Source organism: Rhinoderma darwinii, chromosome 3, assembly GCF_050947455.1.
Source record: "Rhinoderma darwinii isolate aRhiDar2 chromosome 3, aRhiDar2.hap1, whole genome shotgun sequence".
In the NCBI taxonomy this organism is placed as follows: domain Eukaryota; kingdom Metazoa; phylum Chordata; class Amphibia; order Anura; family Rhinodermatidae; genus Rhinoderma; species Rhinoderma darwinii.
The window spans coordinates 22,434,564-22,656,662 of NC_134689.1; the positions used below are offsets into that span (position 1 = coordinate 22,434,564).

The 222,099-nt window shown below is 44.9% G+C and overlaps 2 protein-coding genes and 3 long non-coding RNA genes across 8 annotated transcripts; 4 read left to right on the plus strand and 1 right to left on the minus strand.

Moving 5' to 3' along the window:
* Positions 1–3,053: 3,053 nt before the first annotated feature.
* On the minus strand, positions 3,054–9,742 carry MFAP3 (microfibril associated protein 3). The gene is made up of 3 exons (XM_075856117.1): positions 9,626–9,742; positions 5,673–6,069; positions 3,054–4,700 (listed from the first exon to the last, which is right to left on the minus strand). The coding sequence occupies exons 2-3, from the start codon at positions 5,959–5,961 to the stop codon at positions 3,892–3,894; spliced, it is 1,098 nt and encodes a 365-aa protein (XP_075712232.1). The 5' UTR covers positions 5,962–6,069; positions 9,626–9,742; the 3' UTR covers positions 3,054–3,891.
* FAM114A2 (family with sequence similarity 114 member A2) lies at positions 9,737–48,471 on the plus strand. Of its 3 annotated transcripts, none has more exons than XM_075856114.1 (14): positions 9,737–9,858; positions 12,905–13,122; positions 16,976–17,069; positions 18,449–18,547; positions 21,189–21,295; positions 29,074–29,208; positions 30,338–30,496; positions 31,100–31,223; positions 35,701–35,780; positions 37,450–37,551; positions 38,612–38,748; positions 40,402–40,474; positions 41,174–41,227; positions 43,369–48,471. In XM_075856114.1, exons 2-14 carry the CDS (start codon positions 12,916–12,918, stop codon positions 43,459–43,461), a joined length of 1,464 nt encoding a protein of 487 aa, XP_075712229.1. In that variant the 5' UTR covers positions 9,737–9,858; positions 12,905–12,915; the 3' UTR covers positions 43,462–48,471. The 3 variants fall into 3 exon arrangements, with proteins under 3 accessions (XP_075712229.1, XP_075712231.1, XP_075712230.1); XM_075856116.1 differs by lacking the exon at positions 9,737–9,858 and adding an exon at positions 9,872–9,945; XM_075856115.1 differs by lacking the exon at positions 9,737–9,858 and adding an exon at positions 10,229–10,319.
* Positions 48,472–57,016: 8,545 nt separating this feature from the next.
* LOC142750907 (uncharacterized) lies at positions 57,017–65,782 on the plus strand. The gene is made up of 4 exons (XR_012882629.1): positions 57,017–58,097; positions 60,704–60,813; positions 62,848–62,895; positions 65,636–65,782. It is a non-coding gene; the product is annotated as an uncharacterized LOC142750907 (long non-coding RNA).
* Positions 65,783–90,728: 24,946 nt separating this feature from the next.
* Positions 90,729–121,699, plus strand: LOC142750908 (uncharacterized). 2 transcript variants are annotated; one of them, XR_012882631.1, is made up of 5 exons: positions 90,729–90,903; positions 102,723–102,828; positions 109,384–109,470; positions 118,281–118,413; positions 121,521–121,699. It is a non-coding gene; the product is annotated as an uncharacterized LOC142750908 (long non-coding RNA). The 2 variants fall into 2 exon arrangements; XR_012882630.1 differs by having other exon boundaries at positions 90,729–90,845.
* Positions 121,700–180,486: 58,787 nt separating this feature from the next.
* Positions 180,487–197,227, plus strand: LOC142750909 (uncharacterized). The gene is made up of 4 exons (XR_012882632.1): positions 180,487–180,563; positions 184,519–184,607; positions 195,168–195,305; positions 196,358–197,227. It is a non-coding gene; the product is annotated as an uncharacterized LOC142750909 (long non-coding RNA).
* Positions 197,228–222,099: the final 24,872 nt, after the last annotated feature.

Genomic DNA, 222,099 nt, shown 5'->3' on the forward strand with positions numbered 1-222,099 from the left:
CCCATTGCTTTCAATGGGCAGATGTTTGTCAGCGCTATTGAGGCGCTATTTTCAGACGTAATTCGGGGCCAAAACGCCCGAATTACGTCCGTAAATAGGCCGTGTGAACATACCCTAAGAGTTTTTCTTAATTAAGACTATATGCAAAGTTGATTCATTCTATATTTTAAATGCATTGGAGCAATGTCATACTGTTAGGGGGGATTCACACGAACGTGTATTGGGTCCGTGCGTGCCGCGTGGTTTTCACGCGCCACACACAGACCAATACAAGTCTATGGGGCAGTACAGACAGTCCGTGCTTTTTGCGCAGCGTTTGTCTGCTGCGCAAAAAGCGCGACATGTTCAATATCTCCGCGTATTTCGCGCATCACGCACACATTGAAGTCAATGGGTGCGTGAAAACCACGCAGGTCACACGGAAGCACTTCCATGCGAACTGCCTGTTTCGGGCACCAGCTGTCAAAAGGATGAATGTAAACAGAAAAGCACAACGTGCTTTTCTGTTTACAAACATCCAAACGGAGTGTCTTTGAGATGAGCGAACCCGGACAACCGAACTTCACCGGGTTCGGCCGAACTCGTTTTGACCGAACCCGGCAAAAAAATTTCCGGGACGCGACGTCAGGAGATAGTCACTGTCAGGGGGGGCTGAAAGAGTTAAACTGGTTCAGCACCCTGGACAGTGACTTCCGATCCCAATAAACATGAACGTGTAAAAAAAAAAAGTTCTGACTTACCGATAACTCCCGGCTTCTCCCTCCAGTCTGACCTCCCGGGATGACAATTCAGTCCAAGTGACAGCTCCAGCCAATCACAGGCCAAGCACAGGCTACAGCGGTCACATGGACTGCGGCGTCATACAGGGAGGTGGGGCCCGATGTCGAGAGGCGCGTCACCAAGGCAACGGCCGGGAGGGAAGTTCTCGGTAAGTACGAACTTTTTTTTTTTTAACAGGTTTCTCGATATTGTGATCGGCATTCTCTGTCGAGGTTGCTGAAAGAGTTAACTGCCGATCAGTTAACTCTTTCAGCACCCTGGACAGTGACGGACGTCGACTAGACTCATCTCTATGATGGCGGCTGCGCGAAAATCACGCAGCCGCGCATCATACACGGATGACACACAGAGCTGTCAAGTGGTTTTTGCGCGCGCAAAACGCCGCGTTTTTTTGCGTGAGCAAAAACGCAACGTTCGTCTGAATAAGCCCTTAAAAAAATTCGCATAGCCGTTAAAGGATAACTCCAAATAAAAAGCTCACCCCATTCACATAAGTCGTACTTGCTCCCCTGTTTTTGAGGTCAGTGAGAGGTCTGCCTGGTACCGCACTGTGGCACAAACTTGGTTTCCTGCCTTCAGAGCAGTATGGGAAATAGGAGCATGAATGTGTCCTGCATGTGTCCGGCTCTGTGCACACTTTACTATTGCTATGAATGTAGGACGATAAAGTGCCACAGAGCCCGTCTTCTTATACCAGGGCAGGAACCCATATGTCCCATAGATCACTTCCCCACTTCAGTCAAAAATAATTCAGTCTGCAATGTCTGTGCTCCCGCAACCTCCCCTCCTCTATTTCTTCCCATGCTCCAGGAACATACGGAGAGGTGAATTGGTTTCCCCTGAAACTGGTCCTAGTGTGTGTCGGATATCGGGGAAATTAGATTGTGAGCCCCGTTGGTAACAGGGACTGACGTGAATGATGAAAAGTACTGCGCAATATTTTGGCGCTATATAAAAAAAAAAAACAGAGAAATAACGATCAATTGATCCCGATAAATGATTTGATTGCTTTTGAAGGAACATGGGACGTGATGGACGTGGCTCTTTATCAAACCTAAGTAACCATGAATATAGAAAATCTAATTCAGAGACCGGAATATAAATTTGGCCAGTGGCGACAGTCACACGACAGTGAAAAAAAATGGCCATTAAAAACTGATCAACTGTCAGTTTTTCATGGCCATTTTGCATCAGTGTGTCTCCAAATTTTCACCCATTTCCAGTCCGTCTTTCCGTTTTTAATGGCCGTTTTACATCCATTTTGCATCAGTTTTCCATGGCCGTTAAAAAAACTGATGAATTTCATTGGTCAGGCTTTTTTTTTCCCCGTCCCCCTGAAAACACCCAAAGAAAGGTCACATGTTCACCTAGACACTATTTTCTCTTGACTTATTTTTACAGACAACCTGTAGATGCCACACAGCCCCCCTGTAGATGCCACACAGCCCCCCTGTAGGTGATGCCACACAGCCCCCGATACATGCCACACAGCCCCCCTGTAGATGCTACACAGCCTCCCCGTAGATGATGCCACACTGCCTCCCGTAGATGATGCCACACTGCCCCCCATACATGCCACACAGCCCCCGATACATGCCACACACACCCTCCTTGTAGGAATTTTCAGGGACTGTCTCTGTAAATTCTGGACAGTCCCGGAAAATTCACTACAGTTGACCACTATGTACAATGCCCCCTGTACTAGCGCCACTCTACCCTTGTAGTGAGCGCAACAATACACTACATTTAACTTTCGGCTGCCGTACAAACTCACTGATGCAGCGCCGTCTCTCGTCTTCTTCAGGTGTGGTCTCTCGTCTGCACGGGATCTGTCAAGGCGGCGTGATGACATCGCGTTACCTTCACAGAACCCGTGAAGACGAGACCACACCTGAAGAGGACCCCGCTTCCTCGGTGAGTATGTGTCATCGCGCCGCCGATAGCCCGCCAGGGAACTAGTAGTTCCCTTGCCAAATCCCATGTCACAGATCCGCTTTTAATGGTTGTTACATGTATTGACAGCCATCTAAAACTGATCCATGACTAAATCGACAACTGGGGCAAGTGTCTCTACCCTGACATTGTCAGCACTGATTGGACAGATTTAGACTGGGTAGGAACACACCTAATTGACAATGGGCATTGTAACACAGAGTTGTCAATATTTTCATACATTTCCAGGAGGAGTAACAGAGGAATGACACACCGCAGAGTAAATATGTGGCAAAATGGTTATTTGATCAGGAATGCAAATATTTACTAATACAGACATGTCAGGAGAGCGTCCTTTAATCACAACCTTCAAGAAATTCATGTAAAGATAGAATATACGGTATGAAAATATCACATCAGTGGGGTCCGTGAGTTTAGACCTCAGCCAATTTCCCGTACTATAGCACTCCTATATACCTTTGGCACTACTCAGATATGCAAAGGACCATTCATGACCACGTTGCGTTTCCTGAGCGGTGTTAAAAGGGTCTCGATTCTCTATAGGGAATGACCGCTCCATCGTTCTGGAAGAAGATGGTGGTCGGGGCTCACATGAATTTATGACAAGTTCGACAAAGATACTGGAATGGATTTACCCTTTAGACTGGTTACATGCAGCCATAACATACCCGCATTTTGGTATCCACACTAGAATTGCAACACCCAGTCCTAAGAGGGCGCTGCATGACTCAACGTCAAAAAGAGAAGTCATACATCGCCTACTCAGGCTGAGACACCCCCTAACCCCTCCGATGGACGAGCAATGATGATGTTGACACAGGGGCCGACGCCGTCAGTGCTCGTCAATCAAAAGGCAATGGAGGGTGAAGGCGTATCTCAGACTCCCGAAGAAGCTCTCCATAGCGAAGTCTGAGACTGCGGCGGTCGTCTTGAAGAGGAGAAAACGGGGGACCAGATCGTTCAGGAGCGGGGCAGCATGTAAGTGGACCATACATTATCAATAGTTGGACTGGAGTGTCGCTTAAAGACAGTATGAACTAGATGCTAGCAGTAGGGAAACCCTACTATACTCAAATCTGTAACAACGTGGAGAATGAGGTGACCTGCATAATTCACACTATTTGTAACACATTTTAGGGATCACCGTGGAGCTCCGTTTTAGGGTCCACCGTGGAGCTCCGTTTTAGGGTCCACCGTGGAGTTCAGATGATTTGCCGTGGCTTCGAGTGGCGTGTCCTGATCCACTACGGTAATAACCTCCTCCAGGCAGGCTGACTGGACACCGTCCTGAGAATGGTTGGTGTGAATACTCTGAGTCTCGCACTGAGGATGAACAGACACATTGACGGCTATCTCCTGCCCCTGGATAGAGCCGTCTTCTGAATCACTAGCAGGAGATCCACTGCGGTTCATACCTTGACTAATAGTGTAGATTCCACCCACGTGATCTTTGTTAATATGGTCCGGGTCATCCAATCGCACAGCCTCAAACATTTCCTCCATAAAAGTTCTGCAGTTGAAGATGAGCGGGGGCAGGGGAATACTTCTGGCCAGTTCCTCTATGTAACGGGCAAACTCCATGGTTTTAAACTGCGTCACCTTGGCCAGCTCCAGGGTTTTAGCGGAGGTGATAATTGGGATACGTTTTGCGATCTCAAAGGCCTTCTGAAGCTTCTCAGCCCCTTCAGTACGGAAGAAGTCGTTGATGGCTTTCTCGGTCTTTCGCAGGTGACTGCTCATCATGCAGAGCCGAGTGATATTCATGATAAGGGTGATGGTGAAGGTCACCAAGCAGACGATCACGTAATAAATGCCCATATCGCCCGATGTATAAGTCACACGGAGGGTTACGGTATAATAGGAGGTGGCATTACCCACCGGACACATACAGGTGTACCTCCCCCGGTCAGCGAATGTCACGCTGGTGATATTTAGGGCTCCGCTGGAGGAGATCAGCCACTTTCCTCCTGTATTATTTAAAGCAGAACAACATAAAGCAAAAAGTTACAGTACCAAAGTAAATCAGCAACATAATTATATAAAATGTCATTACTAAAACTGCTATGATAAGTGATGGGACACTAAATAATAAAACGGGAAATCCACCTGGATTTAAAGAGGATTCCCCTTTAACACTGTCAAAATCTTGGCTGGAAAGATCCCGGGTCATTAGTATCGGACATTGTAATGAATGTGAAATTTTACCGTCCAGAATAAAGTCTGTATGTTGGGCATTACTCACACGGCCGTGTTTGGTCCATGATATACGGACCGTAGGTCGGCAGTATTTCCTGGACCGGCCACAGTTCAGGGAGCCGGACTCCTACCATTATTGTCCAACTCCAATTATTGGAGGTACCCAGAGTCACGTACAGGCAGCGGGCCGGCAGACACCAGCGATGTCACACGTCTGCCTGGCCAGTCTGCAGCGCAGCATCAATGCACAACTCCCTTTAAATTCCTAGAAAGCTTCAAGTCTCTAATTTCTGTAAGTAAATGTTCACCCTTATAAAAATAAATTCATGTATTTCTGTTTTTCTGATATAGGGCTTTAGATTTAAAAGAAAACTTTCTGGCTGCCTGCAGCTGCCACTAGAGGGAGCTGACTGTATACATACAGTATACAGTCAGCTCCCTCTAGTGGTGGCAGTATGTTATCTTTAAAATCCATGCCTATTGTGTTTTAGAAAAAGTAAGCCCTGACCACTATAAAGATATATTAAAAAATAAATTTTGGAAATTAAACAAAATTTGGAACGCAAAAATGACACGAAAAGAAAATGTGAACATTCTCTTTAAAGTGTCATTTCAGGGGAATTCCTCATCGTCAGTGACCAGGTAAAACTTTAGGAAACGGTTTTGGGTCTAAACGTGTGACAAAATGTTAGTGTTTGCCCAGAGTTGAATATATGCCCTATTAGAGCGGACACGCTACTTACCTCCTTCCACTTCTCCCAGTGGATGCCCTTTGGAGTTAAACCATACCACGTCCCCATTCTGACTGGCGTTTAGGTTGCACTCGATCACAGTACTGCTTCCTTCCTTGGCGATCTGGTCCCGGTGAGAGTTGGTAGAGATCTGCAGCTGAGCCTGTAAGGACGCATTACGGAGGCTGAGCAGATGGGTATTATTTGGCAATATTTGGGCATTGGAGAGCACTCCTGTCAGGCTGCTGCAGAGGAGGAGGAAGAGGGGCAGGGAAGAGAGACAAGAAAAAAACCTTTCCATTTGATCATAAAAATACAGCGGGTCCAGACAGGAATCTTAAGCAGATCTCTCATTGGTTGCTAAAAGCTGAAGCTTGGTCTTCTCCACCATTTTCTTGTAGCCGTGCCCCTGTGCAAGACAGATGAAAACAAGAGAGTGGTTAATCTATTTGTAACCATAGTGAAAACACTGGACATATTTGTCACTTACAACATAAGCAACAGACAGCCAAAAACAAGTTCCATAGAAGCTAAAACCAGATCCACATGATAGCCCACAGTCAGCAGCGTCATTGTCATCAAAGAATTGTCTGCAAATTGCTCAAATAACTCTTGAAATGAGAACTTTTACTGCACAAATATATTAACATTAAGATGGTGTCAAAGGAGAACAATGTATGGATTTTTAGTCACCAATAGCATAATCAGAATTAAAGGGGTCGTTAAAGGGGTCGTCTCACCACGGCAAAACCCCTATTGGGGCACATGGACTAATAAAGTTGGGTCCTATGCTCAGGAACCAACTCTATGTGCCAGAACGGAGATGCTCTGGCTGACCTGCCACATCCATACATTACATGGATGTCTGTTCATTGATTGGTCCCTGCAGGGGAAATGTGTAGAGAAGCCAAACCCATGGCGATCAGTGATCGGTCTTCCTGAGACAACCCCCTTAAGGCAAAATGACCTTCACTGGAAGAAAGTTTCCCCTCTGCTCTTCTCTGTCCACATCTGTTCTTGTATCACCACCAGGATCACGTTCTACAAGTCAACTTTGATAAGATTATAAGGTAACTAAACTTTTTTAAATCTCTTGACATCTGAAAGTTTTGATTGGGGGGGGTCCAAGCACCGAGACCCCCAGCGATCGCTAAAACGAAGTGGCAGAAGCGCTTGAGTGAGTTTGGTGCCGCTTGTGGAACGGTGTACAGACTTTCTATTGAGCCCATACACTGCTCTGAGAAAATCTGATCAGAAACAAAGCCGCTGAGCGCTCACCCCAGCACTTCTGTCACTTCATTTCAGCGATCGGTGAAGGTCTAGGTGCTCGGACCGCCACCGATCAAAACTTCTGATATGTCACTGTGACATGTCACTTTAAGAATGCGAAGTGCTCAGATGTTGTGGTTTTGCAGTACCGGACGGGATGAGGCGGTCTCTTCTTCTGGACGTGTTTTCCACATCGCCGATACTGCACTTTATTATTACTTTGAACTTGATGTCAGATTTTTACCTCCAAACGAGGACAAGCGGCGCTGCCGTATCACTAAACTACTAGACCGCATGCGATAAGGCACTTCAAACCCTTACGGACCAAGCCAATTTTTGATTTAAAGGGGTTATCCGGGTTCTTAACCTCTTAATGACCAGATCATTTTTTCTGTTTTTGCCTCTCTGCCTTTCAGCAGCCACAACTTCTTTATTTTTTCAATGACGTGGCTGGACGTGGCCTGTTTTATGCGGGAGAAATTATATATTTTTTCCTGCATAGTTTGGGGGGAGGGGCGGGGTGTTAGAAAAAAAATGTACTGTGTAAGTTATGTAATTTATTTTTGCGGCGCAAATATAGGAAGTGCTATTTTCAACATTGCTTTTCCTGTTTATTTTTTATCCCGCTCACATTTCACGCTAAATAACCTGTTTAATATATTCTTCCGTTTAATACGGTCGTGTAGATACCTAAGGCTATGTTCACACAGAGTATTTTGGGGGAGGAATATCTGCCTCAAAATTCCTTTTGGAACTTTGAGGCAGATATTCCTCTCCCTGCACGCCGATTTTCACGGCAATTATCGCGCCGTTTTTCGCCCGAGGCCATTGAGCGCCGCGGGCATAAAACAGCGAGATATACGCTTTCTCCTGCCTCCCATTGAAGTCAATGGGAGGTCGGAGGCGGAAGCGCCCGAAGATAGGGCATGTCGCTTCTTTTTCCCGCGAGGCAGTTTTACTGCTTGCGGGAAAAAGACGCCGACGCCTCCCATTGAAATCAATGGGAGGCGTTCTCGGGCCGTTTCTGCCGAGTTTTGCGACGCGGTTTCCGCGTCAAAAAACTCGGCAAAATACCCCGTGTGAACATAGCCTAATGTGGAGGTTTTTTGTTTTTATGTAATGTTTGGGCAATAAATTATATTTTATGCTCACTTTTTTTGTACTTTTACAAAAAAATGTAACCCATGAAGGGATAACTTTTTTTTTTTACCAATAATGTTTAGTATAATCTTGTATGCTAATACATTACACTGTCACTATGACACAGGCTGCTGGTAGGACAACTCATAGTGTTCCCTAACAGCAGGCAAACCAAACAGTCCTTTCTAGGTCCCCAAAGCTGACTGCAGAGTGTTCCCTCAGTCTTCGATTGCTACACGGGGTTTCCAATGATGCAATCGAAGAGGGGAGTCCCCTTTGATCATGCCGCGGCCACCCCCACCAACTGGTAACAAGCAGTCGTTCATTTATTCATACATTTCTAGGAGGAATAACAACGCAGGGAAGATGCTCCAGAATTGATATTTCATGGGGAATATAAGTATTTAGTGAAACAGACATGTCAGGAGAGGGACAGTTTCTCTTTAAGTAGTGGGTCAGGGCACCAGAGATGACACCAAGCAACTTATTGCTTAATACCCCCTGTTACAAGAAGCAAAGTTGACAGGAACACTTATAATAACACTGCGCAGCTACACAAGAGCCCCTGTAATGATATTAAGTCGCTGACTAAGCGACAGCCCCTGCCTTGAGCAGCTGAATAGGTACAAGGCATCTTTGCTCCGTGCAGCTGAGTGATTAAGAGCCCCTGGGCAGGTAAGTGAGCAGGGGTATCTGTACCAAGCAGCGGAGAGGGCACAAAAAAATGACACAAAGCGACTCAGTAAATAAGAGCGCCTGCACCTAATAGTTAACTCTAGAAATGACACTGAGCAGCTGAGTGGTTAAGAGCACCTGCAATGAAACAGAGCCATTGACTGGTAAGGCCTCCCTAGCCAAGGGTTCCTGAAAAATCACTGAACTGCTAGGTAAGTGTTCCCTGACTAATCTACTGAGTGTATAAGAGCAGTGATAAGACAGTGGGCAGCTGAGTGAGTAAGGGGCACCTGTCGAAGGAAGCTCAGTAGGTAAGAATACCTGTAATGATTCCGCGGTACAGGAGAGCACATATAACAACACTGTGCAGCTAGGTAAGAGCGCCTGGACTAAGAAGATGAGTGGTTAAGAGCACCTGTAATAACACCAAATAGTTGATTGAGCAAGAGCCCCTGCCCTAAACAGATCAGTACATAAGAGCACCTGTATTGATCACCGTGTACAGCAGAGCACACATAACAGCACTGTGCAGCTAGGTAAGAGCGCCTGGACTAAGCAGATGAGTGGATAAGAGTACCTGTCAAGACAGTGAGCAACTTAGTGAGTGGAAGGCCCCTGTCCAAAAAAAACGAAGTGGGTAAGAGCACCTATAATGATAATAAGTGGGTAAGAGCACCTAATAACGATTACCCTGTACAGCAGAGCACTTATAATAAATGTGCAGCTAGGTAAGAGCGCCTGCACTAAGCTGCTGAGTGGTTAAGAGCACCTGTAATGATAATAAGTGGGTTAGAGCCCCAGTAAAGTGCCCCGCAGTAAAAACACGCTTGGGTGACCCCGATAGTCTCCTGACACAGTATATAAGTACACGGAGCTCTTACCGAACAATCCCAGACAGTAATTCCCGTCCTTCCTGCAGCGACATCGACACACACAGCCTCTCCGCCCAGCTGACGCCACCCGGAACTGCTCGCTGCCAGCTGACAGATCACTTCCGGGTCACGGATGTTTCCTTGACCCTGCGATTACTGGAGCTGTCAGTGACGTGGCAGGAGCGCTGTACACACGGTGACGTCACACGCCGGACCCTCCGCTCATCTCGCACCGCACACAGGTAACGTCACTCACCTCTGCTAGGCGTGGGACTACAAGCCACAGCATGCCTCGTCAGGGAATGCTGGAGATTATAGTCCTACAGCTGGTGGGTCACTCCAGAGCCTGAACATAGTGGTGTTCTAACTGTTCATGTTAAGAACTACAACTCCCAGCATGCCCTGCCAGTCACAGACTATAGAGATATTATATTATGACTAGTCCTGTTGTTTATATAGTGGTGGTACTTTTTTCTTTCCCCCGATTTTCCATTTTATTTTAAGTTTTTTTTATTTGGTTGTTTTTATTAAAGTGTAGGTGGATCTTTCCCAAGACTGGTGGGGCGATTACATCTGTTGTGTCTCCTAATACAGGATTGTGGCAGAACAGAACCTGCGGCAGCGGCACAACTGTCAGTCACTCTGAAGTCCCACCCACATTGTTTACACTGCTGAGCAGCTCAATGTGGACTACACACCAGTGGTCAGAACAGTAAAATTATTTTATTAAAGGGGTTTTTTGGGTACATTTTTATTGATCCCATCCTTAGGATAGATCACCAATATCAGATCGGTGGGGGGTCTAACTCCCGGCACTTGTACCGATCAGCTGACTGAGGGGGCGACGAATGCTGTGGCCTCTTCCTAGTTTACCAGGCACATCACCGCACGCATCCGTAGCAGCTATGCCTGGAGTTGTTGTTCTCTGCAGCCCGCTCCCATTCACTTAAATGGGACCAGAACTGCAGTCCCAGGCAAAAGGAGGGGCTTTATTTTCCACCGCCAGCCCTGGCATTGTGCCCGCAGGACTGACTATTTTATACAGTCATCCTGGGGCCCAACAAAGGTTGCCAGAGCCTGTATGGTATAAGCCCCTGATAGCTCGTACCGTAGGTGTGCCCTAACCGATACCTGCGTATGTAAAATATAGACATATGACATCACATTACAGTTAAAAAAGAAAAGTTTAAAAGTCCCCGAATGTGACTAGAATTTTTTTTTCTTAAAGTAAATAAAGTTTACGATTAAAAAGATTGGCGACGCATAAAAAAAAATACAATAAACACTACATTTTTAATCTTTTTTTATTGCATAAAAAAAATATTTAAAAGTTAAAAAACATCCACATATTAGGTGTACCCAAACTCGTAATGACACGTTCAAGAAAGTGACTCAGATTGACAAAATAACAGCAGAAAAAAAAAAAAACGACAGCGGAAATTCATTCCATCATTCGAGAAAATCAATATAAATGAAACATTAAAGGGTAACTAAACTTTTTTAAGGCTTTTGACCTGTCACAGTGACATGTGGGAAGTTTTGATCAGTGGTGGTCCGAGCACTGAGACCCCCGCCGATTGCTAAAATGGAGCGGCAGAAGTGCTTGGTGAGTGCGGTGCTGCTTTATTTCTGATCGGCTATCCTCGGACTCCTAGACTTTCTATTGAGCCTGTACACAGCTCCGAGGAAAGCCGATCAGAAACCAAGCGGCACAGTCCTCCCCCAGAGCGCTTCTGCCGCTTTGTTTTAGTGATCGGTGGGGGTCTCAGTGCTCGGACCCACCCATCAAAACTTCTGTCATGCCACTATGACATGTCAAAAGTTTTATAAAAGTTTAGTTAACTCTTTAACTTATATGTACCCCATAATAATTTCGAAAAAAAAAATATATGCAACTCACCCCACAAAAATCTGAGGCCCTAAACTGCTACGTAGACGTAAAAATGAAAAAGTTATGACTGATAAAATGCTGTGAGACAAAAACGAAAAAATTATTGTGGTCCTTAAGGGGTTAAAAAAATATAAATATATATATATATATATATTTATTTATTTATCCGGAAGTCTTGCTCTAAGACTCTGTTCACATACTGTTTGATCCTTCCGTTGGAGAAATACGTCAAGAGGATTTTCGGACGTATACCGCGGACAGAAGGCTGCAACCTGTGCCACTGTATAGGCATACCGTGGCATATGCCACCAATAGGTGAATAATCACCCGTCTTAGGATCTGTATAGAACTTCTGACCCAATAAAGTGATAAATAAGAACATTATAAAGTTTGCTGTCTTTTTTATCTTCCTGGCGTTACTTATAATTCGTCTTCCGTACGGCGGTACAATATAAGTGACCAGTAGTGATTATATAATAGAGCTCACTGTCACCATGTGTTTTGCGGGAATTGAAAAGTTATTTTCTGCCAAATTCAGATTTCTGTTTAGAATTGGTGGTTATATCATTTCTTATATGGAAGAAATTTAAAAATGGCAAAAAACAAACAAACCGGGGGTCATGTATTGATCATGTACTGCAGTGACACTCATGGCAAGGCCGACAATTGATGGGACAATTGAGTGACTGTTTTCATGTTTACTTTTAGTTAGTAATTTACCTCTGCGCCCAATGTTACATTGAAGTGAAAGCGTAAAAATCCTAGTCCCACAATTCCGTTAAAAACCGCTTGCTTTTATTTAGTACATTTCGCCCAATCGCAATATTCCCTATTCACTGAAGTTTCGTAATGGCATGGCGTAGTTTCCATAGGAGAGATTCTAGCAGAGCCGCATTCATGATGGATTTGTATTGCTGCACACATAGTCCCTATGGATACATACTACGGGCCCGTATTCTCCCCTAGAAGCAATACTTATGATCTACTGTATATATAGATCCATAAATAATTGATATATTTGTACACCACAATTTCTGTTCTCCACTTTGGACAGCCCCTACTTGTTACAAGGGTCCCTTGACAATTAGCAGATCACAATGTGACCCCCAGTGATCAACTGTAATCTGTAACAGTAACGGTTTAATTTCCCTGCAGCACCACCACAGGGGAAATTAGGCATTACACAGTGCCCATTCATATCAATAGGTTGTCTGTATAATACAGGACAGGTCCTCCAGAGAGAGTGAGAGAGACGTTCTTTATAACCTCTCTCTACTCTGGCCAAGAGATGAAGATCCTAAACAGAGGACCCCCCCCTCAGAACTCTCTAATAGGGCGTACGACCATGGATCTTCTGAACTGGACAACCCCTTTAAGTTTTATTTTTTCTATTCTAGATGTTTTAAGCATGTCTGAAAAAGACAGCAGTGAGAACACTGGAGAAATCGCTCAAGGCCAAGAGCAGAAAGAAGACACCACTCCTAGGAAAAGTAGTACTCCGGAGCTACACGCGGTCACAGAACCAGTGGCCATAACTCGCAAACGTCCCGAGTCCAAGTCTAACAGTGTGTCAACTGAGGAGGAAGAGATCCAGACCCCTGACAAACCGGAGCAGGTGAGGAATAGGCAGGGGGCGCCATGGAACAAGTTGTCACCTCTGCGTGAAGCCACGTATAGCGGCTGACGTGCAAAAACTGGACAAAATCGCATCGCAAAACCTCTGCGTTGTATATCAGCGGCTAGGTTGGGATTTTATTTGCTGATATCTGTGGCCCTGGCACACTCATGCATCTATTCTATCTCAGGGGGTGTTGCTTTTTTTTTCTAGTAAGAGGTGCCAATGCCTCCGAAAGCTGCCCGTGAGGCAGAGATAATTGTGCATGTTAAATGGGTTGTGTCATGGGGACAACCCCTTTCTATATCCCCGTAGGACCCACCTCTATGGGCCAGAAACGAGAGCTGCCAAGTATCGGGCAGGCCCAGCCTGTCCGTGTATGACATGGCAGACATTTATTTGAAGGTTGGACGGCAATGGGTTAATTCTGGTGTTTTATCACAAGACTCCTTAGTTCCTGCTGATCTGACTATTTGAGATCTCCAGTTTATTACTTTATTATTGGTGGGTGAAGGTCACCAGCGCTGGGTGCTCCGTAATAAACCAGTCATGGGATGAAATGATAAGAAGCTATGAATGTCCATAAAAAAAAAAAAGATGAAAACTTTAACATATGTTATTGAGCCAAAAGCTATTCTAATAAACATTTAAAGGGTAACTAAACTTTTAAAAAAAACTTTTGACATGTCAGAAGTTTTGATCGGTGGGGGTCTGAGCGAGCTGTGTATGGACTCATTGATTTTCTATTGAGCTCGTACACCGCTCCGAGGAGGCCCGATCAGAAACAAAGCGGCACAGTGCTCACCCGAGTGCTCGGACCCCCACCGATCAAAACTTCTGACATGTCACTATGACATGTCAAAAGTTTTTAAAAAGTTTTGTCACCCATTAAAGACTATGTAAACCTTTTGGGGGCTTTTTTTTTCTTTTAATAAGCAGATCAGTCAGTGTGATTAGTGTAACTTCTTAATGAATTTTTATAAAAATGCGTGTCTCTGACATGAAGGATCTACCTGTAATCTATCGCATCTTAGTTATGTGAACCCGTCAGTCCTGCGGACCTGATGAGAGAAGGATTTAGAGCTAGATACAGCTACTCTGTACAGAGAATACAAAGCAGCTGTATCTAAAAAAGTAAAACAAATTTTTAATAAAAACGAATTAGAGAGGTTTTCCCATCTTGGACATTTATGGCATATCCACAGGATATGGCATGAATGTACAATAGATGCGGGTCCCACCTCTGGGACCCGCAGCTGTCTCTAGAACGGTGCCCCCTAAACCCCATTCTAGCTTACTCGACTTCGCTGCCTACGCGGTTTCCGTAACTCCCATAGAAGGGAATGTGAGTTACGGAAACAGCATAGCACGGCGAGCTTCACTTCTATGGGAGTTACGGAAACCACGTAGCTCAGCGAGATCTCGGCTGTTTCCGTAACTCCCGACCACCTAACCAAGAAGTGGCCGGGAGGCAGCGGAAGACAAGTAAGCTAGAACGGGGTGGATATGTCATAAATGTCCAAGATGGGAAAACCACTTTAAGAAGTTACACTAATCACACTTACCTGTTCAGTATAAAATAAATTATAAAAAAATAACAATATATATATATATAAAACCCTCAAAGGTGTACATAGCTTTTACCAATAAAAAAAATAATAATAATATATACAGTGGAGGAAATAAGTATTTGATCCCTTGCTGATTTTGTAAGTTTGCCCACTGTCAAAGACATGAACAGTCTAGAATTTTTAGGCTAGGTTAATTTTACCAGTGAGAGATAGATTATATATAAAAAAAAAAAAAACAGAAAATCACATTGTCAAAATGATATATATTTATTTGCATTGTGCACAGAGAAATAAGTATTTGATCCCCTACCAACCATTAAGAGTTCAGCCTCCTCCAGACCAGTTACACGCTCCAAATCAACTTGGTGCCTGCATTATAGACAGCTGTCTTACATGGTCACCTGTATAAAAGACTCCTGTCCACAGACTCAATTATCAGTCTGACTCTAACCTCTACAACATGGGCAAGACCAAAGAGCTTTCTAAGGATGTCAGGGACAAGATCATAGACCTGCACAAGGCTGGAATGGGCTACAAAACCATAAGTAAGACGCTGGGTGAGAAGGAGACAACTGTTGGTGCAATAGTAAGAAAATGGAAGACATACAAAATGACTGTCAATCGACATCGATCTGGGGCTCCATGCAAAATCTCACCTCGTGGGGTATCCTTGATCCTGAGGAAGGTGAGAGCTCAGCCGAAAACTACACGGGGGGAACTTGTTAATGATCTCAAGGCAGCTGGGACCACAGTCACCAAGAAAACCATTGGTAACACATTACGCCGTAATGGATTAAAATCCTGCAGTGCCCACAAGGTCCCCCTGCTCAAGAAGGCACATGTACAGGCCCGTCTGAAGTTTGCAAATGAACATCTGGATGATTCTGAGAGTGATTGGGAGAAGGTGCTGTGGTCAGATGAGACTAAAATTTAGCTCTTTGGCATTAACTCAACTCGCCGTGTTTGGAGGAAGAGAAATGCTGCCTATGACCCAAAGAACACCGTCCCCACTGTCAAGCATGGAGGTGGAAACATTATGTTTTGGGGGTGTTTCTCTGCTAAGGGCACAGGACTACTTCACCGCATCAATGGGAGAATGGATGGAGCCATGTACCGTCAAATCCTGAGTGACAACCTCCTTCCCTCCACCAGGACATTAAAAATGGCTCGTGGCTGGGTCTTCAAGCACGACAATGACCCGAAACATACAGCCAAGGCAACAAAGGAGTGGCTCAAAAAGAAGCACATTAAGGTCATGGAGTGGCCTAGCCAGTCTCCAGACCTTAATCCCATCGAAAACTTATGGAGGGAGCTGAAGATCCGAGTTGCCAAGCGACAGCCTCGAAATCTTAATGATTTACAGATGATCTGCAAAGAGGAGTGGGCCAAAATTCCATCTAACATGTGTGCAAACCTCATCATCAACTACAAAAAACGTTTGACTGCTGTGCTTGCCAACAAGGGTTTTGCCACCAAGTATTAAGTCTTGTTTGCCAAAGGGATCAAATACTTATTTCTCTGTCCACAATGCAAATAAATATATATAATTTTGACAATGTGTTTTTTGTTTTTTTTTATATATAATCTATCTCTCACTGGTAAAATTAACCTAGCCTAAAAATTCTAGACTGTTCATGTCTTTGACAGTGGACAAACTTACAAAATCAGCAAGGGATCAAATACTTATTTCCTTCACTGTATCATTTAAGAAAAGTTTTATATGTCCCAAAATTCATGACCATGTTGTCTATTATTGGCAGGGCACTGCCTCCTTATTTCACCTGTATAAGTTCTGCATCCTATAAGTCCGTTGTTTTTATCGAAAATACATTTGTATGATAATTGTAAATTATTGCCTCCCAGGAGCAAATGAATAACCTGGACCTATCTAGATACCTCTGCTATAGATACCTATCTAGATACCTCTGCTATAGATACCTATCTAGATACCCCTGCTATAGATACCTATCTAGATACCTCTGCTATAGATACCTATCTAGATACCTCTGCTATAGATACCTATCTAGATACCTCTGCTATAGATACCTATCTAGATACCCCTGCTATAGATACCTATCTAGATACCTCTACTATAGATACCTATCTAGATACCTCTACTACAGATACCTATCTAGATACCTCTACTATAGATACCTATCTAGATACCTCTACTATACGTTTGGATATAATCATTTAGAATGTAGTAGCCATGGGATTTATTAATTTCTGTTCCGATTCTGAATTTTTTTGGTGCTTATAATTTTTGTTTTATGTTTGTGCAGGAGTCTGCTGCCAAATCTCCATCCTCATGGGGCTATTGGGGTAACTGGGGAAAGTCCCTAATTTCTACAGCTACGGCCACGGTGGCGACTGTTGGTGAGTATTTGTACTGCAGGAAAGGTCCTTCTAACAATAGTTTAGCCCCCCCCAAAGGGGTTGTCCAGGATTACTAAAACATGGCTGCTTTCTTGCAGAAACAGCTCCCCACCTGTCCGCAGGATGTGTGTGGTATTGCAGCTCAACCCCATTTAATACAATGGAGCTGAGCAATACCACACACAACCTGTGGAGAAATGTGGCGCAGTTTTTGGAAGAAATCAGCCATGTTTTTTCAAACCTGGACAACCCAGTGCTTATACAGTTGCATACGTCTGTGTTTGACCCTTAGGCTATGTTCACACGCTTAACCAAAAATGTCTGAAAATACCGAGCTGGTTTCAAGGGAAAACAGCTTCTGATTTTCAGACTTTTTTTATCAACTCGCGGTTTTTACGGACGTTTTTGGAGCTGTTTTTCTATAGAGTCATTGAAAAACGGCTAAAGAAGTGACAAGCCCTTCTTTTTCGTGGGTGTTCTTTTACGCGGCCGTTTTTCCAAACGTCTGCGTAAAAAAACGGCCCGTCGGAACAGAACGCAGTTTTTCCCATTGAAATCCATGGGCAGATGTTTGGAGGCGTTCTGCTTCTAATTTTACACCCATTTTTCAGCCGTTTACGGCCCAAAAACGGCGGAAAATAAGCCGTGTGAACATACCCTTCGTGTAATACAAAAATATATATCACCTGGTAGAAGTTTTTTTTCTTTTGTATTCAAAAGTGAAGTTGTATAAACTTACCAATACAGTAAAAACAATTGTAGGCACGTCGGTGGATACGTTGGGAGCGCCACTCGACAAATACACTGACCATAGAGCCCAAGCGCACTGTGAAAAGAGCCTTGGGGTGGGTATACAGAGGCTGAACCGGCCAACTATCTAATGTGGACGTCCTGATCCTTTATTGCCACGGGAGATAAGCCACTGCCAGAGGTGACTGGCAGCGGCTTATGCTCCATTGAGTCGAGTGTACATGTGTATTGGGGAGTCGGGAGGAACAGCTGTTGGCTGAACGAGCAGTCAGCTGTTAAGACTGGGAGAAGGTGCCTGGTGCCATTGCAGGGGTGATGTCGTGTCACATGGCACCTATTCAAGTAAAGGACTGACCGCTGGTCATGCCGAGTCCGCCGGAAGGAGAGCAGCTCCTTGAAATGACTTTCCATTTATCTCATAGAGTTTCAAAGTGGGGTGGGGGGCACTACCTTCTATGATGTCCATATACCGCAATAGGGTATATAGACTGGGTTGGTTCCAATTGTACGACCACTAACAAATCTGGTACAAATCTCGTAATAAATTGAATGTGAATCTAATGATAATTACACATAATAGTTTTTACTACGGTTATGTAGTGGGTGATGGCAAATATTATTCTTCACAGGTCATGGAATTTCTTCTGCTATTGAGAAGGCGGAGAGCACATTGGGGGTCCCAAGTCCCGTGGAATTGTCATTTAGAGACCGTGCAGAGGCCACAGAAGGCAAGTCGCTTCTATATGGGGTTTATCGTATTCTATATGGTTTTGTATTGTTTTTATCCACGTGACAACCAAAACTTTTTGAAAATCCCCTAAATAAAGTTAGAATAACTTTAAATTCTTGGGATGTTCTTTTCTGTCATTTTGTCAAAAATTCTTTCCCAGACTCCTGAGTGGCAACTCTACAGTTTCTGGGGAAAAAGTAGCCATGTTTTTCTAATCCTGTACAACCCCTTTATATAAGTCCAGATTTATATACATATAAATAATTATATACATAAAGCTTAATCACTGTATAAAAGTCCTACAACCTTCTAATAGACTTTGTGGTTAAATTTCTGACCATTTTCAAGATATTTGATTGCTGTCAGTGAATGAGAACACTTTTGCTTACATTCACAGGCTACAAACCAGTACAATACTCTGTGAGCTTAACAGCCTGGACTCCGGACTGATACATTGTAGCAAACAACCAGAGAGATTTGTTCTGTTGATGTATTAAGCTCACAGAGCGTTTCCTAGAACGGATATAATTGTATCTACTTCCCGAGAGCAGGACTGAGTACTATATGTACAGGTTTTCAGCATGTGAATGTAAACAAGAGTGTTCTCATTCACCGACAACAAGCAGAGATCTTCAAAATGGTAAGAAATTGAAACACAACGTATATTAGAAAGTTGGAGAACTTTTGAGTTCTATAGTGATTAAAGGGGTTCTCCAGGCATTTTTTATTGATGGCCTATCCTTAGGCCGGATTCACACGAGCGTTGCGTTTTTGCGCGCGCAAACAACGCAGCGTTTTGCGCGCGCAAACACCATTTGACAGCTGCGTGTGTCATCCGTGTCTGATGCGCGGCTGCGTGATTTTCGCGCAGCCGCCATCATAGAGATGAGGCTTGTCGACGCCCGTCACTGTCCAAGGTGCTGAAAGAGCTAACTCTTTCAGCACCCTCGACAGTGAATGCCGTGAAAAAAAGAAAAAGTTCGTACTTACCGAGAACTTCCCGGCCGTTGCCTTGGTGACGCGTCCTTGGCTTATTCAGACGAACGTAAAATACGCGCGTGCAACGCGCGTGATTTTCACGTGCGTTGCCCGTAGCTATATTAGTCAATGGGGCCGTGCAGACATGGCAGCGTTTTTTGCGCAGCGTTGCTTCGTTGCAAAAAAACTCACGACATGTCCGTTGATTCTGCGTTTTCAACGCATCACGCACCCATTGATGTCAATGGGTGCGTGAAAACCACGCATGTCGCACGGAAGCACTTCCGTGCGAACTGCGTGTTTGCGCAACAGCTGTCAAAAGGATGAATGTAAACAGAAAAGCACCACGTGCTTTTCTGTTTCCGAACATCCAAACGGAGTGTCTTTGCGATTAGCGAAGCCGGACAAGCGAACCGAACTTCACCGGGTTCGGCCGAACTCGATTTGGCCGAACCCGGCAAAAAAATTATCGGTACGCGACGTCAGGAGATAGTCACTGTCCATGGTTCAGAAAGAGTTAAACTGTTTCAGCACCCTGGACAGTGACTACCGATCACAATATACATGAACCTGTAAAAAAAAAAAGAAGTTCTGACTTACCGATAACTCCCGGCTTCTTCCTCCAGTCTGACCTCCCGGGATGACAATTCAGGCCAAGTGACAGCTCCAGCCAATCACAGGCCAAGCACAGGCTGCAGCGGTCACATGGACTGGCGCGTCATCCAGGGAGGTGGGGCCCGATGTCGAGAGGCGCGTCACCAAGGACGCGTCACCAAGGCAACGGCCGGGAAGTTCTCGGTAAGTACGAACTTTTTCTTTTTTTCACGGCATTCACTGTCGAGGGTGCTGAAAGAGTTAGCTCTTTCAGCACCTTGGACAGTGACGGGCGTCGACTAGACTCATCTCTATGATGGCGGCTGCGCGAAAATCACGCAGCCGCGCATCAGACACGGATGACACACGCAGCTGTCAAATGGTGTTTGCGCGCGCAAAACGCCGCGTTGTTTGCGCGCGCAAAAACGCAACGCTCGTGTGAATCCGGCCTCAGGATAAGTCATCAATATCAGATCGGTGGGGGTCCGACTCCCAGCACTCACGCCGATCAGCTGAGTGAAGGGGCCACGGTGAATTGCGACAGCGCCGTACACATCCATAGTGGCTGTGCCTGGGATTGCAGCTTAATCCTATTCACTTGAATCCTATTCACTGCAATCCCAGGCACAGCCGCTCCCAATGTGGCGGGAGTCGGACCCTTACCGATCTGATATTGATAACCTATCCTAAGGACAGGCCAACAATAAAAAATGCCCGGAAAACCTCTTTATTGATGTAAAACCGGAAATTCCCATTAAATATCCACCTCTTGATTCCAAAATGTTACAGAACTGATAAAAAGAAAATGAGCAAAGTCATCGCTAGAATTGTGACCGTTTTCTGCCCTGGACTAATGAAGCGCAATATACAGTACTATATGTCGCTGCGTTATCGTTTCTACTATTTATTGGTGATTTATATTATTGCAGAAGATTGTTCACCTCTCAGGCTATGACTATATCCTACTTGTGAATCTGCGGCGCACACACAGGAATTGTTACTGCTCAGGGTTTTATGTATTTTTCTGTACTGGAGTAAAGTAAGTTCATTGCATTTATCTTTATTAGATGCAGAAGCTGAAGAAATCTGTGAATCCAAAGAGGCCGCGGGCTCATCCCCCATTACTGGCGCACTGGGATTCTTCTCCAGTATCTCTACGGCAGTGCAGAGTACAGTAAGTACAGCCATGTACTCCAATGCAAGAAGGTAACTGGTACTCCACAGCGTTATACACCAAGACCATTTATGTAAACGTCTTAAAGGGGTTGTTTTTTTTTTAGGACAATCCTTTTCCTTATGAACGTTGTAAGTCAGGACCCCTCTCGCTTTGCCAGAGCAGAAGGCTGCTGCAAAGAGGGGCTCTCACTCTGGAGGTCTTAGCACCACTATGTTTAAAGGGTAACTAAACGTTTGACAAATTTCTGACATGTCAGAAGTTTTGATTGGTGGGGGTCCGAGCACTGAGACCCCCACCAATCACTAAAACTAAGTGGCAGAAATGCTTATGTGGTCGCTCCGCCACTTCGTTTCTGTTCGGCTTTTTCCAGAAAGCCGCTGTATCGGAGTCCGGCTTATAGACTTTCTGTTGGGCCCGTACTCCGATACATTGATTTCTGGAAAAAGCCAAACAGAGACGAAGCGGCGGATTGCTCACACGAACACTTCTGCCACTTAGTTTTAGCTATCGGCGGGGGTCTCAGTGCTCGGACCCCACCAATCAAAACTTCTGACATGTCAGAAGTTTGTCAAATGTTTAGTTACCCTTTAATTTTGTCGGCCATTCTACACGCTTCCCCCGGGCAATAGCAGCTAATGCTTTCAGCTGCCTGAGCTACGGTGGATCACTTACAGGTTTGCTTTTAGTAAAAGGCTTTTTTTTTTTTTTATCAGGCAACCTCTTTAACCCCTCCCTGTCGCAGCCAGTTTTTGTTTTTACATTTTTCCTCCTTGCCTTCCAAGAGCCAGAACAAATTTTTTCGTCAAGATAGCCGCATGTGCGCTTGTTTTTGTTTGCGGGAGAACTTGTATTTTTTAAATCTGAGGTTTCTGACCTTTTGAAGGGGTAGTGCAAAAAGTGGTGCTTTCAATCTCTCGGATATAGCGTATAGAAAATAAGCACTAATTCAGACAAAAGTGTCAAAATGTAGAAAACTGTACTAAATAATTTTCCATGTCAATCGACAGAAAACAAAAGCATCACAATTGCCATGTGTGTACAAAAGATTTTTTCACCCATTTAGAAGGTTAGAGTCCTGGAAGTGTCCTGGTTAGAATTCCGTCTTAGTCTTCCCAGTTAGATCCAGGGCTTTCGCCGGTAGCAGAGACAACACGCGTGGAGGGTCGGCGTCTGACAACACCTGTGCGATGTTTCGGGATGCTTGAGAAAGAAGGCGGTCCCCCGAAACGTCGCACAGGTGTTGCAAAAATTTTAGGAGGCTATTGCTACAGACTGACATACCCTCATGACGTTCCTTGAATGGTCGTTTTCTACTCCTGCTATTACTGTACTTCTATCCTTCTTCATTGTTGAATTATTGGAAACTTTTTCTATACCAGTAACAAAACCGTAAAAAAAAAAATCAGCAGGTTTGTATTTCTTGCGACTGTCGTGTCACAGTCGCGGCAGCCTACGGTTCGCAATGCGGCCACATTCACTTTCATTAACTGCGATGCATGCAGGACGGCTCAAGAATATTTGGTCGTTCAACCTGTGTCGCGGCTGAAGTCGCCGTGTAGCCCTAGCCCACTTGACCACTTGCCATGGTCAATAACTTAGATGCCGCATTAGTTATTGACCACGGCATAATTTGGCCGAATGGTTGAACAACCGGGATCGGTGTAACCTATACTACCGACATCCACTACGTAGGCAACGGGTTCAGCTGAGCCCGCTCCATACATCACCCTGCGACAACCTCCGTACATATGTCAGGTCCGTATTTCACACCGAATAACCACCTCTGTAAATTGAAAGCTGAAGGCATGCCTGGAGAGAAGTACACCACACAGATGTCTGAGGTACAGCTTCAATGTCAGCCAGGAGGAACTGCACTTTATTCAGAACAAAGAAACACACACAGAGAAGACACATGCCCCTCCCTATAAGTTTTCCTATACATTCTTCTGCACACTCCTCTTTGCATTCCAGGGGGCGTATCAGTATATTACACAAAGAACTGAAATGTATATACATATGTGTGAGGATAATATTTTTCAGACAATATACATGGTAATGATCCCTGACAGTCCCCCCTAAAAATATTATTCTATCCCTGAGTCTTGCCCAGCAACCTACCACTGACCACTCGAACCAGGCGGGTAGGTGTTTTGGATTTCTTCACCAGCTTGAGACGAGCTACTCCTGATGAGTAACCCCCCTTTGTACCTGGACTTCCAAGGTGTCGGAGTGGTCCTAACTTTCCCTATTCTCCTCTGGATACAGGATGATTGTCTTGATATAATCTACAAACCGCTGCTGGTTGTAATATATATAATTAATCCGGTCTACATTTTTATTAACAGTAATAATTGTCGCACTGTCACTTACTGTCCTAATGGGACTTTACCCCTGCAGATATGACAGGTCATGAGCAGCACAGTGACCTTCACCTCACACCTTCACATAAAACACCTCAGATTGTAATTTGCAGCACCGCGGCATATTTACACACATTATAATTATAAACCTCAGACATTATAAACAATAGGGCCTCAGCTAATAACATAATGCTATCACCAATCTCATGCTATCACCCTCAGGTTTCGGGTCCCATCAGTTCATTGCCAGTCCTGTACACCATCGTCTTCTTCTTCTCCTGTCTTCTGCTCTTCACTGACTGTCACCCTCAGGGTAACCCACACAATTGTGGAGTCAGACTACGTTGGTGTCCAGTGGGGGAGTTATTATTACCCCCTCCTGGTCACTTGCTTATCAAAACACTTGATCCTGCTGACTGATTCACTCAGGTCTTTGGTCTTTACTTTGCTGATGTCCTCAGGACTTGGTTTGGTCCTTCTCATCTGTCAGACACCGTCTCCTTTAGTTTACGTCATCAGGCTGTACATAGCACCTCATGCTGTGAGCCTGGGGTGAGATCCCACGTAGGCGGATTAGTGGAGTTGTATTGTGACTATCAAACCCTCCACATCTGTACTCTTCCTCTGGCAAGTTACTTGTCTGGGCGGCCGCTTAGAATTGTGACACTGCCGTCAGTTCATGATAAACGCGTTGTACTGGCTCAGGCTGCGCCTGCCGCATCTCAGTGATGGAGTTCATCGTGTTAAAAGTCTTTTAGTTGATATTTACTGGCACTTGCTGGGAACCCCCAACTCTTGTCAATTGTTAAAATAAATACTAATCTGGTGATAACATCATCCGCATACACTATAAACGTTGTTCTAAGTACATACAATAATGTCAGGCCCCTAAATGACATCAAAAACCTTTATATAAGGAAAAACTTCTCTGTTACAATGGACAGGGCACCTAGAAGATGTGTAATTATTGGGTACATTTCATTTGCACTTGGTGATACCCTTTCAGCAGGATTTGTACCTTGATCTCAGCTGATTGCCTAGAACATCTCCACCTCACAGAAAGATACACAGATTCCACATGTTTATCTGACAAGCGTCTTAAACCTATTTTTCTTACTCTAATCTGGTTCGTTCTACCTGGGAAGGCCTCTCAAGGTCGGTTCTCTCGTGGGAGGCGAGTATGATAAGGTTGGCACCGGTCTGCCAGGACTGTTCTGTAGGCAAATCAAACAGCTCTAACAGAATTTAGCAGCAACAGCTGTAAAACCTGGGACATACCAATTAGATCTTACCAAATCGATCCTTGCAGTCTTGGGGCATATGTGAGGTCATACACCATCAATGCAAAAGCCATCAAGAGTGCCTTGGGTGGTACCGGTTTACCTTCCTTTATCCGTCCACATTCTGTCAGAATCTGGTTCTCCCGCCTTCCGCTCCCAGTTGGACTCTTCCTGTGGAGAACAAGCTTTTTCATTGTATAAACATTAATTGATCTTAATCAAATAATTAATTTGAAGAAAAACATTAACAAATAGCATCTTTACATCAAACGTTCACACTGGTCAGTAACTAAAACTTACAAATTGATTCTTCTTCTTTATATACATATCTATACATACACATATACAGTGCACAGAATTCTCTGCTGTAAAATTTCCCTTTCACAACAAAAATAAACAAATAAAAATGTTTTCTAATGGGAATATTCCACTTTTGTATCTTTTATCTGACGCATGACTCTAATAGTCCAATGCTAAGGCTGGTCCAGAACTTTACATAAAACTTAACCTCAATATTTAATATTCCCACTAAACTTTTTAAATACAGTTATTAAACAAACTAACCTTGGGACAACGTCTAGAGAACTGCTGACATCTTATCATTGTACAAACACCAGTTCAATACTTGGGATAAGCACTGTTCCCCCCCCCCCCCCCCCCCCCCGTCACTTACACACAAGGTCTGCAGTGGGGAAGATACCGGCCTTGCTTCAGGCCCCCCTGAGAACAGGTCTACACACACGAGCACATTGTCATACACTTCTACCTCCGGTAGTTGTATGTTCTGCAGTCGCTGGGACGGGTAATCTGGCCGGGCTTCACTTTTCACAGGTACCTTTGCTGTTTTACCTATGTCATGCCGTGCGCACATCATGCCGGCTGCTACAAACCTAGTGGTGGCATTATTGTATCCAGGGACAAGCCAATTTACTGACACCTGACCGCACATATCCTTGTTGTCAGGTCTGTCTTCTCTCGCTCTCTCAATTGGCTTACCCGATGATCCAATAAAGTTCCTACTACCAATGGGCCCATAATTGTGGGCGATGCCAAAAGCGTACCTAGAGCCAGTGTAAATGTCGGCCGTCTTACCTTCTGCCAGGTTACAAGCCTCAGCGAGCACCTCCAAATCCGCTCCTTGAGATGAACAAGAAGGTGAGAGTGGTTTCTGGGTAATTTACCTGGTGCCTCGTATCCTGTCTTGTACATACTGTATAATAAAATATCTCTTTATTACAAATTTACATTAGAAACCCATGTCACATATAGATAGAACATCTCAAAGGGGTGGCGTCTTCATCCTCTAAAATAGAACCAAATGTTATACACTTTTCCACACTCATCTGATAATCCAGAATACTTTGAGAATCTCACTTTTATCAGGTTCTGCAAATACTTGCTTAATACAAAAACAAATAAAAATAAAACATTCATAAAAACTTTACATCAAATTAACAATGTCCAGACAATTTTTGTTTTGCCTTCTCCCTCATCTAAATCCATAAAGACTCATGTGAGTGACGTCACCTCTGCCTCCTGTGTAAATTTGCTGGAGGGGGATGGTCTCTTACACAACCATCTACACAAACCTCAAAATGTAGGTTACTCTCATACACATTTAATCTGGATTACTCATTGGGGTCTCTTACACATTTTTAGATCTTCTGAAACCAAATTAATTAACTCAAAACAAACCAAAATTGTACCTGATCAAACCAAAATTCTACCTGATCAGTTCCTTCACCATTCCCCCCTTTGTGGACTCTGCGAAAGTAATGTAGCAGAGTTCAAAACTACATCTCAACATAACACTAGTTTAACCCCCTGTAATGTACAACAGCCTGAAACAAAAATGACTTTTTCCTGACGAAAATACATTTGATCTTTACAATGACATAACTCGTGTGAAATCAAAAACAAAACAATTGTAGTTAGTTATTCAATAAAACAGAAAATATTATCTCTGATAACATTAATTACTGCAAACCAATAAACTGTATATATAAATAGGGAACGGTGGGGGCACATACATTTTCAAACCCCCGTGTCTCACAGTATCTGTAGTTTAATACATCTGAATTAACATCAAAACACATGAAATCTGATCACATCAGAACACATAAATATCGGAACGTTTATAAACAACAGCGCATGCGCAAAAGAGAAGAAATGTATTTCGGTTTGTAGACATTACTGATATATATATATCTCTCAGCAGTGCATATTGAAATCCCTTTGTCCCATCAGCCCTGCAGACTGCACCCAGTCAGCCCCCCTCCTCCTCCCAAACACAGCACACTTCAGGGGGGAGGGAGGGGGGTCACAAACTCATTTCTCACAACTTCTAGTCTCACAATCTTAACACTTTCAATGCCGGCAAAACAACATACGTATCTGCAATCATTCATCACACCATTGTATAGGAATTATCTATGTTCAAAACATCAAACATAATCTGTAACATTGTTCAATCTGTCGGCCACCATCTCTATATTATAATAACGTGTTGTTTCATCAGTGAACTAGACTGGAACTTCTGTAAATAGAAAAAACACTACAAATGACAAAATTGACAAGGCGATTATTTCATACTGATTTGGTTGGGCCGGGCGTGGCCACATCAGGGGCAGGGGGGGGGGGGGCAGCCTCTCCCATTGGAAACACAGTGCGCAGCTGTGAAGGGGGGGTGGTTTCCCACCCACAATGAGGACACACTCAACATGAGTTACGGACGCCATTACCGGGCGTCGGCTGGTCCTGTTTTCTAATACATACAATACCTTTCTTATTCCTAACTTCCTCTTCTGCAAATCCCTCTAAAGCACTTTCCATCAACTTACTACCTTCCAACTTCCCTTTGTTCTCCAGAATACCTTTTGCCCAATCTGCGGCTTGGAGCCGCCCTCCTCTATGGATCCCACACACTACCATCAATTTCTTCATTTTTCGGACTATCCTGGAGATTTGAATATGGACCGTAAACCATCCATTCTAACAGTCTATATTATACACGTAACTTATATAACAATTTTCGATCTGCAACTCTTGGTCTGGCAGGAAATATTATAATTTCACAGTCTCCAACGCTAAGTCTCGCCGAAATAGTATCATCTCTAGTCTGCAATGTATTTATTATTACATCTCGCTAGAATTATTATCATCTTTAGTTACCCAGAGGATGGTTAGTCGGGCGCGACTAAGGTCTCACAGGTTTTTTACCTCACAGCGGAAAATATCACCTCTGTCGCCTGAGATAATCCAGGAAATCAACAAAAGGGTTCTACAGATCGCCACAAGACTGCCCACTAACACAGATAAGACGAAGATTTATAAAATCAATTCGCTTACCGTGTTATTGCCGTCGTATGTCGCCAATTTTACAACCCATGAGATGAAAATACTGTAGTATTACAGTATACTTTGTCAAGAGGATGGATAGAATCATTGTGAAAATGGCAACCTCTAATCCGGAAATATAGTCAGTGGAGCTGTCACTTCCATTTTCCCGCTCTTTTTTTGCCCAAAATGTGCATTACGGTGATAAGTGCTGCTGGGGAGCAGGCAGTGCATGCAGGGTTATGCGTTAGGGGTCCCATTAGACTCAGAGGATCAATGTTCTCTCATAAAACACCTTGAAGCCAGGATTTTCCCTTCCATAACCCTGTCCTGCCACCTCCATCCCGGGTTCTGACCAGCAGCGGGATCATAAACGTATTTATTATGGAGTCGAAATGACTCCCTAATAAAACAATTGTAATGGGAAACCCAAGATTTGGTCTTGGTCAATGAGAACAACTATGGCCGCAAACGACCTGACCCATCGATCTTCTAGAAATCAAAAGTTTTCATGTGGTCTTCCAATTGCAGGACGTGAACAGGTTTATCCGCTCGTGAATACTGGATCACGCCCAAAGGGTAAGAAATGGAGCTGAGAATCTGTCCGGCCTCGTCCTTGCTCGCGGCTTTGTCATGGCAACTGTGAGTACAGACGAGTCCGGACAGATTCTCCGCTCCTCTCTGCCTATTAGTAGCGGCGGGATTTTAACACTGTGTGTGTATATATAAATAAAAATGTTATTCATGTTTGCTGCAAGATAGCTTGTCGCCCAATGTAATGTGGGGTTTTCTTCCGCAGGGGAAGACTGTTCTCACTGGGGGGCTGGACGCCTTGGAGTTTATTGGCAAAAAGACCATGGACGTTATCGCAGAAGGAGACCCAGGCTTCAAAAAGACCAAAGGACTGATGAACCGGAACGCTACATTGTCGCATGTAGGTTAATAAGGCGATTTACTATCATCACTACAATAGGTTTTACTTATTTTTTAAACACAGGAAGTAGTTATGGTGGGTCATAGGTCATAGGTCATAGGAGAGGGTTCAATTTTTTTTTTTTCCTGCAAAAAACTTTATTTAAAAACACATCAGTGAAACTTATGCAAATGTAAACCAACACATTTGCATATGTCGCCCGTAGAGTACAAAGTAAAAACAAAAATATTACCGTCACGTTTACGCCTTATTAGGAGGACACCGTAGCGTAAAGGACTGCCTATTCTGTCCTAAAAAAAACGGTAACCAACAGAAATGAGTCCATTGTTTGCTCTTTTGACCTCCGTTTGACTCATTAAAGTGAATGGATTTGCCGGCGAATACGTTGACATAACATGTTTGGCTATTTAAACCTATCCAAAAACACAATGTGAATCCAGCCATATCTGTTTCCACTGTCATTCTTCTTCCTACATATTTGACACTTTATATACGGTGTGCCTGTTTGAACAATTTTCTATACTCGCCTTCTACTTTAGTTACATCATATCTTATAGTCCATTCTCATTCATTGGCTGCGTTTGCAGGTAATGACTGCCCTAACATCTACCAGCAACTCCCTGCTGATTCAGTGTCCTGGCAGATCATACTCTGATGATTTACGCTACGAGGCAAGTAGTGTCTATACCAAGTAGTGTCCATACTAAGAACAGTGCAGTCAAAAAAGCAGCCATATCTCTTGGAGCGTGCCATTTAGGAGAGTATGTTCTCTACAGACACTGAACCAGAAGGGGCTGATGGAAATGTGAGGTCAGAGCGGACATTCTGAATGCATCTTATATAATTCATGATGTAAATCAGGGCTACTAGACGATACTATAAGGTTCATGCTGCTATTCTGTCCCACCCCCATGCTTTATACTGCCGCTGTATATGTCCGGAGTGGCTGCTGTGTATCTCAACAAGGTCAACAGGAACTCAATGGATTGGATACTTATTTCCATTAAAGCAATGACTACAAACTACTAAATCCCTGATGGGATAAAAGATGAAGTATCTGCCACCCATATACTCAGGGAAGTGAACCACGACAGAATCCTGATATTACGGTGATATTTTTTTTCCACAGGTATTACGAGAAGCGAAGGAAAGAGAGGAACAGCGCGTCAGCAGCGAGGTCACCACCGAGACGGAGCGCCGAGCACACTATGGACTGTTATTTGATGAGTATCAGGGTCTGGCTCACCTTGAGGCATTAGAGATGCTGTCTAAAGAGAGCGACGGAAAGGTAGTTGTAATGCAAGACTGTCAGTGTTCTTGATTCATCTATCTGTACTCTACACGTCACATAATGTACACAGATCATCTGTCATCTACCAGTTACCAGTGGCAATAATATAACTACCGAAGCTAGCCGTACACCGAAAATAGCTGACCTCTGAATGTTTCATCTGCGGACAATTTGCCTGCCCATTACACAGTAGATCCTGCTGAAGTAAAAAATCCAGAATTGATCTAAAGTATATGGCCGACATTAGTGTCCCCATATTTGTGATTCCATTAATTCTGTGTTGACTCAAAAAATCACTGATTTCCTGGGACACAAAAGTATGATAGATGAGGGTCCCACCTCTGCGACCTGCACCTATCCCTATAACAGTGAGGCCACCGGCCGCTGCATCTAGGTGGGGAATCAGTAGAGAAGTGGGCGCGCATCTGCACGGCTCTTGGCCTTCAGCTCTGTTGGAGTTCCGGAAACAGCCAAGCAATCATTTCCCAGAGGTGGAACCCGTATCTATAAGAAATTTATGGTATATCCTGTGCGTGATCGGAATAAGCCCCCCCCCCCCCTTGTTTTTTTTTATCTCTGTTTATTTTATTTTCCCCTCAGGTGAAGTCCATTATTGGGGCACTATCAGGAGAAGAGCTGGCAGATCTTAAACAGGAGCTGGAGTCCTTGAAGGAAGTGTTCTCAATGGAAGAGTTTGATGATGATGATGAAGAGGTGGAGAAAGGTACCAGTACATCTTTATAATCTTCTAGATCAGGGGTGCACAACCTTGTGTGGTTCGACAGCCACATTGTCAGAATCTACCACTCTCAGAGGCTGCAAATAAAACTTGAAGAAGTATCCCCATGTTAGACATGAATGGCGTAGTGACTGAATATATGCCATAAATGTCTGATAGGTGGAGGTTCTACTTCTATTACTCCCAACTATCGGTAGAATTGGAGTCTCCTGTTCTCCTTTTTGGCACTCCAGAGAGAAGGGGATGGTGTGGTCATGCATTCCACCCACACAGTGCCCCAGTGTAGTGCGAGCCACACGCAGTGCCCCCCCCCCAGTGTAGTGTGAGCCACACACAGTGCCCCCCAGTGTAGTGTGAGCCACACGCAGTGCCCCCCCGGTGTAGTGTGGGCCATGCACAGTGCCCCTCCGGTGTAGTGTGGGCCACGCACAGTGCCCCCGGTGTAGTGTTGGCCACGCACAGTGCCCCCCGGTGTAGTGTTGGCCACGCGCAGTGCCCCCCGGTGTAGTGTTGGCCACGCACAGTGCTCCCCGGTGTAGTGTTGGCCACGCGCAGTGCCCCCGGTGTAGTGTGAGCCACGCGCAGTGCCCCCCGGTGTAGTGTGAGCCACGCGCAGTGCCCCCCGGTGTAGTGTGAGCCACGCGCAGTGCCCCCGGTGTAGTGTGAGCCACGCGCAGTGCCCCCCGGTGTAGTGTGAGCCATGTGCAGTGTGCCCCCGTGTGTAGTGTGAGCCACGTGCAGTGACCCCCGATGTAGTGTCAGACATACAGTGGCCCCCATTAGTACTTAACTGTCTCTGCTCCTGTGTTTTCTCTTTTCTGTCACATGGAAGATACATGTGAGCAGTCACCTGAGGGCGCTCCAACCATTGGGACACGGTCAGTTTGTTTGGGGGGCGCACATAAGTGCCGCATGTTGTGCACCCCTGCTCTAGATGCTGTCGTTCCTCTTATTTTCGTCCCATTCAAGCAGCTTTTCAGGCATGTATCTACACTCGCTGCTGCTAGTGTGACACCTGCAGTTTTAAAGGAAAAATCCAACCAAAATGATCTTCTGGTAAGACATATATATATGAGAAGATCGCATTGGTGAAGTCTGAGCTTTTGAAGCCGCCATTGATTTCCAAAATGAAAGAACTAAAACCACTTTGGTATTGCCCATAGAAACCGTTACAATGATATAAGTACACATTGATCATTGATCGGAGTGGCCTGAGCTTATAATGTTGTCTTGGGACCTCTCCTATTGGGAGAACTGGGAGCCCCCTAACCACAATTTGCAGATGCAAAGTGGCCACCAGCTCATGGGCTTCAATAAAGAGGTGGCCACACTGCTTGCTCTGCTCTTTCCGTAACTCCCATAGACTTCAATGGACAGAGTCAGATACACATGCAGCTTCCTCTCCATTGAAGCCGATGCAACCAGTGGTCCCTATTCTCCCGATAGATGGAAGACCCGCCTTTCTTGCATTTGTGGCATATTCGGTCTATATAAAATAGTTGCTTTTAGATGGTAATACCTCTTTAAAAGCTTCTGATATACTAAATGGTAAAATTCGGCCCATAAGCAATGATATTTTTTTTGTTTTTTTTAATCTTGACAGGAGAAAAAATATATATTTTTTACTAAAAAACAAATAAAATCACATTTGAGATGAGATTGAATATCTGTTGTGCTGAGTTAGGGCCATGTTTACTCTCCTAAGTTCTCTTCATACATCGCAGAGCTGTAGGAAATCTGTTCTGCAGGTACCAGCAGGAATGACCTTGCGGCTGCATGGGGGGGATCAGACATACTCGGCCCTGTTGTGGGATTTATCAGGCAGCATAACACGGTGATCCGGCAGTGTGAGGCTTCTGTAGTTTGGAGTTAATATTAGATCAAAGCAGGCATCGGCACAGTTGGATTTAGTCAGGCCTTGCTTTTATTTTCCTCATCGTCCACCTCTTACATGACCCTCAGCGTGTAAGAAATTCTACTGATTTAGAGGTTTATTTAGCATCAGATTTTAGTCTTATCAAGGAAAAATATGATTCGTTATATCTGTATTTACACACACACACACACACACACACACACACACACACACACACGCACACACGCTTTCCTACTGAAATAAAAAATTAAGCAACATTGCAAATGAATCTACAGCTCCTGTGCAGACCTATGTGTCTCCATGGTGACAGACTACGAACACACCCTGTGTAGTCTGATCTTAAAGTTAGTAAGAAGCATGGGGCAGATGTGAGGGAGTCCGGGTACAAGATCAGACTACATAGGGTTTGTTTGTAGTCTGTTATAATGTAGACACAAAGGTCCCCATAGTACTGTATAGACATAAAACAATAGTCTTGATAAAAAATTAATTATCTGCAACGTTGCTTAATTTTTTATTTTAGATACAATGGGGGAACAAAAAAAATTTGATTGCGAAGGTGAATATAGCCTTTAATATTTTCTGATGATATCCCAGAGCACTTTGTCTAAACCAGATCACGTGTCATCAGTGTAATGATCAAATGAAGCTACTGCGTGCCCATCACATGACCCTGTAACGATCCCAGCACCTGTGTGTCCATCACATGACCTTGTAACAATCCCAGCACCTGTGTGTCCATCACATGACCCTGTAACGATCCCAGCACCTGTGTGTCCATCAGATGACCCTGTAACAATCCCAGCACCCGTGTCCATCACGTGACCTTGTAACGATCCCAGCACCTGTGTGTCCATCACGTGACCTTGTAACGATCCCAGCACCTGTGTGTCCATCACGTGACCTTGTAACGATCCCAGCACCTGTGTGTCCATCACGTGACCTTGTAACGATCCCAGCACCTGTGTGTCCATCACATGACCCTGTAACGATCCCAGCACCTGTGTGTCCATCAGATGACCCTGTAACAATCCCAGCACCTGTGTCCATCACGTGACCCTGTAACGAACTCAGCACCCGTGTGTCCATCACATGACCTTGTAACAATCCCAGCACCTGTGTGTCCATCACAGGAGCCTGTAACAATCCCAGCACCTGTGTGTCCATCACATGACCCTGTAACGATCCCAGTACCTGTTTGTCCATCAGATGACCCTGTAACAATCCCAGCACCTGTGTGTCCATCACATGACCTTGTAACTATCCCAGCACCTGTGTGTCCATCACGTGACCTTGTAACTATCCCAGCACCTGTGTCCATCACGTGACCTTGTAACTATCCCAGCACCTGTGTGTCCATCACATGACCTTGTAACTATCCCAGCACCTGTGTGTCCATCACATGACCCTGTAACGATCCCAGTACCTGTTTGTCCATCAGATGACCCTGTAACAATCCCAGCACCTGTGTGTCCATCACATGACCTTGTAACTATCCCAGCACCTGTGTGTCCATCACATGACCCTGTAACGATCCCAGTACCTGTTTGTCCATCAGATGACCCTGTAACAATCCCAGCACCTGTGTCCATCACGTGACCTTGTAACTATCCCAGCACCTGTGTGTCCATCACATGACCCTGTAAGGATCCCAGCACCCGTGCGTCCATAACATGACCCTGTAACGATCCCAGCACCCGTGTGTCCATCACATGATCCTGTAATGATCCCAGCACCCGTGTGTCCATCACATGACCTTGTAACGATCCCGACACCCGTGTGTCCATCACATGAGCCTGTAACGATCCCAGCACCTGTGTCCATCAAATGAGCCTGTAACGATCCCAGCACCTGTGTCCATCACATGACCCTGTAACGTTCCCAGCACCTGTGTGTCCATCACATGTTCATGGACAGAATTTTATCCATTGGAAGTAAACCATGAATGTTCCTCTTGAATAACAACAAGCAGAGATCTTGAAAACCGTGAGGAATTAATACGGACGGTATATTGGAAGACTGTATTACTTTTACTTATACAAAAATAACATTAATTTGCTGAACGTGGACTACCCCTTAAATAAAGCCGGCGTGGCGCATGTACAGGTGGTGTCCTCATGAGACAACCCATTTAAGCTGATATTGGGCTTGTCTTCCCACATATGAGTGCTGTGTACACGAGGCTCGGGAAAGCTGAAGCCGTTATGAACCATTTTTGCTTCCACTCAGGAGATTTGGGCCGTCACAGTGGAGTCCTGTGCGGCCGCAAACACTGCGGGACATTAGGAGTTCTGTTCCATAAAGAATATGTACACCTGTGTAGTGAGTGTCACGGATCATATGTGTTCTGAAGTGTCGGCACTGGACCTGAATTCACCTGTGTAGTGAGTGTCACGGATCATACGTGTTCTGAAGTGTCGGCACTGGACCTGAATTCACCTGTGTAGTGAGTGTCACGGATCACATGTGTTCTGAAGTGTCGGCACTGGACCTGAATTCACCTGTGTAGTGAGTGTCACGGATCATATGTGTTCTGAAGTGTCGACACTGGACCTGAATTCACCTGTGACGCTTCTTTTTCCGCAGCGGATGATGAGTTTGTTCAGGAAATATCCGCTCTGTTTAAGGAGTTACACATCTCTGTGAGGCCTGAGAAACTGACAAATGTGAGTATATCTGCAGTCGGATCCCGCCTTAGAGCCCCCACAATGTCTGCTGATGGGGGAAACCAAGATCGGGTATGTTGGATTTCGACATGCCCCCCATCTTTGTTCCCCAGCGAGATAGGGGTTCTTTTACACGACCTGATATGGCCCGTGAAAATGAGCGCCAAGGTTGCCAACCTGATTTTTTATTTTTTTTTAAAAATCACGGACAGTAAACCTTTTTTTCCGGACAATTTGGAAAACCGCATTGAATCATAAAGATTATAAGTAATATAGGTCTACAGCTTGGAATAGTGATATGAACACGTTCGCAGCGTGGACTGTGACCTCTAAACTAATGACAATTACAATCCCAATAAATAAACTCATTCAACTTGGTAAAAAAAAAAAAAATTGATGCCTCTGTGATTTTTTTTTTTGGACACGGGAAAAATTACCTATATTTATATGGATCGTCCAGGAACTTACGGACGGTTGGCAACCCTGATGAGCGCCGATTGACGAGACAGCTCGTTGATCGGCGCTCATTTGCTCTTTTCGCAAAGAGTTATTATCAGTAAAAAGCCAGGAAACCTTGTAAACGGTTTAGGGCTAGTCCACGGAAACCGCGCCAAAACTGATTGATTTCAATGGGAGGCGGAGGCGTTTTTTTCCCAGAAAAAAAGCGACAGGAAAAAAGCGACATGCTTTTTCTTCGCGCTGTTCCGCCTTTAACCTCCCTTTGAAATCAATGGGAGGCAGAGAAAGCGTTTTTTTGCCCTCGACGCTCAATGGCCACTGCCGAAAAACGCAGTAAAAAAAATGGCGCAAAGAAAGTGCAGGCAGGGCAAAAATCTTTTGTGCCAGATTTTTCTGCTTGCAAAAAACTTAGTGTGAACTAGGCCTTCCTGCGTTACTTGTTCTGATCCCGACTTTCATCCTTTATTGTAGACAGAGCTTGCACTTCCCAGAATGTGTTGTAGCCCAGAGTTGCATTCACATTCCTGCAGGCGTCAGAGCTGAAATCTCTGAGCACCCCATCACTGTCTCCACAGAGCTTGTTCTGGTGATTTGCATTCTAAGGCTGGATTCACACGAGCATGTTCGGTCTGTAAAGGACAGAACGTATTTCGGCGGCAAGTCCCGGACCGAACACCCTGCAGGGAGCCGGGCTCCTAGCATCATAGTTATGTACGATGCTAGGAGTCCCTGCCTCGCTGCAGGACAACTGTCCCGTACTGTAATCATGTTTTCAGTACGGGACAGTAGTTCCACGGAGAGGCAGGGACTCCTAGCGTCGTACATAACAATGATGATGCTAGGAGCTCGGCTCCCTGCAGTGTGTCCGGTTCGGGACTTGTGGCCGAAATACGTTCCGTCCTTTACGGACCGAACATGCTCGTGTGAATCCAGCTTTAGGCTCCTACGCAGAGTTGAGCAGAGCTGTAGTATGGCAGCAATTCCATACATGAACACTATGTGGCAGTGTTCCTTGATTTCCTTTCTCTCCAGTTACTGTTACACCATTCGTCTATTTATCTTATATTGGATCAGAACCGCACTGGGATTCTTTTGCCGCCTCCGTGATGTTAATCTCTTTCCAGAGGGACTGTCCAGGCTGTTAGCCCAGTTTCCTCAGGTAACCCCTCCTGTAATTGCTTTCACTCACTGACATCTTTTGGCATTTCAGGCACGAAAAGCCGCTTATAACTGGATGATTAGAGTGGAGGAGGAGGAGAAAGTGACGGGAGAGGAGGATGAGACTGATCCACAGGGGAAATCCACTGTAGAGGTAAAAGTGAATGTAATTGGATGTAGTTATAGCTGCGGTGTCTGACTAGACAAGGAAAACTAAGACTACAACGTCCTCCGATAAACTCTTCAGAAAAAGCTGAACCACCACATTCACAAGTGTTTCTAGAATTGTTCCTATCGAAAACTGCATTCCGGCAAACGCTACACTTTCCCCTACTGGAGTCCATGGGAGTAAAACGGTAAAGTCCTGTAGGGTCAGACATGCTTTTCAGCCCTAAATCGATGATTTTACCATAAATCTGGCCATTCGGATCAGTGAATGTTATTTCTATGTGATAAGCGGCTACCAACACACCTCTGCTTATCTTGAAGGAGACAAAAAGAATCAGACGAGTTGAAATCCAACCTCTCCAATATGTTATTTTTATCGACATCAGATGTTGGCGTCCTTCACAGTAGACCTGAGAGCCACCAACAAAAATCTCTGGTCAACCTTCGCCTGCGGGTGATCATTTCTATGCATTTAAAGCTCTTTGAGACTTTCTAAAGCATCATCCAAGCCAAAACTTAAAACGTGACTGTGCTCCAAAGTCCCTATGTGTAGTAACTGTGCACAGTCTTTCTTTCGTCCTCCTACATACAGTTTCTGGGGCAGGAAGTAGCTGTCTGACCGCTATCATTGTCGCCATATTTACTGTTATGGGGCTATTATGTGTCACCCGGTCATCCGCCGTCCTCTCTCGGCTCTGATGGTAAGACATCGACCTCTCCAATTGCAGTGCAGAGATTCTTCATTCATTCTGTGGCTGTAAAGTGTAAAATATGACCTGGTGTCAATGGTCACCCCCACACCAGTGTTGTATTACGCGATGTCCTTTCAGATTAATGATTGACCATGTAATATATGTTTAGGTCTAGTCTGCTATAGCTGGTCGAGCGGTGGACCCCTTCTATGATGTCCGAAAGACCTAATATACACACTCCCTTTTATAGTGATGTCACCGAGGGAGGAATTTCTACTTGGGATTCAATATTTGATTTTTTAACAATTGATTTGATATTTGGAAAAACACTTTGTCTTCTTCTTTTTTTGTCAGGACATCCATGAGTTTGCCATTCGGAGCCTCGCTGAGCTGACCGCCTGTGCCATAGAAGTCTTCCACAAAACGGCCGCTTTAATTCTGCACGGTGACGCACGATTGCCGGCAGTGTCACGGGGCAAAGCACTTTCACAGTAAGTATTGAATCTGTTTATGGATCAGTCATGGCTTATGTCAGCCTAGAATCTACAGTTACCACAGTCATGCCCTAAAGCAATAGAATCTAGAGTGCAAATATACACTACATGGACAGAAGTATTGGGACACCCCTCTTAATCATTGAATTCAGGTGTTTCATTCAGTCCCATTGCCACAGGTGTATAATATCCAGCACCTCGCCATGCAGTCGCCAGTACTAACCTTTGTGACAGAATGGGTCGTTCTAAGAAGCTCATTGAATTTCAGAGTGATCCTGTAATAGGACGCCACCGGTGTAACAAGTCAGTTCCTGAAATTTCTTCCCTCCTAGATATTCCACCATCAACTGTGAGTGATATTATTGTAAAGTGGAAGCGTTTAGGAACCTCAGTCACGAAGTACAGACCACGTATAATTACAGAGGGGGGTCACCGAGTGCTGAGGTACATAGTTCATCAAAGTCGCCAACGCTCTACCGACTCAATAACTGCAGAGCACAAACCTCCTCTGGCATTAACACCCGCACCAAACTGCACCCCGGTACCTTCATGACATGGGCTTCCATGGCCAAGCAGCTGCATGCCAGCCTTACATCACCAAGCACAATGCCAAGCGTCAGATGGAGAGGTGTAAAGCCGCCGGCACTGGACTCTGGAGCAGTGGAAACGTGTTCTGTGGAGTGTTGGATCACGCTTCCCTATCTGGCGGTCTGATGGACGGGTCTGGGTCTGGTGAATGCCAGGAGAACGTTACCAGCCTGACTGTATTGTGCCCACTGTAATGTTCGGTGGAGTAGGGGTAATTATATTGGTTGTTTTTCAGGGATTGGTCTAGGCCCCTTAGTTCCAGTGAAGGGAAATCTTAATTCTTCAGCATACCAAGACATTTTGGACAATTGTTGCTTCCAACATTGTGGGAACAGTTTGGGGTTTGGCTTTTTTCTGTTCCAGCGTGACTGTCCCCAGTGCACAAGGTCCATAAAGACATGGTGGGGGGAGTTTGGTGCGGAAGAACTTGACTGGCCGCACAGAGCCCTGACCTCAACCCCATCCAACACCTTTGGGATGAACTAGAACGGAGATTGTGAGCCCGGCCCTCTCCCCCAACATCAGTGTCTGACCTCACAAATGATATTCTGGATGAATGGGCAAAAATTCCCACAAACACTCCAAAATCTTGTAGAAAGTCTCCCCAGAAGAGTGGAAGCTGCAACTCCATATTAATGTCTGTGGATTTAGAATGGGAAGTCATAAAATCTCCTGTAGGTTGTATATGTAGGTGTCCCAATACTCTTGTCTATGTCGTGTAGATAAATAACGTGTAGCGCATGATTAGAACTGTACAGTAAAATTCCTTTAATCTGGTCCAGAGCTGCCTAGTAATATGGAAAGCTTTTATTGCATCTGTAGTAGAACCGCAGGCAAAATGAAGCATCACACGGTGCCCTTTGAAATCCATGAGCTATTCATGTACGTGATATGTCCCCCAGAACGAGACCCACACTTTATAGCCGATACCTGCTCTTATTGATAGAAAAGTAGTCCCGTCCTGGAAACCCCCCTACCCTGCGCACACCCTTTTACCTCCCCCTATAAAGGAATTTGAAAAAGAAGACAACCCCTTTAAGCTTTTAACGTTCTCCTCACCAGAATGACTGTTGCACTGTGCAAAGAGCTATCGCAGCTCTCAAAGAGGATGACTACTCTCCTGACCACCGCTGGGGTAAGTAAAGTGCAGCCTGCCATGACACTTGGGTACCCACATACAGGCACTCAGGCCTATATAATACATATCTCTGCACTATAGACCAGTCACTCATTTTGTCTATTTGCTCCAGTCTCATCTTACGATAAACTATTCACTTCAAGTATTTGACATGATATAGACTGACCACTAGGTGGCAGACTCTAGTTTTTTATGTTTTTTTTTTTTTTTAGTTTGTTAGCGATTTAAAAGGAGAAAGAAGTGATTAAAAGAATGGAGGCCTTTCAGAATTTGTTCTCAATTTTTCTGAAATGTTTTATTTTTCACTTAGGGTTTTAGGAAAAAAAAAATTTGGTTGTTAGCAGCAGGTTCACGAGAAGTTTACTTCTATCAGTCCATAGTCCTAGATCCGTGGCAGACAGGAGCTTGCGTCATAGGGATCAGTAGTCTCTCTGACCATCATGCTTTGCAGGTGGAATAAAAAGCAGTTTATTAGAGAATCATCGATCAAAAAAGTACAAAGGAGATCAGCAGTGATGGCGGATTCCAGTCACAAGTAACGATACGCAACAATCTTATTGGTTTCCCTGCTTTGATTTTCCCTCTACACTAGTTTTATATACTGTATAACTGTACATTGTGATTTTTCATTGTGATCACCACTTTTCTATGGGAGTTGTTTATGGACGGTCCGCCAATATTTTATGCTCTTTCCAGGCATCTGAAAAATCAGACGTCCTGAATCCTTTAATCACAGGAGTATTTCTAGAGGTGAGTCTATTCCTATCAATAAAAAATATAAACACTACGTTAGTAGTATATTCAGTGGTGTACCTACCGTAGAGGACGGGTATATGACTGCGATGTGACCCGTTCTGGAAGAGGGTGTAACATGACCGCCTTCTCTGCTTGCTGTCATTGTGGCTTCCTGGAGTGACCACAAGGGGGAGCTCACTAAATACACATTTTTATAGATGCCGTTGGGAGCAATTTATTACCACTGGCGTTTCATACGTCAGTCTTAATAGTACGAAAAGCTGGAGTAAAGTGCGACACATTTATCAAGAGACGAAAGCTTCTCAATAAATATGTCCCATATTTCGGCCGGTTTGTGCACCACAATTGTGGCGCAACGACCGCGGCCATGCGCCATCCATTTCCAAAAAGATACGCTCCCTTTACTGCTCCCCTTCTTCCCTCTGGGTTCTTCATCACTCCAGCGTGGCTCATACAAGGTCCTGATGCAGCGTCATGGCCTTATATGTGACGCAGCGCTCCACATCATCATTGCTGCGTTGCATACAATGTACTAACACTGCTCTGCGTCAGTACCTTGTATGAGCTGCGCTGAAATGGTGAGGGGACCTGGAGGGGAGAAGAGGAGCAGTAAGGTGAGTGTATTTTTTTTATTCATTTTTTACTTAATTTTTTTTGTTCAACTTTTCAATGGAGGGCACTGAGGTGGGGACTAGTCTGATGGGGGGGGGGCAGGGTACGAGGCTAGGAGCTGGCGTCGAAATTTACTACTTGTCGGGTCGTGGTGTCCACACCCCTTTGTCTAAGTCACGCCCATTGACACAAAGGTGGCGCAAAACAGCCAAAAGTCGCAATTTGCACCCCCAAATTGCGAGTCTTGGGCCTTTTTGCGACTTTTCTAGGGCAGAAAACTGGCGTAGAATAGTTGCTGGATTGCCCCTATTGAGTTCACTACTAGCTGTCAAAATACATATGCAGTTAGCTCCCCCTAGTGGTGGCTGCATGCAACCAGAATAATATAATATAATGTATGAAGTAAAAAAACAACTATATCCAGATACATTATGAAATTAACCAGCACAGCATTTTTGAGCTTAAAACAGAATGGTGGACATTACTTTTGATGACGTTTTGGTACATGTGGTAGAGCCATCAGTGGGGGCTGCGAGCCATTTCCTGTGGGGCCCTATAACTCCTGCGTTATGTTATGCATGTGAATGCAATCTGGCTTTGGGACCTATTTATTTCCATAATTTAAGCTGGAGTTGATAAATAATACATTAACATTTTTTGTGGGTCTGTGCCACCCCAATACTGCAAAGTGTGAACAGTGTCAGGTGCTTCGCTACGATATCCTCGGCCCCAGATGCCGGACTGTTTAACAATGACTTCACATACAGATATAATAAAGACATGATATATCCAATCTATATACATTATAAAATTCATTCATTTATATTGTGAGAAGAAGGCCTGACACCGTTACATCACCTTATAAATCTGCTTTCTTACGTGGCTGGATGGATTATGGACGCCCTTTCTATAGCATAGCAAACTGAATAGAATACAAAGGACCGGCTTTACGTTGAATGATGCCCGGTGCAGTACAAAACCTTCCGCCACCCCCATGTGCTATACTGCTTACATAGTGCCACTCAATATGGTGCCTAAATAACCGTGCCATACCTTAACACTTCTATTCAGTATCCGAAATAGCAATGCTGTACAGTGCCGCCACCATACAGTGCAATAACAATATACTGTGCAGTGCCACGCAACGTCTTACAGTGCTCAAATAATACCAAAATAACCAAATAAATCTCTGTAAGTCAGGAAATCTAAGAACTATCCTATATAATGTCTCTATAACACTGCTGAACAGTTAATATTAAGATTTGTGGGGTCACAAGCCGTGGTTCCCCCTTCAGCAGAGGCGATTAATGTGCCCTAGGCACCTGCACAGTTTGCCCATCCATAAAGCCACCCCTGCCAAAGTGATTAGCAGCCTCCTCCGGTGGGTTGTGTAGGAGTCTCTGGTTTCTGATCTCTGCTTCTGTTCTTCTAGTCTTGTTGTGGACGTTTTCTGTTGATATGAGTCGGCGATGCCCTTATCAGAACCACTGACCCCCGTTTCTTTCTTCCGTTCTCGTTGACAGGCATCAAACAGCGCTTCCTATATACAAGACGCATTCCAGCTTCTGCTTCCTGTACTTGAAATCTCTCACATCCAGAGCAGGACTTCATCTTAGAGCGTCTCGGGCAAGATCGTCATCTCTGTTTTGTTATTAGGTCTTAACCCAGCCCTTCCCCCCTGAACCCTTCTAGTCTGTGAGACGTGTTTGACCTGCAGCAGGTTTGAAAAACGAAAAAGCAAAAACCAAATTTTCGGGGAAAAAAAAGCAGATCTAAATTTTTGTTTTTGACTTGTATCATATGTTCTATGTAAGTGGATAGTTGGGAACTCTATATTTTGCTGTTACTTTCTGAAATTAAAGGGGTGTACCTACAACTGTCTGGGGGTGGGTTATTTAGGACTTCCACCAGTCGTTAAAAAAATGGGGTTCATTCCCTGTTTTTAGTGGACAGGACGATACACGTGGGGTCACCTCTGCATTGAATTTAGTGGGGTCTATGGAAACTGGATGTGCACTTCTATGTTTGGGATCAGTCATGGCAACCGACCTCTTTAAATTGGGGCATCTATTAGGAAGCTTAAATGAAAAGCTAACAGGACTGGCCCCCAAAATGGCCATTAGGTGGCAGCAAAAGAGAAATAGCGCAATATGATAATCACATGACCACATCTATGGCGTCCTTCTTGCTGGGCAAGGTTTTGTCTCTTCATACATTGGTGGGGTACTCCAGGATATGCCACTCATGTCTGATCGTCGATGTGACCCCGGCCTGTAGCTAGAAAGAAGCTAAGAAAGTGCCGTGCCACTTCATCTCCTGTGACCTCCGTTAGTTTTTTTTCCAGGTGTCAACATGGATGGCCTTTATAGTCCCCCATTTTAGCGACCCCCTATGGATCGGACATTGGGGCATATCCTGTCAACATGCCACCAATGTCTGTGATTAGAAAACCCCTTTAATAGATGTCCTAAATTAGAGAGGTCTGACCTGTTAAACTTGTTTGATTTTATTGGAAAATGCTTAAAAACTGCACTGTGTGAACAAGGTCTTGAGTGTAATATTTAGGTGAATTTTACAGAGTTTTAGACAAAATGTGCGGAAATATCCTTATAATACAAGTACACAGCAGGGACCTATCTGCCTCGTACTGGTTCTGGTCACGTTTTTTCTATAAAAGGTTTTATATATCTGTAAAAGCCAAACCACATCGTAAAAGTTGGTTGTAATCTTCTCTGCCATAATCCGATAAACGCCGCGTATGATACGTGTCAAAGAGCTACAAAGAATATATTAACAGGACAACTCTAAAGCATTGCATTACTTGAAGAGCGAACGACCAGCAAAAAACTGAAAAGTTCCATCGAAAATGAGTACTGTCTGTACTGTATTTTTGTTCTGGGGTAGTAGGGGTTAATGCATGTTTCTCTGGTAGACTGGGGCAGGGGTTAATTCCACCATTATTGGCGGTCTAGGATAGTGAAGGGGTTAAGGGACTTCTTCAGGATTAGAAAAACATGGCTGTTTTTTTTTTTCTTCTAAAAACAGCGCCATATCTGTTCACAGGTTGTGTGTGGTATTGCAGCTCAGCCCCATTCACTTCAATGGAGCGGAGCAGAATTACCAGCCACAACCTGTAAACAGTAATGCTGTTTTTAGAAGACTGTAGCCATGTTTTTCTAATCCTGGGCAACCCCTTTAATGTTTGCTTCCCTTGTGGTCTAGGGTGACGCAAGAGTTATTGCCCCTTTACTTGGACTAGGGTATAAGAGGTCTTAATGTTTAGTCGCCTGCCCTGCTGTGTTGTGTCTTTCATAGTGTTCGGCTTCCCAGTACTGTGGCGCTGTTCTCTTTGTAATCAGAATCACCGCTTTATCGGCGCTCGGCGTGACTACTAATCGAAGGCTTGAGGGGGTCTGGCGAGTTTTTTTAAATTTAATTTTTTTAAATTTATTTTAATATTTGATGTCATTATAATGTATACGTTTTCTCTATTTAATAAAGAAATCCATCTCCGCTCATAGTCTATGCAGAACACAGACGCTGACATCATAACTATAAAATTCCATTAGTTCGGCATCTGTTCATGCAGAAATCTTGCTAATCTGGCATACAGCACAAATAGTGCCGCTCTGGATTAGCAGGAATTTAGGCTCTGTTCACATTCGTGTCATGATATATAACGGAAGTCGTGGCGCCGGGACTGATCCATTGACTTTACTGGGGTCTGTCATGGTTCTGGTATTCCTGATAGCGAGGAAAGCGCTGCCGGCTGTGCTGGTATATGCTGCTGTGCCCACTCTGATGCCTTATTGTACCCCTGATGCCAGTGTACACACTGACTACACAGCTGGAGGCTTGTGAGGATGTTGGTGGGACACGACCGTCAGTCACTGGCATATCAAATATATTTTTCTACGAAACTATGAATAAAATAACCGCACCGTCATCCGATACATTTAGTGTTTCCATAAATTAGGCCCAAAGTGTTCTCCAAAAGAAATAATGATTTGGTCAACATTCATATACACCGGGTGTCCGCAGCCCTCGGCACGCCGGCTGTTGCGAAACTGTAATTTGCAGCGTGCCCTGGCAGCATGCGGCTGGAATAATAAAGCCTTTGGCTGGCAGTGCATGCTGGGAGTTGTAGTTTATTAACAGCTGCGCCTGCTACACAGTCATAATAAACAATTGGGCTGCTCTTTTTAGATGAATTTCTTAAACACCTGCCCAAGACGACCCACAATTCTTAAATAGGTAAAGGGTTAACAGGGTTGTAGGCTGCCCTAAGGCCGGGTTCCCACGTAGTGTAAACGCTGCGGAATTTCCACAACGGAATTCTGTGCGGGAAATTCCGCAGCATTTACAGTAGCAGCAAAGCGGATGAGATTTAGAAAATCCCATGCCCACGCTGCGGGAAAAAAAAAATGCACAAAAGTCGTGCGGTGCGTGTTCTGTGCGGAGACGCTGCGTGTTTGGCCCATAGATTTTAATAGGGAACAGAAATTCTGCAACAGATTTATGTTGCGTTTTTTACAGCGTTTACGCAGCGGAAAAGCAGTAAAAACCACTGGAAATCCGCAGGTGCACATATACTGTGCTATAACCAATGTTTAACACTAAAAGCGCAGCGTTCCTGCCGCAATATGAGCAGAAAAAACGCACTGTTTTGTGCGAATTTCAGTGACTGATTTACCAGCGTTTTACTTAAGATTCTGCTGCAGATATTTTTATTTTTTTCTAATCTGTTTAATTTTTCAATTTGTATTTTTTATAATTTTTTTTTTTATATACATGATTATGGAGGCAGCCATCTTGCCTGAGCTGCTGTTAACAGCATTTAGAGATTTGTTTTACAGCAGCCACATGGACCATAGGACCCATTGACTTCTATGGGAGAGTTTTCTAGGCACGCTCTGTGACCTGGGCAGAGGTCATTGTGCAGGGAGGGGGAGGAGGGGAGCTGTGTCCATCCCCTATTGTCAGTGGTGGGTCCTGTGTTATCTATATAGAGGTGTCACCTATCCGTGTAATCCTGCCTGTGATGATAATGAGATCACTGCTGAGAAGTGATCTCTACAGAACAGGAAGGGTCAGTGTATTGTGAAGCTCAGTGGCCAGAGTGAGAACTGCAAGAGTCAGAGTATTTTATCTTTTTTAAATATATATAATAACATGGAAAAGGGAAAAAAAACATTCTTAAAAATTCTTAAAAGAAATATGTTTAACATAAAACTTGATATAAACCATAGATCATTTTCTGATGACACATTCTCTTTAAGACATCTGAGACACTCTTGATTATTGTTCTTTAAACGGGGTGGGGGAGGTGGGGGGTGGTAATGCTTCAGTGGGCATTGTAGGGGTGCGGTGGGTATGGCTTTTGCAGTGCAGCAGAGCTCTGGTCTTAAAGAAGTATTCGCACTACAGACATTGATGGCGTTGATGGTCCTCTTAAACACAGTGGCGCTACAAAATGTGCCACTTCGCTTCTTGCCGGTTCCACTTGGCTTCTTGTGGAGGCTGCATCTTCAACCACTGACTATATGGGGGTAACTGTGTGGCCTCTGAAAAAAAGCTGAGAGGAAGGGGCACTGGACTTCGTTATGCCATTCATGTCTTTAGTAAGTTCAGCAGTCCTGTCAGTTGGACATGCTCAGGACAGATCGTCAGCATCTGAATTTCAAAGAACCATAGCTCCATTCACTGACAGCAAAAAGTTATAGAATCATTAAGGGATAAAATAAGTGTCATTTAGGAAGAAGATTTTACTTTTACATGTGAACGTCTAATGATCTGTCAGACTATAGACTACTGTCATAGTAGGATCAGTGTGACCGACAGGGCCCCCCATTATCTCAAGTATAAAGGGTGTTCCGTGTAAAAAAATCACTTACCATTGACAAGAATGGAAGAACCGGACCCATGCACACAACCGTAGTTTTTATCCGCAAATGCTGAAACATTCATTTCTATCGGCCACGGACACCTTCCTGTATATTTACGGGTGTGTGTGTCCGGGCCCTAGAAATTATCCGCAAGAAAATAGGACATGTCCTATTTTTTTGTATTTACAGACTGTGCTCCTATACTTATTACTGTAAGCACAGTCCGCAAATGTAGATGACACTCCGCGACCCGTCTGTGCAGTATTTACGGCCTGTAAATACTGCACGATCATGTTCATGGGGCCTTCGTTGCCATCCTACCAAAAATCCCTTATTCTTGAGATCAAGGGACGTCCCAGCCGTCACACCTGCGCAGATCACCGCTCCATGGCATATCGGATTGTCGTATCCTAAAACTGATTTGGTGGTAACCCCCGGGCAGTTTTGCGGTAAAACCGTGCTGTGGGCGCTACGTGTCTAAGGGCATACAGGACGACGCCTGCAGATGGATGACATTCACGTTCCAGAAATGCACCCAGTCATCCATGATACAGTTACTATGGGAAACCATATAGCGAATGACTGTGGGTTCAGTCCGGGGTGTCAGGGTCTCATTACCCCTACACTCACATCCTCTAGAAATCTCATCCTACTAACGTCTCAGGAGGAAATCTGTATTTTTCTGTATGTATATTTATACTTGTATGGGTAAAAACCCTGAAATAAAACTGTTTAACGAAATACCGGTGTGATTGATTGACTGAAGTGACGGGACTGGGGGCGCCCTACTGATTTATATTACTAAAGTGGGGTCTGTGTCGCACATGCAGAACATTCTTCCACCTTTTTTGGGCTCCCACAATAATTTGTTCCTAAACTCGGGCCTGCATAATGGGAATGGGCATGAAAGAATTATTGTAAAATGTAAGCCACTGGATAGGTGATCAATATCTCATCAGTTAGGGTCCGACCACTGGGACCCCCACTGATCCTGAGAATGTTGTTACCTGTGCGCCCTATATTTATGGATCAGTGCTGCGCATGCTCAGTCACCACTCCATTCACTTTCTATCGGACTGCCGGAGATCACGCTCAGCAGCCCCATAGAAAATGAATGGAGCAGTGCCTAATCGTGCGCATTACCGCTCCATTCATACGGGGCGCACACATATGGCTAGGTAAGCCCATTCTTGGGAACAGTGGGGGTCTCAGCTGTCGGACCCCACCGATCAGATATTCACCTATCTTATGGATAGGTACTAAATATTGATTATGTGAAAACCTTTTTAAGGCTCCCTTCACATCACGTTCATTGTTTGACGTATAAACCGGTAATGACCCTTTTGATGACTTATACGTTAAACGGATAATTAGGAATCTGTCACCCATAAACTAATATTGTGTCCATTTAAAGGGTAACTAAACGTTCAACAAACTTCTGACGTCATAGTGACATAAGTTTTGATTGGATGGGTTCTGAGCACTGAGACCCCCACCGATCTCTAAAACGAAGCAACAGAAGTGCTCGTGTGAGCGCTGAGCTGCTTAATTTCTGTTTGGCTTTTTCCGGAAAGCCGTTGTAGCGGAGGACGGGCTCATAGACATTCTATTGAGCCCGTACTCCGATACATTGATTGAAAAAGCCGAACAGACACGAAGCGGCTGAGCGCTCACACGAGCACTTCTGCCATTTATTTTTAGCGATTGGTGGGGGTCTCCGTGCTCGGACCCCCACCAATCAAAACTTCTGACATGTCATTATGACGACAGAAGTTTGTTGGTTTGTTGAACGTTTTAGTTACTCATTAAAGTATGTAATGAAAAGCCCATGATGTATATGAGGTGCGTCCCAAAAGTAATGAGAATGATTTCCCCCCAAATTTTTTTTTCAAAAAACATACAATTAGGCTCGATCACCTTTAGGCTGGGTTCACACGAGCATGTTACGTCCGTAATGGACGGAACGTATTTCGGCCGCTAAACCCGGACCGAACACAGCGCAGGGGGCCGGGCTCCTAGCATCATAGTTATGTACGACGCTAGGAGTCCCTGCCTCTCTGCAGGACAACTGTCCCGTACTGTAATCATGTTTTCAGTACGGGGCAGTAGTTCCACGGAGAGGCAGGGACTCCTAGCGTCGTACATAACTATGATGCTAGGAGCCCGGCTCCCTGCAGTCTGTTCGGTCCGGGACTTACGGCCGAAATACGTTCCGCTAATTACGGACGTAATGTGCTCGTGTGAATCCAGCCTTGATGTGAGAGGTTGTTTAGAGCCCTCGTCGCGGCTGACTGAACGTTTTTAAAAGTATCAAAATCATGTCCTTTCATGTGAGTTTTGATTTTGGGGAACAAAAAAAAGTTACAGTGTGCCAATTCAGGGCTATAGGGTGGGTGAGGTAGGGTAGGGGTGGTTATTTTTTGTGCCAAAAACTCCCTCACAGCCAATAATGTGTGACTCGGCGCATTGTTATGGCGGAGGATCCACGTTTTGGCACTGTCAGGGCGCACTCGCAAAACGTTGGTGCCGTTAAAGGGCAGCCTTGATAAGGGCCACATTTTTATTGGTTCTTGACGTTGAAGGTCGCAATGAGCGTTGTTCATCCCCAACGGCTTCTCTTCCATCCTTGAAGGCCTCGTGCCATCGGAAATCTGGGGCTGACGACAAATCAGCTTCCCTGTAAGTTGTCTTCAGCATCTCTAAGGTTTCTAAAGCTCTTCTTTTACGCAAAATTTGCTCGCTGCTCTTCTGAATTTTTGCCCCTGAAGAGAGGGAAAAACGTGGGTGCACGTTTGTAACGTACACTTTGAAAGATTCGGGCTCAACTGGGGATGGTCCGGCACAGTAGACTTGAGATACCCCCACAACAACCTTCTTACTCCCTTTCCTCACACAGCTCTCATGGGAGGGCGTAAAGAATCATTCTTATTACTTTTGGGACGCACCTCATACGTTAAACTACGCTATTGTTTCCGTTAAAAAAGAAAAACTTTACGGAACGGAAACCAATGGAAACAGATTGCAATGGAAGCATTACCATTAAAATCAATGGTGATGCAAACAGAAGCTATGGTTTCTGTTTATCTGTTCCTCTGACGGAATGGATGTACGGAAACCCCAAACGGAGCCCGACTAGAGGTGATGTGAATGGACCTTAAACGTAATGTAAATGGGGCTAATATGTAACATTTTTTATATATCATTAGTGGGGAGGAGTGCCACTAAATCCCTCATATTGCTTCTGGCGAGACATAAATCCAGCTACTCCTCCCTAATTCATAGAACACAAAATATACATCCTGAGATAAGCCGTCCGGAGACGTAACGTCTGACACAGGAGGATTCAGTTGTAAAGCTAAATGTCCATAGTAAATCAGAAAACCCTTCTTAAAGGGTTCGTCCAGGATTAGGAAAAAAGGCTCTGCTTTTTCTTATTCAAAGTTTTATTAAGTTTCAGTACACAAAGTTACAAGACATAGTGGAGGGAAGGCCTCCACACAGTAAATTAACAAACAAACAAGGTCAAAGACCAAAGCAAAAACCCACTAAAACAAAATCAGAAATGTGCATCACATCCCCATTCAAGAACATTATTCAGTATACGTCAGTAGCATGAATGAGTTCATGAGCAAAGCAGCAGAGCATATGTTGAGGCCACTTAATTGAAGCAGAGAAGGAGAGGCACATTACCCTAGACAGGGGAAAAGAACGAATAGAAAAGGCCCCAAGAGAGGGAGGGAAAGGAGGGAAGGGCGAGGGCAAGAGGATCCTGGACTCCTGTTCCGGGGTATTATGAATGCAGCCAACAGAAAATAAGCACCACCGTACACTTCACAGGGGCATAGGCCAACTCAGGTTACGGCCGTGAGGTATGAAGAAGACGAAAGGAACACTATCCATGGCGACCATGTAGACGTATATTTTACCACAGCTGCCGGGGAGTGAGCTACCAAGTGTTCCATGTGCTGTATCACGGCCACCTCCCGAAACCACTCATCTAATGTTGGAGGCATTGCAGTTTTCCACCTGCGCGGGATCACTGACTTTGCCGCCTGAAGGAGATGTCTAGCTAGGGAACTTTTATAAACGTGTATTGGCATCGGGAACATAAATAACAGAGCAGCTTCTGGGGAATCGGGAACAGAAACTCCGGTAACCTCTAGTATTAATTTAAGTACTGCATCCCAAAAACTCCTCAACAAGGGGCAACTCCACCAGACATGTGACATGGAGCCTCCCGCAGCACCACACCGCCAACAACTGTCAGGCACAGATGGAAACCATTTATGCAGAGCCGCCGGGACCCGATACCATCTAGAGACAATTTTGTAACTAGTTTCCTGGGCCCTACTGGCTATAGAGGCTTTTTGAGAAAGGGTGAAACACCTCTTCCACTGTGCTTCTGTAAATGTAGTCTGTAATTCTCTCTCCCAAGCCCCGCAGAAGGAGGGGAGTTGTTGGGATCGCTGTGCAAGTAGTAGTTTGTATAATGTGGAGATGGTGTGGGTAGGGGGCTGGGTGGAGACACAGAGGCGTTCAAAGTCAGTTAACAACCGGTGGAGATGTGCGCGTCGATTAACGGCTCCATAAAAGTGCTTCAACTGGGCGTATTCATACATACGGCGAGGAGAGAGCACGTCATCGGGGCAGATAGAGGTTAAAGGGAGAAGAGAGGAGGCAGATAGAACCTGTGCAAAATACAAGGGGTTGGTGGGTGACCTACCTAGGAAGGAGCGACCAGCCTTACCAGCAGGAAAGGCAGGATTGTCCGTAACCGGAGTTAAAGGACCCAGGGGGTCAACCAGCGTACTTCCAGGCTTTATGTGCCTCAACGCCTCAAGGGTATGGTGTACAACAAAGGAGGGTTGGGTCGGTCTATTCCCAGGCAGGGTCCACGGCAAGGTAGATAGGGTACTGGGGCATAGTTGTTGAGCCAAACGAACCCACAATTTTGATTCTCGGTTGTGAAAAAAATCTAAAACCCGCGCATGTGTTGATGCTAGATAATAGAGCCGATAGTCCGGCAGACCCACCCCACCCGCACCCCTGGAGCGAGTCAGAAGAGGTCGGCTCAAACGCGGACGACCAGTCGGCCAAATGAAGGAGCCAAAACACTGCTGAAGCCGCAACCAGTAGGTAGATGGGATAGTGATGGGGATGGTCTGCAGGAGATAAAGTAAACGGGGGAGTAGAGACATTTTAATAATATTAATCCGGCCGAACCAGGAGAATTCAGTCTTATGCCAGGAACTAAGGTCAGTACGAAACTTGGCCAGCAGGGGGATGAAGTTATTTGTAAACAGCTGTGTGAGGTCTCTACTTATACGAGCACCTAAATATGTAATGCCTCTGGAAGGCCACGAGAAAGGGAAGTTACTTTGGAGAAGCGACACTAGCTGGGCAGGGAGAGAAACATTTAACGCTTCAGACTTAGAGAAATTAATCTTGAAATTAGACCAAGTTCCAAAACGGGACAACTCGGACATCAAAGAAGGGAGGGAGACATGAGGGTCTGTGAGATAGACCAATAGGTCGTCAGCAAATGCCGAGCACTTATATTCCATTCCTCCAATGGTAATGCCTTTGATATCCAAGTTGTTCCGGATGGAGGCCATGAGATGCTCCATGACCAGGACATACAACAGGGGGGACAGGGGGCATCCCTGTCTAGTGCCATTATGAATCGGGAAAGGTGCCGAGAGGGATCCATTTATTTTTATTTGGGCCGAAAGTGTGTGATACAGTGCCATAATTTTTGCCAGGAAAGAGGGTCCCATACCTACATGTCGAAGGGTTTGGTGAAGGGCAGGCCATGATATTCTGTCAAACGCCTTTTCGGCATCCAGGGACAGGATCATGAGCGGGATGTGTTTAGTCTGGGCATGGTGGATGATATCAAGTGTTTTCAGGGTGTTGTCCCGCGCCTCCCGGCCCGGTACAAACCCCACCTGGTCCGGATGAACTAGACCAGGCAGGTATTTATTCAATCTATTGGCAAGCAACTTGGCATATATTTTTAGATCTACATTGAGTAAGGAGATGGGACGATAACTTGAGCAGAGTTGAGGGTCTTTACCCGGTTTAGGGATAACCGTGACATGGGCTAAAGTGGAGCTGGGAGGAAACATGACCTCTGGGGACACAGAGTTAAACGCTGGCAGTAGGGGCGGTATTAAATGATCAGATAACATTTTGTAGAATTTGGCAGTATAGCCGTCCGGGCCAGGACTCTTTCCCCCAGGAAGATCGGTTATAACCGCAAGGAGCTCCTGGGAGGTGAAGTCCATATCTAGTTCCTCTGCTATCTCCCTAGACAACGGTGTGAAGGGAGAGGAGAAAGAATCCCGGTCCGGAGGAAGGGAGGGGGCGCGGGCGGGTGAGTCAAGGCTGTAAAGGTCAGAGAAAAAACTATGGAAACAATCCGCTATTTCCGGGGTCGTGTGAACAACCTGGCCAGACGGAGATTTAGTGTTTGGTATGTGTGACTGGGCAGTCCTAGCCTTTAAAGCTCTGGCCAACATGCGTCCGCTCTTATTGCCAAACTCATAGAACCTACTACGACAGACTTGAAGAGCACGCTGCTGGGCCGAGTCCAGCAGCCGCCTGGCCTCCTGTCGGGCAACCTGTAATTCCCGTAGAATCGGAAGAGAGAGCGCACGCTTGTGAGCCAGTTCCAGGGAGCTAATTTTTTGGAGCGCAATTTTAAGGGAATGGGCCCTCTCTCTTTTAAGGCGCGCCCCATGTTTTATGAGTACCCCCCTAAGAACACATTTAAGGGCCTCCCAACGAATCAAGGGGGACGTGTCATCACAAGCGTGATCCAGTGTAAAATGCTCCACCGTCTTAAGCAAGTCAGCATGGCATACCCCATCCAGGAGGAGGGACTCGTTAAGTTTCCAAGTCCAGGGGCCCTTAGTGAGGAAGGGGAGCTGCAAGGTGCAATACACCGGCGCATGGTCAGACCACAGAATACTACCAATCGACGTGTTGGTGACGCAGGGGAGAGCATGCTGCTGCAGAAAAATGTAGTCCAAGCGACTGTATGTGCCATGCGGATGGGAGTAAAAACTATAATCCTTATCAGCGGGATGTTGAATGCGCCATGCATTACATAGTTGGAGCTGCAAGAGAGCACGTTTCACCCGTCTGATAGCACCATATGCCAGACTCGAACGACCAGTAGAATTATCCACTGTCGGATCCAAAGTGAGGTTGAAGTCTCCGCACAGCACCACAGTCCCCCTGACCACCGGAAGGGCAGTATCTATAAGTTTAAGAATGAAAGGCACCTGTCCCTGATTGGGAGCATAAGCATTAATCACCGTGAACTCCCTCCCACCAATATTAAGCACTAAAATGATATACCTAGCGTCGGGGTCCACGACCGAATTGACAACCTGATGGGGGAGGGACTTGTGGAGCGCTATGGCCACTCCACACGCTCTGGAAAGTGGGTTATTATTGAAGTGCCAAGTAGTGTAAAATTTATGTTTAATGGTAGGGGTGTGTCCTTCCTTGAAATGTGTCTCCTGGAAGCATGCAATGTGTACCTTACGCTTGTGTAGATGGTGGAGGATTTGCGCCCGCTTTTCAGGAACATTCAGCCCCTTCACATTGAAGGAGGCAATATTGAGGTCAGCCATGGATGTAGACTAAACGGCTTGGAGATGTGCACTGGAAAACCCACGAGTGGCAGGAGTCCAGGATCGCCAGGAGGAAGGAAGGGGAAGGGAACAAGCTAGAAGTAAAAGACAGAGCATTAGAAAAAAAACCACATACAAGTATTCAACAAAAAAGGCAGTATGAGAAACACTACCGCATCAACTAAACGCACAAATGCGAAAGACCAAAAATTTGGTCCAATACCTACAGGGGGAAGGTGACAACTATGCATGAGTTATCCACACTCCCCAGCGTACTATAATAAAAGTATGAACAGCTTAACATCTAAAACTCAATGCAAGACAAAAGCAGTAGTAAGGCATCTAATGGAAATATTCAAACAGCAGGCAGCCTCAATTTCACACAGAAGAGGAAGCAGTCCTCATCGCCGGGAAAGGCACTCCAGGTCATCACGCCGAGCGGGCAATTTCCATAGGTGGAGTAGGATCACGTTCTTGCCGGCGACCAGATCTTCTGCGGGGTCCGCGCTGAGGGCGACCCACCGTCGCATGTAGGGGCCTAGGGAGCGGCCGTCCCGACCGCGGTCCTCCGCCAGCAGAGGATAGCGGCTCTGCTTTTTCTTGTGCAGTGACAGCGCCACTCATGTCCGCAGGCTGTGTCTGGTATTGCAGCTCAGCCCCATTGACTTCAATTGAGGGAAGCTTCAATACCAGACACAGCCTATGTACAAGAGTGGCGCTGTGGGGGATGAGGGGGTCATGTTATGGACCAGCAGCCTGTCCTTCTGGAGACAGGTAAAATTCCCTGCAGCTGGATCTCACCCATATGACACAAGATATCATTAATATATCTCCTCTTTACACTTTGCAGCGAGGTCTATCATCATGTACAGCAAAATTGCACAACCCTTTGACGTCATGTAGTCATTATGCACTGTGCCCAATCCCTGTATCTCCAGCGTGTCTCAGCACGGGAATATCTCAAACTCCCAACTTTTTCAATTTTCACAATGAACCTGTCACCACCTGAAAGGTGCGGCCATAACTCTGATACAACGTCTACATCATTCATGGATAGAAAAATATAGGAAAGCCAAGTCAGCGGGATCTTTCCACGTAACATTAAAGAAGCAGTCCCATGAAAATTTGTATTGCTTTGCCCATTTGTAAAGGGCATCTTGTACATGTACATGCTATTTATTTGCTCACCGAGCGTCTAGTTTTCCAAAAACAGGTTCCGTTCGGTTCCCCCGTGCGGTCACGTGATCTCTACTCTGACTGGTCGAATCACACAGTGTCTTTTGTATGGACCGGAAGCCCGTTTCTCTGTAAGTCTATGAGACTCAAGATCGTGTGGAAACTCGGCCTAAGGCCCCATGCACACGAACGTGCTTTTGCGGCCGCAATTCCCCCGAAAATCCACAGGAGAATTGCGGCCCCATTCATTTCTATGGGGCTATGCACACGACCGTGGTTTCCACGGTCCGTGCATGGCCCAGGAGCCCGCACCGCAGGAAGAACGGACATGTTTTATTACGGCCGTGTTCTGCGGTCCGGGCTCATAGAAAATAATGGACGCGGCCATGTGCACGACCCGCGATTTGCGGGCGGCTCGCGGGTGACACTCTGCCCCCGGCCGACCCAAAAATCACGGCCGTGCACATGGTTATATATCCCACCCCTCGACAGATGTCGTTATAACCAGATAATCAAAGTTATTTACTTCACCTGTTTCTGCAAAGTAATTTAAAAAGTGACTGATGGAGAAATTTAGGAGGAAACTCCTTGATCTTCCAGTATTACAAGTTTATTTGGGTGTTGGCTGGTTTTTAACCCAGTCTTATGCAGTTTATTGTTGGGATCTCTGATATTCTGTCTTTAGTGACTACAGAGAAGCGAGACTTGAAGCCATCTCCCTGGACAGGTAACTACAAAATCTCCTACGTTACTTGGTTTCGGTGGGTAGGAAATAATCATTAAATATTGAATGAGTTCTAGTATATTTTGAGTACAAAATATATCCATAATCATGCAAGATTTACAACTTATCCTGCACAGATGTAGCAGAGCTGGGTGCCACAACGTATGCTAATGTCACAGTATGGTTTTTCCATAGAACTGCAGGTAAGCCTACTGAGATCAACTTAAAAAGATGTGCGCAAAATAAACTGTTAATTTACAATTTCAGCTCTGCTACATCTATACATGTTAAACTGACTATTAAGTTGCGGTAGGGATGTTTATCATTGCCGCATATTCACCAGGACATCTAGCTGAAATCAAACCTGAGAAATTATTTTTCTTGTAACTTTTTAAAGCTATTTTGAACAAAAAATGTAATGACGCAACAGAATAAAGGAAAGCCTAGCTCAGATGTGAACAGAGCCAAAGCCTTTTTCTGAAATAATTCTACTTCTCATCCCAAGGCCCCTCTGCATTGGTGTTGGGCCCAGTGGTCAGAGCCCCACTGATCATAAACTTGGGCATGTCTAATGGATCTCATGAGAAAACCCATCTAAGTCAAATGTATTATTCATCCTGCAGAGCTGCTATTACAGGGACAACTAAAGTAGTTCTGCAGTGAATGGAACCCACCAAACAGCTACTCATGTCTCAGCTTCCTGGACTCTTGTGACATGAGAAGGGATATTGGGTACAATGGCTGTCTAAAATGTATATATATATTTTATTTTTTTCCCCAGGAATAAAGCGCGACTTCATCCAAGATGTCTGGCGTTATGAAATGTAAGTATGTGTTCTTCATTCTCTAGTATTGAATTGGATACACTTGAAATGTACAGCAGCCACACACTTTATTATCTCAACTCAAATTCAGACGTTGGCATTAAAGGGAACCTGTCACGTTCTAATTCTCAGTTGTCTCTTGGACTAGTGGACAGAGTCTAACTGCTATCGTGTCTTCTATACACTGCACACATAGAAGAGGAGAAGCTGGCTCTCCTATCTCTATCACATATATAGACCATGATGCAGCGTGGAGGACATTATACAGCAGTAATGAGCAGTGTAGCTGATAATCCAGCACTGGGGTGACCTAGAGATCTTACCATCACGTCTGTGTATTTCTCACTACTCCTTCTTCCTCCCCCTGCTCTCCCCTCTCTTCTCCCCCCTCCCTTCTCCCTAGACTTACATGCAGTCTATGTGACTCACTCTTTCTGCTCCTCCTTCCCTCTCCATAGACATGTGCAGGCAGTGAAGAGCCCCCATCTTCTGCAACCGTCTCTTCTGCTTGGTAACCAGGGACTGACTTAACAGCAGGGGGGGGGGGGACAGCAGATTACAGGAAGGGAGACAAATAGTGGCAGTAACTACACACAGAATTTGTATGGATAAGACAATATTAACAGTAGGTAAATGACAAAGTTTTATATACAGTATACTATTAGATTAGCAGAAGTTGTTTGAAAAGTTAGGCTGGGTTCACACAACCGGTTTACGGACGTAATTCGGGCGTTTTAGCCCCGAATTACGTCCGAAAATACGGCTCAAAAGTGGCAGCAAACATCTGCCCATTCATTTGAATGGGTTTTACGATGTGCTGTGCCGACGGTCATTTTTTTATGCGTTGCTGTCAAAAGGCAGTCCTGTACTTCAGAAATGCATACAAAGAAACCATCCCGGGAACCCTAAGGGTATGTGCACACGAGAAGTGGCCTTTACGTCTGAAAAGACAGACTGTTTTCAGGAGAAAACAGCTGCCTCGTTTCAGCCGTAAAAGCTCCTCCTCGCATTATGCGAGGCGTCTGTGCCGCTCGTAAATCTTGAGCTGCTCTTCATTGACTTCAATGAAGAACGGCTCAAATTACGTTGCAAAGAAGTGTCCTGCATATAATGTATATAAGTGTCCTGCATATAATGTATACAAGTGTCCCGCATATAATGTATACAAGTGTCCCGCATATAATGTATACAAGTGTCCCGCATATAATGTATACAAGTGTCCCGCATATAATGTATACAAGTGTCCCGCATATAATGTATACAAGTGTCCCGCATATAATGTATACAAGTGTCCCGCATATAATGTATAGAAGTGTCCTGCACTTCTTTGACGAGGCAGTTATTTTACGCGTCGTCGTTGGACAGCTGACAAACGACGACGCGTAAATGACAGATTGTCTGCACAGTACGTCGGCAAACCCATTCAAATGAATGGGCAGATGTTTGCCGACGTATTGGAGCCGTATTTTCAGATGTAAAATGAGGCAAAATACGCCTCGTTTATGCCTGAAAATAGGTCGTGTGAACCCAGCCTAATACAACACCGTATAAAATGTTTCAGTGAAAGGGGGCTGTCATTTATGTAATAATAATGACACTCAGCTTTTAGGGCTGCTTTCATGCCAAATGTTCAATGTGTGTTAGGCTTCGTTCACTTCAGCGCCGGGTTCCGTCAGACCGTTCCGTCAGGGGAACTATAGCTTCCATTTGCATTACCATTGATTTCAATGGTAATGCTTCCGTTGTTAATGGTTTCCGTTTCTCTCTGTTCCATAAGGTTCCCGTTTTTTTCGACTACAATACGGTTTCCTTTATAAAAAAAAAAACTCTACGGAACGGAAACCAACTGCAATGGAAGTGTTACCCTTGAAATCAGTGGTAATGCAAACGGAAGCTATAGTTTCTGCTTATGGGTTCCCCTGACGGAAAGGTCTGACGGAACCCATGAACGGAACCCCGACGCAGACATGAACACACCCTTAATGGGAATTTATGCTCACATATAACAATAGTTTAACCTAATACTTCTCACAGCTGAGAGTTTGCTACATTTGTATCGAATCTAGACCATCATCTGTGAGCAGAGCAAATTTCTCTTCTGTTCTGTCTATAAAAAAACAAAAACAATGGATCAGTGCAGATAAAATCAGTTTAGACAGTTCAGCTCATGGACGATTATCCAGACTGGATACAATTGTATCTACCTCTCAGCAGTATGCAGTAGGCTCCCCCCTAGTGGTGGCTTCAGACAACCAGAAATTTAAAAGGAAGTGGATTTGGAGCTCCAAAAAAAACGGGGAGTTCCACCACCTATAAAGATATAAGATTGTAGGCAGAGGGCCTCTGCAATGTTCAGTGCCCTCAGGCAATGCCCGGCTTCTGTAATAGTCAATCTGCCCCTGCTTGGATTTTTGACTTTAATTCTGATTTCATCGCCATGTCTTGACTTTATTATTGGCTCCATTTATTTTTTATTTTTTACGTAGCATTATTATTTTATGTAAACACGGCTTTTCATGCATGAGAGCCAAGTTAGCCCGTCTATGAACCTTGACTAAATGGTCGCAATGCACTAGAATGTAATGAATTTCTGTTAACCCCTTCAGTTTTTGGAAAGGATGACGACAAAGAAAAGGATAAGGACAAGAACAAAGACCAGGATAAGAAAGAACCTAAAAACAAAAAGGAGAAAAAGGGAAAGAAGAAGGATAAAAAGGTGACTATCTAGTATAAAAACTTATGATGCAAATTCAAGACCGATATACAGTAATATAAAAGAAAGTGAATTACCCGGATTTCTGCATCGGTTACTTCTAAAATGAGGTCGGATTATTATCTAAGTCACGTTATAGACAAAACACAATCTAACAAAACACAAACCGTTATCCACAGTGCAGCGAGTATAAGTAAGTGAACCCCTGACTTTAATAACCTGTAGATCCCCTTGAGCAGCTTCAGCTCCTCCAAATGTTTCCTGTAGCTAAAAACAAGATTTTCAGAAAGTTGAGGAAGAATTGTGGACCATTCCTCACTGCCAATCGGTTTAAAGGGTTAAAGGGGTTTTCCCATCAGAGACATTTATGACATATCCACACAGGATATGTGATAAATATCAGATAGATGCGGGTCCCAGAGGTGAGACAGGCATCAATCTCTAGAATGGGGCCCCTAAACCCCATTCTACCTTTTTCTGCTCCCTCTGCCTCATTGGCCACTTCCTGACTACATGGCCAGGAGTTACGGAAACAGCGTAACTCGCTGAGCTACGCTGTTTCCGTAACGATCATTCAGTTCTATGGGACTTGCAGAAACAGCGTAGCTCAACGAGGAGGTCTTTTGCCGTTACCTTTGGGTTATTTTTCACCTATTTAAGGATTACCCATTGTGCTCTTGGAGTGATCTTAACAGAACCCCAAATCCTAGGGAGAGTAGAAGCAGTCCTGAATTTTCTCAATTTGTAGACCATTTCTCTAATCATGGATTCATGTACACCCAGGTCTTGAGCAATGCTTTTGTAGTCTTTTCCAGCTTCAGGTGTCTCTATAACACATCTTTTGAGGTTTTCAGAAGTTGTTTGCCTCGAGGCATGATTTACACTTACCAGTCTTTCTTGAGGACAGATTTGTCAGTAACCAGGATTTGTGTGCCTTTATTTAATGGAAAAAGCACCTGTGAAACCCACACTTCTCATCTCTTAATTAAAGCGCATCTTGGCAATCCGTTCTTGGAGAACTCCTTTAACACAGAGGTTCCCTTACTTTTTCTCCCTGCACTGTGGATGTTTACTCAAATGGACGTTTACTATTCATGGGGGCGTGGCTTAGTGAGAAAGACGTTGTCTAGAAAAAAAGGTGGTATGGCTTAAAATATGACACCGTGCTTCAAAGAAATGTGCCACGTTTAGGCACAAAAACTGGTGTCAACTAAGCCAACTAATAGGTGGTGTAAGGAAAAAAGTGTATAACATGTCTAGATAGATGCACCAAATTTATCATAAATCATGCGCCACTGATAAATTTGGCACATTTTCTAACTGTGTTGGAGAGGGAGGGCGAGACAGAAAAGGGAGAGGGGGGGAGTGATGACTACAAAGGTTTTGGCTTGGAATTGTGAACGTGGTCTGTATACAGAAGTCCTAAGATGATATTCTCAGGGCTTATTCAGACGAACGTATAATAGGTCCGTGCAACGAGCGTGATTTTCACGCGCCTCGCACGGACCTATGTTAGTCTATGGGGCCGTGCAGACTGTCCGTGAGTTTCACGCAGCGTGTGTCCGCTGCGTAAATCTCACGACATGTCCGATATTTGTGCGTTGTTCACGCACCCATTGAAGTCAATGGGTGCGTGAAAATCACGCGAACCACACGGAAGCACTTCCGTGGGACGAGCGTGATTCGCGCAACAGCAGTAAAAAGTATGAATGAAAACCGAAAAGCACCATGTGCTACAAACATACAGAGTGTCATAATGATGGCGGCTGCGCGAAAATCACGCAGCCACGCATCATACGCTGCTGCCACACGGAGCTGATATGTACCTTTTGCGCGCGCAAAACGCACACGCTCGTGTAAATCCGGCCTAAGAAAGATACGACCATTTCGAACTACAGTAACTACAAGGAATAGGAAATATCTGACGTGACTAGGAATCTTGTGCTAAGAAGGTAATAAAAACTAGTTAGAACTACCAGTCTGATCTACATGTATATTTTCCGCTGACTTACTGTTCTTCCCCTCCCCCCCCCACAGGATGGAGATAAATCGTGCAGCAGTTCCAGCTCTGACAGTGATTCTGATGTAAGACCATACCGCAAATAATCATAATGTGTCCCATCAATGCCAGGTTTTAATCCATCTACCGTATCTGTATAGCTAGTCCTATTGTAATATTTTAATATTGAGTTCTATATATCAGTATGCAGTGAGCTCCCTCTAGTGGCAACTGCAGTCATCCAGTATTTAATTTTTTTAAATCGTCCTTTCAGGAGGTTTAGAGTTTTTTTTTTATCAGACAAACTGAGCTGCAACCGCTATAAAGATATGTTAAGAAATTAATCAGCACAGAATTTTGGCCCTACTTAGATTAAAAGAAACAAAATGGTGTCCAAGGGCAGATATTCTCTTTAAGCTTCATGCACACGGTCGTATTGCGGCTCCATACATGCTCCGAGTTGTACAGAGAAATAATACAACGCCCATAGAACTCTGGGTCCATACTGTACCTCTGTATGTCATAGATATTATACAGAGGTTTAAAGAATTGGACAGAAAAAAAATCTCCATCTGAGGCCTTAATAGGGTAAACTCACACGTAGCGTAAATACTGCGGATTTTCCCGCAACAGATTTAGTTGCGGAAAATCCGCAGCATAATACAGTAGCAGCAAAGTGGATGAGATTTGAACAAACCTCATCCACACGCTGCATAAATAGCGGAAAAAACGCTCAGAAATTGACGTGCGGTTTTTTAATCCGCAGCATGTCAATTGTATTTACAGAATCGCTGCTGCTTTGTTGCAAAGGGGAAGTAAAACCCGCAACAAATAGTAGATGTTGCGTTTTCTGCAGCAGAAAAGCAGCGGTTCCGCCGGAAAAAAATGCAACTCTGAAAAAAGATCTTACCCAGAATTCTGTGTTTCTTCGTCCAGGCCGGCACCCTGGGATGACGTTTCATCCCATGTGACCACGGCAGCCAATCACAGGCTGAACATTGACTGCAAATACAGTCATACATTGATGTCATTGGCAGATACCAATGATGACAGAGCTTGATAATTTTACTTTCAATTTCAAAGCAAATATACAGTATTATTTAGCAAATATTTTTAAGACAAATCTTTTCCTCTACCTATGTACAGAACAGCTCAATGACTACATGCTGCACATTCCTGTGTATGATCTAAGCTGATGTAGTATCGTGATGTGACCTGCAGGTGGCAACATTTGGCTGCGTCTTGGTCACTGCCGTTGCCGGATGTATATAATGGTGAACAATCCGTTAAAAAAAATGACACAATGTGGCTGAAATATTATCTTTGTTTTTTTAGCTCCTCATGTAACATCATCACGTTACATGATGTAACTAAAAATCAAGGAATAAAGCAAAGAGCAACGATGTAACTACTGCAGCGTCACAATGTAGGCAAAATGCTCTTTGTGAATATAACCTTAACTTCTAATGTCCTGAGCACATTAAGGCCCCATGCACACGACCGTATTTTTTCCCTCCCGTAAATGCTGGCCGTAAATACGGGTCCTTTGTCACACGTTTTTAACCCTTATTTACGGACCCGAAAAAAAAAAGTGGGTCTGGAAATGACATCACAATCCTGTCCAAACCCCTTAAAAGGGTCACATGATCGCTCAGACGCTATTTTCTCTCCTTCTCTTTATTCAACAATTTTAATCCCCTGACGTCACTGGCAACGCTCCTGTAATTACCGGCGTGCACACGTAGCCACCCGTAATTACGGGAGCCCCATAGATTTCTATGCTTCTGCCCGTGCTGTAATTACGGCCTGCAATAGGACATGTTCTATATTTTTCAACGGCCCGGGCACCTTTCCGTAAGCAAACGGGAAGGTACCCGTGGCCAATAGAAGTCTATGGGCCCGTAATTACGGCGTTAACGGTCGTGTGCATGGGGCCTAAAGTGGTTGTCTGTTTCGAAAACCTATTTACCCTGAGACTATGTTCACACAGGGCGGATTTGCTGCTTAAAAGCACACAGCGTATCCGCCCTGGCAGCCGCAGGGAATTCCAGGCGTAAATTGTGGTGCAGTTTTTCGGCCAGCATGTCCGCTGCGGAAAACTGCAAAGAAAAAGTTCACACTTGCGTTGCCATAGAAACCCGTCCATCTGCTGTCCTGCAGGCCGGCATCCTGGAATGACATTTCATCACGTGACCGCTGCAGCCTGTGATTGGCTGCAGCAGTCACATGGGATGAAACGTCATCCCTGCAGGCCGGCCTGGATGAAGAAACATAGAATTCTGGGTAAGTACAAGATTATTATTTTTTCCGAGTTGCGTTTTTTTGCAGCGGAATCGCGGCTTTTCCGCCGCAAGAAAAGCAACATCTGCTATTTGTTGCGGGTTTTACCTCCCCATTGAATTCAATGAAAAAAACCCGCAATGAATAAGCAGCGATTATGCAAATACAATTAACTTGCTGCGGATTAATTTCTGAGCGGTTTTTCCACTCCTTATTTACGCAGCGTGTGGAGGAGATTTGTTTAAATCTCATCCACTTTGCTGCTACTGTATTATGCTGCGAATTTTCCACAACTAAATTGCGGAAAATCTGCAGTATCAACGCTACATGTGAACTGACCCTTATAAGGAAAACTGCAGCATTAAAAGCTATATTCAATTGCATGAAGTACCGCCTTTCGTTTCCTTAGACATAGTTCAATGTTTCTTTTTATAAAAATTTAAATTTCCATGTAGTTCTTACACATCAACATAATGTTACCCTACTTTTATGTTTTACATTTTATCTAATTTACGGCCACACTGAACGTTTCTGTATAATTCACAGGGAGAAAAAAAGAAAAAGGGTAAACACTGAGGTCCCCGGATAGCTGTGGCCGTTGCTGCCCCCTGTGGATGAAGGCTGCATTACGTTATGACTCCATTGCTACGTTTTGATATTTGCATGTATATGTGTTACATCGTGCTTTCTGAATGGTCACTATGAATTTTTCACAATAAAGTTTGAATTCAATCATTCCAATTCTGTAGACTCCAAAAAACATCATGATTTTACCACGCTACTACATAAGGTTCTGTTCACACTAGCATTATGGCTTCTGTTTTTAACGGGGCCATGGCCAATGTGACTGATCCGTTTTCTGATGAATACAAAGTGGATTTGTCGAGGGTTCTGGTAAATTTGAAGGCAAGAATAGCCTAGTAGAATGCGTTATACTTGCAGCCAAAAATACCGGAAAGACCCACTAAAATCCCTGGAACCCAAAACGGTTGCGTGAACCGAGCCCAATATTAAGGCACAGCATATCCTCATATTATCTGATTGATCCAACCAACCAATCCTCTAGGGTGCCTTATAAAAAATACAAAAAAATTGTGTACAGATTCCCTAGACAAGACCATCGTTTCTCAACTTGTGGTAGATGTACTCTAGGGGGTAGGTGCCACGGGTTGTGTGATGCCCACTGGCGGTGCTCCTGTTGCAGACCATTTTTTACCATTTTATGGTGGCACTTTTTCAGTTTAGTTTTACTATGGGGGCCCTGTTGCCAGCTGGCTCTGTTCTTGTGTACTGTACCTGTCTCTGTAATGGGAGCCAAATATTTGGGATCCCTGTGGAATATTTACAGGTATAGACTGTGCAGAATGTTTCCTCCCTCTTCCACTGACTGGTACTGTTATGGGGACACTGGCAGGTTGGTTTTGTTACGGGGTACTCTTGCATACTGGCTTTGTTATGGTGGTACTGTACCTTTTTCTGTAACATGGGCAATTTTCTTGGGAGCCCTGTGGAACCTATACATGTTTAACATTTTTCTTAGGGAGTACTTGATTTAGAAATGTCCTTGAACAATGTTTTAGACCAGTGATCCCCCAATCACCGGGCTGCGGACCAATACGGAGCTGTGGATCATTTGGTACCAGGCCGCTGTATCCTCCCCGGTGGCAGCAGGGAATTACGGGCGAAAAACTGTACCAAACACTGGTGCAGTTTTTTGACTGGAATGTCCGCTCCCAGTGGCGTAACTACCGCTATAGCAGCCGTAGCGGCTGCTACGGGGCCCGCAGCATCATGGGGCCCATGCCACCCGCCGGCACAGGTCCCCCCCATGGACGGAGGCTCCGCTAGCAGCTGCTACAGCGCGACGCCACTGAAGGGGTTATTCCTACAAAAGACATGCATCCCCTATCCACAGGATAGGGAATACATGTGTGATCGCTGAGACGCCCAGCGATAAAGAGAACGGGGGAGCGAAAGTCCCCCGACGTTCTCCATGACAAACCTCTGACTTCCGGGGTCTGTGTCGGCAGCTCCATAGAAATGACTTGCGCATCGGTCGCGCTTGTGCGCATGCGTGACTAGCGCTCCTTTCATTTTTATTGAACTGCACAGACGCCGGAAGTCCGAGGTTTGTCATGGAGAACTTGGGGGGACTTTCGCTCCCCCGTTCTCCTTATCGCTGCCAGCGATCACACATGTAACCCTATCCTGTGGATAGGGGATGCATGTCTTTTGTAGGACAAACTATAGGCCGTTTATTTTTTTTTGGGGGGGGGCTAAATGGCGTTATCTACAGGGGGTGGCTGTATGGCGTTATCTACAGGGGGGACTCTGTATGGTGTTATCTACAGGGAGCTGTATGGCGTTATCTACAAATGGTGGATTTGGGGCTGTAAGACGTTATCTACAGGGGGGACTCTGTATGGCGTTATCTACAGGGGGTGGCTGTATGGCATTATCTACAGGGGGGGGACTCTGTATGGCGTTATCTACAAAAGGTGAATTTGGGGCTGTAAGACGTTATCTACAGGGGGCTGTAAGGCATTATCTACAGGGGCTGTGTATGGCGCTATCTATAGGGGGGCACTGTGTGGTGGAGGCACTATCTACAAGGGGGGGGGTTGTGTGATACCCAGTGGAGGGGGGGGCCCCAGTCAAAAGTTTGCTATGGGGCCCAGTCTTTCCTAGTTACGCCCCTGTCCGCTGCGGAAAACTACTGAGCATTTAGCCAGCCTGACGTTTCATCTCAGGAGACCGCTTTGTGAGCCTGTGATTGCCTGCAGGGGCGGTCACATTGGATAAAACGTCATACCAGGAGGCCGGCCCTCTGACGTCATCCAGGCCGGCCTCCTGGGATGACGTTCCATCCCATGTGACTGCCACTACAGCCTGTGACTGGCTGCAGCAGTTAAATGGGATGAAACGGCATCCCAGGAGGATGGCCTGGAGGAAGAAACACTGACTTCTGGGTAAGTAAGATAAAGATAGTGTGTATATATATAGGCTTGAGAAAGGTTCCTGTTGAACCGAAACGTTGCTGTGATTCCTTGAGGTGAATAAATCCACCCTGTTTTTCATCCGTCTTGAAGTCCGTGGTGCCGTTACTTCGTTCTATGTTGGTATTTATCTGAAAAGAAAGGGGAATTGATTCATCCCCTGGTGACGAGCACATGGCCTGATTTCCTTGATTTATGGAGTGCTGTGTTCCTTTGCTTTTGGATCGTATATATATATATATATATATATATACACTATCGTTCAAAAGTTTGGGGTCACCCAGACCATTTTGTGTTTTCCATGAAAACTCACACTTATATTTATCAAATGAGTTGCAAAATTACTAGAAAATATAGTCAAGACATTGACAAGGTTAGAAATAATGATTTTTATTTGAAATAATTTTCTCCTTCAAACTTTGCTTTCGTCTTGGAATGCTCCATTTGCAGCAATTACAGCATTGCAGACCTTTGGCGTTCTAGCTGTTAATTTGCTGAGGTAATCGGGAGAAATTTCACCCCATGCTTCCAGAAGCCCCTCCCACAAGTTGGATTGGCTTGATGGCCACTTCTTGCGTACCATACGGTCAAGCTTCTCCCACAACAGCTCTATGGGGTTGAGATCTGGTGACTGCGCTGGCCACTCCATTACAGATAGTATACCAGCTGCCGGCTTCTTCCCTAAATAGTTCTTGCATAATTTGGAGGTGTGCTTTGGGTCATTGTCCTGTTGTAGGATGAAATTGGCTCCAATCAAGCGCTGATTAATTTTAATGTTATCTTCATTGAAAAAAACTGTGCTTTTCTTGCAAAAATAAGGAAATTTCTAAGTGACCCTAAACTTTTGAATGGTAGTGTGTATATGTGTGTGTGTGTATGTATATATATATATATATATATATATATATATAATATTTTATTTTTAATTTTTTTACAAATTTTCTGAGTTGCGTTTTTAATCGCAACATCTGCTATTTGTTGCGGGATTTATCTCCCTATTGAATTCAATGGGGTAAACCCGCAACAATTAAGCAGCATTTACACAAATACAATTGACATGCTGCGGAATAAAACTCTGCACCGCCTGTTACTTTCTGAGCGTTTTTACCGCTCACTATTTACTATTTAGTGTGTGGATGAGATTTGTTTTATCTCATCCACTTTGCTGCTACTGTATTGTGCTGCGGATTTTCCGCAACGTGAACTGACCATCGTGAACTGCAGTTTCAGACCACGCTAGGCGGTCACCACTTCTTAGTTAGAAATATTTTGTGCAGCGTGTAGAGTCCTACTGATCTTGTTAAATGCAGCTCTTTAGTCGTCTGGATCCAAAGATGCCAAAATATTGGATGCGAAATGCAGGAAAAAAGTTCACAAAACATCCTAAACCCTTTACTGGGAAATTCTGGCCCAAAAATTAAAAAAATAAAAATAAATCCATTTTGAATATCATTTGCCATTCTAGAAAATTGTACTTACCTGGGGAGGGGTCTGGGAGGTTCTCCTGGTCTACTTTCTTCATATCATGATAAACTGAGGCCTGAAGAGAATGTTGTGGTCTACTCTGTCCTCTGTATAAGTAAATGCCCCTTCTGCTGGATATTACAGGACCCAGGCAAGGGGGCACTTATTTATGAGTGTGAAGCAGATCATGACTTTACTCTCTGTAGAGTTGTCATATGAAGGAAACAGGAACAGGCCAGTCTTTATTGTATACTCTTCTATGAATATCTGACTATCTAGAGCATAGATGTACAACCTGTCTCTTCAGGCGTTGGGAAACTACAACTCAAGCATGCCCAGGACATGCTGGGAGTTATGGCTTCCCTACAGCTGGAGAGCCACAGGTTGCACACCAATGTTCTAGAATATTCTTGCTTGGTTTTGCTGCAAAAGAAAAGCGAAGACAACCTGTATTCAGCATGAGCTGTGCACACCAGGATTTATACTATGACATTATAATTACCGTTAATTATTTCGGGATAAGCATCCTGCACGCGAGGACTATATTGTAGTGCAAACATAACGATGGAAAAGTACAAACTCCACGAAAATTTAAAGGGAATCTGACAGCTGGACAAGCTGCTACTACTGATTGGGGCCTTGCAAAAAAATAAAATTTTCCATGCAAACTGGCTAGACTTAGTATCTAATGTGCCATAGCTGATGCCACGTGGTTCTTGTCCAGCAGTATACTAATTTTGCATAGTGGGTACACTTTAATGCTGTGACGGGAACTGGTGCTCGAGGGCCTACTATAGTGGCGGATTGAGTAGACCATAGGCCCTGGGCTGTTACCCAAACTTGGGCCCCCCTTCTCCACCAACGCCCTGCCGTATCTATTGTTAACACTACCGTTTTGTGCAAGCATTAACAAATGGGTGTTACGATTCCCCTTGACACAGGGCTGTGTCCCTACATACTGACAGTCTCCAACCATCGCTGACCATATCACACTGTGCAGGGACACATCCTCCTAACAAGGGGAATGTTAACACCAATTTGTGTATCAGTCCTGGACTATACAAAAACTTTTTGGGAAATACATGTATTTCCTATAGTAAACATGTCAGGAAAGGTGAAAAATTCTCTATATAAATCTAGTGACTCACAGGTGACTTCTTCTGAGATTCTAGTAGGTTTTTTTTTCTCTCTATTTCTCCATCCGGTCGAGATCTCATGACGACTTCTCCCAGCCATGACAAAGTTCTGCAGTTTGCCGCTCATATGTCTTCCACTCCTCACTTTTCCACACCTATAAACGAAGATGAAATTCTCATGGTACCACACACTGTACCCATAAATATAATAATAACCATACACTGTGCCCCTGAATATAACTGTCAAACACTGTAAAGTAAAGTACCACATACACAGTGCCCCCTGTAGATAGCGCCACACACAGCCCCCTGTAGAAAGCATCACACACAGCCCCTCTATAGATAGCACCACACAGACCGCCTGGCGTTAGAGCCACACAGTCCCCCTGTAGATAAGGCACACAGTCCCCCTGTAGATAAGGCACACAGCCCCCCTGTAGAAAGCACCACACAGCCCACCTTGTAGATACGGCACACATCCCCCTGTAGAATGCGCCACCCCCTGTAGTTAGTGCCACAATTACCTGTCACTTTTCCAGCGCTGTCCTCTCCTCCGACGATGCAGGCCTAGTCTCTTCTGACCGGGCCGCATCAAGCGGAGTGACGCAAGCTGCACGATGACGTCATCGCGCTGCCTGCATCACAAAAAAAGGCCGAATGTTGTTACACTACCTGAAATGAACACTAGAGGGGGTCTGGCTACTGTACATTATGCAACCCCACACTATAATCTAGGGATTAGGACCGGTATGACGTTCCTTTTAGAAGGCCTCTTCATCGCGTTGCCCATGTGATCTCCAGACCAATCTCCGGATATCATTTAGACTGAGACAAAAGCAGGACTCACCACTGAAGAGGATAGACCTCCATTGTTGTCTTGCTGTGCACCATGATAGCCTTTAAAAGTGGTGACGTGTGGTCAACTGAACACCTGTAGCTGGACGTCTGGCTCGTGGCCCAATGTTGGGCAAACGCCTTCTGATGGTTTGTGTCGACACTGGTTTCCGCCCTAGGCTTGGGAGGTGATGTCCGATTTCACTTGCAGTACAGAATGAATCATTACGCTTCATTCTTCCAATCAGATGATCCGTTCGTGCAGAGGTTCTCCGCCGCGCACCTCTTGTTGTCATTCCCATTTGCTGTTGTTCCCCTAACATCCAGGACATGCAACATTGAACAGTGCTGACATCTCGGCCTAGGCGCGAAGCAATCTGCCGGAGTTATAAACCAAGGTCTCTCAGTTCAAGGATTCTGTCCCTCTCAGTTTGCATCAAGTGGTGATAACTGCCACATCGACATACAGGAGGCATCACACAATCATCCCAAACCACTTGATCCGATTTTTGAGGTTTCATGTGGCTAAAAAACTTTGCTTTCAATCTGGCACAGTTTGGGGCTAGGTGCTTGAAAATTTGATCATTTGCAGATCTTAGCGACACCTGATACTTCCTCGATTTGCATAACCTTACGGCTTATCCATCTTGGTGTTGCAATTTCAATATTGAGGAGTGTATTTACATACACACATCTGAACCCTGGGACACACTACACACAGTGACACATACACGCATGTACACATGACACTCATTGATACACCCACCCACACCCACACACCGCCCTTCCTCCCTCCCAACTTTCAAGTATCACAGAGGGACAAATTTTTTATTTTAAGCCACACCTCTAATCCCACCCAATCCCCACCCATACACACCCTGTTCAGCCCGCACAGTATCATGCTCCCATAGTACCTCCCACACAGTATAATACCAAATAGCTGCCTCCACACAGTATAATGCCCTCTAGCTGCCACAATACAGTATACTGCACCATAGTTGCACTCATACAGTATAAAGCCAACACAGATGCCCCATGCAGTATAATGCCCAAACAAATTCCCCCATACAGCATAATGCCCCCATAGCTGCCCCCATACAGTATAATTCCCCCTTAGCTGCCCCTAGTGCCAGTGCCCTTGTAGATAGTGACACAGTGCCCATGTAGATAGTGCCCATGTACATATGCCACAGTGTCCATGTACATAGTGCCACATTCCCCTTGAAGATAGCGCCCTCTGTAGGTAGTGCCAACAGCTCCCATCCCAGGTAGTGCCACACAGCCCCCCTCCCAGGTAGTACTACAGAGCCCACTCCCAGGTAGTACCATAGAGCCCTCCTCCCCGGTAGTGCCACAGAGCCTCCCCTGTAGATAGCGACATTGGGACTCCCACTAAGAGCGGAATGCCCAGCCAGAGCATAGGCCAGGGATTCTGCTCCTAGAGCGAAGCCCTGGTGTCCTCTAGGAGCGGAATCCCCGGCCTGATCATCGGCAATGGGGATTCCGCTCAAGGAGTAGCCACTAATTCTGAAGCAGGGAACCATCAGCTCCCTGCTTCAAAATTAGATCAGAGCGGAGGAGCAGAGGGAGCTCCTCCACTCGCTGAGGATGCTCCGGGCGAAGCGCTACTTTAAGCGCTGTGCTCGGGGAAGCCCTTGACGTTACTGTCCATGTATGGACAGTGGCGTCAGTGGCTACTCCTTAAGCGGAATCCCAGTTGCTGATGATCTGGTCAGGGATTCCACTCCTAGAGGAAACCCCTGAGGTCACTGTCCATATATGTAAGATGAGAGAAAAAAAAAGAAAAGAACGGCCAACGCACATAGTGCATCAAAAGTGGACAATAGCCAGGAAACTATATAAGGTTAGGAACACAACACCCTGCGATCCGTATCTGTGTAGACCAGGACTGCTGCTGATGATCCGTATCGAGGCCGGCAGAGGGCTCCGTAAGTATTAGTGGAGAATCGAAAAAAAGAGGCGAATCGAATTCAGCGCTGTCCGGTGAGACTATGCATAGGGAAGCCACGATCAGATAGAGAGATGGAGAGATAACTCGTGGAGAAAGGATAGTTCCTAACCAGAGCATTCTTTCAAAATTGTGTGTTTTATTGTTTGATCAGGCAGCTACTCGTTTCAAGGTCGGACTGACCTCTGCCCCAGGCTAGTAAAACACATATGGAGCTGACTACTTCCGCACCTTTTTTTAAAACAGGAAAGCAAGAAAAACCACCAAATAACTGAGGAGGAGGGGACGGGAGGAGGAGAAAGGAGGACAAAGGTTAAAAATGCCAACTAGGTAGATGCAAAGCATAACAAACTAAAAAACAATACAGTAGATACATGAGTGAATAAATAAATACATAAATAACTATGCATTGTTCTAACGAATTCCTGTGGCAGACACCAAAAATTTAATTTTTCACACCTATAAACGAAGATGAAATTCTCATGGTGCCACACACTGTACCCATAAATATAATAATAACCATACACTGTGCCCCTGAATAAAATAGTACCAAACACTGTGCCCCTGAATATAACTGTCAAACACTGTAAAGTAAAGTACCACATACACAGTGCCCCCTGTAGATAGCGCCACACACAGCCCCCTGTAGAAAGCATCACACACAGCCCCTCTATAGATAGCACCACACAGACCGCCTGGCGTTAGAGCCACACAGTCCCCCTGTAAATAGCGCCACACACCCCTATAGATTGCACCACATATCCCCCTGTAAATAGTGCCACAAAGCCTCTATAGAGAGTGCCACACAGCACCCCCTATAGATAGCACCAGCCCCCCTGTAGAAAGCACCACATGGCGGCCCCTGTAGAAAGCACCACACAGCCCCCACTGTAGATAAGGCACACAGCCCCCCTGTAGAAAGCACCACACAGCCCACCTTGTAGATACGGCACACATCCCCCTGTAGAATGCGCCACCCCCTGTAGTTAGTGCCACAATTACCTGTCACTTTTCCAGCGCTGTCCTCTCCTCCGACGATGCAGGCCTAGTCTCTTCTGACCAGGCCGCATCAAGCGGAGTGACGCAAGCTGCACGATGACGTCATCGCGCTGCCTGCATCACAAAAAAAGGCCGAATGTTGTTACTCTACCTGAAATGAACACTAGAGGGGGTCTGGCTACTGTACATTATGCAACCCCACACTATAATCTAGGGATTAGGACCGGTATGACGTTCCTTTTAGAAGGCCTCTTCATCGCGTTGCCCATGTGATCTCCAGACCAATCTCCGGCTATCATTTAGACTGAGACAAAAGCAGGACTCACCACTGAAGAGGATAGACCTCCATTGTTGTCTTGCTGTGCACCATGATAGCCTTTAAAAGTGGTGACGTGTGGTCAACTGAACACCTGTAGCTGGACGTCTGGCTCGTGGCCCAATGTTGGGCAAACGCCTTCTGATGGTTTGTGTCGACACTGGTTTCCGCCCTAGGCTTGGGAGGTGATGTCCGATTTCACTTGCAGTACAGAATGAATCATTACGCTTCATTCTTCCAATCAGATGATCCGTTCGTGCAGAGGTTCTCCGCCGCGCACCTCTTGTTGTTATTCCCATTTGCTGTTGTTCCCCTAACATCCAGGACATGCAACATTGAACAGTGCTGACATCTCGGCCTAGGCGCGTAGCAATCTGCCGGAGTTATAAACCAAGGTCTATCAGTTCAAGGATTCTGTCCCTCTCAGTTTGCATCAAGTGGTGATAACTGGCACATCGACATACAGGAGGCATCACACAATCATCCCAAACCACTTGATCCGATTTTTGAGGTTTCATGTGGCTAAAAAACTTTGCTTTCAATCTGGCACAGTTTGGGGCTAGGTGCTTGAAAATTTGATCATTTGCAGATCTTAGCGACACCTGATACTTCCTCGATTTGCATAACCTTACGGCTTATCCATCTTGGTGTTGCAATTTCAATATTGAGGAGTGTATTTACATACACACATCTGAACCCTGGGACACACTACACACAGTGACACATACACGCATGTACACATGACACTCATTGATACACCCACCCACACCCACACACCGCCCTTCCTCCCTCCCAACTTTCAAGTATCACAGAGGGACAAATTTTTTATTTTAAGCCACACCTCTAATCCCACCCAATCCCCACCCATACACACCCTGTTCAGCACGCACAGTATCATGCTCCCATAGTACCTCCCACACAGTATAATACCAAATAGCTGCCTCCACACAGTATAATGCCCTCTAGCTGCCACAATACAGTATACTGCACCATAGTTGCACTCATACAGTATAAAGCCAACACAGATGCCCCATGCAGTATAATGCCCAAACAAATTCCCCCATACAGCATAATGCCCCCATAGCTGCCCCCATACAGTATAATTCCCCCTTAGCTGCCCCTAGTGCCAGTGCCCTTGTAGATAGTGACACAGTGCCCATGTAGATAGTGCCCATGTACATATGCCACAGTGTCCATGTACATAGTGCCACATTCCCCTTGAAGATAGCGCCCTCTGTAGGTAGTGCCAACAGCTCCCATCCCAGGTAGTGCCACACAGCCCCCCTCCCAGGTAGTACTACAGAGCCCACTCCCAGGTAGTACCATAGAGCCCTCCTCCCCGGTAGTGCCACAGAGCCTCCCCTGTAGATAGCGACATTGGGACTCCCACTAAGAGCGGAATGCCCAGCCAGAGCATAGGCCAGGGATTCTGCTCCTAGAGCGAAGCCCTGGTGTCCTCTAGGAGCGGAATCCCCGGCCTGATCATCGGCAATGGGGATTCCGCTCAAGGAGTAGCCACTAATTCTGAAGCAGGGAACCATCAGCTCCCTGCTTCAAAATTAGATCAGAGCGGAGGAGCAGAGGGAGCTCCTCCACTCGCTGAGGATGCTCCGGGCGAAGCGCTACTTTAAGCGCTGTGCTCGGGGAAGCCCTTCACGTTACTGTCCATGTATGGACAGTGGCGTCAGTGGCTACTCCTTAAGCGGAATCCCAGTTGCTGATGATCTGGCCAGGGATTCCACTCCTAGAGGAAACCCCTGAGGTCACTGTCCATATATGTAAGATGAGAGAAAAAAAAAGAAAAGAACGGCCAACGCACATAGTGCATCAAAAGTGGACAATAGACAGGAAACTATATAAGGTTAGGAACACAACACCCTGCGATCCGTATCTGTGTAGACCAGGACTGCTGCTGATGATCCGTATCGAGGCCGGCAGAGGGCTCCGTAAGTATTAGTGGAGAATCGAAAAAAAGAGGCGAATCGAATTCAGCGCTGTCCGGTGAGACTATGCCCTGGATAGGGAAGCCACGATCAGATAGAGAGATGGAGAGATAACTCGTGGAGAAAGGATAGTTCCTAACCAGAGCATTCTATCAAAATTGTGTGTTTTATTGTTTGATCAGGCAGCTACGCGTTTCAAGGTCGGACTGACCTCTGCCCCAGGCTAGTAAAACACATATGGAGCTGACTACTTCCGCACCTTTTTTTAAAACAGGAAAGCAAGAAAAACCACCAAATAACTGAGGAGGAGGGGACGGGAGGAGGAGAAAGGAGGACAAAGGTTAAAAATGCCAACTAGGTAGATGCAAAGCATAACAAACTAAAAAACAATACAGTAGATACATGAGTGAATAAATAAATACATAAATAACATTATGCATTGTTCTAACGAATTCCTGTGGCAGACACCAAAAATTTAATTTTTCACACCTATAAACGAAGATGAAATTCTCATGGTGCCACACACTGTACCCATAAATATAATAATAACCATACACTGTGCCCCTGAATAAAATAGTACCAAACACTGTGCCCCTGAATATAACAGTCAAACACTGTAAAGTAAAGTACCACATACACAGTGCCCCCTGTAGATAGCGCCACACACAGCCCCCTGTAGAAAGCATCACACACAGCCCCTCTATAGATAGCACCACACAGACCGCCTGGCGTTAGAGCCACACAGTCCCCCTGTAAATAGCGCCACACACCCCTATAGATTGCACCACATATCCCCCTGTAAATAGTGCCACAAAGCCTCTATAGAGAGTGCCACACAGCACCCCCTATAGATAGCACCAGCCCCCCTGTAGAAAGCACCACATGGCGGCCCCTGTAGAAAGCACCACACAGCCCCCACTGTAGATAAGGCACACAGCCCCCCTGTAGAAAGCACCACACAGCCCACCTTGTAGATACGGCACACATCCCCCTGTAGAATGCGCCACCCCCTGTAGTTACAATTACCTGTCACTTTTCCAGCGCTGTCCTCTCCTCCGACGATGCAGGCCTAGTCTCTTCTGACCAGGCCGCATCAAGCGGAGTGACGCAAGCTGCACGATGACGTCATCGCGCTGCCTGCATCACAAAAAAAGGCTGAATGTTGTTACTCTACCTGAAATGAACACTAGAGGGGGTCTGGCTACTGTACATTATGCAACCCCACACTATAATCTAGGGATTAGGACCGGTATGACGTTCCTTTTAGAAGGCCTCTTCATCGCGTTGCCCATGTGGTCTCCAGACCAATCTCCGGCTATCATTTCGTCTGAGACAAAAGCAGGACTCACCACTGAAGAGGATAGACCTCCATTGTTGTCTTGCTGTGCACCATGATATCCTTTAAAAGTGGTGACGTGTGGTCAACTGAACACCTGTAGCTGGACGTCTGGCTCGTGGCCCAATGTTGGGCAAACGCCTTCTGATGGTTTGTGTCGACACTGGTTTCCGCCCTAGGCTTGGGAGGTGATGTCCGATTTCACTTGCAGTACAGAATGAATCATTACGCTTCATTCTTCCAATCAGATGATCCGTTTGTGCAGAGGTTCTCCGCCGCGCACCTCTTGTTGTCATTCCCATTTGCTGTTGTTCCCCTAACATCCAGGACATGCTGCAACATTGAACAGTGCTGACATCTCGGCCTAGGCGCGTAGCAATCTGCCGGAGTTATAAACCAAGGTCTCTCAGTTCAAGGATTCTGTCCCTCTCAGTTTGCATCAAGTGGTGATAACTGGCACATCGACATACAGGAGGCATCACACAATCATCCCAAACCACTTGATCCGATTTTTGAGGTTTCATGTGGCTAAAAAACTTTGCTTTCAATCTGGCACAGTTTGGGGCTAGGTGCTTGAAAATTTGATCATTTGCAGATCTTAGCGACACCTGATACTTCCTCGATTTGCATAACCTTACGGCTTATCCTTCTTGGTGTTGCAATTTCAATATTGAGGAGTGTATTTACATACACACATATGAACCCTGTGACACACTACACACAGTGACACATACACGCATATACACATGACACTCATTGATACACCCACCCACACCCACACACCGCCCTTCCTCCCTCCCAACTTTCAAGTATCACAGAGGGACACATTTTTTATTTTAAGCCACACCTCTAATCCCACCCAATCCCCACCCATACACACCCTGTTCAGCCCGCACAGTATCATGCTCCCATAGTACCTCCCACACAGTATAATACCAAATAGCTGCCACCACACAGTATAATGCCCTCTAGCTGCCACAATACAGTATACTGCACCATAGTTGCACTCATACAGTATAAACCCAACACAGATGCCCCATGCAGTATAATGCCCAAACAAATTCCCCCATACAGCATAATGCCCCCATAGCTGCCCCCATACAGTATAATTCCCCCTTAGCTGCCCCTAGTGCCAGTGCCCTTGTAGATAGTTACACAGTGCCCATGTAGATAGTGCCCATGTACATATGCCACAGTGTCTATGTACATAGTGCCACATTCCCCTTGAAGATAGCGCCCTCTGTAGGTAGTGCCAACAGCTCACATCCCAGGTAGTGCCACACAGCCCCCCTCCCAGGTAGTACTACAGAGCCCACTCCCAGGTAGTACCACAGAGCGGAGGAGCAGAGGGAGCTCCTCCACTCGCTGAGGATGCTCCGGGCGAAGCGCTACTTTAAGAGCTGTGCTCGGGGAAGCCCTTGACGTTACTGTCCATGTATGGACAGTGGCGTCAGTGGCTACTCCTTAAGCGGAATCCCAGTTGCTGATGATCTGGCCAGGGATTCCACTCCTAGAGGAAACCCCTGAGGTCAGGAATAAAAGGCTCGTTATCAGGGCCAAGAAAATGGCACAGGCTCAAAAGCTAAGCCTGCACCATTAGCTGCGGGTGTCAGCTGTTTGTCACAGCTGACATCCTGCTGTAACAACCAGGACTGGAGCTAGGCTCCAATCCAGCCGATTAACCCCTTAGATGCAGCGATCAAAAGCAATCGCTGCATCTAGGTGGTTAGATCGCAACCGATGTTTGCTAATGGCAACAATCAGCAACCGACAGGGTGCCGATAGTTGCTATAGCAACCAGAGGCCTAACAATGGCCTCCTAACGGGCCCCGCCGGGAGGCATAGCCTAATAGGCTTGCTGTCAGTGAATAGATGACAGCTCTAATACACTACACTTTGTAGGTAGTGCAGTGTATTACAATATCGATCAGGGCTTCATGCCATCAAGACCCCTAGTGGGACAAAAAGTAATTTAAAAAAAAGTTTATTAAAATGTTGTAAAACAAGTAAAAAAATAAAAGTTTCAAGTTAAAAAAACAGTGTCTTATTATAGGAAATAATGGAAAACATTAAAAAAAGTACACATATTTGGTATCCGTATTGACCCGAACTATAAAAATATCACGCTATTTTACCTGCACGGTGAACACCGTGAAAAAATTAAATAAAAAACTATTCCAGAATCACTGTTTTTTGATCTAAAAGGTGCATGTGCCCAAAAATGTCATTATTAAAAACTACAGCCCGTCCCGCAAAAAACAAGACCACCCACAGCTTTTTTGACGGAAAAATAAAAAAGTTATGGCTCTCAGAATATGGTGACACAAAAAATAAATTATTTGAAAATCAAAAGTGATTTTAGTGTGCAAAACATAAAAAACTATATACATATGGTATCGCCATAATCGTACCGACCTGCAGAATAAAGTAAATATGTTATTTATAGCCCAGGGTGAACGCCGTAAAAAAAAAAAAAAAAAGAATAAAAAAACATTAGAATTGCTGGTTTTTGGTCACCTTGCTTGCCAAAAAATTAAATAAAAAGTGATCAGAAAATCGTATGTACCCCAAAATGATACCAATAAAAACTATGGATTGTCCCGAAACAAATAAGCCCTCACACAGCTCCGGTGGAGAAAGAATAAAAAAAAAGTTCTGGCTTTCAGAATATAGCGACGCAGAATGTGCAGAGTTTTCAAAAAGTGGATAAGATCGGGTACCAATTATCAGTGTGACACTGGCCACACATCTCCTGATTATTATTTATTTATCGCATTATTATACCCTCTTATTATACCCTGATGTACTCCGTACAGCTTACATATGCCCCCACATTATAAACTGAAATACCAGCAAAACCCCAAACAGATAAACTACCAAGCTAAATCTGCGCTGCAAAAGCCAAATGGCGCTCCCTCCCTTCTGAACCCTACAGTGTGCCCAAATAGCAGTTTACGTCCACATATGTGGCAGTGCTATACCCGGGAGAACACGCTTAACAGTTTGAGGTATTTTGTCTTTTGTGGCACAAACTGGGCACAACATATTGTACACTAAAATGGCACAATACGCTCTAAAAGCCAAATGGCGCTCCTTCCATTTTGAGCTCTACCATGTGCCCAAACAGCAGTTTAGGGCCACACATGGGGTATTGGGTAACAAATTGAATATAATAAACACTGAAAATATTGACCAAATTTTACCACTAACATAAAGTACAATGTGTCACGAAAAAACAATCTCAGAATAGCTTGGATACATAAAAGCATTCTAAAGTTATTACCACATAAAGTGACACGTGAGATTTAAAAAAATTAGCTGAGTCCTTAAGCGGTTAATCAGCGTAAGTTAAAACATATCAGTGTAAAAATGATGTAGGTTAATAGTTGGTAATAATAATCAGAAATGCATGTGTTGTAATCTCATGAGTAACGATCAATAGCAAACTTCAAATTACTTCAAATAAAATTTTCCCGGACTGCTGTGGAAATAATCCTGGAAACCAAATTGTTATTGTGGCATTGCTGAAATAACTAATGTGGAGCTCTAATCTTTACCTGGAATAACCATGGTGATATCACATAGAGTACGGAAGCCGAGCGGAACCAAAAAGCCTCTTGACGAGGGTATTTGGAGTAAGAGATACAGACTAAATGTAGCACGGATGAGCACGGAAAGCTGGATTGAGACCGGAGGGCCGAATGTGGTGCTGCTATGGTGAGTTGAAATAAATTGTAACTTATTTCCCTTTGATTGTTTTGCAGGACGCCCATTCGTTCTTTGATATTCCAGGTAAAGAGTTAACACAATGATGCCCAACATGCACCCAAACGAGCAATCATCTTCAATCCTTAGTGTCCATAAATGTGTGATCAGAATCCTTTATTATTCTGCTTTTTATTATTTGCTTTCCATTGATGGACTTTGACGTTTGGATGGGACAGGAAATGAGATTAAATCATGTATGGGCGGTGCTTTTTCCTGGCAATTATGAGGTTGTAAACTAGTAACAAGGTGTGGCACTGCCCACTTACATCCTACTGCTACATCACATCAACTACCAGTCAAGACAATGAACTTTTCTACTAGTCACTAATATAGTAATGCCAGAGGTATAAGTAGAAAAGGCTTCACCCCATAGCACATTTTTTGATGCTACCCCCTCCCCCCTGTCGAGCAAGAACATTTACCAGCTCCATGTAAAAGTTCTGACTTTCATTGCATTTAAATATCTGATCATAAAAAAAAAAAAGTTAGACTCTAGACCAGACCCAAATATACCAGTCTCAGTGTTCTGCTCGATCCTTTTCACTTACTGGTGCCAGAAGATCAGGGGCATAAGCCCAAAGGCGTATACAACCCAACAAAATTTTTAATTTATTGAAAACAGTATAGCTATAAGAACACATAATAGACTTAGCGCACAATCTCAGCAGAACACTGTCCCTGGATATTGCTTTAATATGAAAATCAGCATTGTGATGCCTGGTAGCTGTATTCGTAAATGCATCAGACCTGCCCAATAATAATTTGCCCCGTCATACATAATTAATGATGGCTTACTTCTGAATAATACAGTCATGCACTTACCAAATGTTACCACTATAGAATGGCGAAATGAAACCACCACACCATGACCAGATATATCTACCACAAAGACCAATACAACCAATAATATCACTATACAGTGTAACAACTTGCAGGTATGTGGAGCCACTGGGCCCCTCCGACGTAATGGAGCAACTGCTGATCAACAGTCGGTGAAAGTCAGTAAAGATAAAGTACCTGGAAGGTCAGAAGTGGGTATATGCCAGACATTCTGGAGGATGCAGGCCTGTGTAGGATAATGAAGTTCAGCTAGGACAGTGGACTGGAGTAGGGCAGTCGTCTTGGACACACGTCTTGGCTAGGAGACCGGACTGGGGTAGTGCAGTCGTCTCAGACACTGGACTTGGCTAGGACACCGGACTGGAGTAGTGCAGTCGTCTCAGACACAGGACAAGGCTAGGACACCGGACTGAAGTAGTGCAGTTGTATCGGACACTGGACTTGGCTAGGACACTGGACTGGAGCAGTGCTGTCGTCTCGCACACTGGACTTGGCTAGGACACCGGACTAGAGTAGTGCAGTTGTCTTGGACACTGGACTTGGCTAGGACACCGGACTGGAGTAGTGTAGTCGTCTCTGATACTGGACTTGGCTAGGACCGCGGACTCAGATGGTGAAGTCGTCTCGAACACTCGCCTTGGCACGGGCACCGGACACAGATGGTAAAGTTGTTTCAGACACTCGGATTGGCATGGGCACTGGACACAGGTGGTGAAGTCGTCTCGGACACTCGGTTTGGCACGAGCACCAGACACAGATGGTGAAGTCGCGCGGACACTCGACTTATGCACTAGAACTAGACACAGATACTGGATACGGGAAACAGGATTCAGGAAACGGGCTATAGGATACAGCTAAGGAACCATTTGCAAGACAAACGTAGGAAAGACAAAACATTGCTCAGGCAGGGAAGGGGGGGGGGGTAGAATTCCTTTTAAAGTTCTGGAAATGCTAGGATAGGCTAGGAAATGTTTTCCTGTTGCGCGTGCACCCTACGGGCATCAGTTGAAGAGGAGTGCAGTGTGTGCCGGCGTCTTGGAGGGAGGAGACGCCAGCAAATATTCAGAGGTTTGCGGTTGCGGCTGCCAGTAATTGGAAGTTGCTGGCGGGCAGCATAACATACAGTGCCCATACAGTGGTCACATACCAGTTCCACACTGGCGCTCCACAGAGTATTACGCTGTGAATACAGTGGGATAAATAAAGTACAATTACTTCCAGTTACTTACAGGTGACGTCTTCTTTGATTGGACTCGTTCACTTCTCTTTTATCTCAGACCACTATGAAGACTTCTCCAGGCCACGACTTGTCTCTGCAGAGTTTGCTGCCCTGATGTCTTTAGCTCTTCGCTTTTTCAGCACATTCTCACCCTATACAGAAACTTCCCATCCTGCTACCGCCTTTAATAGTGACCTACTGTTGCAAAAATAGTGGCACACAGATTGGAAGATAGTACATTGTGACTCTGGCTTTCAAAAAAGCAACAGCAATAAACAATCTCCTGAGGTGAGAGAGTGCCCATTTGTATTTCCTAAAATAAGGGATTGCTAAGGGACAATACTGGAGTATCAGAAAAATCTGTTCAGATGTGAAAACCTTCTTTAGATAAGCAAAAATTACCTCAGAGTTTGCTTCCCGTGACAGAGGTTACCCTCATGGTATACTCAGAGAAACTTTTGGTACGGCCATTAACCATCAGTAGTCTATTTGGCAAAATGGGGTTGCCTCCTTGATTATGTAGAAAAAAAAGAATCAGGGCTCATGTAAATGAAATAGTAAATGAAAGGGGTACCTCCACCTCCCGGCATATACATATGGTCCACAACGGGGATCCAAGTACTATAAACTTTATGGGCGTCCAGTTGATAAAGCCAAATCCCAGGGAAGTTGCCTTGGATAAGAATATTCTTCAAGGAGAATGCCGGTGGATGGTCAGTTACACCTGACAGGCTAAATTGGAATCTGAGTTTTAGCATTTTTTTTATGATCCAAACAGAAAAAATATCTGTATTATCACTGGTCCCCCCCATTGGCAGTTGTGTACCCACTAATTGCGCATAGGGCATAGAGAAAACTGAATTTTTAGCACCTTATGCCCATATAATTACTTTTAATTCTACAGTTATAGCCTAACAGTGTTCTCGAATCAGGACTCAAGTCTATCATAAACAATCATCTCAAACTGGCATTATTCTCCAAAACCCCCAAATGGCATATGCATTGATAAAGATTTATATATAGGGTGTCTTATTGACCTATGCGTTATCACGATCGGAGGTCTATCTGAACATTTAAATTAATTGTGCATGGCTCCAATACAGAAATTTACTTCTGACACCATCCGTAGGGTGGATTCCCATATGCCTTAAACTTCCAGGTTTCAGAAGCTTCCATCCCACCCATGTTCAGAGGAGGGACCAGCTCCACCACCAATCCTAGAAAGAAATGGGCCAAAGTTAAATTTGGGGGGAGTAGCACCCTTGGAGAGAGAAGAACAAAGCGACCAGGGAAGAAGAATCATTTTGTACAGAATGTTCGTGGACTTCTCCCCTTGCGCGAGCGATCCTGACTTGGTGTAACAACAGTTGAACTGGGCGAAAGGAAACACCTCAATGGCAGAGACCATCAGGCCCTAGACCTGCATGCAGTATCAGATCGAAACTGGAATGTGTCCCTGGAGAGTATTGACACACAATTATAGTGAGAGAACGGAGGTCTTTGTCCTGAGGAAGAAGCATTCTTGCCTGAGCGGTGTCGAAGTACATACCCAGAAAGACCTTCCAGTCAAAGTATAAAAAGATGTCCAGAGTAATCTGAAGAGTCTCCAGATAGGCTGATTCGGAAGGCTCCATCATCATCATGTGGCCCAGGAATGGAATGGCCCCAACACTCTGAGTGTGTAGGAACACCATGGCGGAGGAGGGCGCTGTGGACAATCTGATGGGTGGGTCACAATCAGTAAAGGCATAATCGGATTGCCAGCAAAGAATAGTTAAAAAAGTTAATAATCAAAGAATCGAATGAACCCCAAAATGGTACCAGTAAAAACGACAAGTTGTCCCGCCAAATACAAGCCATCGTATAGCTACAGATGTAGCCATCTTTATCTTGACTCTGATAACTTGCTGCAGTGCGATATCACACAACAAAAGCCATTGAAAAGTCATTGAAAAAGTCAAGATAAGGGATCTTGCCACTGTGTATTTAATGCGTTAAAGGTCAAGATAAAGACGGCTACATCTGTAAATCGGCAGAAAAATAAAAAAGTTATGGCTCTTTAAAAAAAAAAAAAAAAAGGGAAAAAAGTAGTAAAACATAAAATAAACGACATAAATTTGGTATCACCGTAATCCGAATGACCTGCAGAATAAAGGTATTGACGTAAATTTAAGACACAAAAATGAATGGTGGAATTTCTGCTTTTTTTCCATTACGCCCAAAAATGTTGATACAAGTTAATCAATAAGATATATGTACCCCAAAATGGTGGCATTAAAAAAAAGTATCTTTTCACGCAAAAAAACAACCCCTCACATGTCTTTTAAAATGTGACGCTGAAACAACGGAAAAAGAAATAGGCTGATCACTAAAGTGTTAAATAAGAAAAGAATTGCATTGAAAGAAAATTGCATTTGATTTGTGGAGAGGGCAGAGTTTCTATCACACACCTATGCCTGGCAGACCACAGACCCCATCCCATATAATATTACAGCAAGGAGCGGGAGATCAGTCCATCCCTGGAGCTCAAACCTGCAGGTCACATGAAAACAATACAAAATAAAACATTACCTAACTGCACCAACCAGACTCAGCGCCAATGTAAACAATCCATGTACTTCCTCTTCTGACTTTTATGGTAATCTAAAGTATTAGTATTGCCACAAAATATACACAAATTGCTCACAAGTAAAAAAAACGGTGTTAAAATTCCAAGTTATCGACTCATTCTGCAGAAAATTGCAAAATGTATCTTTTTGTTCCCATAAACGCTAATTGTGTGACCCTTCAGACGGATTTTGGATTAATGAGTTACGAAAAGAACTTGGCCTAGTTAGCATATGCACTTCTAGTACCTGCATTGTACACTACCTGGCCAAAAGTATGTGGACACCTGACAATCGCACCTTGTTGGATATCGGATTACAAATCTATGGGCATAAAAATAGAGTGGGGCCTCCTTTTGCAGCTATAACAGCCTCCACTTGGGAAGGCTTTCACAAGACTTTGGAGTGAGTCTGTGGAAATTTGTGCCCATTAAGCCAAAAGAGCATGTAGGACGAGAGGGTCTGGATCTCAATATGAAACGTCAAATTCATTGCAAAGGTGTACGATGGGGTTGAGGTCCATAATGAAATCAATAATTAAGAGGGTTGTCCACATACTTTGGACCACATAGTGTATGTACATGTGTTCATGAGGAGTGTAGGGGGTATTTAGGTGGTCATGAGCCAGACTTATACCTAGACACCCAGAATTAGGATAAGACAAAAAGTTGCGGGCGCGGTTTGACTTAATTTCTGGTACTGCTCTACCACAAATCTGCTCGGTTTTACAATCCTAATTTATGTAATTTATGTTTTTGCAGGAAAAACTGCAGTTTTATATGCAAAAACGTGTGGACTTACTGTAAATGAGCATTGAAAAACCGATCTGATTCAACCAAACAGCAGTTGCACATCTGCCAAACTACAACTGCTATGTGTGGCCATACAGATTTGTCGGTTTACTGATGGTTTCTTACAATGCACGATACAAACTGAAAAAGTGAGAACAGTAATGAATATACACTATATGGAGAAAAGTATTGGGACACATCTCTTAATCATTGAATCCAGGTGTTTCTTTTAGTCCCATTGTCACAGGTTTATAAAATTCAGCACCTATTCATGCAGTCGCCTTTACAAACATTTATGAAAGAACGTTCTAAAGAGCTTACTGAATTCCAGAGTGATCCTGTAATAGGACGCCACCGTACCGTTGTAACAAGTCAGTTCATGAAATTTCTTCCCTCCTAGATATTCCACCATCAACTGTGAGTGATATTATTGTAAAGTGGAAGCGTTTAGGAACCACAGCAACTCAGCTACGAAGTGGGGACCACTTAAAGTTACAGAGCGAGGTCGCCGAGTGCTGAGGTGCATAGTGCATAAAAGTCACCAACGCTCTGCTGACTCCATAACTGCAGAGTCCAAACCTTTTCTGGCATTAACATCCACACCAAACTGTGCCCCGGGAGCCTCATGACATGGGTTTCCATGGTCGAGCAGCTTCGTGCAAGTCCTACATCACCAAGCACAATGCCAAGCGTCGGATAGAGTGGTGTAAAGCAGCCATGGGCTGTGGAAACGTGTTCTGTGGAGTAATGAATTGTCTGATGGACAAGTCTGGGTTTGGTGAATGCGAGGAGAACATTACCTGCCTGACTACATTGTGCCCACTGTAAAGTTTGGTGGAGGAGGGATAATGCTATGGGGTTGTTTTTCAGGGGTCCCTTAGTTCCAGTGAAGGAAAATCTTAATGCCTCAGAATACCAAGACATTTTGGACAATTGTAGGTTACAACTTTGTGGGTACAGTTTGGGGTTCAGCCCTTTTCTGTTCCAGCATGACTGTTCCACAGTGAATAAAGCAAGGTCCATAAAGACATGGTGGGGGGAGTTTGGTGTGGAAGAACTTGACTGGCCGCACAGAGTCCTGACCTCAACTCTATCCAACACCTTTGGGATGAACTAGAACGGAGATTACGAGCCAGGCCCCCTCCTCCAACATCAGTGTCTGAGCTCACAAATGTTCTACTGGATGAATGAACAAAAAATTCCCACAGACACCCTACAAAATCTTGTAGAAAGCCCCCAGAATAGTGGAAGCTGCAACGGGGGAACCAACTCCATATTAATGTATATTGATTGTAACTATTGAGATGCTTATACAATATGTTATACACAGTGACACATAATCATATTTACTTAAAATATATTATTTGTATAAGAGCATGGTTCTCAGTTCCATCTCCACATTGTTCACCATATAACAAATCAATGTGCATAAGCCGTTAGGTCAGGGCCCCGGTGCTATTGACTGCCACATTCAATTGTATCTTTCTCCTCCGGACACAGATACAATTGAGAACTATGGCGGAACAGCTCCCTGCTCCGCCGTCACTAGGCTACAGGCCATGTTAGGCCTGGAGCCTATAAAACGGTGGAACGGGGTCCCAGCGCAGACCAGCGTGATGACCTACTGGATCACATCCGACTACGTAAGGGTCCCGCCTTGGTCTACCATCTACAAGGGGGGGGGGGGGGCTGTGTGGCACCATCTACAAGGGGGGCTGTGTGGCACCATCTACAAGGGAGGGCTGTGTGGCACCATCTACAATGGAGGGCTGTGTGGCACCATTTACAAGGTGGGGCTGTGTGGCACCATCTACAAGGGAGGGCTGTGTGGCACCATCTAAAATGGAGGGCTGTGTGGCACCATTTACAAGGGGGGGCTGTGTGGCACCATCTACATGCGAAAGCTGTGTGCAATATCTACAATGGGCTGTGTGTGGCACTATCTACAAGGGGGCTGTGTGTGGCGCTATCTACAAGTGGGCTGTGTGTGGCTCTATCTACAAGGGGGCTGTGTGTGGTGCTATCTACAAGAGGAGGGGCTGTGTGGCGTTATCTACAAGAGAGGGGCTGTGTGTGGCACTATCTTCAAGGGGACTGTGTGTGGCGTTATCTTCAAGGGGGGCTGTGTGTGGCCTCTTAAATGTATTTTATTTTAACCAGTTCAGGACCGGGCTATTTTGCGCCTTCAGGACCAGACACCGTTTAGCCATTTTTAGCACGTGTTAGCTAAATGGCTATAACGTTTTTATTTGTTGGGCTAACGACGTGATTTTTGCAACGTTTTTTCCGTAGACAATGCAGGTTTCATTTTTTATCGTTTTTATACACACCTTTTTTGCTATTTTAGAATTTTTATTCATAAAGTTTGAAAATAATAGTAAAAAAATAAGCTTTTTTACGTTTCAGCTATTTTTTTTTGGTAATAACATAGTTTTACCCTAAAATAGACCTTTTATTTGTGATCGTCATTGTCTACCGTAAATTTTTATATATTACATGTCTATATTAGGGTAATTGGGTCAGCGCTAGCGTTACAACAATGATTGGCGGGGGGAACGTTTTTTTTTGGGGTGGGTATTTTATGTGTATTTATTATTACATTTTTTTTTGCACTTTACTTTATTATTTTTTTATTGCTATGGTCTGTCCCCCAAAGGTCAAAAAAGACCTTTGGGGAACTCTATATATATTTTTTCTTTCTTTTACACCATGTTTTTCCACTGTAACTGGAGATGCACAGCAGCCCCAGTTACAGGGGAAATCAGCCCTCTCATAGTGACGATTGTCACTAATAGGGCTGTGCTGGGTCTAGTAAGACCCAGCAGCAGTCTGTAAGTAACAGCACCCGGCGATCATGTGACCAGTCACATGATCACCGGGAGGAATAGAGACAGCGCCGCTGCTGCTGTCTCTATTCCTATACACAGCGTTCATTGAACGCTGTGTAAAAAGACATTGGAGAAGACAGAAGCAGCGAAAGCTGCTTCTATCCTCTCCTCAGGGTCCCCGGCAGTCACTGACAGCCGGAAACCCGACATTAAGCTGCCCGATCGTGCGGGCACCAAGTTAAAACCCGAGCCGTAAAAAGTCTATGGCTCGGGTTTTAAGGACCCGTCCCTGACCGCTGGCCGTAAAAATACAGCCAGCGGTCGGGAACCAGTTAATTTACTGTTATATAAATATATTACTTGTAAAATGTACATATGGTTTTATACTCTAGTTACATAAAAAAAAAATGTGGAAAAAAGTTACAGAAAGCAAAAATGTTGAGGGGGAAGGGAATGTCAGGAAAGAAGTTAGGGGGGGGGGCAATCTAATTATTTTCCCCGCTTGCAGGAGAACCTAGCTACGCCACTGCATGTCAGCAGCCACTAGAGCACACTAACATGTATTTTCTGCAATAATATCTATTATCAGTGCAGGTTTTCTGCATCAGTAGTACAGCCGTGTCTTTCTGAACTGCCAGGACACAGACAAGCGTGGTTGAAAGCTGCACAGAATGACATCGCAAGCCGTAGGTTGTGCGCCCATGCTTTAAGGTACCTGGTATTGGGACAAGGTTCTTTAAATTAGCGTTCGTGGTTTCTGAAATGATTGGTGAGTGAGCAAGAAAAAAACTAGTGGCCTAATGATCACACTTATCAATTCTACAAACTTATGGCATTGCATCCCTATTGTACATCTTGGTTGCATGATCTATGTGCTCCAGGGGCAGAACTAGAAAAGACTGGGCCTCATAGCAAACTTTTGACTGGGGCCCCCCCTCCCCTGGGTATCACACAACCCCCCCTTGTAGATAGTGCCTCCCTGTAGATTCCACCACACAGCGCCCCCTGTAGATAGCACCATACAGCCCCCCCTGTAGATAACGCCATACAGCCCACCTGTAGATAACGCCATACAGCCTCCCCACTGCAGATAATGCCATACAGCCCCCTGTAGATAACGCCATACAGCCCCCTGTAGATAACGCCATACAGCCCCAAACCCCCTGTAGATAACGTCATACAGCCCCCCCTGTAGATAATGCCATACAGCCCCAAACCCCCTGTAGATAGCACCATACAGCCCCCCTGTAGATAATGCCATACAGCCCCAAACCCCCCTGTAGATAACACCATACAGCCCACCCTGTAGATAACGGCATACAGCCCCTCCTGTAGATAATGCCATACAGCCCCCCCTGTAGATAACGGCATACAGCCCGCCCTGTAGATAACGCCATACAGCCCCAAACGCCCCTGTAGATAACGCCATACAGCCCCATACCCCCCTGTAGATAACGCCATACAGCCCCAAACCCCCCTGTAGATAACGCCATACAGCCCTCCCTTGTAGATAACGCCATACAGCCCCCCCTTGTAGATAACGCCATACAGCCCCCCTTGTAGATACCGCCATACAGCCCCCCCTGTAGATAACGCCATACAGCCCCAAACCCCCCCCCAAAAAAACGGCGGCCTATAGTTTGTCCTACAAAAGAGATGAACCCTCTATCCATAGGATAGGGGATACATGTGTGATCGCTGGCAGTGATAAGGAGACCGGGGGACCGAAATTCCCCCGAAGTTCTCCATGACAAACCTCGGACTTCCGGAGTCTGCGCAGTTCAATAAAAATGAAAGGAGCGCTGGTCACGCATGCACACAAGCGCGACCGGTGCACTATTCATTTCTATGGAGCTGCCAACAGACCCCGGCCCCTGGTCTCCTTATCGCTGCCAGTGATCACACTGATGTGCTCCTTATAGTTCTAGGTACATGGACCTTTGCAGAACACCTGGTAATCACAATTGTCATCTGTAGGAGCTGTCACTGGATGCTATTATTCCGCATGCATTGGCAGACATGATCTAATAACATTTTACTATGTTTACTCTTATTCAAGTCACACATTTTTCTCTTCCTTACATTTGGCTCTATGTTCGAAAGCATTTTTAATTAAACTTGTTATGGCTTACATAACTTCTATTTATCATCCAGATTATTAAAAAAAAGAAAAATACTTGCCATGTCCCCTTTCCTTTCAAGTTGCCTATACCAGGGGTGTTCATTTTCAGGTGTCCTAGTGTTGGAAAGCCTGGCTGCATAAGCTGGGCACCACAGCGCCCCCTGTGGTTCTGTGGTTTTGAACCAAACCTAGCAGCCATGCTTTCTAATGATGGTACAGGTGGCTTAACTCCATAGACTGAACCAACTGGATGAGGGCAGTAGAAGGAGTTACCTGGGACTGACTTGAAAATTATTCATTTTGATGGCTTTCCTCTTTAAAGTGGGCATGTCACCCAATGAAGAGGCCGCAGTATTTGGTAAAGAGTCCAACTCTGCTACCTCTTAGGGTGTTGTCTAAGTAGCCTCCCCGATGCTCACTATTTAATCCCCTTACAAGGTTCTGGACTTTGCTGTAGGGAGGCTACCAGGTCGCTACCTCTTGAGGCGGTGTAAAAGCTGGCCCAGGGGAAGAGGAGACAACGGTGTAGTATACGTGGGTACAGGAACTAGCAGATGATACCTTGGCAGATGGGTGCAGATCTGAAGTCACAGATAGTAACAAGTAGCGGGTCTTCAGGTTTGCAGCAGGACACGGGTTGCCAACAGGTAATAGGACTCAGGCTTGTCTCTGGTAGCAGAATACAGACTGGTAGTTGGCAGCTGGATACAGACTGGTAGTGAGTAGCAGGACACAGACTGGGAGTAGGTAGCAGGATACAGACTGGTAGCAGGTGGCTGGATACAGACTGGTAGTGGGTAGCTGGATACAAACTTATAGCGGGTAGCTGGATACAGACTGGTAGCAGGTAGGTGGATACGGACTGGTATCAGATAGCTGGATGCAAACGGGAACCTTCGCAGGAAACGCGGGGTCGCACCAAAGTTGCTCAAGCACCAGATGATCATAGAAGCTGCCTTAAATAAGCCTTGAGCAGCAGAGATTGGTTAGGGAAGTTTGTGAATGCATGTACCCTGGCCGTTTAAGAGGCGGCAAGGGAGCCCTAAGAAACATGCGGCCGCGAGCAGGAGCGCGGCCACAGGCTGCAGGACAGAGGCGTCGGCGGTCACAAGCAGCAGAGGTACTCAGCCACTGGTGGGGCAGTTAGGTGACCTGGCGGCGGGTGCCGCCGGCAGGAGTGGCTCCTGCCGCCGGTGTTATATCTTTTAATGCTTATGAAGGTTTCTGGAGCTCAAGTCTCCATCACAGTCCTTTCCTTTAGGTGCCATTCATTTCAATATTTTACCAAGACCACTGACCCTTGCTCTGTAAATGTTGTAGCTCATGGAACCCCTTCAATGTTCTATACTTCATCATGTTTTTTGTCATATCAGAAGATAAGTTAAATTTGTTGTCAAAATTTAACAACTCATTCTCCGCAGTAAGCCGCCCTGCTGGTAAAACTGATGTGGGCAAGCAGACGTTTCCCTGCAGGTGAAATGTAGTATTACACAGTGCTAAAAATGCTGCATTTTATAGGAAAAATGTGAAAAAAATTCAATTGAATAATCCTACAATATAAACCTCAGACAACCTTTTCTATGCCACTAAAAATATATTTGGACTTCCGGTTCCGGCGCCGACATGTGAAGAAGCAGGAGACGAGTGCTCCGTAGTGGCCTCCCTAAATCATAAGCTCCTGTGATTTACAACGCAGAGAAAACCTTCAGGGTTGTTTTCTTAACCCTACAGAGGAAGACACTTTTACTTACCGGAGGAGTGATTGCATCTATACATCTTGAGGGAGACATGTCTCCGACGTCTCGCACAGATAAGATGGCGGCGAGCCGCTCGTCTGCTAGCAAAGAGGAAGTGGAAGATCTTTCATCTGAGGCAGAGTCTGAGGACTCCAAATCTAATGCACAGCCTCTTCACATTGATTATAAAAAACTGGCTATTAAAGTAGCTAAACGGATTTCACCGGATTTACAATCTACGTTGGCTAAAACTATCACTGACTCTCTTCAGATTCTACAATCGGAAGTTGCTGCGCATACCGCCAGACTAGATGAAGCGGAGCATCGCATTTCAGCTGCTGAGGATGATATGGCGAAAGCACACACGCATATTAGAGATCTGCTGAGGGAAAAAGGCCGCATTTTGGAAAAAATTGATGACCTAGAAAATCGGTCCAGACGCAGTAATTTAAGGTTGGTGGGTCTCCCGGAATCTGTGCCTGCCAGTGCACTGTTTCACATATGTGCGGTGCAAATACCTCTCCTTCTCGATTTGGAGGGACCGTTTAAAGTTGAGCGAGCACACCGTCTGGGCCCTGACAATATGCAGCGCACTACCATGCCACAGACTAGGAGTCAGCCTGATCGACCTCGACAAGTTATAGCCAAGTATCTCGACTACTCAGAAAAAGAGGCCATTTTGAGAGCTTATAAAAGAAAGGCCCAGCCCTTACGCATTGAAGGGGTAAATGTGCTATTGTTTGGAGACTATTCTGTTGAGCTCACCCGCAGGCGCAGAGCGTTCAGCAAGATTTGTACAGCGCTTCATCACAATAAATGGCGATTTCAGCTTCAATATCCAGCGACACTACGCCTTACCAGGCCAGATGGCACCAATGAGATCTACACGGATCCTGAAGAAGCGGAGACAGTACTGTCTGATCTTTTGGCCGCCTCATCATCTGGAACATATGCAACGGCTGCAGCAAGCAGAACGCGGTCCTCAACAGCCGCCATTGGGGCGGCGAAGACGCCTCTGAAACACCGCTGACATCGGGACTATAGGATCTCTTCCACTGTCTTAACCACTATTTTTTCCTTTAATATCTGAAGGACTGATTTGATTGCTTTCATGCATTATGCTCATATTTGCAATAGATGACCATCCTCCTACTCTGTGGTATGACAGGATATGGGGATACGTGAGTATGGTTGATATACAAAATGCATATTGCTATGTTTTAGTTCTGCGATATTCAATGTGTAAAGGGTAATTGATGGAGTCGATATGTCGGGTTAAGTTCACCAATGGTTGGTACGACCTCCTTATCTTTACAAATGGCCGCACGGGCACTCCGCATGTCGGAAAAAAGCGAAGTCCATTTATGATGATTATTCTCCCACAGGAGATTTGCAGATTTACTGCTATGGTTAATGTTTGTTATTTTGTTGTTCAATTGGTTATATATGTGCATAGACAAATTGGTCAGGACTGCAAATTCTTATATTATTGCCTATATCTTATGTTATGCTGGGTGTGGACAGAACTCCTAGACATTAAATCGTGTATTACTCTATTCCCCCCATGAAGATTGTGACATGGAATGTCAAGGGACTACTGTCCCCTCATAAACGCTCTATGGTACTCCGGCACCTGAAGCGTCTGGGAGCTGACATAGCCCTCCTCCAGGAGACTCATTTACGTGAAAGGGATTTTTTTCGGATGAAAAAATTCTGGGTGGGAGAAGTACTAGGATCAGCCTCTGCTGATAGAAAAGGTGGAGTTCTTACGCTTTTGAGTAAATCATTAGCTTTTCAGGTAAAGTCCCAACATGCAGACTTGGAAGGCAGGCTTCTCCATACCCTTTTAGATACTCCAGCGGGGGAACTTAGCATTTATAACATTTATGGACCGAACGGGGATAACAAGCAATTCTACGCGGACTTACAGATCCAAATTTCACTTGATAATGCCCGCAACAAAATTGTTGCAGGAGATTTGAATACTGTATTGTCGCACATGGAAGATAGGAAGGGCATGAGAACATCTCCAGTGACAGTGAGAGCATCTGATAAAATCTTACAATCTTTCCTCTCAGATCTGCAACTGGTGGATGTATGGCGATCTTTTAATCCAGATGGGAGGGAATACACACACTACTCTAATGCTCATGGGTCTTGGTCAAGGATTGATTACATCTTGGCAGGGACTTCGCTTTTACCTCGCATGACTAATCCAACTATAGAACAACTATTAATCTCGGATCATGCACCAGTCTGCTTGGAGGTAGCAGACATGCACATACGTGGAAACGATTTTATTTGGCGTTTTCCTTCTTTTTTGATAAAAGATGAATCCTTCACAGAGCTTTTGAGTGGTTGGTGGTTGGAATATGACTCTTTTAATAAGGGACATAGCGACAATCCCTCCTTATACTGGGAGACAGCGAAAGCTGTACTTCGAGGTAGATTGATAGCGCACGTTTCTAAACTCAAAAAAATCACCCAGAAACATTATCAAGATAGTAGTGATGCCCTTAGGGCGGCTTACAATAAATATATTCTACAACCTTCCTCGACCACGTTGCAGGAATGGAAACTCACCAGAACGAAATTTGAGTTATGGCTTGACCGCAGAGAGCGTATTCATCGTTCAATGATGGAGGCGGAGTTGTTTAAATTCGGTAACAAATCTGGCAGGTTATTAGCTAATCTGGCTAGGGGGCATAGACCCTCCTCCCATATATCCAAAATTAAAGATAGCAATGGCACAGTTCACACTGAGCCATCACAAATAATGCACACTTTTGAGCAGTTTTACAGGCAATTATATGCAGATGGCACTCCATTTCATAAAGATCTTGGTTGCCAATACCTTCAATCATTAGATCTACCAGCTCCGACTTCCGCACAGTTGGATGCACTAAATGCAGAGGTAACGGAGGAAGAGGTTTTGCGGACAATCCAAGCCCTTAAGAATAACAAGTCACCGGGGCCTGATGGATACTCGGCTGAGTTCTACAAGGTTCTCAGGCAGCAAATTACACCTGCGTTGGTAGCCTACTTTAATTCCATATTGCATGGTGCAGATATACCCCCAGCAGCTAACTTGGCGTATATAAGAGTGCTCCCTAAACCGGGTAAGGATCTTTTACTGCCCTCATCCTATCGCCCAATATCTTTAATTAATCAAGATCTGAAACTCATTGCAAAAATATTTGCCGAGCGACTTTCCTATATACTCCCTAATCTAATATATCCGACTCAAGTGGGTTTCGTGCGTGGCAGGGCAGCAGTAACTAACATCAGAAGGGTTCTGACTGTCCTAGATGCCACACATGCTCAAACTCGATCTACCAAGCAATATGCATTGGTAGCCTTAGATGCCGAAAAGGCATTTGATAACGTTAGATGGAAATGGCTGGATTTGGTACTAGACAAATTTGGTCTAATAGGTAGTTTCCGAACGTTCCTTTCGGCACTCTATAAGGAACCACGAGCGGCTGTATATTCACCAGGTTGTAGATCGTCATTATTTCCTTTACAAAAGGGTACCAGACAGGGATGCCCCTTGTCCCCTTTATTATTTAATTTGGCTTTGGAACCGTTAGCATATAATTTGGAGAGGACTTCCTTATTTCAGGGCGTTCAAATAGGATCTCAAATGGTGCGTACTGCCCTCTTCGCTGATGATATCTTATTATTTATGTCAGATCCTGCTACTCATTTACAGCCAGTATTTCAACATATTGGTGACTTTGGGTTAGTGTCGGGATTCAAAATTAACCCCGAAAAATGTGAGTTTCTTAATTTATTCCCCATTACTCATTTAGATCGACAGGCTATTGACTTGGTGGGATTGAAAATTGCTCATACACACATAAGTTACTTGGGGATCAAAATAGGTAAAACCTCGGCTTCCATATATGGTCTTAATTATCCCCCCATAATACATAAAATACAGTCTGAACTGAGACGGTGGGAAACACTTCCAATAAACTTAATGGGACGGGCACATGTCATTAAAATGATGAGCTTTTCTAAGATTTTGTATCACTTACAGACCATACCACTTCTCCTGAAGCATACAGATGTCACTAATTTGAATAGGGCATTTACCAGATTTATATGGAAAGGGCAGAGGTCCCGGATATCTTTAGCTAAGATGTGTCTGAGTAGAACACAGGGAGGGTTAAATGTCCCTAATGTCAGAACCTATAATTTGGCATGTTTGAGCAGGCACATTGTGGATTGGGCTCATTCCTCTAATTCATATTCTAATTTTGCTTTGGAGTCTGCATTGGTGGAACCAGCTGATCTGATGTCATTAGTGCATTCCAGTTATGCTTCTCTCCCGCTGATTGCAAAACACTCAATCACGATACGTGACACAATAGCAACCTGGAAAGAATTGAGAAAGCGATTTGGTCTTTCTTTCCAGTTTTCTAAACATTTGCCCCTCTGGAGTCACAAAGATTTTCTGGCTGGAAGGCTTAATAAATTCTTCAGAAGTTGGAAACAGAGCGGCATCACTACTATAGCACATATATTGCATGATTCTATACCACGTATAAAGACTATTACAGAGCTGATGCAAGGATTTGACTTACAGGGTGATCAGACCTTCCAGTATATGCAACTTAAATCATTCTGTGTCAAGAGCTTTGGTAACATTTCTAGGGAAATATCTGTTAATGATTTTGACAAATTATTAGATCAGAGATTAACTGCAAACTCGATTTCTGCCATATATCAGACGATAAGAGATAAATGTGGGACTTATAAATTACCACTCAGATTTCCCTATTGGGAGAAGGTATTACGTAATACTGAAGTTTCTGCATGCATTCTGGAGGGTTGGTTGTTATTAAGAAAGCATATTATAAATGAAACCTGGAGGCAAACACATTTTAAACTAATACACGCAGCTATATATGCCTTTAATTTACCTGTTACATCTCATAATCCTGACAGATTGACAAGCTGTCCGAAATGTCACAAGCCCTGTACGGACCTTTATCATGGTATGTGGACATGCTCACAGATCCAAGATTACTGGAAAAGCATACTTAGCTATATAAATACCATGTGGAGAATCCCCATTCAGATGACACCTCTGATGATACTATTTCACTATATAACTCCTATAATACCTCAATCTAAAAAGGAACATAAATTGCCCTCTTTGATACATGTCATTCTCTTGGTGGCGAAACGATGTCTATTGAATACATGGATTACCAGTCACGTACCCTCGATAACCGATGTGTCAGATCAGCTGAAACTCTACTTATATTCGGATAGGCTTGACACTGAGAGACATAGCAGTACAAAAGTAACAACATTTTTTGCAAAATGGAAACCATTTATTATTACTCACCTTACTTCAGATGAGATCAGAGAAACTATGTCAAGAATTCGATTCTCCAGGTGGTATCACACAGAGGATTTGAAGGGCTCATTGGGAATCTTGAAGCAAACTGATTGATGATGTTTGTTGTTATTCGGAGGGATAGCTCATTCCGGACTTCCCAGGCATGCTTTACTGAAGTGTCGTGATTATCTATGTGATTTCATTCATGATCTTTCTAAGGAACTGTCAAAATGTATTAGGCAGACAATATGTGCTTTAATGTTTTTGACCATGTTTTTTTTTCTTTCTTTATGTATAACTGTATTTTGTACTAGTTCTTTGTATGAACCTTTGATTTTTCTTCAATAAAAATGTTTAAAAAAAAACAAAAACAAAAAAAAAAAAAAAAAAAAAAAAAAAAATATATTTGGAGATACTCTGTTGTTTGCATATTGTAGACAGGGTACGTTATGAAGAATTCCATTGCAGCCAAGTTAAATATTTCATGTGAAGATATTGTTTGCCTAAAACGTGTGTAGCTGGTAAAGCTGGATTCATGAAAGTTATTTGTGCTTCCTTCTCAGAATTATTGTGTTAAGTATTTTCCTGAGAAATAATATTATCTATCTATGTTTGTTTGCTGAAATTAATTTCTCCTGGAGAAGTATATCAAAGGCATCCATGTCATAGAGGCAGACCATGTAGCTGCTATGGGTGGCTTGTAGAGAGGGCCATGGCTGGTCCCATCCCCACTGCTTTAGGTCCCATCCCCATTGCTACTGGATGGCGAGAATATATATATTAGTGTGTGATAAAAATAAAAAAAAGTACAGCCTCCATAGTTCATACCAAGTCTCAATTTGGGGCCAAAATACAATTTCAGAGAACTAAATTCAAACAACTAGTCAGGGAGGGTCTTTACCTCCTTCCATTCTGGACAAGAGATATAATGAATTACTAATGGTTGGAACTTTCTATTCAGAGCGTTAATGCCCCCTCTTACTGCACTGCTTACTAGAAGAAATCCAGTGGCTGAGGGTTAAGGTTTATTCAGGGGCAAACGCAGACAGAAGAGGGCCCCTTGCTGTCGAATAGCTCACCATAGATCAATCCCTCTTATGTCTCTCTAACAATCCATCAGTAATGGTGAGCCACGAAATTCATTAGCTCGGTCCCTTACATGCAATCTAATAGATGTAAGAAGCTGCTTTTAAGGTGACCATGGGCCCCCTTGCCTACTCGGCCTCTGTGCAGCTGCACAGGTTGCACATACATATGTTATGTCCGCCCCTGGGTTTATTGAGGGGGTTAAGCGGCTGACAAAAATCCACTAGACAAAGAAACTGGCATGTTAAAACCAAACATGCCCGATCCTTGTTCTCCTCAATAGCATATATTAGGAGAGAGTGGGGCTGCCCCCTTACATATTAGATAGTCAGCAGGCCCTGCTGAAAATGATCTGATGTCTTTGGCAAGCCTAACTTAGCCATGCCTTATATGATATTGTTCATGGTCCCCCAAACCAAATGTTTTGCCAAGAGGCGTCCACCAATCTTCATAAGGCCTTGCTTTTCTAAAAAATATAATACTATCATGAGAAAAGATGAAAACCTCACGTCAGGGAGCAGAGTATCAGAGACCCAGAAATCATAACCTTACCCCTACCTATAAGTGTCTCCTCTAGTCCTCCTCTTAGACCCCTTAGAGTACATGGATAATATACAGATCAGCTGTCACTACCTTCTTTCCCTCCCGTACCCCTTTATACTCTCTTTGTCAAAGAGAACCTATCATTAAACAAAAACCCAATCGCTCCTTAGGCAGCTATGGGTGAAGCAAAACATTTTTTTTAACTTCATATTTTCCATTTCTCAGCGGGAGAAAAATTAGCATATTCAAGAGTCATTCTGAGAGGGGTGGGGCTCTTCCCGATGTAATTTTATCACAGTGCTTAGCACTTTGAGCCAATCAGATGTCTTCTCTCTTCTGCTACCCTCTCATAGCATGCCTTCTCATACAGAGAGAGGGAGTGAAACTGCAGCTGCATCCCCCTCCTACCCTTCCTCCATTTATTATTTTATGTATAGCTCAAGAAGATTTTTTTTTTGATGAGTGGGTGAGGAGGTTACTAAACATTTACAGAGATCTTGCAGGCAGGGAACAAGAAATGACAGGCTGTTGGAATGTGAGGAACATACCACTTTCCCCCAAGATGTAATGTTTACAGTTTCATGCATTCACATGTTCTTCTGATTATGTTAGCTACGTTTTAATCGCAGATATGTATCTCACAAGGTAAAAGTAGACATATATAACAGTTCTGTTCATGCTTATCAAATATGCAGTTTCTGCGTGTACTGTGAAAACAAGCTATTTGTAAGGAAACACTGTAGTATTTGTTTTAGGTTTAAGATGAAGAAAAGGAGATAGCATGGTATTTAATATGTACGGTGCACCACTCCTGAAGAAGGTTTATCACCACAGTTTGCTTGTTCTATGGCCTGTATATACATGTAAGAGGACGGTCATTATGTCATTGATATTTTTATATTTATTAAGGCTTCATTCACATCTGCGTCGGGCTTCTATTCATGGGTTCCGTCAGACCTTTCTGTCGGAGAAACCCATCAATGGAAACCATAGGTTCCGTTTGCATTACCATTGATTTCAATAGCAATGCTTCTGTTCCAAATGGTTTTCGCTTGTCCCCGTTCCGTAAGGTTTCCGTTTTGTTTTGGCAGAAACAATAGCCTGACAATAGTCGACTATGCTATTGATTCCTCCCCAAAAACAGAAACCTTATGGAACGGAGACAAATGGAAACCATTAACAATGGAAGCCAAATGGAAGCCAAAAGTGAAATCAATGGTAATGCAAACGGAAAGCTATGGTATACTTTTGGTTTCCGTTCATGGGTTCCTCCGACAGAAAGGTCTGACGGAACCCATAAACAGAAGGGTGACGCTGATGTGAACAAGCCCTAACAAACCAATGAGTTATGTAATTGAGGTCTTAAAATCGACATACATTCTTATTAACTCTGCTCCATTAGACCAATGATATGGTTACCATCAGAGTAATAGACAGCATTCACGTCTTGATACAAAAGTATGATCACTTTAATCCAGTCATGCCCTTGGCCATATCTGCAACATTTTACAGCAAGCTAGCCATTATCGCCTGCATGAGCCGTGCCTAATTCTGTGCCTGCCATATTGGTAAGAATGGAGTATACTTGTGGCTGTGCGCACCTTCTGTGTCAACCTGAAAAATAACGTTTGAGTACGCAACTACCTCCTATCTCCTTACTATCTATAATGCTGAACCAATCAGCAGAGATGAACCAGCTGGATAAAAGGCACTTGTTCTCTACATGTAAAATATTTACTCACCTGCAGTAACACCCACTTCCCGATGTCAAGTCCAGGATTGTAAGACGGCTCTCACCTTTCATCTCCAGCAGAAACAGAGCGTTGCAAGAAAACTCCAGTCTTAAATACACAGGTAACGTTGACTTTATTTCATATATCACGCCATAGTCTTATTTTATTTTTGTTTTGTGATTTATTATTTGGGTTTTGCCTTAGTTTAGTAATGCAGTTTTAATCATTATTTCTGCAACCCACTTTAACAGTGTAAATATTTAAGGCATTTTTACTTTTTAACACATTGAAAACATTTTGTAGATGTTTTTTTTCCTGATTTTCTTATATTCCCTTGTGTTTTCTACTTGCACTAATCAAAAGCAAGCTCTAATTTTTGCACTTTTTTTTTCGAAACACGGAGGATAAAAATTGACACTATTTCGCAATATACACATAAAATGGCTTCATTTTTTTATGTATTTACTTTTTGCATTCAAAAAGAAATTCTACAATGCTGAGAACTGTAATGCCTGTAGTGCTGAATGAGAGCTTTGTTGACATGTGCAATTCAAACCAAAAATCTCCTTGGGTGCCAGTGTAAAGGAGCAAGGACGCCTGCACCGAGGCTTTGCAACTGAGCCCATGTGGTCGGTTTAGTCTGCGAAATTCCATAAAATAGTTATATTTTAACATTTGTTCCAAAATGTATTTTATTAATTACAATTTAAAGTGTAACTAAACTTTAGGAAAACCTTTGACATGTCATAGTGACATGTCAAAAGTTTTGATCAGTGAGGGTTCGAGTGCTAAGACCCCAAAGATCGATAAAATGAAGCAGCAGAATCACTCTTGTGAGATACAGCACATCATAAATAGACCATATACTTGCATGTGTACATAATATACAAATTGTACACTAAAGCAATATAAAGGCCCCTTTAAGGCTGGGTTCACACGACCTATTTTCAGGCGTAAACGAGGCGTATTATGCCTCGGTTTACGTCTGAAAATAAGGCTACAATACGTCGGCAAACATCTGCCCATTCATTTGAATGGGTTTGCTGACGTACTGTGCAGACAACCTGTAATTTACGCGTCGTCGTTTGACAGCTGTCAAACGACGACGCGTAAATGGACTGCCTCGGCAAAGAAGTGCAGGGCACTTCTTTGCCACGTAATTTGAGCTGTTCTTTATTGAACTCAATGAAGCACAGCTCAAGACTATTTACAGCTGCCTCGTTTCACACGTAAATGCTCCTCCTCGTAATTTACGAGGCGTCTGAGACGCTCTGAGACGCTCGTAAATCTTGAGCTGTGCTTCATTGAGTTCAATGAAGAACAGCTCAAATTACGTGGCAAAGAAGTGCCCTGCACTTCTTTGCCGAGGCAGTCCATTTACGCGTCGTCGTTTGACAGCTGTCAAACGACGACGCGTAAATTACAGGTTGTCTGCACAATACGTCGGCAAACCCATTCAAATGAATGGGCAGATGTTTGCCGACGTATTGTAGCCTTATTTTCAGACGTAAACCGAGGCATAATACGCCTCGTTTACGCCTGAAAATAGGTCGTGTGAACCCAGCCTTAAACGAGGCAGCTGTAAACAGTCTGTCTTTTCACACGTAAATGCCTCTCATCGTGTGAACATACCCTCAGGGTTAAGAATTCTTCCTCATATCTTTTAAATACACATATAAACCCCCTCAAGACACATGTCACAGTTGAGAGGGTTTCTCATCTTTAAACTTATATGACTAGGTTTTATATTTATGAGATTCCCTGCAGGAGCTTGGTATCTACAAAATTAGCCCTAAGGACCCATCTCCTGCTGTGACAACAAAACTTGTGTAACTGGTGTTATTCACGCACCTAATAAATTAAGGCAAGAAATCAGGACTCTGTCTACAGTCTGTAAACCATGGTCCTATCTCCGACTATCAAGAGAAACACAAAGTCAAAGCCTAATTCATCCACTTGTAATTTCTGGAAGTGAGCTCTTAATTGATATTTCTCAATCTTGTAGAATGCCCCAAAAATATGGGCAACAGAATACTTGTAGATTTTAAAGTGTAGCTAAACGTTTGACATACTTCTGACATGTCATAGTGACATGTCAGAAGTTTGGATTGGTGGGGGTCCGAGCACTGAGACCCCCACAAATCGCTAGAACGAAGCAGCTGAAGCACTCGTGTGAGCGCTCAGCCGCTTCATGTCTGTTCGGCTATTTCCGGAAATAAATGTATCGGTGTATGGACTCAATAGAAAGTCTATGAGCCCGTACTCCGATACATCGGCTTTCCGGAAAAAGCCAAACAGACATGTAACGGCTGAGCGCTCATACGAGTGCTTCAGCTGCTTCGTTCTAGCAATTGGTGGGGGTCTCAATGCTCGGACCCCCACCAATCCAAACTTCTGACATGTCACTACAACATGTCAGAAGTTCGTCAAACGTTTAGCTACAATTTCAAGCAGATTTTCAGAGCCCCAGTCTGAACTCTCAGTGCCATTACAAACATTGAACTCGGACCAGACAGTGACCATGGAGACCAAATCCAATAACGCATTCCATTCCAAAATGCGTGGAGAAAAGGATACTGCCAACGTGAGACTTATTACAATTTCAAAATCAATAAAATACTGATAAATACATAAAAAAAATGTTTTATAGATGCAATATCACAACACTTCAGTAGTTAAAAGCTGATAATACTATAATGTATTATAAACAAACATATGAAGCTATTTTTTGGTCATTTCTTCAGAGGAAATATTATTGACAAAGCATCCCACACCCTCACCTCAGCAGTCACCACTTATCTCTTAGAAGGAACAAACTTGGCCCAAATGCAAGTTCCATTGTCCAATACTCCGTTGCTTAACTAACCATATGTCACAAACATGGCTGAACATTTCGGATTCTTATTTGCTAGTTTAGGGTCAGCACTGGCAGTGTGGAGGCTCAGAGTCTAACAGGCACCCCCTCGGTTTTCAACAGGGACCACCACAAACCGGTATGGACTTAGCTGCCAGGGACCTGCAGGTCGCAGCCAATAGCGAATCATGAATTAGGTGGTTTCGGCGACCGCCCGGGGGCCCGACATTCCCAGGGGGCCCTTGCAGGGGTGGGATTCGGCCGCTTCACCTGAGCCGGTTTAAATTACTGCGGGTTCCCTGCCTCGCCAGTGTTGGGGGCATTAACTACACAGGGCACTATCTATAGGGGGCTCAATGGGGGCACTAACTACAGGGGGATCAATAAGGTACTATCTACAGGGGGCTCTATGGGGGCACTATCTACAGGGGGCTTTATGTGGGGCACTATCTACAGGGGGCTTTATGTGGGGCACTATCTACAAGGGGCACTTTCTACAGGGTGCTCTGAGAGTCATTTTCTACAGGGGGCTCTTTGAGGGGTACTATCTATAAGGGCTATTGTGAGTGGCACTATCTACGTAAGCTTGTTCTATATGGGGCACTATGTACAGCGGCATTGAGAATGGAACTATCTACAGGGGGCTTTGTGTGTGGCACTATCTAAATGGGGAAATGTGTGTGACACTTAGTACAGGAGGCATTGTGAGTGGCACTATCTACAGAGGGCACTTTGTGTGTGTGGTGCTTTACTTTACAGTGTTTGACTATAACTATTATGGGGCACATTTAGTGCTGGGTACTCTTAGCCTAAGGAAGCAGGTGTAAAGCGAAACTTTGACTCTCAGATCCCATTTAGGGATAATTCACCTCTTCTCTTTTGCATTAGTCCTGTACCTAGAAGATGCCTTCTGAAGATTTATTTTCACTTGGGACCATAATGAGAAAAACTTTGAAGGAGTAGTTCTATGGCTTTAAACTTAGAATAGGGTATAGCTGGGAAGGTAGGAAAGAATGGATGTTTCCGATAGACAATAAAGTAGGGCAACATGGAAGAAAACTTGTGGTGGTGGTTGTTATGGGCGAATACTGCCAATGGCAGAATGTCTACCCAATTGTATTGGTCAGTAGAGATTCTGGTTTACCCTTGTCTGTCCGATTTTTTGTGGGTAGTATCTCATAGACAAATTGAGTTTCATCCCCATAGTTTTGTAGAGAGCCTGCAAGAATTTTGATTTAAATTGGGTACTCTGGTCAGGTAAGATGTTCTTGGGACATCCATGAAGGCAGAAGATGCTTCTAATAAAGCTGGTGACTAGAGCAGGGGCTGAGGGTAAGCCCTTGAAGGGTGTAAAATGTGCCACCTTAGAAAGCGGTCAATTACTACCCGGATAATATTTACCCTTTAGAAGATGGAAGGTCAATAATAAAATCCATCGACATATGGGTTCAAAGTTTCTCTGGAATTGGGAGAGAATACAATATCCATGAGGAGTGTGAGACAGATTTTTGCAGGCAGCAACAAAGTCTTTTACGTCTCTGGGTAGGGTAGGCCACCAGTAATTCCTGGAAAGTAGCTCTTTGGTCTTTTTTGCCCCTTCATGATTTTATAGATGGTCACTGGAAAGACTGCCTCTTCCAACAAGTGCCTCCATTCTTCTAGGGCGAGCTTGATTTCAAGAAGCTCTTTATCCTCAATCATGTAATTCTTTTCTGCGGGAGAAAATCTTTTAAAGAAAAACCCCCAGGAACGCATCTTTCCAGTGGATTTCTGCTGAGAGGTTTATGCAAAGAGGAATTTTTCTAGCTGGCAGAAGAGGTGGTTTTCTCTCATTTGGGTTAGGACTTGTCGGACATGCTCCCGATGACTTGATAATGAGTCTGAGAAGATGAGGATGCTATCAAGATATACAAGGACAAATTTATTAAGCATAATCCAGAATATTTGATTTGATACAATTTTGGAACACTGCTGGTGCATTGCTTAAAGCAAAGGACATTAGGTATTAAAGGTATTAAAAGCTGGTTTTCACTCATGTCTAGGTTTGATGCCCACAAGATTGTATGCACCCCAAGATTGTATGCACCCCTCAGGTCAAGCTTGTTAAACCCAGTGGCTCCCTTAATTTGGTCAAATAACTGAGTATGTCGGATGAAGCCTCGTTTGAGATCATCTTTAATATACTCAGACATGGCCTGCGTTTCAGGTAGGGAAAGGGGATAATGTCCTCGGGGAAGAGGCTTAGCTGGCAACAATTCAATGGCACAGTCCTATTCCCTATGGGTAGGGTTTTTTTCGGCTTGTGAATTTTTGAACATGTCTGTGAAGGTGGTGTACTGGGAAAAGATGGAACTCTTGATGTTAGAGATGCATAAAGTTATGTCTAAAAAAGCAGTCACTTTCCCAAGATATAAGAGGTGGCAACCAAAACCCCAGGCTTGAATCTTACCCGTATGCCAACTCAGGGTAGTTCCAGGATAACGGGACAAATGACCTTGAGGACCATTATACACATAATGAGTGCTTGTTTCTCTATTGAATTGATCTGCCCAACATCTGATATCGATAACAACCAAGGAGTAGGTGGTTGGGAGTGGTTCCATAGGAATGCCCAGTTTAGCCACTAGGGTGGATGAGAGAAAATTCCCGGCTGCTTCTGCAGGATGACAAGAGACACATGAGTGGAAAAGCTAAGAGGTTTTTCTAAGGTTTGAGGGTAGCCCAAAGAATAGCCTCTCATTAACTATCTAGGTTCCCGGATTAGTTGGGCAGGATTCTAACCGCAATAGAGGCAGACATGGTTCTTGATCCGGTTCTCTCGTTCCTGATAAGTTAAATTGGAATGACCTAGCTGTATGAGTCTTCTGGTGGATCGCATTGACTGAAAATGAGGTTGGTTAGATTTCCATTGAGGTTTCAGCTCACCGTCTAGGGTACACAAAGATTTTTTTGATTAGTGAGTTGACGGAAATTGTTAAGTGTGCGTCACATAGGGAGGAATCAGAAGAACAGAGGTGGCACAGAAAATGTCAGAAGAGGGGTTTCACTAGAATTAAGAAATAACAAAATGAAGATGGGTCCCCGTCCTTGTGGACACCCAGATTATCGATGTTTTGGAAATGAAGAAAAGAAGCTATGTTGTGATGAATATGGATTTACTATATTAAGGCAAATAAACATGTTTTGTCCTCATGGACATATTTACAAATGGATTGAGCCTTGATTTCCTTACATTTTTATTTCATTAACCCCTTTTTTATTTTTCATTTTCGATTTTCACTCGCCGCCTTCCAAAAGTCATAAGTCCTTTATGTTTCCGTCAATAGAGTGGTGTGAGGGCTTATCTTTTGCGTGTGGAGTTGTAGTTTCTGTTGGTAGCATATGAAGTATGGATATAGCCATCTTTAGCTTGATTCTGATAACTTGCAGCAGCGTGATATCATACAACAAAAGCCATAAAAAAAGTTAAGATAAAGGATCTTGCCACTGTATATTTAATGCGTTAAAGTCAAGATAAAGACAGCTACATCTGTGCCATATAATGTACTGGTAAACTGGAAAAAAAAATATTTGTTGCCCATAGCAACCAATCACAGCGTAACTTTGATTTCATTTGCTATGGGTTTCATAGCCCCGTTTCTTCAAAAACTGCAGTTTGAGGATATTTATATAAATCATTTATAAATACGATGCATGCAAGTGCTGAAAGTGTTAAAAATCAACGAATCTGGGAACATATTGAAATGAATGGGCATTCGTGTATAAGTAAATTAAATGTGTATCACTTCTAACAAGTTTCCATAGTGGGTTTTCTTTTTGCAGCTGTGAGACGTTCGTTTTGGTTCTGGAATAATATAACAATGTCGGAACCCAAAGAGGCAATAAAGGCAACAACTTCAGTTATGAGACGTAAGTAAAATCACTTTTAGAATTTTCTAGGGATGAAAGTCAATGTCTACTTTTTAATTAACAGTCGTTATACAGTCATAAAATATAGCGCCTGTTTAGTATATCTTAAAGGGGTTGTCCGCTTTGGACAATCTCGGCTTGTCCGGGTGGGTCTGCTGATCACAAAGTTTCCCCCTGCTGGAACCGCTAGCATTTATCTATAATCTGTGGGGAAACCTGTTCAAGTTCCCTGCAGTGTCACCACAGGGGACATTAAACATTACACAGTACTCAGTCATATGAATGAGTACTGTGTAAGGCTTCGTTCACATCTGCGCTAGGGTCCCGTTCCGACGTTCTGTCGGAACGGGACCCTGGCCTACACAAACGGAAACCAAAGGTTTCCGTTTCCATCACCATTGATTTCACATTTTGTCACAGTTGTGCAGGGGTTCCGTCGTTTAGTATTAGACTACGCTATTGATTCCGTCGTTTAGTAGTCGACTACGCTATTGATTCCGTCGTTTAGTATTAGACTACGCTATTGATTCCGTCGTTTAGTATTCGACTACGCTATTGATTCCGTCGTTTAGTAGTCGACTACACTATTGATTCCGTCGTTTAGTAGTCGACTACGCTATTGATTCCGTCGTTTAATAGTAGACTACGCTATTGATTCTGTGGTTTAGTAGTCGACTACGCTATTGATTCCGTCGTTTAGTAGTCAACTACGCTATTGATTCCGTCGTTTAGTAGTCGACTACGCTATTGATTCCGTCGTTTAGTATTCGACTACGCTATTGATTCAGTCGTTTAGTATTCGACTACGCTATTGATTCCGTCGTTTAGTAGTCGACTACGCTATTGATTCCGTCGTTTAGTATTCGACTACGCTATTGATTCCGTCGTTTAGTAGTCGACTACGCTATTGATTCCGTCGTTTAGTAGTCGACTACGCTATTGATTCCGTCGTTTAGTAGTCGACTACGCTATTGATTCCGTCGTTTAGTATTAGACTACGCTATTGATTCCGTCGTTTAGTATTCGACTACGCTATTGATTCCGTCGTTTAGTAGTCGACTACACTATTGATTCCGTCGTTTAGTAGTCGACTACGCTATTGATTCCGTCGTTTAATAGTAGACTACGCTATTGATTCTGTGGTTTAGTAGTCGACTACGCTATTGATTCCGTCGTTTAGTAGTCAACTACGCTATTGATTCCGTCGTTTAGTAGTCGACTACGCTATTGATTCCGTCGTTTAGTATTCGACTACGCTATTGATTCAGTCGTTTAGTATTCGACTACGCTATTGATTCCGTCGTTTAGTAGTCGACTACGCTATTGATTCCGTCGTTTAGTATTCGACTACGCTATTGATTCCGTCGTTTAGTATTCAACTACGCTATTGATTCCGTCGTTTAGTAGTCGACTACGCTATTGATTCCATCGTTTAGTAGTCGACTACGCTATTGATTCCGTCGTTTAGTAGTCGACTACGCTATTGATTCCGTCGTTTAGTAGTCGACTACGCTATTGATTCCGTCGTTTAGTATTCGACTACGCTATTGATTCCGTCGTTTAGTAGTCGACTACGCTATTGATTCCGTCGTTTAGTAGTCGACTACGCTATTGATTCCGTCGTTTAGTAGTCGACTACGCTATTGATTCCGTCGTTTAGTAGTCGACTACGCTATTGATTCCGTCGTTTAGTAGTCGACTACGCTATTGATTCCGTCGTTTAGTAGTCGACTACGCTATTGATTCCGTCGTTTAGTAGTCGACTACGCTATTGATTCCGTCGTTTAGTAGTCGACTACGCTATTGATTCCGTCGTTTAGTAGTCGACTACGCTATTGATTCCGTCGTTTAGTAGTCGACTACGCTATTGATTCCGTCGTTTAGTATTAGACTACGCTATTGATTCAGTCGTTTAGTATTAGACTACGCTATTGATTCCGTCGTTTAGTAGTCGACTACGCTATTGATTCCATCGTTTAGTAGTCGACTACGCTATTGATTCCGTCGTTTAGTAGTCGACTACGCTATTGATTCCGTCGTTTAGTAGTCGACTACGCTATTGATTCCGTCGTTTAGTATTCGACTACGCTATTGATTCAGTCGTTTAGTATTCGACTACGCTATTGATTCCGTGGTTTAGTAGTCGACTACGCTATTGATTCCGTCGTTTAGTATTCGACTACGCTATTGATTCAGTCGTTTAGTAGTCGACTACGCTATTGATTCCGTCGTTTAGTAGTCGACTACGCTATTGATTCCGTCGTTTAGTATTCGACTACGCTATTGATTCCGTCGTTTAGTATTAGACTACGCTATTGATTCAGTCGTTTAGTATTCGACTACGCTATTGATTCCGTCGTTTAGTATTCGACTACGCTATTGATTCCGTCGTTTAGTATTAGACTACGCTATTGATTCAGTCGTTTAGTATTCGACTACGCTATTGATTCCGTCGTTTAGTATTCGACTACGCTATTGATTCCGTCGTTTAGTATTAGACTACGCTATTGATTCAGTCGTTTAGTATTCGACTACGCTATTGATTCCGTCGTATAGTAGTCGACTACGCTATTGATTCCGTCGTTTAGTATTAGACTACGCTATTGATTCCGTCGTTTAGTAGTCGACTACGCTATTGATTCCGTCGTTTAGTAGTCGACTACGCTATTGATTCCGTCGTTTAGTAGTCGACTACGCTATTGATTCCGTCGTTTAGTAGTCGACTACACTATTGATTCCGTCGTTTAGTAGTCGACTACGCTATTGATTCCGTGGTTTAGTAGTCGACTACGCTATTGATTCCGTGGTTTAGTAGTCAACTACGCTATTGATTCCGTCGTTTAGTAGTCGACTACGCTATTGATTCCGTCGTTTAGTATTCGACTATGCTATTGATTCAGTCGTTTAGTATTCGACTACGCTATTGATTCCGTCGTTTAGTAGTCGACTACGCTATTGATTCCGTCGTTTAGTATTCGACTACGCTATTGATTCAGTCGTTTAGTAGTCGACTACGCTATTGATTCCGTCGTTTAGTAGTCGACTACGCTATTGATTCCATCGTTTAGTATTAGACTACGCTATTGATTCCGTCGTTTAGTATTCGACTACGCTATTGATTCCGTCGTTTAGTATTCGACTACGCTATTGATTCCGTCGTTTAGTATTAGACTACGCTATTGATTCAGTCGTTTAGTAGTCGACTACGCTATTGATTCCGTCGTTTAGTATTAGACTACGCTATTGATTCCGTCGTTTAGTAGTCGACTACGCTATTGATTCCGTCGTTTAGTAGTCGACTACGCTATTGATTCCGTCGTTTAGTAGTCGACTACGCTATTGATTCCGTCGTTTAGTAGTCGACTACGCTATTGATTCCGTCGTTTAGTAGTCGACTACGCTATTGATTCCGTCGTTTAGTAGTCGACTACGCTATTGATTCCGTCGTTTAGTAGTCGACTACGCTATTGATTCCGTCGTATAGTAGTCGACTACGCTATTGATTCCGTCGTTTAGTATTAGACTACGCTATTGATTCAGTCGTTTAGTATTCGACTACGCTATTGATTCCGTCGTATAGTAGTCGACTACGCTATTGATTCCGTCGTTTAGTATTAGACTACGCTATTGATTCCGTCGTTTAGTAGTCGACTACGCTATTGATTCCGTCGTTTAGTAGTCGACTACGCTATTGATTCCGTCGTTTAGTAGTCGACTACGCTATTGATTCCGTCGTTTAGTAGTCGACTACACTATTGATTCCGTCGTTTAGTAGTCGACTACGCTATTGATTCCGTGGTTTAGTAGTCGACTACGCTATTGATTCCGTGGTTTAGTAGTCAACTACGCTATTGATTCCGTCGTTTAGTAGTCGACTACGCTATTGATTCCGTCGTTTAGTATTCGACTACGCTATTGATTCAGTCGTTTAGTATTCGACTACGCTATTGATTCCGTCGTTTAGTAGTCGACTACGCTATTGATTCCGTCGTTTAGTATTCGACTACGCTATTGATTCCGTCGTTTAGTAGTCGACTACGCTATTGATTCCATCGTTTAGTAGTCGACTACGCTATTGATTCCGTCGTTTAGTAGTCGACTACGCTATTGATTCCATCGTTTAGTATTAGACTACGCTATTGATTCCGTCGTTTAGTAGTCGACTACGCTATTGATTCCATCGTTTAGTATTAGACTACGCTATTGATTCCGTCGTTTAGTATTCGACTACGCTATTGATTCCGTCGTTTAGTATTCGACTACGCTATTGATTCCGTCGTTTAGTATTAGACTACGCTATTGATTCAGTCGTTTAGTATTCGACTACGCTATTGATTCCGTCGTATAGTAGTCGACTACGCTATTGATTCCGTCGTTTAGTATTAGACTACGCTATTGATTCCGTCGTATAGTAGTCGACTACGCTATTGATTCCGTCGTTTAGTAGTCGACTACGCTATTGATTCAGTCGTTTAGTATTCGACTACGCTATTGATTCCGTCGTATAGTAGTCGACTACGCTATTGATTCCGTCGTTTAGTATTAGACTACGCTATTGATTCCGTCGTTTAGTAGTCGACTACGCTATTGATTCCGTCGTTTAGTAGTCGACTACGCTATTGATTCCGTCGTTTAGTAGTCGACTACGCTATTGATTCCGTCGTTTAGTAGTCGACTACACTATTGATTCCGTCGTTTAGTAGTCGACTACGCTATTGATTCCGTGGTTTAGTAGTCGACTACGCTATTGATTCCGTGGTTTAGTAGTCAACTACGCTATTGATTCCGTCGTTTAGTAGTCGACTACGCTATTGATTCCGTCGTTTAGTATTCGACTACGCTATTGATTCAGTCGTTTAGTATTCGACTACGCTATTGATTCAGTCGTTTAGTAGTCGACTACGCTATTGATTCCGTCGTTTAGTAGTCGACTACGCTATTGATTCCATCGTTTAGTATTAGACTACGCTATTGATTCCGTCGTTTAGTATTCGACTACGCTATTGATTCCGTCGTTTAGTATTTGACTACGCTATTGATTCCGTCGTTTAGTATTAGACTACGCTATTGATTCCGTCGTTTAGTATTAGACTACGCTATTGATTCCGTCGTTTAGTAGTCGACTACGCTATTGATTCCGTCGTTTAGTAGTCGACTACGCTATTGATTCCGTCGTTTAGTATTAGACTACGCTATTGATTCCGTCGTTTAGTATTAGACTACGCTATTGATTCCATCGTTTAGTAGTCGACTACGCTATTGATTCCGTCGTATAGTAGTCGACTACGCTATTGATTCCGTCGTTTAGTAGTCGACTACGCTATTGATTCCGTTAAAGCGACGGAACCCTTGCACAACTGAGACAAACGGAAAACATTGGCATCGTTTGGGTCAGTCAGGGTCCCTTTCCAACGGAAAGCTCCGATGGAACATCGGAACGGGACCCTAGCGCAGATGTAAACGAAGCCTAATGCAGGACAGGACAGATCCTCCAGAGGACGGGAGATGCTCTTTTTAGCTGTTCTCCACGTGTATTTTGTTGCCCTAAGTAGCTAAGGCAAATGGCACCCCCTTGCAAAACATCCACAGCATATAAATCAAGTGTAAAGTGGGCTTCCACAATTTATGTATGTAATTCCTTTATTTAAAGGCTATGTACACCTTTTGAAAATGCTTTTTTTTTTAAATAAAAAAAATGTCTATCAGGCCTCGTTTACACGAGCGTGTTATTCGTCCGTGCGATGCGCGTGATTTTCATGCGTGTCGTACGCACCTATAATAGTCTATGGGGCCGTGCAGACAGTCCGTGAATTTTGGGCAACGTGAGTTCGTTGCAAAAAACTCACGACCTGTTCTATATTTGTGTGCTGTTCACGCATCACGCACCCATTGAAGTCAATGGGTGCGTGAAAACCACGCATGTCACACGGATGCACTTCCGTGCGAACAGCGTGATTCGCGCAACAGCTGTGAAAAGGATGAATGAAAACAGAAAAGCACCACGTGCTTTTCTGTTTACAAACATCCAAATGGAGTGTCATAATGATGGCGGCTGCGCGAAAATCACGCAGCCGCGCATCATATGGTGATGAGACACGGAGCTGTTAAGTGCCTTTTGCGCACGCAAAAACGCACACGCTCGTGTAAACCAGGCCTCAGTGTGATTGGTGCAACTTTCTAATTACGTTTTATTAAAAATAATTGTTACATTTTAAGATACAGCTGCTTTGTATGCCAAATTTGTCTAGTGATGCAGTAAGATACCCCCAACTTCCATGTCATTGCATAATTATGCTGTTTTGCCGTATAGAAATGAATGTCAGACAGAACCCATCACTGACTGCAGGGGGCATAATTTTTGCATTTCCTATCTCCAGATTAGAGGGGGGGGGGGGGGAGGGGCAGCATTTTAGGAGCTGGGACCATTGTTCTGGTGATTTTTCCTTTGTATTTTTAGGTAAACATTTACGGAACCTGTAACCGTCAGGTCAACGGGACTGATGGGTACAGTGTCAGCGGGTCTTGCAGGATCCCCCTTTTATTGATCACATCTTAGTTATGAACTTAGATGTGATAAGTAACAGCTCGATCCTCCCTGTAAGGGTATGTGCACACGACCTCTTTTTCAGATGTAATGGAACCGTTTTATGCCTCGAATTACACCTGAAAAGACGGCTCCAATACGTCGGCAAACATCTGCCCATTGCTTGCAATGGGTCTTACGATGTTCTGTGCAGACGAGCTGTCATTTTACGCGTCGCTGACAAAAGATGGCGCATAAAATTACGCCCGCGGCAAAGAAGTGCAGGACACTTCTTGGGACGTAATTGGAGCCGTTTTTCAATGACTCCAATGAAAACCAGCTCTAATTTCGTCCGTAAAAGACGCCGCGAAAAACACGTGCACTTTTTAAAAACGTCTGAAATTCAGGAGCTGTTTTCTCCTGAAAACAGCTCCGTAATTTCAGAAGTATTTGGCGTTGTCGTGTGCACATACCCTAACTGAACCCGTCCGTGCTGCTGACCTGACGGATTCAGGTCTCAGGGCAAGATACAGATGCTTTGTATACAGGATACAAAGCAGCTGTAGCTCAAAAAGTTTAAATAATGTTCATTAAAAATTCATTACAAAGTTGCACCAATCCCACTGATAGACATATGTATACCTGTAAGGCTATGTTCACACAGAGTTTTTTTGCAGGAGGAAAATTCCTCCTGCAAAAACTGCTCCAGACGGTTTTTGCACAGTGGTTTGACAAAAACTCGTCAAAACACTCGTCGAGGCGTTTTTTTCCTCTTTCTGACTGATTGAAATGGGGTTTTGGAGGCGGAAACCGCCTCAAGAAGGGTCATGACGCTTCTTTTTACCGCGATGCGTTTTTTTTACTTAAAAAAAACTCGTCCAACTCCCATTGAAATCAATGGGAGGCATTTTTGAGGAGTTTTGCGGTGCGGTTTCCACGTCAAAAAACTCGTAAGAAAAACTCTGTGTGAACAGGGCCTAAAGGAGATATTCCTGGCTGGGTATCCACTGTTTACGCATTTTGTAACATTTAGGCCTCATTTACACGAGCGTGTGCGTTTTGCGCGCGCAAAAAAACGCTGCGTTTTGCGTGCGCAAAAGGCAATTGACAGCTCCGTGTGTCATCCGTGTATGATGCGCGGCTGCGTGATTTTCGCGCAGCCGCCATCATAGAGATGAGGCTAGTCGACGCCCGTCACTGTCCAAGGTGCTGAAAGAGCTAACTGATCGGCAGTAACTCTTTCAGCACCCTCGACAGTGAATGCCGATCACAATATACACCAACCTGTGAATAAAAAAAGACGTTCACACTTACCATGAACTGCCTGCTTCCTCCAGTCCGGTCTCCCGGCCGTTGCCTTGGTGACGCGTCCCTCTCTTGTCATCCGGCCCCACCTCCCAGGATGACGCGGCAGGCCATGAGACCGCTGCAGCCTGTGATTGGCTGCAGCCTGTGCTTGGCCTGTGATTGGCTGCAGCTGTCACTTGGCCTGAATTGTCATCCCGGGAGGTCGGACTGGAGGAAGGAGCCGGGACTTATCGGTAAGTCAGAACTTCTGTTTTTTTTTACACGTATATGTATATTGTGATCGAAAGTCACTGTCCATGGTGCTGAAACAGTTTAAGTCTTTCAGCACCGTGGGCAGTGACTGTCTCCTGACGTCGCGTACCCGAACATTTTTTGCCGGGTTCGGTTAAAACGAGTTCGGCCGAACCCGGTGAAGTTCGGTGCGCTCATCTCTAATTTGACACTCCGTTTGGATGTTTGTAACCAGAAAAGCACGTGGTGCTTTTCTGTTTACATTCATCCTTTTGACAGCTCTTGCGTGATTTTCGCGCATGCAACGCAGGACCGTCAGTGTGGCATGCGTTGTTTTCACGCACCCATTGAAGTCAATGGGTGCGTGTTGCGTGAAAAACGCAAGAATATAGAACATGTCGTGAGTTTTACGCAACGCACTCACGCAGCGCAAAATTCACGCATCGTCTAAACTGCCCCATAGACTATTATAGGTGCGTACGACACGCGTGAAAAGCACGCGCGTCGCACGCGCGTATAATACGCTCGTGTAAATGAGGCCTTAAGCTTATTGTGCCTCAAAAATAAATATGACCATAATGCTCGTGTGCCACTGTACTTGGGGTTGTGTATAGTAAAGTACAGTAAAGTAAAACTGATCAAAGTTAACTTAATCTACAATTGTCTTCTATTCAAGGGGAACCACTCGAGAAACCCCCCGCTACACACTGCAACCCTTATATCAACTAATATTGTTTTATCATTTCAGTATGTGCCGCACTGGGTATCAGCATAAAACGTAAGGAGAAAAACAATGATCAACATACAGATGTAAATGATGAAAAAGCACCGGCAGAAAATGCTAGACAGAAACAAAACACTATACCGAATGGTCACAAGAGGTAAATTAATTTCAATTTATAGATTAAAAAACAACACTCTGCCTTTAACCCCTTAACGACATGTCACATAGTATTACGTGACAGCTATTAATGGGAAGTATGGAGCGGGCTCACGGGCTGACATCGCTCCATACTCAGTGGGTGATGGCTGTGTTATAGAGCCGACACCTCACTACAACGGGCGGAATCAAAGATCACTTTGATTCCGCCCGTTTAACACCTCAAATGCCGCGGTCAATCGCGACCACAGCATTTAATCGGCCGATGATGACGGTTGCCATGGCAGCCTGGGGGCCTAAGGAAGGCCCCCAGGTCTGCCATCTTTGTACTCCAAAGGAGTCTGTCAAGATCATGATATACTGCAATACATTAGTATTGCTGGTCCAATTCCCTTAGGGGGACTGCTAAATAAAGTTTTTTTAAATGTTCCAAAAATTTGTTTAGTTTCACCACATTCTGAGAGCCATAACTTATATTTTTCGTTTGAGCAGTGTGGGGGCTTATTTTTTGTGGGACGAGCTGTAGTTTTTTTTAGCATCATTTTTTTGGTACATAGGTTTTTTTTAGCACTTTTTACTTCATTCTTTTTAGCGCTATGGTGACCAAAAGACAACGATTCCGGGGGCTTACATTTATTTTTTTTACGCCGTTCACTGCGTGAGTCAAATAATGCTATATTGTAATCGTTTCGGACTTTTACGGACACAGCGATATCCATTTTTTTTATAATTTTTTTTTTTTACATTGTGCTTGGGGAAAAATGGGAAAAGGTTTTTTTTTTTTAACTTTTAAAAAAAATTTCCACTCCTGAAAATTCATCAAACTTTTTTTGTTCCTGGCCGATAGAGCAGCGTGTCAGCTGTAAAACACAGCTGATATCTGCAGTGTATGGAGCGGGCTCAGCGCGTGAGCCCGCTCCATACATCATCACCTCCCTCGCTCCATGATGTGCCGACACATCACGGGTCAGGAAGGGGTTAAGTAAGGAGCGGTCATGGGGCCTATTCTTGGTAAAAACTGCATCTTATTGTCTGAAAAATACGGTAACTGGTATTGCAGTGTCCAAACTATCCCAATATAGTGTTGTTTAACCTGCTCTGTGAACGCCATAAAAAATAAATAAATATATAAAACAGTCAAATTGATGTTTTTTGGTCACCTTAGCTCTCCAAAAAAATGAAATAAAAAGTGATCAAAAAGTTACATGTACCCAAAATATTTGTGAAAACTACAGCTCGTCCCGCAAAATGTAAGCCCTCACACCTCTAAATTGATAGAAAAATAAAAAAAAGTTATGGCTCTCAGAATATGGCGACACAAAACATTTTTTTTTTAGCAAATAGTTTTATTTCTTTAAAAGTGGTAAAACATTAAAACAAAACATATAAATCTAGTATCGCCATAATCGTATCAACCTGTAGAATAAGGTGAATATGTAGTTTTACCGCCTGATGGACGACAGAGAAACAAAGCCCTCCAAAAAATGGCGCAATCACTGTTTTTTCCCCATTTCACCCCACAAATATTTTTTTTCAGCTTCCCAGTACATTATGCGGTACAATAAATGGTGCCATGAAAAACTACAACTTGTCCCACAAAAAAACAAGCCCTCATATGGCTATGTCAACAAAGAAATAAAAAAGTTATGCCTTTTGGAATGCGGGGAGGAAAAAAGCTAACTGCATGCAGATTAATAAAGCTAGTACTGCAAAAATATTGCGTTACCATTTTAGCCCGTAATAATTATTTGAGGTTGGTGCCTATGTGCTCTAAGAGATTGCAATTATAATTTCTCTTGTCAATAAAGGTGTCACTCCTACAATAGTTTTGTCTTTTTTTTAGCACAATGTATTTAACGTCACATACAACTAGCATTGAAAACAATAGGAGTTCTATAAGTCTGTATGCAGTGAGCTCCTCCTAATAGAAGCTGCAGGTAACCACTATAACAGTGTTCCGGTAAGCAGGGAAAGCAGTTCAGTCTCTGTGGTAGATACACTATTGATGGAATCCCACTGATGTTGCTATCAAACAACACAACATTGAAACACACGGTTTACAAAACACTACGGCCCTCCATTTGACAAATACACTGGGAAAAGTTCCAATGTATACCTCTGACAGAAGGCCGCAACATCTCCCACTATATTAAGCTTTTCTTGACGTACATCACAACGTGATGTGAACAGGGCCTAGCAGATCCTTGTACAGTCAGTGGGATGGGAAGAGGAGAGTTATTTCAAACTAATTGTCTGCATTTGTATCAGGATTCAATCCCAAAAACGCCTATGTACCAGTCAGTAACTCTTCTTATTTAGCTGCTGGTGCTGCTGGACAGCTCCACAACTAAATGTACTGTCTAGGTTCCCTTGATTCTTGCCTCTTAACGTTCCTTACCTTGATTGTCTAATTAGTCTAACCCTTTTGGCTTCCTATATAAACCTGGCCCTTGCACTTCCTTCCTGCCAGACTATTGAGCTTCCTTCCCCTAGTCTAGTTCATTGCTGCCTTACTCTAAAAACAACTGCTGCTTATCTGTGTACCGAATTTAGATTGTTTCCTGACCCTGTCTCTGCCTAACTACACAAACAACTGCTGCTTATTTGTGTACCGAACTTGGATTGTTTCCTGACCACATCTCTGCCTTACTCTACAAACCTTTCCCACTTATTTGTGTACCAAACGTGGATTGTGTCCTCACTCCATCTCTGCCTTACGTTACAAACTGTTGACGCTTATTTGTGTACCAAACCTGCACTGTTGCTTGACTATTCTTGCTCTTATCACCCACCATTCAAATTATTTCAGCCACTGGACTCTGAATCTGCTTCCGGATATTGACACAGGGAGACCTGAAAGAAGGGGAAAGGGCCTCTGGGTGCCAGGATGACAGAGAAAGCAGCCTCATAATCACTAATATGATTGACTATGACAGCTGTCAGATAGATACCTCTTGTCCCAGAAAGTCTTCTTTAAAATGGGTTATACAGTCCAGTGTCAGATACATGCATATGTATCTGATGCTTGCTATATCTGTATTGTATATAACAAAGACTACAGTACATCACTGAATGCAAAATTATCTGTTCTTTTTTCTCTATTCTCAGGTATTCAAACTAAAGATCCCGATGCCGTGATTTGAATGCTGTAGCATGTTCTTCATCCGAATTGGAAATCTATATTTTTATAACCTGGATATCTTCCTTCATAGTAGCCACTCGCGGGCATGATTATATTGTGTATTTTGGTGGTGAAGGTCTTATTAAAATCAGTTCTTAGCTCTATAGACCTGTATTTTGTTGTACTTATTGTTTCTTTTTGTATTTTAGTATTTTACGCATTATTCGGATTTCGGCGAGGACAATATTGGCATTGCTTGGGACATATTTTGGCCTTGTGTTAAAAATAGGGCACATCGTGCAGACTAAAAGTGGAGGAGATGTTGTCTGGTTGCTTTGAGTGTTTTTTGTCTGTACTACTTTTCATACATGAAGACCAATATCTATAACAATTACTTGTTTTGCATGTATGCTTTCATGTCTATAAATATATTTTTAATGAATCATTAATAGACCAATAAACTTACAACTACAATTAGGATGTATGACATTAGTAAACTGTATGTTTAATAAAAACCACATACAAAACAGGGTTGTAAATAGAAAAAGCTTGGCACCCCAGCAAGCTTTTAATTGGGCACTCACTCCTTGAGCATGAACAATTACCAGCTCCATGTGTGTAACAACAGCCCTAGGACTGGGATTTAGTAGTGCCAGTAGGGTGGAACCCTCCTTGTCACCAAGGGATTTGACTCGGGCTACTCCAGGGAGCGGAGTCTAAGGGAACCCCAGTCTTCAACCTTTAACCCCTGTACAGGGATGTGGACTACGCTGCAGGGGAACCTCAGGTCGCTACCCCCGGAGTAGTCTACCTTGGTGACGGTTGACGTTGGTAGAAGCAGAGTGCAATAGGTCTGGCCAGGTGGCAGAGGTTCGTCACAGTAACTGTAGCAATAGGTTAGGGCGGGTGGCTGGATGGGATGATCAAAAAAACAACAGGCAAGGTCGGTACACCGGAATTCAGAAGACAAGACTGCAAGGAACTGGGAACACAAAGGAACACTAGGAACCAAATTTTTCTGGCAATGATTACTGGAGAAGGAGGAGCTTTTATAGCATCCGCTGGATGCAGAAGGCAGAGGGAGGTCGCATGGACCAGGACGTCGGAAACAGTTAAATATGACATGCCGGCGGAGAGAAGCTGAGGCCATGACAATATGAAATTAAGGCAAGGACATACTCTTCTGTAGATTCGCATGAGAAAATTTAAATTATATGCAATTAGGCTGCCAAATGTGCCCTTACTCTTACAAGTTTAGTAATAATGTAACAAACAGTTAAGCACTGATATGTTAACATTTTTTTATCACTCATTAATACCACTATACAAAGACAAAAAATAATACCTTTACACCATGACACTATGACAACTAATAACTACCACAAAGACAAAGATAACCAATAATATCAGCATACAGTGACCATACAGTCGTCACATATCCGGAATACACAGGCGCTTTGCAGATAATAATCATACTGTGAATACAGTACAATTATATTCAGTGACTTACAGGTGACGTCTTCTCTGATTAGACTCGTTCACGGTCCTTTTTCTCTCCATTCAACACAAACCACCATGACGACTTCTCTGGGCCACGACCTGTTTCTGCCCAGACGTCTTGAACTCTTTTTTTTTAACCAGCACATCCTCACCCTATACAGAAATTTGCCATTCTGCTACAGCCTTTACCAGTGCCCTACTGCTGCAAAAATAATGCCAAACAGATAGTGCCCAAGAATAACAGCAGAAAACAGCTAGTGGGCCATGCTGTTATAGTGCCACAATTTGTGCAGCATACAGCAATAGTGCCCCCAGGCAGGGCCGCCATCAGGAATTTCAGGGCCCCCTACAGCTACATTTTCTGGGCCCCCCTACCGTGGCACCGCCTGTTAACGGTACTCCGTCCAGTACTATATCATGGTACCCAGGGCCGCCATCAGGGGGGGTATTAGGGGTACTGATGGATGTGAGAGGCCCGGCCAAACCTAATTGAAAGGGGGGCCCGGCAAACTGCCGCGACTTGCCTTTGGTAGAAAAAAAACAGGCCCCTGCAATGGGGCCCGTTTTTTTCACTAAAAGAATGTCATGAGCTGCGGGCCCCCCTTTCAATTAGGTTTGGCCGGGCCTCTCACATCAGTACCCCTAATACCCCCCTGATGGCGGCCCTGGGTAGCATGGGGGCCGTCAAACACCGCCGCCCGTGCGACCGATCACGCGCACCCGCAAACTCCCGCGCATGCGCACCGGCGACCGCCTGGAACCGCGCACCGAATTTTGAGGCAGATTTTGACCTGCCCACACTATCTTGCCGCGTTTTTTGCCTGCGGCGATTGAGGACAGCAGACAGAAAACGCAGCGAAAAATGCATTTTCTGCCTCCCATTGATTTCGATGGGAGGTCAGAGGCAGAACCGCGGCAAGAAAGGACGTGCTGCTTTTTCTTTTTTCCGCGACTGGCTCCCATTGATTTCAGATTAAATCAATGGGAGGCGGTTTTGGAAGTTCTTTGGTGCTGATTCTGACGCAGTGTCCGAGTCAATATCAAGGCCCAAAAACTCTGGGAACTGGGCCTTATTGTTAGGGCTTATTCAGACGAACGTGTAATACGTCCGTGAAACGTGTGTGATTTTCACGCGCCTCGCACGGACCTATGTTACTCTATGGTGCCGTGCGGACTGTCAGTGATTTTCACGCAGCGCGAGTCCGCTGCGTAAAACTCACGACATGTCCGATATTTGTGCATTGTTCGCGCATCACGCACCCATTGAAGTCAATGGGTGTGTGAAAATCACGCCCAGCACTTCCGCAGCCGTATAAACTATGAATGAAAACAGAAAAGCACCGCGTGCTACAAACATACAAACAGAGTGTCATAATGATGGCGGCTGCGCGAAAATCACGCAGCCACGCATCATACGCTGCTGCCACACGGAGCTGTTATGGACCTTTTGCAAGCGCAAAACGCCACGTTTTTGCGCGCGCAAAAAGCACACGCTTGTGTGAATCCGGCCTTAGGGTAGGAACACACTAGGCATGAACACTGCGGATTTTATGCAACACATTTTATTGTGGATAATCCGCAGCGTATCACAGTCGCAGCAGAGGGGGTCAGATATGAACAAATCTCATCCACACGCTGCAAAAATAATGGACCTGCCGTGTGGCTTTTTGGCTTTTTAAGCCGCAGCGTGTCAATGTATTCTGTGGAATCGCCGCTCCTCTGTTGCGGAAATGCTGCAGTTCTGCCGCCAAAATCACAAATGAGAAAAAAAAAAAAAGGCACTTTTTTAAATTTATAAAAAAGTTTAGACTTGCCCCGGCCGTAGTCCTGGTGACGCGATCCTCTATTCTTAGCGCAGCCCCGCCTCCTGTCATGACGTTTCATCCCATGTGACTGCTGCAGCGGTCACATGGTCTACAGCGTCATCCCAGGAGGCGGGGCTACGTTCAGAAGAGAGAGACGCGTCACCAGGACTACGGCCGGGGCAAGTCTAAACTTTTTTTCCCTGCAGGATTCCCGCAGCAGACACGCCTCCCGAAACCTGCGCCACTATTTGGTGCGGTTTTGCTGGCGGAATTCCCTGCGGCTCCCGGGATAAGCTGTGTAGTTTTACTCAGCATATCCGCCTAGTGTGTCCCTTATGATGTCGCTCCTGGAGCTGCTGCCGCTCTCTAAATAGGCAGTTGGTTCAGTAGAATTTGGAATTATTTTTTTTTGTGAACCAGCTTAAAAAAATACAAAACTTTTGTGTTAGGGCCTGTTCACATCACCGTTCGCTTCCGCTCCGGGGTTCCTTCTGAGGTTTCTGTCGGGTGAACCCCGCAACGGAAAGTGAAAGTGACAGCACAGCTTCCGTTTCCATCACCATTAGCGCAGTCGACTGCGCTATTAATTCCGTCCGAAAACCAGCCGGAATGGTGACGAACGGAAACCATTAGCGATGTTTCCGTCACCATTGAGATCAATGGTGACTGAAACGGAAGCTGTGCTGTCCCTTTCACTTTCCGTTGCGGGGTTCACCCGACAGAAACCTCAGACGGAACCCCGGAGCGGAAGCGAACGGTGATGTGAACAGGCCCTAACACAAAAGTTTTGTATTTTTTTAAGCTGGTTCACAAAAAAAAATAATTCCAAATTCTACTGGACCAACTGCCTATTTAGAGACCGGCAGCAGCTCCAGGAGCGACATCATAAGGGACACACTAGGCGGATATGCTGAGTAAAACTACACAGCTTATCCCGGGAGCCGCAGGGAATTCCGCCAGCAAAACCGCACCAAATAGTGGCGCAGGTTTCGGGAGGCGTGTCCGCTGCGGGAATCCTGCAGGGAAAAAAAAGTTTAGACTTGCAAGGGCCGTAGTCCTGGTGACGCATCTCTCTCTTCTGAACGTAGCCCCGCCTCCTGGGATGACACTGTAGACCATGTGACCGCTGCAGCAGTCACATGGGATGAAACGTCATGACAGGAGGCGGGGCTACGCTAAGAATAGAGGATCGCGTCACCAGGACTACGGCCGGGGCAAGTCTAAACTTTATCAATTTAAAAAAGTACTTTTTCTTCTCTTGTGTGATTTTTGCGGCAGAACCGCAGCATTTCCGCAACAGAGGAGCGGCGATTCCACAGAATACATTGACACGCTGCGGCTTAAAAAGCCAAAAGCCACACGGCAGGTCCATTGTTTTTGCAGCGTGCGGATGAGATTTGTTCAAATCTCATCCACTCGGCTGCGACTGTGATACGCTGCGGATTATCCACAATAAAATGTGTTGCATAAAATCCGCAGCGTTCATGCCTAGTGTGTTCCTACCCTAAGGCCGGATTTACACAAGCGTGTGCTTTTTGCACGCGCAAAAAACGTGGCGTTTTGCGCATGCAAAAGGTCCATAACAGCTCCGTGTGTCAGCAGCGTATGATGCGCGGTTGCGTGATTTTCGCGCAGCCGCCATCATTATGACACTCTGTTTGTATGTTTGTAGCACGCGGTGCTTTTCTAATTTCATTCATAGTTTATACGGCTGCGGAAGCGCTGGGCGTGATTTTCACCCACCCATTGACGTCAATGGGTGCGTGATGCGCGAACAATGCACCAATATAGGACATGTCGTGAGTTTTACGCAGCGGACACACGGACACACGCTGCGTGAAAATCACTGACAGTCCGCACGGCACCATAGAGTAACATAGGTCCGTGCGAGGCGCGTGAAAATCACGCGCGTTGCACGGACGTATTACACGTTCGTCTGAATAAGCCCTAACAATAAGGCCCAGTTCACACAGTTTTTGGGCCTTGATATTGACTCGGACACTGCGTCAGAATCAGCACCAAACAACTTCCAAAACCGCCTCCCATTGATTTAATCTGAAATCAATGGGAGCCAGTCGCGGAAAAAAGAAAAAGCAGCACGTCCTTTCTTGCCGCGGTTCCGCCTCTGACCTCCCATCTAAATCAATGGGAGACAGAAAATGCATTTTTCCCTGCGTTTTTTGTCTGCTGTCCTCAATCGCCGCGAGCAAAAAAACGCAGCAAAAAAACGCGGCAAGATAGTGTGGGCTGGGCAAAATCTGCCTCAAAATTCTATAAGGAATTTTGAGGCAGATTTTTTTTTGCCTGCAAAATACTGTGTGAACAGGGCCATACATAAACAACACTTTGAGATAATTTACTCACTGTGTCAGAAGAGATGCTCCCACTCCAGTCCTCTTCCGGCGATGTCTTCCAGGGGAGGTCTTCGGTCCAGACGTCCAGTCCTTCACCTCCAGCCAGGCTCCAGGTAAGTTTTGTCCATGTGTGTCCGCGGCTGCGCGCGCTTCGTTCGCGGGTGCGCGCGCGGCCGGTCGCGGCTGCGCGCGCTTCGTTCGCGGGTGCGCGCGCGGCCGATCGCGGGTGCGCGCGCGGACGGTCTCCAGTGCGGGCGTTCGTGGATGCGCGCTCGCGAGTGCGCACGCGCGGGAGTTTCCTTGTGCGCGCGCGCGGGCGGACGGTTTGACGGCCCCCCATGACGAGGGGAGGGGGCCCGCAGCAGCAGCAGCTCACGACATTCTTTTGGTGAAAAAAACGGGCTCCATTGCAGGGGCCCGTTTTTTCCTACCAAAAGAATGTCGAGGCAGTTGCCGGGCCCCCCTTTCAATTAGGTTTGGCCGGGCCCCTCACACCACTACCCCTAATACCCCCCTGATGGCGGCCCTGCCCCCAGGTAATAATGCTCCTCAGTGGGACGCTCACAGTAATGATGCCTCCTTAGTCCCTCCACACAGCAGCAGTGCCACCTTAGTTCCCCCTCATAGTAATATTGCACCCTTAGTGCCCGCACACAGTAAGGATGTCTCCTTAGTGCCCCCACATAGTAAGGATGCCCCACACATATTAATGTTATCCATTTATTGTCCCTCAGACAGTAATGATGCCCCCTAAGTGCCTCCACACTGTAATGATGCCACTTAGTGTATTCAATTGTATCTACATTCTGAGGATGCAGATATGGTTAAGAGAGATGTTCCCAGTGGTCCAGGACCCCTGAGACCCCAGGCCCTATAGCCGCCTCTACGGCTGCTACGGCGGTATTTACGCAAATGATACAAAACAAGGATTAGGATTTAATTTCATTTTTTTTCTTCTGTTACAAACTTTCAGATTATAAAACACAATAGATCACGTTTATAAATATAGAAAAAGAAAAAGAACATTATTACATCAGTCTAAAATGTAGCAAATTTACTTTAGTATAATACCTAAAATATCAGGGAACCCTTGAATGAGCCCTCAGTGAACATGCTGTAGATTAAAGGGGATATAAGTTAAGTATTGATCCCAAACACAGTTTCATCATTTTTAAAGGCTGGCTACCAAGCATGTTGTTGCACGTGGTGAAAATGAAAAAGTGCTCCCTGATTATAGTTACTTTGCCAATTTTCTACATTTACTAAATGAAATATTTTTTGCATATGGTGGTTTAGGGGTTAGTGATGTTATTATCGTCCTTTAGCAGGTAATATCCAATATCTCTAGTGGTGACGAAGGGAACAACAGTTCACCCTTTGTCAAAACCCTTCTACAATGACCATAAAGTCTAAACCTTCATTTTAAACATGAGATTTAAATCTTTACCATTTTTGACCACACTTAGATTCAGAGATCTGTTAGCCATAAGAAAGGAGACAAAAGTGATGAACAGGTCCTATAAAAAATATTTGACAAATACATGTACCATTTTCTATCCTATAGTCACAAAAAAATAATGCCCGAGCTAAATTCTATAAATATGATCCAATAAGGTCTTTATTCTTTTTTCGTGGTATAGACATGTTATAAATGTCAGATCAATGGAGGTCTTTCAGATAGAACCCCCACTGATGGAATGAACTAGGTAGCCCCGTTCAATTTTTTTTAACTAGAGGTGGCCAGGCTTGTGCAGGCACTCTCCATTGAGGGTTACAAAAACCTATGAATGCTTTCATTCATCGTAATGGAGAATGAACAAGCATGTGTGGCCATCTCTACATTCAAAAGGTAATGGGACCCCCTTGGTCTTGAGATCGGGGATGGCCCCAGCTACGAGGCCTCTAGAGATATTGTATGACTTTTCTGACATATCTGGTTGACATGTAATTAAAGTCTATACTCTTTGTACTTATTAGGCTGAATAAGTGCTATACATCAGCAGTTCTAGATGCACAGTAGGCCACTAGGGGCAGAAAGGAATGATTTGCATGTCTCCACCCTCTATCCTAGGATGAAGATTTGTTTGTTATAAGGATATGTGATGGGTCTGTGAAAGAGAAAATCCTGTGCCTAAAACTGATCATACAGTACACATAAGATAGCTGTCAGCCAAACACTGGTTAGACCGACAGCTCAATAAAAAAGGCGAAGCTTCCCGCAGACACACCACAAGAAATACTGGGTGCAGCAACAATAGAGAATTGTGTCTACTTTTCAAGAAGATAAAAAATGTTACAGTACTTGTTGCGCTCAACTATCATCCAGGATACAGTATCGGTGAGGCAATCTGACTCACCACGACCTCCCAGGAATAGATATCAACAGTGTGGATTGACATCTATTTTTAGGAGGTCTTGAAGGGTTAGACTGCCTTGACCAACAGATTTACCTCCCAACTACGTCATAAGCATGCACGCTAGACCGAGCGTCCGTTTTTTTTTTACAATGGGGAGAGAGGAATAATCCACTTCTAGACCCCTCTGGTAGTGGATTATCTTCCGTGGGAACATCTTTCTTCTGACATCTGCTGTTGGGAAAAAGTCTAAGGCCCCCATACAGATTAGAGCGTGGGCCAATCCTGCCAAAATTGACGGGTTCGGCTGACTTTTCTAAATGGCCATCTGAAGCTGTTTTTTAGAGGACTTTGGTTCCTGGGTCCACAGATTGTTACAGACACTTCAATAGGAAATATCTAGCTACTGCCCTGCCAGGACTCTCCACCAAATCATGATATAAGAACTTCATAGAGTAGGCTTTGCTTGCTTCATTGCATCTAAGAGAAAGCAGAAAGGACAAAACAATGGGAGGGAGTGAGTATTCAAAATGCCAAGTTATTTAACCTAGTATTGAAGGGACATTCCAGAACCTATCAAATAATTTCTATTTTACTACACATCTAAAAATAATCTAATTTGTAATATACTTATGTTTGGACTTCCTTTTCTAACACCCGGTCACATGATGCGTTTCCAATCTTGAAATCGTAACTTTCAGCGCTGCCCCATACACTTCATTTTTCCGGTCGGCTCAATGTACGATAACGTCATGCCTGACGTCACTGTACACTGAGGAAAGGGGTGGACCGGATCCTCTTCCTCTGGCGTCTCTGACCATGCGTGGTTTCTACACTAACAGTGTTTACCACGCATGGCCACTCTTGCGCTATCACAGCACCTGCACATAATTTTCTCTCCCCTAACAGCTGGGAGCGGGCCGGAAGCGGTTTGATACATGAAAACCAATTAGGCTTTATACCTGGTGGACCAATGTCTATCAACTTGAGCAAGGTTTTTTTCAATATACAAGTATTAAAGTCGGGGATTGTTCTTTAATCTCACTTGACATTGTTGCGGAAGTCAATGGCTCAAAATATATTAGACTTAAATTTAGACGAGTGTTCCAACAGACGCTCACGCCAGAAACTTTATCCAGCAACCTAATCAGGAGATTTCATATCGAAATGAGAGAGGACGAATAAAACATACAGACAATGCTCGTATGCTCAAAATACTCCTCTGAGGTTTATTGCCAAACTCAATTACAATAATATCATTCAAAAGGGGTGTAGGCTTGAGGTTAACCAATCAGAGGCAATGTCACAATAATTCTTATTCGCCAATAGCATACTGTCACGATCTGTGGGTATGTGGACCCACTGGGCCGTACCGCCGTAGCAGGATAGCAGCTGGTCAAGGCAGAGTTCCAAGTAAAGTCTATAGTTCAAGCAAGGGAACCTGTGGTAGTTCAGACAGTAGCAATGACTAGGCTCAGATGGGAACTTGGCAGCGGACACCAGGCGTGGTGTAACCAGCAGACAGACCGGTGGTACAACACCACTCCAACTCTTTAAGGCACAGGAACAAGGTAGCATGGGATACAGGATACAGGTAGCAGGTATGGGAACGCTGGGAAGTGGAAAACACTAAGGCAACATTTGCCAGACTGACACGAGAAAACACAACAACGCTCAGGCAATGAAGGAAGGGGCAGGGTGATCAGGAAGCAATCAATTCAATCTTACACATGTGTGCGTTCTGGCTTTTTAAGGCCGGACTGAGCTCGCGCACCCTAGTGGTCACTGCGGGACAGAACGGCCGCATGTGCTGGCATCTCTGGAGAGGAAGGCATTGGCAGGATGAAAGGCACTGACGTAGCTATAGGGGTCGCAGCGGTCGCAATTGCGACCGGGCCCGAAGCCAGGGGGGCCCACAGCCCCCCGCACCACATCAATAAAAAGTTACTATAGTAACTCGGGCCGCGGGCCCCTGTTACTATAGTAACAGACTGTACTTACCTTCCTGGTTCTGGATTGAGTGGAGGTCCTACTTCAATAAAATATTTTTTCTACGTCTTTGTTTTTTTTTAAACTATATTACTACCGCCTTAGTAATGGCCGCCGGCTGATTGACAGCATCCATTGCTAAGGCGGGGCTTAGTGTTAGGCGGTGCAGAGGCTAACACTAACCCCCATTATTACCCCGGTACCCACTGCCACCAGGGGTGCTGGGAAGAGCCGGGTACGATCCAGTACCTGACCATCTGTAGTGATGGTCGGTAACTGGGGCGGCTGCAGGCTGGTAGTATCAGGAGGGGAAAGGCCAGATACAGTGGCCCTTCCCACCCTGGTAAATGCTAGGCTGCTGCTGCTTTATTGTGTCTGGCTGGTTATGAAAAATGGGGGGGACCCCACGTCATTTAAAAATAAATAAATAAATAAATAAATTGGAAAGAACGATGTGGGGTCCCCCCCCCCAATTTTCTTAACCAGCCAGATACAACACAGCAGCAGCAGGCAGCATTACCAGGGTGGTAGGTGCCACTGTTTTTGGCCTTCCCCAGCCTAATACTACCAGCCTGCGGCCGCCCTGGTACCTGACCGTCACTACAGATGGTCGGGTACTGGTTCATACCCGGCTCTTCCAAGTACCCCTGGTGGCGGTGGGTACCGGGGGAATAATGGGGGTTAGTGTTGGCCTCTGCACCGGCTAACATTAAGCCCCGCCTTAGTAATGGAGGTTGTCAATCAGCCAGTGGCCATTACTAAGGCGGTGATAATAAAGTTTAAAAAGATACAAGCACATAGAAAAAATATTTTATTGAAATAAAAAAACACAACCCTCATTAACCATTTTATTGAGAATCAAAAAAACGCCGCCATTGAAGTCCTCGTATCCGAAGTCCAACAACCGAACCTGTAAAAAAAACAGAAGCACACAAAAATAATCAGTAACACAAAGAAGCAAAATTATTATTCTTACCTTTCCTGGGTCCAGCGCTGGAGCCACAATGTCAGCGAGCTGAGCCCTGTATCTAATCCAATCATGTGTGATACTGTCTGCTGGGCCCTGTATCTAATCGTATCATGTGTGATACTGTCTGCTGGGCCCTATATCTAATCCTATCATGTGTGATACTGTCTGCTGAGCCACTGTATCGAATTCTATCATGTGTGATACTGTCTGCTGAGCCACTGTATCTAATCCTATCATGTGTGATACTGTCTGCTGGGCCCTATATCGAATCCAATCATGTGTGATACTGTCTGCTGAGCCACTGTATCTAATCCTATCATGTGTAATACTGTCTGCTGGGCCCTATCTCTAATCCTATCATGTGTGATACTGTCTGCTGGGCCCTATATCTAATCCAATCATGTGTGATACTGTCTGCTAAGCCACTGTATCTAATCCTATCATGTGTAGTACTGTCTGCTGAGCCACTGTATCTAATCCTATCATGTGTGATACTGTCTGCTGAGTCATTGTATCTAATCCTATCATGTGTGATATTGTCTGCTCAGCCACTGTATCTAATCCTATCATGTGTGATACTGTCTGCTCAGCCACTGTATCCAATCCTATCATGTGTGATACTGGCTGCTGAGCCAATGTATTTAATCCTATCCATAGTTTATAGGGTTGTAGTGCTATAGATATGCTATTCTGTCTCCTATACACACATTTTTTTTGGGGCGGACACATATGTATTGGGCTATTTCCCCTGACATTTTAAGCCCTGAGGGTATGTTCACACGGCAGCGTCCGTTACGGCTGAAATTACGGTGCTGTTTTCTCCTGAAAACAGCACCGTAATTTCAGCCGTAATGGCATGTGCAGGCGTCTTTCGCTGCGTTCATTACGGACGTTAAATGGAGCTGTTTTTCTATGGAGTCCATGGAAAACGGCTCCATTTACGTCTCAAGAAGTGACAGGCACTTCTTTGACGCGGGCGTCTTTTTTACGCGCCGCCTTTTGACAGCGGCGCTTAAAAAAATGACCGTCGGCACAGAACATCGTAAGACCCATTCAAATGAATAGGCAGATGTTTGCCGACGCTTTTGAGCCGCATTTTTGTACGTAATTCAATGCTAAAACGCCCGAATTACGTCCGTAAATAGGGTGTGTGAACCCAGCCATAGTGATGCCCCAGGCTGCTAGTGCTGCATTGTTGGGTGACTTAGGAGACCCAGCGATGCAGCTGAAAGCTGCGGACCGTCGGCCATGAGGAGTTTGCGGGGTGGGGGGGGGCCAATAAGAACTTTTGCATCGGGGCCCATGAGCCTTTAGCGACGCCCCTGATGAAAGGAGTCTGCAGTCAGCGACCGCAGACGTTACACATACCATGAGAATATTTCAAATGTATTATTATAATTTTTCATTATCAGGTAACCCCTGGTCTATTTCTATTGGCAATAATATAATAGAATCCTTCTTAGTTTCCCATGAGGCCACATCAGTGTCTATCTCACGCCTTTTTTTTTGTTATGAATAGTCTGTTCATACAATTGCAACTCCCCCAAGGTCAAACACACATTTTGTCCGTATAAAACTTTAGATAACAACTCAGAGAAACATATAGTTGGCTGAAGAACAAAATCAGCATTAATATACTTGTCGGAGTTCTTACGCTTTTGAGTAAATCATTCGCTTTTCAGGTAAAGTCCCAACATGCAGACTTGGAAGGCAGGCTTCTCCATACCCTTTTGGATACTCCAGCGGGGGAACTTAGCATTTATAACATTTATGGACCGAACGGGGATAACAAGCAATTCTCGGTTCAATCATTTTTATTGTTTTCCAACATTATAGTACAAATGCATAAGTCAACAATACAACTTTACATCAACGTTACACAGAAAAAGAAAGAAAGAGAAACATAAACAGCAGCATAAAATAACATTTACACCCGATAATTTGTCATTGAGACTTATACTTTCCACTAAGCAAATATTTCTCACAAAGCTATATTTTATTGCATAGAGAACTCTCCGACCACCACTTCCAAACTTCCGTGAATTTGTGAAAAGAGAAGTTACCGTAAGCTATTATTTTTTCAAAAGCATATGAGGAATTTACTAGTGTTATTAATTCGTCTAGGGTAGGTGACTCTATACTCTTCCAATGTCTTGTCAATACCAGTTTTGCCATAGCTAAAATTTTACAGGCTAATGTTCTAAATTTAGAAGGGATAATCTCTGTTTGAAGGAGCAGTAGAGCTAGTTGAGGGGATGGAGGGATCCGGGTACCCATCAATGAATCCATCAAATCAAACACATTTTCCCAATAACTAGTAATAACAGGGCAATCCCACAATATATGCATTAGTGTGCCTTTCTGTCCACAACCTCTCCAACATTTATCATGGACATTTGGAAACATTAGATGCAGCCTATCAGGAGTATAATACCAGTGTAGATGTGTTTTAAGTACTGCCTCTACCTGGGAGCTGCATTGTAAGGAGCTGTGAATTAGTTTATATGCTTTCTTCCATTCAGCTTCACAAAAGGTTGCATCTAGGGCTCTTTCCCATATTCTCATATTCCGAGTTTTATGAAATTCCGCGTTTATCGTTAATACATTAAGTATCCCTTTCAGAATTTTAGAAGATTTACCAAGCATAATGAACACTGTGAGGTTGCATATTGGCTGAACTTTTTGTAGTGTAGCAACATAATGTCTGATCTGTAGATATTTATAGAATTCTGACTGGGGGAGAGCAAAGGTATGCTTTAGATATTCAAAGGAACTAAAGCCTGCGTTTCCATATAATTGAGACAACAGAGAGATTCCTCCCGACTTCCAAGTCATTAAATTTAAATCAGGTATAGCCAGCTCTAAGATGTCAATTAGAGTGTATGCGATTGGAAGAGGACGGCGTTCAGATGCGTTTTTGTGAATATATGCCCAACAATCCAAGGCCGCTTTAGTTAGGGGGGAGATATTAGATGGTAAATTAATATTCCAAAGTTCTACAAACAGGAGAGCTTTAATACTTGAGGGGGAAACATATGTCGATTCAATCTGAACCCAGTGTGTAGAGAGCTCTTCTCTCCAGCCCGGACTCAGGAGCGCCACTAGAGTGGATGCATAGTAATTATAAATATCGGGGATCCCCAACCCACCCAACCTTTTATCCCTAATCAAAATATGAGATGCGATGCGTGATTTACGGTAGGACCAGATAAATTCTAGTATAGCCTTTTGAATACTTATGAAGAAGGTTTTAGGAACTACAATTGGGACAGTTCTAAACAAGTATAAAAGCTTGGGCAAAAGGAGCATTTTAAAAGCTGCAATCCTGCCTATCCATGACATTTCCGTTTTGTGCAATCTAGTCATTTCTGCTTGAACATTGTGTAGAAGGGGTTCATAATTAGCTCGATACAAAGATTTGTGTGATGGCGTCAAAGAGATGCCTAAATATTTAATGTCTCTATCTTGCCAATCAAGTGGGTATCTATTTTTGAGAAAATGAAGCGTGGAAGTTGATAAGTTCAGTGGGAGTACTTGAGATTTCTGGGTATTGAGTTTGTATAAAGAGATTTGTCCAAAATTCCTAATACATTCCAAAGCCGCTTCTAAAGATTCTTCCGGGGAAGAAAGTGAAAGAATGATATCGTCAGCGTATAAAGAAATGGTGTGGGTTCTGCTACCTATGCGGATTCCATGGATATTAGGCTGTGTTCTGAGGAGTTGAGCTAGAGGTTCCATTGATAGAATAAACACCAGAGGAGAGAGAGGACATCCTTGCCTGGTCCCATTCGTAATTTTAAAACTATCTGAGAGAATCCCGTTAGTGAACACCTTAGCTGAAGGACAGGAATATAATGCTTTAATCGCCGCAAGAACACTTCCCCCAAGTCCCATTTTCTCTAATGTGGAAAAGGCATAGTCCCAGTGAATGCGGTCGAATGCTTTTTCAGCATCTAGCGCTAACATGACTGCAGGAATATGTGTGTTCTCAATAGCATGTAACAGACCCAGGACTCTACGGGTGTTGTCTGACCCTTGTCTTCCTTTTACAAATCCAACTTGGTCTTCTCCTATCAGCAATGGCAACAGAGGGGATAATCTCATAGCCAGAATTTTGGCATAGATCTTTATATCTACGTTCAGTAGAGAGATTGGGCGAAAAATTTTAGGCGTGTCTGTGGGTTTCCCCGGTTTTGGGATGGTAACTATCAATGCGGATTGATTCTCCGCTGGCAAGGACCCAGAGTCCATGGCTGCCTGATAAAATCTGTTCATAAACGGTAATAAAATGTCCTTCATTGATTTATAATACATATTAGTCAGACCATCTGGTCCTGGAGACTTCCCCATTGGCATCATCTGAATTGCAGCTATGATTTCCTTCTCCGTTAACGGAGAATGTAAGGTATTCAGTTGGCTCTCAGATAGTTTTGGTAGGTGAATTTTACGGAGAAAGGACTGGATGTCCTCCCCCGATGGATGAGGTGAGAAAGGGTCATTTTTTAAGTTGTACAGAGACGAATAATACTCCTTAAATTGATTTGCTATGTCTGTAGGGTGGATACTTTTGGCTTTGGTGTGAGGATCTATCAAGAATGGGATCCTTGCTTTTTGGTATTGCGCCTTAAGCCTACCTGCTAAGAGCTTGCTTGCTTTATTATTCTGCGAGTAATATCTAGCCTGCGTTTTCTTAAGATTCTTTCCATATTCTGAGAGTAGACTGTGTCTAAGTTGTTGGCGCAGGATAAAAAGCCTTTCTGCATGTTGTGCGGTCTGAACTGTTTTATTTAGGGTTTCCAATTTATTAATGTCGGATTGGATAGAGGAAATTGCGGCCATCTTTTGTTTTTTAACTTTATGGTCTAACCGTATAAAAGTGCCTCTGATGTACGCTTTATGGGCATTCCACAGGGTAAAAGCATTTATTTGGGAGGTATCGTTCGTTTGGAAATATTCTCTCAGCTCGTTGCTTAAAATTTGTTTGTGTTCAGAGTGAGACAATAGGAAGGGGTTGCACCTCCAGAGATATGTTGGGGTACTTGTGTTGTTGTCCTTAAAGGTCAGGGTGACTGCCACATGGTCAGACCATTTAATAACCTCAATAGTTGAGCTTCTAGCATTAAGGAGTAGTTCCTTCTCTAGAACAACCATATCTATCCGGGAGTAGCTGTTATGGACAGGGGAATGATAAGAGTAATCTCTTTCCGCGCTGAGTTGGGCACGCCAGACGTCATAGAGTTCATGCTGCCATAGCAGCGGACCCAGCTGCGAATGCCGTTGGCGAACCGGATTTGTTGTATCTAGGGATGAGTCAATTATAGAGTTGAAGTCCCCACATAGTATTACTTTACCTTTTTTTAATTTGGTTATAAGCCTAAAAATTTTGTGAAAGAAGCGATTTTGATGCCTATTGGGAGCATAGATATTAATCAAGGTATACGTTACATTGTTAATAATACATGTCAATATAAGAAATCTCCCCTGTGGATCCGTGTGGACTTGAATTTGCTGAAATGCCACTGAATTTTTGACCGCGATCATAACCCCTCTTGATTTGCTAACATAATGTGACTGGAATATGTGTGGAAAAGCCTGATGATGAATACGCATCGCATCTTTGGACACTAAGTGCGTTTCTTGTATACAGAAGATGTCACAAGCTAAGGATTGAGCCTCCTGCCACATATGGGCCCGTTTATGTGGGCTGTTGAGGCCATTAACATTTAATGATGCTAATTTTAAAGCCTTCTTAATATATCTGGGGTAGCTATTGTCAGCAACCCTACCCGGGGTACATGGTTACCTTCAATTAATCTTTTGAACAAGTAAGCTACTTTATACAAGCCTGTTTGAAGTCTGGTATATCTGCTGTTACTGCTGCTGAAACATAAAAGAAAGTAAAAACAGCACAATAAACAAAAGAACTGCACACTACAAGAACAGATCAAACTGTTCAACTTATTGGGGGAGAAAAAAGTCTCAATCAGCTTGAAGTCAAACCGAGACACCACTACTGCACCAAAGTCGTTTGGCCTCCATGTTTATCTTTTGGTGGGCCTGCATCTGTCGTGATGGGCGTGAAGAGGGAGAACTGGAGCAGAGAAAATTAGGAACAAAATACGGAGCAGAAGAAAAGGACCTCTCATCTTCTTCTTTGTTTGCGTTGTTTGACCTTTTGCCAGTCCTCCTGCATTCTGGTGGGACTGTGAGTTGAAGGTTGTTCCTGGAGAAGAACTTGAATGTTCCATTCATTTAATAACGCCACTCCTTCATGAAGGTTCCATATTATGTGAAGGGAATCATTGCGATGGATAAGCAAGCGAACTGGGAAACCCCAACGATATAAGATCTTGTTGTCTCTTAATGCGCCAGTGATTGGGGCCAGTTGTCTTCTAAGTTGCAACGTTATAGCTGATACAGTGGCGGACACAGACTGCAAAAGGCCCCTGTGCAGATAATGTGCCAGGGCCCCCCCCCCCCCCCCACCCCGCAAACTTCTCATGGCCGACGGTCCGCTTTCAGCTGCATCGCTGGGTCTCCTAAGTGACCCAACAATGCAGCACTAGCAGCCGGGGCGTCACTAAGGCTGGGTTCACACACACACTATTTACGGACGTAATTTGGGCGTTTTAGCATTGAATTACATCCGAAAATGCGGCTCAAAAGCGTCGGAAAACATCTGCCCATTCATTTGAATGGGTCTTACGATGTTCTGTGCCGATGGTCATTTTTTTTTACGCGCCGCTGTCGAAAGGCGGCGCGTAAAAAACTGCCTGTCACTTCTTCAGATGTAAATGGAGCCGTTTTCCATGGACTCCATGGAAAACCAGCTTCAATTACTTCCGTAGTGGACGCAGCAAAAGACGCCTGCACATGCCATTACGGCTGAAATTACGGTGCTGTTTTCTCCTGAAAACAGCACAGTAATTTCAGCCGTAACAGACGCTGCCGTGTGAACATACCCTCAGGGCTTAAAATGTCCGGGAAATAGCCCCAATACATATGTGTCCGCCCCAAAAAAAAGTGTGTGTATAGGAGACAGCATAGCATATCTATAGCACTACGACCCTATAAACTATGGATAGGATTAGATACAGTGGCTGAGCAGACAGTATCACACATGATAGGATTAGATACAGTGGCTCAGAAGGCAGTATCACACATGATAGGATTAGATACACAGCTCAGCAGACAGTATCACACATGATAGGATTAGATACAGTGGCCCAGCAGACAGTATCACACATGATAGGATTAGATACAGTGGCTCAGCAGACAGTACCACACATGATAGGATTAGATACAGTGGCTCAGCAGACAGTACCACACATGATAGGATTAGATACAGTGGCTCAGCAGACAGTATCACACATGATAGGATTAGCTACAGTGGCTCAGCAGACAGTACCACACATTATAGGATTAGATACAGTGGCTCAGCAGACAGTATCACACATGATAGGATTAGATACAGTGGCTCAGCAGACAGTATCACACATGATCGGATTAGATATAGGGCCCAGCACAGTATCATACATGATTGGATTAGATACACAGCTCAGCAGACTGTATCACACATGATAGGATTAGATACAGGGCCCAGCTCGCTGACATTGCGGCTCCAGCGCTGGACCCAGGAAAGGTAAGAATAATAATTTTGCTTCTTTATGTGTTACTGATTATTTTTGTGTGTTTGTGTTTTTTTTACAGGTTCGGTTGTTGGACTTCGGATACGAGGACTTCAATGACGGCGTTTTTTTTATTCTCAATAAAATGGTTAATGAGGGTTGTGTTTTTATTTCAATAAAAAAAATTTCTATGTGCTTGTATCTTTTTAAACTTTATTATCACCGCCTTAGTAATGGCCGCTGGCTGATTGACAACCTCCATTACTAAGGCGAGGCTTAATGTTAGCCGGTGCAGAGTCTACACTAACCCCCATTATTACCCCGGTACCCACCGCCACCAGGGGTACTGGGAAGAGCCGGGTACAAACCAGTACCCGACCAGCTGTAGTGACGGGCAGGCACCGGGGTGGCCGCAGGCTGGTAGTATTAGGCTGGGGAAGGCCAAAAACAGTGGCCCTTCCCACCCTTGTAATGCTGCCTGCTGCTGCTGTGTTGTATCTGGCTGGTTATGAAAATTGGGGGGGACCCGACATCGTTCTTTCCAATTATTTTTTAAATGACGTGGCGTCCCCCCCATTTTCATAACCAGCCAGATACAATAAAGCAGCAGCAGCCTAGCATCACCAGGGTAGGAAGGGCCACTGTATCTGGCCTTTCCCCTCCTGATAATACCAGCCTGCGGCCACCCCAGTGGCCGACCATCACTACAGATGGTCAGGTACTGGATCGTACCCGGCTCTTCCCAGCACCCCTGGTGGCGGTGGGTACCGGGGTAATAAAGGGGGTTAGTGTTAGCCTCTGCACCGGCTAACACTAAGCCATGCCTTAGCAATGGATGCTGTCAATCAGCCGGCGGCCATTACTAAGGCGGTAGTAATATAGTTTAAAAAAAACCACAAAGACATAGAAAAAATATTTTATTGAAATAAAAAAAAAAAACACAACCCTCATTAACCATTTTATTAATAAAAAAAAAAGCTGTCATCGAAGTAGTCCTGGAATCCGCCGTAGTCCAACGACCGAACCTGTAAGAAAACACACAAAAAATGATTAGTAACACATGTGTTAGGGTATGTGCACACACACTAATTACGTCCGGAATTGACGGACGTATTTCGGCCGCAAGTACCGGACCGAACACACTGCAGGGAGCCGGGCTCCTAGCATCATAGTTATGTACGACGCTAGGAGTCCCTGCCTCGCTGCCGGACAACTGTCCGGTACTGAAAACATGATTACAGTACAGGACAGTTGTCCCACAGCGAGGCAGGGACTCCTAGCGTCGTACATAAGTACGACGCTAGGAGCCCGGCTCCCTGCAGTGTGTTCGGTCCGGTACTTGCGGCCGAAATACATCCGTCACTTACGGACGTAATTAGTGTCTGTGCACATACCCTAAGGCTTAGATACAGGGCCCATGTGTGATACTGTCTGTGGGACCCTGTATCTAAGCCTACCACAAGGTAGGCTTAGATACAGGGTCCAGCAGACAGTAATCTTATACAGTATAAGATTACTGTGTGCTGGGGCCCTGTATCTAAACCTACAGTGTGGTAGGCTTAGATACAGGGCCCAGCAGACAGGATCACGCATGGGCCATGTATCTAAGCCTACCATGTGATTGGCTTAGATACAGGGCCCAGCAGACAGCATCACACAATCTGTGATCCTGTCTCATGGGCCCCCTAAGCCTGCTACATCGTAGGCTTAGGGGTTGTGCAGTCCCTAAACATTGATGGCCTATCCTCAGGATAGGCCATCAATAGCTGATGTGTCGCCCGGGACCCGCAAATCAGCTGTTTTGAAGGGGCCGCAGCACTCGTACGAGAGCTGCTTCCCCTTCATTTCACTACTCGCCCACACTGTGAATCGCCGAAACCGATTCACAGTGTGACCGGAATGAAGTGACAGGAATGAAGGGGAGCAGCTCTCGTACGAGTGCTGCGGCCCCTTCAAAACAGCTGATTGGCGGGTCCCAGGAGTCGGACCCCGCCAGTCAGGGCTATCTTACCTTCCTCTTCGGCCGCGGCGGGAGTTCTGTAGTCTCGATGCTGTGCGCGGCGGCATAGCGCTGTGACGTCATGCGCTGCGCACAGCGCCTGACGTCAGGACCTCCGCTGCGATCCGGAACCAGGAAGGTAAGTAAAGTATGTTACTATAGTAACAGGGGCCCGCGGCCCGAGTTACTATAGTAACTTTTTATTGATGTGGTGCGGGGGGCCGTGGGCCCCCCTGGCTTCGGGGCCCGGTCGCAATTGCGACCGCTGCGACCCCTATAGCTACGCCAGTGGTCCACGGGCCTCTGTCTCAGTCCTCAGCATCGCGCAGCTGAGAACTGAGTCGGCCAGCAGAGGAACGGGCCCCCTTCCCACGCGGGGCCCTTGTGCAGCTGCACCGGCTGCACATGCGGTATGTCCGCCCCTGAGCTGATAGATCCGCAAATACAGAGATGTTCTTGTATGAAGGTGGAATTGCCTCCTTCTTCCTGAGGGAATATCATCAGCTGCTCTTTAATATGATAAAAGTGAATTCGCGCTATCACATCCCGCGGTATCTCATCTGCCAAGTGTTTAGGCCTTGGGAGTCTGTGCACCCGATCTATGATAATATCTCTTGGCGAACATTTCGGGATCATGGTTTTGATAAACTCTTGAACGTAAATAGGCAAATCTTTAGCGACGACGTCCTCTGGAATCCCTCTGAATTTTATGTTATTCCTGCGAGATCTGTCTTCAAGATCCGTCATCTTAGCTTTCATTTGTGAGACCTCATCTTCTAAATCGTAATGGGCGTCAATTAATTCATTATGTGAGGCTACAAATTCACTTATTTTTTCCTCCATATGATGTACTCTTTGCTCTACTTCTTGAACTGCTACAGATAAGGGTTGAAGTAGTTTAGCGAACCCACTCTGTAGGGAAGCACTGAGGGCTTGTAGCATTAACTTCATAGAAAGTTCAGTAACAGGGGAGTCTGAGGAGGGCAGAGAATTCAGCTCCAATCCTATTTTTAAAGCAGGGGATTCATGGGGTACATTTCCCCCTACCTGATCAGTTGCTGTGTCCCTGGAGGGTCATCTTCTTCTCTGCCGCTCAGGGCTCTCAGATCCCAGCGAAGTCGGCGAGGGGGATGCAGTATCTGGTCCTGCAGACGCCGAGGAGCGCCCACGTGTTCCTGTTCTTTGGCTCCGGCCGCGTACCTCAATTTCCTCACAGGCGTCCGTGAGCAGAGGATCAAGCACCGGGACCGAGGCACTCCGTCGAGGATTTGATGCTGCGCTTGATGACTGAGTCGGTGAGTGCGCTGCAGGCTCAGATGACAGTGACCCCCTCTGCGATCTTGTCCGTCCGCCATCTTGCCTTCTTCCTGTATGGAGCGGCGGGTAGAAGTCAGTGAGCCGGGCCGGCCTTGTTACCGTTTTTTTGCGTCTCGGCATCCTGCAGGCTTCCTGGTCACTTGGGGTGACGGTCAGTGTGTGGCAGACCGATTTCGGAGGCTTACGACGCTTTAATACTGTGGATGGTGCCGGAGCTCAAGTCTCACGCGGCCATTCGGTTTAACAGCCAAGCCACGCCCCCCATAACAAGCAATTCTACGCGGACTTACAGATCCAAATTTCACTTGATAATGCCCGCAACAAAATTGTTGCAGGAGATTTGAATACTGTATTGTCGCACATGGAAGATAGGAAGGGCACGAGAACATCTCGAGTGACAGTGAGAGCATCTGATAAAATCTTACAATCTTTCCTCTCAGATCTGCAACTGGTGGATGTATGGCGATCTTTTAATCCAGATGGGAGGGAATACACACACTACTCTAATGCTCATGGGTCTTGGTCAAGGATTGATTACATCTTGGCAGGGACTTCGCTTTTACCTCGCATGACTAATCCAACTATAGAACAACTATTAATCTCGGATCATGCACCAGTCTGCTTGGAGGTAGCAGACATGCACATACGTGGAAATGATTTTATTTGGCGTTTTCCTTCTTTTTTGATAAAAGATGAATCCTTCACAGAGCTTTTGAGTGGTTGGTGGTTGGAATATGACTCTTTTAATAAGGGACATAGCGACAATCCCTCCTTATACTGGGAGACAGCGAAAGCTGTACTTCGAGGTAGATTGATAGCGCACGTTTCTAAACTCAAAAAAATCACCCAGAAACATTATCAAGATAGTAGTGATGCCCTTAGGGCGGCTTACAATAAATATATTCTACAACCTTCCTCGACCACGTTGCAGGGATGCAAACTCACCAGAACGAAATTTGAGTTATGGCTTGACCGCAGAGAGCGTATTCATCGTTCAATGATGGAGGCGGAGTTGTTTAAATTCGGTAACAAATCTGGCAGGTTACTAGCTAATCTGGCTAGGGGGCATAGACCCTCCTCCCATATATCCAAAATTAAAGATAGCAATGGCACAGTTCACACTGAGCCATCACAAATAATGCACACTTTTGAGCAGTTTTACAGGCAATTATATGCAGATGGCACTCCATTTCATAAAGATCTTGGTTGCCAATACCTTCAATCATTAGATCTACCAGTTCCGACTTCCGCACAGTTGGATGCACTAAATGCAGAGGTAACGGAGGAAGATGTTTTGCGGACTATCCAAGCCCTTAAGAATAACAAGTCACCGGGGCCTGATGGATACTCGGCTGAGTTCTACAAGGCTCTCAGGCAGCAAATTACACCTGCGTTGGTAGCCTACTTTAATTCCATATTGCATGGTGCAGATATACCCCCAGCAGCTAACTTGGCGTATATAAGAGTGCTCCCTAAACCGGGTAAGGATCTTTTACTGCCCTCATCCTATCGCCCAATATCTTTAATTAATCAAGATCTGAAACTCATTGCAAAAATATTTGCCGAGCGACTTTCCTATATACTCCCTAATCTAATATATCCGACTCAAGTGGGTTTCGTGCGTGGCAGGGCAGCAGTAACTAACATCAGAAGGGTTCTGACTGTCCTAGATGCCACACATGCTCAAACTCGATCTACCAAGCAATATGCATTGGTAGCCTTAGATGCCGAAAAGGCATTTGATAACGTTAGATGGAAATGGCTGGATTTGGTACTAGACAAATTTGGTCTAATAGGTAGTTTCCGAACGTTCCTTTCGGCACTCTATAAGGAACCACGAGCGGCTGTATATTCACCAGGTTGTAGATCGTCATTATTTCCTTTACAAAAGGGTACCAGACAGGGATGCCCCTTGTCCCCTTTATTATTTAATTTAGCTTTGGAACCTTTAGCATATAATTTGGAGAGGACTTCCTTATTTCAGGGCGTTCAAATAGGATCTCAAATGGTGCGTACTGCCCTCTTTGCTGATGATATCTTATTATTTATGTCAGATCCTGCTACTCATTTACAGCCAGTATTTCAACATATTGGTGACTTTGGGTTAGTGTCGGGATTCAAAATTAACCCCGAAAAATGTGAGTTTCTTAATTTATTCCCCATTACTCATTTAGATCGACAGGCTATTGACTTGGTGGGATTGAAAATTTCTCATACACACATAAGTTACTTGGGGATCAAAATAGGTAAAACCTCGGCTTCCATATATGGTCTTAATTATCCCCCCATAATACATAAAATACAGTCTGAACTGAGACGGTGGGAAACACTTCCAATAAACTTAATGGGACGGGCACATGTCATTAAAATGATGAGCTTTTCTAAGATTTTGTATCACTTACAGACCATACCACTTCTCCTGAAGCATACAGATGTCACTAATTTGAATAGGGCATTTACCAGATTTATATGGAAAGGGCAGAGATCCCGGATATCTTTAGCTAAGATGTGTCTGAGTAGAACACAGGGAGGGTTAAATGTCCCTATTGTCAGAACCTATAATTTGGCATGTTTGAGCAGGCACATTGTGGATTGGGCTCATTCCTCTAATTCATATTCTAATTTTGCTTTGGAGTCTGCATTGGTGGAACCAGCTGATCTGATGTCATTAGTGCATTCCAGTTATGCTTCTCTCCCGCTGATTGCAAAACACTCAATCACGATACGTGACACAATAGCAACCTGGAAGGAATTGAGAAAGCGATTTGGTCTTTCTTTCCAGTTTTCTAAACATTTGCCCCTCTGGAGTCACAAAGATTTTCTGGCTGGAAGGCTTAATAAATTCTTCAGAAGTTGGAAACAGAGCGGCATCACTACTATAGCACATATATTGCATGATTCTATACCACGTATAAAGACTATTACAGAGCTGATGCAAGGATTTGACTTACAGGGTGATCAGACCTTCCAGTATATGCAACTTAAATCATTCTGTGTCAAGAGCTTTGGTGACATTTCTAGGGAAATATCTGTTAATGATTTTGACAAATTATTAGATCAGAGATTAACTGCAAACTCGATTTCTGCCATATATCAGACGATAAGAGATAAATGTGGGACTTATAAATTACCACTCAGATTTCCCTATTGGGAGAAGGTATTACGTAATACTGAAGTTTCTGCATGCATTCTGGAGGGTTGGTTGTTATTAAGAAAGCATATTATAAATGAAACCTGGAGGCAAACACATTTTAAACTAATACACGCAGCTATATATGCCTTTAATTTACCTGTTACATCTCATAATCCTGACAGATTGACAAGCTGTCCGAAATGTCACAAGCCCTGTACGGATCTTTATCATGGTATGTGGACATGCCCACAGATCCAAGATTACTGGAAGAGCATACTTAGCTATATAAATACCATGTGGAGAATCCCCATTCAGATGACGCCTCTGATGATACTGTTTCACTATATAACTCCTATAATACCTCAATCTAAAAAGGAACATAAATTGCCCTCTTTGATACATGTCATTCTCTTGGTGGCGAAACGATGTCTATTGAATACATGGATTACCAGTCACGTACCCTCGATAACCGATGTGTCAGATCAGCTGAAACTCTACTTATATTCGGATAGGCTTGACACTGAGAGACATAGCAGTACAAAAGTAACAACATTTTTTGCAAAATGGAAACCATAAATTATTACTCACCTTACTTCAGATGAGATCAGAGAAACTATGTCAAGAATTCGATTCTCCAGGTGGTATCACACAGAGGATTTGAAGGGCTCATTGGGAGTCTTGAAGCAAACTGATTGATGATGTTTGTTGTTATTCAGAGGGATAGCTCATTTCGGACTTCCCATGCATGCTTTACTGAAGTGTCGTGATTATCTATGTGATTTCATTCATGATCTTTCTCAGGAACTGTCAAAATGTATTAGGCAGACAATATGTGCTTTAATGTTTCTGACCATGTTTTTTTCTTTCTTTATGTATAACTGGATTTTGTACTAGTTCTTTGTATGAACCTTTGATTTTTCTTCAATAAAAATGTTGAAAAAAAAATAAAAAAAAATATACTTGTCTTATGATTATTTTAAAGCAATAGATGACTTTTATTCACTAAATGGATTCTTTAAGACACACATATATATATATATATATGCACACACAATTCCAAGGAGAGCAGCACAATGAAGGCGGATGCGTGGGTGCAAGCCCAAGGTCCTTGACTTCCAGCCCTATCAATATGGGTACATAAAAAGTAGGCAGCACTCCAAATGTATATCTAGTGAAAATATTTTGCTTTTATTCACCCATCAATATGAAAAGTTTCAGCTGCCAACATGGACTTTTCTCATGCAATATCACAGTGTGTTAACAAGGTTTAAATAGGGAATACAATATATTCAGACAATTCTATCCAATTAATACAAAGTGTAAAAAGATTATGCTGATACCATATATATCATAAATTACAGTACAAGCAGATAAAGAATAAAGTGCAAAACATTAAAGTGAAATACATAACATCTACAATACAGTTATCAAAAACGATATAATTAGATAATAAATCTATCTTACTTACATCTGTTAATATCCACGACTCCCCTATCAAGGATCCATATATCACCCCTTGTAATTTGAAGTTAGCGCCAAATTCCGGCGACTGGATATCTCTATTGCGCATGTCAATGTGGGAACCGTCCAGGGGCGTAGCTAAAGGCTCATGGGCCCCGATGCAAACATTTTTACTGGCCCCCCCCCCGCAAACTTCTCATGGCCGACGGTCCGCAGCTTCCAGCTGCATCACTGGGTCTCCTAAGTGACCCAACAATGCAGCACTAGCAGCCGGGGCGTCACTAAGGCTGGGTTCACACACCCTATTTACGGACGTAATTCGGGCGTTTTAGCATTGAATTACGTCCGAAAATGCGGCTCAAAAGCGTTGGCAAACATCTGCCCATTCATTTGAATGGGTCTTACGATGTTCTGTGCCGACGATCATTTTTTTTTACAAAAGGCGGCGCGTAAAAAAGACGCCCGCGTCAAAGAAGTGCCTGTCACTTCTTCAGACGTAAATGGAGCCGTTTTCCATGGACTCCATAGAAAAACAGCTCCAATTACGTCCGTAATGGACGCAGCGAAAGACGCCTGCACATGCCATTATGGCTGAAATTCCGTAATTTCAGCCGTAACAGACGCTGCCGTGTGAACATACCCTCAGGGCTTAAAATGTCAGGGAAATAGCCCCAATACATATGTGTCCGCCCAAAAAAAAGTGTGTATATGAGACAGCATAGCATATCTATAGCACTACGACCCTATAAACTATGGATAGGATTAGATACAGTGGCTCAGCAGACAGTATCACACATGATAGGATTAGATACAGTGGCTCAGAAGGCAGTATCACACATGATAGGATTAGATACAGTGGCCCAGCAGACAGTATCACACATGATAGGATTAGATACAGTGGCTCAGCAGACAGTACCACACATGATAGGATTAGATACAGTGGCTCAGCAGACAGTATCACACATGATCGGATTAGATATAGGGCCCAGCAGACAGTATCACACATGATAGGATTAGATACAGTGGCTCAGCAGACAGTATCACACATGATCTGATTAGATATAGGGCCCAGCAGACAGTATCACACAAGATACGATTAGATACAGGGCCCAGCAGACAGTATCACACATGATTGGATTAGATACACAGCTCAGCAGACAGTATCACACATGATTGGATTAGATACAGGGCCCAGCTTGCTGACATTGCGTCTCCAGCGCTGGACCCAGGATAGGTTAGAATAATAATTTTGCTTCTTTATGTGTTACTGATTATTTTTGTGTGTTTGTGTTTTTTTACAGGTTCGGTTGTTGGACTTCGGATACGAGGACTTCAATGACGGCGTTTTTTTTATTCTCAATAAAATGGTTAATGAGGGTTGTGTTTTTTTATTTCAATAAAATATTTTTTCTATGTGCTTGTATCTTTTTAAACTTTATTATCACCGCCTTAGTAATGGCCGCTGGCTGATTGACAACCTCCATTACTAAGGCGGGGCTTAATGTTAGCCGGTGCAGAGGCCAACACTAACCCCCATTATTACCCCGGTACCCACCGCCACCAGGAGTACTGGGAAGAGCCGGGTACGAACCAGTACCCGACCATCTGTAGTGACGGGCAGGCACCGGGGCGGCCGCAGGCTGGTAGTATTAGGCTGGGGAAGGCCAAAAACAGTGGCCCTTCCCACCCTTGTAGTGCTGCCTGCTGCTGCTGTGTTGTATCTGGCTGGTTATGAAAATTAGGGGGGACCCCACATCGTTCTTTCCAATTATTTTTTAAATGACGTGGGGTCCCCCACATTTTTCATAACCAGCCAGATACAATAAAGCAGCAGCAGCCTAGCATCACCAGGGTAGGAAGGGCTACTGTTTTTGGGCTTTCCCCTCCTGATAATACCAGCCTGCGGCCACCCCAGTGGCCGACCATCACTACAGATGGTCAGGTACTGGATCGTACCCGGCTCTTCCCAGCACCCCTGGTGGCGGTGGGTGCCGGGGTAATAAAGGGGGTTAGTGTTCGCCTCAGCACCGGCTAACACTAAGCCCCGCCTTAGCAATGGATACTGTCAATCAGCCGGCGGCCATTACTAAGGCGGTAGTAATATAGTTTAAAAAAAACCACAGACATAGAAAAAATATTTTATTGAAATAAAATAAAAAACCCACACAACCCTCATTAACCATTTTATTGATAATAACAAAAAAGCTGTCATCGAAGTAGTCCTGGAATCCGACGTAGTCCAACGACCGAACCTGTAAGAAAACACACAAAAAATGATTAGTAACACGTGTGTTAGGCTTAGATACAGGGCCCATGTGTGATACTGTCTGTGGGACCCTGAATCTAAGCCTACCACAACGTAGGCTTAGATACAGGGTCCAGCAGACAGTAATCTTATACAGTATAAGATTATGGTGTACTGGGGCCCTGTATCTAAACCTACAGTGAGGTAGGCTTATATACAGGGCCCATCAGACAGGATCACACATGGGCCATGTATCTAAGCCTACCATGTGATTGGCTTAGATACAGGGCCCAGCAGACAGGATCACGCATGGGCCATGTATCTAAGCCTACCATGTGATTGGCTTAGATACAGGGCCCAGCAGACAGGATCACACAATCTGTGATCCTGTCTCATGGGCCCCCTAAGCCTGCTACATCGTAGGCTTAGGGGTTGTACAGTCCCTAAACATTGATGGCCTATCCTCAGGATAGGCCATCAATAGCTGATGTGTCTCTCGGGACCCGCAAATCAGCTGTTTTGAAGGGGCCGCAGCACTCGTACGAGAGCTGCTTCCCTTCATTTCACTACTTTCTCACACTGTGAATCGCCGACACGGATTCACAGTGTGACCGGAATGAAGTGACAGGAATGAAGGGGAGCAGCTCTCGTACGAGTGCTGCGGCCCCGTCAAAACAGCTGATTGGCGGGTCCCGGGAGTCGGACCCCGCCAGTCAAGGCTAACCTTACCTTCCTCTTCGGCCGCGGCGGGAGTTCTGTCGTCTCGATGCTGTGCGCGGCGCATAGCGCTGTGACGTCATGCGCTGCGCACAGCGCTTGACGTCAGGACCTCCGCTGCGATCCGGAACCAGGAAGGTAAGTAAAGTCTGTTACTATAGTAACAGGGGCCCGCGTCCCGAGTTACTATAGTAACTTTTTATTGATGTGGTGCCGTGGGCCCCCCTGGCTTCGGGGCCCGGTCGCAATTGCGACCGCTGCGACCCCTATAGCTACGCCAGTGGAACCGTCCCATTCATTCAAAGAATATGCATTGCGCATGTCCATCAGGACCGCATATGCACATTAGTATAATAGAGTCTCATGCAGCCATAGCAATAAAGGGCAACATTGTTCGTATGGAGCAAGGCTTCACTGCGCCTGTCCATCAGGACCGGGCACGTGTATTTAAGCAGATAATCTCTTTTTTTTAATCAAACACTTTTTATTGCACATTTTCAACAGTTACAACAACAATCCAACAATAAGACAGCCTCCCCCGGCCTCCCCCAACCCCCCCCCCCCTTGTCGACCATACCAAATAAAGGAAAATAAACATGTACATTTGTCATAAAAAAAATGTGCCACGCAGGCCACGAACATATATTCTACTTCCTGCAGATATAATCTACCCACCATACACACATCTGTAGCAGAGGATAACATAACACACACTCCACCCCAGCAAGTATTATCCCATTGTTACAGCCCTAAAACATATATTCAAGAAGTGCTTTACCTCCCAATCCCAACAGCCCCATCCCCTACCCCTCCGGCCCCTGCCAACCCATCAGTATTTAACCATGGCAACCACAGTTTATCAAACCTGGCAGATGCACCTCTCTTAAGAAATATCGCCTTTTCATTAATGAGCAACTAACTGGTTCACTCTCTCCACAAACTCCTGAACATTTGGGGGAGAAGGCTGAATCCAATGCTGCACTATGAGCTTCCAGGCCACATACAGTACTCTCCACATTTCCAGTTTCCTATTAGGGTCCACAGGCAGACTGTCTACAAAACCTAGGAGGCATACCTTTGGATCCCTAGGCACAGATATAGAGAACACATTTCGGTCGGCAGTCTCCCAAACGCATCTCGGGCATGTAGCATCAGGCCGAATTCCCATCCGATGTAGCACCTCAGGCATTTTGTACACCCGGTGAAGTATATAGAGCTGCGAGAGCCTGCCGCCCTCGCTCAGCGAAACCTTCGGAACACCCTCCATTATAGTGGACCACCAGTTGTCATCCATCCCTGGCACATCCCTATCCCATTTATGCATAGCTACCAAGGGATAACTATCCGAAAATTTAATCAGCAAGAGTTGGTATACTCATGATATAACCCCTTTCGTGGTCCCAGAAGGCCCAAGAGCCTGGACAACATTATCTTGTTGTATAGTCACCTGACCCCGTGAGAACTGTGTCTGAAACGCATGCCGCAATTGCAAATACATATAGAATCCTCTATGTGGTACATTAAGTTCCTCTTGGAACTGCTGAAAAGATTTAAAGGTAGGCCCATCTGTTAATTGAGATACCCTTGTAAGCCCCTTCTCTATCCAGTACTCTGAAATGTCCAGACCCATGAACTCAGGAAGCTGTCTGTTTCCCCATATGGGTGTATACTCCGTGAATCCCGTCACCCCTCTCAGTTGCTTAACTTTCCCCCAGGTCTTATGAATGAGATCTAACGTTGGGAATACAGAACGTCTGCCCGAGAGATGCCCACTCTCAACAGCCTCTAATAAAATGTCACATTTCAAATGATACTGCAGTATAGCCGCAGAAGTGTCTTCCCCAGACCGATCGCCCCATCCCTTATGATGTTGACACTGAGCTGCCAAAAAATAAATAAATGGATTCGGGAGAGCCAGTCCTCCCTCAGTTTTGGGCCTTTGCAAAATTTCCAGCCGCAGTCTAGGGCGGGACTTTCGCCAAATAAGGTCTCGGAAAAGGGCACTCACCCTGTGGAACCTGATGAGCGGGAGCCACACCGGTGCATTATGTATCAGGTAAAGCAATTGCGGCATCAGAATAATTTTTATAAGATTCACTCGGCCTATGACAGAAAGAGACAGCTTACACCACGCACCTATTTTACGTTTACATTTCTGTAACAAGGGCATGAGATTCAAATCCTCAAAATCAGATATCCGCCTTGTCACCTCTATTCCTAAGTACCGCATCTGTGTAACACATTGGACCGAGCTCCCTATAGTATCCAGAGACTCAACCAGGGGGTCTATCGGAAGTAACGCTGATTTCTGCCAATTAATATTAAGTCCAGATAGACGTCCAAACTCATCCACTAAAGACATAGCCGCAGTTAAAGAGGGTCCCGTATCTCCCAAAACAATGCATCATCTGCGTACAGGGCAATTTTGTTCTCATAATTCCAATATGCAAATCCGCGAATCAATAGCAATTGCAAACAAAAGGGGCAAAGTGGACACCCTTGCCGTGTGCCACTATAGAGCTGAAACCTCTCCAATAATCTTCCATTAGCCCTAATTCTGGCCTTGGGACCGGAGTACAAAACTTTAACCCAGGAAATGAAAACCGGACCTACCCCATACTTTCTAGCGTGTGCCACAAATAGGGCCATTCAATACTGTCAAACGCCTTAGCGGCATCTAACGACGAGATGGCTCTGCCACCAACATTATCAGGCGGGATCTGTAAACTAAGAAACAGACGCCGAATAATAACAGATGTCGCCTTACACGGCATAAAGCCTGTTTGATTAGAATGAATAATAGAGGAAATTACCTTATTTAACCTGTTGGCCAGGGCTTTTGCAAGAATTTTGAAGTCAGTAGACAACAAAGAGATAGGGCGGTAGGACCCAGGAAGCAATGGGTCTTTACCCTCTTTGGGAAGCACTACAATGGTGGCCTGTCGCATAGATTCCAGCAAATACCCCACCTCCAAGGACTCCTGAAACACCTCTAGCAGCCTAGGCAACAACACCTCCCCATAGTTTTTATAAACCTCCGTGGGCAGGCTGTCCACTCCCGGGGCTTTCTCATTGGCCATTCCTTGCACAGCTTCCCTCAATTCCTCCATGCTGAGAGGGCCATCCAGCAGGGCCCTATCCTCACTATTCAGAATCGGGAGATTAGCATTCCCCAGGAAACCCCTAACATCCGCCGCAGTCAGGGACACCTTTGATGAATACAAGGAAGCATAGAAGGACTGTAATATTCCCAGGACCTCTGGGTTGTCAGAGACTAAGGTGCCCGTATCATCTTTCAAAGCGGCAATATGGGAGGACTCATGCTGAGCTTTAGAAATCACAGACAACATGTGGCCAAACTTTTCCCCCTCCGCATAGAACCTATGCTTAGCAAACTGTCTCTTCCAATCTGCCACCTCTAGAAAATGGGCTCTCAAAAACGTCTGAGCCTGTTTCAAGTGCTCACTGGCATCCGCCACAGGATTAATTATAAAATCTACCTCCACCGCCGCCATATCCGCATGCAATTTATCATCCAGAGATTTCGACTTAGACTTTGTAATATTGATGGACTTTATCACTATCCCTCTCAAGTAAGCTCTCATAGCCTCCCACACCGAATGCACTGATGGCGACCCCACATTGAATTCAAAATATTCCTGTAACAATCCTGGAACTCGTTCTCTACAATGCTGTAAAGGATCTGCCAGACACAGCTTCTGTGTCGACGGCCGTGGTTAATCAGTCTGCACCTGCTCCTAAGTCTGATAGAGTGACTCGATCTGCTACCACTCAGGCTGGTATGCTCAGCAGTGGGAGAACCTATCACAGCCTGGCCAGACAGTTCTAGCTCCCGCCCTCGGTCTATATATACCTTCATTTCCTGCTTGTCTCTGCCTGTGATTCTTTCTTGTTTCCTGGCTCTGCTGCTCCTGCTATCATTATTGACCTTGCTAGATTTTGACCCTGGCTTTACTGACTACGCTCCTGCTCTGCGTTTGGTACCTCGTACACTCCTGGTTTGACTCGGCTCGTTCACTACTCTTGCTGCTCACGGTCTTACCGTGGGCAACTGCCCCATTTACCTTAGCTTCTGTGTACCCTTGTCTGTTTGTCTGTCGTGCACATATTGAGCGTAGGGACCGTCGCCCAGTTGTACGCCATCGCCTAGGATGGGCCGTGCAAGTAGGCAGGGACTGAGTGGCGGGTGGATTAGGGCTCATCTGTCTTCTCCCTACCCAGTCATTACATAATCACAGGCCCATATACCTTTTCTACCCTGGTCCCTGACACAACTATGGACCCCCTTGAGACCCTGGCTCAGCAAATGCAGGGCCTCTCCCTACAGGTCCAAGCCCTGGCTCAGAGGGGCAACCAGCGTGATACTACCCTGATAGTGCCCCCCACCTCACCTCTTGAACCCCTCCTCAAGTTGCCTGACCGGTTCTCAGGGGACCGGAAGACTTTTTTCTCCTTTTGTGAGAGTTGTAGGCTCTATTTCCGTCTAAGGCCCCACTCCTCAGGTTCTGAGAGCCAGCGAGTGGGTATAATTATGTCCCGGCTCCAGGACGGGCCTGAACTTTCCTCTGTTGATCTTTTTTTTTTCTGCTCTCGGGCTCATATATGACGAGACTGACAAGACTGCCTTTGCCGAGAGTCAGCTGGTGACCTTAAGAGACCCGTTGAGGAGTACTGTTCTGACTTTAGGAAGGGGTGTCTAGCTTCTCGGTGGAATGACCCTGCCTTGAGGTGCCAGTTTAGATTGGGTCTGTCGAACGCCCTGAAAGACCTGTTAGTTAGCTATCCCTCTTCTGACTCTCTAGACCAGGTTATGGCTTTAGCGGTACGTCTTGACCGACGTCTCATTGAACGACGACTTGAACGTTTTTGTGCTTTCTCCTCTGGCTCCCCCATGATGGCTCCTGAGGTTCCGTTGCTTCGTTCTTCCACGGAAAACTCGGATGAACCAATGCAACTCAGGGCCTCCGTGTCTCCCCAACAACGTAGAGAGCTCCGCAGGAAGAATGGTCTCTGCTTCTACTGTGGGGATGACAAGCATCAAGTGAACAACTGTCCTAGGCGTAAGAATAAGCAGCCGGAAGAACTTCCGCGCCTAAGTGACCATCCAGGCATCCTGGGTACCAAGCACCTCATTACCAGAAACTATTGGTGGCCTGGGTTGTCTAAAGACGTTAAGGCCTACGTCGCCGCTTCTGAAATTTGTGCTAGGTCCAAGACTCCCAGGTCCCGACCAGCGGGCTTACTATGTTCTTTGCCCATTCCCCAGAGACCTTGGACCCATATATCCATGGATTTTATCACCGATCTGCCTCCATCTCAAGGCAAGTCGGTGGTGTGGGTTGTAGTAGACCGCTTCAGTAAGATGTGCCACTTTGTGCCCCTCAAGAAACTATCCAATGCTAAGACGTTAGCTACCTTGTTTGTCAAACACATCCTGCGTCTCCATGGGGTTCCTGTCAATATAGTTTCTGACAGAGGGGTACAATTTATTTCATTGTTTTGGAGAGCTTTCTGTAAAAAGTTGGAGATTGATCTGTCCTTCTCCTCGGCCTTCCATCCTGAAATTAATGGCCAAACTGAGAGGACTAATCAGTCTCTAGAACAATATTTAAGGTGTTTTATCTCTGACTGTCAATATGAGTGGGTCTCCTTCATTTCCCTCGCCGAATTTTCCCTTAATAACCGGGTCAGTAACCCGTCAGGGGTCTCCCCCTTTTTCTGTAATTTTGGGTTTAATCCACGGTTCTCCTCCGTTTCACCTGGTGGTTCCAACAATCCCGAGGTAGATGTCGTTTATCGGGAACTGTGCACAGTCTGGGACCAGGTTCAGAAGAACCTAGAGGTATCCCAGAGCATACAAAAGACTCAGGCAGATAGAAGACCTTCTGCTAACCCCTTGTTTGTGGTTGGGGATCTGGTGTGGCTGTCTTCAAAAAATTTGCGCCTTAAAGTCCCGTTCAAAAAATTTGCTCCCCAGTGTATAGGGCCGTACAAGGTCATTGAGGTCCTTAACTCTGTCTCCTTCCGACTGGAGTTACCCCTGTCTTTTCGAATACACAACGTGTTTCATGCCTCCCTCCTGAAACGCTACTCCCCGTCCTTGGCTACCTCGAGGAAACCTCCGATCCCTGTTCTCACCCCTGAATGGGTAGAATTCAAGGTGGCCAAGACTGTGGACAGCAGGATGGTCCAAGGCTCCCTCCAGTACCTGGTCCATTGGAGAGGATACGGGCCTGAGGAAAGGACTTGGGTACCCGCCCGGGATGTTCATGCTAGGGTATTGCTCAGGAAGTTCCATCTTCGGTTCCCCAATAAGCCAGGTCCACCTAGAAAGGGTCCAGTGGCCCCTCATAAAAGGGGGGGTACTGTAAAGGATCTGCCAGACACAGCTTCTGTGTCGACGCCCGTGGTTAATCAGTCTGCACCTGCTCCTAAGTCTGATAGAGTGACTCGATCTGCTACCACTCAGGCTGGTAGGCTCAGGAGTGGGAGAACCTATCACAGCCTGGCCAGTCAGTTCTAGCTCCCGCCCTCGGTCTATTTATACCTTCATTTCCTGCTTGTCTCTGCCTGTGATTCTTTCCTGTTTCCAGGCTCTGCTGCTCCTGCTATCATTATTGACCTTGCTTCATTTTGACCCTGGCTTTACTGACTACGCTCCTGCTCTTCGTTTGGTACCTCGTACACACCTGGTTTGACTCGGCTCGTTCACTACTCTTGTTGCTCACGGTCTTGCCGTGGGCAACTGCCCCATTTCCCTTAGCTTCTGTGTACCCTTGTCTGTTTGTCTGTCTTGCACATATTGAGCGTAGGGACCGTCGCCTAGTTGTACGCCGTCGCCTAGGATGGGCCGTGCAAGTAGGCAGGGACTAAGTGGCGGGTAGATTAGGGCTCACCTGTCTTCTCCCTACCCTGTCATTACAAATGCATTATAGATAACAAAAACCGGTTAAGCTTCCACCCCCGAGAGCCATTATAACCCACAACGGGTTCCAGAATCACCCACAAGGGAGAGTGGTCCGACAGAGACCTAGGCATATATTCCACTTCCCCTATCGTGGGGAGCAGCGTCGGGCTACAAAGGGCCAAATCAATTCTCGATAGTGAAGCATAGGTGGAAGAGCAACAGGAAAACTGCATAACCTGGGGATGTTTAACCCTCCATACATCTATAAGGCCTAGTTCAGTGAGAAGGACCCCAAAAGGAGTTTGCGCCGATCCAACCGATTGGCCCTCAAATCTGCATCTATCCCAAGCTGAATCCGGGACATTATTGAAGTCTCCAACCAAGAGACAGGGAATGCCAGGGTGTAAGGCCACAAAATCCAGTATCTCTTTCAGCAAAGCCAAAGAAAATAGAGGAGGAATATATACTGATACTAGGACAAGAAGCTGTTGGTCAATTCTGCAAAGCAAACAAATATAGCGGCCCTCAACATCAATACTCTGCGCCATGCCCTGGAATGGTATGTCTCTATGCACCAGAATACTAACTCCTCCGGAATTCTGAGAGTAAACAGCATGATACGCAGAGGTTAACCATGGCCTTTTCAATAAATCTATTTTGTCCGCAGTAAGATGCGTTTCTTGCAGGCAGTATATCAGAGGCGTAGCTAGGTTCTCCAGCACCCGGGGCAAAGATTCAGTTTGGCGCCCCCCCCCCCACCTCTTTCCCGACATCTCCTTCCCCCTCGCCGTGTTTGTTTTCTCTACCAATCGACATGTCATTTATTTGTATGTAACGCGAGCATAAAAACATTTGTACATTTTACAAGCAATATAGTTCTATACACAACACCAGAACCAAGCTCAGTACATAAATACAGCCCCAGAAGCAAGCTCACTACATATATACTACACCAGCACAAATACAGCTCAATTTAGTGCAACCCCTGCCGTATAGGTTTGTACGGCGTAAAACTACAGCTCCCAGCATGGCCCAAACAATGATAAGGATATGCTGGGAGATGCCGTTTCACAAAAAATAAATCCTATCATAATCATATCACCCATCATCTCGCTGCAGATCATACAGTGACTACATTACTGATTAGAGGCAGAATAAACATTTTTTTTTTTTTTATATTTCAAATTTTTTTATTTTCAAAAAAGAAATGGGGATACATAAAAACAAAAGGGGTGACATGGGTACAGAAAAAGCCCATAAGGGCCAATCATTTCAACCTTTATTTCAACAACAATGAGAAAATATGCAATCAAGGTCCTCTCAGCCTGGTACCCTCAATACACCACCAGCATTAGTATAGTAAGACAGGTATATCAACATTACACCCTCATCCGCCCTTCCCACACCCACATCTCAGTCAATTCTTGGTAACAATTGATCCAAATAGGGAAGTTAACGAAAGGTAGATAGGGTAAAAGGACAAAAGGAAGGGAAAGGGGGGGGGTATAGGGAAAAACTAAAGAGGGAGAAGGGAAGATGTTCTCCCCTCACTCTCCCCCCCACAGCACTCCACCGACCAGAGAGAACTCAAGAGCTCCCTGGTTCTCCACTAATCAGTTCACCCATGACCCTCTTGTATCTGTCCGACTTGCAGAAGTCAAACCAATAGAACCAGGTTTTCTGAAACTGCGTTGCTCGTTCGGGTGTGGAATGGAGCAACTCCTCCATTCTCCGAATTTCGTGAATGCGCTCCAGCCAATGTCTAGTCACCGGAGGCTCAGAGGATCTCCAACCCACCGGAATACAAGCCTTAGCTGCGTTCAACAAATGTCTCACTAACATCTTCCTGTAGCGCCCCACAGGTATATCGTGGTGGTGCAGCAAAATCCATGCCGGATCATCTCCCAGCGAGATTCCTGTGATCTCCAGAATGATATCTTGAACCTCTGACCAATAAGTGCGAAGGCTCTCACACCTCCAGAATATATGTAGAAGCGTTCCCTCTTCTCTGCCGCATCTCCAACATAAAGGAGAAACGTCCGGGAACATTTTATGTAGCACATGTGGGACTCTGTACTAACGGGATAGTATTTTAAAACTGGTTTCCTGATAGGCGTTACTAATAGACGCCTTATGTGTGAGGAGCATGATCTTTTCCCTTTGCTCTTGTGTTAGAGTAATCTGAAGATCTCTTTCCCATTTCGTAATATATGGTGGGATGAAATCCTCAGCAGGAGTGAGCAGCACGCAGTAAAGACTGGACAGAGCCCGTCTCACATGCCCCGTTTGAGAACACAAAGTTTCAAAGGAGGATAGTGCTCGGTCATAGGAAGCCGGTGTAGGTAGTCTTGACAAGAAATGAGTCAATTGTAACGCCTGCCACTGGGGCGCGTCCGGAAGACCCTCTGGCTGGGAAAGCTCTTCTCCACGCAGCCAAGCATTGCCCCTATAAAAATGGCTTACTCTAAAATGCCCCTGCTGTACCCATATCTTAAAGGTCTGATCTGACAGACCGGGGCCAAATTCCTGGTTACCCAAAACCGGAGTGAGGGGTGATAACAGTTGCGATATACCCTATCTACTCCGCACCTTTCTAAACACCTGTAAAGTTGGATATATGGTAGGATGATCACTTAGTGACCTCCAATGATTCACAGCCAACCAGGGTAGGCATTTCAATGGGAGGTTTGTAAAACCTTGTTCTACCGCTATCCAATCTTTAAAGGGTTCATGGCGACACCAATCCACTACTCTAGCCAAATGAATGGCATGATAATTTTGCTCCACATCAGGCAGCCCAATCCCCCCATGACGCTTGGCTCGGACCAGGATTCCCCTCTGAAGTCTAGGGTGTTTGTTGGCCCACACAAATGAAGTAAGATATTGGTATACCGTTTTAAAAAAGGAGGAGGGTATCTTAATTGGCAGTGCCTGCAGCGAGTATAAGAGCCTAGGTAGGACATTCATCTTGATGATGCCCACTCGTCCAAACCACGAGAAAGTTCCCTTTGTCCACCGGGCCAAATCCCCCCTCAACGCCTGCAGAAGCGGTGGAAAATTAAGTTGAAATGTCCGCTCTACACAACTCGGTAGTCTGATACCCAGATATTTAATCGAGTCACCTGTCCACCTGAAAGGAAAATTGGCACCCAAAACCCTCCCTTGATCCTGTGAGATGTTTAGAGTCATCGCCTCCGACTTCTGAAAATTAATTTTAAAATTGGGCAATGATCCATATATCCGAAATTCCTTCATACGGTTGGGCATAGAAATATGGGGAGAGGTCACAAAAAATAATAGATCATCGGCATATGCGGCCACTTTCACATATTTATCCCCCAGCCTCAAGCCTTGTACATTAACATTACCCCTAATCTTGCATAAGAAGGGTTCTAACGCTAGAGCAAAAAGCAGAGGTGACAGTGGGCAGCCCTGTCTCGTACCGTTATGAATCTGAAAGGGAGAAGAATAGGTACCATTTACCCTCACAGAAGCCGAAGGCGAGGAGTACAAAGCACCCACCCAAGTTCGCATGTTGGGTCCCAGACCCAGAAATTCCAGAGTTCCAAACAAAAAAGGCCACCCAACTCGATCAAAGGCCTTCGCCGCGTCTGTAGATAAAACAATCGCAGGAGTTTTCTGCGAGTTGGCCAAGTGGACAAGATTAAGAGCCTTAGTCGTGTTATCTCTCGCTTCCCTAGATGGAATGAAACCTGTTTGGTCTCTGTGGACCACTGTGGTCATCAATGGGGCCAATCGGTTAGCCAGTATCTTGGAAAACAATTTCAGATCCACGTTGAGCAAAGATATTGGTCTGTAACTAGAACAAGAGGAGGGATCCTTTCCGTCTTTTGGAATAACCACTATAGTAGCATTCAAAGAATCTGAGGGGACCGAACTGCCCGATGATATTGCATTGAGAGCCCCCAGAAATCTGTCCGCTAGTTGAGCCATAAACGTTTTATAGTAGCTCACCGTCAGTCCGTCCGGACCCGCGGCTTTCCCTGCTTTGGTGTCGTGCACTGCCCTCGAAAGCTCTTCAAGGGTTATTTGGTGGTCTAATGCAGCGCAATCATCAGAAGACAGCTGGGGGAGACCAGAAGAAGCTATGTACTCCTGGATAGCCACACTAGTGGGTGGAGAATGTGGCTCTAGCTGATAAAGAGACGAATAAAACTCCCTAAAAGAGCGTGCAATATCCCCCAAGGAGGTAACCTTCACACCCGTACTTGAAGTAATCTGAGGGACATACGTGGATGCTCTCTGGGCCCTCAAGGCATTTGCCAGGATCTTCCCTGGCTTATTTCCACACTCATAAAATATTCTACGGCATTTAACCAGTGTGGCTTTAGCTTTTACTTCATAAAGTGACCTAAGCTCCTCCCGAAGTGACTTCAAGATCCCCCTAGTCTCCTGCGTCTGACTCCGTTTGTGTTTGGTCTCTACTTCACGAATCTTAGCTAACAAATCGCTTGTCTTTGCTACTCTCTCTCTCTTGATCCTCGCCCCCCATTTAATGAAAAAACCTCTTATGTAACATTTATGAGCTTCCCATAATGTGAGCGGATTTGACACTGAACCATCATTGATAGCGAAATATTGCTCCAGCTCACTACGTATTTCAGCCTGTGCTTCCGGGTGATGAAGCAAAAACTCATTAAGTTTCCAACGGCCGTGCGCCTGGGAAGGCGGAGCAAAAGAGAGAGAGAGCGAAATGGGCGAATGATCCGATATAGGGGACGTATGAATGTCCGCCCCTATCACTTTATCAAGATGAAAATGGCTTATGAAAAAGTAATCTATTCTGGAGAACATATCGTGAGTTGCCGAATAATAGGAGTAATCTTGAGATCCCGGGTACAGAGTCCTCCATAAGTCCACCAACTGGTGATCATGAATTGTTTTTTTAATGGATCGGAGCTGCGAGAAAGGAAGATGCGACGCTCCTCTGGAGACGTCTAAATGTGGCTCCAATGCCACATTGAAGTCCCCTCCGACTACAATAAGGCCCTCCCCAAAAGACTGGAGCTGTTCCATATAGGCAGCTATAGCCCCCGATTGTCCTGAATTTGGTAGGTATAGATTGGCCAATGTGACCTTCTGTGAGAAGAGCGTGCCTTTTACTAGTATAAATCTACCCTGGGGATCTGCTAGAGAATCAGTGAAGACCCATGGTACATTTTGTGCTATGAGAATGCTCACTCCTCTAGATCTAGAATCCTCTGAGCAACCATGATAGCAGTATGGGAAGCGTCTATTGGAGAGTTTGGGTACCTTATCTTTTCTGAAGTGCGTCTCCTGAAGGAACGCCACCTGAGTTCCAAGTCTCCATAGTTCCGTGAGGACCACTGAGCGCTTCTCGGGGGTTCTCAAACCCCTGACATTATAGGAGAGGAGCTTTACACCGGTGTTCATGGTCATCAAGTGCTGCGAGGGAGGAAAGAAAGGGGAAGACGGGAAAGAAAGCAAAAAGAAAGAAGGAGAGAAGTAGAAATAGTCAAAAAGATATAGAGAATTAGTAAATACTCTAAGGAAGTCCAAAGGATTCGAAGAGGCTCGACCGGCGAGACTCTTCGGAGGATACACCTAAGGAGAGAGTAAGTAAGGTATCTGAGGAAGTGGAGACCACCTCCCGTGTAATTTGCGGAAAGTACAACCAGCAACAAACAAAACCCCCCCTAGGAGGTCAACCTAATTCAACTAACTAACACCTGTAAGTGAAGCCGTGGCGAGATTCTATGTCAACAGCTGCATAGACTACCCCTTACCATAAATCCCCTATGGGTGTAACCGACATTCGAGAAATGACCCCAACCGTTTTCGGTCAATCCATGAGAACCGGTCAGTAGACACTTAAGGCCATTTCTTCCCCCTAAAACCCCCTGCCCGTCATTCCCATCGTCTGCAACAGAAAGTTAGGTCCTAAATTCCTCCCCAGACAATCTCCCGAGTTCCCCAGCCTTCGTACTGAGATGTCTATGGTCACCGCTCCTCATGTATACACTGAGATAACTTACAGTTCTATCCCCTTCATAACAGCAGATTTAAACATTCTTGTCAGCTGAAGCCAGTCTAAGTTATAATCTACGGGCAATTAATCACCCTTCAGCTATCGAAAGATCCCTCCAGTATTACCCCTGAAATATAACTGCCAATCACTCAAGAGCACTTCTCAGGAAAGACTCTCATAGCTACTCAACAATACCAGTGCAACATTACACCACCTCTCAGCTTCTTGCTGGAACTACACATATAACCTTCTCAGAGATTTGATATCGAAGAACTGTATGACAACATTCTGCAATACATGTGTACATATATTTCGGAGCCATCAACAGATCTGACCCCCAGCCCCAAGTAACACTTGCTATTAATGTTGAGTCCCATTTATGGCTGGAGTTGCCTCGCCGGTCTGATGCGCTGCGGTCTGGGTTGAGGTGGATCCATCGGGCGGTTTCTTCCACGTCGCGATGGCCGGTAATCCAGGGATGCAGAAATCCAGTCCGGAATGGCGCTCGGTGGAACATCCAGAAAAACAAAAAGCGCGGGCAAATCTTGCGGAGAGTGAATGGTAAACATCGAGCCCTGCTTTTTGACAATAAGTTGAAACGGAAATCCCAACATATATGTCGCTTCAGCATCTCTGATTATGTCCAGCAATGGACGTAGAACACGTCTCATATGCAATGTACGAGCCGATAGATCAGGCAGATTGTGAATCTCAGCACCTCGAAACTTCACATGACCCAAGTTGCGTATTTTACGCATTAAGGTGTCTTTAATGGTAAAGTAATGGATTCTGCAGACAATATCTCGAGGTCTCCCTGGGTCCTGTGACACCGGCCCCAATGCTCTGTGCACTCTGTCCAGTTCAATATGATTGTCCAGGGGCTCCCCCAAAATGCCATTAAACATCTCCGTCACCAGGGCCCGGATATTATTTCCCTCTTTATCTTCTGGAAGTCCCCTGATACGCACATTATTGCGCCTGTTCCTATTCTCTAAATCGTCATGCTCCAAGGCCATAGATTGCATTAGTGACTGTTGAGAGCGGATTTGGTTCTCCAGCCTGTCTAATCTATCTCCATGTGAAGCTGTCTGCTATTCTATGGCCGATACACGGGTGCACATTTGTTCCACTGTGCGGTTCACCTCTTCCAGACATGTGCGTTGCATTTTTTCCATCCTGCCTAACATATTGTCAAAGAAACTCTGGGATGGTAGATGCTTAAGGGCCTCAGATAAATCAAGTCTCGTCAATGGCGTCTCAGATAAAAACGGGGAGACAGGACTAGATGACCATGCAGCTTCAACAGGGGAGCTCTCTGTATCTTGTCTACTGGCTGGGGTGTCCAGGGGAAGCCGCACTGGGGTAGACGCACCTGTGGTAGTACTGGGACGAGGCTGTGGGTTCACAGCCGGCCGTTGTGGAGTCACGCTGTGAGCAGCGGTCGCCATTATGGTTTCCTCCTGCCTTTGTGAAGTGCGCGGTCTCAAGAAGCGGGACAGCGAGGATGTCGGCGTAACCTTATCCAATGGCTTGCGATTCTTCCCCCGGGGCATACCTCAATATACCGGAGTTTTGTGAGTCGCTGGTGTAGATAATGGCACGATAATAGTCACGGTCGGCGGGAGCTCCCGAGAACACGTCTGTCTTCCTCACATGCCGAGACCACGCCCCCCCAGAATAAACATTTACATTAAGGCGGGATTCACACGACCGGGTCGTTCCCGAGCCCGAGTGCCGGCCGGTAAAATCGGCCATTCTGCCCGGCCGGTTTGCATAAAGTTATGCATCCGTGCCGGGCCGGGCAGATCCGGACAGTGACATCAGCGGCAGCTCCTGAAGGGGAATCCCCATGTGTTCGGGGATTCCGCTTCAGGAGTTTCCCCTGATGTCACTGCCCAGATATGGACAGAGACATCAAGCGCTCTGTCCAGGAGCGGAATCCCCGAAAACACGCGGGATTCCGCTCCTTTAAGGAGCTAAAGTGCGGCTAGCACATAGCAGAGCGGGGAGATACCTCCCTGCTCTGCTATAGTGGCGTCGCTGCAGTAGTAGCAGCCGCAGCAGCAGCAGCTGCTGCTACTAGCGGCGCCATCGAATGTGTCGCCGAGCCAGGCTGCTTTTAACAAGCAGGGGAAGGGAGCCAGCGCAGCGCTCCCTCCACCTGCTGTACACCCCGGCCCTGCAACACAGTGTACAGCGATGCCATTCGTCAGAATGGCATCAACTCCTCCTCCTCACATGCACTCTGCGCTGTGAGGAGGAGGAGATAGAGCGCAAGCTCCGGAAAACCCGGCCATCACTCGGAACACATTCCGGTGATGGCCGTGTAATACCCGGCCCCATAGACTTCTATGGGAGCCGGGCGGCTGGGTGCCCGGGCAAAGATAGAGCATGTCCTATTTTTTGACGGCCGGATTTCCCGGCCGTCAAAAAATCGGTCGTGTGAATAGCCCCATTAGGGGTCTATCATTCCTAATGCAGCTGGGTGCCGGCCGATTTATGAACGGCCGGCACCCGGCCGGGAAACCCTGCCGTGTGAATGAGGCCTAAGTGACCGGTGACGTCTCAGATTCTAGTTCTTTTTCTCCATCCGGTCCAGACTTCTATGGTGGCTTCTCCCGGTCACAGACCATTTCTGCAGTTTGCTGCTCACATGTCTTCAGCTTCTCACTTTTCCAACATTTCTGCACCTATAAATAAATATAAAGTTATCATTATACCACACACTACGCCCCTAAATATAATAGCGCCATACACTGCACCTCTAATTATCTACTAATTAGCACCATACACCGTGTCCTACACACACACACACACACACACACACACAGACTATATTGGTGGGGGGAGAAACAGAATGTGGGGAGAGGACTGGACAACAGGATAAGGAGATCCTTTCGTTACAAAACATCAGTGTAAATAAAAAGGACCGATTAATGTCAAATCACATTTCTGATAATAAAAGTGAAAAACTGACAGGCAAGTTAAAGTGTATGTTCACAAATGCCAGAAGTCTAGCAAGTAAAATGGGGGAGCTGGAGGCCTTGATACTGGAAGAAAATATAGATATAGTTGGTGTTGCTGAAACATGGCTGGACTCTTCACATGACTGGGCTGTAAATCTACAGGGTTTTACACTTTTTCGTAAAGACAGGACAAATAGGAAAGGTGGTGGTGTATGTCTGTATGTGAGAAGTGATATGAAGGCGAGTGTGAAAGAGACAATAGTGGGTGAAGACTGTGAGGAGGTTGAAACCTTGTGGGTGGAACTAGAAAGGGAGGTAAACACTGAAAAAATTACTTTTGGTGTAATCTATAGACCCCCCAATATAACTGAGGAGATGGAAGTTCAGCTATATAAACAGATGGAGCGGGCTGCACAGGCGGGTACTGTAGTGATAATGGGAGATTTTAATTTCCGGGATATTAATTGGTGTCATGGTTCGGCTTCAACTGCAAAGGGGAGACATTTCCTCAACCTGTTGCAGGAAAATTTTATGGGCCAGTTTGTGGAAGACCCGACTAGAGGTGAAGCTCTGTTGGATCTGGTCATTTCTAATAATGCAGATCTTGTTGGGAATGTCAATGTTCGTGAAAACCTCGGTAACAGTGATCACAATATAGTTACATTTTACCTATACTGTAAAAAACAAACGCAGGCTGGGAGGGCAAAAACATTTAATTTTAAGAAAGCCAATTTCCCCAGGATGAGGGCTGCAATTCAGGATATGGACTGGGAAGAACTAATGTCAAATAATGGAACAAATGATAAATGGGAGATTTTCAAATCTACTTTGAGTTATTATAGTGCAAAATTTATTCCTACAGGTAATAAGTATAAACGACTCAAATTAAACCCCACATGGCTTACACCTTCTGTGAAAGGGGCAATACATGACAAAAAAAGGGCATTTAAAAAATACAAATCTGAGGGTACAGCTGTAGCCTTTGTAAAATATAAAGAGCTTAATAAAATCTGTAAAAATGTAATAAAATTAGCAAAAATACAAAATGAAAGGCAGGTGGCCAAGGATAGTAAAACAAATCCTAAAAAATTCTTCAAGCATATAAATGCAAAAAAGCCAAGGTCTGAACATGTAGGACCCCTAGATAATGGTAATGGGGAGTTGATCACAGGGGATCAAGAGAAGGCAGAGTTACTAAATGGGTTCTTTAGCTCTGTATATACAACTGAAGAAAGAGCAGCTGATGTAGCCGGTGCCAGTGCTGTTAATATATCGGCTGATATACTGAATTGGATGAATGTAGATATGGTGCAAGCTAAATTAAATAAAATAAATGTGCACAAGGCTCCGGGACCAGATGGGTTACACCCTAGAATTCTTAAAGAGCTTAGTTCAGTTATTTCTGTCCCCCTTTTCATAATATTCAGAGAATCTCTAGTGACTGGTATAGTGCCAAGGGACTGGCGCAGGGCAAATGTGGTGCCTATTTTCAAAAAGGGCTCTAGGTCTTCCCCGGGTAATTATAGACCAGTAAGCTTAACATCCATCGTGGGGAAAATGTTTGAGGGGCTATTGAGGGACTATATACAGGATTATGTGACAATAAATAGCATTATAAGTGACAGCCAGCATGGTTTTACTAAGGACAGAAGTTGTCAAACTAACCTAATCTGTTTTTATGAAGAGGTAAGCAGAAGTCTAGACAGAGGGGCCACTGTGGATTTAGTGTTTTTGGACTTTGCAAAGGCATTTGACACTGTCTCCCATAGACGCCTAATGGGTAAATTACGGACTATAGGTTTAGAAAATATAGTTTGTAATTGGATTGAGAATTGGCTCAAGGACCGTATCCAGAGAGTTGTGGTCAATGATTCCTTCTCTGAATGGTCACCGGTTATAAGTGGTGTACCCCAGGGTTCAGTGCTGGGACCACTATTATTCAACTTATTTATTAATGATATAGAGGATGGGATTAATAGCACTATTTCTATTTTTGCAGATGACACCAAGCTATGTAATATAGTTGAGACTATGGAAGATGTTTGTGAATTGCAGGCAGATTTAAACAAACTAAGTGTTTGGGCGTCCACTTGGCAAATGAAGTTTAATGTAGATAAATGTAAAGTTATGCATCTGGGTACCAACAACCTGCATGCATCATATGTCCTAGGGGGAGCTACACTGGCGGATTCACTTGTTGAGAAGGATCTGGGTGTTCTTGTAAATCATAAACTCAATAACAGCATGCAGTGTCAATCAGCTGCTTCAAAGGCCAGCAAGATATTGTCGTGTATTAAAAGAGGCATGGACTCGCGGGACAGAGATGTAATATTGCCACTTTACAAAGCATTAGTGAGGCCCCATCTAGAATATGCAGTTCAGTTCTGGGCTCCAGTTCATAGAAAGGATACCCTGGAGTTGGAAAAAATACAAAGAAGAGCAACGAAGCTAATAAGGGGCATGGAGAATTTAAGTTATGAGGAAAGATTGAAAGAATTAAACCTATTTAGCCTTGAAAAAAGACGACTAAGGGGGGACATGATTAACTTATATAAATATATTAATGGCACATACAAAAAATATGGTGATATCCTGTTCCTTGTAAAACCCCCTCAAAAAAACAAGGGGGCACTCCCTCCGTCTGGAGAAAAAAAGGTTCAAGCTGCAGAGGCGACAAGGCTTCTTTACAGTAAGAACGGTGAATTTATGGAATAGCCTACCGCAGGAGCTGGTCACAGCAGGGACAGTAGATGGCTTTAAAAAAGGGTTAGATAATTTCCTAGAACAAAAAAATATTAGCTCCTATGTGTAGAAATTTTTCCTTCCCTTTTCCCTTCCCTTGGTTGGACTTGATGGACATGTGTCTTTTTTCAGCCGTACTAACTATGTAACTATGTAACTATGTAACACACACACACTGTGCCCCCTGTAGATAGTGCCTGCCATATAGCCCTCCCCCGTATATAGTGCTCCACTAGATAGCCCACCCCTGTATATGCTATATACAAGGGTGGGCTATCTGTGGAGCACTATATACAGGGGTGGACTATATGTACAAGGGGGCTATATACAGGGGTGGGCTTTCTGTGGAGCACTATAGGGGGAGCTATTTGTGGGATACTATATACAGGGGTGGGCTATATCTACAGGGGGACTATATCTACAGGGTGGACTATATCTACAGGGGTGGGCTATCTACCGGGGTGGGCTATCTACAGGGGGACCATATCTACAGGGGGACCATATCTACAGGGGGACCATATCTACAGGGGTGGGCTATATCTACAGGGGTGGGCTATATCTACAGGGGTGGGCTATATCTACAGGGCTGGGCTATATCTACAGGGCTGGGCTATATCTACAGGGCTGGGCTATATCTACAGGGGTGGGCTATATCTACATGCGTGGGCTATATCTACAGGGGTGGGCTATATCTACAGGGGTGGGCTATATCTACAGGGGTGGGATATATCTACAGGGGGCTATATACTATATAGCCCCCCCTGTAGCTATAGCCCACCCCTGTATATGGTGCTCCATAGATAGCCCACCCCAGTATATAGCCCCCCTGTAGATATAGTCCCCCTGTATATAGCCCACCCCCTGTAGATATAGTCCACCTGTATATAGCCCACCCCCTGTAGATATGGTCCCCCTGTAGATAGCCCACCTCAGTATATAGCCCCCTGTAGATATAGTCCCCCTGTATATAGCCCAACCCCTGTAGATATAGTCCCCCTGTATATAGCCCACCCCTGTAGATATAGCCCCCCTGTAGATATAGTCCCCCTGTATATAGCCCACCCCCTGTAGATATAGTCCACCTGTATATAGCCCACCCCCTGTAGATATGGTCCCCCTGTAGATTCCCCAACCCAGTATATAGCCCCCTGTAGATATAGTCCCCCTGTATATAGCCCACCCCTGTAGATATAGTCCACCTGTATATATCCCACCCCCTGTAGATATAGTCCCCCTGTATATAGCCCACCCCCTGTAGATATAGCCCCCCTGTAGATATAGTCCCCCTGTATATAGCCCACCCCCTGTAGATATAGTCCACCTGTATATAGCCCACCCCCTGTAGATATAGTCCCCCTGTATATAGCCCACCCCCTGTAGATATAGTCCCCCTGTATATAGCCCACCCCCTGTAGATATAGTCAACCTGTATATAGCCCACCCCCTGTAGATATAGCCCCCCTGTAGATATAGTCCCCCTGTATATAGCCCACCCCTGTAGATATAGCCCCCTGTAGATATAGTCCCCCTGTATATAGCCCACCCCCTGTAGATATAGTCCCCCTGTAGATATAGCCCCCCCTGTAGATATAGTCCGTCCCCCCGCAGATACAGCCACACACTTCCATTACAATTAAAAAAAATATATATATATATTCAAACTCAACTTATTCCCGCTCCCACGCCGTCCGGCAGCCATGGAGACCTGCTCTCTTCTGCGCAGGTCTCCAGGGAGTTGAACACAGCGTCTATGAAAGGCGCTGATTGGCTTGGCAGGATGACTTTCCCTGCCAGTCAGTCAGCGCCTTTCATCGACGGAAGCGTCACTGATACTAAAGGTATCAGTCGCTTCATTCGTGGAGAGGCGCTGAATGGCCGGGCACGGAACGTGCCCGGTCATTCATTGCTTCTAATTGTACCTATGTCCTTGCGACACAGGTACAATTATAATGCAGGAGGAGGTGGCACGTGCCCCGCCTGCCCCCCCCTAGCTACGCCCCTGCAGTATATGGCAGGGCAGCACTTCAACATAAACCTAAAAACACTGTGTCGTTTGATAGCATCAGAGAGCCCTCTGACATTCCAGCTAATTATCAGCGTTACAGACATAATTCACATTTTTACCATTAATACATAGCAAACATACACACAAAGCCCGCCTCCTCCCAAACCAGAGCATACAATATGGTCGAATCCCCTCCCCCCCAACCCTCCCAAAACCTTCACCCCCCCACAGAACCATCACTACCGCAATCAATACAGTAATCAGGGCCAGCCTAAATACAGAAAAAAACGTTGGCGTTACTGTAACACATTACCCAAACTATGCATAAAGTGAGAATAACAGTACCCCTCACTCCCCCTCTACCGCTGCTACCCCTAGGATAAATCCAAGGGGGACAGAAGCGAAAACACAGCAATATTACGTTGCACCAAACATTAAGCAGTCAAAACAGGTCTAGTAAAGACAAAAAATACTCAAAAAAATTCTCCTCAAAAAGAAAAGAAAGAAGTCCCTCCCGGGAAACACCTCACGTTTCAGGAGGTGCAGTTTCCAGGCAAAGTTGTCCCTCATGTTGATCAAGCCACTGCAAAGCGTTATTAGGCTCTTCAAAGAAATGGGTGCCGCCCAAAGCCGCCACCCGAAGTTTGGCGGGAAACAGCATTGAGTAGACCACTTTCAATTCTCTCAAGCGTTTCTTAATATCCATAAAGCGGGCCCTCCTTTTCTGGACCTCTGCCGAATAATCCGGAATGAGAGAAATTTTACATACATTAATGCTGAGGTCCGGCATATCCCGAGCTCTACGTAGCAGGGTGTCCCGGTCTTTAAAATGAAGCACTTTGGCCAGAACAGGGCGTGGTGGCCGTCCAGGTGGTAAGGGCCTGATGGGCACCCAATGCGCCCTTTCAATTACAAACAATGGTGACAATACATCCTTCCCAAATTGTTGGGCGAACCAGCCTTCAATAAAGTCTGTGGGGTTAGTTCCTTCTGCCTTCTGCCTTCTCCGGAACCCCAATAATACGGACATTGTTGTGCCTAGATCTATTCTCCAGATCGTCCACCTTTGCCCACAAAGCCATAGAATCCTGCACAGCCCTCCGAGATGTCTTTTTAATTTTAAGCATGTCATCCTCCAGGGTCGATGTTCTAGCTTCCACCTCAGTGGTCCTTTCAGAGATCTTATGGACATCTTGTCTAAGGACAGACAGCTCCTGTCTCATGCCTCCCACCTGCAGAGATAGAGAGATAGCTTTAAGTACATCTCTCAGCATGGGCTCCCCAGTAGCCCCTCTGGGCAACCACGTGTTTCGGCCTGCGACTGTTGCGGGACCTGTACCTCTGTATCCAACGTATCATCCTCTGACGACATCTCTGCCAAGTCAGACCCATCCGGCCTGTTCTTCTGGGGCCACGCTGACGATCCCTCCTCTGCCGCGCTACCAGATCGGGCATACTGACTGATGCGATCAGCGACATCAGACTTCCTCGAAGCCTGGGTCCCGGACCTCCACTCCCTCTCGGCGCCAACTTGGAAGTCGTCATTTCAAATGAGTTTTACCACTTTTCCGTGGCATAGCGATCAGCCCAAGGTGTCCCCGGAATCAGGACAGGTATGGGATCCCGTTCCCGTACAAAAGCACCAAATGTAGCCACTGGATATCAGTGCAAACCGGATAATTGATCAGAGTGGAGGCAGGAGATGTGAAGCGTGCGTCTCACTAAATGCACGGTCAGGCCACACCCCCAAGCAGATCATCTCTTCAATGCCCATATTATAGACGGGCAAAGACCTGCCCACCTCTCAAAACAGGAAAAAAATAGAGAGGGTATAACAATTAACTAGCATTTATATATGTCATATTGTTAGTGGCTGAACCTTAGGACATCTAGACAGGCTTTTATATCAATCCATGGGGGCAACAATATCTAGTAGACTGGTCCCCTGTCACGGGAACCTGGTTTACTAGGGAACCATAAAGCTACAACATCCACGATGTGCTCTTAGCATACCGTGGTGTTGTGTATCAGGTATATTGACTGCCTGAACCAGGATGTGCTGACCTCAAGCTGCACTTAGAGACTCATTTAGCCATATCCATTTTGTTCTGGCCACATATAACCATTATCTCACACATTTATTTATTTATTTTTAAAAAGTTACCAATGCCCAAATATGCTGTCCATAGATATAGAGTCGTCCATATTGAAGCAGCCGCATGTGAAAATGATAAAAAACAAATATTTTAGTTAGAAAAAAGACTGTTTTATATATATATATATATATATATATATATATATATATATATATATATATATATATATATATATATATATATATCAGAGATAGCACATCTTTAAGAATATGACCCCTATAGCAACACCACTGCATAGAGTTAGATACATTGTCTCAGCAGACAGTATGAGACACTGCCCTACACACAACCACCCCTAGGGAAGCTCACTCCGTGAGGATTTATACAGTTCCTATTGAACTTTTGGGACCCTACCAGCTCATTTAAAAAGCCCATGATGGATACGTTAAATGTATATCTGTGATGTATGACGTGGCCCATAGACTCCCATGTTAAAAAAACGCACAGATGTAGCAATCTATAGCTCAACTCTGAAAACTTACCACTTAAGCCATTGAAAAGCCTTTGAAAAAGTCAAGTTAAAGTTTGTTGACAGTCTTTTTAAGATTGCTACATCTGTATACCGTGCGGTATAGGTTCTTTTAGCAGAAACCCTTGGGATGGAAAAGTATAGTCCACTACACCATTCCATTATCCAAAAAAAAAGTATACCAACATATACCAGCCCAACGGAGGCCAAAAGGACACTCTTTTTGCCTCCGTTGGGCTAATTGAGCCTTATGCAGACCGTATAAGTTAAACGTAGGGCCAAATGTAGTGTGCACAGAGCCTTATATTGCAAATGAGGGACCACTAGTGCCTTACCTGAAATCGATAGCTTTTCAGGCTGCCATAGAACAGAATAGACCACACAAAAACTGAGCCTATACACAGGACAATTATCCTGCCACTGGCAATTACCACCACTGCAGAATTGGAATCAGTTTTGACGGGAAGTCTCCCTTTCCCATTAGAAAAAATCTTAAACATGTATGAGCAGCTACAGTTCTAGGCAAAATAATTATGTACATCATTCATATAAACAGGGACGGCCTTACGTTGGGTGGTGCCCTCTGTGGCACCTTATGCTGGAACCCCACCTTACTACATGGTGTACACATAACATACCATACAGTGCCTAAATATGAGTGCTATAATGTAGGGTTTCCAAATAAAAGTGCCGCATATTTAAGGGTGTACACGGAAATCGTAGGGCCCCATAGCATGACTTAATATGCCCCCCTCTCCGCCACATTGAGATTTCGAATAAATACGAATAAATTGACACATTTTTTTATTAACCCCTTAACGCAATATCACAGAACTGTACGTGATAATGTGTTGTATAGAGCGTTCAGATAGCACCAGATACAGGGTGGAAAGGGTTTTGCACGGATAGGGGCCCAACCCGATAATGAGTAAGAAAAGAGTATCTGGCACACCAATTGCAATAAAGGTAATTTTTTATTTTTAAACTCCAGTGTCAGAGTGCGACGTTTCGGTCTTAACGACCTTCTTCAGGCACTGAGCCGTGCTGGGTTTACTGGGTACACGAGCTCTTCTTAATGTTGTAGCGGCGCCATGACACAGCGGCCAGCCGCTACAATTTTAAGAAGCGCTCGTCTATACAGTATACCCAGCACGGCTCAGTGCCTGAAGAAGGTTGTTAAGACCGAAAAGTTGCACTCTGCCACTGGCGTTTAAAAATAAAAAATTACCTTTATTGCAATTGGTGTGCCGGATACTCTTTTCTTACTTGTACGTGATAAAGGTTAAGGGGAAGTATGGAGCGGGCTCATGGGCTGAGCTCGCTCTATACACAACGGGTGCTGTGTTACGCAGCCGACACCTCACTGCAATTGGCGGAATCAAAGATCACTTTTATTCCACCCGTTTAACACATTAAATGCCGCGGTCAATCACGAACGCGGCATTTAAAGTGTTAGAATCAGGTTAGGCCCCCTGGTTGTTATGGCAGCCTGGGGGCCAAACAAAGGCCCCCAGGACTGCCATCTTTGCACTCCTTTGAAGCTCTGCCTCCAGCAGGGCTTCAGAGGAGACTGTCAGAATCATGATATACTGCAATACATTAGTATTGCAGTATATCCTGCAAGCGATCCAATGATCGCTGCCTCAAGTCTCCTAGGGGGACTAATAAAAAACAGTTAAATAAAGTATATTTTTATGTTCCAAAATTTTTCCCTAAATCAATGTTAAAAAAATAAAAGTTATCATAAATCGTAAAGCCACGTCCGTAAAAGTCCAAACTATACCAACATAACATTGTTTATCCCGCTCGGTGAATGGCGTAAAAAAAATAAATAAAAAATAAATAAATATATATATATATATATATATAAAACATGCAAATTGCTGGTTTTTAGTCACCTTAGCGCTCCACAAAAATGAAATAAAAAGTGATCAGAAAGTCGTATATACCCCAAAATGGTATCAGTGAAAACTATAGCTCGCCCCTCAAAATTTAAGCCCTCACATCGCTAAATTGATAGAAAAATGAAAAAGTTATGGCTCTCAGAACATGGCGACACAAAAGATTTTTTTTATTTAACAAATAGTTTTATTTTTTTAAAAGTGGTAAAACATAAAACAAAACATTAATTTGGTATTGCCATAATCGTATCAACCTGTAGAATAAGGTGAATGTCGTTTTTATCGCCTGATGGATGCCGTAAAAACAAAACCCCCCAAAAAATGGCGGTATTCACTGTTTTTTTGCCCATTTGACCCCACAAATATTTTTTTCAGTTTTCCAGTACATTATACGGTACAATAAATGGTGCCATGAAAAACTACAACTTGTCCCGCAAAAAACAAGCCCTCATATGGCTATATATATATATTTTATTTTTTTTTATAAGTTTTGAAAAAGGTTTTAGACCAGTAATATATTAAGAGAACTATTCAATATGAGAAGTTCTTTTCATTTTTCCATCTAACAATGTTAATCATAGTGATATGTCATAACAATATAATTAGTGGAGGTTTAAGGTGTTGGAAGGTGGGGCAGGAGGGTGGATACCCTGCAGGGATGTCGTGGAGAAAAATGATACAAAGCAGGAAGTTAGATTGCCGACTTCAACTTTTACTTCGCATTTAAAAATATATGCAGTTCTTTTGCCGATGCTGATGGTGTACATGGCCACGAAAATGATGTACATTTCTTCCAACTTTGGGAGGCACAAACTTGGCTACGACATATACAGTGAAGGAAATAAGTATTTGATCCCTTGCTGATTTTGTAAGTTTGCCCACTGTCAAAGACATGACCAGTCTAGAATTTTTAGGCTAGGTTAATTTTACCAGTGAGAGATAGATTATATAAAAAAAAAAAAACAGAAAATCACATTGTCAAAATTATATATATTTATTTGCATTGTGCACAGAGAAATAAGTATTTGATCCCTTTGGCAAACAAGACTTAATACTTGGTGGCAAAACCCTTGTTGGAAAGCACAGCAGTCAGACGTTTTTTGTAGCTGATGCTGAGGTTTGCACACATGTTAGATGGAATTTTGGCCCACTCCTCTTTGCAGATCATCTGTAAATCATTAAGATTTCGAGGCTGTCGTTTGGCAACTCGGATCTTCAGCTCCCTCCATAAGTTTTCGATGGGATTAAGGTCTGGAGACTGGTTAGGCCACTCCATGACCTTAATGTGCTTCTTTTTGAGCCACTCCTTTGTTGCCTTGGCTATATGTTTCAGGTCATTGTCGTGCTGGAAGACCCAGCCACGAGCCATTTTTAATGTCCTGGTGGAGGGAAGAAGGTTGTCACTCAGGATTTGACGGTACATGGCTCCATCCATTCTCCCATTGATGCGGTGAAGTAGTCCTGTGCCCTTAGCAGAGAAACACAGCCAAAACATAATGTTTCCACCTCCATGCTTGACAGTGGGGACGGTGTTCTTTGGGTCATAAGCAGCATTTCTCTTCCTCCAAACACGGCGAGTTGAGTTAATGCCAAAGAGCTCAATTTTAGTCTCATCTGACCACAGCACCTTCTCCTAATCACTCTCAGAATCATCCAGATGTTCATTTGCAAACTTCAGATGGGCCTGTACATGTGCCTTCTTGAGCAGGGGGACCTTGCGGGCACTGCAGGATTTTAATCCATTACGGCGTAATGTGTTACCAATGGTTTTCTTGGTGACTGTGGTCCCAGCTGCCTTGAGATCATTAACAAGTTCCCCCCGTGTAGTTTTCGGCTTAGCTCTCACCTTCCTCAGGATCAAGGATACCCCACGAGGTGAGATTTTGCATGGAGCCCCAGATCGATGTCGATTGACAGTCATTTTGTATGTCTTCCATTTTCTTATTATTTCACCAACAGTTGTCTCCTTCTCACCCAGCATCTTACTTATGGTTTTGTAGCCCATTCCAGCCTTGTGCAGGTCTATGATCTTGTCCCTGACATCCTTAGAAAGCTCTTTGGTCTTGCCCATGTTGTAGAGGTTAGAGTCAGACTGATTCATTGAGTCTTTTATACAGGTGACCATTTAAGACAGCTGTCTTTAATGCAGGCATCAAGTTGATTTGGATCGTGTAACTGGTCTGGAGGAGGCTGAACTCTTAATGGTTGGTAGGGGATCAAATACTTATTTCTCTGTGCACAATGCAAATAAATATATATAATTTTGACTATGTGATTTTCTGTTTTTTTTTTTTTAAATATAATCTATCACTCACTGGTAAAATTAACCTAGCCTAAAAATTCTAGACTGTTCATGTCTTTGACAGTGGGCAAACTTACAAAATCAGCAAGGGATCAAATACTTATTTCCTTCACTGTATATACAGTCTTCTCACTGCTGAGAAGCACCGACTTAGTTACGATTCAGGCAGGCTTGTTCTGAGGTGACAGGCAGACAGAGTCAAGGTTACCCTTCCTTGGTATTGTCTGCTTGGACCTAATAGGCCAATAGGTGGTGGCTGCATCTGCGTACTTCGGGCCTTGTGTCCCTTTTAATTAGTGGTTGCTGGCTGCACTGCACATGGGCCCTACAGGTTTCCTCATGAACAAACTCTCCCCATAGTCTTGCACTATGACTGGCCACTGCCAGTACGCCTTCCTCTGACTGTCTTGGGGCCACATCTCTGCTACGTCCACTTCAACACCCAGGTATCTGAAGAGTGAGGCCTCAAACACCATCCCTGTTCGCTCTTCAGGACCTTTTGCCACCCCATTCCACCCATTGCACAGAATGAGGGTCTTCAAATCCCCCTTTTTGTCCAGAAAGCATCCACTGTCCCTCTCGACAGAAATAAAAAGGAGATGTCAGAAACAGATGGGTGCTCTTACTTGGCTGTTAATGTTGTTATCATGTGAAACAGCCAGAGGAGTGCGTTCAGCTGCTTATTTTCTAAAAATACATCTACGTTTTTCATAGCCAGTTAGAAACAACAAAGCAGCAGAAGGCTAACATGACCAAGATGGTAATGGCAACGTTTTGGGCTTTCCCAGAAGAGATTGGGGGGTACCTATGGTTGTCATGGCAGCCAATGGGCCTAATGAAGGCCCACAGGACTGCCTTTCTTCATCTCCTGTTAAGCAGTATTGCCCTGTATTGTACCAGCGATCTAATGATCTTTGGTTCAAGTCTCCTAGGCGGACTAATAAAATGTGTAAAAAAAAAAGTTCAATAAAGTTTTTAGTAGAGTAAAAATAATATAAAAAATATTAAAAGTAAAAAAAAACCTTTTCCCATTATTCCCTCTAAAGTAATGTAAAAACGAAAAAAATAAATAAATAAGCAAAATTGGTATCGCCGCGTTTCTAAAAGTCCGATCTATTACAATATACCATTATTTAACCTGCACGGTGAACTCCGTGAAAAATTAAAACGCCAGAATCGCTGGTTTTTGGTCACTTCATATCCCACAAAAAAATTTAATAAAAAGTGATCAAAAAGTCCCATGTAGCCCAAAATTATACCAATATAAACTACAGCTTGCCCAGCAAAAAAAATAAGCCCTCATACCGCTCAATCGACGGAAAAATAAAAAAAGTTATGGCTCTCAGAATGTGGCGACAAAACAAATTTTATTTTTAACCATTAGTTTCTTCCCTGTAAAAGTGTTAAAACAAAAAAAAAATATATAAATTTAGTATCGCCAAAATCGTATTGACCAATAGAATAAGGTTAACATGCCATTTTTACCCTACGGTGAGAGCCATAAAAACGAAACCCCTAAAAAGATTGAGGAATCACAGTTATTTTCCTATTCCACCCCACAAATATTTTTTTTCCAGTTACCCAATACATTATACGGTGGAATAAAGGGTGCCATGAAAAACTAAAACTCGACCCGCAAAAAACAAGCCCTCATATGGCTTTATCGATGGAAAAATAAAACAGTTATGGCATTTGGAAGAGGCGGAGGAAAAAATGAAGAAGATCAAATAAACGGCTGCGTCCTGAAAGGGTTAAATAGCAACTTCCTAGGAAAGATTCCTAGGATAGGAATTGAGTGTTTGTGGCAGGCATACCTTCATAAAAATTACACAATGTTTATTGTTCTTAATATGTACTTTGGATTAAGTAAAAAGTAAATTGAAGTGGGATTCTTGCTCTGCAGAACTAGACTTTATGATATGAGCTCAATAAAAAGCGCATTGTTCTCTACATGTAAAATATTTACTCACCCGCAGTAACACCCACATCCTGGTGTCAAGTTCTTGTATTTAAGACAGCTGTCACCTTCCATCTCCAGCAGACAGCGAGGATTTCAAGTATAGAGCAGACGCCACACAGGTAACATTGACTGTATTCCGTATATCACGCCAGAGTCTTGGTTTCTTTTTCTTTTTGGTAATGTTTTTGTTAGGCTTTTGGGTACAATTAATGCAGTTTTTATAATTTAGTAAAGGTTAAGAGTTCATTCTGCAATCCGCTTTAAAAGTGTATTTGAGACAGTATTTAAAAATTTTTGAGACATTGTAAATGTTTTTGTTGATTATTTTATAGTTATTTTTACTTGGTCTCTTACATTTTCCTGTATTTTCTTCTTGCACTTATCAAAGGATTCAAATTTACACGTTTTTTTAATATACATGCAAAATACCTTTTTGTTTGTTTATATCTTTTGCTTTCAATCCCTAAAAATCCTATAATGCCGATTACTGTAATTCCAGTAGCCCTTAATGAGAGCTCTGTGAAATTCAAACCAAACATCTCCTTGGGTGCCAGTGTAAAGGGGCAAGGACGGCCGCAGCGGGGATTTGCAATAGAGTAGTATAGGTCAGCCTAGTTACATTTTAAAACTCAATTAACTTTTAATTTAGCACTAATCATAACAATTTAAGGATTTGTCCCCCAAATTTTTTTTCATTAAAATGCAATCTAAATTCAATCTAAAATGCATAAAAAACCCCATAAAATGCTACGGTACTAGGGTCAATGAACCAGCCGAGTTGCAGAATAGCGAACAATTGAGATCGATATACTAGAACCGCTCAATGCAGATTCATATCTCCTGTGTAAAAAAAAAATTGCCTGGCAAAGCCCTTTAAAGTTATATCTGTGCCAATGAATATGTGCCTTGATGCACTAACCTCCTCAATTACTTAAAATGAACTAGTCAATAGTAGAAAATTGCATTGCATTATTGGTCCTTATGTGCAACGTACGGAATGTATTAATTGCTCCTCTACCCAACTTGTCAGCCGTTCCTTCTACTAGGTGTAGATGTAGTACAGCAATATTGGCTTGAGTCCTCCCTTAACAAACAACATAAAAATGCCGAAATAAATAACACATAAGTAGAATTGCACATTGACCCGATGTCACACAGTGATAGAGAGAATGTGAGACTTATCTTGGAGAAAATGATTGATAAGAAATAGTTAGTCATTATAACTAAAGGTCATAAAAACATAAGGATAAAGATGCCAATGAATTGAAAAGAATATAAAAATAAGTAAGGCTGTGTTCACATCACCGTTCCTTTCCGCTGAGGGGTTCCGTCAACGGTTTCCGTCAGGTTAACCCCTCAACTGAAGGCAAACGGAAACCTTAGCTTCTGTTTCCCTCACCATTGAACGCTATGGTGACGGAAACCTAGCTAATGGTTTCCGTTTGTCACCGTTGTGACAGGGTTCCATTGTTCTTGACGGAACCAATAGCGTAGTCGACTGCGCTATTGATTCCGTCAAAACTACGGAACCCTGTCACAATGGTGACACACGGAAACCATTAGCTAAGTTTCCGTCACCATTGAGTTCAATAGTGAGGGAAATGGAAGCTAAGGTTTCCGTTTGCCCTTCCGTTGAGGGGTTAACCCGACGGAAACCTCAGACGGAACCCCTCAGCGGAAAGGAACGGTGATGTGAACAGGCCCAAAGATTAATTAGAAACATAGGTAGTAGCTTTGCCTATACTTTATCTAAAAAAAGGAAAACATTTTGAGGTATGTATATAAGAGGTCAAATCTTTAAGTTCTGTACATGACGTAGAGTGTAAACCACCTCAAGCCACATGTGAAAGTTTAGAGAGTTTCACATCTCTGAGCTTAGAAAACTAGGTTTTATATTTTTGAGACTTCCTGCTGGCGCTTGGTATTCACATAGCAGCCCCCAGGGCTCGTCGCCTGTTATGACAACTAAAATTGGTGTAACCCACCCAGCAATTACAATAAGGCTACATTCATAGGAACCTAGCCCACCTCGGACGTGAAATGTCTAAGGTGTACCCGTGCGGGACGCGTGGTCACAGATCCACCACAGACTAGAGTCTATGGAGGGATGCCTGATACGCAGTAAAATAGGACATGTCCTATTTTTCAACTGACCGTTCACACGCTCCGTAGAAACATCGGTCGTGTGAATGGCCACCTTAAAATACATGGGTCCCTGTGATGGCCGTTGTTTTAACGGCCGTCAGATGAACGAGATTCACGCAGGACTCTCTCAGCAGATGTCTAGATTTTTCTGTAGACACCTGCAGCACGATGAGTAATGACTTCCTATGTAGAAAAAATTACAACAAAAACCTCATTACGGCAACTGTTCCTTATCTGGAATAATCTACAGTGTCCACATACCCCTTATCTGTAGATACATCATTCACCTTAAGGACCTTTTACACGGGTCCTTAAGGTGAATAGCCACGATCATTGCACCATGCTGTTGGAGCTAGCAAGTACCGATCCTCATGTCATAATTGGCGCTTGTTACCGGGCAGAGATTTGCCCCTGTAAAAGGGCACATAACTAGTTGTCAGCCAAATGCTCGTTGAACCGACAGCTACTCCTCCCGACCTCCCCATACATATGCACGCTCAATTCGGCCAAGAGTGCATGTGTCCTCAATGGTGAGAGGGGAATAAGTGCTGCCAGACGCCTTTGGCAGCGGCTTATCTCCCATGAGAGAAAAGGATCTGGCATGTTAAAATCCAACATGCCCATTTGGGACACCCCTATGCACATTAGATGATCAGTTATTTACCTCTGCTTCTCTAGTCTGTAGACCATGCTCCTATCTCCACTTATAAAAGAGAAACACTTAAGTCAAGTCCTAATTTATGTATGTGTATAGCTTGCGGCTTTTGGAAGGGAACTCTCATTTGCTATCATTTCCAGATCCCTCTACGCAATTATGAAGACTTCTTCAGCCCACTAGGCTGATCCAAAAGTCGGTCCTAAATGAGAAACAACCAGAAATATTGGCAACAGAACACTTGATGCTCAAATAGCATTTCATAGCCACGACTGAACATTTATTGCAATTGCAAACCTTGAACTCGGGCCAGACAGTGACCATGGGCACCGAATCCAAAGGCACATTCCAATATGGGTTCACTTGGGTTCAAAGAGGCTATTGCCAACATGAGACTTATTACAACTCCAAAAGCAATAAAATGTTGATAAATACATTACAAAATTGTTTTATAGAGGCAATAATACAACGTTTTACCTTCAACTGCTGATAATACTAAAACAAAGATATAAAATTGTCCTATGAATGGTCTTATGAAACATGGACTGAGTCATCGTCTGCAAAATTTGGATTGCCTGACAACGTCAAGAATATGAATGATAATGACGGTCTTAAAGGGGTTGTTCCACCACAACAATTTATCACCTATCCACAGGATACGTGATAAGTGTTTGATTACTGGGAGTCCCATAATCAAGACAGTGGGGGTCCCAAGTGATCTGCATGAACGAAGCAGCAGGTCACGCATTCATTCTCTATGTGACTGCTGAAGATAGACAAGTACTGCACGCAGAATCAGAGGAACAGGGGGTGACACAGAAGAAGTCAGATGAAGGGTTTCGCTAGTATTCAGAAGGTCCAATAGCAAAGGGAGGATGGGTCCCTTTCCTTGTTGACAGTAAATTGATCTATACAAGTTGAAATAAAATGGACAGACAACAGTTGAGATCTTCTGAACAAAGGAGAAGCCATATAGTAGAGCATGATAGCAGAATGCCCCCATTGCGTTCTTTTCCCCATAAAAAGGAAGAACATTCCTACACCTGAGTGGGCCCCTCTGCATCGGGGGCCACATTGTAGCTGCTATAATTTCATCCAAGAGTTAAATGAGGATCAAGAATACATACAAGATTTTTAAACACTTGCAAGAAGAATCATGAATACAAGTAATATTAGAGCAGATGTGTCCATCTGTCATTTATGTGTGTATCATATAAGGAAATAAAATGTGTATCACTTCTAACTCATTTTCATACTTTTTCTTATTTTTGCAGCTGTCAGGCGAAAAGTTTTCGGTTCCGGAATATTATAAAAATGCCTAAACGCGAAAAGCATTTCAGGTCTGCAGTTGGAATTAACAATTGTAAGTAAAATCCGTTCTAGGATTTTCTGCTATACAGTCATTAATTATTTTTTTTTAGCCTATCTTAAAGGGGTTCTTTGCTTTGGGCAATTCCTGCTTGTTAGGAAGGTCCCTTGACCATAAGCTGATAACAATGTGTCCCCATGCTAAAAAAAATTACGCAGAATAAAGGTTTCTAAATTGACCTACGCTGCGGATTTGAAATCTGCAACATGTCAATTTATGCCTTGGAATCGTTGCTCTTCTGTTGCAGGTTTTCCCCATTCAATTCAATGGGGAGATAAAACCTGCAACAATTAGCAGATGTTACATTTTTTAAGGCAGAAAAGCTGCGATTCCGCTACTCAGAAAAAAAGAAAGATTATACTTACCAAGATCTCTCTGTTCCTGTGTCCAGTCCGGCCTCCAGGGATGACGTTTTATCCCATGTGACTGCTCCAGGGATGACGTTTCATCCCATGTGACTGCTGCAGCAGTCACATGGGATGAAACGTCAACCTAGGAGGCCGGGCTGGAGGACGTCAGAAGGACGCGTCATCATGACTACAGGCAAGTATAGCATTTTTTCGGCTAAAAAACTGTACAACAAATTGCGGGCTGCAGGACGGATATGCCCCTATTTTAGTGATTGTGGGGGACCCAGCAGTAAAGCCCCCAGCAATCAGATATTTATCACCTTTTCTTTTAGCATTACACAGTGCCCATTCAAGTCAATGGGTTGTCTGTGTAATGCAAGAAAAAGAGAGAGAGAGAGAGAGAGAGAGAGAGAGATGCTCCTTGTAACTGCTCTCTACTTTGGTCAAAAGATTTAGGGTATGTTCACACAACTTATTTTCGGATGTTTTTCGGGCCGTAAACGGCCGAAAAATCAGAAGCAGAACGCCTGTTTTTACGGGCCGTTTTTTTACGCGGCCATTTTTAAGAACAGCCGAGTAAAAAAAACGGCCATGAAAAAGAAGTGCATGTCATTTCTTGAGCCATTTTTGGAGCCGTTTTTCATTGACTCTATAGAAAAACAGCTCCAAAAAAGACCGTAAAAAACGCAGAGAAAAACGAGTCCCTTGAAAACAGCTCCGTATTTTCAGACATTTTTGAGAGTGTGTGTGCACATACCCTAAGATACTGAACAGGGAATCCCCCTCTATTAAATCAGAATTCCCTATTATGAAAATCTGTTGCTACCCGAAAACAGCCAGCAAGTAGGTTGATGGCTGCTGATTGATCTTATTATTGGCTTTATGTCATTTAATATAGTACTCTGAATGCATTGGGGTGTATAGTTCTTAATATCCCCTGCAACATGGCTCATAAACACACAATACAGCCTGTCCAATCACATATGACTGTCTTAGCAGCCTAACATCTAAATCATGGGCTCATTCAATATTTTATGTAGAGCTACAATTTACAGTAATCCTCAGTCTTTGAAAGATCAACTCATGCAAATAATTTTTGCTGATTAATTTATTAGTATATCTTTATAGCAGAACATTTGGTTTTCTGATTCAGAGCTCCAAATCCCTTACATTGAAATTGAGTTAAAGAGGCTCTGTCACCAGATTTTGCAACCCCTATCTGCTATTGCAGCAGATCGGCGCTGCAATGTAGATAAGAGTAACGTTTTTATTTTTAAAAAACGAGCATTTTTGGCCAAGTTATGACCATTTTTGTATTTATGCAAATGAGGCTTTCTAAAGTACAACTGGGCGTGTTTAAAGTAAAAGTCCAAGTGGGTGTGTATTGTGTGCGTTCATCGGGGCGTTTTTACTACTTTTACTAGCTGGGCGTTCTGACGAGAAGTATCATCCACTTCTCTTCAGAACGCCCAGCTTTTGGCAGTGCAGACACAGCGTGTTCTCGAGAGATCACGCTGTGTCGTCACTCACTTCCTGCCCCAGGTCCTGCATCGTGTCGGACGAGCGAGGACACATCGGCACCAGAGGCTACAGTTGATTCTGCAGCAGCATCGGCGTTTGCAGGTAAGTCGATGTAGCTACTTACCTGCAAACGCTGATGCTGCTGCAGAATTGTAGTGTCCCACAGGAGCACTACTATGAAAACTATGTTTGTCTTCATGTGTTGTGTTATGCTGCCATCTACAGGTTCAGAAATGTTATGACATTGTGTTTCAGCCTATGCGGAGTGGTTTTTCTATAATGTAACAGAAGCTGGGAGGAGTTAATTAGGGAGTGGTTAGAGTGAGTGAGGGCAGTGGTGAGCTAGGAGGGGATGCAGCAGGAGGCACAGGGAAGGTGCTCCTGAGTTCAGCCATTTGGGGATTACAGAGAAAGACAGGCCTAAAGAGATCTATTGGAATAACAGCTCAAGGAGCCAGAAGAGTCCAGAAAGAGAGACTGTGAGTAGAGAGATAATAGCACTCCTGCATTTAGCATTGGGCTACACTGATTGAGCTGAATTTGGATGACATATTTGTATTGTACAATCTCCATCTTGAAAAGTAAAAGTGTGCTGCAAGCTCTCCTGATTAACTGCCACCACCGTCTCCTGTCTTCTATTTGCACTCTACACCAAGGGCACCCCAAATAACACCAGACAGGAGTCAGCCACCAAGGGAGTGCCCCGGGGGAAACAACAGTCATCATCATCATCTTGTGCAACCCCCTCATCACTGTGTGTGTGTGTCCCTGGGAGGTGGGAAGGCCTGCAAGGCAAAATACCACCGTGACACAAGACAGAGAGCCCAGTATCCACCATTTTGGGTTCCTGCATTCCCCGCCACCCACGGGCCACCACATATCATTTTGGCGTCACGAACAGGATGTCTATGGCCTCTGTGCCTTATGAACTAAGTCAGCGCTGATGCGCCACAGCCGGAGCCAGATTATCGCAGCCGGAGCAGAGTTACAGACATTTCGCTACAGCCGGAATAAAAGTTTCCCGCCAAGTCGCCGCCATATTGGAAGTGGCAAGGAGCTGCGCAAGAGAACCCGCGAAAACAGCGGAGCAGCTAAGAGAAAGCTGGTGAGTGCCTGAATAGGCCAGTAAATGAGATTTAAAGTAAAAAGTGGCAGTTAACAGTGTAGAGACACCGGAAAAGATATCCGGAAAAGAGGCTTAGTGCATAGCCTGAAATTGAACACCCGTTGCTAGGGGTTACTGTAGGACTTATTGCAGAAAATGTCTGATGACGGAGATAACGGCTCTCCAAGCCCCAGTGGGTCACCTCCAACAGCGCAAGTGATGCCACTCACTATGCCCTATTACTTTGGAGCACCATGGCTTCCTCGCTACAAAGGCGAAGTTCATTCCCTGAGGGAATTCAAAGAGAAGATGCTGTCCATGTTCCGTTTGTATCCTGTCTCAACAGACCAGAGGGTTGAGATATTGATAGGACAACTAGAGGGCGCAGCATTAAGAGAAGTGAAATCCTGGCCCAGAACAGAGAAAAAAACAGTGGAACAGATACTGGACCGATTGCGTGCCACATTTGAAGTAAGGACTGTGGCAGAGCTCAAGATGAGATTCTTTGGAAAGAAGCAGCAGCCCGGTGGGTCATTGAGAGACTTTGCTTTATCCCTGCAGGAGGCCCAGCGGGCAATTATGCAAGTAGAACCCTTAGAGGCTGCAGAGGCTGACAAGGCCTTAAGGGAGCAGTTTGTTGAAGGAGCTGCATCTGAAGCTCTTAAAAGTCAGCTCAGAATGTTGGCCTCCCAGAACCCAAGCTGTATCTTCTTGGACTTTAAAGAGCTCGCAATTAGAATCCTGGGGACTGAAGCCGCAGCGGTTCAAGCCAAAGTTTTCCCCTATTCCATAGAGACTCCTACGGAGTCGCAAGTAGATCATCCTACAGCAGCGGGAAGTCAAGTTGCACTAGCTCAGTGTGCTCACATGCAAGCTCAAGATCCAGTTGGTGAACTGAGGGACCAAATTGCTGTCCTCACCAAGAGCCTCAGTAAAATGTGCCAGAAAATGGAAGATATGGAGCAACGCCAGAAAGAAAGCCGCCGCTACTCCAGTAATAGGTTCAGTAACCGATCAGAAGGGGGAAGTTACCGGAATTGGGGTAGACGCTCTTCTGACAGATTTGATACCACCGGAAGACCCATTTGTCGTAGGTGTCAAAGAGCTGGCCATATTGAAAGAGAATGTCGTCAGTTAAACGACAATCCCCCGAGGCAGAGGACCGCCCCTCGGGAGGAAGACCAATAGGTCCCACAACACCAGAATGGATTCCCCGGTACATTGGGCAGTGTCCAGTGATTACGATCCACCTAAATGGGATCCCACTGTTGGCCTTACTGGACACTGGCTCTCAAGTCACCACTCTGCAGAGAAGTTGGTTTGAGAAGTACTGGGACCTCGACCAGCTGATACAACCCCCAGACACGTGGCTTAACATTGTAGCCAGTAATGGACAATCGATACCCCATCGGGGCTACTGGGAACCCACGATCCAGATGGGAGAAACTGAACTGCCCCAGCAAGGCGTAATTGTAGTGAACGTCTGGGATGATGACTTTCCACCAGTGGTGCTGGGCATGAATGTTCTTAGGAATTGCTATGAAGAGATGCTAGATGCCCTACACCGAGCACTTTCTACAGTCCCTGTCTCCAATCAAAATGCAATTCAGCATGCTATCCGTCTCTTGAATGCCCAACAGAGGTTCACGAATGAAAAGGGTGAGATCTGCCGTGCCCGCATCATGGACTCACAACCAGTGACTCTGGAACCAGAGACGGAAACCATTCTGTGGTGTCGAGCTCGTCCAGGTTTGCAAGGTCAAGATTACCAGGCCCTTGTGGAACCTCTTCTTCTGGAAGATCATCCGACCGTGCTAGCAGCCAGAAGTCTAGTGACTGTTTCTAATGGGAGGGTACCTATTCGCCTCCTGAACATTGGTGATACGGCTGTGGTACTGAGTAAATACCGTCCAGTTGCTAAGCTCTCACAGGTCTTCTTCCAAGATGTCTGGAGCCCTGAGACTACAGTGTTCCAGCAAGCTACCCAGAATCAAGTTACCCCTGAGATGACAACAAAACCCTGGTGGACCGAGATCCATGTTGGCGATGCTAATACTACCGAAGAGGAGATCGAAGGAGCCCTGATGGTGGCCAAAGACAATCAACAAGCCTTCAGTAAACATCCTATGGATTTTGGGAAGGCTACTATCATTGAGCACACCATCCCTACAGGCGTCCATCCACCCATCAAAGAAAGGTACCGTCCCCTTCCACCAGCCATGTACCAGCCAGTGAAGAAAATGATTCGGGAGATGAAGGACGCAGATGTGATTCGGGAGAGCTACAGTCCATGGGCTGCACCCCTAGTCCTGGTGAAAAAAAAGGATGGCAACATTAGATTCTGCGTGGACTACCGCAAAATCAATAATATCACTCACAAGGATGCGTATCCCCTGCCACGCATTGAAGAATCCCTGACTGCTTTGGGGTCTGCTGCCTACTTCTCAACTCTGGATTTGACCAGCGGGTATTGGCAGGTACCTATGGCTCCCGAAGATAGGGAAAAGACTGCTTTCACTACTCCCATGGGGTTGTTCGAGTTTAATTGTATGCCCTTTGGGCTATGCAATGCCCCGGGAACCTTCCAGAGGCTGATGGAACGCTGCCTGGGTCACCAAAACTTCGAGACCGTCCTCTTGTACCTGGACGACGTAATCATCTACTCAAAGACTTATGAGGAACACCTACAGCACCTGGCAGAAGTCCTCAAAACCCTCATCAAATATGGCCTGAAAGTGAAACCCTCCAAGTGTCATCTCCTGAAGCCGGAAGTCCATTACTTAGGCCATGTCGTGAGTGCAGAAGGAGTGGTTCCTGATCCAGGCAAAGTAGCAGCAGTAAAGAGCTGGCCAGCCCCTACCACAGTCAAGGAGGTGAGAAGTTTCTTGGGATTTGCAGGGTATTATAGACGGTTCATCCCACACTTTGCCCAGATTGCAGAACCCCTCCAGGGATTGTTAAGAGGTCACTCCAAGGAAGCTACGAAGAGAAGGATCCCGATTGAGTGGGCTGAAGCCCATGAAGCCGCTTTCCAGAAGCTGAAGCAGCTGTTAACCGAACCACCTATCCTGGGATATCCTGACTACAACCAACCCTTTAGGCTGTATACTGATGCCAGCCAGAAGGGATTGGGGGCCGTCCTGTCGCAGGTACAGGACCAGAAAGAGAGAGTCATCGCTTATGCCAGCAGAGGTCTTCGAGGCGCTGAACGGAACGACCAGAATTATAGTTCCTTTAAGCTGGAATTCCTGGCCCTTGTGTGGGCAGTGACCGAAAAATTTAAAGATTACCTGGCTGCAACACCCTTCATCGTCTTCACGGATAATAATCCGCTGGCCCACTTGGATACAGCGCGACTGGGAGCTCTTGAACAGCGATGGGCATCCAGACTGGCGAATTATCAGTTTGTGATCAAGTACCGGACTGGTGCGTCCAACGTGAATGCCGATGCCTTATCCCGTTTGCCTGTGGGTGAAGAACTGGTCCGATGTAATGATGAATGGGAAGAGGTAGAGATGCCTACATTCTATGCTCAGTTTGCAACCCAGAATTCGGTGATCGCTCAGAGGAAGCGAAACGAACATCCGCAACCAAATGTTCCTGACTGCTCCCAAGATTCCAGACAGTGGGCTAGATTCCAACGGGAGAGTAGAAACCTACAGGAATTGCAGACTTCCCTTCTTCAGAAGAGGACTCCGGACCGAATACGTAGAGGTCAAGCTGATCAGGAATTAATTTGTCTATGGAGACTGAGGAATCGACTTTTCGTGTCCAGAGGTCTACTACAGAGGACTGCCCTGGATCCCGTAACGGGTGAGCGTCTACATCAAATTGTGGTACCCCGGCGAGATTCCAAATCCATCTTGGAAGCCTACCATGACAGATCGGGACACTTTGGGGTTCATAAAACGGAAGATACCATACGCCGACGATTTTACTGGATTGGCATGAGAGACGACATAGAGAAGTGGTGCCGAGAATGTCCCACCTGTGCTCAGAGCCGAGGAGAGCGTCATGACCAGAGAGCCCCACTTCACCCCATCATCAGTCATAGACCGCTGGAACTGGTAGCCATTGACCATGTAAAGTTTGAACCAAGCCGCACTGGGTATACTTATGCTATAACTATAATTGACCACTATACGAAGTTCGTGGTAGCTATGCCAGTGAAAGACCTGACTGCCAAGACCACCGCTGCCATCTTTTGGAAGAATTTCGTACTCCCCTATGGCTGTCCGGACAAGATCCTGACTGATCGTGGTTCCGCATTTGAGTCTCAACTGTTCCACGAGTTGTGTTCCCTCTATGGCTGTCAGAAGCTGAGAACTACCGCTTATCATCCACAAGGTAATGGCTTATGTGAAAAGATGAACCAGACTCTTATTGGGATGTTAAGAACTGTTCCGTCCCAGAAGAGGGCTGATTGGCCGACTCTCCTGCCAGAATTGGTGTACCTGTATAACAACACTGTGCACTGCTCCACAGGGTACACTCCTTACTATCTCCTGTTTGGCCGTCAGGGCAAATTGCCTTCGGACTTGGCCATGGATGTCGAAGTTCCAGATACTATCAACCCCCTGCCAAAGACAGAGTGGGTGAGTGATCACCAGCGTCGCCTGGCTGAAGCCAACGAGATTGTGGAAAGACGGATGGAAGATGCTCGTCAAAGGCAACAAGCAGGTTTTGATCAAAAGGCCGAAGCAGAACCCTTCCAAATTGGAGACCGTGTGTGGCTGAAAAACAACCATCGTTCAAGTAAGTTGGACAGCAAGTGGCAGAAAGAACCATACACAATTAAGTCCATCCCGCACCCTGGGACTGATGTCTATGAGATTGTGCGCGAAGGCCGAGATTCCCAAGTCGTCCACCGTAATCGTCTCAAGCTCTGCCTAAAGGAAGAGGTACCAGCAGAACCACAGACAACTGAGAAATCTCCTGCAGCTGAACCGCTACCGCCAACAACTAGTATGTCCCCTCTTGATTGGCTGTTCCAACCTTGGCTGTCTGTTTTTGTTCCAAGAACTGTTCTTGATCCCGGCGAAGACCAAGTGACCTCGTCATCCGAGTTCCGGCCTGGTCCAGAGGAATCCAGGGACCCTGAAATTGTAATAGAGGAGCCCCTGAGGAGATCTGATAGAGCTACCCGAGGTAAGATGCCAGCTCGATATCAAGATTGAACTGTTGAATCTGAGACTTCATTTTTGGATTATCCTTCACCAGAGACATTGTATTGTTTACATCCCAATTGGGTAACAAGCCCTTCATTTTCCCCAGTTCATATGACAAGGACTCTTGGACATTTTCCCTGTTCAGCATTATATCCTCATATTCCTCAGAGACTGTATGGACTCTTAGTTTATTATTGCAATTGTGATTAACCTTTGTTTTAGGTTAACCTGCCGCCTGGAGAGTCGGACGCCGAGGACGGCTTTATTTAAAGAGGGGGTGTATGTAGTGTCCCACAGGAGCACTACTATGAAAACTATGTTTGTCTTCATGTGTTGTGTTATGCTGCCATCTACAGGTTCAGAAATGTTATGACATTGTGTTTCAGCCTATGCGGAGTGGTTTTTCTATAATGTAACAGAAGCTGGGAGGAGTTAATTAGGGAGTGGTTAGAGTGAGTGAGGGCAGTGGTGAGCTAGGAGGGGATGCAGCAGGAGGCACAGGGAAGGTGCTCCTGAGTTCAGCCATTTGGGGATTACAGAGAAAGACAGGCCTAAAGAGATCTATTGGAATAACAGCTCAAGGAGCCAGAAGAGTCCAGAAAGAGAGACTGTGAGTAGAGAGATAATAGCACTCCTGCATTTAGCATTGGGCTACACTGATTGAGCTGAATTTGGATGACATATTTGTATTGTACAATCTCCATCTTGAAAAGTAAAAGTGTGCTGCAAGCTCTCCTGATTAACTGCCACCACCGTCTCCTGTCTTCTATTTGCACTCTACACCAAGGGCACCCCAAATAACACCAGACAGGAGTCAGCCACCAAGGGAGTGCCCCGGGGGAAACAACAGTCATCATCATCATCTTGTGCAACCCCCTCATCACTGTGTGTGTGTGTCCCTGGGAGGTGGGAAGGCCTGCAAGGCAAAATACCACCGTGACACAAGACAGAGAGCCCAGTATCCACCATTTTGGGTTCCTGCATTCCCCGCCACCCACGGGCCACCACATATCCAACTGTAGCCTCTGGTGCCGATGTGGCCGACACGATGCAGGACCTGGGGCAGGAAGTGAGTGACGTCACAGCGTGATCTCTCGAGAACACGCTGTGTCTGCACTGCCAGAAGCTGGGTGTTAACGAACAGAAGTGGATGATGCTGATTCGTCAGCATCATACACTCCCATTCCTAACGCCCAGCTAGTAAAAGTAGTAAACACGCCCCGATGTACGCACATAATACACGCCCAGTTGTACTTTTACTGTAAACACGCCCAGTTGTACTTTTGCAAGCCTCATTTGCATAAATACAAAAATGGTCATAACTTGGCCAAAAATGCTCGTTTTTTAAAAAGAAAAACGTTACTGTAATCTACATTGCAGCGCCTATCTGCTGCAATAGCAGATAGGGGTTTCAAAATTTGGTGACAGAGCCTCTTTAAACAAAATCATACTAGTTACCTGCAGCGACCACTAGGGGGAGCTTTAGAGCTCACTGCATAGTGATTTGTTATTAAGTTCTATATAAAGTATGCAGTGAGCTCCTAAACTCCCCCTAGTTGTGGCTGAAGGCAGGTAGATTATTATTTTTTAATCTTATAACCATGGGCCTCAACATGTGCTGAATATGTCATAGATACTGAGCTGCAACCAGTTTTCCTATCCTACAACATGATCTTACCATAGGTCACTGACACTTTTTCTGAGCAGAAAAGGGGTGCTATTTTATTTTAAAGAGAACCAGTCTCCCTATATGCTAATTTGCTGTAGTTAGCCAACGGGGTGTAGCTAACTTTCCTGCCTCTGATGCTGACCAATCAGCGTGAGGCAACTTGAGGGCAGTTCATGCCATGTTGGCTAACTACAGCAAATTAGTATATAGGGAGCCAACACAACAGTGGGCCAAATCTCTAGACAGGGAGGTCCAGAAAAATAAAATAAAAATAGCACTGGATTCAGGGAGACAGCGCTATTCAGGTCAGTAAACCAGTTCAACTCATATTACCAAGTGACAGGTCCTCTTTAAATAACATGCCCCTGGGGTTAATCCATGTTCGGGTCTGGGGCTTAATAAACTTGGCATTCTGCCTGAACACTGAATCGGTTGCCTTCACTATATGTAGCAAGGGCACCTATCTACAAATACAAACCAGTATTTTGTTTATGGAGCAGGAGATATAATTAATTATGAAACAACCAATATCTGCTTATCGGATGCAGGACAGCTATGAAAAATGCATTACTTGCCCTGTTATAATAGATGAATGCGGAATAAGGGATATGCTGTTACAGAAAGATCAACCTACTCTCAAAGCCATGAAGGTGGTGGACTCTTTAAAAAGTAGTGAGTGCTATCTAAATGAATTTCAGTCACAATATTCTACTGCAACTCGTATTTCTTTTATCATTTCAGTAATTCAACAAATGGCGAACAGCTTAAAACGTAAGGCAGCACTGGAGGATAAAAAAAATCCAGCTGTCAATGATGGAAAACCAATGGCAGCAAATACTGGTCAGAAATAACCGTCATGAAACTGCGGAGTCACTCGAGGTACGCGCATTGGAATTTATTTATTTATTTATCCGACTTCTCGGGGGAAAAAAAAAACAGCCACTGATTGACTGCAGCAGTCACGTGCTGGCAGCTTGTAAACAAAAACGGTGGGGGACAGCGCTGCAATTCTATGCGGATTAATTTCACAATATATCCGGATAGAAGTGCTGTGTTTTTCTGACTTCATAAATTATATAATTCTGAAAGCATTCAGCTACCACTAGGGGGAGCTAACTGGATTTCGATTTATACAGCTAGTATTGAAACAAAAAATAATGTGGTACCATTTTAGCTAGTCAAATCTATGTGATGCAGGGGCCTAAGTGCTCCAAGAGCTTGCAATTATAATTTTTTTGGTTTTGCCAATTAAGGTGCCACTCCTATAATGCTTTTGTCTTTTATGAACACAATGGGAGCTAGAAAAATCTGCCCCAAGTGGTTACTGCAGATAGCTACTATAACAGTGTCACGACAAGCAGGGAAAGCAGTTTAGTGCCAGGCATCCTTCCACAGCTAGCACTATAGCAGTCACTTTCCCTGCCTCTATGTTAGGTATACCACTGGTTATGTCCCAGTTTACCAGTAATATTGCTTTCTGTAGAATCCCACTCATGTTACCATCAAACAACACTTGTTTATAGAAAGAAAACAAAAATTTAAACTCTTTTCAAGTTCTGGTTTTTCGGAACATCCCAGATTGACAAATAAACATAGATTTAATTTAGCAGATCCTTGTAAAGTAAGCAGGATGGGAAGAGGAGGGTTCTTTAAATGTGATTGTTTACCAAGAAGACCAGAAAAAAAGGGAAAAGACTTCTGGGTGGCCGGGTGACAGAGGAAATAGCCTCATAAGCACGAATATGCTTGACAATGACAGCTGTCAGATAGCTACTTCCTGTCCCAGAAAGTCTTCTTTAACTGGGTTATACAGTCCACTGTCATATACATGCGTAGGTATCTGATGCTTGCTATATCTCTATTGTATAGAACAAAGACTACAGTACACCACTGCATGTAAACTTATCTGTATCTCTTTTCTCTATTCTCAGGTATTGGAGCTAAAAATCCCAATGCTGTGATTTAAATGCTGTAACATATTCTTCCTCCGAACCGAATATCTATATTGTTATAACCTGGATATCTTCCTTTATAGACATGATTATATTGTATATATCGGTGGTGGAGTGGCTTACTGAAATCAGGCCTTAGACCCTGTTCACATCACATTTGTGATGTACACTTAGCTTGTTTGCCAGAAGGACCTTACAGTGTACACACTAAGCGTATCCATTAGACGTCCTTTTGAGCCTCCCGACGGCATATCTAAAAAAAACTGTATACAGTAAAAAAAAAAGTATACTGCGCCATGTTTATTTTCAATTGGGGCCTATGGCTGACATATCCCACTGTTTGCTTATACATTGGGATACATAGCAGTTCTCCATCGGACTTGGACTTCGGGAGTTTTTTTTTCGGCGTAAACGTGAAGCGGAGGGCAATAGAGTGATGTGAAAAGTGCCTTAGCTCTATAGACCTGTTTTTGTACTTTTTTTTCCATAATGAGGATTTCGGCGAGGACAACATTGGCATAGTTTGGGACATATTTGGGCCTCATGTATTAAAACTAGGGAAACATTGGAAAGTGGAGATGTTGTCTGGTTGCTATGGGCATTTTTTGTCTCTACTACTTTTTATACGAGACATCCAATATCTATCACAACAACTTGTTCTCACATATATGCTCACATGTCCATAAATATATATTTTACGTATACTTAATAGACCAATAGACTTACAACTACAATTAGGATAATTATGTGTAAGCTGAAATTTACAACGTGATGACATTTTTACACTGACTGTTCTGTAAATGACATTGGTCGACTGTATTTTTAATTAAAAAAAACACAAATACAAAACTAGGATTTATATTTCATTTCTGTATTTCCTTCTGATATTATTATACAGCAATTTTAGGCCACGTTCCAACACTGTTTGGAAGTTGTCCATCACCAAACCCCTTGAATATGTCTATTTGATGTAATATGTTGAAGGATGTACTTAAAATCATAGAGACTTTTGTCTGGAGTAAAAATCACATGTGGTTTACATGTGACGTAGCCGCATTATACACCTCAGTTCCTCACTTCAAGACCCTTGCAGCCGTGTCATATCATCTCGCGAGATATAGAAAATATTTAGTTGAATTAAAGGAATACATGTAGACAAAAACGCAATTCTTGCTATCACGCAATTTTTTCAACCTCCAGACACAAGGTTGTCCAATGGAGCCCAATTTCTCCCCCTCATTGGAAAAACTTTATATGTCTTGGTGGAAGGAGCGCCACCTTTATACAACGGACAATCCTTAGTATCAGTGCATCAGCTGGCACAGTTGTTATATTGACGACAGTTATATAGTATGGCAATGAGATGGTCAAATTATTCACAGTTTTGTGGATTACTTAAACTCTGATAATTTAAGATGTACTCAACATTACCACTGAGAAACTCTTTTAATAGGGGACTGTAAAACCGGTAGGGTTCAAACTTAGCTATACAAAAATTCCACTTCAGGCAACATCATCCTTCATTCCAAGAGCTGTCATCCATATAGTCAAAAAAATTCCCATCAGTGATATACACTATATGGACAAAAGTATTGGGACCAACCTCTTAATCATTGAATTCTGGTGTTTCATTCAGTCTCATTGCCACAGGTGTATAAAATCCTGCACCTCACCATGCAGTCCTAAAGAGCTCACTGAATTCCGGCGTGATCCTGTAATAGGACGCCACCGCTGCAACAAGTCAGTTTGTAAAATTTTTTCTCTCCTAGATATTCCAAGATCAACTGTGAGTGGTATTATTACAAAGTGGAAGCATTTAGGAACCACAGGAACTCATCCACGAAGTGGAGACTATTTAAAGTTACAGAGCAGGGTTGCCGAGTGCTGAGGTGCATAGTGCATAAAAGTCACCAACGCTCTGCTGACTCAATAACTGCAGAGCTCCAAACCTCCTCTGGTATTAACATCAGCACAAAAACTTTGCCCGGGAGCTTCATGACATGGGTTTCCATGGCTGGGAAGTTGCACTCAAGCCTTACATCACCAAGCACAATGCCAAGCATAGGATGGAGTGGTGTAAAGCAGCTGCCACTGGACTCTGGAGCAGTGGAAACGTGTTCTGTGGAGTGATGAATCACGCTTCTCTATCTGACAGTCTGATGGACGAGTCTGGGTTTGGTGAATGCCAGGAGAACGTTACCTGCCTGACTGCATTGTGCCAAGTGTAAAGTTTGGTGGAGGAGGGGTAATGCTATGGGGTTGTTTTTCAGTGGTCGTCCTAAGCCCCATTGTTCCAGTGAATGGAAATTTTAATGCTCCAGCATAACAAGACATTTTGGACAATTGTTTGCTTCCAACTTTGTGGGAACAGTTTGGAGTTCGGTTCTTTTCTGTATGACTGTGCCCCAGTGCACAAGGTAAATAAAAACACGGTGGGGTATGTTTGGTGTTGAAGAATTTGACTGGCCGCACAGAGTCCTGACCTCAACCTTATCAGATGCCTTTGGGATGAACTAGAATAAAGATTGTGAGCCATGTCCTCTCCTCCAACATCAGTGTCTGACCTCACAAATGTTATTCTGGATGAATGGCCAAAAAATTCCCACAGACACTCCAAAATCTTATAGAAAGTCTTCCCAGATGAGAAGAAGCTGTTTTAGCTGCAAAAGGGAACCAACACCATATTAATGTCTGTGGACTAAGAATGGGAAGTCATAAAAACTCCTGTAGGTGTAATGTGTAGGTGTAATGTGTAGGTGTAATGTGTAGGTGTCCCAATACATTTGTCTATATAGTGTACATAAGAGCCAAGATATCATGCGCCTTGGAGAATGTGTATTTATAGGAATGTAATGCAGTAGATGAATGGATGAACACCAGTTTACAGATAAAAACAGAAATGAAAACAGTATTACATTTTCCACCCAATACAGTGACAATTACAAAGAAGTTATCAATATGATAAATAATTATTTACTTGTGTTACATACAAGATGGATGCAATTTTGTAATGGAGAAACCAACCTCTCTGGGGGCACTTACAAGCATGTACTATGACCATAACACCCATTCTACCTGGCTTAGATAGGTATAATTTATCCAGATATAATAAAAAAGCAAAATAATTCACCTTCGTTCACTTCTTTCTAATCTACTGTACATAACGCCGATTGCAACGACTGCTTCACACAGAAACTCAAGATTTAGATTGGAGAACACATCCCTGGGGCTATTGCCTCAGAAAATGTTACCAGCAGAACCACGTCCGGAGCATCGTCTAAACTTGCGAACAGACTTAAAGGGTTAATCCCATGTAGGACTTTTATGGCATATCCATGGACACCTATCATGAGAACGGAGTCCGCTGACCCCCGTCTTGTCTGCTATGGCGACCGCCAGCTGCCGCATTCAAACAGACAATCAATGAAGAGGGGGCCGTTGGGGTGCGTGGGTCCCTCCATTGATCCCTATGGGGTCATGGAAGCAGCCAGGCAAGCAGGACAGGTGAGGTAGGACTTGACTATGACCTCCATACTTGACATAGGTAAGGGTCCCAGAGCTGGGACCCACATCTATCAGTCATTTATGGCTAAGCCCCCCTGTAGATAGAACCAGACACAGCCCCCTGTAGATAGCTCCAGATACAGCCCTCCTGTAGATAGCGCCAGATACAGCCCCCCTGTAGATAGCGCCAGATACAACCCCCCTGTAGATAGCGCCAGATACAACCCCCCTGTAGATAGCTCCAGACACAACCCCCCCTGTAGATGGTGCCACACACAGCCCCCCTGTAGATAGCAGCAGACACAGACCCCCTGTAGATAGCTCCAGATACAGCCCCCTGTAGATAGCTGCAGATACAGACCCCTGTAGATAGCTCCACACACAGCCCCCTGTAGATAGCTCCACACACAGCCCCCCTGTAGATAGCGCCACACACAGCCCACCTATAGATAGCTCCAGATACAGCCCCCTGTAGATAGCACCAGACACAGCCCCCTGTAGATAGCACCAGACACAGCCCCCTGTAGATAGCGCCAGACACAGCCCCCCTGTAGATAGCGCCAGACACAGCCCCCCTGTAGATAGCGCCAGACACAGCCCCCCTGTAGATAGTGCCAGACACAGCCCCCCTGTAGATAGCGCCAGACACAGCCCCCCTGTAGATAGTGCCAGACACAGCCCCCCTGTAGATAGCTCCACACACAGCCCCCCTGTAGATAGCGCCACACACAGCCCACCTATAGATAGCTCCAGATACAGCCCCCTGTAGATAGCACCAGACACAGCCCCCTGTAGATAGCGCCAGACACAGCCCCCCTGTAGATAGCGCCAGACACAGCCCCCCTGTAGATAGCGCCAGACACAGCCCCCCTGTAGATAGCGCCAGACACAGCCCCCCTGTAGATAGTGCCAGAACAGCCCCCCTGTAGATAGCGCCAGACACAGCCCCCTGTAGATTGCTCCACACACAGTCCCCCTGTAGATAGCTCCACACACAGCCCCCCTTTAAATAGCTCCACACACAGCCCCCTGTAGATAGCTCCACACACAGCCCCCCTGTAGATAGCGCCACACACAGCCCACCTATAGATAGCACCAGACACAGCCCCCTGTAGATAGCACCAGACACAGCCCCCTGTAGATAGCGCCAGACACAGCACCCCTGTAGATAGCGCCAGACACAGCCCCCCTGTAGATAGCGCCAGACACAGCCCCCCTGTAGATAGCGCCAGACACAGCCCCCCTGTAGATAGCGCCAGACACAGCCCCCCTGTAGATAGTGCCAGACACAGCCCCCCTGTAGATAGCGCCAGACACAGCCCCCTGTAGATTGCCCCACACACAGTCCCCCTGTAGATAGCTCCACACACAGCCCCCCTTTAAATAGCTCCACACACAGCCCCCTGTAGATAGCTCCAGATACAGCCCCCTGTAGATAGCACCAGACACAGCCCCCCTGTAGATGGTGCCACACACAGCCCCCCTTTAAATAGCAGCAGACACAGCCCCCCTGTAGATAGCTCCAGATACAGCCCCCTGTAGATAGCTGCAGATACAGCCCCCTGTAGATAGCTCCACACACAGCCCCCTGTAGATAGCTCCACACACAGCCCCCATGTAGATAGCACCACACACAGCCCCCCTATAGATAGCTCCAGATACAGCCCCCTGTAGATAGCACCAGACACAGCCCCCCTGTAGATAGCACCAGACACAGCCCCCTGTAGATAGCGCCAGACACAGCCCCCCTGTAGATAGCGCCAGACACAGCCCCCCTGTAGATAGCGCCAGACACAGCCCCCCTGTAGATAGTGCCAGACACAGCCCCCCTGTAGATAGCTCCAGATACAGCCCCCTGTAGATATCGCTAGATACAGCCCCCCTGTAGATAGCGCCACACATAGCCCCCCTGTACATAGCGCCAGATACAGCCCTCCTGTCGATAGCGCCACACACAGCCCCCCTATAGATAGCTCCAGATACAGCCCCCTGTAGATAGCACCAGACACAGGCCCCCTGTAGATAGCACCAGACACAGCCCCCTGTAGATAGCGCCAGACACAGCCCCCCTGTAGATAGCGCCAGACACAGCCCCCCTGTAGATAGCGCCAGACACAGCCCCCCTGTAGATAGCGCCAGACACAGCCCCCCTGTAGATAGCGCCAGACACAGCCCCCCTGTAGATAGCGCAAGACACAGCCCCCCTGTAGATAGCGCCAGACACAGCCCCCCTGTAGATAGCGCCAGACACAGCCCCCCTGTAGATAGCGCCAGACACAGCCCCCTGTAGATAGCGCCAGACACAGCCCCCCTGTAGATTACTCCACACACAGTCCCCCTGTAGATAGCTCCACACACAGCCCCCCTTTAAATAGCTCCACACACAGCCCCCCTGTACATAGCGCCAGATACAGCCCCCTGTAGATAGCGCCAGATACAGCCCCCCTGTAGATAGCGCCAGATACAGCCCCCTGTAGATAGCTCCACACAGTCCCCCTGTAGATAGCTCCAGACACAGCCCCCCTGTAGATAGCTCTAGATACAGCCCTTCTGTACATAGCTCCACACACAGCCCCCTGTAGATAGCGCCACATACAGCCCCCTGTAGATAGCACCAGACACAGCCCCCCTGTCGATAGCACCAGACGAAGTCCCCCTGTAGATAGCTCCACACAGCCCCCCTGTAGATAGCTCCACACACAGTCCCCCTGTAGATAGCTCCAGATACAGGATACAGCCCCCCTGTACATAGCTCCACACACAGCCCCCTGTAGATAGCGCCACACACAGCCCCCCTGTAGATAGAACATAGTGCCAGATACAGCCCTCCTGTAGATAGCGCCAGATACAGCCCCCCTCTAGATAGCGCCAGATACAGCCCCCCTGTAAATAGCGCCAGATACAGCCCCCCTGTAGATAGCGCCAGACGCAGCCCCCCCTGTAGATGGTGCCACACACAGCCCCCCTGTAGATAGCAGCAGACACAGCCCCCCTGTAGATAGCTCCAGATACAGCCCCCCTGTAGATAGCGCAACACAGAGCCCCTAATACTTTGTGCGGAGAGCGGTAGAGGTAGCCGGCCCCACTGCTGCCACTCGCTGCTCTGCTTTCACTCACCTTCAGAAGAAGGCAGCATTCTCACTAGTGTCGATGCCGGCCCGGAAGTGGACCAGTCCAGTCCAGTCCACTTCCGGGCCGGCATCGATCCCAGTGAGAACACCGACGCAAGACTCCTGCCTTCTTCTGATCGCTGCTGCAGTCAGCAGCGATCAGCTGTTTTGATGCAGCGCCCAGCGGGACATTTTGAAGACCGGCCGAGACGGCGGGACAGCGGTGAGAAACCGGGACTGTCCCGTCGGAATCGGGACGGTTGGGAGGTATGATTTTGTAATGTGCCTGTAAAGATTTTGGTCTGTCTGTGATTTTTAGCTCAGTTGTCTAGAAATTACTGAAGTGGAGGTTGGCAACCCTGTTCATAAGACAGGGGCGTAGCTAGGGGGGGGGGGGCAGGTGGGGCATGTGTCCCAGGCACAGCTTAGAGGGGGGCACCAGCGCCACCTCCTCCTGCACTATAATTGTACCTGTGTCTATAGGACACAGGTACAATTAGAAGCAATGAATGGCCGGGTACGTTCCGTGCCTGGCCATTCAGCCCTTTTCTTCGAAGCGGTATCGTAAATAGTTTATTTTATTTTAATGAAAAAAGTGTGTGGCATTATATACAGGGGGGCTTTATCTATGGGAGGGCTTTATCTACAAGGGGGGCTTTATCTACAAGGGGGGCTCTATGGGGGACACTATCTACAGGGGGCTTTATGGCAGGCACTATCTATAGGGGGCACAATGTGTGAGGGACACGGTGTATGGTGCTATTATAATTAGAGGTGCAGTGAATGGCGCTATTATATTTAGGGGCGTAGTGTGGGGTAAAAGCAGAACTTTATCTTTGTTTATAGATGTAGAAATGTTGGAAAAGTGAGAAGCTGAAGACATCTGTGCGGCAAACTGCAGAAATAGTCTGTGACCGGGAGAAGTCATCATAGAGGTCTGGACCGGATGGAGAAAAAGAACTAGAATCTGAGACGTCACCGGTGAGTCACTTAATGTAAATGTTTATTCTGCCTCTAATCAGCACTGTAGTCACTGTATGATCTGCAGCGAGATGATGGGTAGTCTGATTATGATATGATTATTTTTTTTGTGAAACAGCATCTCCCAGCATATCCTTACCATTGTTCGGGCCATGCTGGGAGCTGTAGTTTTACGCCGTACATACCTATATGGCAGGGGTTGCACTAAATTGAGCTGTATTTGTGCTGGTGTTGTATTTATGTGCTGGGCTTTGTTCTGATGCTGTATATATGTACTGAGCTTGGTTCTGGTGTTGTGTATAGAACTATATTGCTTGTAAAATGTACAAATGTTTTTATGCTCGAGTTACATAAAAAGAAATGTGGAAAAGAAATGACATGCCGATTGGTAGAGAAAACAAACATGGCGAGGGGTAACGAGATGTCGGGAAAGAGGTTGGGGGGGGGGGCGCCACACTGAATCTTTCTCCCGGGTGCTGGAGAACCTAGCTACACCTCTGCAGAAGAGGCCGATTCGTTCTGTGCAACCACACTGGTCACCCCGCATAGAAATATGATCTGAATCATCTATCACCTATAGCTTATATATAGACGGTGGAATGTAGCGACATCTAGTGTTCATGTAAGGTAAAACAGCTTGGTATAACTATCAAAACGGTGATCACTCTAAATATTCTGCCCTCCAGTAATCAGCAGTCGTCATTTTTTTTATCCTAGTAATATGTCTTACAAGAATATGATACAAAAATGATGATTTTAAGGATTTGTTGCTGATCTATTCTCTTTAATTTGGAAGACATTACGTAGAGAATATATAATGAGCAGCAGGATAGCTCAGTGCTTACTGCTGCCTTACAGCTCAGGGATCTGAATTCTAATCTGATCAGCGTGGGTTTCCTCCAGGAACTCAGGTTTGCGACAGTCGCACCGGAATGTGCGCCAAATTAGTGCAATCTTTTGTGACTTTGCCGAAAGTGATCTTTGTATTTTTTTGATGCCAGTCAGTGAGTTTGGTGCAATTTTAAAATTAGTGTTTATTAAAAGTTATTTTTACTTTTTCAGATACAGCTGCTTTGTATCCTGTATGCAGAGCAGCTGTATCTTGCACTGAATCCTGTATCTGTCAGGTCCAAGGGACTGACGGGTTCAGTGTCAGCGTGTCCTGCGTGCATTGGCGTAACTACCGCTGTAGCATGTCCGGAGGCTCCGCTAGCAGCCGCTATGGCTGCTACAGCACGACGCCACTGAAGAGGTTGTTCCTACATAAGACATGCTTCCCTCATCCACAGGATAGGGGATACATGTGTGATTGCTGGGACGCCCAGCGATAAGGAGAACGGGGGACCGAGAGTCCCCCAAAGTTCCCCATGACAAACCTCGGACTTCCGGGGTCTGTCGGCAGCTCCATAGAAAGAATTGTGCACCGGTCGTGCTTGTGCGCATGCGTAACCAGCGCTCCTTTCATTTTTATTGAACTGCGCAGACCTCGGAAGTTCGAGGTTTGTCATGGAGAACTTTGGGGGACTTTCGGTCCCCCGTTCTCCTTATCGCTGCCAGCGATCACACATGTATCCCCTATCCTGTGTATAGGGGATACATCTCTTTTGTAGGACGAACTATAGGCCGTTATTTTTTTGTGGGGGTTTAGGGGCTGTATGGCATTATCTAGAGGGCGCTGTATGGCGTTATCTACAGGGGGGGGGCTGTATTGCGTTATCTACAGGGTGGCTGTATGGCGATATATCTACAGAGGGGGCTGTATGGAGTTATCTACAGGGCGGGCTGTATTGCGTTATCTACAGGGCGGGCTGTATTGCGTTATCTACAGGGTGGCTGTATGGCGTTATCTACAGGGGCGGCTGCATGGCGTTATCTACAGGGGGTACGGGGCTGTATGGCGTTATCTACAGGGGGGTGTATGGCGTTATCTACAGGGGAGGTTTGGGGCTGTATGGCGTTATCTACGGGGGAGCTGTATGGTGTTATGTACAGGGGGAGGGCTGTATGGCGTTACCTATAGGGGGGCTGTATGGCGTTATCTAAAGGGGGGCTGTATGGCGTTATCTACTGGGGGGGTTGTATGGTGTTATCTACGGGGGGGGGGCTGTATGGTGTTATCTACGGGGGGCTGTATAGCGTTATATACAGGGGAGGGCTGTATGGAGTTATATACAGGGGAGGGCTGTATGGCGTTATCTACAGGGGGCTGTATGGCGTTATCTACAGGGGGCTATATGGCATTATCTACAGGGGGGGCTGTATTGCGTTATCTACAGGGGGGCTGTATGGCGTTATATACAGGGGGGCTGTATTGCGTTATCTACAGGGTGGCTGTATGGCGTTATCTACAGGGGCAGCTGTATGGCGTTATCTACAGGGGGGTTCAGGGCTGTATGGCGTTATATACAGGGGGGGTGTATGGCGTTATCTACAGGGGAGGTTTGGGGCTGTATGGCGTTATCTACGGGGGGGGCTGTATTGTGTTATGTACAGGGGGAGGGCTGTATGGCGTTACCTATAGGGGGGCTGTATGGCGTTATCTAAAGGGGGGCTGTATGGCGTTATCTACAGGGGGGGCTGTATGGTCTTATTTACGGGGGGCTGTATGGCGTTATATACAGGGGAGGGCTGTATGGAGTTATATACAGGGGAGGGCTGTATGGCGTTATCTACAGGGGGTTGTATGGCGTTATCTACAGGGGGGCTGTATGGCGTTATCTACAGGGTGGGCGAAAGACCTGACGGAACATGGTTTCTCTTGAATAATAAATCTACTGCATATGGAATAAGCTCCTAAGCTCCCCCTAGTGGTGGCTGCAGGAAGACAGATTTTTTTCATTTGACTACACAGATGATTTGGAGCTTAATATCAGAAAAGCGGTGCTCCTGCCCCATAAACATATTTTATGAAATAAATCAGTACAGAATTTTGGACCCAAAATTTTTTATTTTCTGATCTTAGAGGAAAATGATAATACTCCCATGTGTGTGATGCTCAATCTTTGACAGAAAATCATACACAACATCTGAAGCGTGCGATGGTCACATGATTGTAACTTTTCCAAAGTTCAGAATCATTTTGTTTAGGATTTTTCTTTTTTTCTTCTTTCACTAGACATAAATCTAAAGTTTCTCTCTCATAGAGCAGCTGTCAAGCACAGAATGAATTGCACATTAATAACCAGAAAACACTGTCACAAATGCTGCTTCATTATTTTTGCTGTCATCGTACATCAGTTTTGCTTCGGTGTCAAACTATTCTCTTAATATACCTCCTTTTATACATGATGTCTACTCTTGGTTAAGGGCGATAAACAAAAAACATTTATTTTTTATTCTTTTAAATAAATTGCTTATTGAGCAGCGTTGAGACTGAATCGTACTAAAAACTATGCCCCGATACGAGACATACTAACTTTTTTTTTATTGAACATGTGCACCATACACCCAGCCTTTTGCACCTGTTAGGCCCATGGTAATAGTCAGGTCAACGCCTTCTCCATTTCCTATTGCAGAGCAGACCTCAAAAGCCCCTTCGTCTACATAGGCACCACACTGTGAGCAACCAAAGGATGGTAGAACTGGGCTGAGGGTCAAGCTGATGGGTTTGTCCTGTGAAGGGATATGGAGGACTAGCAAACAAGCACTGGGGCCCCCTATTGCATGATACAGAATATTGGTTTGGTGGCTTTAACCAGTAACAGGAATGGAGCTGAATGGAGATTCATCTTCATTGGGACATAGGGGTGAAAGAAAGAGCGTTCAAGATGCTTTTTCAGCATCTATCAAAAAGGCAGGGCACATGATTGCTATGGGGCCCGTGGTGGGAGCGGCCCCAGCACTGAACTTCTACCCCTGTGACACTGCCATAGTGGCTTTTTGGCACCACCACTGGGGGAGCTCACTGCATACAGATTTATACAACTCCCATTGAGTTCAATACTCACTAAATAGATTCCTATGCATTTTGCTCCCTCTAGTGGTGGCTGCATGCAGCCAGAATATCTAATTTATTAGTTCACAGTCAGAAAAACAGAGTAGCCCTTTACAGATATATTAAAGGGGTTTTCCCATAATCCTTATTTATCATGATCTCATATCTTCAGCAGCCCCATAGAAATGAATGTAGCAGTGGTTAAGCATATGCTGTACCGCTCCATTCCTATGGGGCTCCCAGGAACGGCAAGGTATGCCGGTTCTCGTGATCAGTGGGGGTCCCAGCAGTCGGATCGCTACCGATCAGAAATTTATCATCTATCCTGTGGATACGTGATAAATAAGGACTATGGGGAAACCTCTTTAAGAAATTTATTAGCACAGAACTTGGGGCTTACGAACGTTAATAAAGGCAAAGAACATTTGGTGGAGCTCTTGGTAGAGAGTGTAGCCCATTCTGAGTTTTGCTTAGGTGCAATATGGTTTCTTTGTGTCCAGGGGTGGGAGACAATTTTTTCACAACATGTTCTCTAATTTTCTGACAAAAATATATGTGCCCAAGGAGTGGGTGTCGTATCATGGACAATTATTATGACTCTAATGATCAAACAAAACAATTACAATATTCCAAATACGCTATATATTAATGTATTGTTGAAAAAATATATTTTTGTTTGTATTAGTAATATCCAAGAAACTATCCAAGCTTGTGTCTCTCCCTGTCCAGAATGTTTAACTGAATTGCCATACTATTTATATAATTACATAAGCATACATACCTACATACAGTGGCTACACTTGTTATATTAAACTCACTCATTATATATAGACCTACATGTGCACATTCAGTACCATAAGCTTGCACAGCCCATCTAGTTAAGCTGTGCACTGTGAGAAGGGTGGAGGACGGAGCGGTGCTTGCAGCAAATCTTCCGGATATTTGTCACAACCCCCAAATAGAAAAGTTTAGTGTGCAAATACAGTACCAGATTCAAACCTAATGCATAAATACGGTGCCAGAATCATGCTCAGTACATAAATGCAGCACCAGGGCAAAGCTCAGTACATTTATACAGCCTCAGAACCCAGCTAAGTACATATATACAGTACCAGATCCAAGCTCAGTACAGCTACACAGCACTAGAACCAAGCTCAGTACACATATAAAGCACCAAATCCAAGCTAGGTACGTATAAACAGCACCAGAACAAAGCTCAGTACATATATACAGCACCAGAACAAAGCTCAGTACAAATATACAGCACCAGAACCAAGCTCAGTACATATATACAGCACCAGAACCAAGCTCAGTACATATATACAGAACCAGAAAAAGCTCAGTACATATATACAGCACCAGAACAAAGCTCAGTACATATTATATATACACAGCACCAGAACAAAGCTCAGAACCTAAATACAGTACCAGAACAAAACTCAGCACATATATACAGCACTAGAACCAAGTTGAGTATGTGTCTACATCTCCAGAACCAAGCTCAGTACATGTACCACAAGAACCAATCTAAGCATATATATACAGTACCAGAACCAAGCTCTGTACATAGATACATCCCCAGAACCAAGCTCAGTACATAAATACAGCACCAGAATAAAGCTCAGTAAATTTATACAGCAACAGAACCAAGCTCAGTATATAAATACAGCACCAGAACAAAGCTCAGTACATATATACAGCACCAGAACCAAGCTCATAACATAAATACAGCACCAAAACAAAGCTCAGTACATATATACAGTACCAGAACCAAGCTCATTACATATATACAGTACCAGAACCAAGCTCGGTACATATATATAGCACCAGAACCAAGTTCAGCACATATGCACAGCACCACCAGAACAAAGCTTAGCACATATACACAGCACAGAACCTTGCTCAGTACATACTGAATATGTAATACCAGCACAAATACAGCTCAGTAAAGAAATCAGTTGGAAATATACTTTAACTCCTGCCTTATAAGTTTGTACGACGTGAAACTACATCTCCCAGTATGGCATGAACAATTGTAAGGATATGCTGGAAGATGCTGTTTCACAAGAAATAAAAATACACTACATCATCTCACTGTACATCATACAGTGACTTCAGTACTGATCTGTCAGAAGGAAAATAAACTTTACCATTTAGTGACTCACAGGTGACATCTTTTCCTCTAATACTTTCTACTCCATCCGGGCCAGACCTCCATGACGACTACTCCCGGCCACGACCCATTTCTGCAGAGGTTACCAGAGTGTTTTCGGCTCCTCACTTTTCCATCTGCACCTATAAACGAAGATAAAATTGTCATGGGGCCATACACTATGCCCCTAAATATAAGTGCACCATACACTGCACCATTGAATTTACACTACCGTTCAAAAGTTTGGGGTCACCCAGACAATTTTGTGTTTTCCAAGAAAACTCACACTTATATTTATCAAATGAGTTGCAAAATGACTAGAAAATATAGTCAAGACATTGACAAGGTTAGAAATAATGATTTTTATTTGAAATAATAATTTTCTCCTTCAAACTTTGCTTTTGTCAAAGAATGCTCCATTTACAGCAATTACCGCATTGCAGACCTTTGGCATTCTAGCTGTTAATTTGCTGAGGTAATCGGGAGAAATTTCACCCCATGCTTCCAGAAGGCCCTCCCCATTGGCTTGATGGGCGCTTCTTGCGTACCATACGGTTTAACTGATCCCACAACAGCTCTATGGGGTTGAGATCTGGTGACTGCGCTGGCCACTCCATTACAGACAGAATACCAGCTGCCTGCTTCTTCCCTAAATAGTTCTTGCATAATTTGGAGGTGTGCTTTGGGTCATTGTCCTGTTGTAGGATGAAATTGGCTCCAATCAAGCGCTTTCCACAGGGTATGGCATGGCGTTGCAAAATGGAGTGATAGCCTTCCTTATTCAAAATCCCTTTTACCTTGTACAAATCTCCCACTTTACCAGCACCAAAGCAACCCCAGACCATCACATTACCTCCACCATGCTTGACAGATGGCGTCAGGCACTCTTCCAGCATCTTTTCAGTTGTTCTGCGTCTCACAAATTTGTTCTGCGTCTCACAAATGTTCTTCTGTGTGATCCAAACACCTCAAACTTCGATTCGTCTGTCCATAACACTTTTTTCCAATCTTCCTCTGTCCAATGTCTGTGTGCTTTTGCCCATATTAATCTTTTCCTTTTATTAGCCAGTCTCAGACATGGCTTTTTCTTTGCCATTCTGCCCTGAAGGCCAGCATCCCGGAGTCGCCTCTACACTGTAGACGTTGACACTGGCATTTTGCAGGTACTATTTAATGAAGCTGCCAGTTGAGGACCTGTGAGGGGTCTATTTCTCAAACTAGAGACTCTAATGTACTTGTCTTGTTGCTCAGTTGTGCAGCAGGCCTCCCACTTCTCTTTCTACTCTGGTTAGAGCCTGTGTGTGCTGTCCTCTGAAGGGAGTAATACACACCGTTGTAGGAAATCTTCAGGTTTCTTGGCAATTTCTCGCATGGAATAGCCTTCATTTCTAAGAACAAGAATAGACTGTCGAGTTTCACATGAAAGCTCTCTTTTTCTAGCCATTTTGAGAGTTTAATCGAACCCACAAATGTAATGCTCCAGATTCTCAACTAGCTCAAAGGAAGGTCAGTTTTATAGCTCCTCTAAACAGCAAAACTGTTTACAGCGGTGCTAACATAATTGCACAAGGGTTTTCAAGTGTTTTCTAATCATCCATTAGCCTTCTAACACCGTTAGCAAACACAATGTACCATTAGAACACTGGAGTGATGGTTTCTGGAAATGGTCGTCTATACACCTATGTAGATATTGCATTAAAAACCAGACGTTTGCAGCTAGAATAGTCATTTAGCACATTAACAATGTATAGAGTGTATTTCTGATTAATTTAATGTTATCTTCATTGAAAAAAACTGTGCTTTTCTTTCAAAAGTAAGGAAATTTCTAAGTGACCCTAAACTTTTCAAAGGTAGTGTAATAGTACTATACATTGTGCCTGTAAAGGATCTGCCAGGCACAACTTCTGTGTATACGCCCATAGGTAATCAGTCTGCACCTGAGTCTATGCCTCTGAGACTGACTCCATCTTCCACCACTCTGGATGGCAGGCTTAGGAGTGGGAGAGCCTATCGCAGCCTGGCCAGACGGAGCTAGCTCCCGCCCTCTGTCTATTTATACCTGCCTTTCCTGTTCCTCCTTTGCTTGTGATTCTTCTCGTGCGGTTTCCTGGCCCAGCTACATCTTCTGACTATTTGATCCTGCTCCATTCTGACCCTGGCTTACTGACTACTCTCCTGCTCTGCGTTTGGTACCTCGTTCACTCCTGGTTTGACTCGGCTCATTCACCACTCTTGTTGCTCACGGTGTTGCCGTGGGCAACTGCCCCATTTCCCTTAGCTTTGTCTACCCTTGTCTGTTTGTCTCGTGCACTTACCTAGTGTAGGGACCGCCGCCCAGTTGTACCCCGTCGCCTAGGGCAGGTCGTTGCAAGTAGGCAGGGACAGAGTGGCGGGTAGATTAGGGCTCACTTGTCCGTTTCCCTACCCCCGTCATCACAAGCCCTATACCTAGTCTACCCTGGTCCTTGACACTACAATGGACCCCCTTGAGACCCTGGCCCAGAAAATGCAGGGTCTCTCCCTACAGGTCCAGGCCCTGGCTCATAGGGTCAACCAGCCTGACGCTACCATGGTAGTGCCCCTCACCTCACCTCTTGAACCCCACCTCAAGTTGCCTGACCGGTTCTCAGGGGACCGGAGGACTTTTCTTTCCTTTCGGGAGAGTTGTAGGCTCTACTTTCGCTTAAAGCCTCACTCCTCAGGTTCTGAGAGCCAGCGTGTGGGTATAATTATGTCCCGGCTCCAGGAAGGGCCCCAGGAGTGGGCCTTCTCCTTGGCTCCTGACGCCCCTGAACTTTCCTCCGTTGATCGTTTCTTTTCTGCTCTCGGACTCATTTATGACGAGACTGACAGGACTGCCTTTGCTGAGAGTCAGCTGGTGACCTTACGTCAGGGTAAGAGACCTGTTGAGGAGTATTGTGCTGACTTTAGGAAGTGGTGCGTAGCTTCTCGGTGGAATGACCCTGCCTTAAGGTGCCAGTTTAGGTTGGGCCTGTCGAACGCCCTGAAAGACCTGCTAGTTAGCTATCCCTCTTCTGACTCCCTTGACCAGGTTATGGCTTTAGCGGTACGACTTGACCGACGTCTCAGGGAACGACAACTTGAAAGTTTTTGTGCTTTCCCCTCTGACTCCCCCATGATGCCTCCCGAGGTCCCGTTGCTTCGCTCTTCCACGGAAGACTCGGAGGTACCTATGCAACTCGGGGCCTCCGTGTTCCCCCGACAACGTAGAGAGTTCCGCAGGAAGAATGGTCTCTGCTTCTACTGTGGGGATGACAAGCATCAAGTGAACACCTGTCCTAGACGTAAGAATAAGCAGCCGGAAAACTTCCGCGCCTAAGTGATCATCGGGGAGGTCACTTGGGCGCACAGGTATTTCCCGTAAATATGAAACTTAATAAAATCTTGCTTCCCTTTCAGGTCTCTTTTGGTGGTAGGTCTGCTACCGGCAGTGCCTTCGTGGATTCAGGGTCTTCTGCTAATATCATGTCTGTGGAATTTGCTATGTCTCTAGCTATGCCTTTGATTGATTTGCCTAAACCTGTCCCCGTAGTGGGTATCGACTCCACTCCTCTTGCTAATGGTTATTTTACACAGCATACCCCTGTTTTTGAACTCCTTGTTGGCTCCATGCATTTGGAGCAGTGCTCTGTACTGTTGATGCAGGGATTATCGTCTGATTTGGTTTTAGGCCTTCCCTGGTTGCAGTTGCATAATCCCACGTTTGACTGGAAAACTGGGGAGCTTACCAAATGGGGTAATGAATGCTTGACATCATGTTTTTCTGTTAATTCTATTTCTCCCCCTGAGGAGGTGAACACGCTACCTGAGTTTGTTCAGGACTTCGCTGATGTTTTCTCTAAGGAGGCCTCCGAAGTGTTACCTCCTCATAGAGAATACGATTGCGCTATCGAATTGGTACCAGGAGCTAAGCTCCCTAAGGGTAGGATATTTAATCTTTCTTGTCCCGAACGTGAAGCCATGAGAGAGTATATCCAGGAATGCCTGGCCAATTGTTACATTCGCCCCTCTACTTCCCCGGTAGGTGCTGGCTTCTTCTTCGTAGGGAAGAAGGATGGTGGTCTTAGGCCATGCATTGACTACCGTAACTTGAATAAGGTCACTGTAAGGAACCAGTATCCACTTCCTTTGATTCCTGATCTCTTTAATCAGGTTCAGGGGGCCTAATGGTTCTCTAAGTTTGATCTACGGGGGGCGTATAACCTTATCCGCATCAAAGAGGGGGATGAGTGGAAGACTGCGTTTAACACGCCCGAAGGTCATTTAGAATACCTCGTCATGCCCTTTGGGTTGTGTAATGCTCCTGTGGTCTTCCAGAATTTCATAAATGAGATTTTAAGAGATTACCTGGGGGTATTTCTTGTAGTGTACCTTGATGACATACTGGTGTTTTCCAAGGACTTGTCCTCCCACATTGAGCATGTCAGGAAGGTGCTCCAGGTCCTTCGGGAAAACAAACTGTTTGCGAAAACCGAAAAATGTGTTTGGGGTACAGGAGATACCATTTTTGGGTCAAATCCTCACTCCTCATGAATTCCGCATGGACCCCGCCAAGGTCCAGGCTGTGGCGGAATGGGTCCAACCTGCCTCCCTGAAGGCGTTACAGTGTTTCTTGGGGTTCGCTAATTATTACAGGAGATTTATTGCTAACTTCTCGGTCATCGCTAAGCCTCTTACGGACCTCACTCGCAAAGGTGCTGATCTCCTCCACTGGCTTCCTGAGGCTATCCAGGCTTTTGAGGTCTTTAAGAAGTTCTTTATCTCGGCCCCGGTGCTGGTTCAGCCCAACCAAATGGAGCCATTTATCGTGGAAGTTGACGCATCCGAGGTGGGAGTGGGGGCTGTCTTGTCCCAGGGTACCAGGTCCCTCACCCATCTCCGTCCCTGTGCCTACTTTTCCAGGAAGTTTTCGCCCACTGAGAGTAACTATGATATTGGCAACCGCGAACTTTTAGCCATTAAATGGGCATTTGAAGAGTGGCGCCACTTCCTGGAGGGGGCTAGGCACCAGGTAACGGTCCTTACCGACCACAAGAATCTGGTTTTCCTAGAATCTGCCCGGAGGCTAAACCCGAGACAAGCTCGATGGGCGCTATTTTTTACCAGATTCAACTTTTTGGTTACCTATAGGGCTGGGTCTAAAAATATTAAGGCCGATGCTCTGTCGCGTAGCTTCATGGCCAGCCCTCCTTCGGAGGAGGATCCTGCTTGTATTTTGCCTCCTGGTATAATCATTTCTTCTATTGATTCTGATTTAGTCTCTGAAATTGCGGCCGATCAAGGTTCAGCTCCCGGGAACCTTCCTGAGGACAAGCTGTTTGTTCCCCTGCAATTCCGGCTAAGGGTACTTAGGGAGAATCATGACTCCGCACTATCGGGTCATCCAGGCGTCCTGGGTACCAAACACCTCATTGCCAGAAACTATTGGTGGCCTGGGTTGCCTAAAGACGTTAAGGCTTACGTCGCAGCTTGTGAGGTTTGTGCTAGGTCCAAGACTCCCAGGTCCCGACCAGCGGGCTAACTACATTCTTTGCCCATTCCCCAGAGACCTTGGACCCATATCTCTATGGACTTTATCACCGATTTGCCTCCATCTCAAGGCAAGTCGGTGGTGTGGGTTGTAGTAGACCGCTTCAGTAAGATGTGCCACTTTGTGCCCCTCAAGAAACTACCCAATGCCAAGACGTTAGCTACCTTGTTTGTCAAACACATCCTGCGTCTCCATGGGGCCCCTGCCAATATTGTTTCGGGCAGAGGGGTACAATTTGTTTCATTGTTTTGGAGAGCCTTCTGTAAAAAGTTGGAGATTGATCTGTCCTTCTCCTCTGCCTTCCATCCTGAAACTAATGGCCAAACGGAGAGGACTAATCAATCTCTAGAACAATATTTAAGGTGTTTTGTCTCTGACTGTCAATATGATTGGGTCTCATTCATTCCCCTCGCCGAATTTTCCCTTAATAACCGGGTCAGTAACTCGTCAGGGGTCTCCCCCTTTTTCTGTAATTTTGGGTTTAATCCACGGTTCTCCTCCGTTTCACCTGGTAGTTCCAACAATCCCGAGGTAGAGGTCATTCATCGGGAACTGTGCACAGTCTGGGCCCAGGTTCAGAAGAACCTAGAGGCGTCCCAGAGCGTGCAAAAAACTCAGGCTGATAGAAGACGTTCTGCTAACCCCTTGTTTATGGTCGGGGAACTGGTGTGGTTATCGTCTAGGAACTTGCGCCTTAAGGTCACGTCCAAGAAGTTTGCTCCCCGGTTTATTGGGCCGTATAAGGTCATTGAAGTCCTCAATCCTGTCTCCTTCCGACTGGAGTTGCCCCCATCTTTTCGAAAACACGACGTGTTTCATGCCTCCCTCCTTAAACGCTGCTCCCCGTCCTTGGCTCCCTCGAGGAAACCTCCTGTTCCCGTTCTCACCCCTGAGGGGGTGGAATTCGAGGTGGCCAAGATTGTGGACAGCAAGATGGTCCAAGGCTCTCTTCAGTACCTGGTCCATTGGAGAGGATACGGGCCTGAGGAGAGGACTTGGGTACCCGCCCGGGATGTTCCCGCTGGGGTATTGGTCAGGAAGTTCCACCTTCGTTTCCCCAATAAACCAGGTCCACTTAGAAAGGGTCCGGTGGCCCCTCATAAAAGGGGGGGTACTGTAAAGGATCTGCCAGGCACAACTTCTGTGTGTACGCCCATAGGTAATCAGTCTGCACCTGAGTCTATGCCTCTGAGACTGACTCCATCTTCCACCACTCAGGATGGCAGGCTTAGGAGTGGGAGAGCCTATCGCAGCCTGGCCAGACGGAGCTAGCTCCCGTCCTCTGTCTATTTATACCTGCCTTTCCTTTTCCTCCTTTGCTTGTGATTCTTCTCGTGTGGTTTCCTGGCCCAGCTACAGCTTCTGACTATTTGATCCTGCTCCATTCTGACCCTAGCTTACTGACTACTCTCCTGCTCTGTGTTTGGTACCTCGTTCACTCCTGGTTTAACTCGGCTCATTCACCACTCTTGTTGCTCACGGTGTTGCCGTGGGCAACTGCCCCATTTCCCTTAGCTTTGTGTACCCTTGTCTGTTTGTCTCGTGCACTTACCTAGCGTAGGGACCGCCGCCCAGTTGTACCCCGTCGCCTAGGGCGGGTCGTTGCAAGTAGGCAGGGACAGAGTGGCGGGTAGATTAGGGCTCACTTGTCCGTTTCCCTACCCCCATCATTACAGTGCCCCTGTATATAATAGAACCATACACTGGGCCCCTGTTTATAATAGCACCATACACTGTGCCCCTGTATATAAAATAGCACCATGCACTGTGGCCCTGTATATAATAGCACCATACACTGAGCCCCTGAATATACCACCCCTTTAATATAAAAGTACCATAGATTGTGCACCTGAATATACTGCCACATACTGTGCCCCTAAATACAATCGTGCCACACACTGAAATAAAGCACCACACATTTAGTGTCCCATAAAAATAGTGCCACACGCTGTACCCCTGAATATACCACCCCAGTGCCCCTGTAGATGGTGCCCCACACAGTGCCATCTGTAGCTATTGGCTAACACAGTGCCATCTGTAAAAAGTGCCCCACACAGTGACATCTGTAAATCGTGCCCAGTGGCGGCTTAAGTAGACCATAGGCCCTGGGCTGTTCCCCAAACTTGGGCCCCCCTTCCCCACCGCCGCTCTGCTGTGTCTATAGTGAAAACCCCCTTTCTGTGCGAGCATTGACAAATGGATGAAGATTCCCCTTGTCAAAGGGCTGTGTCCCTACATACTGACAGTCTCCAACCATCGCTGACAGTATCACACTGTGTATCGACACATCCTCCTGACAATAGGAATGGTAACACGCATTTGTCTATTAGTCCTGGGCTACACAAAGACTTTATGTGGATTATAAGGATTTCCTACGACAGACATGTCAGGAGAGGGGACAGCTCCTCTAAAAATCCAGTGACTCACAATTGTTGTCTTCTCTGATGGGAGTCTTTCTATTTTTTTTCTTCTCCATCTGACACAGACCGTTGGGACGACTTCTCCTGTTGACTACAGTTTCCTGATGAGACATCTTTGCTCCTAGCTTCTGCAGACATTTACAGCCTCTATAGAAACACAAAAACTCAGACACCAAGGCACAGGCCCATACATTAAAGGGTTTGTCCGGACACTAACCAGTTTTTCATACTTATGACCTATCCACATGTGCCGAGACAACCCCTCAAACTATTGCAGTCCCCAGACCAGAACCCCTAAACAAATACGGACCCTAGAGCAAGCACCCTAAATAAATACAGACCCTAGACCAGATCACCTTAAATACAGACCTCCGACCAGACCCCTAAATACAGACACTAAAATACAGACCCAGACCCCATAAAAAAATACAGATCCCAGACCCTCTAAATCTCGACCCCTCAATATAGACCCCTAAACTAATACAGACCCCAGACCAGGCCCCCTAAATACAGACCTCAGACCCCTTAAACTAATATAAACCCCAGACCCCATAAATACAGACATCCATGAGACCCTATACATACAGTGGTCAGGATAGTGAGAAACTTGCTGGAGATAAGAGCCTGAAGACTAGTGAACAGACCAAAGACAAGCTGACAACCAGCTATGTGGAACAGAAAATTCTCCAACATTACCATGAGATCGAAATCCAAATCCACATCCATGAGACCCTATACATACAGTATTATAGTGGTCAGGATAGTGAGAAACATGCTGGAGAGGAGACAGAGGACAGGAAAGGGGGAGATGTGTGTGGCTATCTACAGGGGGAGCTGTGTGTGGCTAGCTACAAGGGGGGCTGTGTGTGGCGCTATCTACAAGGGGGAGCTGTGTGTGGCTATCTTCAAGTGGGTGGGACTGTGTGACTATCTTCAAGGGGTGGGACTGTGTGGCTATTTACAAGGGGGGGCTGTGTGTGACTATCTACAATGGGGGGCTGTGTGTGGCTATCTACAAGGGGGGCTGTGTGTGGCTATCTACAAGGGGGGGCTGTGTGTGGCTATCTACAAGGGGGGGCTGTGTGTGGCTATCCACAAGGTGGGTCTGTGTGGTGCTATCTACAAGGGGGGGCTGTGTGGCGCTATCTACAAGAGGGCTGTGTGTGTCCGAGACAAATCTTCCCTGGAAACAGCCTCTCAGATAACAGTGGCAGTTATTTGTCTGCCCCTTTGGATGTCTGCAGGTAAGGGTATGTTCACACACTAAACTAAAAACTGCTGTAAAATACGGAGCTGTTGTCAAGGGAAAACAGCCTCTGATTTTCAGCCGTTTTTTAGGCATCAGTAGTTTTTTGCTGCCTTTTTTACGGCCGTTTTTGGAGCTGTTTTTCTATTGAGACAATGAAAAACGGCTCCAAAAACGGCTCAAGAAGTGACATGCATTTCTTTTTGACGGGACTCAGTTTTTCCCATTGAAATCAATGGGCAGATTTTTGGAGTAGTTCAGTCTCCATATTTTCAGCCGTATTTCGGGGCGTTTACGGCCAGAAAAACGGATGAAAATAAGCCGTGTGAACATACCCTAAGGGTATGTGCACACGACCTCTTTTCAGACGTAATGGAGGCATTTTACGCCTCGAATTACGCCTGAAAAGACGGGTCCAATACGTTGGCAAACATCTGCCCTTAGGGTATGTGCACACGCTAGCTACCTTTTACGTCTGAAAAGACAGACTGTTTTCAGGAGAAAGCAGCTGCGTCGTTTCAGACATAAAAGCTCCTCCTCGTATTATGCGAGGTGTCTTTGACGCGCGTAAATTTTGAGCTGCTCTTCATTGACTTCAATGAAGAATGGCTCAAATTACGTTGCAAAGAAGTGTCCTGCACTTCTTTGACGAGGCAGTCATTTTACGCGTGGTCGTTTGACAGATGTCAAATGACAGGTCGTCTGCACAGTACGTCGGCAAACCCATTCAAATGAATGGGCAGATGTTTGCCGACGTATTGTAGCCCTATTTCAGACGTTAAACGAGGCATAATACGCCTCGTTTATGTCTGAAAATAGGTTGTGTGAACCGTGCCTTAGGCTGGATTCACACGAGCACATTACGTCCGTAATGGACGGAACGTATTTCGGCCGCTAATCCCGGACCAAACACACTGCAGGGAGCCGGGCTCCTAGCATCATAGTTATGTACGACGCTAGGAGTCCCTGCCTCGCTGCCGGACAACTGTCCCGTACTGTAATCATGTTTTTAGTACGGGACAGTTGTCCTGCAGCGAGGCAGGGACTCCTAGCATCGGTCATAACTATGATGCTAGGAGCCCGGCTCTCTGCAGTGTGTTCGGTCCGGGACTTGCGGCCGAAATACGTTCCGTCCATTAAGGTCGTAATGTGCTCGTGTGAACCCAGCCTTAGGGTATGTGCACACGATAACTGCGTTTACGTCTGAAATTACGGAGCTGTTTTCAGGAGAAAACAGCTCCTGAATTTCAGACGTAATTGCATGTACTCGCGTTTACGGACGTATATTGGAGCTGTTCTTCATCGAATTACGTCCCAAGAAGTGTCCTGCACTTCTTTGACGAGGCTGTTATTTTCCGCGCCGTCTTTTGACAGCGACGCATAAAATTACAGGTCGTCGGCACAGAACATCGGCAAACCCATTGAAATGAATGGGCAGATGTTTGCCGACGTATTGGAGCCGTGTTTTTAGGCGTAATTCGTTTCGTAAAACGCCTCCATTACGCCTGAAAATAGGTCGTGTGAACCCAGCCTTAGCCCTTATTCACACGAACGTGTTATACGTCCGTGCAACGCGCGTGGTTTTCATGCACGTCGCACGGACCTATGTTAGTGAAAGGGGCCGTTCAGACTGTCAGTGAATTTCACGCAGCGTATGTGCGCTGCGTAAAACTCACGACATGTCCTATATTTGGCCATGTTTCGCGCAGCGCGCACCCATTGAAGTCAATGGGTGTGTGCAAATCGCGCACGGCACACGGAAGCACTTCCGGGTGCCGCACGTGATGCGCGCTACAGTAGTAAAAAGAATGAATGAAAACAGAAAAGCACCACGTGCTTTTCTGTTTGTCAACATAAAACCAGATTGTCATCATGATGCCGGCTGCGCGAAAATCACATCCGTGTGAATAAGGCCTTAGAGTATGTGCACACACAAAATAAAAAATATCTGAAAATACGGAGCTGTTTTCAAGGGAAAACAGCTCCTGATTTTCAGAAGTTTTTAAGCCACTCGCGTTTTTCACGCCCGTTTTGGAGCTGTTTTACTATAGCCTATGGAAAAACAGCTCCAAAAACGGCTCAAGAAGTGACATGCACTTCTTTTTCGCGGTCGTTTTTCAAAACGCCCGTGTAAAAAAACGGCCCGTTGGATCAGGACGTCGTTTTCCCACTGAAATCAATGGGCAAATGTTTGGAGGCATTCTTGCTTCCGAAAAGGGGCTTTATGCAATAAAACAAACATGGCTGCTTTCTTTCTGAAACAGCGCCCCTCTTAACCATGGCCTGTGTGTGCTATTGCAGCTCAGACCCATTCAAATACCAGATGCAACCTGTTTCCGGAAGAAAGCAGGCATCTTTTTCTTCCATATCATACAACCCCTTAATAACTTTATGACCCTGAGATTTTGGACTCCCACCCAGTAAAGCCATGTGTCTGTTATTTGCAGGGAACTTATTTGATTGGAGAGAGTGAGAATCTCAATCTTCTCCTTTGATTGAGCCTAATGATTTAATAAGTGACATTCATCACATTGTCTTTGTTAAAAAGATTTAACCTAAAATAGATTTTATGCAACTGCTCTACTTCTGGTCCAGTCACGTCACACACAACGGTGTCATCTGTTTTATTCTTCGTGTTTCACAGCTTAGGCCTCATGCACACGACCGTAGCTATGTGCACGGCTGTGATTTTCGGGTCGGCCGGCCGCGGAGTGTCACCCACGAGCCGCCCGCAAATCTCGGGCCGTGCACATGGCCGCAGCCATTATTTGCTATGAGCCTGGACGGCCGTAATAAGACATGCCCGTTCTTTCTGCGGTCAGG

Excerpts from the sequence above, each read along its gene's own strand:
- FAM114A2 (XM_075856114.1), top strand. The coding sequence starts at position 12,916 with ATGTCTGAAAAAGACAGCAGTGAGAACACTGGAGAAATCGCTCAAGGC. Across the intron at positions 30,497-31,099 it reads CTAAAGAGAGCGACGGAAAG|GTGAAGTCCATTATTGGGGC; the intron begins GTAGTTGTAATG and ends TTTTCCCCTCAG. Across the intron at positions 38,749-40,401 it reads CGGGGCAAAGCACTTTCACA|AATGACTGTTGCACTGTGCA; the intron begins GTAAGTATTGAA and ends TCTCCTCACCAG.
- MFAP3 (XM_075856117.1), bottom strand. The coding sequence starts at position 5,961 with ATGGAAAGGTTTTTTTCTTGTCTCTCTTCCCTGCCCCTCTTCCTCCTC. Across the intron at positions 4,701-5,672 it reads ACTGGGAGAAGTGGAAGGAG|GAGGAAAGTGGCTGATCTCC; the intron begins GTAAGTAGCGTG and ends TAAATAATACAG.